The following is a 283,780-nucleotide window of genomic DNA, read 5'->3' as shown; positions in this document are numbered from 1 at the left end:
AACTCTGCGATGCCTAGAGCTTGATTCGGACGTGCGCAGAGTGATTTTGCGTACGATACGCTCAAAATCGGCAGATATGTGCCTGGATTACTCAGGCCCTAAATGTTTAGATAAAATTTCTAATGGATGGGCGCTGATATTGAGGTATATTTACTAAACTGCTGGTTTGAAAAAGTGGAGATGTTGCCTATAGCAACCAATCAGATTCTAGCTGTCATTTTGCAGAATGTACTAAATAAATGATAACTAGAATCTGATTGGTTGCTATAGGCAACATCTCCACTTTTTCAAACCTGCAGTTTAATAAATATACCCCCATTGTTTCTATTGCTGTTAGCGCTTTGGTCACATATGCTGCATCTCATGGATGAAGAATGTGCTGATTGAGCTGGTAATTTTGCATGGTGGTTTTCAATACTTAACTGTAACAGATGAAAGAGAAGGTCCGGATCACAGGATTCCAGATGATCTTAGATGTGGCTTCTCTCCTTTCCCATGCTACTTGGTGGAATGGTCAGACTTGAATAAAGAAGGTAAAACATGGGGTAGTTTAGCCAATTCTGAGGTGGGTTAATGAATTAGGCCGGACGTCACTGGGCTGAATCCTTGTTGACTTTGCTTTAATCAGGAACTTAAATACCAGTCGACCCTATATTAAACACACTTCTAAATGAAAACAGCACCATCACAATGTACATGAATACAGTATAATGCCTGCATCTGCGTAACTTACAAAACTCCACCCTCACTTTAAAATCTAATTTTAAGTGTAGTTTACCAAGTTAAAATTAAATCTGATGACTTGTTTGCCTGTGATCTGTTGTTGGCCCACTCTGTCCGGTCTTATTATACAGTCTTATTATACAGCATTATACAGTCCTGTAAACTGTGAACGAATGGCACAGCATGGTCAAGACACCATATGTAGCATAGTATCCTCCAATTAATACTATATTTTATGTTTTTAAGTCCATATAGGTTCAGTTGATTTAGGGTCAGCTCAAGGGAACTGTGGCAGGTATCCTAGACCCCCACCGACCTCCGTTTTGTTATGAGCATGTGCCCAAACAGACTTCACTGTACATGCACCAGACCCACGTATGCACAGAATAGACCCTCACTCGTTCTTCTGAGAGGAGGGCGAGGGCGTCGGGAGGGTGGAGCGACATCATCAGGCCCTTCCCCAAATTTTGCTATGGGCCCAGCGTTGCCATATACAGGTCATGTTGGGAGGTACGGTAGTATGATCATGTCCAGTGGTCAGGTCATGTTGGGAGGTACGATAGTAGGATCATGTCCAGTGGTCAGGTCATGGTGGGAGGTGTGGTAGTATGATTATGTCCAGTGGTCAGGTCATGGTGGGAGGTATGGTAGTATGATCATGTCCAGTGGTCAGGTCATGTTGGGAGGTACGGTAGTATGATCATGTCCAGTGGTCAGGTCATGTTTTGAGGTACGATAGTATGATCATGTCCAGTGGTCAGGTCATGGTGGGAGGTGCGGTAGTATGATCATGTCCAGTGGTCAGGTCATGTTGGGAGGTACGGTAGTATGATCATGTCCAGTGGTCAGGTCATGTTGGGAAGTACGGTAGTTTAATCATGTCCAGTGGTCAGGCCTTGTTGGGAGGTACGGTAGTATGATCATGTCCAGTGGTCAGGTCATGTTGGGAAGTACGGTAGTATAATCATGTCCAGTGGTCAGGTCATGTTGGGAGGTACGGTAGTATGATCATGTCCAGTGGTCAGGTCATGTTGGGAAGTACGGTAGTTTAATCATGTCCAGTGGTCAGGCCTTGTTGGGAGGTACGGTAGTATGATCATGTCCAGTGGTCAGGTCATGTTGGGAAGTACGGTAGTATAATCATGTCCAGTGGTCAGGCCTTGTTGGGAGGTATGGTAGTATGATCATGTCCAGTGCTCAGGTCATGTTGGGAGGTACGGTAGTATGATCATATCCAGTGGTCAGGTCATGTCGGGAGGTACGGTAGTATGATCATGTCCAGTGCTCAGGTCATGTTGGGAGGTACGGTAGTATGATCATATCCAGTGGTCAGGTCATGTCGGGAGGTACGGTAGTATGATCATGTCCAGTGGTCAGGTCATGTTGGGAGGTACGGTAGTATGCTCATGTCCAGTGATCAGGTCTTGTTGGGAGGTACGGTAGTATGATCATGTCCAGTGGTCAGGTCTTGTTGGGAGGTGTAATGATGTAAGTATTTCAGTATAATCTCCTTTTAACGGTGTGAGTAAAGAAATGAACATTGCTGATCTTTTATACATGTAATCACTTGCAGGACAAGCACTGTATTTCATCCATAAACTGTTGTATATTCAGCAACATATCTTTGTGTTGCAGTCATTGTACACGGTATACTGAAGTACTGAAACAAAATCTAAACAAATCCTACACCTATTTTGTGTGCTGACGATTATATCCGACCCCCTCAGTCAATAGAAATTCATGTCAACATTATTAGTGTGTTTGTGTGGGCTGCTGCTTATCGAATACACATCTAAATTACTATATGCCTTATGTTTTTGTTACTTAAGCCTCCACCTCTCCTATTTTATTTGTTCTGCAAACACACAAGGAACATTTCCCACAGTCTTCCATTGAGACAAAATAATTCCTTTCTGCTACTTTGGCACTGAAGCAGAAAAGTGTATTTCTCACAAATCTCACAGGAGATAAGGAATGTGCGTTTAGTTGGCGTGATTTTTCAAACAACAGCTGCAGAATGTTTGCAAATAGTTTTTTTCTGCAAGAATGTCAAGAAAACACATATATATATATATATTAATTTTTTGGCATAAAAAAATTGAAGATTGGTTACCCTTGTATCCACTGTATCCACTGTACAGGAAACATGTAATCCTATTATTTTTTTTACGTCTCGCTATAAAATGCATTATTCACTTTGATTCTTCGTCCCACGACACTGAGCATAGGCTATAGCTTTGGAGGCAGAGCAAATGTTATTGGGGTCATGTTAGCGACAGGACCCAGGATCCAGGCTTGGAAAACTAAGATGATACATTGATTCCGGCTCAGAATGTTTGTCCCAATAGTTGTTTCAGAGAAGTGGTCATGTGACCTGCAAAGTGCTGGCTAAGCTCTGCTCTATTAATAACCGAGTCCCATATTTACCAGAATCTGGGTAAAAGTACTCTCTGCCTAAAGGTTCCGTTCCGTATGTCAACAGACAGAAAAGATTGCAGAATACATACATCCATAGGTGCAATGTAAACTCCCATCAGAACGCATTTTACAGCAATATTTTAGCAAATGAATGAACAACACATAATACTATAATCATTAATACAAATAAGTGCTCTTAAAAAAACAAAAACATTGTTTTAATTTTTTTTGCACGTTGCATACGTAAATTAGGATGTTCTTAACGCGTACTGTATATAAAATGTGTTTTATAGTCTCTCTTACTTGCATACACATGATCGGGGCTATCTAGTGGCATGCATACATGTAGTTTCCAATTGAAAGACGGTGCCCTACCAGTCATCAGTATCCGTCCAAGGGGCAAATGCAGGATTTATAGAGGGGAGTTTCCACACCACGCCACCAGTGGGCGTGACCAGCATGCATGGGGGCATAGCTATAATTTTAGACAGTGCTTGGCTGCTCTCCAACTCTTCCTATCCCTATAATATACATGGGCAATGCTGCGTGGACTACTGTTAGGTGCACGCAGCTCTCCCTTTTCAAGCAGAGCCGTGTGAAGCGGTGGCAGGATGCAGCCACCTCAATTATACAGTGCCCCAGGCTTGGAGGGGGGTTTCCAGGCACTAGTAATCCCCCCTTCGGTTTGCCTATCCTGTCGTCAATTACACCTGCCCTGTAGCTGGGGCAAATGATACGGCTAAAAAAAGCGTACGTACAAGATACCCAGGTCTTGAATACGCATTGGAACGCCCCTCTGCAAGCGTTTGGTACACGCTTACTGTACAGTCATGTCATTTGATTTTGGACATGAATTGAATGCAATTGTGTTCATTGGCGTCAGTCCCGTTCTGACACGTGCACAGAGCGAATTTACATAAGATACGGCGCGCAAATGGACTTACATTTGGATATGAATCAGGCCCACAATGTATACACAACAGTGCGCTGGATGTATGCAGGCAGCAAGGAAGCAACACAAACAAACAAAACTGTCTATATGATATAAAGACTTTGCTGACAAACATAGAGGTAATTCAGAAGGGGATTCTACTATATGGACTGGGGTGGAGGGTGGGTGATGGGCCTGCGGTGTTGTATAGAACTGATTCGGAAGTTCCTGCTCGGTCACACATAGACGTGTACACCTGTGGTTCACTGCACAAGCTACAGCCAAAAATCACGCTGCCGATCTAAAGAAACAACAGCTGGGCTGCAGTCTCAGAGGGATGTTACGTCCTGTCCTTCAGATCCTCTTCCCCTCTCTTTCACGTGGCCGGATGGATGATTTAATGGTTATACACAATGGAACAAATCTAAGTAGCCAGAAGTGCGAACCGATGCTGCAAAAATATCTACTAAATTTAAAATGTGCATAGTGGACATAATAGTGAAACGTTTTCACTGCGTTCACATCTGTGGCTGAAGGGCTGCCTGGGTGCTAGTGGGATATTCAGGGATACATTTACTAAACTGCGGGGTTGAAAAAGTGGAGATGTTGCCTATAGCAACCAATCAGATTCTAGCTGTCATTTATTTAGTACATTCTGCAAAATGACAGCTAGAATCTACTTGGTTGCTACAGGCAACATCTCCACTTTTTCAAACCCGCAGTTTAGTAAATATACCCCTCAGTGCTATTAGTTTAACACAGGTTAAGAGTAAAGATTTAGAGCCTTAGCAAAACAAGAAGTTTCACAACTGTGGTTCCATAGTGCAAATGCCATTTGGAGACATCATGGGCCTGATTTTTAAGGAAAGTAGAGCAAAAAAATGAGTAGACTGATGTGAGTGAGTTCTCTGTACAGCGCCATGGAGTTAGTGGCGCTATATAAATAAATGGTGATGATGATGATGATGAGTAACTTTTCAACTGGGCAAAACCATGTTGCATTGGAGGAGGAGGTAAATATAAAACGTGATGACAGATTTATAGTTGGGGTAGGACATGTCCTAGTTCAACTTTAAATTTCAGTGTACAAATAAAGCTATCAAGTATTTGTGTGCTACATTAAAAAACAGTCAGTATTTAACTTACGCGCAAAATAATAAACTAATTTGCACCCCTTGCATGGTAACATGGTTTTGTCCAGGAGAAAACTTTTTGAAACTAAATTTTTTGCCTTACTTTCCTTAATGAATCAGGCCCCATGTGAATAATATTACGAAACTGCACTTGTTTATTTAGAAAGTGCATAGATTAGTACATCAAATAGGTTGCATTTAAATGCTGTAATATGTGGTGGGAGAAGATCGGCTGATCAACGTATCCCTTGGTGAATACAGGCTGAGGACACGCGTTTCACCCACATGGAAATATAAAAGTCAGGATAAGAGAGTGCTAATTTCAGGGCTAGACTGTGTTTCAGTTTGTAACCAAACTTAGTTTCAATACTATCAAACATTGATATGTACAACTGTGACACATAAAATGTACTATTTAATGTATTATTTAAGACATAAAGAAGCCTCGTTCAGGAATAATGGAAAAGTAAAAATTAATAAGGGGGTGGTCCTGAATTGATAGTAATTCGGACTGTGAATTAATACAACATCACAATTTCCTGACCCGCAGGGGAACTGTAAGAAGAAGCCGCCTGGATTGTGCAGGGCTCTGGGATAGATTTACTTAAACTTCTAAAAAGAAAAAGTTGAGGTGTTGCCCATAGCAACCCATCAGATTCTAGCTATCATTTTCTAGAATGGACTAGATAAGCAATAGCTGGAATCTGATTGGTTGCTATGGGCAACACATCCACTTTTCCTATTTAGAAGTTTTAGTAAATCTACCGTTCCGACTTTGAAGCCAGCCTGCGACACATACAAATAGGGTATGCAGATGTATTATACACTTTCCCGGGTATAGGGAGCTTAGGGAAACTTCACAGTGCACAATTTCCAACATTACAACGTAGATTTTTAGGGGTACTTTACTGCTCAGCCGCTGTATAAGCACATCATGTGCAATAATGCCCCGGCTGGCGCTGGAGCACTGTAGTCTCCATCATGACAGGTTTTCTGTATTTTATACCATGCGTTATTGCATTTTAAATACCCCTCATCCAAATATTAACTTATAAAGCCTGGGGAGTAAGAATGGATAGTAAGAATTGCATTCAATATGCAGAAAAAGAGGAATTTTATTGTAGAGATGGTCATTATTTAAAAAAATAGGGACTTTTTCAGGGACATAATTTCCAGAGACAAAACTTTAAAACCTAGGACTGTTACTGTATATTAGGGACTTTTGGCAACCATGGTAGTGGCCAAGGCACTATGTAAAACATATTTTCTCCCAGATCTGACAGGTCCTCTTTAACTGCTCAAAAAGTTCCTATAACCAATTTGAAAACTGGACCAAATTAGGGCACAATACTCAAAACTATGGGGCGATCATTATCCCATAGATTGTAAGCTTGCAAGCAGGGCCCTCTTAAGCTGGGTACACACTACAGAAATTTCAACCAACTTTTTATGCCGAGCAATTTTACATGCGATCGATGGTCCGATCGCTAGGTCCATGGACTGCATACACACTAGCCTTGTTTAGAACGATAGTGGAAAGAGCGGACGTCACTTTAGCGACTTTTTACAGCCATGTTGTCGTGAGCAATGACTGTAATTTCGTACTCCCTGTTGTGGATCATTCGGAAGTTTATACACACTACACAACGGAAACGAGATTGGAACGAAAATATTAAACGGTACGACCAACCAAATGAGGCGACAATTGTCCATTTGGGCAGACTTTCGACCATCGTGTCACTGAACACACCGACCAGACTTTTAAACGAGCGGTCATATGTCGGCTGATTTAGCCGATTATTGGATGAAAACTGTGTAGTGTGTACCCAGCTTTACCTCTCTGTCTGTCTGTCTTTCCCAGTATTGTCTTTTACTATTTTTGTCCCCAATTATAAAACGCTACGGTATTTGCTGGTGCTATATAAATAAATAAATGATGATGATGATGTATCAAGGCCATTTCTAGTGATGACCCCTTTTCCATGCCTCCCAGTGTTTGCTATACAAAGGCTGAACTTGAGGAACACCAGCTGTTGTGGAACTACAGGTCCCATCATGCCGTGGCAGCCAGAGGCTGGGACTTGTAGTTCCACAACAGTTGGATGGATGGCCCCTGTTGTAGAATATATACATATAACATAGAAAGAATCAGTGACCCCCTGTGTGTAAATCCTGCATCTATTCCTACAGCTCCTCGTTAAACAATTAAATCAGAGTCAAATTCTCAAGAAATTGCAAAACAATATTTACTACAACATATCAAACGTCTGTGTTTTTGCTTTAATTACCCGTCATCAGAGTGGCAGACTGTCTCTGTAATCTGGACCGTGCAAAGCTGGATGTTTGTCTTCACATTTTTCACATTCCCATATTATCTATGATTAACCCGTCACTGTCTGAGTTCCACCATAAAAATACCAGTGCAGTCCCCCCCAGGCAGAAGTGGTTGATCAGTGAGAGGAATTTGTGTAAAAAAGCTCTTATCAGATGAAGATCTTCATGTCATAGATTAACGCACAGAGGGGAGAGCCTGGGGGCGCAGCTTTTACGCAACTGGTAAATGTTTGCAAAATAAAGATGGACATTTCTCAGTCCACAATGTTCCAAGCAAATGTAAAGTCTGGGACAGATAAACCATGGCAGATGTAGGCAATCAGTCTCTCTTCAGCTGGAACTACAAGTTCCAGCATGCCCAGCTGAAGAGCCAAGGGTTGCCTAAGCCTGATACAGACCATATAGTAATTTAGGAAGGGAGCATATTTCGAGGAATACAGATGTATTGGAAGTAATAAGAGTGTATAGGAAAAAGATCATTCCAGAGCAATTTAATTATCTAATTTATTAGTTTATTATGTTTGTCCCCAATTGTAAAGCACTATGGAATATGTTGGCGCTATATAAATAAATGATGATGATGATGATATAATACCTCAGAATTTCTATATTGTTTAGTAAAGTTTGCCCATTGACAGGTTGGATAGTTTGATGGGATTGCTGTAATGTGTGACCTATTTGTCCATGCTGGTAATGGGCTAAATTGCCCAAATCCTGTTATTTGGAGGTTAGATAGAAGACAGTCACAGGGTGCTCCAGTGCAAGAAACAAAAAGGATCTATTTGACTCCACAAACTGTTCAATGGGTGGTCGATTTGATCAAATACTACCATATTGGCAGTTCAAGTTTATATAGGTGTGGACAGCATAGATCTGCTTTTACAAGTTATTTAAATGTATATTATACACCTCCCATCCCTATATTTTTCTCCTGATATCTCTGGGCCCTATAACAGTGGCATAGTCTACTGCACCTAGTTACGCGCTTACAGACACAGATGTATAGAATGTTTATTGCAGATAAAGGCCAATAAAACCGTCTATATTTATGGCACTATTGCTAATTATTTTTTTTAAGAAGTGATTTGTACTTTTCACAATCATGTTTAAATTATTTTACAGTTGTTGTCCCAATTCTAAAGCGCTACGGAATTTGCTATATAAATAAATGTTGATGTTGATGATAACTGCTGGGCGCTTGTTGCAAACATCAGGTGTGACAGCCCGTCTACCTTTTCAACCTCAGTAGCGCTCGTTCATGCCGCCATTCTGCTATACAGTTATGAATTTAATGAAACCTAAAGTAGTGACAAAGATTGCCGTAACCCTTTTAAAAAGCTAAGATGAGCGGTGTTTCGATTTCTCAAGTTTGTTTTTACATACCACAAACTAGCATGGCGTGCAAGGCAAAGGGATCCTACTGTGGTCTGAACCCTTAATAAGGCCTGAGTGTTGCACTGTTCTAGGAGCCCAAGTGTCAGTGTACCATTGTTCTGGGATCATAAGTGTCAATGTACCATTGTTCTAGGAGCCCAAGTGTCAATGTCCCATTGTTCTTGGATCATAAGTGTCAATGAACCATTGTTCTAGGAGCCCGAGTGTCAATGTACCATTTTTTGGGAACACAAGTATCAGTGTTCCACTGTTCTAGGGTCGCAAGTGTCAATGTACCGTTGTTCTAGGATCAGAAGTGTCAGTGTACCATTGTTCTAGGGTCACAAGTGTTGATGTACCATTGTTCTAGGGTCACAAATGTAAGTGTACCTTTGTTCTGGGATCATAAGTGTCAGTGTTCCATTGTTCTGGGATCACAAATATCAGTGTACTATTGTTCTAGGGTCACAAGTGTCAATGTACCATTGTTCTGGGAACACAAGTATCAGTGTACTATTGTTCTAGAGTCACAAGTGTAAGTGTACCATTGTTCTATGGTCACGAGTGTCAGTGTATCATTGTTCTGGGATCACAAGTGTCAATGTCCCATTGTTCTGGGATCACAAGTGTTAGTGTTCCATTGTTCTAGATTCACAAGTGTAAGTGTACCATTGTTCTAGGGTCAGGAGTATTAATGTACCATTATACTGGGATGACAAGTGTCGGTGTACCATTATTCTGGGATGACAAGTGTCAGTGTACTATTGTTCTAGGACCTCAAAATAGATTTTTTACAATAGAATAAATTTCATATCTGACAATCATGGGACTCTAAGACTTTAATTGGGCTCTCAACATACAGGTTTTACACCTCTTTCAAGCTATGTAGTATTTATGTCCCCCGGGCTAGTATCATAGTGATTGACTCTGCTAGTTTGGGCAGGTGTTGGTGTTCTCTTGTGAACCTGTTCCACGGGACTTCAGATCCAAGCACACCCGTTTTTAGTCTAGAGCCCACTAGCATCACGAGAGTTTGGGGTTAGCCGTGCTTAACAAAATGCTTAAAAGCTGAAAACCAGTGGCTGCCCAGCAATTATATATTCAAAATAATAGTTCACAATAATGACCACCAGGATATCCTGGAAAAACGTAAGATCCTTTACAGAGCTTACAATTTAAAAGGATCAGGTTTGGTTTAGTTACATATGGGGAGAATTAAGAGCCGGATTAAGGGGGAGGCACTGGGTGCATGCGCCCCAGGTCCCCCACTGTCAGGGAGCCCCCCGGACCAGGTGCTAGCAGGGGGACAGTGTAGTAGTTAGCGGATGGCCTCTCCTCCGGGACCAACCAGCTTCATTCATTTGGCCGTTTCGCCACTAAATCCGCAGCGCTGTACAGAGAACTCTTTCACATCAGTCCCTGCTCTATTGGAGCTTACAGTCTAAATCCCCTAACATACACACACACACTGAGAGAGACTAAGGGTAATTTTAATAACAGCCAATTAACCTACTAGTATGTTTTTGGAGTGTGGGAGGAAACCGGATCACCCGGAGGAAACCCACGCACACATGGGGAGAACATATAAACTCCACACAGATAAGGCCATGGTTGGGAATCGAACTCATGACCCCAGTGCTGTGAGGCAGAATTGCTAACCACTAAGCCACCATGCACCACATGACAGGTGTTGTCCCATGTGTGCAGAGCAGCAAGAGAGGCAGACAGAGGAGCCTGCCTCTCCAACACAGGGCGGATGGAATAAGGTAATTGTGAGGGAAGAAGGGGTCATAATATAATGTGTGAGGGAAGGGTGGGGGGTATGTTGCTATAATGTGTGAGGGAAGGGTGGGAAGTATGTTACTATAATGTGTGAGGGAAGGGAGGGTGGGGGGGCTTAATATAGTGTGTGATGGAAGTAAGTGGGGGTTCTTAATATAGTGTGGGAGGTAGGCTATTAATGTAATGTGGACTGTGGGTCAGAGGTAATTATTTAATGGTGGATGCTATAATTTATTTGTGGGGTGATAGTGGACTATTTGATTTAATAGTGGGGCCTATTAATTTAAGGTGAGGTGACGGGACCTTTTAATTTAATGCTGGGGTGATTTGGGGCTATTAATTGAATATGAGGCTGAATTTGGTGAGGAGGGCTATATGTTAAATGTGAATATGAATTATTTAATCCCGGAGATGGTTGTGGGAAATGGTTATATTTATTAAACGTAAATGCTGTTTATTTATTTCTGGGGCTGTTTTGGATGAGGGAAATAGGTCTATTTATTAAATAGAAGGACTATTATTTTGATGTCTGGGCTGGCTGGGGGAGATAGATCTATTTATTAAATATAAATACTATTATTTTAATGTTGGAGCTGGAGGGAGGCCTCATTATTAAATGTGGTTGGAGTTTTCTACATTTACGTCTGGCTATACCAGCCTTAAATGTACCCATTATTTTTCCAAATAGGGCCTCCAACATTCCAGGATCCAGACAAGCAGCAACTGATCTAAAGACACCAGCAGCCACAAATGGTGAAAGTGACAAGAACAGGTAGGAGAGAGCAGGACAGTCTACCAACTGTCATGAATCTGGTGAGACAGTCCCAAATATGGGTGACTGTCTCACTTAGTCAGGATTTCGTCCGTCTGCAAGGACAGTTGGGAGGTATGTCCCGCTTCACACTGCGTGCATGTAACAGTAGTGCACACAGTATGGCCTGCGTATTTGTCTACAATGATAACTATTTATTCTGATAGGATTATTATTGACCAAAGCTGTCACTTTCTTTTCTCTAGTTGCCCTATATTGCAGTGGATGTAGCCAGCCTTAAAGGTATATTACACATATATACAAATCATACACCATTTTGAGGACCATGTCACTTTAACATAGTCCACCACTGTTCTGCAGCTTCAGGGTATGTACAGTATCCAGTAACAACTTTCCCTTGCATGTTTAATAGCCACGAAGGTAAAACAGTGTAATTATCATTGTGATATATTATCTATCGTATGTCTCTCCATAATTGTGCATAGCTGTTTAAGTGAATGATTAGGTTGAATACTGTTTTATGATAGGTGTTCCCTCTAATCTGTGCAATCTGGTGACAGTGGTAAAAACTTAATATGTAGGATAGAATTGATTGTGTAGGTTTGTACTATATACTCAATTCTCAATGCAGCCCCCGGGGGTGGGGTTTTCATCAGAATAAGCTTTCGGCTCTTTGATTTCCAAAGAACAGTGAAATGATGCAATTACCTTGGGTGATTAAAATGATTATAATACATGAATTATATCGGTTCTGTACATGTTTTCTTCAGGATAAAAGCAGGATCATGATGGGAAATTCCACTTTTTTCTTTAGTCTAATGAAAACTACCTGGGAAAACGTTATTTTAGTTTGAGCTTTGCACGTTTGATGGTTATTGGTGTCTAGAAATCAACATGTTTTTTTTTAAATATGAGATCAAGGCCCCCTTCCGTCCTCACATTTCACCTCCCCTCCAGGAGAGAGTACAAAGTTGACCAACAATGTCTGAAGAATGGAAGTGGTCAGTGATACCACCACAGTCCTTATCATTCCAGTTCACCCAAAACACTGAAGAAATGTCCACAAAACACCCACGGAAAAATGTTGTCGTAATCAAGAATAGGAAGGGGAAATCTGTCGAATTGCAAAATGTGAGCCAGCATGTCGTCATAGGGCGAACAAGTGATATATAAGAAAGGATACCTAGGCAGACAATTCGAACAAGTAGATAGAAACATTAGGAGATTGGTCAGAGCAGGTATTCTAGACCAGATCATTGATGTGATGCCATTCTGAACGGGCGTTTATTATAAAACATTTAAATTAAACAAACAAAAGAGGACTTTGTAATTCTCTAAATCCCTGAGTATTAAATATTTTTATTCATTTAAATATATTGTCCATCCAAGTACGTTTGTGTGTGTAATTTATGAATATATGAGTGAATATGTATATGTGAAGATATTTAATTTATTAAACATTCTGGTATTGCAAACACTGGCTGCAAGAATGTCACGCGAGCAAGATTATACTTTTGGTTGTGTTTAAAATAACATTAATATACTGCTAAGACTGAAGGTCATTACTCTCTTCTAATTCTCCTAGATCTTTCTGCTGCATTTGACACTGTTGACCACTCTCTCCTCATACAAACGCTACAATCCCTAGGTCATCAGGACACTGTCCTATCCTGGTTCTCATCCTACCTATCTAATGGCTCTTTTGGTGTTAATTTCTCTGGATCCACCTCTGCTCCTTTATCAGTAGGAGTACCACAAGGCTCAGTACTAGGTCCTCTGCTAATCTCTATACCACTTCACTTGAAAAGCTAATAAACTCCTTTACTTTTCAGTATCATCTCTATGTGGATTATACCCAAATATATCCTCTCCTGATTTCTCACCTTTTGTGTTGGGCCCACGTTAATGACTGTCTTTCTGCCATCTCATCTTGTATGTCCTCTCGCCAACTCAAACTCAATCTTTCAAAAACAGAACTAATAATATTCCCCCCCCCAGCCAAGAGAAATGAATCCCATCTCGTAGGCTGGCTGCCTAATTGTGATCCTTGACTCAGAACTATACTTTGTTCCCCACATCGACTCTATATTTAAATCATGTTACATACATCTAAAATACATTTCCATAATACGTACATATCCGACACAAGACACTGCAAAAACTTTTATTCAGGCGCTAATCATCTCCTGCATTGACTATTGCAATTCCCAATGTAATAGTCTTCCCTGAATCAGATACTCATCCCTTTGATCTATTTTGCACACAACGGCTAGATTGATTTTCCTTGCAAATCATTCTTCCACTGCTCACCCACTCTGTCAGTCTCTACATTGGTTGCCTGTTTTTTACCAAATCCAGTATAAAATACTTCTATTAGCCTACAAGGCCATTAAGAAAACTGTACTTACATACATCTCTTTACTTGTCTCAAAATATCGCCTAATTCAAGACCTCCATTCTGCCCAAGATCTGCGTTTCTCATCCACACTCATTACCTGCTCCCATTCCCGGTTACAGGGCTTTTTTCGGGCTGCACCCACTTTGTGGAATTCAGTGCCTCAAACAATAAGACTTTACTCTATTCTTCAGACCTTCAAGCATTCTCTGAAGACTCATCTCTTCAGGCAAGCTTATAATATTCCTCAACCACCCTCTTAATCTCTGCAGGTTACCCTATTACCACCATTTACACAAATCACAGAAGACGACAACCCCTTGAGTCCTTGACCAACATTGTTGTGTGATTGGATCATATGGTGCACTAGGCACTTTTTAACTCTGCATTCTGGCTGGACCAATATACAATGTGTGGAACTTGACCTCATGTATCAGACTCCCATTGTCCTATAGATTGTAAGTTTTTTTAAAAAATTAGATCAAGGAAAATGCATTATAGTACCTCATTTTGCCAGAAGGTGACAGCAAGCTCTACAGTTATCCACTGCCCATTTTCTGGACACTGTAAAATACTCTAGATCAGGATTTATAAATTCTAGCTCCGATGTGCACTTAGGTGAAAACTTTGCACAACATAGCAACCAATCACTTGCTTTGATTGTCTAACTTGCACATGACAGATAAAAACTAATTGCTGATTGGTTGCTGGGCTGCAAGGAAAATTTTAAACCCACTGTTAGCAAATGAGACCGACTGGTCAAATTCTAATTCCTCCTTGTATATTTGTGAATAATATGTTTATGTGATAAAGTATATTAAGAGACTAACAATTGTCAACAACAATTTAGCTTATATCCTTGAAAACATAAATCTATACAGACCAGATATAATTCATGCCTTATTATAATTTGTATTCTCTCTTATAAATTGAATAATTTATAACTGCTGTCTAAGATCTTGTTGGGATTGAAGAATTTCTGCTTTTCATCTTGTGTTATTTCAGCTTGCCCTACGTTGGATAGAATCAGTTATCCTGGCTCTTAGTCAAACTGTTTAATTGACAAGTGGGATTTAGATCAAAGTGTATTCAGGATGGTGCGCTAAATTATCTTCACATTTTCCCCTGTTTGAAGACAGAGATGTTTTGATGTGGATCCTGGAATAGAATGTTAAATATTTGCTTGGATTTGAAAATGAAAATATTAAAAACAGGAGTTCTTACCTTCTGTAAGGACAGTATGTATAAACTAGTAAACTTGTTTAAATGGTGTTTTCTCCTGATCCAAGTAAGATGTATAAAATCTGTTCTTTCTCCATTAAGTCTTTGTCATCATCATCATCATCATCATCAATGTAAGATCAGGCATATTCCAGACCCCCAACAACCTGTGAGGCCACCGCGGGTGCCACCCTACCCCCACCTCGATGAAGTCGTACAGTGACCATACCACACATGGACCAATCACCATTCACCTTATTTGGCAGTCCACCAATGAGAGTGAGCAGTGCGAGGGATGAGCTGTTGGGTAGAGTTGCAGTAGATTTGGAAAGTAAGGATTCGTGTCACTAAGTTTACTTTGGGATTATCTATCATCATCATCAACATTTATTTATATAGCGCCAGCAAATTCCGTAGCGTTTTACAATTGGGAACAAACATTAATAAGACAATACTGGGTAATACATACAGACAGAGAGGTAAGAGAACCCTGCTCACCAACTTACAATCTATGGGACAATGGGAGCTTGATACACAAGGGCATGTGCTACATCATATTGCACAATGGACCAGCTAGAACGCAAAGGGAAAATTATTTAGTGGGCTGTGTGTGTTGCAATGTTGGTCAGAGGGATGTTGTCTTGTGTTAGCTGTGTAGAGGATGGTAATAGGGTAATCTAGGGAGATTAAGATGGTGGTGGAAGAATATCATAAGCTTGTCTGAAGAGGTGGGTTTTCAGAGAACGCTTGAAGGTTTGAAGACTAGAAAGTCTTACTGTGCGAGGGAGGGAATTCCATAAAGTGGGTGCAGCCCAAAAAAGTCCTGTAACCGGGAATGGGAGGAAGTGATGAGAGTGGAAGAGAGACGCAGATCTTGTGCAGAACGGAGGTGTCGAGTAGAGAGATATTTTGAGACAAATGAGGAAATGTATGTCGGTGCAATTTTGTTGACGGCTTTGTATGTTAGTAGAAGAATTTTATGTTGGATTTGTTGAAATACAGGCAACCAATGTAGAGATTGACAGAGCGGCTCAGCAGAAGAAGAACGGTTTGCAAGAAAAATCAATCTAGCCGCTGCGTGCATAATAGATTGTAGGGGTTCAAGTCTGACTTTGGGAAGACCAGTAAGGAGGGAATTGCAATAGTCGATGTTCATAGATATAAGCCCCTGGGCCATGGTGTAAATTCTGAGCTAGGACCCTACAAAGCCACCATCTCCATTGTCCAGTGGCATTGTCTGAGGCTGTAATATAAAATGGGCAAAGGAATATGCAATATAGAGGGATTGCCCCTGGGCAGAGGTATATCGCCCATTGCACATACGTGCATTATTTTGCACAAGTATGCTCTACCTTGCACAAACACTTCCCTTTCATGGCATATAGATATCCACCATTGCAGTCACAATTCTCCCTTTGCACAACCCCCTTTTCCATAGGCCCTCTAGATTTTAAAATTAATTTCAGTTTATACCTCTCTGTCACCATTTTGCACCCTCAAAAATTTAGCACGCCCCACCCAAAAAATATCACACCCTAGGCTGCAGCCTAGTCAGCCTATTGGATGATCATGCTCTGGATATGGGTACTGCTGAAATAATATAAGTATCACTGGTGGCTTATAGTTCTATGAAGGTAATATACGGGCACATATGTTTATATATATAGCCATATGTACACTACTGGCATTTCATGGGCACCTTAGTTGGCCTATAGTCATAACGACAATATGGCACTGCAGGTATAACATGGGCACCTCTGCTAAAATAATAATGTTACACAGCTGCTATAATATGGGCACATCTGTGGATACATAGCCATTTGGGTATAGCTGAGACAGATTGCTAAATGGTATATTATTCAGTGGGCGACTCTGGCCCCTTTCTTAACTGCTACCAGGATATACCACCGCACATGTATTGGCAGCTAAATTACATTACTGGAGCTTGGTACTTAACTTGGCATTTAATTATGCGGTTAGAGGACAGTAATAATATAAACACAGCATTTACATATTTGTATAAATATAAAACAAATTCCATTTTCCATACTTTATATGCTTCAGAACTAAGGCGATGACAAAATGTAAAATGACATTTTCATGAATATGGAGTTATTTAAAATGTTAATTACCTAAAAAATTCTTTGTTTATCTGTTATCTGTGAAAATTCCAGACAATATGTTACACCCACGTGGACTCTCCTTTCCCCACCAGCATTTTTCTCTTGTGCTTACTAGACTTTGAGTACGTTTATAGGCGCTCTCAAATATTTTAGTTGTAGGAGAGCGGAGAATGAGAAACATGTGCCTGTGTCTAGACACACTTTTGGAGGTGTTTTTCATGCTATCATTTAGAGGTGCATGAGACACCCCTGGAACCCCCCCAAATTTATGTGTACATATCCTTAGGGTATGACCTCACATAGTGAGTACTTAAAATGCCTAAAAGTATTGTACTTGCATTTGTTATAGTGATCAATTTATCAATGTTTTGACAAGTGTGTTTACCTTGCAATGGCTTTAGCTTGGGGGGGTAACACGCCACTTAAAGAAGTTAAACTGTCTGTGATTATATAACTTAAATGTCCCACACACAGTCCGATCCGGTCGCTCAAGCGCCAAGCGTCAGAATCAGTTTCAGGATCAGGGGCTAGATTTACTAAGCCGCGGGTTTGAAAAAGTCGGGATGTTGCCTATAGCAACCAATCAGATTCTAGCTTTCATTTATTTAGTACCTTCTACAAAATGACAGCTAGAATCTGATTGGTTGCTATAGGCAACATCTCCACTTTTTCAAACCCGCAGCTTAGTAAATCTAGCCCCAGGTATCTAACAACTATCTATCGGCCCAATCACACGATAAACTATCACCCCTATATCCCATTAGTGTGTCCGGTCCAACGATGAACGATCATTGTTCCAAGGCTCATTTTATCATTTCATTTCATTTGGGCAGCACGGTGGCTTAGTGGTTAGCACTTCTGCCTCACAGCACTGGGGTCATGAGTTCGATTCCCAACCATGGCCTTATCTGTGTGGAGTTTGTATGTTCTCCCCGTGTTTGCGTGGGTTTCCTCCGTTTGCTCCGGTTTCCTCCCACACTCCAAAAACATACTGATAGGTTAATTGGCTGCTTTCAAATTGACCCTAGTCTCTCTCTCTCTCTCTCTCTGTATGTGTGTATGTATGTTAGGGAATTTAGACTGTAAGCTCCAATGGGGCAGGGACTGATGTGAGTTCTCTGTACAGCGCTACGGAGTTAGCGGCGCTATATAAATAAATGATGATGATGATTTTTTTAAAAATCTGGGTTAAAAATCTCGTTCAATGATGGAACAATGTCGTTACAATCCTGCAGTGTGTACGCACTCAGGACCGGCAGTGTCCATAGATCTCTATGGAGTGTGCAGAGTCACGATATTTTCAGCCGATGGGTATGACAGATGAAGGGGACAGATCTGACGGTATATGGGGTAAAATGTGTTTAGTGTGTACACTGGAATCAGCATGCTGATCGGTATTTTCAGTTGTTAAAATCGTTAACGATATCGCATCGGGAGAAATTTTCTATAGTGTGTACCCAGCCTAACCCTCACCCAGGACCTGATGCCAATATCATGTGTGTGTCACTAGCTTCATAGCTGGCACCAGCAAAGTCATAATGATGCACAATGTCTGAGGCTCCAATCTTTATCTCCTTTCAATTACCTGCAGACATTCCCCAATGCTTTTATCTATGACCTGACTATCTAAGGACACGTACTAAATGAAGACAACAGATCAATAACACTGGAACTTTTTAAGAGGCCTGAGGCCACAGGGAGGATGGTGCCACAACCTATTAGACTAATTAATTACGTTTGTCTGTAGATACACAAAGATCAGCCTCATACAGTCCATATTCCCTCATCTCACTGGGCGATCAGATGGCTCATCCGTAGATGCAACCAAGTAACTAAGTGCAACAAGCCAAGCAGGCATCAGATATCTGTGTAACAGTATACACCACCTCAGTAATAATGTATGCTATCCAAATATTCTATGTCACAATGAGGCACGCAATGGTGGAGGTGGAATTTTGCTGATATCTAACACAGAGTTAGGTACACGGAAAATGCGTGCAGCAAAAAACAATGAAATTATATATATTTAATCTCAGTTGCATGTATTTTAAAAATGTTTTTTTTTTTTTTTTTGCAATGAGGCTCATCGAAAAATGTATCAATGAACCTCACTGGGGTTTAGCCGCAACTGACCAATCAGAGAGAAGCCGCTCTATTTGGGCTAGTTGCTGAGGGGGCTCCCGGACACTTTTTTTTATTCCCTTTGAATTAGATGCAGGAAGAAAGAAGAGGAGCCCTATAGGATTAAATGTGTAATAAATTGGTGAACGGGGTATTTATTTAAATAAAGTATTTTTTTCTATGGCGAGTATCTTTTTTTTATTTTTTATTTACAGTATTTTCTATGTGGTACTGCAGATCCCAGCATGCTCTGGCAGCCGTGAGTATGCAAGTTCTGCAAGTGGCAGCGTTACCAAGCAGTTTATGACGGCCATGACTAGCTGAGACCAGTAGTGCCACATACAAAAATATTTTGAACTATATATTTAACGCTAATTATACGGCCACACACTAACACTGAATGAGCCCCACGGTGTTTCTGGCAGCTGTGAGAACAATGCTAAACAATGAGGTTTATGGGCAATGTGCAGAAACACGTGGATCAGTTTTACACCTAATATAATATACTTTGGGCATGATTCTGCAGATTATGGAAAACCCCATAATCGGAAATCCCCAAGAAAAGTGACAAGGATTCCAGATAATAGATCCGACACCTGTATATTAATAATGCCTGTAAACGTGTCTAACACGTAATTAATAGAGATGTTCACTGATCCCCGTGTTCTGGTTTTGGATCTGGATTAACTTGGTGTTTTGTTTTTGGTTTTGGCAAAACCGCCCTTGTGTGTTTTGGTTTTGGTTTTGGATCCTGATTTTTTCTAAAATCCCAATATTTTTTTTGCTAAAATCACATATTTTTGCTTTTTTCCCCCCTACATTATTATTAACCTCAATAACACTAATTTCAAGCCATTTGCAGTCAATTTTGACCACCTCACAGGTCATAATATTATTTTCATACACTTTCAAACAAATACTGCAGATTTAGAAGACCAGGGGGTAAATGTATGAATCTCCGGATTCTTCATCTCCGGCGTGTTCAGCCTCTTCAGCGCTTAAATTTAAAGCGGCCCTGCATTGTAAAGGGAAACTTTATTATTATTATTATTATTATTATCATTTATTTGTTAGGCGCCACAAGGTATCCGCAGCGCCGCACACAGTACTAACAGTAGACTATGTTAGTACTGTAGACTATGTTAGTGGTACTTATAGAATCTAAAGCTCACGAGATCTGAGATCCAATGACGTAACAATGACGTTTTGCCTCGTTTTCAGTTTCGAGGGCGCGTGAAGGTGCCGAGCCGGCTCTGCTCGGTACTCGGATCTGCTAAGTTCTGGTGTGTTCGGTTCTCAGGGAACCGAGCCTGAGCATCTCTAGTAATTAACCCCTTCCTGACCAATGACATCCCTAAGGATTTTATCCGGGTATTTAGGCCAGTTACATTTCATGGGGTAGCTGAATCAGCTATTTTGTGCAAGGTATCAGGCTGGGTACACACTATACAAAACTTCTCCTGATGCCATATCCTTACCGATTTTACCACCGACTGAAAGTCCCGATCAGCTGCCGATTCATGTGTACACACTATACGCATTTTACAAGATTTACCTTCAGACCTGTGCTCCTCATCTGTCATAGCCATCTGCTGAAAAGATGGTGACTCTGCTCACTCCATAGAGATCTATGGACACTGCCGGTCCTGAGTGCGTACACACTGCAGGATTGGAGCGACATCGTTCCATCATTGAACGAGATTTTTAGCCCAATTTAACAATCAAATGAAACGATACAATGTGCTTTTGAACCATAAACGTTCACCATTGCAGCGTACACAGTAATGCGACATTTGGCCGAACGGTCGTCTATCGTTTGATTGACTCGATCATCAGCTGAAAACCCTGTAGTGTGTACCCAACCTTTTGGAGCCATGCTGATATACATCTAATAGTAACTGATAATGTAGTTACTAGCCTATCGTGTTTGCGTTGGACATATTCATAAGCAGACTGATTTGTGTCTCTGATTAATTCTAAGAGGCTCATTCAATTCTGCGCGAGGTTCAGCCAAGATGTCCGGCTGCACGTTTTTCTGGGTACTATGGCACTCAACATCGTAGATTTTCCCGGGCACCTCTGTGGGGTGCAAGGCAAAGTCTGCAATGTTACATGGATCTTGAGGTGCCATGACACAGCATTCTGAAGTGACTGGACCTGTACCTGTCTACAAGAAATAGTGAAAAATATTATAACTTAAACTTTGATTTTGGCATGCCTATGCGTGGGAGAATTAGACAAAAACTCTCAAGGCACTTTTCTCGGATTGCTCTGTATACGGTAAAGTAAAAAAAAGAAAATGAAAATGTATTTTTTCCATGATATTTATCCGTGTTTCCCTGGCTACTGGCCATAAAATACGAAAGTATGTTCCCATATATTCTGAAACAATGGGTAGTTTAAGGAATTAAAAAGTAACTCCAGTGCAAAACCATGAAAATATATCTGACCATAGCAGGGTCTTTGAGGTAAAAGGGAACTGCTCATTTGATAATTATGCTTTCTAAAAATAAAATCTAAGCATTTCAACATATCTTCTGAAATCACTATAAGCACATCAACATATCTGCATTATGCCGGGTTGAACAACTCCTGGTATTTAAAATAGCATTTCTACCTGAAAGTGCCTATTGGAAACTTAGAAACACACTGTTGCAGCACAGTCCACATATTGATTCCTTACTTAAAGATTGTGCTCAATAGAGTCAGATCTTTACGATTTACAGTATCTAGAAATAACAACAATGGTATTTTGTTTATTTTCCAAAAGATAAGAAGAGCCACAAATCATATTTCATATCAGGGATTATTTCAGCAAATTGTAGCACAAAGATTGATTGTAATGTAATTAGGCAAGATTATTACCCAGGGACTTGGCCGTAATTTGGCCTCATTGGATAGGGAACTGGACACAGTTAACATTTGTGGTCAGAGCTATTAAAACCCTACTGGTCACTGACGTTAATTTGCGCTTACAATCCGGTAGACAGGATAATTATAATGTACGATATAACGAAACTTTCACAAACCAGTGACGGATGGAGGCAGACGTAAGATCTGTTCCCAGAGTTCCACTAGAGGTGAGAATTTAAGAGGACACTTATTTAGCACAAGATTTTCTGATGGAAACTTTCTGCGTACTTGTTCCCATGAGAAAAGTAAATATTTTACATACTTCTGTTACCAGACCTTCCAACAACAAACTTCCTTATCATAATTGGAATTTAATTTTTTTTTTTATGCTCTGGGGATCCTGCTTGTTAAAGTTGCTGGAATAGGATAAATAGAGCTATTCCCAAATGCTTTTCAAAATACCCTATTTTATAGTTTCAATCAGTGGTGGAAGTGGGTGGGGGTATACGGTGGTATGTCATACCGCCACTTCTCCTACTGCCTTCATTGTAATACTATCACATTCCAGTCACTTACTTTATATATATATATATATATATATATATATATATATATATATATATTGTGGCAAAGAGGGATATTTGCCACAGTTCCCCTATAAGGCAACAGGGAGGAACACAGTTAGTCTGCAGCAGCAGGCTGCAGACAGGGTTAAATTTTCCCTAGCTTCCTGTGATCGGTTTGCTTTGCTGTGATTTGTTGTAGTGCTGGGGTGGAGGATAAAGGCACTGTCTGTATGTGTGGGTGGGACCACCAATGCCAGTAAGTGGCCGGCTTGCAGACAGGGAAGTAATGTCTAGCCAGATGTAGGTGGTGGGGATTTTTTTGTACTGTTTCTGATATGATTGCTGAACCAGCGTTGAAACTGTTTTACCATCCTGACAACTGCCAATAAACAGTTAAATGGTTCAGCATACCTGTGTCAGATTCCTGCGAATGCTGTACTTTCTCACGATATATATATATATATATATATATATATATATATATATATGTATATAGTGGTGGAAATGGTGGTGTATACGGTGGTACTTCTCCTACTGCCTTCATTGTAACACTATCACATTTCATTCACAGACATTTTCCATATCACCACTTCTAAATTTCCACTTCGACCACTGGTTTCAACTGTATAGTTATTATTATTTTTAATAATGAAGATCACTATGAGTATACCATCTACAATGCATGTCTGCTAGAGCTTTTTTGATTTTCTAGTTAAGTTTCTAAAGTCCGTGTACCCAGAGGGGCCCCGGGCCCCATTGTAGGCTAATATCCAGGCCCTGCCTGACCCCACTACTTACATTTTTCAAAAAATCATGTAAGGTAAGCTGAGTGTTCGTTCTAAAATATTGGTGCGATGACAATTATTAGCAGTGGTCCCGCAATGATATGTAAGACCCCCCAAGGACATTGACCCTAATGTACAGATAAGATTCATTATAGAATATGACTCCTGTGACTGAGAGATGTTAGGAAAACTCAGAACAGACACTCTGTGCAGTATTATCTATCACAGTGTGTGCACAACACTTATGTATAAGGTAATAGACACTTAGGGTATGAACATTGCACTTGTCTAGCTATGTCAGGTATGCTTCATTGTTAAGGTGTATTCCACTAGAAATCTTTACTAAATCCTCTCCCTTCCTAATAATAGTAATTTGATGATTATCTCTCTCCTTCTACACCCACCACAGGGGCAAATGTAGGATTTGTAGAGGGGGGGTTTTACACACCATGTCACCAGTGGGCGTGGCCAGCATGCATGGGGGCGTGGCTATCATTTTAGACAGTGCTTGGATGCTCTCCAACTCTTCCTATCCCTATAATATACATGGGCAATGCTGCGTGCACTACTGTTAGGTGCAGCTCTTCCTTTTGAAGCAGAGCCATGTGAAGAGGGGGTAGGGTCCAACCACCTGAATTATACAGTGCCCCAGGCTTGGAGGGGGGGTTTCCAGGCACTAGGAAACCCCCCTTAGTTTGCCTATGCACCAATTGATATATTTAGCAGGGTTCTGACCAGGGGCTGGCAACTTCCCCTCCAGGCCGGTCCCATAGTGGGCCACCTTGGGTTGGGTTACTAGGCTACCTGCATTTTTTTTCCTTTAAAATGTCCTTAATAGGCTGCTGAGCAGAGTCCCCAAAGGCTAACATTTACCAGCCAGTCCCCGGTCCTGACTCTTACATATAGCCAGGACTTCTGGCAATTGCCGCCGGTGCTGCTTGATGGGAGAGATACAATAAAACAACTCTAATTGAAATCCTTAGAGTCGCTGAATCGGATGTCAGATGCCCCCCGCTACAGAGAGAGTAGCACCAAGGGGAGGAAATTAAGTAAAATTCAAATTTAAAGTGAAACCACTTTATGGGGCGTATTCAATTGTCAGCGTTAACTCTGCAAAACGAGCGCTCGAAAAATCTTACCGTTAATACGGTAATTACTCGCGAAATTTCAGCTGAAACTACCGTATTAACGGTTTTCGCGCGCAATATTACCGTATAAACGGTAATATTTTTCGAGCGCTCGTTTTGCAGCGTTAACGCTGACAATTGAATACGCCCCTATAAGTCCATCTTTGGCCATGTTCAAATGTTGGCAGCTATGTCAGGAAGTGAATTCAGCAAGACAGTTTTCCAATTTAACAAGACGAATGTTGTTATGAATGTCAGACAGAACCTTACATTAAAAAATGATCCTGTGTAGTACAGTATGTACAACTGCGTGAAGTGCCAATTATAGTGAAAAATAGAGAGCCTGTGAGTACTCAGACTTCCTCTAATAAAACCATTGCATTCCTCAAGATCCTTCCTGTTAATGGGAACTCTCTGTACTCCAAGACTCAGAGCACCAGATGGTAAAGGCCAGTCCACATCCTCTTCAGAGCATGACAGAAGCAAACATCAAATCTTAGCATTTCAATGTATCTGCCTGAAATCAGAGTGTATCGTTTATATAGCGTATAGTGTGGAAACTGAGCTCTCAAATTAAGAGTATTTAAAGTGGCTCCGTGGTTAGCACTTCTGCCTTTAAAACGCTGGTGTCATGAGTTTGATTCCTGATCATGGCCTTATCTGTGTGAAGTTTGTATGTTCTCCCCATGTTTGCGTGGGTCTCCTCCGGGTGCTTTGGTGTCCTTCCACACTCCAAAAATATACTAGTAGGGTAATTGGCTGCTATCAAATTGATCTTAGATTCTCTTGTTGTATGTTAGGGAATTTACACTGTAAGCTCCAATGGGGCAGGCACTGATGTCAGTTCCTTGCGGAATTAGTGGTGCTATATAAATAACTGATGACAATGAAAGTAACATACAAAAAGCAAGAAAGTTTTTCCCCAATTCATACCAAGATGATTTAGCAACTTTTCTGAGCTCTCGCGGCCCACTGCTCCCAATGCACAAGCCACCCCCTCCAGGTCTCAGAGCATAGCTGTGCCTCTGTTACCATCTACGGATCAGCTAAGTTCTACTTCACTACTGCCTCTACTTGAACTGTCGCTGTACCAGTAATTCACCTGCTGTTGCTCTGAGTTACCATCTACGGATAAACTAAGTTCTATTCCGCTACTGCCTCTACTTGAACTGTCGCTGTACCAGTAATTCACCTGCTGTTGCTCTGAGTTACCATCTACGGATCAGCTAAGTTCTACTCCGCTACTGCCTCTACTTGAACTGTCGCTGTACCAGTAATTCACCTGCTGTTGCTCTGAGTTACCATCTACGGATAAGCTAAGTTCTATTCCGCTACTGCCTCTACTTGAACTGTCACTGTACCAGTAATTCACCTGCTGTTGCTCTGAGTTACCATCTATGGATAAGCTAAGTTCTACTCCGCTACCGCCTCTATTTGAACTGTCGCTGTACCAGTAATTCACCTGCTGTTGCTGAGTTACCATCTACGGATCAGCTAAGTTCTACTCTGCTACTGCCTCTATTTGAACTGCCGCTGTACCAGTATTCACTTACGGTGCCCTGAGTTACCATCCACCGATCAGCCTCTTCTTCTCTATTAGCTCCGCTACTGACGACTGCTCAGCATTACGATGAGACCGGCTTCCCTGCCAATACCTCCAGTATTTCTCTGACTTACCATCACTCTTACTCTGTATCAGGCTCTGCCTATTGCTTTGCCACTACTCCTTCTGGGAACTGCGACCTGCGGAATAGGTGCAGAAAATTCCATACCCTCTTGTGGGGGTCACTGGTGAACACTACCTACCGTTAGACTCAGCGCCCCTGAATGAGCCTCACTAGTTGGCAGCTACAAGGGATCCACTAAATATTTATCAGTTTTCGTGACAGTATCTAAGCATGAAGGTTAAATAATAAAGGAGCATTGTGCATGAGCTGTTACATCAAGGGGCGGGAAGACATGGAGGGGGTGAATTAGTAACATTATACATACAGCGTACGTGCAAATAGCAACCAACCAGCAACGCACTTTTATCAGCCCGTTAGAAGTTGTTGAAGATGTCTAACTGGTTGCTATAAGTTTCTGCACTTTTGCAGCATGTTAGTAAATCACCTCCAGAACCCACAATCAGGAGTCAGCATTTGTAGACAAACTGAAATCTGTAACAATTCCTGACAGTACAGAACGTTTTGTGAAACTGGAAATCAAGAACATAATGAGAAATCTGCTGACAGTGTTGGAAGCAATATGTACTAACAATCGCATGTCTGCCAACTGTGTGATTTTTCTGGGCCAGTGCCAGATTTTAGTGGTTGAAAGAAACGTGGGGGTAGATTTATCAAACCTTTCAAAAAAAAATTAAAACTGGAGGTGTTGCCCATAGCAATCAATCAGATTCTACCTATCATTTCCTAGAATGTATTAGATAAATGATAGCTTAAATCTGATTGGCTGCTATGGGCATCACCTCCAGTTTTTATTTTTTGGAAGGTTTGATAAATCTACCCCGTGATCTGTCGGAGGCGTGGCTTCATCTGTTGGAGGTGTGGCTTCATCCTAACGTCTCTTGATCTGATCAGAACATAATTTGTAATTGTCATGGGAGATGCAAACCTTGTACTGATTTTACAATTGGGAATGTTGGCAGGCAGTTGTTTTGATGTTGTCACCAGATGGAGTTATGAAAGCTGTATTTTAACACTTGGATAGATTATTTATTTTTTATTTTCTTAACTTTTCAACATCAACCTTACATACCATTCTGTATGTTGTGCGAATGAAACCCATTGGGATAAATTCTAGTCCCTCTCCAAACCCTTCTCTAATAATCCTCCACTTACTGCCACTGACGATGGAAAAACATCTCATGAATGTAGTTTCTAACAATTCTCCAAAATGAAAATAAATTCCTCCCAGACGTCCTAATATCAATCACCCTCTGTTAACTTTTGTACCCTATGCAGAAATCAATTTCCAAAGCCAAATATTTCATTCTGTACAGAAACTGGATCCCCGATCAGCCACCATACTAAAAGAAAGAAAACAGTTCAGAGGAGCTGGGATCATTCCAATGGTTTTTAGGAAATATGCAGAATAAATTTGAACTTTGCAGTGAACTTTGAGGGACTGGTGCTGCTTGAATCTGATCACATACATCTGTCTGGCTGCGAAACAGCAAGTGCTATTCTTCTGTGCTAGGTACTTTTATTAATGGAATAATATTGAATTACCCCAAAAAAGTAAAACCTTTCTGTCTGTACAGGATAGATTGACAGTTTCTCCAGCTGTTGGGGAACTACATGTCCCAGAATGCTATGCCAGCCAAATGCATTCTGGGAGTTCTAGTTCCACAATAGCTGCAGAGCCACAGGCTGCCTGCAGTGACACATGAGGGCTTTGACCAGGTAGCCTCATGAAACAATGGTGTATTTCCCTGTACAGAGTACCTGCACATGAGCAATGATAATCTCAGTAGCATACATAGGAGTAAATTTATCAAACCTTCTTAAAAGGAAAAGTGGAGGTGTTGCCCATAGCAACCAATCCAGCTATCATTTATCAAGTACATTTTAGAACATGGTAGCTAGAATCTGATTGGTTGCTATGGGCAACACCTCCACTGTTCCTTTTTAGAAGGTGTGATACATTTATATGTTATTATTTATATATTATTTTGGTCCCGGTCATTGGATTGGTTTTCTGGAGACCACCTGTAGCTCAAGAAATGTTGTTCGAGATGAGAAATCTGTAGGACTGACCTATGGCAGTAAACCTAATGAATCTAATGTAAAAGTTAACACTACTTTCATTGAGTTTTTTCAGTGGTGATATGTATAATAGACTCAATGGGGGAATTCAATTGTGCACAAACTTGATAACATCAGCCTAATTCCCCAGCACATGGACTAGCAGTAGTGGCTATTCCGAAACATTGTCGGAGCCTAAGATGATGTGTGCGGGTAGTATGGTAAGTAAAACATCGTTGACATAGACTGTAAGCTTGCGAGCAGGAGCCTTCTCACCTCTTTGTCTGTTTTACCCAGTTTGTTTATTAGTTTACTATGTTTGTCCCCAATTGTAAAGTGCAACGGAATATGTTGGCGCTACATAAATAAATGATGATGATGATAACAGAGGTGTGAGCAAAAATCAGTAATGATTTAGCACTGCGACATCCTGCGAATCCTCATCACGCGCGGGTCCAACAGGACGTTGTGCACAATTGAACTCCCCCCAGTGGCTCTATTTTGCATATATAACCCCTCTCCTATCTGTGATGGGATAGGCTTACTCTGCCACCCCTCTCCACCACATGTTATAGGGTTTTGCAGGTTGTCATAATTAGTCATCGCTGACAACTCCTACCAGGTGGTCTCTGACGTAGCTCCAGTCCGGTACCCCGGTATATAGCATTCACCTGTCCTGAATCCCCTGCCATCTTCTGGGGTGCGGCTGCTGTAGTGAGTCCTTTGGCAGCCCTCTCGGCTATGTCATCTTGTCAGAGTCATTGGACTTGAACAAATTATAGTTAATTGAATTGAATTAACGGAATTAAAATCTATTTACTCATTATAAACCCGGTGATGCTGAGCTGGTTATGCGGCAGAGGAATCAGGCCATAGACTGAGCTCTCACTGTAGACAGCCCCCTAAAGTTGACAGGAGCAGGTCAGTTAAGGCTCTTTACAAGAGAGGGTATCTAGAAAATGGGTAAAGAGACAAGAGTTATATTTGATGAATAAAAAGTTACAAACAAAGTTAAATCCAGCATATAAATACGTCCTGCGCAAAGATGCAGCAAATCATCATTAGCAACTTGGAAAATTTCCCTCGGGCCCATGAGATGGGGAAAGATACGGACCCCCAAAGGTTCTTAAAAATACGTGTAAGTCATAATCGGATGTAACGCTGAGGGATGTGGGTGACTTGCATCTCCTAATGTACAGAACTTACACGTGATAATTAGCTAATACGATATTAAGTCGAAATACAGACATAAGCTTTGCACATAGAAAAAGCATAGAGGTGCTTGACAGTTGTTTGTGTAATTGTAATATAATGAAGTGTCATTTGCACAGGAGAGAATATTGTCTTGACAATCATTAATAAATGCTAGCCGCATTTTCAATATAAAATGTACCTAATTGCAAACACAAATATGAATGAAATATAATTACATTAAATACAAACATCTGTTGTTTTTCCCTTTTAAAATTCCTTTGGCAATCTTCCCTCCTGCAGTAGCCCGAATGGAAAGGACCAATAAATGATGTTAATAGATGTCTGCGACGTCATATAATATAACTGTGATGCAAATGAAAAGTACTGTCACCCGGAGGGGGTCCATACACAATCAGCCAATCAGAAGCAGCAAGTCATCATCACTGCATTTCATTGCAACAGCTCTCCAGCAAGAGATACGTCTCCTAAAAGATGTATCCGCCACTGCGTCCAGGTCTAATTATGTCACAATTATGTGAACATGCCCTTACTGTAGTCTATTCCTTCTTATGTCATTTTACATCCTGATACTCTATTGTTTGCAAAGAGAATTGTGTTATTCTAATGTCATTTGTCATATACACTTGATTTCCTAGTTTGACTACGCCTGTTTGCTGTTTCCCCTGACCTTTGGCTTGTAGCTGTGACATTTATTTAGCGTTTTGGTACTTCACTGTGATATATAACTGTAGCTAGTTTCCGGCTCTGCTCTTAGAATCTAATAATGTATTGCATTCCAGTATCTCTTAGTCCTCCTATGTATAACTAGGGAACATCTGAGACTACGATTCATCAATGCACGCACACTGAGCGCAATGTGCGTTTGTTTTAAAAACGCATGTAAATCAGGAATACATACGCCCGAATTCAACAAGGAGCAGATGTATAGATACGTGCGGTGATGACTACAGGTGTAAGTCTGCTCTGCTCCACTAGCCAGGACACTGCAAGATACGTCCAATACTGATGCGGAAGATAAAATCACGAAAGAATGCACAGAAAAAAAAGCTATTCAAATACTGTCACCTGTTAGTAATATATAAAACATTGAAAAATAAAAAGGTGTTTTTTTCCCACTTGTTTTTAATCATGCAACACATTTATTAGGATGTTATGAATGTCTACTGTACGTAAAATACATTTTTACAGTTGATCCTGATTGAAAAAGCATGTAGTAGCATGCATACAATCGCCATTTATGAACCTTGATGAATCAGACCCTACAAGATCAGGGTGTTCCTGATGGGGTCCAGTCTGCCAAACATGACGGGGCAGCACGGTGGCTTAGTGGTTAGCACTTCTGCCTCCCAGCACTGAGGTCATGAGTTTTTTTTCCCGCCATTGCCTTATCTGTGAGGAGTTTGTATGTTCTCACAGTGTTTGCGTGGGTTTCCTCCGGGTGCTCCAGTTTCCTCCCACACTCCAAAAACATACTGGTAGGTTAATTGGCTGCTAACAAATTGACCCTAGTCTGTGTGTGTGTGTGTGTGTGTGTGTGTGTGTTAGGGAATTTAGACTGTAAGCTCCAATGGGGCAGGGACTGATGTGAGTTCTCTGTACAGCGCTGCGGAATTAGTGGCGCTATATAAACAAATGATGATGATGATAGAGGACAGCAGAGTCTGAATGGCCTTCAGTTTGCAGAGGATCCACCCATGTTCTAAATACTGTTTTTTCATGTAGCACACAAATATCAACTTTAAATTTCAGTGTACAAATAAGTTATCAAGTATTTTTGTGCTACATGAAAAATAGAGACAGTATTTTCCTTATGTGCAAAATCGAAAACTAATTTTCACCTCTTGCATTGTAACATGGTTTTGTCCAGGAGACTACTTACTCTATTTTTTTACTTAACTTTCCTTAATGAATCAGGCCCTGTATGTTCATTTTTATAAGTTTTTGTGTTCTTATTTTCTTATTCTGTCCCTCTGTCTTTCTCAACCATCTTTATTCCCAGTAAAATAATGAAGGACAGTGTTCTTGTTAGTGTGGCACCAGCATGTGGCGTGCACAATTGCTAATTTACTGAGAATGCCCAGGGCAGCGTTCTCTCAAAATACATATATCAAAGCGACGATTTAAGGCTGACTATAGAAAAAGCCTTGTTCTGTTCATCAGCGTCAACGTGGCTTTGTCCTCAATCGTTCCCTCTTTGGCTTTTATATTGGTGACAAAAGTCTGGTTGCTATGCACTATTCTCCAGCTATGTGTCAGTGCGTGTTTCTTGCTGGTTACATAGAACGTGTCTCCTGACACTTCTGCTGTCACCAGTTGCAGCTGTTGTCAGAGATGAATGTATCAGTTCTAAACTTACTTTTTAGATTATTAGATTCTATCAAGAATGGTTGTAATTGTTATTATATAATTATTATAATGCTCCAGTTCACACTCTACAATCTGCGGGAGAGAGTGACGCTATACAAAGCTATAATAATAATAATAATATTAATCATAAAAAAGTTAAAAAACTAATTTTCTACCCTGGTCTCAGAAATAACGATTTCCCTTACCAAAATATACACAATATCAAAAATAAGTGCATGTGCAATTATATAAATAGGTGGCTTGCGCTATTTCCTCTAAATAAATGTATACCATAAGTTATTTATACGTGATCCAGTCACACTACCACTATTAATAGAGAAACTTTTAGTGGGGTCCCAATGTCAAATTGGTGCCAGCCCAGGCTGGTGCCTCTATGTGGGGTAGAATACATTAAAAAACAAAAAACAGCATGACCTGCCCCTGACTACAAGTTTTGTGCTGAAAAGCGCTGGGTCATTTCCCTGCACCCCTGTGCTTTATGTAGCAGGTTAATATTGGAATCCCTGGATTGGCAACCTCACTGGTCCCAGTATGATGTTATCGAGCCCCCCAAAACCCATACCCATTATACAGATTTAGTATACAAAATGAAAAATAAAATGTAATTAAATAAAATAAGATACATATGCCATCATATCTATATTTTATGTTATGCAATATAGTGTCTGCTCTAGAATCACCTCTATTGTTGCTCATTTTATTATTATTAATTTTTTTTTATTTCATTTTATTTTGTTCCACTGCTCCACGCTATTCATGCACTATACAATCACTGCCACCTCATTGCCGGCTGTAGTAGGTTGCTGCATTAGCTAAACATCTTTAAAAAAAGATATATGTTTTTTCCTCATCAGCAGCTACATTTGAGCTTCTTTTCTCCTTATTCTATACTGTTCTGTCTACTTTTGTAGATTATAAGCAGAATTTATACTATAATAAGGGAGCGTCCGCTATTCCCAGACAATAGCATACAAAAGGAAATAAAAACGCACCTTTTATAAAATATAATGAAATAAAACACTCCTCGATATTATTGTTCAACACTTTATTATAGAAAAATAAATAAATCTTTCTGTCTTCTTGTCCAGATCTTTTACTTATAATGGAAATCTTCCAGTATGTATTCCAGGTACAGGTATATTTTAAATTTAAAAAGCAGCTTATTGCACTGGATAGCTCATAACTTGTTTATTCTGCATTAGTTCTGCACAGTGGTTGGATGCAAAATGTAAGTAACTTGCTTAAAGAAAAAAAGATGGAAACCGAGTGTATATATCCACTCTCCATCAGCAACATATGCACCTGGCTGTCATTAAGTCATCATCATCATCGCGGACTTGCATCTGTCCTATAGCAGGTGCCAAACGTACGCCTCCTAATGTGATAGTCCTGCAGGGATGCATCAGCCGCATTTGCGTGAAAACGAGCATTTAGTGTACTCGCCCTGAGTTTGCACGCCCCTTTTCCCTCCCGTCCCACCTCTCTAGTTGCAGGCGTAAGTGTCAGAGTTCCGCAAATCTGCATAAGAGCACACTTCCTGGGTATGCGCAGAGCAATTTTATACAAGATGCAGCAAACTTGTGTAGGTCCCAATGTATCTTGCACTTGATCTAACTGATGATACAGGCATGCATGTAAAATCACCATCGGTCATAGCAAAGCGGCCAACGGAGAATGTAGCTGCCTGGTCTCTCTCCTAAGAACTGGCTCAAATATTTTACATTAGCTCCATACTTCGTTCTACAGCACCGAATATGTTTCCTTAAAAGCCTATAAAACTTGGAATGCTTTCCCAAGGAAGGAAGTGTTGGTTAACGGCGTTCAATCATTTTAAGGAAGGTCTTGATAGTGTCTCAGAACCGACAGGTTTATACAGAGTACAATCTTGATCTTGGGAGTAATCTTTTTTCTGTATACATTTTTTGATCCAGATGATTCCCCCTTTCCCCCCCACACCGACAGTTACAAGCTGTGACACACTCTAAATGTTTTCATTAAGAATTATACTCTCATTACCCTGGAAAAAACAATGGTGTAATGTAGGAGACATCGGAATTGTACCTTATTTCAACTGCTATAAAATTTCTCCCCTGCCTAAATGTCATACAAAGGGTTAAAAAAACAACAACAATCAGCCTGCTTCTTGCTGTTGTTGGTTAATTGATAAGCAGTAATAAATTAACCATTCTGCGATCAGATTACACACCACACTTGAGATGCATGGTGGAAGAGGAATTCTCCAAGTGCTAAGAAAGCATACATCAGTGGAAGTATTCATCATCATCGTCAATTTATATAGCGCCACTGATTCTGCAGCGCTGTACAGAGAACCCATTCACATCAGTTCCTGCCCCATTGGAGCTTACAGTCTAAATTCCCTAACATACACACAGAGAGAGAGAGAGAGACTAGGGTACAAAAAAAAATTTGTTAGTAGCCAATTAACTTACTAGTATGTTTTTGGAGTGTGGGAAGAAACTGGAGCACCCGGAGGATACCCACACAAACACAGGGAGAACATACAAACTCCTCACAGATAAGGCCATGGTCGGGAATCGAACTCATGACCCCAGTACTGTGAGGCAGAAGTGCTAACCACTGAGCCACCGTGACTATCTACATGTGTGGAGGATGCCAGTGATGCTGACACCTGGAGAAGTAATGTCTGGTGGAAGAGGCTGACATCTGCAGCGGAGAAGTCAATGCACACATCTTGTAAGACAGTGGGCACTATGACGAAACGTTTTCCAGGCCAGTTTGCCGCTGAACCGAAGCATCCAAGCAAAGCTACACACAATACTGTCTTGGTAGATGTTGTAGCACCATTTTGTGTCATATTTATTGAATTTAGTAATATGTACTTTCTGTAGTTTAAATACTCCTTATGAATAAATATTACCTTCCAAAACCTAAAGAATAGGAACTGATGGTAAAAATCACAACTAACATGCAGAATAAAGGGAATTCTATAGTGCAGTTGGTCACGACAGAAAATAGGATCATTGCCAGGCAAATTTCAAGGGACAAATCTTTAAAAAGTAGGACTGTCCCTGGAAATGAGTGACTATGGTAAGGCTGCATAGTGCTGCCAATTTGATTATGTACTTATATGATTATATATAGATTGTAAGCTTGCGAGCAGGACCCTCTTACCTCTCTGTCTGTATTACCCAGTATTGTTTTATTACAGTGTTTGTTCCCAATTGTAAAGCGCTACGGAATATACTGGCGCTATATAAATAAATGATGATGATGAATGGGGGGTTCAACTTAGTTATGACGGTCTCTCAATTAGCGTAATAACAATGTCATGCAGCAAGATACAACGTAGCCTTTTGATGCTCCCTTTTCACGCTTGAGTAGAGGATGGACACAGAGTAATGATTCACCAAAGATTACAATTTAGTGGGTAATGCATGGAATTTTGTATTTCTGTTTACATCTCCAAGTATGTACAAGAACTCTGGCCTCTTCCTGGCGGGAGTCCGTAAAGGTCACAGCTCACAAGAAGTGGTATTTGACCTTGAGGCATGTCCGAGGTATTTTTGACAGACAGCGAGAGAAAAAGTAAGACTAAGGTGACACAGACAGGGTCTTGTTGCAGACCCCCCTTCCCCCGTGAAGTTCCAGAGGAGGTTTGCAGCTCAGGTTTAGGCTTGAAAGTGTAATTATTTTTGAATTTACATATGGGAAGAAAATTTAAATTAGATAAATGGGTGATAAGATTTCATTTACAGGTGCTCTCTGCTTGGCAAGGCAAAGCCAGTCCACCATCCAGGGGCTGTGGTACAGGATTTCGAAAGGACAGTCCCAATTCATGGACATAGAAAGTGCGGATACTGCACAAATGTGAGCGGAGTTTCAGGCCAATGTAGCTGTTGGAGGCGGTACTTATTTTAATCTAATTTAACATGTATAAATGTTGAGAGGTATTTTATCGCTTCTAGAGTGAACAAGACCTTACTCTTAGTTTAATAAAGCAATGTGTCATTAAAAAAAATACTGTTAACATATTTTTATACAATTGTTAATAAAATCATTATTTAAAAAGGTTGACAACCCTGACCCTAGCTTAAATTACTGCTTGTTGTTCTCCAAAAGTTTTACGTGTAATACAAACCTCATAAGATTTCAATGAAAATATTAAAATTATTTACAATATTATTTATTTTTAGTACATTTAGACACCTTCTCAATCCTCCAACACCAAACCCTCCAACTACTATCAGTAGCCAAGATCTTGCATCCTACTTCAAGATTGATAAGATCCATTATCATCATCATCATCATCATCATTTATTTATATAGCGCCACTAATTCCGCAGCGCTGTACAGAGAACTCATTCACATCAGTCCCTGCCCCATTGGAGCTTACAGTCTAAATTCCCTACTATAGACACACACTCACACACAGAGACAGACAGACAGAGAGGGAGAGACTAGGGTCAATTTTTTTTTGATTGCAGCCAATTACCCTACCAGTATGTTTTTGGAGTGTGGGAGGAAACCGGAGCACCCGGAGGAAACCCACGCAAACACAGGGAGATCATACAAACTCCACACAGATAAGGCCATGGTCGGGAATCGAACTCATGACCCCAGTGCTGTGAGGCAGACGTGCTAACCACTAGGCCACTGTGCTGCCCACATAAATTATGAAATGGTATCCTCTTCCTAGATCATCAACCTCCTCAATTCCTTCACTGTACCTTCTATCATTTCATCCCACAAATGAAAATGAAAGTATCTACCGTCATATCTTCCTACTCTACTACCTGTTCTCTTAATCCTATACTCTCACAAATCGGTAGATCCCGGTCTCCTGTGCTCATTCAACCTCTACCTAAAATCTGTAATTTCTCACTCCAGTGCTGGTCTGGACAACCTGTGGCTCTCCAGGTGTTGTGAAACTACAAGTCCCAGCATACCTTGCCAGGTACTGGCTGGCTATCGGCTGACACACATGCTGGGGTTTGTAGTATCAGAGGTTGTCCAGGTCTGCTCTACTGGTATATTTCTGTCATCTTTCAGTGATTACTGCTATTCTGAAAAAAAAACAGAATTCTGGCCCAAACTCTATCAAGATTCTCGGGATGATTGCCTACACTGGCTTCACACACTTTCTCTCCACACATAATCTCTTGGGCCCTCTTCACTCAGGCTTTCGTTGCCAACACGCCACAGAGACTTCACTGACAAAGATTTTCAATTATTTGATTACTGCTAAATCTTAAAACCATTATTCACTTCTAGTTCTCCTGGATCTCTCTGCTGGTTTTGACCTTGATGAACACACTCTTCTCATACAAACGCCACAATCCCTTGGTCTTCAGGACACTGTCCTATCCTGATGCTCATCCTACCCATCTAATCGATCGTTATTCTCCACATCCAATCTGTATCTAAATCCAGTTACATACAACTAAGAAATATTTCCAGAATACACACATATCTCACATAAAACACTGCAAAACTTTAATTCATAGACTCATCATCTCCCGCATTGACATTACAACACCTTCCTTACTGTTCTTCCACAAACCAGACTCTCACCCCTATAATATATTTTGCATACAGCAGCTAGATTGATTTTCCTTGCAAATTGTTCGTCCATTGCTGATCCGCTCTGTCAGTCTCTATATTGGTTGCCTGTTTTTTTTTACCTAATCCAAAATAAAATACTTCTACTAACGTACAAGGCCATCAACAAAACTGCTCTAACATACATCTTCTCACTTGTCTCAAAATATCTCCCAACTTGACCCCTCCGTTCTGTACAATATCTGTGTCTCTCATCCACACTCATTACCTGCTCCAGATCCCGGTTACAGGACTTTTTTCGGGCTGCACCCACTTTGTGGAATTCCCTCCCACGTACAGCAAGTTTTTCCTCTAGACTCCAAAACTTCAGGTGAAAATCCACCTCTTCAGGCAAGTTTATCAAATTCCTCAACTACCCTCTTAACCTCCCTAGGCTATTCTTCCATATTACCAACCCTCTACACAGCTCACAGAAGACATACATGTGCTCTTTCTATACTCAAACAACCCTCTGATCTATCTGATCAACATTGCTGTGTAACTGGATCATATAGCCCACTAAGCACGTGTTACCTCTGCAATCTGGCTGGACCAATATGCAATAACCTCATGTATCAAACTCCAATTGTCCTATAGATTGTAAGCTGGAGAGCAGGACCCTCTGATCTCTCTGTCTGTCTGTACTACCAAGTCTTGTTTTAATACTATGTTTGTTCCCAATTAAAAAGCGCAACGGAATTTGCTGATCCTATATAAATGTTAATAATAAGAAGAATGCCATATATTATTTTAAAAATGCAAATTTTCCAGCACAGAATTCTAAATGTGGACATCTACTTGGAAACTGACAGGCACTAGGGAAATATTATGTTTACAGGAGGCAGGAACACTTCACTTATCTCTAGTATATTTGATGTCTCTTGCAGTGGACATGAGGTTCTGATAATCTCCAGTTATTTGGCACTTGGTGTGCCCATATTATCAGTTATATCAAGTGCAAGATACATTGTGCAGAGCTAACGCAAAATCGCATGTAATAAAAGTTCTTTTAAAGGGGAAATCAACACAAAGGCTGATTTTTTAATGTAAAATATACCTGTATCTGGATTATACAGTGGATGATATCTGTTATTACCTTTGGATTAAAAGGTGCAAGAATTCACCTTGCAGCTGGACAAGAAGATAGGTGTATTTATTGTTTATAACAAAGTGGTAAATTACAATATTGAGTAAATTTATTTAATTAAATTGGCTGATTGGTGGGTTCTAGGCATTGTTTTCAAGATGATTTAGGGATAGTACCATTTGTGGTCCTCTTATGGAGTCTAATTGTTACTTTGTGATGTTAAAGCATAGTTGTCAGACTGAAGCCCATTTTTTCATATTCTAAATGTTCATCAGACATTTACATAAACTAACTTCATATAAGATCTGATTTATATTTGTTCACGAGTAGTATCACGTGTGTTGTGTTATTTAAGATGTGCTTCAAAGCCAGTCTGTAGCATTTTATATATAATATTGAGATGACCACTGTCGTTTGTTTTCCTTTTCCTATACGAATATTGTAAAAGGGATCTGTTTGAGTATTATATATAACACTTATGTATTAGATTATCTATGTTGACCCAAAGTTAGATAATAAACAACTTGACCAAGTATTTTATTTATTAAAATCTTTGATATAGCTGATTCCGAGGTATTGTTTCATCCCATGGAGAAAAAAATCAGAAATTTTGAAAACATAAATAAATGGGGGGAATTCAATTCCAACATTTGTGCGACGTTAAAACTATTACCATTATTACGGTAGTTTTAACCCGGCTTTCTGCTCGCAGCTAAAAAGCCGGCGTTGAAACTACCGTAATAACGGTAATAATGCACAGGCCGCATTACTTTTACCCATAACGTGGCCAATTGAATTCCAACCAATAAATCACTGTTGCAGGCTATACGAAGAATGTTGATATTTACCATTTCTCATGTTGTTTTTCTTCAGGCTGCTATAAATGGTTTATGATTCTGGACTACCATGGCAACCACAGTCACACATCACATGATGTAGTGAGCAGAGTGGCTTTGGAACAACCCTATGAGCTCTATCTACCCTGCCTGTGACATCCTCCCTCTCCCCTCTTTCTTCACATGACATGCTGAGAGCAGTGAATCTGTGTCTGTGTAGCAAACTGTCTGTGTCTGGCAGTCATTTTTGTTTACCAGAGAGTTGTTGAAAAGGAGATAATTAAGTAAGAGAATAACTAAGAAAAATGATGCATGCTTAAAACGGTATTTAAATTTCTGTTTAAAAATAAATAAATAGTAAATGTTATGCAGGATTGTTGCTTTAAAAATCCTGGGTTACCTGAGGGGCTGTCTGTGTCTTGAGAAGCACATCAACCATTGAGGGCTTCAGTAAACATTAGGAGAGGCTGAGTGTTTCATGCCAGAGTAATCAGGTGCTTACTGGGCCTCATTAATACAGGTGGGCAGAGGTAGATTTGGGGAAAATTCCCCTGAGATCTCCTGTCAGCACTTGTTAGGAGGTCGGATCCTCCTCTGTTGATCATTAAGCTGCAACATACCAATATGTACACATGCCAAACTGGGACACCCTAAGCCCCGCCCCCGAACCGCCCACACCAGGATAGAGCATCGCCCACCCCCACATAACCCCTCCCCCGGGCCGTCCACCTCAGGACGAAGCACCGCCCACCCCACACAACCCCTCCCCCGGGCCGTCCACCTCAGGACGAAGCACCGCCCACCCCCCCACAACCCCGCCCCATAGAGGTCCGACACTCGGGACTGTCCGGCCGGGAGGTATGCGGCAATGCCGACAGTGGTCAGCCTCGGCCCGCCTCGTCGTGCAGGGAGCCCGGTCAGCGAGTTATAACACCGAGCACCAGGGGAGCAGGCAGTCACCGCTCGGGAAGCTCCGGCGGTGGGGGCGCCTCTCTGGGGAGTGTACGGTAGGCCAGCTCGCGGTCTAGGGGTGGGAGCTAGGCCGCGGCATATCCTCGCTGCTCGGGAGCCGATGAGAGACGAGGCTGGGAAGACGTCGGTTGTTATTGAGCACGGAGCGGCTCGGACGGCCGCCAGGGACACGCCCCCTGCTGGTGGTGAGCGCAGTCGGGGTGCTATTGGTCAGCGCACTGATGTGGTTGGTGGTGAGGGCTGTCCTGCGGACGTATTACCCGCTGTGAGCCTCGCACAGTGTCACTGAGGAGCTCTGGGACCCGCTACCTGTGGCCGGCATGAGGCAGTTATGAACGTAGGAGACCGGGGAACTTCACAGGAACTTCCAGGACTAGGAAAATGCAAAAATGGATGTACAAAGGACGCTTGTTGTCCCTGGAGATGAAGGAACGCATCATTGGATCTTCTCAGAAAGCCAGTGGGTCCTGCAAACCGGAGGCTAGTCGCACAGGCAGCAGCAGATCCGAGGAGCACTGTGCTCCATCCCACCAGATACCTGGGGAGGGCGAGAGACCCCCACTGACAGGTAATGGGTCTAGGGGTTCTGGGGACCTAGTGCTATTATGTGTCCTCTACACTTGTCATCATTTAAAGTACATGATCATAGAGCCATGCATGGACCTCTCACACATGATCATAGAGCCATGCATGGACCTCTCACACATGATCATAGAGCCATGCATGGACCTCTCACACATGATCATAGAGCCATGCATGGACCTCTCACACATGATCATAGAGCCATGCATGGACCTCTCACACATGATCATAGAGCCATGCATGGACCTCTCACACATGATCATAGAGCCATGCATGGACCTCTCACACATGATCATAGAGCCATGCGTGGACCTCTCACACATGATCATAGAGCCATGCGTGGACCTCTCACACATGATCATAGAGCCATGCGTGGACCTCTCACACATGATCATAGAGCCATGCGTGAACCTCTCACACATGATCATAGAGCCATGCGTGAAACTCTCACACATGATCGTAGAGCCATGCATGGACCTCTCGCACATGATCATAGAGCCATGCATGGACCTCTCGCACATGTTCATAGAGCCATGCATGGACCTCTCGCACATGATCATAGAGCCATGCATGGACCCCCCTCGCACGTGATCATAGTCATACATGGACCCCCTCGCACGTGATCATAGAGCCATGCATGGACCCCCCCCCCTCGCATGTTATCATAGAGCCATGCATGGACCCCCCTCGCATGTTATCATAGAGCCATGCATGGACCCCCCTCGCACGTGATCATAGAGCCATGCATGGACCCCCTCGCACGTGATCATAGAGCCATGCATGGACCCCCTCGCACGTGATCGTAGAGCCATGCATGGACCCCCCTCGCACGTGATCGTAGAGCCATGCATGGACCCCCCCTCGCACGTGATCGTAGAGCCATGCATGGACATCTCGCACGTGATCATAGAGTCATGCATGAACCTCTCACACATGATCATAGAGCCATGCTTGAAAATCTATACCCTCTGCCTATATTTTATTCTGTGTCTTCTTTGCAATCTTTGCAGATACTTGTGGTCGACTGTCTATACATTATGATCACTATTTGTTAAGAATTGTTAATGCCTTGTGTTTGAATAGCAGCATTATACCTTAGACAGACATTACTAAAATATGCAGACCATACAGAGCCTGGCTTTATGTGCAGTAATAAGAAAGTAATTGAGGAGTGAGGGCTGCATACTGCACTCACTGTTCCTACAGTCCAGGAATGGAAAATATTTCCTTGGTTTACTATAACTCTGCCCAACTGCAGATGTGTGTACGAAAAAGCCACATACATGGCTCCAGCCGATGACTTCACAGTAGTTTATGATTTGTTTGTACTGTATATTACAAGTGTTGGATTTTAGTTTTTTAGGCTTTTGTATGCATTAAGAAGTTACTGTCATGAAGCAGACTAAACAAAGCGAATTCCTTTGTTCCCTCTGCCTGTTAATACCATATAAAGATGCACAGTCGCACGCTGTGCTAAGTGCCCAAAAACATTACCTTCACAAACTCTTCCTTACAGAGTCTGGTTCCAGTGGGGGTTTAGATCCATATGATCTGGTCTTATGTACATTTTTGTTGTTGTGGTCCCTGAACTGTTATTTGCTTAGCAGTTGCATAATAACTACAGGCAATATTAAGCATATATTTTCTAATTATGTCTTTGAGCCAGGGTTTGTTTTCAAGCCTCTAAAATGAACAGACAAATTATATACCAGTGCAGGTAGCAATTTGTTCTTGGTTAGACAATTAGTTAGAATAAACGCTTGTGTATGTTGGTGGATTTACTGAGGAAGTTGGCTCTTGGACATCAGTTTGCAGGATATAAGTAAGTGGCATGTTGATACGGCAGGATTAGGTTGGAATTTTCTTGATTAATGAAGAATGTTGTGTTGAATAACTTGCGCTTGCGCTTAAATCTTGTGTATGTTACCTAAATATATGAAAGAAGCAGCTTAAAGGGTGCCTGTCCCTTAAACACAATGGTCAGAAGAATGCAGTTTCTCAATTCACTATAAATGAGTGGCACCTCTGAGGTGCGAGGCAATTTTTGTCTCAAGCCTCGGTGATGTCAGATATTTCTAGTGAATATTGGTTTAAATGAATGCTCTAATGCGCCAAACCCCCCCCCCCCCCTCCCAACATTTGAGTAGCAAAATACGTAGCGCCACCTACAGATTGCTAGAAGGTACAGCATCTCCATACAAGATGTGTGTGTGTGTGTATATATAATATATTGCACTAACATTCAATAAATGCATTCTTTTATGTATATGGTATTGTGGAGCAGAATTTGTTGTCAGCCTTGTAAACATTTCTGGTGACCAACAGGATGGTTCTTTTTTTAAAAAAAGAACCAATCAGATTCTGAGAATTTCATCTAATATATACAACAAGGAAAGTCCATAAATACAGGGTGAGAGCAGACATTGATCGTGGCAGGTAGCACCTAGGTGGAACTAATTATGAAGTGGTTATGAGTGCTGTCTTTGGAAAGCAGGGGCAAAAATCTGAAATAAATGTCAGTGTACAACTAGGTCACATGACATTTCCTGCAATGCTATTACTTTTCTCCTTCACACTTAGGACAGGCTTGATATACACAGAAGAACAAAACTCCTTGGCACAATGTGATGTGTGATAAAGAAAGAACTTGGGAGGTCGGTTCTTACTAGTATCTGTTATTGTTTTTGTATCGTATACTTATTATGAGTTTGGTTCTATCTTGCTACTGTCACTTTGTATCGGACAATCATGTTACTAATAAACAGAGCATCTATTAAAAAAAACCCAAAAATGATTTAGTAAAATGTAGCAATGGGTAAAAGCTGCAGCTAAATGCACCAAGAAATGGTGATTATCTAAATCTGCTATCCTCTAATACATTTACTAATATAAATGATTATACATTTTAAATGAGTTCCCTTCTTTCTCAATACTGGGGAGGAGAATGGAACGTTTCCCACTAAAATGGACAGTTGTCTGGACGAACTTCCAGGGGGAAAAAGGAAAACATTAAGTCTGAGGGGTTTAATTACTAAACTGCGGATTTGAGAAATGGAGATGTTGCCTTTTATTTGTTTAGTTATTTGTTTAGTGCATTCTACATAGTGACAGCTAGAATCTGATTGGTTGCTATAGACATCTCCACTTTTTCAAACTCACAGTTTAGTAAATATACCCCTAAGTGTTTAATATGTATATGTTGCAGAGTAAGGTGGGTGTTACTTACTCCTGGTGATACAGTGTTGCCATTGGTCCTGTTTGTTGGTGAGGTTGCTTAGGGGTCTTATCCGGAAGCTGACACATAGTTCTTTTATAGTCCTAATAAAGTCCTGTCAATAGTCAATAATTGTCATTCATAATTTGAGTCCTGTTCCTCTTGCAGCAGGGGATAGGTGTTTCCAATTTGACAATATGCCTTGTTACATAATTTGTTGTGTTTCTTTTTATAATAAAATGCGTAAAAATATGCACTTTCACAAATATTTATGTACTTATTGATCTTGTTTACAATTGGTTACAAAGATGAGATTTTTGTTTTTCCATCATGTAGGTAGCTCCTGTTGGCTTACTATTTAATAAAAAAAAAAAATTCTAATGTATAATTTTGAATGTTGTTGTTATAAAGAATGAAATTGTGATGATTATGCGAGTCCTAAAAAGGCATTTTAGGAATTAGGGCTTCTTTTAGAGCCTTTGTTGGAACTACTAGTGTCATTTTGTCTACATTATACAATCATTATTTTGATGGATAAGCTGTGTAAAGGACGTATTGATAAATTTCATTGTCTTAATTTTAGGACCTGAAAAGTCTAAAAATATAGATGCACATAATAATCAGATACTTTTATATGACCCTGTCTTTTTAGTGTTGGTGGAAAGTTATCTAATGCCTTCAAAATGTACCTAGTTCAAATTCTAGATACATACCCTTGGTGTGAGGGTCCCAATTGCTAGATTCATTTGGATTCTTCCTGTTATCCCCCCTCCCGTCCCCTGGTGGGATCTTAGTTATGCTTTATTTTCATACATTATTCTATTACATTACAATACCTGCTGGTATAATATTGTAAGTAGATAAATCTTTCTGTGCTTAAATGTATTGTTTTAACTTATTACTGGGATTAAGGATAAGGTGCGGCCCTTTTGAAGCATAGAGGGCCACTTCTGCGGCCCTGAAGGGGGTATCCGTTTACCACTGTTACTTGGTTTGCATGTTGTTCAATGATAGAAACCAGCCGTATTCTCAGCTAGCCAATGTTCAGGATGTCGCTGTATACCAGATGGATCTAAGTGTTTGGATCTTTTCTATAGATCACTCTTTTATTAGTGGTAGGTAAAATGGTTCTAAGTTCTTCATCTTTTCATAGTAGAGAACGGAGATTAAATACTTTTAAGTTTTAGTTTATATTTTCTCTACTTTTTCCAAAGCCTCCAACTTTATTTGTGTCCTATTTTATTTCTCCAAATTTTGTTTTTAAGTGATGTTAGATAAAATTCTCTTTAATTTGAGCAATTCCCCCAGAGACGTGAATTGTCCTCTGTAGAGGTGTCCAAATAGACATACACAGAGATGGAGACCCCACACTGATAGACACAGGACACACACTCCTGTACATAGCCCTGCCAGAGGTTTCCTGTGTGAATATATTTAGTGCATGGTGAGTGCTACAATGAAAATGTAAATAGATAGCTTCAAGGTACAACAAAAAGTATTTATAGTTTCTTATAAAATGGGCGCACACACTATCCTTCTGTCATGAATTGTCGGATGTCCAGACTTACAAAGAAAGATCCGAGTTCTCCATTCAGCAGACCGAGCAAACAGCATTGTACTACACCGTTTAAAGAAAGGGAAATATCCTCAAGGACTAACCGTCCCTAAATAAATCTATGGAAATAAATCATTGTCAGTTTGCAAGAACCTTTCTTTGGGATACTTAAAGTAGGGGTGATGTATATAAATACATCCTTCATCATCTGTACCTAGCTGAAGGGCAAATATCAATCCTGCGCTCTACATATAGATGCACAGTACCAAGTTGTGTATCTGTTACAGATACACAGATCTCTGGATTGCTGTATTCTCCAGACATCTGATTGGATATTATTATTATAATTATTCTTTTTGTGCTGACAGTTTATTCCCACTGACTTGGGTTGGTAAATAAAGTTACCTTTCAGCAGCCATGTACTTTTATTTGGTTTATAAATCTTCAATATCTTCTGCAGAGTCGTACGATGTAAGTAATACATGTGCTCTTTATCAGACGTTACCTGTTAGGTCCGTACGCTATTAAAGAGCTGTCAATTATTTTAAGCACGTAATAGAATATTCTTTGCTTTTGTATATAGCAAACGACCTGTCCACGGCAGATCCCAGTCAGCGCAACCACTGACTCGTCAGTATAGTATAGTTCCGTAATGTCTAGCGACCCATCTTAAGGACTAGTATTTTACTGTATTAAACTTTTTTCGTAATGGGCCACAAAAGATCTACAGCACTGTACATGAAAATGTCAGTAGTATCCAATACAAAGACAGCAACAAATAATCATACATTTTTTTAATACATTATTAAAATAAACCGATTACACACAGATAACTTAATCTACATTTCCAAGTTATTTACAGGGCAGTGAGAGTGATGGTAATGTTTAATGTGACCCAGGCTTGGGTTAGTGAAGCAGCCTAGAGGTACAGAGGGTGATGGAATAGTAGAAGGAGAACATGCGGAAGGAGGGCCCCGCTCCTGAGAGCTTACATCCTAAAGGGACGGGGAAAATATCTGGAAATGGATTATATAGAAAGAAGATAGTGATGATAATTTCAAGAACACAGACATGCACTTCCCACTACATTCACTGTGAGGAGCGCTGGTAAATAATGTAATGCTATGGGGAGGGTGCCAGCAAGGGGATGTATGTGTATATATTTTGGGTATGGTTACAAAAAAAAAAAGCATTAGTCCTATTAATTAGTCCCCAATCATTCTGGCCCATCGATCACAAACTACTGGCCTGTATACCTGTATGAATGTGCAGACACTTCAGTGAAAGATGTTTCAGTTTAGTTGCGTTGCACTATAAACGATTAGCACTCTTTTCTTTTTGTCAGCCCCCTCCATGCTATGTTGATTTGTGAATTTAATCAGTTGGCTGTGTTGTGAATATAAATATCCATGTGGTTCAGTGCCAATTGTTTTGATCTTATTGCTGAGGGCAGAGGAGACCTGGAATTTGGAGCAGTGTTCATACAGGCCCCTGGGCTTACCTGACAGGCTGGAGGAGATTTATCACTTCACTAGCAATGGTGGGACAGTCAGATATGTTGTAATTGGTTCACTCCGGGGTACAAACAACAAGTATAGTGCGTGCTGCCAAGTGTGAGGATTATCCTGCTCATAAAACTGGGGATAATATCACCAGTAAAGTCTCTATATATGTATGTATATGTGTGTGTGTGTGTGTGTGTGTGTGTGTGTAAACATTAGCACTAGGAACCTCCAAGGATCCGACACTTGCAAATGCTCGTTCTGTCCTCGGGCAGAAATAGCCGGGCCGCTCCATAGTGAAAGTTTACGGTTTTGTTTATCCCTTTTATGTTAAAAGCAAAGAGAGCATGTAAATGCAAAACACAATTGGACACTCTTTGGTTTTCCACTAGGGAACTGGAATCCACCGCATACACTTTCGGACAAATACTGCAGCGACCTGGCTGGATGCTCAGCGACAGAGCAATGACACAAACACACGGCAGTTCCTAGCACATCTAGGACACATTGTCACACAGCAGTGGCAGAAAAGAAAAAATGGTGCAAGATGGAATTGTCCTTGGGCTCACCCTACCTCCCACCCACCATTATGTTGGATCTTAAAAAGGAATCAAAAAATTGCGAGATCCGACAACGTAGCAATGACGTTTTGCCTCGTTTTCAAATCCAAAAAAGCACAAAGGTACCGAGGCGGCTCCGTACATGGATCTGCTAAGTTTAGGTATATTCGGTTCTCGGGAAACCGAGCCTGAGCATCTCTAGAGTAAATATGGCCCAGTAGTCGGAAATGGCTAAATATCATTCATCTTTTATTTAGCTGAGTGAAGAAAAACAAACTACATGATGTATAGCTTGTTCTGTTAATGACAGCGTTTCCTTAGATCTGCAGTCTTACTTTTCACCATGTTATTCTTGTGTTTGCTGTAGAATTATTCAATGACTTGACCTGGCCAAAATAATCATCTTGCCCAATAATAATTTGATTTGTAGGTATTTTGCAAAGGTAACTCTTGTTGGCCCAGTGTGTGTGTGTCTGCGCGCACGGTCATCGGCTTGCCCCTTGCAATCCAGCCATGTAGTCTGCCCAACAAACAACCATGATGGCATTATTGGTCTTTATGTGTGTGGTCTTGGCAGCCGACCAGACTTCTGCCGGTGGGACTCATTGCCCTGCTGACCTGATGGACACCTGACTGGCACCTGTCATTGGGTGCTCTGTCGCTAACACCTAATCAGCCGTTTATAACTGCAATTAATGAGATTGAAATACGAAGTGTTTATAAACTTTACGTCTGTCGCAGACAAAGTATTGTCGGTGTTGATGCATTAAACCAAAACCTATTTCTGTATATCCAATAAAGCCGTTTTAATGAGTTACCCTTCTCCCCTTTCAGGAGGGTCACTCCGTGTTGTGTGCAGCTATTTATAATGTAAAACACATTTGAGAGAGGAAGCAGATACCACCTAAAGGTCACTAATGAAACGAGCAGTGTTAATTGACAACTACTGTTAACACTTCATAGTTCTATTAAAAGACTAGTAACACAGCAAAACATCCATGTGATGTGGTCTGTAATTCCTGTGTGTTTGACCAGACATCACAGTAACACACGTAGGGGTTTCCTGACTGCCTTGCAGACCCTGGCATTCCTCCAGGTCAGTGTTCTCTGTCATCGTAGGCTTGGTTTTCAAAGAGGCTCTGCAGCAGCTGTTTACTCTGCGCAGATCAGGTGTAGGTTGTGCTGGTGAGGACTATGCAGACAGAGGAAGCCTGTCGCATGTCAGTGAGTGGCAGGAGCTGATGCACGGATAAGGTCGCTGGTTGTGGCCCTTCTGCTTACAGAGTGGGCATTGGCTCGAAGTCTCCCATGGTGGCTGAGAAGGAACAACCACTTTTACATTTACAATTTAACAAAACCGATAGCAGATATTTAAGAAGTATCTTTTTACAGCAGTTCTTTCTGCAAGACCAGGACTAAGATCCCTTGTATTATCACAGCTTTTTGTTTTGTTTGTTTGCGCACCCCCAACTTCCTGTCTGTAAGCAAAGGGAAGTTAAACTATGGAGCCAATACGAGCCTAAAGTGATTTATACCTGAGCACCGTACCTCGCAGTCGGCAAGCAAAGCAATGCACCATATCAAGTATCTTATTTTCTGTCTTAGTACGTTCATGTGTATGAACGATAGTTTATTAACCCAAAATTTATTTGGGAGACCTTAAGGAAAGACTTACTGATCCAAAAAGAGTATTACTTGAGGCACCTGGTCTGCTAGGCTTGAAACTCCTCCCATTTACACACAATAAACTTTTCATAGTTCTTGTTCATGTAATACAAAACCAGTGACCATCATGTATTGCTAGATGCTCTAACAGCTGGGTCAGAGACATGTTCTGAGAAAATGTGTTATACTGGTAGCACACGTTAGCCCATGATGGTCAAGCACCGCTTAATCACATTAAATGCTATGGTGGCAATGTCATCATTGTTTCTTATTTGTCCTATTTTTATTAAGCTTTTTATGTGTTTAAGGTGTGAAAAGCCCAACAAAAAAGAGGCTAGGGGTTAACGAGCCTTTAATTATCATTTTTTTTTACATATTGACAGTATTAGGGCGATTTGCACAGGTATAGACAACCAAAAAGAAGATGGCTTTCAGATTATATTTATTAGTTTAATACTATCCAAATATGCCTTTTTAGAAGTTAATTATTTTTGTGATTAGCATAACAATTAGCCTTTCGGTGAACAAGCTCTGGTATAATCGGCTCGCCTGAATGTTATTGTTAATGCCTAGTACTGACAGTAAACCACAGCCATGATGAATATATTAAGCCTAGTATATAGGGATCCCATGTGCTTAGTGCAGTTAATGTTGTATATGTTTAACCAGGAACAGTGTTTGGAAGTGTATAGGAAAGGTTGGTAGCTATGGTAAACTTCTTTCCAATTTAAAGGACCAGTAGACCTAAAAATGCACATTGCTTTATATAATACATATGTATTTTTCATAGTTTATGAATCTAATCAGAAGGAAGCAAACGGTGGATACACGTTTTCCTATGCACATCAGACATCCTGTCAGTAAGCCCGTTAATGCTGATACTATAATGCTTGATAAGAGGACAGTGGTTTGTCGTAGACTAGATAACAATGAGGCACTTCCGGCATATTACAGCACTTTAACGTACATATTTGTGTTATTTATAAGATGTCAGTGGTGCGAAGTGAACTCGGCTTATCGTTCTTGCCTGGGATGTGTCCCAAATATCTCCTATTAATACACATTCCCTCTGGTTAATGATAAACCAATGCTGGAGATAGTGAGGCAAAGCTGTGATTTTGTTCCCGTTCTGTGCAGTGATTTGGGTGGAATGCAGTACAAGTACGAACGTGCCTGTGGTATCATACCCAGCGCCGTGTCAAAAGACTTTCTGTTAGGACTTCAAATAGCTTGTCTGGCCAAATTATATTCTGGCAATATTCAACTTAGCGAAGAATGTAAGGCTAGCTGAGAAATACACTGTGCTCAAGGCCTGCTCCGTGTCTAGAAAGTGACCGAGTGCATTCATCAGAGAGAGCTGGCGTGTGTATAATCCCTGTATTGTGCGTGGCTGGTGAAAGCATGTCATTAATATAACGGAGCTGGCAAACCAGGGCTTTTATGCTATGCGGGGCCCAGTGGGCCCTTCAGGACGGTTGGGAGGTATGGAGCTGTAGTGGAACTAAACAATGTATTCATACTTGAAAATTTAAATTTTAAAATGTAGCTGTCCTTTAAAGATGATGATCATCACCATTATCAGTTATTTATATAGCGCCACTAATTCCGCAGCGCTGTACAGAGAACTCATTCACATCAGTCCCTGCCCCATTGGAGCTTAGTCTAAATTTCCTAATATAGACACACACAGAGAGGGAGAGAGACAGCAGCCAATTAACCTACTAGTATGTTTTTGGAGTGTGGGAGGAAACCGGAGCACCCGGAGGAAACCCACGAAAACAAGGGAAGAACACACAAACTCCACACAGATAAGGTCATGGTTGGGAATCGAACTCATGACCCCAGTGCTGTGAGGCAGAAGTGCTAGCCACTAGGCCACAGTGCTGCCCAAAGATATTTCAAAGAGTATTGTTATCGAATTGACCATTTTCTTGACGTTGCTTGGCATTCATTTCGTAGTAACCCACAGCGTTGACAAATATAAACTCTCTGTAAAATATGAATTCTGTGGGTGCATGGATGAAGTACAGAACACACCGTAGTTGTTAATTATTTTTAAATATTTTCCAGGGACTGTTACTGAACATAATGCTGTTTATTTGCATGTTCCATGCTCATGTTTAACAAATATTAACTTATAAAGCCCAGAGAATAATGACAGTGCGAGTTGCATTTAGTATACAAAACAACAAGAATTAGATAGATTCGATAGAAGCAGATAATCTATAAAAAAAACCAAACAGGGTGGAAACTTTCCAATGATACATTTTTAAAACCTGGGACTGTCCCTGAGAATTAGGGACAACCAGCAGCTATGGAGCAGGGAGGCTTTGAATGCACGTCTGCAACACTCGGTTATATCGAGGACAAAGTACAAGGTTTAGGTGTTCGTTTTCAACGGCCGTGTGTATGAGCCTTTAAGATGAAATGCAAGTTTTATAGTCTTCCATATATGGATTTTTATTTCATTTTTATTGAACTTAAAAATGTTTACAAGCCTATAATATACTATCTTTACCATACAGTTACATTCACACAGCTATTGACAACAAAAAAATAATGATCTTAACTGACTACTTCTGTTTTTCCTGGGTAAGGTATTTTAATGCTGAAAAGTTAGTCCTTCTGCTGTGTAAAACATTTGGAATAACAAGTAGCTGGACAATGTCTATATAGAAGTCGTCGGCCCAAGTCACGTGTTGTGAGTAATACGTTTGTTTATCAAGTTCAACCCTTCATGAATCAGAATGTGTCAATCCGGAAGAAAGCAAAAGAAAACCCAGTGGCCAATTTAGGCTCACAATGGGGGCTGATGATCAATTCCCTTTATAGCTACAAATTCTATTTCATGTAGGAGAAGCATCTAATGTATTATATTCTTTTTGAGTGAATTTGCCATCACCACCTCACGTAAGGAATTCCTTAGCTTAACCACCTTTTATGTCTGGGGCCCACTGGCCTATTACTGTGTGTCTTAATGCTAGTTAAAATACATGTAAAGCTAGTCTGTGCTGTGCATGCATTTTTAATGTGTTTAGACATCATTGTAGCTATAGATTATTATTCAGTTATTTATATAGCGCCACTAATTCCGCAGCGCTGTACAGAGAACTCACTCACATCAGTCCCTGCTTCATTGGAGCTTACAGTCTAAATTTCCTAACACACACACACGACAGTTTTGATATCAGACAATTAACCTACCAGTATATTTTTGGAGTGTGGGAGGAAACCAGAGCATCCGGAGGAAACCCACTGGGATTACATATAAACTACACGTATAAGGCCATAGTCGGGAATCGAACTCATGACCCCAGTGTTGTGAAGCAGAAGTGCTAACCACTAGGCCACTGTATAGAGCAATAGATGGATATCCTCCCCCAGTTGTTGAGCAATTTGATCGCATTGCAAACCCTCGAGCTCACCCTTTCACGTTCCTGTAGGACCCACTTTTCTACAATACCTAGAATTTGATGACTTGCAGCAGTTTTATTGCAGCCCCAATGGAATACAACTTCCAAAGTGTCTGACCCTCAGTCGTGTCATACGCAGCAAATAGGAGTTGACCACTGAATTGTTTTCATGTTACAATGATTTTGGCACTAGGCAATCAGGACTTTGTGCTTTGTGGCATCATTGTGTGGTTGGAAAGAGTGAATATTACTGCTGATGCTGCAAAATACTTGAAGTACATTTAAGAACTGGAAAGTTTTTAGAGACTGAGCGAACCTTTTTTTTTTTTTAGCCTTTTTTTTTTTTTTTTTTCAACAATCATTTTTATTATGGTTTTTCAATTAAGGTACACAGAAAACAGAAAGTAAAGTTAAGAACATATGGGGAAGGGAGGGGGAACTTGAAGGGGAGATTCAATACTAGGTGAATGGTTTTAATTATGACTACAGACGTTGTCTAGTATGTTTTGCAGCAGAAAAAGGTGCTTGATTTATACAGTATATGTAAATGTCATCATTTTGAATATATACTGCAGCAAGGCCATTAGATGGACTCTGTAGAACATAGGCATTTGAGCAATGTAAAGATTGTAGTGTTATATCTTTGGCTGCCTACAGCTGATCACTAGTGAAATCCACAAGGCACTCCGTTATCACTAGTCTATTAATCTGCATTTTTAGAAATATTGGTTCAGACAAGATGGCTGTCTCCACCGTGTACCTCTGACATTATTAGTGCCTAGACAGTTCATAGGCCCCATTTCCATGGATATTGGTTCTGCCAATTCTTTGATTCAATATATCATCATCATCTATTTATTTATATAGCGCCACTAATTCCGCAGCGCTGTACAGAGAACCCATTCACATCAGTCCCTGCCCCATTGGAGCTTACAATCTAAATTCCCTAACACAGAGAACCAGTATGTGTAAGTTAGGGCACTCTAAGGATATAGGTTTTATAAAACACTTTTAAAGTTTATTGGTATACATTATTTATATAACAATAGGATTTTCCATATCTCACAACATCCAAGAGGCTAGATGTACCCTCCAAGTTAGGTTAATTATTGACAGTGGAGAGGATAATCCCTTTACTAATTAGACACTGTGAATTGATAACCCTGTTAACGTTATTGACAGTACAAATCAAATCACTGTCACGCTCACTCTTCCTTACTAAGTAACAGTTTGGCCCAATAGTAGGTCCCTTACTGTGATATATCATTTCAATCTCTATTATGATATTATTATTTTAGGAAGAAGAAATAATTCGTTATACCTTTCTACACTATCGCTATACATTAACCATATATAGAAAGAGAGGACGGCGCGTACTAGCAGCCATATGCTAGTTTTATCAGTTTTTGACATTTCTGGTTATAGTTTATCATATACTCTTTTTAATATTTCACTGCTCTACACATTAATAAAAATGTACTATTAATTTTAATGTATACCAATAAACTTTAAAAGTGTTTTATAAAACCTATATCCTTAGAGTGCCCTAACTTACACATACTGGTTCTCTGTGTTTGTAAATATCTGTTACTATGTGTGGGAGCACCTCTTCTAGGACTGTTGCGTTCCAATAAATAATATCTGATAGACGTATTGGTACAAATAGCCATCTCCTGGTATGCAGAGGATATTCCTGGTGCGATATATGTGTTTTGTCTTTAATCTAAATTCCCTAACACACACACACACACACACACACACACACACACACACACGACGGGGTGAACATACAAACTCCACACAGATAAGGCCACGGTTGGGAATCAAACTCATAACCACAGTGCTGTGAGGTAGAAGTACTAACCACTGAGCCACCGTGCTGCCCATATCTTGCATCACCATTTATTTTATATATTTATTGGTTGATATTGACCTTTTTTCTCTCTGCTTCTCTCCCCCCATTGTACAGATTTTATTGAAAATGCGTATACCTCGTCAATCATCAGGAGGGACATCAAAGTCACTGTGGTGAATGAACATAATCTACAAAAAACCCACATTACAGTGTCGAAAAAGCGAAACTGGTTAAAGCAGAGCACTCACAAATATCTGGTAACGGATGATAATAAATCCAGTTATCAGACTTCTACCTGTTATCAAGTTGGGATGAAAGAATCTGAGCTCCAGCTGTCCAGTGCAGACAGAGATGTTTTCAGCAAAGCACAAGAGACTGAGACCGTCCCCCCGATTCCAGCGAGTCCTTTAGCTTCGCCCACCTGCGTCTCAGACCTCAGTGAAGACAATGACGCCGACGATGAAGGAGAGATTTGGTACAACCCAATCCCTGAAGACGATGATCCCTATGTCTGCCGTAACCCTTCATCTTCTCGGACGGTTTCTGAACCGGGTCACGACAGGCTTGAGGCCCCAGGGAAACCTGATTGTCTTCCAGGTCCAAGTGACCTTCTTCAGATGTCTCCTGCCAGTGAGAACACTGCAGATTTCTTGGATTGCACGGACTATAGCATGCAGCTGTGCAAGCAGACGTTTGTCTACAAGACCTCAGTAGGGCCAGTTCTAGAGGACATAACCGTGTACAGACCCCATGAGCCTGGTAAGTCGTCTGCTTTTCAATCATCTGCACTGTCAGTAGATATAACTTTGTTCCAACACTTTCCTCTAATTGCATGTGGGAAAATTGTCTCGTAAATGGAGGTTATGTAGGACATCTCTTCATATGATCATGTCCTGTGCCAAGCAAGCAGAGCAGTTTAACAAATATATAATATAGCAGCTGACTATCTTCTTGTCAGTTATTCAGACATTCATGTGAGTTTGTCTTGAGACTCGGAGCCAAGTCTGACGTGCGGTGCTTTGCCGGCACAGTGATGTCATTTGTGATTCCATTGGGTGAACAGTGGTCCAGCTGCCGAATGGAATGTGGTGGATTGCTGGGATTATACTGGCCACCAGATTCTGCCACGGACCTATCTTAATGTAGAGTTGCTCTAGATTTTCTTCAGGCTGTTGATGTTGGAGCTGCTGATGACCGAGCCTTGCGTATTGTGGTTTATGTGCAAATTCTAGAGCCTACTTTTGTCTTATACATATGGTAATTGTTATTAGCTGCTGTTACACCTTTTTGTTATTGAATATAGTTAGATATAGATTTTGTGAGTCCACTTAGGATGTCTGGTTACATGGGTATGTTTAGTTGCACGCAGGTTTGTCAGATGTCTGTCCTGTTAATCACTGTTGTTGCTCCTGAGAACATTAGGTGCTCACTGCTGGCCTTAAATGTTGCAGAATTGTAAATCAGAATCCAATAGGATTGTGTTTGGTGAGTCAGTCCCAGAGGCACGGGTATGAGGTCCATCTTCCGACTTGCTCGAAGGAAACATGTGGATAATTTGCATTGCATTCCAGTGGTTTGGCCTGAATGTCTGCAAATTGCTGACAGGTGGAGATGTTGAGTGATCAGAGAAACCATCTGACTGCAGAATGTGGCCAGCTTCATAATACAGAAAGTACAAGTAGAGATTGTACAACATGGTATATATTTATCACTGTTCCAGTCCATGCACGGCAAATTGTAGCAGAAAACTACAACAGAAAGGAGCCATGTTGGTACACCCACCACTTCTGGGGATTAATGAGCCGGGGAAGGGGCCACTGTGTTCTCTATAGTCATTTTAATTATTTTTCTTTGGACGGTTTTGTAGTCTAGTAAAACAAATTTACTTTCTTGATACGATTCTAACACAGAGCATTTGCTTATGTGGCTGTGAAATGTCATCTCTGTTGCCTAAACATATTCCTGACACACAATCTGCATCTATTTGCTAATGTGTTTCTTTCAGCGATGAAAACACTGGAGATTTTCTGCACGTAAAACAGAGGCTTTATACACAGGCTGCTCGGACCAATCTGAGCTGGTTTTAGTTTACTGTACGGTGTGCGAGTCACTTGGTGTGCGCTGTACGGTGTGCGAGTCACTTGGTGTACGCTGTACGGTGTGCGAGTCACTTGGTGTACGCTGTACGGTGTGCGAGTCACTTGGTGTACGCTGTACGGCGTGTGAGTCACTTGGTGTGTGCTGTACGGTGTGTGAGTCACTTGGTGTACGGTGTGCGAGTCATTTGGTGTACGCTGTACGGTGTGTGAGTCACTTGGTGTGCGCTGTACGGTGTGTGAGTCACTTGGTGTACGCTGTACGGTGTGTGTCACTTGGTGTACGCTGTACGGTGTGCGAGTCATTTGGTGTACGCTGTACGGTGTGTGAGTCACTTGGTGTGCGCTGTACGGTGTGTGAGTCACTTGGTGTGCGCTGTACGGTGTGTGAGTCACTTGGTGTACGCTGTGCGGTGTGTGAGTCACTTGGTGTGCGCTGTACGGTGTGTGAGTCACTTGGTGTGCGCTGTACGGTGTGTGAGTCACTTGGTGTGCGCTGTACGGTGTGTGAGTCACTTGGTGTACGCTGTGCGGTGTGTGAGTCACTTGGTGTACGCTGTGCGGTGTGTGAGTCACTTGGTGTACGCTGTGCGGTGTGTGAGTCACTTGGTGTGCGCTGTACGGTGTGTGAGTCACTTGGTGTGCGCTGTACGGTGTGTGAGTCACTTGGTGTACGCTGTACGGTGTGTGAGTCACTTGGTGTGCGCTGTACGGTGTGTGAGTCACTTGGTGTGCGCTGTACGGTGTGTGAGTCACTTGGTGTGCGCTGTACGGTGTGTGAGTCACTTGGTGTGCGCTGTACGGTGTGTGAGTCACTTGGTGTGCGCTGTACGGTGTGTGAGTCACTTGGTGTGCGCTGTACGGTGTGTGAGTCACTTGGTGTGCGCTGTACGGTGTGTGAGTCACTTGGTGTGCGCTGTACGGTGTGTGAGTCACTTGGTGTGCGCTGTACGGTGTGTGAGTCACTTGGTGTGCGCTGTACGGTGTGTGAGCCACTTGGTGTGCGCTGTACGGTGTGTGAGCCACTTGGTGTGCGCTGTACGGTGTGCGAGTCACTTGGTGTACGCTGTACGGTGTGCGAGTCACTTGGTGTGCGCTGTACGGTGTGCGAGTCACTTGGTGTACGCTGTACGGTGTGCGAGTCACTTGGTGTGCGCTGTACGGTGTGTGAGTCACTTGGTGTACGCTTTCCCTATGTATTGTACTGGCGCAATGAAAGATCTGAATGTTCTATCAGCGCAGAGAGTGACTGCTGGTCCGATGTGACATTGTTGGGGTGGGGATCAGAGAGGTTTAGGAGCCAGAGGATACAAATATACTTTGGTGAGGCGATAATATGAGTGGGCCGCTGTCCGTAAGTTGGGGAGCGGAGGAGAGCAGACGACGCTGATAATTCACAGGTCTGTGATCTATTCGCTATATGTGTATACATAATGTGTACTTATATAGGGAAACACTATAATAGGCGTAAAGATGGTTCATTCATCCTAGAAGAAGTAAAAACTCTTTCCTTCCTGTCGTCTGTTTTCTAATAAAATCTGGAAAGGCCCCAGTATAGGTTAAGACTGGGCTTGGCTTATTAGAGCGCCTGATATCTGGTTTTCTGTAGTTGTGCTGTATGAGAAGGAGCTTTGTCCTCGCTGCTAAATAGTCCGTCTGTGACGTGAGAGCCCTCCCTCCATAAATAGAGGTTATGTGAGCATTCAGCCATCTCCAAGAATTCATTTAAATCTTGTTTGTTTACTAGAAATGCTCAATCTATGTTGTGCACCTTTCTGTATTATCTCACTCTTAGTTTCTCCTAATAATCCTCTTGTACAGTATCTTAGATCCACCTCGGTATATGTTGACACTGTATCCATATTTATGTCTTTGTAATAAGCAGCTTTTCTTTTGTCAGAATCCATTCCAGGTCGCTCTTAAATCTTTTTCCATATCAAATATATATATATATATATATATATATATATATATATCATTTTTTTTTTTTTTTATTTATTGGGCTGTTTTGCACATTACTTTATCAGAGTATCGCAGACACACACACACACACACACACACACACACACACACACACACACACACACACACACACACACACACACACACACACACACACACACACACACACACCCCAATGCTCCATTCACACCCCTGCCCAGGGTCACTGTCTAAGTCAATGTCAAACTCCAGTGCTGACTTTGTCCATGTGACCCACTGGTTCTGTCCGGCTTTTAGTAAGTGCTGGAGCTGCAATGAGCCGGTTGCTTCTCTGCCCCAGCGTGTTACAGAAACACAATACATCCCTCTCTCTTCCTTTGCTTTATTTGTAATATTTCAGTATAATGTCTCAGATGTCTGCTCATCACATTGTGCCTCTCTTTATCTTACATTATAGTATATTTTATACACAATGTAGTCGTCATCATCCGACGGGCATTGCTGTCTGTGCCCGGCAGTCAGTCTGTGCCCACAAGTGCTCCGTTTGCTGCCAGTTCGGTCTAAAGCTGCCTAGTTGTATCTCAGACTCACAAGATCTAGGTATGGGCACCCTGAGAATGCAGCTAGTCTCTGCACTGACAGCTGTGATAAGCCGGGTGATTTGTGAGGTTGTTCTGTCTGTCCCATACATTTCTCTGTGTCTGCAGAAGCTGTTATCAGTTAAAGGTGGTAGTGAAAGATTTGTGTGTCTTGCTCAATCTAATCCCTGAAATGTATAATATATAGTGCTTGCAGCATGGCCAGAGATATGTGCTCTGCCAGTGGACAGCAGGGAGAGATACCATTTGTCTGTGTAGCAGAATAATATAGCAGTGTTGTTGTAGGATAAGAAAACACACACACTGCTTTAACTTGTCCAGTATTTGCCGTTTAACATTCTAAAGGATTGGACTGTGCACTTTTAAATGTTGCAACTGTGTGATTAACGTTGTAACAGCTCCAACATAACTTAATATTTCGATAACATAATTTGTAATCCGTAAAATAATTTAATGGAAAATTAACCTCAACGTGGAAGGAAGGCAAATAATGGAACTCTACTCAGCGGTAAACTCTGCAAGCAGATTGAGCAGAACCGTGACAGACACTAGGTAAAGTCTTATAGCAAAAATATTTTATACGTTTATTCCTTAATTTTTAGATTAGACAAATATTGAGGAAAATGGCAAGAAAAATTGATTCAGAGCCCATTTAATGCTAGAACCATAAATGTTCTGAATTAATGTGTTCGGTGCTTGAGAAGGAAAACTCTAATTTACTTGTGTTCTTTTCCAGGTCCGGGCGTTCACAGTGTTTCGAAGGCTAATTTAGCTGCCCCAACTGACTTTTCCCCTCCTTGCAGTCCCAACCCATTGAAAAAAGGAGGCAGCATTAATTGGTCTCTCCCAGATAAAATTAAATCCCCAAGGACAGTCCGGAAACTGTCTATGAAAATGAAAAAGTTGCCAGAGCTCAGCAGAAAGCTGAGTGTCAAAGGGACGTCAAACCACGCGAGCTCTGAACAGTCGTCTTCCACCTCTAAACGAAACTGCCAGGATGTAAGCCATGCAGCGCCGCTATCCCCTGCCGGACAGGCAGCCGCCGCCAGTAGAAATGTAATCAGCCGCTACCACCTCGATAGCAGCGTGTCTTCTAGCTACAAGAAGAAAAGTTCAGGCACTTCCAAATCCTCAAGTAAGGGGGGTTACCTCAGTGATGGAGACTCCCCCGAACTTATAGCCAAGTCTGGTAAACATGGGGCGGAGAGTAGGTCTACAAAGGGAAAAGAGTCCCTTTCAAGTAACAACGCAAAGTCGGACTTGGATATCGACGCGTTTCGACACTACAGCTTTTCCGATCAACCCAAGTGTTTTCAGTATGTTTCAGGACTAATGAGTGTCCATTTTTATGGGGCGGAGGATTTAAAACCACCTAAAATAGACTCAAAGGATGTGTTTTGTGCTATACAGGTCGATTCTGTGAATAAAGCCAGAACTGCCCTGCTGACCTGTAGGACTTCCTTTCTAGGCATGGATCACACGTTTAACATCGAACTCGAAAATGCCCAGCACTTGAAACTCGTTGTGTTTCGTTGGGATCCAACCCACAAGAAAAACCGAGTTTGCTGCCACGGGACAGTTATTCTGCCTGCACTTTTTAGGGTCACAAAAGCCCATCAGTTGGCTGTTAAATTGGAGCCTCGCGGTTTGATCTATGCAAAGCTGAGTCTCATGGAGCAGTGGGAGAACTCCTCCGACCGCCTGGGAGTGGACCGCGAGCCGGTGATATTTGGGGTCGATGCGCGGCAGGTTGTTGAGAAAGAAAATGCAGGATTAATGGTTCCACTTCTCATGGAAAAATGTATTGTGGAGATTGAAAAGAGGGGCTGCCAGGTACGGTCTTCCGTTCATTGTCTCCGTTAAATGACTTGTGGGGTTTTAATATCACAAACAAATAGCAAAGAAAATTGTGTAGCAACTTGTGAAATGACACAGATTTGTTTGTGCTCTTAGAGACATTATATCTGTTAATTTAAAAAAATAACGAGTGCATAGGGGGCAGTACATGCCGTATTTATTTCTAAGATGTCTTCTAGAGTTGACCTGACCATGAATAGATCTTTTCCATCCATACCGTACTAGCCATTGGCAGAGAAAAAAAAAACCTTGTGTCTCAAATGTCTGGAAATCGACAAAGGAGAAAGATCCAGCAGGCATTCTAGTAGTTTAAACTAAAAAATTCACTCACTGATTGGTAAATATATGATTAGTGACTATCGTATTCTCTAAATGACCCTGTCACTATAATATGTGCGGCAGTATTATCTGGGCTGTTCCTTCTCGACCGTATCTTCTGGTTAATTATCTGTTATCTTGTTTTATTGTCTGCCGTGAGTTATATGTACTTTATTAAACCAATCAATGCTGTTCATTGTAGGGATGGTGGCTCCAATCTTATGCCATGGGTTGTATATTAAAGATGGGCAGAGAAAAGAATCCTTAGTGTACTAAGGACATTGTACAACTGTTGTTTCACAATTACATGGTTTACCCAGTTGTCCGTTTGTTAAAATGTACACACAGCATCTTGTGAACTGGAGCAATAGTCATTAGCACGCAGCCTATCTGCAGATCTCTCCTCATCTGTCAGTATTTGGCCATAGACTCATCTGAGAACTGCAATAAAATTGTCATGACAATCTTTTCATTAATGATCCCATACCTTGGTCTGCCTTCCCGTGATCATCTCACACACAAGTGTTTACACAGGGGAATATTGATGGCTTCTGATTTAACACCTGCCAGGTGTTCCAGAGCAGGCAAAGCTGTCCTTGTACACAAATGTTTGCAGATATCATCCCCCCGGGGTGCTTGGTTACTGGGTGACCGTCCTCAGACACAGCCGTTTAAGGTTCAAAGTCTGTTTAAACACTTGTGTTGTTTTCTTAGCTGGATAGTGTCCTTGTGTATCCTAGCAATTTGTGAATGTCTAGGTATTGGCTATTTCGAAATGGTCATGTGGGAGGGGGGGGGGGGATCTTTGCAAATATATTCTCAATTAATGCGTGCCCTTTTAAAATCACATTTTATTATGCAGCTTGCCCATGTGTCCTGACTTTACCAGAAAGAGAATTTGTCTTTAGAGGCATTTATCCATAAATTAGAATCCCGTGTAGATTATGATTATTATTTATTTAGAGATGTGTAATTTTATAGGGATATCGGTCTACTTAGTGTACTGCAAAATATAGTTCTGGGATTTATTTTCTAGTTATGCTAGTTGCCATATTCATTAAGCTTACATTCTACATGTCATGCACAGTTCTGTGTTATGAACCACAGAGATTTTTTATTTTATATATATATATTTATGTTGTAGAGCAGGTGGCTTGTAGTATCTCTGCACCTGGTGTAAGAGCATTTGTTCCTGGTGACAGATTACCGTGTGATGAGTTGTGTTCTCGGAGTTATCACCTGGTCCCAGTCTGTCCTATAGCGGAAGCCACAGTCCTCGTATCATGTCCAGAGTGCACAACTAGCCGGTGACCTGAAGCTGGCGTATGAACCAGACTCAAAATATCATCTAGTGTTTGTGTATTTTGTGTTTATATTTGTACGGTCAATGTATATAACACTTCACAGTAATATGTAATCTTCTTGTTAGTGCTGTTAAAAGATAGTAATTCAATGTATGGATAGTTCATCTGATGTGAAGAAGGCTAAGAATCACACATCGGCATTTGCAATGTGTCTTTTCAATTCATGTTACTGTACATAATGCTCTGGGTTTAATATGCATTTAGATGCATTCATCATCATCATCACCATTTATTTATATAGCGCCACTAATTCCGCAGCGCTGTACAGAGAACTCACTCACATCAGTCCCTGCCCCATTGGGGCTTACAGTCTAAATTTCCTAACATATACACACACACACACACACACACACACACACACACACACACACACACACACACACACACACACACACACACACACACACACACACTAGGGCCAATTAACCTACCAGTATATTTTTGGAGTGTGGGAGGAAACTGGAGCACCTGGAGGAAACTCACGCAAACACGGGGAGAACATACAAACTCCACACACATAAGGCCATGATCGGGAATTGAACTCATGACCCCAGTGCTGTAAAGCAGAAGTGCTAATCACTGAGCCACTGTGCTGCCCAATCAATCTTTGTTTTTAGCTTGCATCTGTGCCACATCATGTGAGAATGGTTCTTAGTAGCATCTCATTCCGGTTACGACGCGCTCCCACTGAGGTTAATGTCATTTTTAAACTACAGTGATCTATGTAATGAAGAAAACGCACTGCAGTGCCAGCTAAGTGCATGTAGAACGCAAATGTGTACTACCACATTTGGTACAACCCTACTAGGTGTATTACAATTCTGCATTTAATATGCATTTCTAACTTCAGACTGTATGTAGCCTTAGTTTGTAACAGTGTAATGTACATTCCTGTTTGTTATTTTGTGCTGCAGGTGGTGGGGCTGTACAGACTGTGCGGCTCTGCGGCTGTGAAGAAAGAATTGCGGGAGGCGTTTGAGAGGGACAGTAAAGCGGTCAGACTGTGCGAGAGTGAATACCCAGACATCAATGTTATAACAGGTAATGAAACGTAACGGTGAGGCTTGATGAGCGGCCGTGCAGAGAAGTGTGGTCATGTTGCCCATAGTTCTAAAACGTCTTGTGACCGGTTTCATGTAACCCAGAGAAGGATCTTTAATAGTATTAGTTATTATATAGCACCAACATATTCCGCAGCTATATTAAGAGCTATATTCATGGACTGTACGCTAGTGGATCTTCCTCTCCACAGGAGCTCACATACCAGGATCTGCACAGGTGTCTTTGTACTGACAAGGGGAGAACATACAAACTCCACATGGATGGCACCTTGTTCGGAATTGAACCCAAGGCCCCAGCGCAGGGAGGCAGCCGTGCTAACTAGATAGAAACTGAGGACGATGTACTAAAGGGTCCAAATCACACAGCTCACCGAGAAATACTTCATTAAATCTCTCCTGCCGAGCACTGTGCTTGGGGAGTTTGTGTCACTTTATAACCCTCAGTTTTGAGCACCTGTTACTTATACATTGAGTGACTTTCTGTGCATTAATGACTTGTGTAATATATAAAACAAAAGCAGAGCAATAGGGCTCTTGATTATTACAGTTTTGCTAGGATGCTGTCCACCCCTTACATAGGCCAAGACCATCCCTTTCTCCCCTAGTAGAAAAGAGGGGGAACCCCTGGAAACTGTCATGAAGGGGAGACGGGTCCTGGATAACACTACTTTTATACTCTGGGAAAACATATGTTAGGCTTCAGTATAGAGAGCTATTAATTACTGCACATTAGTGTATTACAGAGGCCGTAGATCTGCACGTGGGCCTGCAGACCTGTGATATCTGTTACCGTGCAGGCTGGAAGGGAGTTGTGACCGTCGGATACGTAGATCCAAATAAGATCAAAAAAGAAACTATATTAATGTTCCTGGGGTCTTTAAGAGTGGGGGCTTTGAATTTAACAAGACCACTTCTTTCATTTCAACATAATCTATATAGGTTTTATTATGCCTAGACTATTCTAAGCTACCCTATCAATGTTTCCGTGCATCTAGGGGCCTGTGTTGGGTTCTAAAGATAATTTTTTAAACCATTTCATTATGTAGACTGAGTATCGTCACGTTTGTTCCCCTCAGATCTGGGATTTATCCAGATATAACACATTCTTTGGGATCTAGATTTGTTCTGAAATGAAACATTTTAGGGATAAGTGACTAATTCCAATTGAACCCCACTCTCTCTCAGCTTGTGGCACCCTTAGGGTCCCCATAATTGTTTCAAGGCACCCATAAGCCAAAATAAATACTAAGTAGTAGTCCCCTGACTCACTTACCACCCCTTGTGCGGCACCCCCAGCCCCCCGTCAGATTGCCGCGGCACCCTCAGCCCCACGTGAGATTTCCGTCCATGGCAAAATGTGTATATTATGTTGACATCTTTGTGGTGCTTGTGTGATATCGCACTAGTTCTGCATTCCCCAGAGTGGGTGCTTATGTGCACATTTTCTTTAATTTAATTTCCTCTGTACAGGCATAAAATCTCTACACATGGGCATTTTATTAATGTCATGTAAATTTTGCTGCCACTTTGTACAGCCCCAGCTGATGGCCTGGTCACAGGGGCCGTCATTGTACTCAGCAGATAACTATGTACAGGCCAACAGGTCATCTGCTGACCGGGCTTACCATGCCCCAAGTTATCTAAATTATTCAGGACGGATCATTTCCTGGCAGAGTGCCACGTGCATGGCGGGGTCGAGCGACAACATCTCTTTCAGGGGGTTACTCCAAGTTTACGCATCAAGTGTACAAATCTGTTTGTATTTCTTTCTTGCCGGAGGTGTGTGTGTGTGTTTGCTGTGTGTGCGTAGATGATTAGACCATCTGCTGGTTACGGCGGGGGGCTCATAGTTGTGCCGTTTCATCATGTCTGTCTTCATCCATGTGAATTTGATTCCAAGTAAAGCATGTCATACACTTAACAGTTCACTGACTCTGAAAAATGAGGAATTAATGAAGTGGATGGCTCTTTTTGCTTGCTGTCTAAATCTGTTTTGCGTGGAAGAGAATGCAGCAGGGAAGGCGGCGGCCTGGCAGCGAGGGTCCGACAAGCTTAAATCTAGAAAAAATAACCCGGGACCTGGAACAGAGCTAATTTAGCAGCTAGCTTGCAGGAGGATTAGCAGAGGGCAAAGGGCATCCCCCAATTCCTACAATATTTCTTTGTCAAGGGATTAACGAGGTAAAAGTCACTAGAAGAGGAATTGAGAAATGAAAGAATGACACTTTGTATTGTTCATCTAGGAAAGTAATTATTGTTTAATTTGGCTCCAATACTGTGCATTCCCTGCATGCCTACCACAAATTCAGCCTTTTCTGTTGCCCAGAAATTGCTGCTGTTCTGGGGATTGTTATGACTGTAGGACCATTTGCACTTTCATTTATTGCATTGTAAAGTCAGTTGGCGATACATTATATCTTAATTAGAAGTAGGTTTTTGTTTGACTTTAATTGATCTGTAAATGTTCCCTATAACATATGGAGATTTATTTCTGCAAAGGTTTGTTTATTAATACAAGTTAAATCTGCCATTATGAAACGTCTCAATAAAACAGCGCCACCCAATGGCCATAGTTATATTTTAAAAAAACAAAGACTAAAATGTTTGACTATTGATTAAAGCATTTCAACGCTGCAGTGCAGCCTTGTATTACGGACTAATACAGTAAATATTTAAAATCCAGTGTAAGGGTCATTTTTGTACAATATTGAATAGTTGTTGGACACAATGTCTGATTAGTGTATGACGGCATCTGCCCTTTCACTATTTACAGAATAATCCCAAAGAATACAGGAGGAGCGGGTATATAGGCTGCCTCCCACGGTCCCATGTTTGTGATATCAGTGCTGTACAGTTAAGGCGGTGGACTATGCCTATTAAATAGCACGTGAGCACTGTAGGCAGTAAATCCACTGATGCGTACGCTGAATGAGGTGTAGTCTCTCTTCAGCAGCAAGAGCCCAATAGATATGAATTTATCAAGGTGACCAAGTATTCCACCACCTTTGTCTGCACCCTATCAAAATTCAATCTGATTGGACTAGGTGTTGGAAGACCAGGACGAAGGATTATTCATGGCTGCTTGTGTGTGGTCATTGTTCAACCCAGAAATGCTTTGTTGGGTGACAAATCTGGTCACAGATTTGGTTATTCGGCTGTTGTAAAACAAGCTGATCCCTAACAATAATCTGATTGGATCATTACCGGGAATAGTGATCATCTTCCAATTGCTTTAATGGGCTCCAACGAATCTGGAAGGCGATATGGTGGCTCAGCCTACGGTTCTGGATTTCGGCAACATACATGACTCGACACTTTGGCAGAGATGATAGGCTCGGCCCGTGCTTAACCGGTATAACCAGTAATTACCACTTCTTGTCTGTCCCAGTTTTGTCAGCAATGTTCCTTCCTGGACAGAATACGGTCTTCTATACTGAAACCCTTCATTTATGTTCTGTTCTTCGTGCTGGGGTATGACACAGACACAAGCGACTGGAGACTCGTCAGTGATAAAGTCTAGTGCGAGGTCCTCTGTGTATACAGGTCTCCAAATAGTCCTTCTAGCCTCATTGTATATAACCTGTATCCAGAAGGCTCTTATCTCTCTGCTTGTGCATTTGTTGAGCCTTCTGGTAGAGAGCGTTCTTATGGAGAAGAGAATGGTCTCACTGCAAAGACTTTCTTATGGGGATGGCTCCTGATTTTTCTCCCCGTGACCACATTCAGTAAAGTAACAAGTCTTCCTTTGTTTTAAAGCAAACACAGATGGTATTTCTGTCATGCATTTGGGGATTAGCAGTTCTAACTTGGCAATCATACCTCCAGCTAACGAAATAGAGGCCTTTTAATAGATTGACTTCCTGTTGGTAATTTTATTTCTTGGCAGCTGTCAGCCCAGAGACACACACACAGCCTTTTCTTCTAGCAGTAAAAATGAAATGTACAAGGCTTGGTGTGACACAATACAGCTGCTGAGTTATAGAGCTGTGAGGGTGTTAGAAGGAGATACAGTTGTGTGTTATAACCCTGGGGCGTTACAATCCACAACGGCATCTGGCCTGGAGCCAGTGGTTGGGTCTATTTGAAAGACATTGTTTTAGATCACATTGTATCCAAACATTTTAGTTCACACTCTTTCTTACAAGGTAGCCTAAGTATCTATTCATGTCTAACAACAATTGTCTTATATTGTCCATTATGTCTATAAATGTGCTTATTAAACAACTGCTAATACCTATAGACACTTACCAAGTACCTGTTTAGGTCTATCAATGCTTATCAGCTACTCTCTTAGGTCTATAAATGCTCAGCAAGTTCTGCTTCTGTTTGTAAATGTTATTACTTACCAATAAAGTATATTGTTGTTTTGAGTTTAATGCCATCGGCTGTTGCACCCTTTCTATATAACATATCACATGTTGAGAGATTGTTCACTTGTAACCAGGGAGAGTTCATGTAAATAAATTACACGTACATACATGTTAAGGTGTTTCTTTAGTAGACTAAATGAACTAGTAATGCTTTATTCCACATATGAATGCATGTTTTTAATATATATATCTCTTTATCTGTCTAGTAATGTTGGTAACCCCTGTATTTTATGTATTTTGTGCATTGTCATAGACTTGCTGGTCTATGTTGACTTTACTTGGCTAATATACAGTTAGCTTGACATCTTGTGTAATATAAAATATGCCTATTACAGGGTGCATTGTAGGGTTTGTACCCTGGCTGAGCTATGTTAGGATTGGAACTGAAGACAGGGGCTACAATTGTGCTTGTAACATGACTTGAAAATCAAAAACTAAAACAAGTATCATAGTTATTACAGAGTTGCCAGATAGCCTCATTAATAGATTTACTGCCTGTCTGTACCGAGTGTAGTTGTCTTGGGCTGTCTGCTGTTGGCATTACCCAGACACAATGAATGCATAATCATCATCAGCTATTTATATAGCACCACTAAGTCTGCAGCGCTGTACAGAGAACTCGCACATGCATTTTGCATGTTGGCTTGTCATGTATATATTAGTTAGGGAGGACTTGTCTCGGATAGGGTTGTAGTATGGATGGGGTTGTGTATATATTAGGGAGGACTCTCCTTGGATAGGGTTGTAGTATGGATGGGGTTGTGTATATATTAGGGAGGACTCTCCTTGGATAGGGTTGTAGTATGGATGGGGTTGTGTATATATTAGGGAGGACTCTCCTTGGATAGGGTTGTAGTATGGATGGTGTGGTGTATATATTAGGGAGGACTCTCCTTGGATATGGTTGCAGTATGGATGGGGTCGTGTATATATTAGTTAGGGTGGACTCTCCTTGAATATGGTTGTAGTATGGATGGGGTCGTGTATATATTAGTTAGGGAGGACTTTCCTCTGGTAGGGTTGTAGTATGGATGGGGTCGTGTATATATTAGTTAGGGAGGACTTGTCTCGGATAGGGTTGTAGTATGGATGGGGTTGTGTTTATATTAGGAAGGGCTCTCCTTGGATAGGGTTGTAGTATGGATGGGGTTGTGTATATATTAGGGAGGACTTTCCTTGGGTAGGGTTGTAGTATGGATGGAGTGGTGTATATATTAGTTAGGGAGGACTCTCCTCGGGTAGGGTTGTAGTATGGATGGAGTGGTGTATATATTAGTTAGGGAGGACTCTCCTCGGGTAGGGTTGTAGTATGGATGGTGTGGTGTATATATTAGTTAGGGAGGACTTTCCTCGGGTAGGGTTGTAGTATGGATGGTGTGGTGTATATATTAGTTAGGGAGGACTCTCCTCGGATAGGGTTGTAGTATGGATGGAGTGGTGTATATATTAGTTAGGGAGGACTCTCCTCGGGTAGGGTTGTAGTATGGATGGTGTGGTGTATATATTAGTTAGGGAGGACTCTCCTCTGGTAGGGTTGTAGTATGGATGGGGTTGTGTATATATTAGTTAGGGAGGACTCTGATAGGGTTGTAGTATGGATGGAGTGGTGTATATATTAGTTAGGGAGGACTCTCCTCGGGTAGGTTTGTAGTATGGATGGAGTGGTGTATATATTAGTTAGGGAGGACTCGGATAGGGTTGTAGTATGGATGGGGTCGTGTATATATTAGTTAGCGAGGACTTTCCTCGGATAGGGTTGTAGTATGGATGGAGTGGTGTATATATTAGTTAGGGAGGACTCTCCTCGGGTAGGGTTGTAGTATGGATGGGGTCGTGTATATATTAGTTAGGGAGGACTCTCCTCGGGTAGGGTTGTAGTATGGATGGGGTCGTGTATATATTAGTAGTAGGAATGTTTTTCCCTCTAGGTGCTGGGCTGTATGTAAAGGTAGTGCTGCAGACAGCATTGTGAATGTGCCCTAAATTAGTGTATAGGAACATAATGGTTCCCTCCACTATTTGTACTGGAAAAATAGGTGATTTTTACAATGACCGCAGTGATTACAAAGACTATTTAATCCTTCCTAACATCTCTCTAGTTTCCAGCCTGGTCCAGCCTCCCCTTTTTCCTCCCACTGTGAATTAATAACAGTTTCTGGAAATCAGATGCCATATTTGGAGAAGGCAGAGAGCCCCTAAGTATCCTAATGTAGAGAAATCTGTCTTAACACGCGACACACGGGAGCTGAGGTTTCCCTGCTGATCTGTGGAGTATATTGTGTGAAAGGACAAGCATGACTTCAGTCTCTGTACTCGTGTCACAACATGACATGTGGAATTTGTCGCCTTCACATATTTGTGTAAAATACTCCAGGAGGGGAATTGTAAGCGACTGTGAAGATGGGAACCTATTGTGATCACTGGATTACCATGGGGCAGAAGAGATCTGGACATTAACCCTTTCACTTGCTGAACTGGTTTATTCAACAGCTTTCATTAAACTGACCACAAGACTAAGTGGTCTGAGGCTGCGACATCCCGCTGCTATTCCTCCTCCTGAGATAAACGCGTTATTACAGCTCTGTGGTCCTATACACTATAGCAGTAACACAGAGCTCGACACGACACTGTGTAATTTTGGTTTGCAGGATTAGTATGGTGATGGTCTAAGGTGACCTCAGTCTTAGCCTGTGCGATGTGACTGGATAATTACATATTGGTAGAGGGACCGTTATGGGCTTTAGATACCCTGAGAACGTTACACAGCATTTCATAATTGGTGCAGTTTTGATGTGCAGTGACATCTCCACTTTAAGAAATGTCCTTTTGCAATGCACTCGACCTGTCCCTGTAGCTGGATAATGGCAGCCCATGTGTGGGACCACTTCTGCTCTGGGGACCCCTTAAAAAATTGGACCCCCCCCCCCCCCAACCAATTTGCAGAACTGGTTGTAGCGGAGTGTGCTGTTAAGGGCACCCACAACCGGTAAGTTCTGCTTTGCACATTGGGTTATCCTTCGGTGAGATCTTAATTCCCATGGTACAAAAGAGGGGGTTTCCAGGAGTGGTGTCTTCATTCAGAGGATCCCTTTTTAAAAAGACCCCAATGTCCTTTTTAAATGACAATAAGAACTGGACGTCCCTGCTTTCATTTCCTATTAAACCTTTTTGTTTCTCACTTTCAAAGAAGTAAAGCAAATTGTACTTACTCCGCGTAGAACACGAAGCTATGATAGTGTAATTTTATCCACTGCCAAGTTACTAAAATGTGCTCACGGAAAAAAGTTCCAGACTAGCTGGAAATGACTGAAGTGAAAGGTTTTACTGGGTGTCCATTTTACTGACTAGCAAACGAAGTAGCTTTTTTTTTTTTTTCCCTGTGTTTAAAATGGTAAATGTAGTGTTATAACTCCATACGTGTTCCACAGCTTTGTACCATACTTATAATGACGCACATGTATACATGTGAGAAGCTTTTTTTCCTAACGTGACTATTTTCTGTCCGTTATGTAGGAGTATTGAAGGATTACTTGAGAGAGCTTCCTTCTCCGCTGATCACAAAGCAGTTGTACGAGGCCGTGCTACACGCCATGGCCGAGAAACCGCTGAAGATGTCTGGGAACGGCTGTGAAAATGATCCGCGGGACTCCGAGGACACGGTGGAGCTTCTGAAATGCCTGCCTGACGTGGAGAGGGTAAGACCGGCTGCTGCTTAAATATTGTGTTTGTTGACTCTCGGTAAATGTATTCGGTTATCCTTCTTAGTTTTATTTGATGTAAGTTATAAGGATATTTATTATAAGTCGGGGAGAGGAGTTCAGTATATATGCTCAGCACCTCCTATTTCAGCATCCCTCTTACTTGTGACTGGGCATAAAGGAAAGGATAAGATTCAGGATGTAAACACCAACTATAGTGCTAAAGTAACTGAGAGACTGATCTGGAAAGTTTGTTGTGGGTTACACCCTCTGTATACAGACTTACCTGAGGGGCAGGGGGCGTTACAATTAGGGCCTGATTATCCAATAGGCTGCAGCCTAGGATGCAAGGCTGAAGGGAGGAGGGGGAGCTATGAGCTTATTAGCCTAGAGTGGCCTGATCCCTGATTTACAATATCGTGAGTCTTCACTGAGACATTATGAGCAACACTTAAAATGTATGATTTGCTTCCCCGTTTCAGGAAAGCACAGCCCTGCACATTCACCCCAACAGATGCTAATTAAAAATGATATGGACTTAAAGTGTAAAAATTAGAAATTAACATGTCTCCTTTAAGCAGATCCTGGGTTCATCCATGTTATCATATTGATAACGGAGTTGTCTCTGTCCTTCAGGCGACCTTAAAAATGCTGCTGGATCACCTGAAATTGGTGGCGTCCTACCACGAGGTGAACAAGATGACCTGTCAGAACCTGGCTGTATGCTTCGGGCCCGTTTTGCTGAGTCAGAGGCAGGAAACGTCCAATCACAACAACCGCGTGTTCATCGATTCGGAGGAGCTCGCTAGTGCCTTAGATTTCAAGAAACACATCGAAGTCCTACATTATTTGCTGCAGTTATGGCCAGGTGAGCTGTCCTATCATCTCCACTTATGTTGGCACAGCCAGGTTCTCTCTGTTTTTAGTAACTGTCCATTTGACGTTTTTTTCATTAAAAATATTCTGTTAAGGTCCGAGTTAATGTCAGTAGTGGCCCAATCCATAGTTCTAGGCATCGGTCTGGCCCATTCTCCCATATCCTTTAGAAACGCCATTAAGCACTAGGCTGATACTTGTTGCTGGGATCATCATCATTTCTTAATCCATAGTAGATGAATAAAGTGTGACTCTGCCCCGAGATGCCTCATTCATAACCTGCATTAAACCCAGTCTCGCAGTTCCTCCATTTTGAATAGAGATGAAATGTATTAATCCACCATTGATTGTGAAGGATTATTTTGAAGTAAGATTTAAACAAGAGTGAAAGTTCACATGAATACCGATATCGGGGGTAAAGCAGTTTGTGCTGTTTGCCATAGGTAGGCGAGACAGTGGAGGTATTTAGCAGCCGTGATCCAGGTAACGAGTTATTGTCTCGAATCGGTGTGATGTGTGTCTGTGTGATATACGCATGGTACAGCTTGTGACTTCTATATAGCCTTAATCTGTGTACTCATGTATAATGCACGATCCCTTAATCAGTGTGCTCTGGTACAATGCATGATGCCTTAATCTGTGTGCTCTGGGATGGTGTATGATGCCTTAATCATTGTGCTCTGGTACAATGCATGATGCCTTAATCAGTGTACTCTGGGGCGTGTATGATGCCTTAATCTCTGTGTAATCACTTGTTTGCTATGTGGTCCTTTGGAAGGTAGATGTACCCTATATATGTTATGTTTTTTCACTTCGTTTCTTTAGATGTTCAGTTCAATATAAACATTTTTGCACAAAGGACATCCTTGACCCATGTGCATTTGCATGGTATTGCATGAAGCCTTTATCCATGTACTGTGGAGTGCTGCTGGGTGAGGCCTTGATCTGTGTGCTCTTGCATGGTACTTTATGATGCATTGATCCATGTGCTGTGACGTTATGCTGCCCAAGGCCTTCATCCTTGTGTACATTTATGGTGCTGCGTGAGGTATCTATTTGTGTGTCCTTGCATGGCCCTGTAAGGTCTTGATCAGTGTGTAGTTTGCATGATGCTGGGTAAAGCTTTGATTTGTGTGTGTTTGCATTGTGCTCACCCGTATGGGCCAATTTGAAGCCATTATCAAAGATTTTTAGCTGATAAAACTGATCCGTGCTAGTTACAATGTGTTTCCACCCATGACACTTAACAAATCCGGCTGTTTGTATGTTCATTATTGTTAAAATTGGAATGGCGATCCATAAAGTGGTGGTTTTTAAAAATGTTCATTCTGGTTGTTTTAATGGCGGTTTGGCCTTTAGTAAATCCAGTGGTTTTATAACCTCCGTAAGAACGGCTGAAAACTGGTGGTTTCATCAAACCAGACTTTAGTAAAGCTCCAAATGTTCCTTTCTCCTCGGATGTTATTGATCACTCCCTGATTCCGGCCTTTGTACGGTTATGATGTACATCAGACCCATTAATTGCCTTGTGCACAGTGCACTTATTGGGGTGACATTGAGAACAGTAACGGGTGGGCTCACAATCCCTCATTGAGTTCATGTACCAGCAAGCAGAGCTTTGTTTGTACTTAACAATTAATCTTTTTGCGATATTTTTCACTTATTGTTCAACAAATGTATGTATTTTAGCACCAGACTGCCATTAAAGACGAAGTCCATCTTCAGAAACAGTTGTTTACTTTTGTTGCCTTTTGGTTACAACAGAAAAACACAGCTCTATGCATTCAATACAACAAAATCTACAGTTTTATGTTGTAACGAAGGGCAGCAGGAAAAAACACTGCTGCTTGGAAGAGGTCTGATGGCGACTTCCCCTCTAAATATGTTTTTCAAGGTTTAAGTTTGAGAAATAACTATTTATTTATTTTTTATTGTTGTATTACTTTGCAGTGAAAAATGACTCTTTCAAAGAAGCCACCCAAAGTAGCGTTGACGCGCAGCCCCAGCCGCGCCTGCGCAGGAAGAAGCCGCGGCCGCAGATGCTCATTTTGAACAGCTCGGAGATGTCCGGAGTGCTGCGGCCTAGGGTGGCTCGTCTGGACAGTCCTTCCAGTAACCGCTATGCAGGAGATTGGAGCAGCTGCCAGGGCAGCTATCTCATGAGCCCGAAAGAGGAAGCGGATTATGCGGACGTCCACTCGGAAAGCCCTCCGCACAGGAACACCTGCGTGCGGGTGGAAGAGACAAGCCAGCATTTAATAGCCAAAGAACATTCACTCCAGGCTCTGATTAGTGTGAGCGCCGGAGGCGTCCCCGAGGAACCGGACGTGAATCTTCATGACCTGCAGGAAAGCATCGACGCCTTGATAGGAAGCCTGGAGCGAGAGCTCAGCAAGACTAGACTGAATGTCAGCTTCTAAGACCTTCTCCTTGTCACTCCCGTTATCTCTTCTCATTAGAAGAATAATTCTCATTTAACCCCCAGAGGGTCTACTTGTGTACAGCGATCTTCTGTCTTTGTTCTTCCTGTGTTATATGAGACAGGATCTCCAGGAAATAAACACTTATTTGGTACGTAGAGGAAGATAGTGGCTGCCGGCTCAGTGTTTTGGTTTGTAGGGTTATTTAAATGTCCCTCTGTGGTCAGGTCGGACACATCCTGACGTGGCTGCTGGTCTGCCAGTGAAGAAAAGAACGGACACTTTTTATTCATAGAAATATTTCAAACACTACGTGGTATTCTTATAGGACTCCTTGTGGCAGCACAAGGTAGCTTGTCTGTTGTTGCCATTTTGATAAAGTTTTGTGAAACTTCCACAATTTGGGGGGGGGGGGGAGAGCCCAAGTGCCTGGTGTTTATACAGCAAATGAAGTGTTAGAGGGAGAATTGAGAAAAGTATCTGCAGTACTTCCATTTTTTTTTTCCAAATTGGGCATATTTAAATGTAATCTAAACTACAGGTTGTCTTATATAAAATAATTACTGGTAACATTTGCAAATGTATATGTAAATGTTAGGAGTTTACCAAGTCTAAAGATATTTACAGGAGTGTGAATAACCACCTCCCTTCTCTTATTTGGCTTCTGCTCAACAGATATGATCATAGTTTCATTGTTGTCCTGTTGTCAACACCCACAGTAAAGTAAAGGGCTACTCAGAGTGCGTTCGGACAAAGGCAGGCGCTTCCTAGGAGGTGTGGCCACGTGGCCTATTGGGAAGCTGCAAATATATTGGTCCATGCAATAACCCACTACCGTTTTGTGGCCAATTAATAGGCCGATTAGTTTGCCGGGAGCTCGTCTTCCTTCACCTCTAATCCGGGCTCTGCACGTTCCTAGGGCAACTTGCTCTGGGACATGGACAGTCATCCAATCCACCACTGCTGGACCCCCCCCCCCCCCAAGGCAGGTCCTCGGCTCACAGTGCCCCTGGTGAAGGGCATATAGTCTGTAAACTGCAAGAAGAAAAGACTGAACCACAGGTCTGGCTATTACTAAGTTACTAGCGTTCCTTGCCCTAGCCATCTGAGACTTGTAGTTCCAGTTCCAATATAGTTGCCCATGCCTAATCTGAAGCAATGACAATCCACATTCCCTGATGCATGTGATGTAACCATGTACTAAGACTACACCTCATTTCTGCACTTTTTATGTTACATTATCCAGTATCCTATTCCCAATAATGCTGTGAAGTCAAAAATTGAAAAGGTACTAAGTAGAAGTAAGTTCCTGCGCTAATTTCCCAGACGCGGTAGCTGTGAGTACGTGTCTGGCTTTGCCTTAAGGATGAACCTGGGAGGTCCAGTTCAGCACATCACACCACGTGTAAACAGGGGCCGCTAGTGATTGGAAACTCTCCAATCTGGAACATGTGGGCAATCTAAGGAGAAAGCTAGCAGCAGTGGAGGATCAATGGCTAAGCTTTATGGCTCGTTCACTTGTCGGCACTGAAGTGCGCTGTGATGTGGTGCACAGCGTTCCTAATGCACAGTAATGAACTGTGGCAGTGTATTTGCTTAGGGACCAATGACTCCATTATGGTGCAGTGTATGTGGATGGCATGGTGCCGATAAGTAAAAAAGCCCTTGAAGAACACCCACAGGTTAAAAATAATGGCAAGTTATTTTGTATGCTGAACCAATTTTCACGTGCGCACGCCCTATAGAATAACCAGGGACTACACCAAATTTATTTTCCGCATTCTCAGGACTATGGCTTCAGCAGCTGCGTCCGCTGTTTGTAGGTAACTGTGCACCAGGAACCTTAAACCATATAGAGCGGTTCAAACCCACTGACCTTTCACTATGCAGATAATGTGCTAATCTATGTTATAATATGCAATGCTATCGTACATAACGGCTCACCAGTAAAAACATGTATCTGTTAAGGTACCTGGAATATGAATAGAATATATCTATACATAACTATAGAGAGAATCACTAAGTATATATTGACAACATAATTCATGTGGCTATTTAATAAGTATATATATATATAATGTACATAGAAATCTCTAAATAATCTTTTAATTTTGTATAATTATTTGATATTGTGAATACTGTAAAGACGCAAAGACGTTCAGCTGACACGTTGGAGATTGCAGTGAATCCTCCTGGGAAATAAAATTCTACTGACCTAGAAGAAACCTTGTTCAGCTTTTCGCAGTCAGTCCAAATATCTCAAATTAAATTGTCCCAGTAGTCAGCCATTGTGTGCTCTCAACCAATCTTCAGGAGAGTGAAGCCTACCTATTCACTATGAACTAGTGACATCACGGATCTGCCTCTGATGTCACCAGCAAGTTCCCTGTGTGTGTAGGGGATAGGGACACCTTAAGAGATCCTGGATCCCACTGAACAATGCCATTCTCCTATTATTTATAAGGTACCAGCACAGCAGGAACACTCAGACAGTACTGGTTACTGGGAGCTTCTGGGAGGCTGGCGCACTACGTTCTATAATATAGGATGTCGCCATCTGCCACCACCTTCAGCTAAAACTAGAGGGCAGCAGAGAGCTATTGAAAATTGTCGACTGAAGGGGATGATGGGAAATCCTGCGAGTTTACCGCGTGGGGGGAGAAGGTACATTATGTTTTTATTACACAACTCCAAGGTCTATTTTTGTATGTAACTAAATACGATATTTTTATAAAACAGCCAGTGCCATTTTATAACAGAAGATTGAAGTATTTTGGAACGCTAACATGTATACACCTGTCTGTATTATTATTATTTTACTTACAACATGTTGCAAGCTCCCACTTTTTTTCTTTTTGTAATATTGTGTACACAACCCAATGTGAACTCGGTTGTGCTTCTGACATGTAGAAAGCTTCTGCTCTTATTAAATGCTTCAGAAATGTATTTTCTACATTGTAATTTATATATAAATATATATATTATGTTTTTCTTGTATTCGAAAAGTGTTACAACACTATCCGGTAAACTGTTAATATTAAATATCTGATAGTTTGACGTGCTGCTTCTTTCTGTGTATTGCTTGAACATAGTGTGTTTTTTATTGATGTATTAGTATTTATTTATACAGCGCCCCCTGTATTCTGCACCGTAGTTCAATCAGTACTACGTAAGTCCCTAACCCCAGAAAGCCTTACAATCTCACATACACACAAAGACCCACTCAGAACTATTTAGTCAGAAGCCAGTTAGCTTGGACCATAGGTGGAACCTTAGGAGAACATACAAACTCCACACACAGAGTATTCTGTCTCCTCATTGCTGAATATACAGGAAGCTGTTTACATTTGAGAGACCACTAAACCCAAAAATTAAATCTCTTCAGATCTGAACCATGAAGGTAAAATGCATTGTTCAGTGTTCAGCTGAGATTCCACTGCAGCTCTGTTAGAAATAAATCATTAGCCTACTCTTATATAGTGGTGGTAGTGTCCCACTAGGAGCGGATACGGGTCCAAAAGTTGTGAATGCTGTCATTTGACCGTCAGTGACATCACTGGTCCTGCCCCAGTCTATGAATTAACCTATCAATACAGTGCAACTCTGCAAAGCAAGTCTTCCAAGCTGTCAGTCACTCTGGTAGAAAAGAACCCACTTCCATATTTGGCAGTTTGCTTCAGTCATGTATAAGCACATCTGTTATTTCATGTATATTACTCTGCCTGTGATGTACACAGATATATGTGGACACCCCTCTAATTAGTATGTTTGGCCATTTCATACACACCTATTAACAGGTGCACAATGAAGAGTACAGCCATGCAATTTCCATAGTCAAACGTTAGCGGTAAAATGGGTCGTACTGAAGAGTTTAGCGACTTTCAGTACAGCGCGGACCAACAAGTCAGGGGAACGTTTCCTACCTGGATGTGTACGGCGGACTGTAAAGTGTGGTAGAGGAGGAATAATGGTCTGGGTTAGGCAATGAATTGGGCCAGGCATTACACATGCACTAAGCACAGTACCTTGAAAGGCTGTTTGAGAATTACACTTTTGGTCAAGTTATTGAATAGTTGAAGGGCTCTCTCCTACAGGTAGGTAAAGGCCGTGGTCACTGATTAATTAAAGCTCCTCTGGTTCTGACCCAGGACATATTGAGCGTGTGTCTAATATTATTGTACACAGCAAATTCAACAAACTACAAAAAGTTCCAATCTCCTTTTTATTCTTTTAAATGAACTTCTAGCCGTCCACAATGGCCACATCACAAAATTAATTTTAAATACAGCCGGTAAAACATCAGCTTTTCACCTTTATTTCTTCAGCTTCTCGTTTAAGCCCAAGTCCAGTGAGAATCGTGTTCTCACACCCCAAGTATGCCACATATTCCCGGTTAATCTCCTCTTCAAGCTGTTCCTTAGACTTCGCCGGTGGCGTGTGTTCCTTTTGACCCAAACAACAGCCCGTTACATCAATGCTTATTAAAAATAGCTACTTCTAATCTGATAAATGAGTTCATGGCCATGAAAACAATCACATGTAATAACCTTAACCACTACTAGACCCCCCTCCCTTTCCCACAGATTTATTTTTTTTCTTTGCAGGCTGTAACCAGGGGCATGGGAGTAGAGGGAGACCATATTTTCCATGCCTGTGTGCAGTTTATGCTTTAAAAAAAAACACCCATATAATCTAACCAGCCATGTCCTGGATAATTAGTAAACTGCTCAGATTAGATGACAGTTCTATGATCAGGGAAATCTACAAGATCTGTTGGGGGGTACGTCTAGCGTACAGCACAACTAAATCACCTGGCCTAGGCAGCCTTCATCTCATGAGATCAATCTCTTAAAAAAAATGGTTATTCAATGAGATTGATCATGCAAATCTAAAATCCTCTTGTGCGGGCCACACGGATGTCTGGAGAGTTCTCGTACTTACCGTTTTCTTGCTGAGGTCTCTCAGCTCCAACGTTCTTTTTTCTGCTGCTCGGAATGTTTTCCGCTGTTCATAGTATTCTAAATGTTTGACTTCTCTCTCAAAATAATTAATGACGCCGGCATTCTGCGGGCAGAGGAGACTGGTCACGTAGTGCACATTTACATTCGTCATAAGCTATTTATATAGCGCCACTAATTCTGCTGACCACTGAGAAACCGTGCTGCCCCAAGAAACGGTGCCGCTCAATCAGATCACATTATGGTTTTCAATAACATTTTATTTTACCATTTTATGTAACAAAATATTTTAATCTCAGTAAAATTTCTGGGATTGAAGAAGGTGGGAGAACAAACTTGAGCTGAGGTAGCTGCCCCATGGCCCTATAGCAGTTGTGAAACTACAAGTCCCAGCATACCCAGACAGCTGGAGATTAGTTCCACAGCAGCTGGAGAGCAGGTTACCTAATCCTGGATTGGGGCTAAGAGAGACTATAAATCACTGATTTGTAAACTGGAGGTAGATGAATGAGAAAATAATGGAAAGTAAATAAACCACATTATAAAATAATCATGTCATTACTTCCTTGTTTGTGTAATTAAGAACATCTATGTATTGTCTATACAATAGTTACAATGTGAACAGTGCAGCACACAAGTTAGGCTGGGTACACACTATACAAAATTTCTCACACTGCAATATCCTTAACGATTTTACCAACGATTTAAATAAACAAACAAAAAAAAAAAAAGCACGATCAGCAGCTGATTCATGTGTACACAATATACACGTTTCATCTTCAGATCTGTGCTCCTCATCTATCATAACCATTGGCTGAAAAGTTCGTTACTCTGCACACTCCATAGAGATCTATGGACACTGCCAGTGCTGAGTGTGCACACACTGCAGGATTGGAACGACCTTGTTCCATCGTTGAACGAGATTTTTAGCCCAGTTTAAAAATCAAATCAAACGTAACATCAAAGCGAATGTGGAATTGCTAAACACTGCCCCGTAGTGATAAACGGAGATTTGGAACAATTCACTAGGAACAAATAGCTCATGAATATTAGTCAGGCCTCGTGAATGTTAGTCAGGCTTAGTAATGTCACTAGCTAATTTATAGGCTGCATTCTAGTTCAGCCTATATAATGGATGACTCCAGTGTGCAAGTGACAGGTCCACCCTAATTCTCGCCATGTAGGAGAATGTAGGGGTCACTTTCTCACCACGATCCTCCAGGCTCACAGACTGGACAAGGTCAAACACACACAGCTTTGTTAAGGGATGTTGGAAATGTGTTTGGTTCGTCCAATCAGCTTAATGTGATGCAGAGTTGATTGTATTTGAGCTCCTCCAAGTAGTTAGCGTGGAGAATCATGGGACCAATCAGTGGACCATATATTGTGAACTTTAATTTGTCAATCCTATTGTAGTTAAATAATAATAATAAAAAAAATACCTATTTAAATATTTAAGCAAAACAAAATTTTTATTTTACTTAGATATATAAATCTATCTATCTGTCTCAGTATCTGACACTATGGGGCATATTCAATTGTCGCAGGTTTCCGCGGCGTTAAAACTAGGGAGCCGCGAGCTGAAATTCAGCGAGGAAACTACCGTAGTAATGGTTTTTCCGCGCACTATTACCGACAATTGAATATGCCCCTATAAGTGGAACAGCATTGAACAAAAAAAATCTGTTTACTATTTTATTGCAGTTGTTACACTTTATCAACCAAAATATTTTACCAGGGACAAAATAAGGTTGCTCCAGTGTGAGAGAACGCTGTATATATTGTCTATGTCTGGTTGCCATAGAAACGACAAATGATTTGTCTATGCATAAATGTTATTCAAGGACACCCCCCCCCCCCCCCCCTCAAAAAAAAAAAACAACTGAATGTGCTGCCACAAATGTAGACAAAACTCCAAGGCAATAAAATAATGCTGAAAAGACAATATTGCACAAGCACATTTATAGCCAGATCAAACAACATTTTCAACTGCAATAAAATAGACCTGTAAATATTTAAAGAAACTATCACAGTACAAACCTCATTAGCAGAGGGGCGATGTAAGGTCCAAGGGATTTCTAAAACATGCAGAGTCCCGGAGTCGTCAGCCAAGGCCAGGAAATGCTGCTTTGCTGCAACGGTAAAATGTTTACATATGTAATTGGTAAAAGCTAATTTTTCACCTTTTAAAATAACTAACACCTAGCTGGCTCCTAGCACAACCCACAGATTTCCTGCCTTAATATGTGCCGGGAATAAAGAGAAATAATTGGGGGTATAGGGCGAGGGGATGAATGCATCGGATTATGGGGATAGATGGTGTAATGAATAGAGGTGACCTGGAGTTACACAATGATTTTCAAGAGAAAAGAGGGAGCGATGTGAAAATCAGATGAAAGTAGGGTCTATTTAAAGGAGTTGGCAGATTAAACCAATGAGATCGCGACTCTGAAGGCCTGTATTGGCAATCTGCTGTTCAGTGCAACTCCACACAATTTGAGTTTTCCGAACGAACTCTGCGTTTAATGCTATCATTTCAAGATAAACCAGCTTAAAGACAATACAGGGAATCTGTAACTTGAAGAGACTCAGTCATTTGCTAAACATAACACAATGATATATATGGATTTGCACGTTTGATGATAATAGGGATAATTAGTAATCCGGTCAGATCAGATGACATTTCTATTCGGGAAATCTATGTGTAAGTAACAGTGTACAATATACACATCACCAATACTATAAGACAACATACAGATACATAACTCTGACCCAACTGTATAAAGAAGGAATCCGGCTGAAATAACCAGGATTAGTCTCGTTCACTCCGGGGCTGATCATGTGACTGTGGTTTGTTCCAGTCTCAGCAACTCACCAGCACTATAAACAGGGTTAATTGAGCCCTATGAAGAATGCGTTGACATACACATGGTCACCAGCAAGGTGCTCTCACTAGTCATGTATTGTCACCAGCGATGTATTGTCACCAGCTATCTGTGAATAAGCTGCATTCTCTTCCATACTGGCTCAGCTCACAAAACATTACTTCCAATTCCTTCCATATAAGCAGATTGGGAAGGGATCCAGTTTATTCATCACAACCAGCACCCGGACACACACAATTCACTTGTGTAGGTGACAGGTGCTCTGTAATAAGATATTACTAGTACTAGATCATTATTATAACCTACCAATGTGCAGTTACCTATTATATTCATCTCATCACAAACATACCTCTGTTTGACAGAAATATTTGTAAGTGTAGTAACAATGACTATGTACTGTGTAATCTCCATCTGTGTCAGTCAGTATGGTGGAAGGAGCACATGAGGTAACAAGTGTCAGCCACGTCTGTGTGCACACGTCAAACCCGCTAACCTGAGACAATGGTGGGTTTAATGTACGTGATAGCGGCTGCTGAGATGTTCTGGGTCTGGGAGGGCTCGTGTGTCTTCTCCAGTAAGTCCCATATATCCACGTTTCCATCTTCTTTGCCAATGTAGAAAACTCCAGCTCTGGATAAGGACCAGTGGGCTGCGGTGAGCCGCTTCTGGGAGCAGCAGGACTGGAGGATTGGGCCGCTCTTAAAAGGAAGAGCGCTAATTAACATCAACAACAGAGAGTATGTGAGCGTAGACCACTATAGTGCTCAGTGTAACGTTAGATTAAACACAGCTGCATCTGCTGAATCTGTAACAATACGACTTACATGACTGCATTACATGACTGCATAATGCAGACTCTCCAGTGTAGCAGCGGTAACAAAGCCTTCTGAAGCAAGCAGCTGATGCAAAATGTATTAAAGGGAGCAACTAAAACAGTTCAACAGATAATAAATAACTTATATTGTGATTGTTTATATACACAGCATGAAAAGAAGACCTTACCAGAGTCTAATCCTTAGGGGTAAATGTATCAAAACCTTCTAAAAAGGAAAAGTGGAGGTGTTGTCCACAGCAACCAATCAGATTCTAGCTATCATTTTCTAGCAAGTACTAGATAAATGATAGCTAGGATCTGATTGGCTGCTATGGACAACACCTCCACTTTAGTTTATCACAGTAAGATTGCGGGTTTGGCTGTACTGAGCACTAACTTTTAGCGAAAAAAAGCATCTTACATATTGGCAAAGCCTTGTTCAATGAAGAAAGAACAAGTCTGCAATACAAGATACTGATCAGAAAACCAGCAATATGTAAAGCTGGGGGCGTGCATACTGCTATACAAGGAATATATATAGGAACAGCAGTCGCTTATTGTGAAAATATGCCGGAACATAGTGGGGTCCCTTTTTTCCATCCCCTACTGACGCAATTCACTCTCCCAGTGTTGTTGAATTGTAGGGTGAAACGCGTTAGCGGAGTGTGTGGGGTGGAGACCTCTTCCATCTTATCACGATTCCTCTTCCATCTTATCACATGATTCTGGGCTCAGCTGTGACCAGGCTGAATATTCACTATTGGCCCGGGAGACGACTCATTACTCCAGTTTGGAGTCATCTATTCCCTAATTTCTCTTATCTGCTAAAAAGTTTACAAAGATAAAGTGAAATTTGTTTAGAAAACAAATTATTTGTAAAGCTGGGTACACACTACACCAGGCCTGTCCAACCTGCGGCCCCCCAGATGTTGTGAAACTACAAGTCCTAGCATGCCCTTCCAGCTATCAACTGGTTGTCTACTGGCAAAGCATGCTGGGGCTTGTAGTTTCACAACACCTGGAGGGCCGCAGGTTGGACAGGCCTGCACTACACGGTTTTCGTCCAATAATCGGCTCAATCAGCCGACATACGACCACTCATTCAAAAGTCGGGTCAGTGTGTGTTTTGACACGATGGTCGAAAGTCTGCCCAAATGGACGATTGTCGCCTCAATTGGTTGGTCGTACCGTTTAATATTTTCGTTCCAATCTCGTTTCCGATACACAACAGTGAGTACGAAATTACAGTCATTGCTCACGACAACATGGCTGTAAAAAGTCGCTAAAGGGACGTCCGCTCTTCCCTTTATCGTCCTAAACAAGGCTAGTGTGTATGCAGTCCATGGACCGAGCGATCGGAACATCGATCGCATATAAAATCGCTCTGCATAAAAAGTTGATGGGAATTTCTGTAGTGTGTACCCAGCTTAACCTGTTGTAACCACTTCAGCACTAGCTGGTACTGGGACACTCATAAGATATCAACAAAGAGACTCCTTTATTACAGTTTCATATTCATGTTTAGCCAAAAGGGCATCATCTATGGTTGGAGGGATAAATAATCGTTTTGCACAGTGCCCTTCCAGGATTGGTCAATGACAGGTGTCGATGGCAGTCATTGGCTGAGCAAATTTTCAGTTTAGAAGGATTGTTTGGCCACAGTCTGTAAAGTGTCTGACCTAATAGACTGAAGACCGTCTGACAGGATCTGTACATGTCTGCCCATCACTAAAGTCCTGTCCCTTTTCACTGTGCTGTAAAGCAGTAGATGAACGTATTATCTGCTGATGTTGTCTATAGCCTCAGTAGTCTAAGCCAGGCTCCATGAGTGAACACCTAGTGAGACCTGACTCTTGTGGACACAATGGGATTCTTGAATGTAACAAAGATTACACGGCACTGGCCTCTATTTAAAAGCATAGAACATAAGAAAATAAAACTATCTTAGTCCTTTTATTGCAGTCGGCTCTCACAGTAATACTTACAGTAACTCCTTCTTTCCAAACAGCAAAGTTCCAGCCCCCGACGGTCAGGACAAAGTCCTTCAGTAATGGAGATCTCTGCACAGTGTGAACAACACCGTCGTGTATGACGTGTGTCTGTGTGGGCTTACAGCCTGAAAACAACCGAGACACACGTAAACGGCAACACTCGTTACATGGATAATACGGAGGATAAATATTTATGTAGCAGCAGTAAAATAAGACAATTCCTCTACGTTCACCTCCAAAAGGGTCACAGATCTCATTATTAACCTGTACCTGATGCCTACACAAAGTGATGGCAGCCATATAATGAATATGGGTTCATCCCACTAAATGGCCACCTCCACTGTGTACGGGTGACAGGTTCACTTTTATACAGGTTAGCTTATGGAAGCAATGCCCCTCTAGTCTCTATTCCTGTGGCAGAAGTGATTTATTCATGATGTCCAAGGCCTTTATATCTCTTTTTATGTGCACATATAAATCACACTTGCCATCTTCAGGAAGTTGGCATCTAGGAGATTCAGAGGAATGGTGGGCATGTGGGGGCGGGGCTTGGAAAATGGTGTCATTTTTACAGTGGGAGTGGGGCCAAAGTGCTGCGATTCCCTGATAATCATGTAATTTTGGCATTAATTCTGCCCACTTTCTAGTGAAGGTGGGAGACAGCCCTACTCTCCCGGGAGTCCCGGAGACCTACCCGGAATTCGGGAGTCTCCCAGACATTCTGGGAGAGTTGCCAAGTATGATAAAAATGCAAGGCTTAATTATATAAATGCTTTTAAAAATAAAATAAAAAAAATTATATATATATATATATATATATATATATATATATACACACACATACATATATATATATATATATATATATATATATATATATATATATACACATATACACACACACACACACACATACATATTGAGGCTCAAAGATATGGACGTAAGTTGTTTTTTTTGCACAATATACATATTTCTTTACTACTCATGTGAACGAAGTTGTGCCTGCATATGTCATCAACTTGCATTCCATTACACCTTCAGATGTGGACAGACAAGAGTAGGCAGAGTACGTAATTGTGATACATTTACATATGGACGCAACGGCGGATATGCCCGCTAGACGGTGCATCCCTTGCGGCTGCTGAAACAATCTAGCTGCTTCTGATTGGCAGTTTGCACATTGCCCCCTCCCACTTAAATCATTTATATTGCGGCTATATTATATCAGAACGCAGCTGTCTATTCCCATTATTTAAATTGATATTTCCATTTGGATTACTGCAGGGAAGAAAATTTCCATTCAATTTTCTTATATGAGAAAAAATGTGGAGGAGTTTGCATCTCATTACATCCTTTTTACACACTGCTTGAAATGACCCTCCTCATTATATCGTTAGCATAGTAACTGTAGCAGAAACACTTTGATTACGCGCAATGAAATCACCTAGCGGCAGTAATAATTTACTTCTCTTTATCCGCTTTCTGGAAGTGTCTGTATAACAGGTATCCAGGTGATATATACTATACCTGTAAATACTATGTAGATTATAATTACTATATGCAACAGGAAACACACTGGGCAATAGGAATACATTCAATCCATATTTTATCATTTGTCCTAATACGGAATTCTTTAACAAACGATTAGCAATGTATATGCAAATGAATCTTGATCACAATCCTGCTCGCTATCAGTAGTTTGGGGGCTACGCGCCTCCGGAGTGCCTCAAGATCACCTGGGACTGGTAACCCCAATGCGCAACAGAATTTTATTTAGAAAGTATCCAGTGAGAAAGAGTAAGATCAGAAACCTGTGACGGACGAACACCAACTTACTGATAAGTCTTCCTGTATCCCCGTCTTTCTCCATCTTCCAGTCTGTGTATACCAGCTCCCCGCTCTACGATGAGATGAAGAGAGGACAATTGGACATTATGTGCACTTAAGGGCTGATGCACCTATGCAGACTGCGCCAGGAGAGGTGGGACGGGGGAGAAGGAAGGGCGAGTACAGTAAAGGCATGGTTAGGAAATGCAGCTCACGCAGGCCTGCAGAATCATCATATACCCGCCTGTTGGGAGGCTATAGGGCAGGTACACACTGATGATGACTTGTCATATACCAGATACATATGCTGGTGAAGTGCAGGCGGACAATCCCAAGAAGTGTTCAGTTCTACATATGTGGGAAAATATGCTAATTTTTCAAGCTCTTTTCTACATGTAATTTATGCTCATTTTGACAATACCTCTGTACCAGGCCCTTAGAGTTTCTCTGTGTGAAGTCCGATGCATTAAATTCAGGTATATAGGAAACATGTATCGACTATGAATGTTATTTAGGTACATCTTTTTAGCTGCAGGTTTGCCTTTACGAATTAAAGTAAGGCATCTAAAGTTCATTTGATAATGTTATGGTTTTGTTGCTTCAGCCATAAGTGAGTATGGTCACCTCTATTGTCTGGTGGGGGACTGACCTAATGGGAGAGAAGCATAGTGTCTTTGGTTGGTACAATGTCCCCATTCTACAGTGTGTATAGCCTGCTCACTAGCCTTGGAATAACTGTAACAGTATCTTAGTTTTTAGGTCATATGGACTCCTGTCATCGTAACCTTGTCCATCGTATTTCAAGGTAAGACTTTAAAATGCACCAAAGCAGCGAGCACCCAATCATATTATAATTCTGCCACTTAACACCTGGGGGCACTCTGACAATGAGACACTCCAAGCTGGGCCAATCCGTATGTTACATTAACTCAGTACTAGTATCCTGCTTGTAAATGATTGTGCCACCAGGACACACACCTCATATACATCACAATTCTGCACATGCAGACAACCCCTCTTTACCTCATATTTGCAGTCTATCAATTGCTACAGGTTTACTTCATACAATAAAAACACACTGACATGGTCAGGAGTCTGTGACAGCAGCAACATCGCTCTGCTGTACGAGACAGAGGATGATAAAGGTTTAGGTGCTGCTATATTTCAGTCACTGGACCTAGTCATTGTCTGGCAAACCCTTCCTACTGCCATACACCAATACAAATCAATGTAGAGTAATGGCTGAAAAGTATTGCAATATTAACCTGTTCCTCGTGTACGACAGTTAACAGACTTTAAAAAATGTCAAAATGTATGTATATAAGTTGTGAAAACAGGTATATTAATCAGTGCAACTCTAAAGAGCATCTCATATACAGTCAGATGCTAAGACAATAGTAATAGCTGGTTACCAACAGGTCTAACAAGATAGATAATATGGATGGGGTGACATGTTATTGACAATCAAAGCACAAACTGGTTTGCACAATGATTCTAATAAACAGTTTGGTACATTGTTGCACTGAGTGGTGAGTTGCTTTGTGTATCCTCTGTTTTATCTAGTTTGTGTCTTGTCTGTGTGTGATTGGTTGAGATAACCACGTCCCAATGCTCATAGCTAAGGAATGAAACAACTTACTTCAGTTGCCGCAAAGTAATTTGTGTTGACATCCTCCAGAACTTTGGCGTTTTTGGCTGAAGTGGCTCTTAAACTGCTGTAATTAATTACTCCTTCAGACTTCTCCTCTTTGACCTGGGCCTTCAGTTTGTCTACAGACAAAAAAAGGATAATACATTATATTACAGATGCACCAGGAATGTATATGACCACGCAGACGGAAACTGGTCTCATCACTGGAGAATGGTGCAGCCACAAACCCATGATCACTGCAGACAAGAAATTATCAGTGGCTGTCACACTCTTGTGATTGCTTTATGCAATTAATGAGCCACCCAATCAGCTGTAGTCACCATGGTAACAAAATCACCACTAGCATCTCCCTATGTGGCTTCTCTACTGTACATTCTGCCTAGCACTCCTGTGGTTTGATGGATCGGGGAACTGACCGTCCCCAGTAAATGCACTTATCCAGCTAAGTCTCGTTTTTGCATGTGGACACACAGGAGCACCGTGATATACATAGCTCCCGCTGGGTGTGAGACATAGGATCGACATTTATATGACCAACACCATAATACAGACAGGGTTGGAAAGTCAACAATAATGACATGGAAAGTATTATTAGGCCGACAATTCGAATATAGGCGCTATTATTAGGTAGGCAATAATATCCCGAACCCTAACCATATAATACTGTCTACATTTGAATTGTCAACCAAATGAATGTTTGGCCGTCGCCTGCATACCCGCACACCAACAGAAAATACAGGCTCTGGCCAGTGAACATATAACATGTGAGGTCACTTCAACTGTTGTTTCTGTAGAGTATATATACATATATACATCTGTATATATATATATATATATATATATATATATGGACAGGTGACACTGACCTCTTTATAAATAATTATGTTTACATGTGCTCGCAGCATTGCGATGTCTGTAAATGCCATGGAGGTCAGGAGTAGTTTTGTTTGTTACTGGCCAAGTGATCTTACACACAGGGCTCAGGCTGTGAAGCTTCCAAAGTGAAAGTCTGAGCTGTCAAATTAGTAAAGGGAAACATGGGGGTTTCTCATTGGGGTGTCACCAGGTGTACCCTTTCCCAGGGGCTTTACAGTCCATCACTGGGCACCATAGCAAAATTTGTCGGGGGTCATTACTCAGTGGATTACATTTTGGGGTAACTACATTCAATTAAGTTGCACAAAATGCATGAAAACAATTGCGGGTATAAATATTGAATAGTGTAATTCTGTTCCACACATCATCATCACCATTTATTTATAAAGCGCCACTGATTCCGTAGCGCTGTACAGAGGACTCACTCACATCAGTCCCTGCCCCATTGGAGCTTACAGTATAAATTCCCTAACACACAGACACACACAAATGCCCGTTATATCCTCTATAATTCACAATCATTAAACAGATTGTTATTCCAGTATACATGTGCATATTCTCAGCAAAAAAAGTCCTTATTATTGTCTTTAAGACAAGTAATTTCTCAGCAAAATATGTTTTTAATACATATAAAAACTCTTGAACATTATAATTGGTGCTTAGTGACATCTTCCTCTCATTATTCATCAGGAACATTATATACACATTATAGATCACTTCCTTTATCATTTACACCAGGGGTACATTATGCCACATATAACAAGTAATGGTTCCTGTGACGATAGCCAGCATTAGACAGAATACGTACAGAGTGCATCTATTTCACTTGATGAAGCTGTGAGTTCCTGTACTCTGATATCCTAAGGTTTAAGTGCTGAATGATAACATGACGGAAATAGAATCAGGAAGAGACTGGCGTATGCCAGGGGAAGCGTTGGCCGGGTCTCTGGAATGCTGGTATTTGGCTGTTAAACAAGGTCTTCGCTGCAGCATTCCTCCCTGTATTTGCAGATGCTATTGTCCTTATATAGTGCTAGCCCTGTACACATTCCTAGACAAGGTTGGGGCTAATTACTCCAGGATGCAGGGTATAAATTCAGGACATTGTTTTGGAACAGAGCAGAATTCGGAGGACAGATGTGACCTTAGTGATGGAGAAAAGATGTAGAGAGGCTGGAAGGGTTGTGGGCCCCTTAAAAGGGCTGCTATTGGCTCTAGAAACACCAGGGGAGTTGGAGGGAGGGGGGCATTGCTGGAGTCCCTGGAAGGCCCACAAGCAGTGTGTAGAAGATCAATCCTCCTGTTACCGTGGCAGTGTACCACGTTCTGGAGGGTGCTCTAGAGCTTAGTAACGATGGGTGAAAAAGATTAGGGTACAGTAGAGAAACAGTAACAATAAGTGAGACAAGGTCCCTGAACAAGGACATATCTCCAGGCAACATACAACGTGCAGTTGCAGCAGACTTAGGTACTTCGCTAAGTGGTGAATGGGCACCAATGTGCACACTATTGGGCGGCCTGTGCGTGTGGCACTGTACTATAAGGTGTGCAACGCAGTTCCTGGAACACACCTAACTTGTGACTTGTAACACCACGTGTGCTATATTCTGCTCCATCTGTACATGTAAATTCAATGTAGTTGTTTATAAATATTAGAGGTCTAAAAATATATCTAAATAAGCCCTTTAAAGGATCTCTGGAGCAGATGTTGTACAGATCTATAGAGCATTAAGTTTAATAGTCTGCACATGATATGAATGTATATGTCTGCACATGAAGGTGTAATATAAATGTATATGTCTGCACATGAAGGTGTGATATAAATGTATATGTCTGCACATGGAGGTGTGATATAAATGTATATGTCTGCACATGAAGGTGTGATATAAATGTATATGTCTGCACATGAAGGTATGATATAAATGTATATGTCTGCACATGAAGGTGTGATATAAATGTATATGTCTGCACATGGAGGTGTGATATAAATGTATATGTCTGCACATGAAGGTGTGATATAAATGTATATGTCTGCACATGAAGGTATGATATAAATGCAGGGGCGCACGGAGGATTGTCGGGGGGGGAGGGGTTTCTCCCCGCCGACCCATAAAAAAAAAACATAAAAAAAACCCAAGAGAGAGCTACTGCGCATGCGCCCGCGCATGCGCAGCAGCTCCGTTTTGCCAGCGCTGTCCTATACAGCAGCCGTGGCGCTGTCTAAGAAGCGTCTGCGGCGGTGCTGTACCTTCATGTGCAGACATATACATTTATATCATACCTTTATGTGCAGACATATACATTTCAGTGGCGCACGCAGGGGGGGTTTCTGAGTCTCTAGAAACCCCCCCCCTGCGCTAACTAAGTTGCCACTGTCCTATACAGCAGCCGCAGCGCTGTCTAAGAAGCGTCTGCGGCGGTGCTGTACTGCGGATCTTACCCAGCGTCCTGCTGTGATAATGCTCCTCTCTCAGGCTGATTTTAATGGGGCTGAATTCTCCTCCTGTCTCAATCTTGGGAACGGAGGTCTAGAAGAAAAAACACATAAACCAATCATTAGATGTATACATATTGTATACTGGAACACGTAAATTACATATCCACTACATCAATGTTTCAGCAGCCACAATTATTAACATTTACTTACTGTAATGACAAGCACTGGTTACAGGACTATCCTGGTGATCGAGCAGCACATGACCTCACAATAGTACAGGTAGAGATCTGCGACCATTATAGGGCTGATTATACTACTGCACTCTTATCTGACAACCTGACAGAGGGGCAGCATGTCCCAATACACCAAACCAATACACCAAAATAACGACCATGATTCAAGGTACCATTTCTTCCAAACTGACTAGTCCCAACCCTTTGAGACCTTGAAAGTGATGACTGTTCCATCAAAATCGGCACTGTTTGGGGGATAAGTACACTGTATAATTGCTAGAAGCAAGTGTAGCCAGTCTGATAGGGGATAATTGCTTACAAAAGTAGAGTGCCGACAAACACAGCGCCATGAAATACAATCGCTGGCAGTCGCCAGTGCAGTCCTACAGTGAGGACAAAGTCCTGCTACACAATGCAGACACAAGCACAGGGTATATGATGGTGAAGAACCACTGATGGATATGTACTAAGATAGGACATTAATAAAGCATGCATTCTTGTCATCATCATGACTTTTCAATGTACATGGTTTCTATCTTGCTGGTGGATCACTAACCATAATCAAAATTATCTACAGCTAACATTATTATTTTTGGAATATCGATGCAGCCTAAGAACCGCTAACTGCCCTAAAGATCATTTACTTAGCTGCAAAACAGCAGTCCCCTATATTTGCACAAATGTGCAACTTTTAACCAAAAAGCATGGATCTGCACCTCAATATCTGCGTAACGTTATATCTTCTGATTGGATGAGCTGGCTGAACCCTGCAGAGCTGGGTGTTGCTTGTGGAATAATCTCTAAGCACAATTCTCTGTCTTGTATTGCAGCCACAAGGAGATGCAATATGTTTAAATGAAATTCAATAGGAGGAGGAGAGACCTCAATTATTGGGGCATTCCTGAGTTGGGTAAAGAGCATTTTTCATCATGCTAAAAGATTTGACAAGTGTTTGGAGGTGGAGGAGATCAGGCCTCAGACTTTACCTTCAATAGGAAGCTCCCTGCACCGTGCAGATGTACTTTATACAGGAAAGCAATTTCTAGTTACACACTTGTACCATAGCTGATAACTGTCCCCGATTTACATGGAAATACTTCTGCTTTTCACACTTGTTTTCCAACTGCAAATGTTCAAGTTAATTATCTCCAGTTAAAAGCATTTTTTTTTTGTTTGTTTTTTTTTTTAACATCAATTACCAGTTAAACCCAGGTTATTGCAATGGACAACACGGATGAAAAGCAGAACCAGAGTACAACCTCATTGCGGAAAATAGTCTGGTTGGCAGGTACGCCGCTGCATCTGGATAACCACTGTCAGTTACTCACAAGGAACAAGTCCCTTGCTCTCATTTACCAGACAGCAGGATAAGGCTTCATTCCCTCTGACTATGGAGAAGTTGCAGCAACCAATCTGTGTATTACAGAAGTTACATTCCTCTGTTACAGGGGATGGCTGGACTGCCTCAAAAATGCATCCTTCTTCCAGTAAGGTCTGCATCTGTTCTTATTCTTCTTGATCCTAATGCACATTCCCACGCAAGGCCATTTATAAATATATATATATATATATATACACACGTTAACCCGTGCATGATACTCATGCATTCTAGTCAAATCAAGCTACTTAAGGTGTTAAAAAGGTTCTTGTCATGCATTTGGGCCTAGCCCAGGCCTCCTCAGGGGAAGAGCGTTACTTCCCGACGCAAGCGCCCTTTTTTAACGTGGTTTTGTCCACATGTCACCACCTCATAATTTTTCTCCATCACCTCATCCTTTATCTTCATCGCCACATCCTTCATCAAGCTACTTAAGGTGTTAAAAACTCCCTACTGTCACCCCCGGCAACCACCAACCACTCCCAACTGTCACTTCTCCTTCAAGAAATATATAGGTCAGTGTATAACTCTGCCCAGCAGGTGGCGCTGCAGCTTGGGGTTTTTTTCCCCACACACGCCACTAGGCATTTATATAGTAGATATATATATATATGCACACACACACCTCACTATATATACACATACATACATACATATACACATACAAGGCACAGCCATAATGGATTCACAAATATAAAGATTGAAATATACATAATTACATAGTATACATGAATCAGACACCAGTATAGTCGGCAATCTGTGTGCGTTGTGACACTATGTGCTTTCTCTGGCTTGTATCTTTTTCCTGTGCTGTATAAGGGTATCTGTGCTATAACTGATTAGCTGACACTAATGTATATAACAGAGGTATCCTTAAAGAAAATACTTGAGAAGTATAATCACTATTCTATCTTTAACTGTTTGCTAGATACACCCTCTAGTAATATATATCTAGCCATTACGTCTCCTGCAGTTTTCTCCATCTTCAGTAGGCCGGACACATTTAGTCCTTTTTACACTACTGTTTAATCCCCATGTCGATGGCAAAATGAAGCAGTGGTTGCAGCCAGTCCTACCTAGATGACTCAGTAAGGATTGTACACCAAAGACGGCTAAACAGAGGTTAGGACTAAATGCAAGAGATTATATTGACATATCAGACTCTGAAAAAGTCCATGAATGTGACGTTTTCCTTTAAATCAGAGAAATGAATAACTGGAGAAACAGTTGTCCCCAAGTGAGACTTAACTCCAGTCTTGTAGAGACTTTTATGAACGCCTCTGTGTTATCAGTGCACATGGATTTTAACCATGTACATTAACGCACATCAAAGTGCAGGTCTCCTTGCATATTTGTCAGAACATCCCCTATGCGAATATGACATTATCAAACTCTCCCCCTCGCCACTGGGAAGAGATTATTGACCATTTGTTAGTGATTACTTTCCTTGTACACACAAGGGTCTTCATCAAGAAAACCTGCTTATTCTTAGGAAGGTTCAGTCACTATAATCAATAGGAATATTTTGGCAAGCTGCACAGACATACTTCTAAAATCACTGAGGAATTTCAGCACCTGCTCCCAGGATCCCACAATTTGAGGCATGAAGTAAGAAGCAATGCTGGACAGTGGACACTTACCCAGTGCTCCACACGGAGCAGGCCACTAACATGAGGAATTTACATGTGAAGCCGCCGGCTGCTTCTCCTTCATGCCAGTGTTACGCTGGGAGTGTGGCGCACGGCTATGATGTCACAGCCAAGCACCGCACTCCCAATCTTAGAAGCAGAAGATGCCGAGCTCATCTCCTGCCTGGTAAGGTGGGGGCACAACCCAGGGCCTGCCCCGACCCTTCTTTAATAATATGCATTTAGGTAAATAGATTGGAGAGTATTTAATCACATACAAAATCTTTGGGAGCAGAATAACGAAGCTTACTCTGACCACAGCAGAGAGAGGAAGGTTAAGCAGTGCCCTACGTTTTAGGTCATTCAGGAATGTCATACACACTTATATCTATAAATCTGGTATATCTGCCTTAAAAAAACACGATGTTACATTTTAAATGTGTGTTATATTTTGTTAACGTAAAACTGGACCTTTGACTATCAGATAATTCTCTTTTTGCGGATGCTGAAGACAAATGAATGGACCCAGCCCTCCCGGACTGCAGAGAGCCAAAATTGAATTTCTCCCTGAATAAATATTTGAATTTACTGGTATGAATTCCTGGAACTTTCAGTATCTTCTACAAACGTACCCAGATTCCAGCCCTTTCAGTACACAGTCTGCAGAGTTTGCCAGTGCAAACACCAACATGTACTATGTCCACGTGTTCTCTGTTGCCTCTAGACTTCTTTCTTATACCTTGCACACTTTATATTTAGCAGAAACAGGGGTTCCTCCATGACCCTGTTCATCCACAGCACAGGCTTTATGCGGTCAAGGAGGAAGCTGGTGACAGATTGTCTTTAAAAAGCTGAAACAGCTGACAGTGGAATCTACAGGTCACAGGTACCTTAATGAGCGGCCTCCAGGTAAGATCGAGATGTTGGAAAGTATCTGGTACCCCTAGCGGAGCCTCACGTTTGTTCTCTTCTGCTAGCTTTCTGTTGGTCGCTGTATGTATATTCATCTTGTGTGATCGGATGTCCCAGAACATTACAGAACTACAATGACATATGTGTGAACGATTAAAATAATGCTTAAAATCTGCGTAACGCTGGATTTATTTATAGAAGCTTTTAAACCTTTAAAATCAGCCAAGAAAGCGGAGAAGGAAAAACAATGGTGGCATAACGATTCTAGTGTCTTTCTGCCCCCTTTATATACAGCACACAGAGCTAGAGAGTATAAATGAGAACATAGCGATTATTACCCATCTTCATATAACTCCATGCAATCATTTATACTGTGCAGTCCTAAAAAGTAAGAAGGAATATTGGCCACAGACCCAATTAGATTACACACATTATATCAGATCACCAAGAGCCTGGATCTGGGATTAATTTGAACATACATTTGCAGTGTCATGACTCCACAGATCCAGTTCTTTAGGACTGGAGCATAGCCTGCAAACACCAGGAAAAATTTGGGAAGGGGCGTGTCCATCTGATCCGGAGGCCTCCACCCCTGCTCAGAAGAACTGGCACGTGCTGGGTGAAGCACCTTTAGGCTTTCAGTTCCAGAAAGTAGCATGTAAAGAGGCCGCCAGAACTGAAAGCCCACTTCCAGAACTGAAAGCCCACTTCCAGAACTGAAAGCCCACTTCCAGAACTGAATGCTCACTTCCAGAACTGAAAGCTCACTTCCAGAACTGAAAGCTCACTTCCAGAACTGAAAGCCCACTTCCAGAACTGAAAGCCCACTTCCAGAACTGAAAGCTCACTTCCAGAACTGAAAGCTCACTTCCAGAACTGAAAGCTCACTTCCAGAACTGAAAGCTCACTTCCAGAACTGAATGCTCACTTCCAGAACTGAAAGCCCACTTCCAGAACTGAATGCCCACTTCCAGAACTGAATGCTCACTTCCAGAACTGAAAGCTCACTTCCAGAACTGAAAGCCCACTTCCAGAACTGAAAGCTCACTTCCAGAACTGAAAGCTCAAGTGGTACTTCCCTGTTTCTGCACCAGCCACCGCTCAATCTCAAAAGAGCAGAACTGGGGCCTCAGGAGCGAATGGCATAGCCTGCAAACACCAGGAAAAATTTGGGAAGGGGCGTGTCCATCTGATCCGGAGGTCTCCACCCCTGCTCAGAAGAACTGGCACGTGCTGGGTGAAGCACCTTTAGGCTTTCAGTTCCAGAAAGTAGCATGTAAAGAGGCCGCCAGAACTGAAAGCCCACTTCCAGAACTAAAAGCCCACTTCCAGAACTGAAAGCCCACTTCCAGAACTGAATGCTCACTTCCAGAACTGAAAGCTCACTTCCAGAACTGAATGCTCACTTCCAGAACTGAAAGCTCACTTCCAGAACTGAAAGCTCACTTCCAGAACTGAATGCTCACTTCCAGAACTGAAAGCCCACTTCCAGAACTGAAAGCTCACTTCCAGAACTGAAAGCTCACTTCCAGAACTGAAAGCCCACTTCCAGAGCTGAAAGCTCACTTCCAGAACTGAAAGCTCACTTCCAGAACTGAATGCTCACTTCCAGAACTGAAAGCCCACTTCCAGAACTGAATGCTCACTTCCAGAACTGAAAGCCCACTTCCAGAACTGAATGCTCACTTCCAGAACTGAAAAGCTCACTTCCAGAACTGAAAGCCCACTTCCAGAACTGAAAGCTCACTTCCAGAACTGAAAGCTCAAGTGGTACTTCCCTGTTTCTGCACCAGCCACCGCTCAATCTCAAAAGAGCAGAACTGGGGCCTCAGGAGCGAATGGATCAGGCCCTAGATCAGCTGCATGAACTGCTCCAGCACTAGTTACACCACTGATATACAAGCCAGGTAGCACAGCAAACAGGGCCATCTTAACAACATTATGGGCCCCCGGGCAAAGCAGTGCACTGGGGCCCCTACATATATAGATATATATATTCTTAGAATATAAAAGCCTAGTGGCGTGTGTTAGTCTGTGTGTGAAAAAAAACCCAAACAAGCTGCAGCGCCACCTGCTGGGCGGAGTTATACACTGACCTACTAAATTCTTAGCATTATCTAATATATAAAAGTAAAAGCCTAGCGGCGTGTGTTAGTGTGTGTGTGTGTGTGGAAAAAACTATTTTCTCAGAAAGGACTCATCCAATTGACCTGAAATTTGGTATACTGACATTATTTGACAAAAAAATTATAATAGTGAAGTCAGTTAACTTCCATCATCCCCCCTTCCCCCCGTGAGAGGGGTAGTAAAGGCTAAATTTACGAGTTGAGGGCTCAAACTCATTTTCGTGAGGTAATTTTACCTCATTAACACACATGTGTAGCGGCGTGTGTTAGTGTGTGGAAAAAACTATTTTCTCAGAAAGGGCTCATCCAATTGACCTGAAATTTGGTATACTGACATTATTTGACAAAAAAATTAGAATAGTGAAGTCAGTTAACTTCCATCATCCCCCCTTTCCCCCGTGGGAGGGGTAGTAAAGGCTAAATTTACGAGTTGAGGGGTCAAACTCATTTTCGTGAGGTAATTTTACCTCATGAACACACATTAAAAAGACCGCTTGCGTCGGGAAGTAACGCTCTTCCCCTGAGGAGGCCTGGGCTAGGCCCAAATGCATGACAAGAACCTTTTTAAGACCTTAAGTAGCTTGATTTGACTAGAATGCATTAGTATCATGCACGGGTTAACTTGTATATATATATATAGATGTTTAGAGATACAGATATAGATATAGATATAGATATATAGAGATAGAGATAGATAGATGTACTTGCTCAGTAACCCTTGAAGGTTTTTTTTGCAGGTTTTTTCTTTTGCAGGATTATTTATTCTAATTAAGAGCCCTGCCTATGGGGCCCCCTTGCCCGTGGGGCCCCCGGGCACCTGCCCATCGTGCCCAATGGAAAAGATGGCCCTGACAGCAAAGAAAGAGCTTGCTGTATATAACTGGATAAGAGGTAACGTCTCTGGGTACTACCAATGGCTGGAATAACTACTTGAAATAGAACTTCTGGCTGAAATTGCCTGTTGAAACCTCAGAATTGCATAGAAGTCTGTTTGTTTTGAGAAGCTATTAACCTATCGCTTTACTCTTATTGCTGTTTCTTCCATTAGGCAGGTGTCTCTGTATAATGAATTAAACCCACTAGGCAACATCAACTATCTTCCCTGCTTCTCCCATTACTTGCAAACAATACCATTGCTTCTCTGAATAAACAGACATTTCCAGATTAGCTCTAAATTACAGTTGCTCAGGGTTATAGCTACTTCACTTGTCAGGGCCAGCCCAATACAGACGTGCTTCTCAATAATGGTGGGGGCCTGGCCAGTGCATAAATATCCCCCCTCATAACCTAGACAGTCAATCCCAGCAGAGCTACTTTCCCCACAAACAGGAGACATGAAGTAAAATAAAATGCTCTGTAACCCACATCAACCAATCAGATAACAGCTTTTAGTAATCACATCTGGATGGTTACCCTGGATTCCAGCTGTTCATCAGTGGTCTCTACCCACGTTACTAAATACCACCCCCCCCCCCCACCGTGTACTCCCCCGTACCAATCAGGAGAACACGTGACAAGCTGTATGCAGCATCCACTTTTATTTTCATACGGATATCCAGTCCGGGTGAGCTAGAAAAAGAAAAGAAAACAGACCGGTCTATGTTTGTACAACTCCAGGGTTTTATAATAATAATATTATATTTGACAAGCCGTGCATGTGGCAGTTTTCCCCCAGTTTCTTCAGCCACCTCTGTAAAAGGAAGATGTTTTACTCTCACTCACCCCACTCCGTAACCTGCTCCTATAAAGTGCATTGATCTTCATCTCTCCAGAGATCAGATTCTAGCTATCGTTTAGAATGTACTAGATAAATGATAACTAGAATCTGATTGGTTGCTATTGGTAACACCTCCACTTTTCCAGTCAGAAGGGTGGATGAATCTACCCCTGTTTTTTTTTTACACATTGTACACTCTAGTGAGGACCCAGACTGTGAACTTGGACTCGAGCGTATAAGATATAAGAACATTTGCGTACTGAACTGTTCTCATCGGGCTGTGTTAGTTTATTGCACTTTTGGTCACATGTGTGCTACAATATGCAATATATTTTAGGTTACTGATTGTGTGTTATAAGGGTTTATTCTTAAATGTTGCCAGGTGGAAGAATTAATCAAAGATAAGACAGGACAAGGGGTCTGGGCTAAACAAACTCCATATCATCCACTGTTCTCCTCTAGTCAACAAGGACATGGTATGACAGTACCCTGGCCCAGCCTCTTAGGCACCCTCTCCCCAGGGAACCAACGTTCACCAGTCAGCAGGGTGGGCGGGGTTAGCTAGTCATACATTACCACCAATCACCAGCGACTTACCACCCTACTACACTCCCCCATTAGCTTCATGGGAATAATTAGCGCTATGGAACACCAGATATGCTTGCAACAAACTTGCATCCAATCATAATCTATTAATTTCTAAATCCCTCAACCACCTTGCCATTACAGAAACTTGACTGGCTAACCTCCTCTGACACTACATCCCCTGCAGCTCTCTCCTACGGGAGACTCTCCCTCAGCCATAATTCCTCCACTATAAATTCATCCTTTCATCTTACAGCATTGCCCTTCTAATTATCAAACAAACATTCTTCTAAACACTAATATCCAGTTTTCTAACCCACATCACCTCTTTGCCTCATTCAACTCTCTTCGCTGCCCACCTGCACCTCCTTCCTCACAGTCCATTATTTTTACACCTACTTCAAAGAAAAAATTAACAGCATTCGACAAGGTATTTCCACATGCCAAATTCCACACTTTCTACCCACTCTACCCACCTTCACCTACACTCCCCAATGCACCCTTAATTCATTCTCTCCAGCAACTGAAGACAAAGTCTCTACATTCATCTCTTCATCTCACCCTACAGCCTGCCCCTCCACCCTATTGCCTCCCAACTACTCCGCTCCCTCTCCTCCATTGCATGCCCACTTCTAGTTCATTTCTTCCACCTATCTCTCTCCATTGGCCCATTTCCATCCTCCTTTAAACACGTGCTCGTCTCATCAATTCTAAAGAAACCATCTCTCGATTCAGTATCTCTCCAACTACTGCCTCTCCTCCCATTTGCATCCAAACTACTTGAGCGATTAGTGTACAAACACCTGTCTTAATTTCTCTCCTCTCACTCCATTCTTGACTCTCTGCATTCAGACTTCTGCCCCCAACATTCCACTGAAACTGCTCTCACGAAAGTGACCAAAGATCTACTTACTGCAGAGTCTAAGAGTCATTTCTCCGTACTCATTCTCCTGGACCTCTCTGCTGCCTTCACTTCACTGGCCTTTGTGATACGGTTCTTTCCTGGTTCACTTCCTAGCTATTGAAAGGATCCTTTAGTGTTTCTACCACTAGCACATTCTCCCCTCCAATCCCACTATCTGTTGGGGTCCCACAAGGCTCTATTCTTGGTCCTTTACTTTTTTCATTGTACACCTCTTCTCTTGAGGCACTAATTCACTCATTCAGCTTCCAGTACCTCCTCTACTCTGATGGCACCCAAATCTATATCTCATCCCCTGACCTCTCTCCTTCTGTACTATCACGTCTAACAAACTGTCTTTCAGCTATCTTTACATGGATGTCCCAACGCTACCTAAAGCTCAACATATCCAAAACAGAGTTTATTATCTTTCATCCTACCAGAATCACCACCTCCCCACAAATCTCACTCACTGTCAATAACACCACAATTGCCCCAGTGTCCCAAGCCTGCTGCCTTGGTGTCACACTTGACTCCACCCTCTGCTTCATTCCTCATATCTAAACTCTCTCCCAGTCCTGTTGACTCCACCTTAAAAACATTACTCAACATGCTACCAAAACTCTTATCCATTCTCTCATCTCCCGTCTTGACTATTGCAACCTTCTGCTATATTGCATTCCTGACACCCATATACCCACACTTCAATCCATCCTAAATGCTGCTGCAAGACTGATCTTCCTCTCTCACCGCTCCACATCTGCTGCACCACTTTGTAAATCCCTACACTGGCTCCCTGTGTCCTCCAGAATCCAATTCAAATTACTCACTCTTACGTACAAAGCCCTCAACATCACCACCCCGTCATACATCTCAAATCAAAATACTCTCCCTCCCACCCTCTTAGATCTACCTCTGACCTGCACCTTGTACCGTCTCTGGTAACCACCTCTCACTCCCACACACAAGACTTCTCTCGTGCTGCTCCCCACTTATGGAATTCCCTACTGTGCCCAAGCAGACTTTCCCACAGCCTTCAAATCTTTAGACACTCTCTGAAAACTTATATCTTTTTTAGAGCTTACCTTATACACCCTCACTATACTGTCCTAATCTCCACTCTGAGCCACATTTGCTCCTCTTGTTTCAGCTGTGCCCTCTTCCACTTAGAATGTAAGCTCTCTATTGAGCAGGGTCCTCCATACCCTTTGTTTTCATGTCTGCATTCATTTTGTCTACCTTGTATGTCCCTGTTTTATGTATGTCCTGTTTTCCCTACTGTACGTCGCTGCAGAGCACTGTGGCACCTTACAAATCTACGATAATAAGAATAATACATGGATTTACTGATCTGTAAATATCCAGGACATGTCAAAGTACTCAGCAGATCCTATCTTATCCAGATATAGTTTTCTCCAACAACCTAAAGAACTCCACATAAATCACCTCTAAGTTTCCAGGACAACCAGTCTCAGTAATGATTAATGAACTGTTGTTAATTGTACACTTTATTTGCTCTTAAAGTCACTTGCTGCAATAAAAATATTTCTGTCTAGACTAACCTATCTATTAAAATTATTAACACAATGGGTGAAATTTATGATAAAAAAACCTTAAAATGTTGTCTTAACAGGCTGCCTAAAAGGCAGACTTATTGACCTAAAGAACGGCAGTAATTAGTAAAATGGTACATAGAAAAGGAAAACTGATATTATATGAAAAGAAAGATTTCTATAGCAACAATCAATTATATGGTATTAAAACTTTCCCCTATATCAGTCATAACAGTTCTGTATCCGAACATAAAAAAAGAAATGTTAATGAGAACGTCAGTATTTGTGATTCCAAAAGTGACTTGAAGAAACCTAAACTGTAATTCTTCATAAATTCATTTTATGTGATGTTAATGAAACATTTCCATTTAGAAAAATATATAGTCAACCATTGTTTTTGTCGATTTCCATAACTGTCATTATATTTATTGTTCGAGAGTAGGAGATGGGGGTGCAGTTTACTGGAAAGGTTCCGAGAAGGTTTAAAGGTACTCTCCAACAGTCCAATGTTTCCTTGGTCAATGGTTCTTAGTACAGCAGATGCATATGATATATATTGTATGTACAGGTTTTGATCACCTCTCCCTGCTGCTTTCATATCTTATTTTCAGAGATCGTCCCTTAGAATGTCCAACAAACCCCCTGCTACAAGACCACACACCCGGCAGCTGTTGTAGATCTCCATGTTGCAAATATTAAATACAGAAGATTACTTGTTATACTCTGTGTCCAGCGTTTACCTCAAAAAAGTCAGGAAGCCAGTGTATGTCAGTGATCACGTCCTTGTGCCCATGCTCTATAGACGACACCGCACAGTATCTCACCAAATGTGGCTGGTTGGAGTGTTTGGGTTCCAGCGACGACTGTAGATAAAACGCAGGCATTACAATACATTCACCAGAGTAATCACTTCTATACGCACTGCTACCGTGAGGCAGAAACTGCTACACTGTACCGCTTAATATGCAACCTATATTCCATAGCCTGGCCATTAAACCCCCAGAGGGCTTTAAGCATGTGTGCACTTTTCCTAGTCATTCATAGCAAAGTGACTATTACTTTGAAGTCCCCAAAATGTACAGGTCAGTGCTTCCAGTAGAAGTTTGACCCAGTTTGTTTTAAGAGCAGGACACAGACTGGGGTCAACACAGAATGTCCACCTACAGGCATACTATAATGTTCCTGTTAGGACTCCTCAGAGCAGGATAGTATGTTATTGTCAGCTTAGCGTTGGAAGCACTATAAAATGACAGCATCCCTGAAACAATGAACAGTTAGCAAAAATACAAGTAAGCAATTCCTATTAAGAAGAGGGGTCTCCCCAACTTTTCTCATAATTTAGTTCATAATTGAAATTGCTGTTTATGCCCCTCAGGAGTCTTCCTCCAGTATTCTCAGACATTCATACATACATATATAGATATACATATATTCTATACAAGTTAACCCATGCATGATACTCATGCATTCTAGTCAAATCAAGCTACTTAAGGTGTTAATAAGGTTCTTGTCATGCATTTGGGCCCTAGCCCAGGCCTCCTCAGGGGAAGAGCGTTACTTCCTGATGCAAGCGCCCTTTTTTAACGTGGTTTTGGCCACATGTCACCACCTCATCATTCTTCTCCATCACCTCATCCTTCATTTTCATCGCCACATCTATCCAGATGTCTATCCAGACACAGGGATCTCTCTCAGCGCTCCTGAGTATCACACTCCTCTCACTCTGTCACCCCCGGCAACCACCAACCACTCCCAACTGTCACCCCCGGCAACCACCAACCACTCTCAACTGTCACCCCCGGCAACCACCAACCACTCTCAACTGTCACTTCTCCTTCAAGAAATATATATATATTTTTTTTAAATCTTTATAAACACTTTTAACAATTAACAAATTAAATTAACAAATTAAAAACATCTTAGTATACCAAATTTCAGCCCTTTCTGAGTTTTTTTTTTCCACACACACTAAGAATTTAGTAGGTCAGTGTATAACTCTGCCCAGCAGGTCGCGCTACAGCTTGGTTTTATTTTTTCCACACACACACACACACAGACAGACTAACACACGCCACTAGACATTTATATTATAGATATGGGCTCAGGTTTACAAGACCACATTCCAAATTCCCAGATTATAATGTGCACATTACAATTAACTTACAATTACAGCAAAGACAAGCACAGCCTATAGGACATACAGACCATATGGTAATGATTCAGGATGAGATCATGGTGATGAAGATGCATTCACTGATAACTGATCCTAAATATCTTCACACTCACCTAAACAACAAACTTACTTTTGGACCGGTGTTCTTAGTAGCACTGGTTTTAGCCGTCAGACGCTCAGTATACGCAGAGATGTCCCATAGTACAACCTTGGTACAAAAATACACATTTAGAAAGTGGAAACACAACATTCTCATTAATAGAGATGTAACATTTGTAGGTTGTCTCCCAAGGAACATAATGTAATTCATAGTACATTATTATTACCGCAAGATACTATGTGAGCAAACACACCTATACAATACGTCACGGACAAGCATTATTATAATACATTTCCCTTATATCACACCAACATATTCCACACTATACATAAACAGCACGTATTCGAACAGGCCAGAGAATTTATATGCATCCACAATGCGTGATCAAACCTTTTCTTTGTTCTACACCAATATAGAGCTTTGTTAAATCACAGTTTTATTATATCATTTAGCCGATCACACTTAAGGACTGCCAAAATCTCACCCCAAATTCCATTTGATGTCCATGCTATTCATCCTTGTCACCTCTGTGAGAATATAACCATTATACACCAGCATGTTCAAAGCTATTTATTAATCTATGCCAAGTCCTGGCAATTTACCTTGGTTCTATGACATATAAGTAGTTAAATTGATGTGAACCGGTGCTTTACAAATGTTCTAATGTTACATCTGCCACATGACCAATTTTTGTTGCTAGAAATAATGAAAAAATTGGGAATACATTTACATTCCAGTGTACGCTCTTAGTTAATTATTTTATTTTTAGTTAAATATTTACTGCATACCTTTAACTTATTTAAAATATTTTTCCTTTATCCTTACACATGTGACACATTCAGACCAACACGGCCGTCAAGAGCAACTTTTCAGGACCCCACGGAGAGGGGCGTGTCCACACCAGGTTAGCAGCTTCCCCCTGGACACAGGCAAGCCAGGGCCCCGCCCCCCTCACTGCACCCCTGCAGACCCATAGTGTAGCACATAAAAGTATCCGGTTACACTGCCTGGGAATCATTAATGTAAACCTTATGCAGAGACACCTTTATATTTGGTGTGTGCTGATTTGATCGTTCTCTCTCTCCTCTCACATCCAAGTGAGGTCACATGATTAGTTTGGCTCACAATTTCATTAGCACTTCTTTGACATCACACATACTGGACCTAATACATTAAGGAACTTAACTGGCGATTTGCTGCATATATTGCGCACAATTACTCTGCGCATGCACAGAACTGCCACAGAACGCAGCATTGTTTAATTCATCTTCGAACGCAAAGGACACTTACGACAGCCTATGACTTCAGGGGCTGAACGGGGAGGGGAATGGGCGTATGCACGTAGTCAGTGTACAGTAAGGGCGTGCCAAGCTCAAGTGCTCACAACAGCACCAGATTCAAGCTCTGGGCATCTTAAAGGTACGTGTTTTTCAGTCATATCACTTGCACCAGCAGATGATGGCTGAGTATGCATGCTATAACATGTGTTTGCAATCAGGGGCAACTGTAAAAAAAAAAAAATTATTTACAGTATCCATTACATCCTAATAAATGTATTTCATGGGGGGAAAAAAACAGAAATGTTTAATGTTTTGTCATTAATGAGTATATTATTAACAGGTGACATTAATTGAAAAGATAATTTTTTGTGTGTGTTCTTTTGTAACTTGATATTGCACATATGTATTGGATGTATCCTGCAGTGCATTGTCTATTAGGGCAGAGCAGACCTAGACCCATATTCATCACCAGATGTCACATCCGCTCCTTGTTGAATTTGGGCGTGCGTATACCCAATTAACGTGCGTTTTGCTTTACGTTACTTAATGAATCAAGCCCACTATGTACAGATAAAGCACATTTTACTCTGATACATTCGAGTGCCAGACCAGCTTAACCCCACCCGTTAGCCAATGAAATAGAACAGAGAGTGCAGTGTGACTATAGCATATTCCCTCTTACTCTACGTTGTTGGATTGTGCCACTTGTTTCAGTACGAATGTGCTCTATTTCTATATATGCTGACGTATAGATGGCATCAGCATGTGCAAATGAAGCCAATGACCAGTGTACAAATCATAGATCACATAACCTAGTAATATACTGGTTATCAGAAATTAGCAGCCTGTAAAGCTGTGTTATTGTAATAATAAAATCTGTTCACAGTACCTGTCCATTAATACACCCTCCAACGAGGATAGTAGGATCACTGGGACAAAACTGAAAGCAAGATATATCATCTGGACATTCAAGCATCAGCTAGAGGAAGGAACAGAAGGAAATAGTTTTAGAATACATGGTCTTATGAGTAATATGTCAGGAACTGCAGGATTACACATCAGAACACATTACATTCCACTAGTATAACTAACTATTATCCGACCTGGGGGTGGATGGGGTCGTTTAGATTCCAAATAAGGATCAGCGATGGCTTGAGGATGAGTTTAGACGATATGTTTACTCGATCTTCGAATGAAAGTTGTTCCATTAGTGAAACCACCACTAAACCTGGTAAATGAAATACATAATGTATGAATGATGTCATTACATCTTCATTCAGATTTATCTGCAAGTCATAAATAATACCGAGATTAAGTAAATGTGAAACAAGAACTATGCTAAACAGGATTTCCCAACACAAAAAACCTTAACGCATAGTCCTGTACAAGCCCTCCGTTATCCATTACTAAATACATTGCTTTATCTTGCCGGCTGCATTCCATATTTTCGCACAGGCAGTTGTATCAATCACGCAGAGTTGTTTATTTTTGTTGGACTTGACATGACGCACAACTGATCCGTGAATACAATTGTATCCGATGAACGGAGCATAGCTGATCTGTGACATATCCAGGCAAAAATAAGCAATTTTCCATGGTGATTTATAGACGGGAGTGAAAATCACAGAACTAAGCCATTAATAGAAAACAATTCATTTAGTAAACGTTATTATATAAATATATTCTCTGGTTTTGTTTCGAATATTGATTTATGTTGTCTTAGCAGCTGTCTATCAGGCCTATTTAAGGCACATTTGTGCTCGGCTCACAAGCTAGTCCTAGTTATATGTAAACTGGGAGGTGAGTGCATTTGTGTTTAACTGCATTTCAACAGTTTTTAAAGCATATAGGTCAGTGTAGGATCTGTATGTAATGAGGTATTCTTGATGGGATGCAGGGTTAAATGTTTTGATCAAAATATGAACCAATAACTCAAGTTTTTATTTTTCTAGATACACACAGGTATGCAGTGTTACAGATAAGTGCTGACAACAACTGTCTTTTTGTTATATATATTTTATAGTGAATTGTTGACAGAAATTGTGAATTATTGATAGAAATGATCAGATAAACATGGAACATTGGAATTACCGAGAATAGTTGGGTGCCAGTTTATACAGCTAATGGTTTTATCATTGCCAAATTGGTGGTCTGTAAAAGACTGATACTCTTTAAGGTGAGAATCGGATTTGCCACCAAATGTACTCTCCTGCTCAGACAACGCTTTCCAGTCATCGACGAAGGGATTCAGGATTTCATTTTGTTGTAGAGCCAACTCCAGCCTGTTCACAAGAATAAGAATGGTTCATTTGTTGTTTAAAACAATTATGCACAGTTTTATCAGGGCAGAGGACCCAATCATTGTCCAGGACCCAAGGCATCACTGGTCCTCTCTCATATTCATTTTGTTTTAATTCTATTTGGTACAGTAATTATTTTTTTTTACTAGACAGAAGGTATAGGCTAATGGTGGAGATCCCTCACTCTCCAAAATTTAACTTTAGTCACTAGAAGTCTCTATTTGTTCTCTAATGTGCTTTTCACCCCTTCATCCACAAACTGAAAAACTCATTAATTTCTTCTTGGCCAAATGAAGGAAACCAACCATCAATTAACGAGACAATGGAGTTGAGTTACAGACTGCTTGGAATGCCCTGTGTGAATTATGGTACTAAATAAGGAAAGACCTGCAAAACATAGTTATATATATATGTTATAACATATAACATTATTATAAATACACTTCTTCATTCATTCTTCCATTCCTTCTTGTTTACGTTAGCAAAACTTAATGGACGAATTGAAAAATGTGTTTGTGGCGTCTCATAAGAACTTTTACGTGAAGGACACAATTAAGGACAATTTGTAGACACTCTCGTGTGTGTGAGCCAGGTTTATTAGATCCCTTCATGAAGTTCTTACCTTAAAGACACAGAGTTGATAAAATCCTTCAGGCCTTTAGAAGACAGACACTCTTGTTTTTCCTCTTCTGAGAATTCCCTTGGCTTGTACTGAGTACAGGCATTCTGAGGGTATGTCCTAAATAACACAAATCGGATCACTCATGAGAATGAGTGGGTGAGTTATAATGGTTTATACATTTCTGTAAATGACACAATCATTTGTTTGAGGACCCAGGAGAAACGTCTGTTTGAAATGTGACAGAGAAGAGAGGGGATTTCTGATTTTTCATCCAGTGGACATTGGCGTCAGAGGGGAGAGTGTGTTATATATGAGTAGTTTGTCAACAACTGTATTATTTTACTGTGGGTCAGGGAATGGTGGATAAGTGGCAAAACGATGGCTCAGTGGTTAGCAGTTCTGCCTCGCAGCGCTTGGGTCGTGAGTTAGATTCCTGACCATGGCCTTATCTGTGTGGAGTTTGTATGTTCTCCACGTGTTTGCGTGTTTCCTCGGGGTGTTCATGTTTCCTCACACGTGCTAAAAACATACTGGTAGGTTAACTGGCTGCTATCAAAATTGACCCTAGTCGGTGTGTGTGTGTGTGTGTTAGAGAATTTAGACGGTAAGCTCCAATGGGGCAGGGACTCATGTGAGCGAGTTCTCTGTACAGCGCTGCGGAATTAGTGGCGCTATATAAATTGATGATGATGATGATGAACAACTGCTAGCAGCCACTTAACAGAGGTCATCTTGAAAACTTGATTATCCACAGAATAGATTTATGGAGATCTTGGATTTGCTGGAGATCTTAATGCACTATACTTTTAAATAATAAAAACATTTAAAAATGAATTGACATACAGTATATCAAAGTCTAGCTCTATGTATATCATCAACATCATCCACATTTATTTATATAGCGCCAGCAAATTCCGTAGCGCTTTACAATTGGGAACAAACATTAATAAGACAATACTGGCCAATACATACAGACAGAGAGGTAAGAGAACCCTGCTCGCAAGCTTACAATCTAACAGTGTTGCTCTCTTCTGTTGTGTTGAGCAGATAGTAGTGAACCAGACTTTCTTGGTGCAGTTGCCAAAATGATCAGGTGCACTGCTGGTGCGTATTACACTAAAGGGTTAAAAAAACATATCAGTGAACAGACTCTACAGGACACTAAGGGCTTGTACCCACTCGGACTTGCAATTCAGTTTTATAGTGAGCTGATTTTTTTTTGGCTTTCATTGCGACTTCTATTCCCTATGAGGAAGTCTGCAGTATAGTACATACTGCATAAGAGGGATCAGTTCCATCGAAGGCATACTGGCACAGTGGACTTACAGCACTAATGGTTTGGGTTGGATTCTACCCGTGGCGCTAACAGTGTGGGGGATGTATGCAGTTCTGGGGGTATATTTACTAAACTGCGGGTTTGAAAAAGTGAAGATGTTGCCTATAGCAACCAATCAGATTCTAGTTATTTATTTAGTACGTTCTACAAAATGACAGCTAGAATCTGATTGGTTGCTATAGGCAACATCTCCATTTTTCCCCACAACTCCCGCAGTTTAGTAAATATACCACCTGGTGTTCTTGTGTGTTTCCTCTGGGTGCTCGCTTCATCCCACAGACCAGAGTCTTACTGGTAGGTTAATTGTATGAATACAGTGACCCTAGTGTGCTTGTTTGTGTACTTGTGTTAGGGAGAATCAAATATAATCTCCACTGGGATATGGACGGATTAACTTAAGGTTAGACGTTCATTTTATTATTATTATTCGTTGTTCAACTGACTCTCATGCTGGCAAACTGCATGTTATCCAACTGAAAAACACTAATACATGTACAAGCTCTAATAATAATAATAATAATAATAATAATAATAACAGCAACAACAACACAGAATGTACAGAATTCGGTTTAGTATTTTTCTGGCACGTGCCAGTATAGGGTCTTACCACTTAGTCTGGGTGCTCTGTTCCTGTATCAGTGGTACGACCTGTACCCCGACGTCTCGCTCTTTAGGCTTGATGTTGAAACGTTTGTCTTGGTAAGGTGCACACTCCATGTACCCGTCTTTCTCATCTGATGCATTGTGATCACTGAAACTAATAGGTGCACCAAACTCTCTGTGTACTCGGGAAATCATGAATTTGATCTGTAGAAAAAAACAAAATGAAACAGGTTGAACTTTATTTCATCTACAAGACACCACAATCTTTCTGCACCAAACACCTCGAATTACCACTCTGTGCTGTTGCAAACATTTAGATGCTCGGATTGGCTGCATGTTGCTCCTCCCACTTCATCTCTTGCACATCCAAGTATACCCATTGTTAAAAGCACCCACATACAGGAGTAAAATATAACTATTAAAGAAACTTTGATACAGCCAGGGTTAGTACAGACAGGTCATTTGCCCAAAAAATTTTAACCAGAACTTGCTGTGGTTCCAATAATGTAATCATCAACATCATCATTTATTTATATAGCGCCAACATATTCCGTAGCGCTTTACAGTTGGGGACAAACACAGTAAACTAATAAACAAACTGGGTGAAACAGACAAAGAGGTGAGAAGGCCCCTGCTCGCAAGCTTACGTACTGTCCACTCTAGTATAACCGTTACTGATCATTTCATGCTGGGAGACGTAACTCAATAGCTGGAAAGCTTCTAAAATATTTCCAAGTATATAGCTTTTAACCTGCTCAAGATCAGGTGACTATGTGCAATACTGCCCTTCATTTTGCAAAACACAGAGTATTTTGACAATCTGTGTCTCTCCAGGTGTCACAGCTATCAGCTGGCAAAGCATGCTGGGACTTGTAAGTAGAGAGCCACAAGTTGTTCCAGCCAGGTCTACAGGAACCTCAAAGAATTGTTTCAATATTTTCTAAACCAACTTGCAATGGAAAATAAAAAGTAATTCATAAATGTAGGTTATTGCATCCTTTTTCTTTTTAAGTAAAATATCCAGTAAGTGTTGTCTAGACAGTGGAGCCGACTCATCCAGGCACCTATCTGCCGATTTTGTGCGTATCGTCTGCAAAATCACTCTGCCCATGCCCAGAACCAGGAGATACGGCCGTGAACGCAGTCCTGTCCGCTGCGTCCACACGTAAAGAACTCTTACTACAGCCTATGATTTCAGGGTTGTTCCAAACTCAAGGGCACTCAGCCACGTCTGAATCAAGCGCTGATTATCTGAAAGTTACTTGTTTTCCTGCCGTATCTCTTGCTCCAGCTACAGGGCTAGTCTAAGTCCTGATCAGTAGTAATAACAGTCTTGTATGCATGCTATAACATGTGTTTGCAATCATGAGCAAGTGTAATAATGTATGTTTTGTTCAGTTGACATTAAGATCATCCTAATAAATGTATTTCTTGAAAAAAAAAAGTTTTATCATTAATGCCTGGTGACATTAATTCAATTTTTTTTTTCCTGTTCATTCTTTTGCAAATTTATTGACCCACATAGGTATTGTAGGTGTCCTGCAGCGTCTTGTGTAGTGGAGCACAGCAGACCTGCACACGTATATAGAGATCTGTGCCTTGCTGAATTCAGGAGTACACAATGCAGAAATACGTGCATTTAATACTGAATGCAGGTTGTGCTCAGGACACGGGTCTTGATGAATCAGGCCCAGTGAGAGCAGACATTCCGTGGGCTGGACATATATTCATTAAAATGCTGTCTTTAAACTTTTTTTATGTTGCGTAAAGTGTTCCTAGATATGTGATTCTCGCATGAACTGGAAGGTGAAGAATATGGCTCTATAAAAGTAGGGATGAGACAATTTTTACCAACCCAGAGTAGCTGCAAAAATCAGGACCTGAGTGGAAATGGCCTTGAACCCCAACACAGAGCAAGGAATGCCCATATTAAATGCTCCCTCTCCATCCCTTTATCTCAGTTGAATAATCTTGCTCGGGTGAATGAAATCCCGTTTATTCTCAGTCACCTGATGCTCCTATTGAGTACTTAGCGAGGAATCCTGTCATTCCGTCCAGTGCCTCCGATTGACTGAAATTCTGTTCTTCTGCATACGCCATTTTGCTCTGCAAAGCCATGCACTGCAGCAGAAATCTATGAGTGACTGCCCAAAGCAGGGAGGACACTACCACCGAAGAGGCTTTCCTGTCTCGGGTATATTGTACTTGGTTAATGAGGCCCATAAACTCCAATGGAACAATACAGCTAGCCTGGAGAATACTCGCTTTCCATTAAAAAGCAATACCTTCCCAATACATCATCAGATGCCCTTCTGCTCCACGGGAGGTTTCTGTCCTCCCTGAGCTCGCCTTAGGACACCTACGTTATGGTTTGACAGGTGTACCGCAACAGTCAAACTCCCCACCTGCCCCTGTTCTCTGGGCGGGTGTAAGTGTAAGAACACTCGTTATAACGTAAGTAATATGTTAACGTAAAATCCCCTTTAAAACACTCTCACCTTGGTCTGTGTTTCTTTCACCATTTCATCTTCAATCTCTAGCTCACTGCCCAGAGAGACCCACGGTCTGGGGACAGGAGGCAGATAGGAGAAATCCTCCGCATCGTCTTCCTTATCCTCTTCATCAGTTGTGGGCTCTGGGGGCTACAAGGGAAAAGAAATAATATAATACAGAACATACTATTTTCTTCTATCTTTCTAGTACATGGAATACTGTACCGTCTAATATTAGGAAACTTTTTATTAGTATTATAAGATTATAATCTACATTGAAAGGTACTTTAAACATAATGTTCTAAATATTTAATACCTTAAAGGGATTTAGAGTAAACATATGTGCTTACATGCAGGATTGACTCCTTGGCTTCTTCTGTAATGACCAGATAAAAGTTTTGACCATATCGAAATTCTCTATCAAAGACGAGCAGCAAATCTTCCCCGGGATAATCCTAAAAACACAAAGAGAAAATTTAAATAAATGTTTTACCTTAAAATTGCTAAATGTAACCAATTTGTTTTATTGTACAGTGTACTGGGCAGAGTAGTATTTTAGTAGGCAGCTACAAGTTACACAAAGAGTATTTCTCACATTTAGAAAATTGATGGTAATTTCCCCATGTTAAGTGCATCGGTGGCAGATATTACAGGAAGCAGCGGCAGCAGCTGCTAGCAGACCCAGCTGTGACGCTATATTCTGCCCGGGATTTAAGGGCCCTTACTCCTTATCTTGGGATTGCAGAGACACCAGCATCGCCTACTGAGCAGTTATAGACTTTGTAACTTTGTAGCCACCGGATTATTAGACAGTACTGGTAACACATGTATGTGTGGTGGGTGTTATTAGGGTTGGAGAGTTGTGAGAGGGGGCCCAGCTCAGATTTCGCACGGGGGCTCAGGAGCCTTTAGCTCAGTGTTTCTCAACTCCGGTCCTCAGGGCCCCCGAGCAGTACATGTTTTCCATATCTCCTTGCTGGAGCACAGATGTATTCATTACTGACTGACACAGTGTAGCAGGTGGTATAATTATTTCACTGGTCACCTGGCAATCCTGCACTGTTAGTGGGTCCTGAGGACTGGAGTTGAGAAACACTGTTTTAGCTACATCACTGCAATGCAATGATTGACACAACTCTGAGCTTAAAGTGACCAGTAATAGACAGGAGTTTTATCCTACACACCATGCAAAATGGAGATGAAACAGTGCTCAGTGCATATGGCCTATGTACAGGAGATGAGTTGTCTCCCAGCTCTATGTCACAGGGGGAGCAGTATATATATATTGCAGTTGCTGTGAGACTGACATCACTTGTCCTGCCTTAACGGGGTTGTCGTTAAAAGAAAAAAAAAATTACAGTGTTCCACGGGGAAAGAACTGACATTGAGGCTGTACCTCCCCTATGACCAGGGCTACTGTACCTGTTGTAAAAAAGACACTGTATAATAAATGTGTGTGAGTGTATATATATGTATGAAAATAAATAAATATATATATATATAACTGCACTCTCAGCTTTCTGACAGTACAATATAGATGTGGGAGGAGCTACAACAAACTGTAACGGAGTTGGCAGCTAATACTGTACTATAACAGCTTCTGCGGAATGTCGTGTTACCACTGAACAATGTATTTTATCATCATGGTTCATATTTGAAAATTCTAATGTAAATGTTTAGTGTCCCTTTAACTGCTGATAATTAGCATCACAATTATGTTTATGAAAGTAGCTCGCAAAAACACACGTCCGTCATTAGTTTTACCGTAATAACAGATTTGAACGGGCTGAAATCAGAAACGGCAGCTCTGCTCTTCAGGTCACCAAGGATTTCTTCTTTTTTCACGAGTTTGAATGGGTTGTCTTGTGTAACGTCCTCATCGATTTTACAGTGGAAAATCTCCTGTGTCTTTGAGGTTAGAACCAGGGGAATAATATATTCTGGGTGACCTGCGCACAAATAAGTATAATATTCAGCGTTATCTTGCATTATTTGTAATGGTTTGGCAAGGAATATGACTTCCTTTGTAGGTCTCAGTACATACTGTATTACTCAAAAGAGCTTCAAAAACACACAAAAGTGCCACATGTATGAAAAACAGTTATGACAAAATAAGTCATAAATAAAACTAAACCAATCAGTATTTTAAGAGAAAAACTGGAAAGTTTTGGTTAGTGAAAGGGGTGGTAGAAAGCTGATAGGTCGGTGGACTTTGCAGATTGCACCCCTGAGATTTTACCTAGGCCCTCTTCTAGTTTACAAAGTCATCTTCCAGGAGTGAAGATTAGGCAGATTATACTCTCTGGTCCCATCGCTTACCTTCTGTTGGACCTCAAATAGATTCCAGGCTGTCATGTATAAGGATCATATTTAGTAGATCCATCTAGTCATACATTGGCTAAGGGCGATAACCTTCAGACCAATGTAGGACCTTTTCCAGGGATGTGCTCCATGATTTATCTTTAGCCCAGCTAATGCTTCCATGGGAACAGAAATCCTGATTGTGGATGTTCCACAAACTACATTGCTAAGAAGCGCAGGAGCCAGCTCCGCAGGTGACTGAACACCTACAATAATTGTGCTGCTGAAGTCTCTACCTATGTCTATACTTGGCATTTTTCAGTCATATTGGGGGAGGGGGGTAAAAGGATCACCCCAATCATTTTAAAAGTTGGCTCTTATTTTAAGAAGTATTCCTGGTGGTCTCCTCCACTTGGAGATCTGGTGAACTACCGTACCACCCTGTTGTTTGTAATACAATTAACCTTTGTACTACAGAGAAAATGGTTTCTTTCTAAACTGGTGCCACATCCACATTTCTGTGAATGTGAAAACTACGGATAACCGCTCTCAGGAACACTTATCATATACAGTAATCTGTACTAAGTGCTGGTGACCCTTTCCATCTTCATCTACCAACCACACGACGTCCATCTCCTTACCCATACATCTATTTGTGATATAAGTTTAGACTCTGTATAGGTGTATAATTAAAAGATATATAATTTAATACTAGAACTGTGAATATCCATAAAAACTACATGAAAGAGGAACATCCTCTGTGTGACATATCTGGTGATTAGGAACATAACACCCACTATAATGAGTAACAGAACCCATCCAATGCTTGGAGCCTGGTTTCCTACCCCTGCTTAGGAGGACAAGAGTTAATGTAATAAGAGACTAAAGTGAAAGGAAGTTGGACGCAGTGGCAGTACAACAGGTCCAACTATTCTGCCAAAACCTCGGTTATTTCTGTTCAAACCAGTTTAGATTTTGCAAAAAAATAGAAACAAACAATCAGAAATAGTCACAATCCTGTGATTATAAACTGTATATAGAATGTGACTTCCCCTGGACTTCCTACTGAACACGGTCACAATAAATATAGGATACAGGAGATGAGGAAAAACAAGCTACAATAAGATAAAGGAAGTAATGACACCTACTAAGTATATATATAAAACTTGCTACAAGTGTCTGTAATCTCTCTGCTACCTACTGGGTGTACTTATCTCACCAACCAGCCTATTTATAAATCCTTAACTCCTCACTTTCGTATTGGCTAGTTATGAAAGCCCCCTGGCCAGCGAAGGCCACCCCCAATGATATTTTCGCCGTGGCCTCCGGCGATAGCAAAATAAAACAATTTGTCCCTTTTTAAATAAAGCTTATTCTAAAATCTAGTTTTACATTATTTTTTTTTCTACAACTTTATTTATTTTTGCGAAGCTGGAACTCCCAATTCCGGGCTTCCAGTTCTACCGCTAATGACGAATCACGCGTGCACTGAGGGAAACTGTACTGCCTCCTCTTATTGATGCCAGCCAGTATCGCTCAGATGCCCATGCGAAAATTTATTGATGAATCACATTACAAGCGAATTCGCTATCTCTTCAATAAGCAACAATAGAGAATCACCCGGCATTGTAAATAGGCTCCCAAGTTGCCTTAGCAAAACGTATTTAAATGAAAGATCTTACAATTGCTGGAAGGGACACTGCGATAGGTGATACATATGTCCCAGTGTCTAACGTTATACTATAAAGAGCGGCAGACAACTGATCTGCCATGTATTGGTGGTCTGTATAGGGTCACAGATGAAAGAAGTCCCCTCTGGTCCCCAGCACATGATGTGTGATACAATGTATCTTGTTTGATCCCGGCTGCCCTGGGCAGGGTAGAGTAATGAGAAGGATCATCTAGCTTCTGGCTGCTACACACACAATACAATGACACTTATGTTGTCTTCTATTGGGAATTCTGTCTGCTGTGTGTCACCGACGCTAACCTGGGAATGACTTGTTAGAAATGTCATCTGAATGTGCTCAAACTGGCACCTCTGCCCGGGAGGTACAAATGTGGGATCTATTAAAATGAACCTGTCATCCTTAGATCTATTAAGGGTCCCTCTGTTTGATGTTTTGTTAAAACAAAAGGTACATTTGTATTACCAGTTTTCCCCATATATCAAAGCTAGAGTAATAAGAGCCATCTTTCTTTTCAAACTATTGGAACTCTTGTGGAATCAGTTTCCTTCTCATACTTTGCAGAAAACTCCAGTTAAAATGACTATTGTAGCGATCACACCCTTCTGTCCACAATGACAGAACCTTGGCGGCACCATGTTCAGGAATAACTCACATACTGACACTGATAACGGGCCATTCTCCAGGCATCGCACCCTGGATAACTGGACACACAGCACTGTTTTCATAACCCAGCAGAGCCGTGGCCGGGCTCCTGTCAGCTTTATCTACACACCGTACTAAGGGCTGTATTCATTTGACATAGCGGAGAGAAGTTCGGTCTAATCATATAATGACACTATACGCCACATTGGGACAAATTAGTAAGGCTGAAAAAGACAAAAGTCCATGAAACTATTATAAGTTCTTGCTGTGTTGATCCGGGGCTGTGATGGTCAACGTGACAGAGGTGGAAGACCGCGTAGAGGAAGGAGGGAGGGCACAGTACACTCCCTCCTCCTCCTCCGGGAATGCCGTGGGAACTCCCTGTGCAGAAGAGGTCACATGATGCGAAAGTCGGCTGTCCACGTTCTGATAAGATCAGGAGCAGCTGGCTGGTGGGCTGCAGATGAAGGCTTGGGGAGCCACCGCTGTTCCAGAGGAAGATAAGGTAAAGCCATAGTAAGACACTCAACAATTTTTCCTCACGGAAAAACCTCCCTGACCCTTTAAATGGTAAGCAACATAATTCTCTGGATCAATCACCCCCATAATAATTAAAGCTGGAAATACCATTTCTTGCAAGAAAGTCATACAATCCGCTTTTAAATATAATTAGAGAATTGGCCATAACTCCTTCGATTAGTATAGAATCCTTTCATCTATTCCTAATGTTTTCTGGTACAGTGGATGTCCACTTGTCACCTGCACAGACCTGGCTACGAGGAGCTCACTAGAAAAATCTTTGCACTGACCTTGGATATATTTCTACATATTAATTAGGTCACCTCTGAGGTGCCTTTTTCCAAAGTAAAACTCACAATTTGACTTATTTAGAGTAACCTAGTGGTTCCCAAACTTCGCGGCACCTTTAGAGTCTCCATAATTTTTTCAAGGCACCCCTCCAAAATAATTCCCAAGAAGTCCTGTTTTTTAAGTATTTCATTCAAAACAATGTAATAAGTATTTAGATCAGGACAGATATACTTAGTAAATTGTTTGCAAAAATAATATACATAAATCCATGGGAAAATAATCCTTCATTCACACACTGTGACAGTGTTGCGGCACTCCTGGGAGCCGTAGCGCACACTTTGGGAACCGCTGCAGTAACCACTTCATTTTATATTCCAATCTCCATATGGGCACCACGGTGGCTTAGGGGTTGGGCACTTCTGCCTCACAGCACTGGAGTCATGAGTTCAATTCCCAACCATGGCCTTATCTGTGTGGAGTTTGTATGTAATCCCCGTGTTAGTGTGGGTTTCCTCCGGGTTCCTACCACACTCCAAAAACATACTAGGAGGTTAATTGGATGCTATTAAAACTTGACCTTAGTATCTCTTGGTCTGTGTGTGTATGTTAAGAAATTTAGCCTGTAAGCTCCAATGGGGCAGGGACTGATGTGAGTGAGTTCTCTGTACAGCGCTGTGGAATTAGTGGTGCTATATAAATATATGATGATGATTCCCTTTAAATAATAAAGTTGCCGACTACTCCTAATTCTCCCATGTCCTTCTTGAAGGCAGATAACTCATTTTATTAGCCTTTGTGGCAGCTGCCTGACGCTGGGTGCTGCTAATCAGCTTACTGTCTACTAGTATTTCCCGATTATATCCCACCATAGTATAACAGTTAGCACGGACTCGGTGCATGACCCTAACTTCATAAAAACTAACCAGATTAAGTTGGCATGACTGCAACCAGCCCATGCTGACACAGTGTTATGACTTTATTGTCCAAAATATATTTCTGGATTGCATCCATTGAATATTCCTTCAAACATTTTGCCCACAGCTGGTGTTACTTGGTCTGTAATGTCACATTAACACTTTGAGATTTCAGCACATTCCTTTGGAGGTGTCAATCCTTCAGTAATTGCCTCCTTACAGAATGAGAGCATTACCTTGACAAGGGATCATTCACATCCTTAAAAAAAACACCCAGGGGACAGCTAAAACATATAAGCTTTGAGGTTTGGAACAGTGGTTGTTGCCAAATATGGTCATGGGTTCAAGTGATGCCACATTCTGGCGATTCAGGTTAGAAAATAATCTTGACTTCCGCATACAGGATTGTGACCATAAGTGTTATTAATAATAGTGTCAGCATACTACACAGTGCAGTACAGATATTGTATTATATTAGATATAATATTCCCTATCCAGGCCCGGCGCTCCCATTATGCAAGGTTAGGCACTTGCCTAGGGCTCTGGAGGGCGCCACAGAATGGTAAATTACTTTAAAACTGCACGGCGACCGCTGACCATACCTGTCATGGCCGCCACACAGCATTCAGATGCACGGGGAGGGGGGGGAAGAGGCTATTGCTCACCACCGCCACCTCTCTGCTCTGTCTCCTCCCCTCCACTCACTAGTGTCAGTGAGTGGAGGGGAGGAGACGGAGCAGAGAGGCGGCGGTGGTGAGACAAGGTAAGGAAAGACGGGGTGAGGGGAGGAGGGCGCCGATTTTTGCGGGGGGGGGCGGCGACTTTGTAAAAATGCCAAGGGCGCCATGGACCCTAGCACCGGCCCTGTCCCTATCATGGCCACAAACACCACAGCCAATAACCCTACTGTCATATCTTTGTATGTTTCATCCAACATTCTAAAGTCTACACAGTTTCGACACTTTGGTTCGGACCTGAATCCATGGCCCCGGCATTGTGTGCCCCCGTGCCACTTCTAATCTAACCTATATAGAAAATGGACAACATACCTTAAGTTAGAAACCAAAAGTAATAGGAATTCTGACAAACGATTTAAACAGATTTCTCTGGATTACTTTAGCAGACTTCCCCTGTCTTAGCTGTGGTCAGTGCTCCAATCAACCAAGTTTCAGTATAATTCCAGTACTCTACTAAGAAACACATAGTAACTTGCCTGAGCTGGTGGATGCTCCCGAATCTTCTTGCTTTTTAGCTAAAAGTAATAAGAAAGCATCAGCCAGTACTTGCACTGTTTTTGGCTTAGTATGAAGAGAGAATTATCAATAGACTAATAGTACTAGAATACAAGAATGAATTATTCCCCTGGCTATCACTGTCTGGTTCATTAGAAGTTCCCCTGCCACCCTGCGGACTATGTCCTTACCGGCTGACAGTACATCTCTGTTCTTACAGAAATTACACATTATGTACCCGGCCACACAAGACATTCATCGTACCTCGTGTCTCATTTTTATTTTCTGGGTTGTTTTGCTCTTTTGTTTGTGGTTAGGTTATCAAAGTTCACTGTGGGACTTTACAAATCTTGGTTGTATAATTGATCCTAATGTCTTACAATGTCCTGTTCCAGATGCCCAAGGCCACCCCCCCCCCCCCCCCTCTTCCCACACACACACAATCTGCCTCCCCCTACTACCCGATTTCACAGCAGAGGCAGAGATAACATAGATAGATAGATAGATAGATAGATAGATAGATAGATAGATAGATAGATAGATATGAGAGACAGAGATACAGAGATAAAGAGACAGAGAGATACAGATACAAAGAGACAGAGAGATACAAAGTGACAGAGATTTACAAAGTGACAGAGAGACAGAGAGACAGAGAGAGACAGAGAGAGATACAGAGAGACAGAGAGAGAGAGACAGAGAGATAGAGATACAAAGAGATAGAGAGAGAGAGACAATTGTAGAGAGAGATATGATAGACAGATAGACAGACAGACCTCCCAAAATCTTCAATTCAAAAACTGTGATAAATTAGTCCGGATCTTCCAGCACATTATCACACTAATTATCTACCTTGGCCACACCACCAAATCAATAGGCCGTGCTCCCTATACCTGCAGTAAAGCGGGACTGACAGGTGATGAGTATACATATAGGCTGATTTTCTGAATATTATTGAGCTATAACTGCACTGCTCTAGAAAGCACAACCAGGAATCAGAAGGAACAGTGTAATGAGAGTTACCGGAGTTCTTTGTTTTTCTCTTTGCACTCCCTGTTTTCTTGTCTTTACTCTTTGATCTTTGTGAAGATCCCCCCCGGGAAGGAGAGCCAGATGAATCCCGGGTGGACTTTGCTGCAAAATACACAGTATGTGAATATACATGACGTAAGTGTTCTGTTGCATTACAAGCATAACTCTCCCTCTCTTACAGAGACTACCTGAAAAAACACCCCGAGAGCAGCCAAAACGACAAAATGTGACCAGATCAACGATGAGGGTGAATCACAGATAAAGCAAATTATATGTCCTGTCTTGTTATTGTATATATTTAACTGTATGTAATGTTGAAGTCAGCAAATAGGATAAAGTCATTTCAATTAATATCTAGCAAACTTGATCGTCTTTGTCTGAACATTATGTGTAGAGCACGCTACGGCGTGAGGAAGCGTATCCAGCCGCAACACGTGGCAATAACAGGTTTTACACATTTACACACATTGACATGAACACACTCATTTGTAATTAGTACACATTAATTGTAGTTGCAACACAGTTATTTATGTCGAAATGCAGCAATATTTACGGTTAATATTATAAGTTATATACATGTTAGTGAAATCAAAGGTTCAGGTTACAGGAATATGTCATGTTTAGTATCATTTTAATCCCCTACTTATCCTCTGTTGTCCGGTTCATTAGCCGAAGAGATCGCACATTGCATATTCTAGATGATAAGGAATAAATGTTTAAAATGATACTGTCTGTGTAATGTAAATAGACTAGTTTAAACTGAATTCTTGGCGGGAAAATCAGAGTGCATCCCCTGGAGAGCTGACCCCCACCTTTGGATATTTTCGTTTGAACTGGCCAATGACCTGCATTACACTGGACCCTCCTGAAGCCTGGACCAATAGAAGCAAGCCACATCATCTGCATTGTTTTACTGTATTCACTGACTGTATATAAGCAGGGGCTCTGGACCTCGTGGACAGTCTACTTGACCACAGCCTTCAAACCTGAATGACAAAACTGAAAACACCAATGTGGTCAGTTAATCGGGTGTTGGACCCCCAGAGTATGACCAGAACAGCACTTATGTGCCATTTCATCGAGTCTACCAAAGTCTGGAATTGTGCAGCAGGGCTCCAGAAACATTCCTCCACAAGGAAGTCCCTCGGCTGAGGCCGGGATGATGGTGCTAGAAAACGCTCTCCATGGTATCATCCCAGAAAATACCATAAATGAACAATTGGCTTTGGATACGGTGACTGAGAAGACATATGGATAACATCCGTGTCATGTCCATCAAACCACTTGGCAACCACAAATGCTCTGTGCAAGGGGCATTACCAGGAAAGAAATGCTGGGGTTAAGCTGATCGCTCAGTAGCGGCTAATGTTGACCTTGCCTTCAAAAGGAATAATTGCACCCAAACTATAGGGCGGCACTATTGTTGGAAGGAGTAGTCAGTTAGGTTAGCACCACACATGCAGCCCTCCGTATACTGAGAACATGGTGAAGGATGATTCTTTTTCACATCACTTCCTGTATAGCTTAGCGGTCCATTTCATGTATTACCAGGTGGGATTAGCAATGCATGCACTGCAACCTGGCTCTCCTATCCTCTTGTGTTGTCGCTGTGACTATGATTAAACTGGCTGCTTGTTTCTCAAGTTGACATTTGATTTGATCGATGTAGAGTTGCTGGCCTGTCTGCCTCACACGTCACATATAAAGTACAGATATCATAATCATGCAGTATGTGCACACATCACATATAATGTACAGATATCATAATCATGCAGTATGTGCACACATCACATATAATGTACAGATATCATAATCATGCAGTATGTGCTTCCAACCACTGTTGTCCTTTCTAGATGATGTGTTTTCCCCACAGTTCAAAGCAGCCATCACTATTCCGACAGGCTAAGCCACTTGCGGCCACAGTAAATTGGGACTAATTGGGGATATCTAACATCAGATGCATTCTTTGCAAAAAAAAAAAAAAAAAAATCTGCATTCAAATGTATCAGTTCCATTACATCATACTTGCCAACTCTCCCGGGAATGTCCGGGAGACTCCCGCATTTTGCGAGAGTCTCCCGGACTCCCGGGCGAGTGGGGCAATCTCCCGAATTCTGCCCACTTCACTAGGAAGTGCCCCACTTCCTTGTGAAGTGGGCAGAATTAGATCCCAAATGCAGCGATTCCCGGTGAATCGCCGCGATTTTGGCCGTCCCGCCCCCCTCCACTGGCTGGCTCCCAGAAGGGAGCTGAAGAAAGTCGGCAAGTATGCATTACATATAACATGTGTTTTAAGCTGACGACATAAAAAAGAAGCCCTGTTGTATTATTATTTCACTGTACTTCTTTGGTGAGCAGAGATGTAGCTCAGCACACACAGAGACCTCCCAACGCTCTCAATTCAAACACTGGAATAAAAAAAAGATCATGACTGACCCGATCCTCCCATGATATTATAGGAATATAACTGCACTGCTCTGTAAAATAGACACAGGAGTCAGAACAAACAGTGTAATTAGAGTTACCCGAGTTCTTCCCTTTTCTCTTTGCACTCCCTGTTTTCTTGTCTTTACTTGGCGACGATCCCCGGGAAGGAGATCCGGATGAATCCCGGGTGGACATTGCTGAAAGATACACAACAGTTTATGACAATACATGGAAGTGATCTATGTTACATTAGAGGCATAATCCACCATCACCTGCAGAGACGACCTCTTCAATAAAAGAATTTGCAGTGTATTTATGAAAACTCAGTGTGATGGACAACTCTCTATCGCTGCTTGTTACCACAATGAATCTTTCACACAATTTGACAAGGATATTTGTCAGGGCAGTTGAGTGATGCTCAGCTCCCCGATGCTGCTGGCTGGCAGCGTTAAGAGGATTATTACCACTTGTCAGGTCACTGCAGCGTCTCTCTCATAGTTACCTACTCTCCCGGAATGTCCGGGAGACTCCCGAATTTTTGGAAGTTCTCCCGGACTCCCAGGAGAGCAGGACAACATCCCGGGTCCTGCTCACCTCGTTTGTGAAGCAGGTGGGGGCGGGGCTAAACGCATCATCCTGGCCCGCCCCCACCCACCGATAGGCTGAAATGGGCAAAGATTGACAGAGGGCGTGGCCTAACAGGGCGATTCACGTGGCCAAGCCCCCGAGATGGAGCCCCCTTCCGGACAGCTGGCTGCAAAAGTTGGTAAGTATGATCCCTCTGCGCCTGAGTGACCTGGCAGTTCGCTATTTTCGCTAAATATTAAAAATGTACAAAAAAAATAAAATATATACGAAAAAAACCTGATAATTTGATTAAAAAAAAATAATAAAAAAATATGGTAAATAAAGAGGCCCAATGCAAAAGCTACCACCAGCGACAGCCTTCACCGCCCCGGGAGATTTATTAAATAGGGAGAAGCCCTTCAATTTACAGCTTTTCTTTGTTTGTTAAAAAGACCCCTAAGACAGCAGCCGAAAAGTGAACAGAACAAACATAAATCACAGATACTTGAATATATATTATTTCCAGGCTATAAGAATATGTACAGTGGTGGAAATCAGGGTGTATACAGGGGTACGCCACACCGCCACTTCTCCCCCAGGTTTCATTGTAATACTATCAAATTCCATTCACTTACGTTTTCCATACCGCCATTTTTAAATTTCCACGTTGATCACTGTGTATGTGTATATAGCGTTCCCTCTTTTGCCTCTAATCCCCATTTTGTCTTGACTTATGCCTCCGTTTGTGGAAATTCTAAAGAACTCTTGGGGGAAAAACTCTCTCATATATATTGGGGGCTATTTACCAACGCAGTAACCCATAGCAACCAATCAGCAATTAGCTTGAAAGTGACTTTTCACCTTAATAATAGATTTACAAAATCAGCAAAATTAGAGATCTTCCATGTTTAAAAGATGGGGAAAAGGAAAGGTATACAAATGGGGGATGAAGACTTCACATGTGAAATAGGGACAGGTAATAAGTACGGGACTGTTGGCAGTGACGCTGCAGTAAACAAATAGTATTTCTTTATGTTTAACAAAGAAACATTATGAATATGTCCCTTATACTTAGGTGGTTACAGTATAACAGCTTACTGACTGACTGCCATAGACGGCAGGTGATGATTACCTGTTTCTACAGCTCCATCATGTGGTCAAAATGGAAAATACATCTAACCATATACTTTTATATACTACGGTTAAGTAGAATTCATTGCAAGCCTTACAAGTCTCACATCTGACCTTTATCAAGTACAGTAAAGAAAGGAAAAGTGAAACCATTAAAGAAAAAGTGAAAGCAGCTGTTCTATAGAGTAATACCACCCCCAATTAAACAATCGAAAACAAATATATATAAAAAAAATGTGAACACAAAAGGGGTATATTTACTAAACTGCGGGTTTGAAAAAGTGGAGATGTTGCCTATAGCAACCAATCAGATTCTAGCTGTCATTTTGTAGAATGTACTTAATAAATAAAATCTGATTGGTTACTATAAGCAACATTGCCACTATTTCAAACCCTGAGTTTAGTAAATATACCCCAAAGTGTCTAATTAATAGACTAAATTATAAATAATATTAAAAATTGAAAGATAATTAAAAAATGACCAACTTGCTTGTTTAAATATAAACTTCTCATGTTTGTCCAATCATAATTCACAAATATAAAAACAAAAAGGAACCATTTGCTATCTTAAAGACCATGTGCAATTTTATAGAATTATAACACATTTCACATATATAAAGTCACTAGGATCCTAGTCTATCCTCTGCCGTACTCATCTGAAATAATCAAGAAATTTTAACACTGTAGTTACATTTTCCTTTCAGTAAAGAACTCATAAATATTGTTACATGACTCCTAATTTGTAGATTCCATAATATTAAGCAGTCATATACGTATGTAGAGAGAGAACCAGTCTCTCTATCAGGGAGTCAGTAATAATAATCACCCGTAGGTGTACATTTAATTCAAAAGATATAGGTTTAAACCAGGCCTGTCCAACCTGCGGCCCTCCAGATGTTGTGAAACTACAAGTCCCAGCATGTCCTTCCAGCTATCAACAGGTAGTCTACTGGCAAAGCATGCTGGGGCTTGTAGTTTCACAACATCTGGAGGGCCGCAGGTTGGACAGGCCTAGTTAACAATCCCGCAGCTTGCACTGTTGGTTATAGACTCAAAATGAATTTTATCGATAAAGATAGTAAATATTTGGGCAAGAGTTTGTTCAGTAGAACAGTTCAGGAGGGACACGTTGTTGTCAGCCGAAAAAATTAAAATTGTAAACATGGAAAATGCAGCCTACAGTATATTCATTGTACTTGGTAACTCTCTTATGGAACTAAATAGGGGCTACTTAGGGATGATCCATCCCAGGCACATGATTCCCCCTTTATCAAACCCATCTGCTGTAACCAAGACAAATTATTATTATTTCCATACCAGTGATGTCTAGTGGAATGTAAAACAATTGATTGACCTGATTCTATCGATCCTCCAGCTGGATATCCCACTGGAGCCTCAATTGTTTCTTCTCCCACTGGGAGCCCCCTCGACTACTCACCATCAGGATAAACTGGCTAGACATTATCTCGGCAGCGACATGCCAAATTGCATCGGACTGGGGGCAGCAGTCTCCCCCATCCCTCCAGGACATAGTTAATAGAGTCTGGCAGACACATCGCATGGAACATATGACCAGCATTCTTCGTAATGCATCAAGATCCTTCACCGAAGTCTGGGACCCATGGCTCTCTTACTATCAAGCTTATTCTCCTCTCTCTGGACTCCACACGGTTTCCTTTGTCCCCCCTCATAATGCTTCCTACTTCATCATCATCATTTATTTATATAGCGCCACTGATTCTGCAGCGCTGTACAGATAACTCATTCACATCAGTCCCTGCCCCATTGGAGCTTACAGTCTAAATTCCTTAACATACACAGAGAGAGAGAGAGAGAGAGAGACTAGGGTCAATTTTTAATAGCAGCCAATTAACCTACTAGTATATTTTTGGAGTGTGGGAGGAAACCGGAGCACCCGGAGGAAATCCACGCAAACACGGGGAGAACATACAAACTCCACACAGATAAGCCCATGGTCTGGAATTGAACTCATGTCCCCAGCACCGTGAGGCAGAAGTGCTAACCACTTCGCCACCGTACTTCATATCTCTAACTTCCTCTTGTATGGACTTAGCCACTGCATTTATCGGTTTCCTCTTCCTCTGTTATTTTTCCTCTTCTTCTTCCTTTTCCTCTCTAATCCTCTAAAAATTATTGGTCATTCATTGCATCTGAAATAAGGTCACCCCTATAATGAGATGTTTTGCTACTACACTGGTTGTAGCTACTGTTTACACCACTTATCTGCACAATTGTATCTCTAATGCCGGTTGTATTTCTATTTTTTTGATCTTGCAAAAATAAAAAACTTTAAAAAAAACAATTGTTTGAATGTAAAGCAATTTGTGATACTGTCCATGGCAACCAATCAGATTCAGCACAGTTAAACATCTGAATGGTTGCTATGAGCAACAACAACTCTCCTACATAGTTGCCTGTGGGAGTTTTCATAAATGTCTCTCACTATATTCCTCAGTAATTACATCTTCCAATCATTGCTGGTTCCCTACATGTGAGAGTTCAGACTGCTTTGTTCCAGATCTGATGTGTACTAGTTGGTGGATCAGAGACTTGGCAGAAGTTTATAAGGGGTAAATGGATACCAGTCATTCTTAGTACCAGAGCACTTAAGAAGGATCAGTTTCCTTATATATATTTAATACCTGTCACAGTACCATGACGGGGAAATGCTCCAGATCCAAAGTGAGTACAGAGAATATATAATCATTTACTTCAGTCCTTGTCCCAGTGGAGCTTACACTCTATATTGATCCATGATCCCAGCGCTGTGAGACAGCAATACTAACCACTGTGCTACTTATATAAAAGCTCATTGTTGGCTGATTGCTGTGGTTCAGTGCAAATGTTGCACCTAAATTCAATGTTACAAAATGAGCACAAGAAAACGCCACACATTTTTATCATACCACTCAAGTGATATTAAGATGACATCCACCTGTTTATGCGGCGTTCCTCCAATCAGTAGCCAGCTTTCGTTTAACATGTAAAGTAGAATAACCTTTTCATGTACTGCTTTTTTCTTGTGAATATAAATTGCATATATTAAAGTTACTAAATTATCTACTCATGTAAGTGTGGGCTTTCTCAACCCTCTTCTTTTCCTACTTAAAATATTAGATCTTTTATGTATTTATTTGTTACTTTGTAACAACAATGTTGATGCTCCTTGTATAACTATAATAATTCAGAGAAGCTGATGAGCTCATTTTCAAGCAGCAAACAAAAATGTTGCAGATTACTACTAGAGTAATTGAAGAAAGTGAAAAATAAATTAATAAAATGAGCGGACATCTCCTGGAACCGTTTTGACATTTATACCGTTACATTTATCAGGCAGTCAATAGAAACATGTTGTTCTCTTCAGTTCAATAGAACACAGCTGACTGCATGGTTAGTGAGTCACACACAGTCAGGTGTATTCCTGCTTCAATAACCTATAAATATATGTATTCACCTGTGGAAAACGCTTCCACTGTAATTAGTAATATTGTTATCTCTGAGATTCAGTTCACAGAAGTTATGTGCCATTTAATAAAGGGCAAATTCATTATATACACAGTTAAACCTTTATTTTATGTTTTTCAAGGCAATGGGCAAAATTGGTGTATACTGAGGGGGCAGTCAAGAAACACTGAAAAGGTCAGCTAAAATAAAGAATAAAACAAGGTCATTCGTAAATCAGCGAATTGGTTCAGTGCTTGTTCCAGCTGAGTGTTTTCAGAAATTATATTTTGAGAAAATACCATATTCTTGCAGGCACGTCTATGCATTAATTGCCAAATGTTTCTAATTTCCAAGATTAGTCACTGTAAACAAATTCAATTATTTTATTCTATATATTGAATGCAATTCTCTTTACCTATTTCTATTCTGTAGGCTTCACTGAATGTAAGTATTTAAAGCGGCACCCACAGGTAGGGTGGGAAACTCCACCTTCCCAGGGTGACATTCATCGGAGCTGTGTGTAACTTTACAGAGTGGGGTGTGAGCAGGAGGACCAATCAGAAACCAGGATCTTCATGACATCACTGAGGTTTCTGATTGGTCCTCCTGCTCACACCCGTTTCCGCAGCCATTTAAATTTGAATACAAATAATGGCCACAGCTATTTGAGAAAGCGGCTTTAACATACACAAACAGATTATAATCATGTTCAGTGAGCATGTCATAATGGGAGTTGTGGTATACAAAGATCGAGATAGACAGCACAGTGCTGGACATGCTGTTTTGTATATACCCAACAGCTATATGTCTCTAGAAAATCTATTACAATAATGGCCAGGGGCGCACGCAGGATTTTTAAGGAGGGGGTTCCCCCCCGAAAAAAAAACAAACTATAGATATACATATCGGCGGCACTGTATTGTACAGCAGCTGCGGCGCTGTCAAAAAAGCGTCCGCGGTGGACGCTTCTTTGACAGCGCCGCGGCTGCTGTACAGTACAATGCCGCTACGTAGGAGCATGGTTTAGCCCCCGATCTCCTCGGCGGGGAGGGGTTTCTGGAGAACCAGAAACCCCCCCTGCGTGCGCTTCTGATGGCTACTACGATAGTGGACAAGGAACATTTTTGACTTGTGACAAAAGGAAAATTATCCTTATCTTTGTCTTATCTGAGCAAAAATGTAATTCTTTACAAGGCCCACCACTCACTAGCATTGCCTTAAATGGGAGTCAGGACATTTGAGTGCTATAAGCAATGCTGGGTTGTTTCAGGGAAGGCCGTTTGAGGCAGTCTAGCACTTCAGCAGCATTTTGCATGTCCTCGGGAAAGGTGCCTGAGTCATCAAGGAAAACAAAGCATAAAAAAGAAGTAATTTTGCATCTGGGCAAAACCATGTTGCATTGGAGGGGGAGGTAAATTAAAATGTGATGCCAGATTTATAGTTGGGTTAGGGCATGTCCTAGATTAGCTTTAAATTTCAGTGTAAAAATAAAGCTATCAAGAATTTGTGTGCTACCTGAAAAAGCAGCCAGTATTTACTTATGTGTAAAATAATAAACTAATTTGCACCCCTTGCACTGTAACATGGTTTGTCCCAGTGAATATTTACTCCTTTTTTTTTGCCTTACTTTCCTTAACGACTCCGGCCCATAGTGTGAACATGTCTCTTGTCAGCGGTGCTCCACCGCAAAACTGCATACTAGCATTGTTGGGACAATATTTTTCAATTGGAAAAGTAAGCCTATAAGTTTCTCCGAAAGGATAAAGGACTTCTGGGTAATTTTTAGGGGAGGCAATTTTGCATAATCACACCCCTCCTTCATTCTGATTGGCTGGGCTGGAAAAACCCGCCACCCAACCGCATTTGGCTCCGCCTCTTCACTCGTTTTGTTCGGCGTCTTGGACCCAAATTTGGATTTGGACTTGTGCTGCTAATGGGCCCGATCGCTCTCCCCCCCCCCCCCCTGGATCCGCCACTGATAGTGGGCATGTAAGTCATGCCCCGCCCACCGGGATTTTAGATCACTCCTATACATTGTTCTGTCTATCTGTAATATCCAGTCTTGTTTTATTAAGGTGTTTGTTCCCAATTGTAATGCGATCCAGAATATGTTGGCACTACATAAATAAGTGTTGACTTTGATCCACCCGCAGACAGATCCATCTAAGCGCTGCAGTATCTCATTGGGTTTCATTTCTTGATTTCTATTGAAGGTGCACTAGACACAGTTAGTGACAACACTTGCTGGTTATTAATACCGATTGCAGGTGTAACTACTTTTAACTCTGTCCTGATTTTCAGTAAGATGAAAACTTACCCTATTTCATCAAAATATTTTCATAGATTATTTAACATGATCATTGTCCAATAAGTATAAATGATACAAACGTTTTATTGTAAAGTACAATCACAACTAGAAAACAAATAATACATCATTCATAGACCAGATACTATGCTGTAGGGATTTGTTCTGAAGCAAAAACACAACGTTTGGTAACCACAGTTGGTGCAGCCGAACACTCATGTGACTTCCAGTAGGGGTGAGTCATGGTAATTATTTTGGGAAGCCTGTTTCTTTATAAATGGAAAATACTTATCAGGCTTCACAGCTGGATATAAAATGGCATGACCTTATTAGAGTGATACTTATTGAAAACAAAATATATACAGTTTGTAATCAAAACACCAATTAATGGCGGCTACCGTCCCTGTACATGAAGAAGGTCCACTAGCGGTATAACGGTGAGTTACCAATGTACATGAGTAACAAATTTTAACAAAGGGTACTGCATTTGTCTAATAATAGTAATACATGGAGTGTAATATCAATGAGCAGGACAGTAAGTCTGCAAGATTTATACTAATGATATTCTATTCAGTATTTCTGTTACTAGAGGGTAATAGAGACTGTTGTAGATAATTAGGAGTTCTCCAGGGATGACGTTCTGTTTGTCTCCTTAGCTACAACTGTACACTTCAATCTAAGAAAGCAAAGAGCTGGAAAATGCAGAATGAAAGGACAGGAGAGCTGATCCGACACATCAGAGAGACTAAAGGGCTCCTGTAGGACAAATCGGAGAACCTGATGAAGGGCAGTCTGACAAGGCAGAGCAACGGACAGCGCCGGTCTGACAAGGCAGAGCAACGGACAGCGCCGGTCTGACAAAGGCAGAGCAACGGACAGCGCCGGTCTGACAAAGGCAGAGCAACGGACAGCGCCGGTCTGACAAAGGCAGAGCAACGGACAGCGCCGGTCTGACAAAGGCAGGGCAACGGACAGCGCCGGTCTGACAAGGCAGGGCAACGGACAGCGCCGGTCTGACAAGGCAGGGCAACGGACAGCGCCGGTCTGACAAAGCAGAGCAACGGACAGCGCCGGTCTGACAAAGGCATGGCAACGGACAGCGCCGGTCTGACAAGGCAGAGCAACGGACAGCGCCGGTCTGACAAAGGCAGAGCAACGGACAGCGCCGATCTGACAAAGGCAGAGCAACGGACAGCGCCGGTCTGACAAAGGCAGAGCAACGGACAGCGCCGGTCTGACAAGGCAGAGCAATGGACAGCGCCGGTCTGACAAGGCAGAGCAACGGACAACGCCGGTCTGACAAAGGCAGGGCAACGGACAGCGCCGGTCTGACAAGGCAAAGCAACGGACAGCGCCGGTCTGACAAAGGCAGGGCAACGGACAGCGCCGGTCTGACAAAGGCAGAGCAACGGACAGCGCCGGTCTGACAAGGCAGAGCAACGGACAGCGCCGGTCTGACAAGGCAGAGCAACGGACAACGCTGTTCTGACAAAGGCAGGGCAACGGACAGCGCCGGTCTGACAAGGCAGCGCAACGGACAGCGCCGGTCTGACAAAGGCAGGGCAACGGACAGCACTGGTCTGACAAGGCAGAGCAACGGACAGCGCCGGTCTGACAAGGCAGGGCAACGGACAGCGCCGGTCTGACAAGGCATGGCAACGGACAGCGCCGGTCTGACAAAGGCATGGCAACGGACAGCGCCGGTCTGACAAAGGCAGGGCAACGGACAGCGCCGGTCTGACAAGGCAGGGCAACGGACAGCGCCGGTCTGACAAAGGCATGGCAACGGACAGCGCCGGTCTGACAAGGCAGAGCAACGGACAGCGCCGGTCTGACAAAGGCATGGCAACGGACAGCGCCGGTCTGACAAAGGCAGAGCAACGGACAACGCCGGTCTGACAAAGGCAGGGCAACGGACAGCGCCGGTCTGACAAAGGCAGGGCAACGGACAGCGCCGGTCTGACAAGGCAGAGCAACGGACAACGCCGGTCTGACAAGGCAGAGCAACGGACAGCGCCGGTCTGACAAGGCAGAGCAACGGACAACGCCGTTCTGACAAAGGCAGGGCAACGGACAGCGCCGGTCTGACAAGGCAGAGCAACGGACAGCGCCGGTCTGACAAAGGCAGGGCAACGGACAGCGCCGGTCTGACAAGGCAGAGCAACGGACAGCGCCGGTCTGACAAGGCAGGGCAACGGACAGCGCCGGTCTGACAAGGCATGGCAACGGACAGCGCCGGTCTGACAAAGGCAGGGCAACGGACAGCGCCGGTCTGACAAAGGCAGGGCAACGGACAGCGCCGGTCTGACAAAGGCAGGGCAACGGACAGCGCCGGTCTGACAAAGGCATGGCAAAGGACAGCGCCGGTCTGACAAGGCAGAGCAACGGACAGCGCCGGTCTGACAAAGGCATGGCAAAGGACAGCGCCGGTCTGACAAGGCAGAGCAACGGACAGCGCCGGTCTGACAAAGGCATGGCAACGGACAGCGCCGGTCTGACAAAGGCAGAGCAACGGACAACGCCGGTCTGACAAAGGCAGGGCAACGGACAGCGCCGGTCTGACAAAGGCAGGGCAACGGACAGCGCCGGTCTGACAAAGGCAGGGCAACGGACAGCGCCGGTCTGACAAAGGCAGGGCACAGCGCCGGTCTGACAAAGGCAGGGCAACGGACAGCGCCGGTCTGACAAAGGCAGGGCAACGGACAGCGCCGGTCTGACAAAGGCAGGGCAACGGACAACGCTGGTCTGACAAAGGCAGGGCATAGGACAGCGCCGGTCTGACAAAGGCAGGGCAACGGACAGCGCCGGTCTGACAAAGGCAGGGCAACGCCAATCTGACAAGGCAGGGGACAGAAAGAGCTGCAACAGAATAAGGCAATCAACTTAAGGGTCCCCAGTGAGAAAAGGCAGTCCCAGTTTGGCAAAGTACAGTACAAAGGTTCCCAGTAACGCAGAGTGCTGATCGGACACACCAACCAAACAAGCAGGCCTCATACATGTAGAATGGTCCGAGCGTGTCACACATGATAGCAGGAGAGTATGCAGTGAGGGCTGGAGGACCTATTTATTACAGGAGAACACGCACTGTGTGTTTGAATAGTATATGAAGCCTACATATTCCCAAGTGTCAGACCACAGTGCATCGTCTCCTGAGCCAAACCAGTTCATTATAAATAATGACAACTACAAAGAGACTTTGTACTTATCTCATGCTCATCCAGAAGTCATTGAGCAATGGGAATGAGTCAGGAGCAGGAGAGATTTCTATGAATAAAATACAGAAACTGGAGTTGCTCAGCTCGGCTTCTTCAAGTTTCTTTAATCAGTGTAACCATAAAGACAACAGAAAAGGGAAAATAACATAACATAAACCTAACTAGCAGCTCTCTTTTCTTTTTGTTAGGGTTAATGGGGGACACCAAACATATTGAAAGCAAAGGCCACACAGGTGTGCCACATACGATAATTAAGCCAATAACATTCCAGCATTGTCAGGTTGACGTATAGCAATGCGGCTCTGGTCTCTGTAATTATGGCTGGCATTGCTGCAAGAGGGAATTTCAGTGGCTTTGAGAGAGGGATGATTGTTGGGGTTCATTTGGCAGAACCTTTATTAACCAAGACTTAACTTACTGAAGCTTTATGAGCAACAGAGTCTAAAGGAATGTCTGTATGGATCTCCGCGGGAAAAACATCAACAGCAAAGAGCGACAGTGAGCGAAAACACATACGCCAAGACCTTGATATCAAAGCAAAACAAGGGAGCAACTGAAGACCAACTGTTTGCACCAGTTCAACCAGTGGCGCAAACAGTGAGTTTCACCAAAAGCGCCACAGATCAAGATATCATAGTTGGGTTGTAGGACTTAAAACACTCATCACACTTGGCAATGAACGCTTGCAAGTTTATTTGGTGCAAAGAGCACAAGCAATAGACTAGGTGGTCATATGCACCATACATCACTATATTTTCGTGATAAACGGACATGTGCACGTGGCACCAACCTAGAGTAGGAAGACTGCACTGTATTTACCATATCAACCAGTCAATCCGGAGCCCCAAACTACCTGAAATTACACAATGGTGTTAATACTAGGAGGAGATAACTACTCAGGTTTTTCATCCCAGATTAAGCTCCTTTTGAACATCAGTTGCTATAGTACAATCCCATCATCTTCAGACTTCAGGAAGTCATCCTCAGCAGGGGGTCCGGAAAGATAAGGGCCACTAATCCTGGCAGCCAGAGTAGCGAGGAGCTCGCCATCTAATACACATCACTCATGTTGGGTATGGGAGATGGTGCCCTGAAAGAGGCAGAATGAGAACTGGACTGTAGCTAATAGCTCATAGTGGAGAAAAGATACCCACGGAGGCTTTTGAAGTATGCTTAATTTCTGGGCCGTTTTCCTCTTTACAAATCATATTGCGATGTACAGTGTAATGTAATAAGCGTTCATAAACTTGCTGCAGCCCTTTGGTGATTGCTGCAGTGCAGAAGGCCATATGTAATTAGCAAATAAAAGCAGCCAGTTTAGAATCTGGCCATAGGTTCTCTTTATCAGAATATAAAGTTTGATGAGATTATATATTAACATGGTTGTGTGGTCAAGTTGGCGAAGATACACAGGGGAACTATTTGTTAAGAGAGGGCTGAAAAAACAATTGTGAAACAGTGAGGCTGAAGAGAGAAGACCATAGGAATTTAGCATGATAACCAAGGCCAATGGTACTTCATAGGTCTAAGCATGGTGATAAGTGTATTCCAAATACATGGAGTTTTTCCATTCACTGTATTATTTTACTTACGTTCCTATTTATTAAAGACGATAGGGCTGAGATAGAATATATCCTATTGCCATATTATACTAATAAGATATCGCTGGAGATACTGGCCAGGAGCGCCAAGATTAACGTACTGCTTTACTGAGCCAATCTCCAGGGACCGGCGCATGCACAGTGGAACTGAAAGCCTGAACTTTCAGTTCTACTTGTTGGACAATAAATACGTAAAAAAAAGGTTTTCAAAAAGAAAGACTATAAAAAAAAAAAAAAATATTCTTTACAATAATTCCCATGTGAAAATATGCTTCATTTAAATAACAAAGCATTTTTCCATTGAATTTCGCCTGTTATCAGCATCCTGAGATGTCAATAGTAAAAGAAGGATTATGCTGCAATCCTTTTTAAATAGGCTTTTGCAGGAGAGACCCGGCAAATCTTTTCTCCAGTGGGGGCCAGTGGTAACCCTTTGATAGATAGGTCGAAGTCCTATCACCAGCGAAAACACCCACAGGGCTTTTCTCGGTTTATTAAATATACTGCCGAGTCTTTCATGCTGCTTTATTAGGCTGGGTACTAAAGGAAAATTCTAACAATGCGATATTTGTAGCAATTTTACGACAAAGAAAAAAAAAACAAGTTCCAATCAGCATGCCGATTCACGTGTACACACTAACCACGTTTTACCAGATCTGTGCTCTTCATCTGTCATAACTATTGGCTAAAAAGATGGTGACTCTGCACACTCCACAGAGATCTATGGACACTGCTGGTCCTGAGTGCATACACACTGCAGAATTGGAACAACATCGTTCCATCTTTGCATGAGATTTGTAGTTCAGCTTAAGATCCTGTAAACGATACGATGCGCTTTGGAACGATAATCATTCATAGTTGCAGATTACACACTAATGTGATATTAGGCCAACCGGTCGTTTATCGTCTGATTGGCCCGATTATCAGCAGAAAATACTGTAGTGTGTACCCAGCCCAGGGGCAACAATGTTCCATTTTCCTGCTTAGATGAGATTCTTTCATCTACATTATACAGATTATAGTTTATCAGTTGATAAACAAGTACTGGTGATGTGGGGAAAAAGACTGGACTTTATTCTTAGGACTGAAATTGTATTAAATAGAAAGGAATAAAAGGGAACATTTTAGGACGACAGTCCATGGAAGCAGTTCCCTGACAGAGGTCACAGAGCCAGATACTCAGATTGTGGTCCAGCACTGAGTTACCAGAACCTTTATTTTGAGTGTGTGGAAATTCCCCTCTCAGCAATATCCTCAAGGTCATATGAGAAGCTGTCACTTATCCGGAGCCAAGACACACACTGCCGGGCACTGGGGGGTGGATGATATGTAACTCGTGTGGAGGGTTTGTTTGTTATAATCACACTACGCAGAAAGAAAGGCGTATTTGTGTGGTTTCCATACAAAATATCCCTAGAATGGAAACAGTAATATGCTTTAAAAGTCTCAATAAGTGATATAACAAGGAGGAAACAAGAGATAGAGTTCTTTATAAATTAGAAAACACTGTCAGGGACACTTAACAAAAATATTTTTTTTTATAATCTGTAATATAAACTGTATTAACTTACCTTGGAGGTCAGTACCGTTCTGTACTCTTAAAATAACCTTGTAAATGTACAGTAAGGGAGTTCTGATGCAGATGCGGCCTATTCAAGTCCTGTGTGCCGTAAGTACACCTGGTTTCAGCTGTATCACTGTCACCAGGTGTAAATGCCGACTGATAGTGATGACTGACACACCATAGACTTTGATTTAAAATTACACATATGCGTGACACTGGCTATCACAGAACAATTGTATGCAACTAAGATAGACACATTTTGTGTACAATATGCACAAAGCATCTTTAGGTAATTAATGTAAAAAAATTAGTTTTAAAATTATATTTGAAAATTAATATTTATATAAATGAATATACTGATAACAGATGAAATTTAATTTTAAGGATTTATGTGTTCTGATGTGACCTTTTATTGTACATACACTTGTGCGTATACTGCGGTCTGTTCTATGTGTCTACGTACGGCAAGTATTGTTTAGGCAGAGTGTACTTACACCCAGATTCAAATGGAAATGTATCTTGAGATCCGCTTGGATTTGAATACGGTCGAACTACGCAAAAGTTCTGTGCACTTTTCAAACACGCAACTTATGTGCACGTTGTGTTCGGACACATTGTCCACCACTGTAGGACTGGTCCTTACACAAGACTAACTCTCTGGATTAAAAACGTGACTAAGTATTGGTACCACTCCAGGTACTCACACCTCAGCTTTTGGAGTCTTGCTTGAAACCCAAGAACTGGCCTGGGTATTCCTCCTTAATAATCGCTGATGGTATCTCTATACCCCAGCCCAATGGTCAAACTGGATATTTAGAAGTGGTGATATGGATAATGTAATTGGAATGGATGTGAGTGGAATGTGATAGTGTTACAATGAAGGCAGTAGGAGAAGTGGCGGTATGACGTACCACCGTATACACCCCACTTCCACCACTGTCCTGGCCCATAATATAGGGGTGAGAACTGTCCCTTCTAAGCTGAGTGACCGGAAAGTGACTGTATCAGTATTGAAAAAAATGCTGACTGCATATTCTCAATGCAGACTGGGCAAAAGCAGGGGGGGGGGGGGGAGCGATTACAGTGGTCTTCAGCCATGGCCGAAGCACCCAACAGTGTACCAAAGGCATGCGTAGCACATTTTATTCGGGTGTGCACCGAGGGAAACATAGAGAGGGATAGTCTGCACCACAGCTTGCTGCTGGAGTGGTGTCTCTAGCACCTCCTACAGGAAGGGTGTCTAGAAGTGCCCCCAGATCATATTACGCCACACAGTACTGCCCCCGGATCATGTTATGCCACACGGCAGTGCCTCTGAATCATATTGTGCCACACAGTAATGCCCCCAATTCATATTTCGCCACACAGTAATGCCCCTAATTCATATTTCGCCACACAGTAGTGCCCCCAATTCATATTTCGCCACACAGTAGTGCCCCCAATTCATATTTCGCCACACAGTAGTGCCCCCGGGTCACACAGTGCCACCATTTTTATATATTCACATATATTAGTAAACCATATGCAGGCAGCAGCGTCACTATTTCTGTATGTGCGACTCACCTCAGGAGTCAGCACACTCCAACTGCAGAGCTCTTCAGTTCTGCAAAGGATCATGGGAGGAGCTGCTGCTGATGAGCATGAGCAGCGGCTCTGTTTAGACCTTCCTGAATGCTTAGAGAAAAGCAGCCACGGCGACGTGCCTGTGTCTCCCCTTAATACGGCAGTGCATTAGGGTGTGCCTGGGCATACACAAACACCCCAAGGACATGCCTAGGCTGAATTGAACAGGCAGTCTCAGTAAGAGTTGCCCTGTGAGGTGCTGGGGAAGACTGATGTACCCCCTGATGTCATTTAGGCACAGAGTGACCAGAAGTTTTCATTTGTAAGTGGAGTCAGCTTTATACAATCACATAACAATGTGAAGTGCAATTACAATGCAGGGCAGAAGCAGGTAGACTGGTCTCAGCTGTTGTGGAACTATAAGTGCAAGAATGCCATGTCAGCCAGGGGCTTTCAGGGCATGCTGGGCACTGTAGTTCCAGCCGGAGAGACAGGCCTCCCTACCATGGTAAACTGTATGTAAGAAGTAAGGCATTTTAAGTATTAAAACAGATGAACAAACTAACAAGCCATATATATATATATATATATATATATATATATATATATATATATATATATATATATATATATATACACACATAATATCTTTTTTTGATATTGACGAATATATTAATAATAATGAAAATACTGTATACACGGGTAGGATTATCCTGGAGTTTGGAATGATACCTCATTATGTATATAATGTCCATATTAGGTAAGTGCGAGGTCATGAGTCAACACAAAAGGGCTGTAATCCACCACAAGTGTCAAAATATTCCATTAGTACAGCCTCATAATAGCCTCTAAAAGAGAAAGTACCTTGACACTTGTGGATACACATGTCTCTCTGTGCTGACCCCTGACCTCACACATACCTAGTATACAGTGTATACATATTGAAGTACGGTCTCAAAAACTCTAAACTCAAAATTTTATAAGGTTCTATGCAAACATTAGGGTACCCCATGTAAAATTACACATGTCCATTAATTCCTAAGAGAAGAGAAAATAAACAACATCTGTAAGATACAAACATAAACAAATATTTCAGCACAATTTCCTACATTATTATTTGTTTACAAGGTATTTTAGCAGAAGAAAATACACTGAGAATCACAACCCGTGTTCAAGTACATCCTATTAGCTTCTAGGATCTGCGGATATGTAGATTCTGCCTTCCAACCAGATAATATTTCCTGTGCCACTGGCTGCCTCATAACCGCAAAGCTAATAGTCTCCTGTTTTCACCAGATTTGACCCATTGATAAAGAGACCCCATGATGTCTGTCTGTCCCTGCTCCCAGTCACAGTCTGCACACTTCGTAAGGCCAATTTCACAGTACTGTTCATTTCTGAAACATGAAATTGCCAATGTGCAAAGCAAAAACAACTTTGATATTACTGTGCACCCCAATTCCAGCAACTGGACAAACGTTTGTAAAGCGACAATTGTGGAAGAGCCAAAGTCTGCAAAAGCCAAGTGGAGGAGTAGGGAAAAGTGAGGGCATTCCTTGCAAAGTAAGAGTAGGCGCATCATAGTTTTCAGTTCAAAAATGAAATATCATTTTGTGGAGGGTGATTAATTAAATAAGAAAAAAGGGGTGGAGCGGGCGGCTCTTTGCTGGCTCTGCAACAGTCCTAGAATTTTGCAGCGATCAGAGTGGCTGTGTTTGCAACTTGCCTTAAACCATACAACATCATTTTATGGTTTTATATCGCATGTCAGTGGAGCAGCACATTTGCAGGTGGAGTCTGAGCAATGAAATAAAAGCTTCACACATACATAAGTGACACAAGTAATAAAAATAGTCCCTTATAGAAGCCATAAATAAGGCTAAACAGAGCTGTATGCTAGAAGAAAAACAAACAAATAAATAAATAAGGAAAGACGTGGTTCTAAAGTGGAAGAAAGTTGGACTTTTGATGTCACTTAGGGGCCAATTTAATAATTAATGGGTTTGTGCCCAATTAATTATCATCTGTCAACACAACGGTGACAGATGATTTTTTTGGTTCCATTTACTAAGTTGTGTCGGGACAGCGCTTCCGATAGGAGGCTGCACCGGCGATGACTTCTCACTATTGAAGACTCCGGGTGCTGATCTTGTGTCATTACTGCGCATGCACACGCTAGAGTCACGCATGTGCAGAGGTCATTAGCGAAAATAGCGCAGGGGAGAGCAGCAAGGTTGCTGAAGAGGGGTTCAAAGATCTCTCTCCTCAATGTTCTCCCCATAGAATTCATTGGCTTATGCCATCTTTAGATGCCGTTAGCCATCGGATCCAAGCTCCAAAAACCGGAGATATATCGGAGACATCTCTTGATTTAGGCTGTTCTTAAATGAACATATTACTTAAAAATGCCCAAACCATGTAGCAAAGGCAGTTTCTACATAGTTTAGGGATTCATAAATAGGGCCTATATACTTTTGCACAGGTCATCTTTACAGATTTTTCCACCTCTCAGCACACTTCTTGTTTGAATGGGGCGTCTCAAGGGATCGCACAGGCCATAGAAAATTACAATGTATAAATCCAGCAAGGACTTTGCACTTGCCCGAGCCAAGTGCACAGTTTGTGGAAAAACATGGGTTGGTGTTTTATAAACAAAGCTCTTAAAAAACAACAAAAAAAAAAACCTCCAAAAAGAGAATCGTGAGATGAAGCTTCAAGAAGGCAGGACTAAGGAACAGCAATGGGCTTCCCATTCCCAGACCGTGTTCATCCTTTGGTTTGTATGTCACACTCCTCTTGATAAAGTTCAACTTGTTGATCCATAACAACTGAAAGATCAAGGAACTGACCTCATCTCAGGAGTCTCTTTTTGGAGTCTCCCCCTTGGTGGGTAGCTGGCCTTCGAGTGGGTGCACTCCTTTCTTAACGCATGGTTGGATGAGGGCCCTGTAAAATATCTTCGAGTAAAGCATGGATACCTCCTGGCCTATGTGGTTCAGGGTTGAAGGTGACAAGGAAATGGCAGATCAAAGTAGGTGAGTCAAACAACTCCTCTAGGACGGTGTTTGAGAGGAGGATTTTGCATATTCACTTTGATGCTCCCCTGTTACCAAAGGATTGCCCAGGTGATCTGTGCTCGAAGGGTCTGTCTTTAGTGAATTCCAAGCAGGTTCCTCCAAAGTTTACAGATCTCACTTTGCTTGCGTTTAATTTAAAAAAAAAATAATCAATCCTTGCAAAACTACAGCTATTTATTCAAATTGCTCAAAATGCTATCTGTGCCCACTTTGCCACCTGATTGCATGCCCAAAGCAGAGTTGGGCCAGACAAAAGACAGATGTTTTATATGTAACTGACATCCCTGTGTTGATTCCCACTGTCAAATTGGTGGCCCAACGGCATCTAACCCTTGAAAAACTGCAGTTACTTATTCAAAATGATAAAATATGGTAACTTTGCTCCCTGATTTCATGCCCATAACCTTGTTGGGTCAGGCGAAATACTAATGCACTATGTATAAGCAGGGCCATCTTTTCCATTGGGCACGATGGGCAGGTGCCCAGGGGCCCCACGGGCAAGGGGGCCCCATAGGCAGGGCTCTTAATTAGAAAAAATAATCCTGCAAAAGAAAAAACCTGCAAAAGAAACCTTCAAGAGCAAGTACATCTATATATCTCTATCTCTCTCTCTATATATATGTAGGGGCCCCGGTGCACTGCTTTGCCCGGGGGCCCATAATGTTGTTAAGATGGCCCTGTGTATAAGGGACCCCCTTTAGTGTTAATTTGATGTGAAATCTGTGATCCAAATTGATTTAATCCTTTAAAAATAAGTTTTTCTGAATAAGAAGCTCAGGGGCAAATGCAGAATTTGTAGAGGGGGGTTTCCACATCACGCCACCAGTGTGCGTGACCAGCATGCATGGGGGCATGGTTATAATATTAGACAGTGCTTGGCTGCTCTCCAACTCTTCCTTTTGGTATAATATACATGGGCAATGCTGCATGGTCCAGCCACCTCAATTATACAGTGCCCCAGGCTTGGAGGGGTGTTTCTAGACACTAGGAAACCCCCCCTCGGTTTGCCTATGAAGCTGGAGCATGAATAAGAAATGAATAAGAAGCTAACTTCAGCCTCCTCTATAAACCATAAATACTAAACAGAATGAGAAAACCCATAAACCCAGCAGCACTATAACTACCAGCACTGCAGAAGCTCCTGTGCCGGACACCGACCAGTCCCAGGCTCAGCAAACACAAAATACCTCACTCTCAGCCGTGATATCCCGGATGAGGACACGGGGTCTCCGGGTGTCTCAGCGCAGAGCGTGAGGGGCTCCTTTCCCGGCGTCCCTGGTAACCGACGGTTACTAAGACAAGTGCCCAACACCTGGTGGATTGACACAGCCAGCAGCCAATAGATACTCTGCATCCAAGACACCGATACCTGGGCGGGACCGCGGCGTGATTGGCAGCGGCGGTAGCCAGGTAAAATGCAGACCGCCTTCTGGCTCCGCCCCGTTGGTTTTCAGCAGCAGCGCCGGCCGGGAACGTCACGTGACGGAGAATCTGACAGATGCAGCAGAACTGCCAGAGAGACAGATGCTGGGACAGAGACAGAGAGAGACAGAGAGATACTGGGACTGAGACAGCCTGGGACAGAGAGACTGACAGAGAGAGAATGGTAGATGTACACAGGTTAATATAAAGAGACAGTCACAGAGGACTGTCACTGAGAGGTCACCTATCCCTGGGAGAATGAGACTGGCAATTACTGGTGCAGACCACAGAGACACTCTGAGAGGGACAGTCACTGGCAGACATGAGGGTAGAGAGATAGTACAATAAGGAGATTTGTGGACACAAAAATCCAAGAGCAACCTCTGTCTGTTCATCCCTGGACATCCATCATATCAGTAGGTGAGTAACAAATATCCATTATTCTGGTGTTATACAGGAACAATATGCTAAAGTTTCTGATGTATATCAGGGGCAGGGGGGGCATCTGCCCCCCTTGTCCGGTCCCAGAGTGGGTCACCTTGGGCCGGGTCACTGGGCCACCTACCTGCATTTATTTTCTTTTAAAATGTTCCTAATAGGCTGCTGAGACGAGTCTAGTACCCCTTCCCCGGTCTCAAATTTGCCAGCCAGTCCTTGATGGATAGACTCTTTAATATAGACATAATGTAGGTATTTATGCTGAATTCCAGGTATACTCCGATGCATAATATACTGAGCATTGAGACAGACACAGGAACATATACTGAGCTTTCAGGTGGTGTACACATTACTAAGCCTGCAGATATGCACATACTGAGGTTTGAGGCATACAAAGATGTACAAGGTACTGAAGTCTTAGATGTGCACACGTGCTAAGGTTTCAGCTATCAGCACTCTAATATAACCTAGTTTGTGGGTACACTGTGCTCAGGGCCGTAACTAGGGCTGTGCGATAGGGGCGACTGCCCAGGGTGCAAGCTGAAGGGGGCGCAGTTTATGAATATTTCAGATGCATTTGGTTAAAATTGGGGGGGGGGAAACATTTTTGTTTCTCGCCCCGGGCGTTAAAAGATTAAGTTACAGCTTTGACCGCTCTTTCTGCACTGTACGCTTGTCCTATATTTCTGCACATTGAGTAGGACGTACAGACACTACTGCTAAATCAAAGTGCCATTGTATAACTTGCATAATATTTTTTTTATTGATTGGCAAACACATCGGGAACAGGAATGAGACATTGTTAGTCAACTATTCAACTCCAAGGAAAACAAAATATAAGCCCATAAACTCTGAATTAATACAGATGCAGTAATAACTAACTAAATATCCTCATGTTTAAAGTTATGAAAAAATCTTGGCTAGTATAATATTGAACTGATTTGAATGAATACATTTATAGGATATGGAGATCAGTCAGTACTGCACTATGGTCAATTATTTTGTGACCACAATTTTGACGATTTCCTTTTTATATTTTTTTCCACCTCTTCACCTTATTTTTAGGAGTGTTAAAATAAAAATGGATCCTGCCAATAATGTAACTTTGCACAAATTAATTAAAAGATAATTACTAAAGTTCATATCTGTTTTTAAACCATTCATTTTAAATATTCTAATTAGATATTTTCAAGATACCTGAAAATGGTAAGTTGAAAAATCTGAAGTATATATTTTCCTGCTGAGTTAAATATAGTTTCTTGTTTTGCTTTGAGATTATTAAATTTTTCGTTTCATATATTATAGATCTCAATCAAGCATCTTCCTTTGCATAAATACCTGTATTTTACTTTTGATCACAGCTGCGCAACAGTTGGGACATTTTATTAACAAATACACAATAGTTTCACTGTTCTTGTCCCCCACCGTTAATTAGAACATAATTATAGTGTTCCCAACCTGATGACTGAACTGACTGATAATGCAAGCGTATTATTAGATCAGGTCATACAAAGACTAGAGAGTATATATCAAAATGCAGAGTAAATGTGGCATTTTAGGACACACACACACACACACACACACACACACACACACACACACACACACACACACACACACACACACACACACCAGTGTAAACAGTAGAGAATGTGTAGTAATGGTGATATAATTATGCGCACAGTTCAGAGGATTTTTTTTTTACTGTACTCTATTTTAATTTCTGAAATTGTCAATAAAATGCTGGAGATCAACCTAAGCTTGGCTTAAGGACATACTTGCCAACTTATGGCAAGTATGATCCGGGAGCCTGCAGGGGAAGGTGGGTGTGCAGGGGGCGGGGCTCCGTAAATCGCATCATTTTGGCCCCGCCCCCGTAACATAATGACGCAAAACGCTGCATTTTACAGCGGGGGCCAAACGCCGCGATTCCTGGTGAATCGCGGCGTTTCGGACCTAATTCTGCCCACTTCACTAGGAAGTGGACAGATCCTGGAGATTGCCACACTCTCCCGGGAGTCCGTGAGACTCACGCGAAATGCGGGAGTCTCCCGGACATTCTGGGAGAGTTAGCAAGTATGCTTAATAAACAATAAATACAATTGCTAGCAATGGGCCTGAGTCACTAGGGAGAGCAAAGCATAAAAAATTAGTAACTTTGCAACAGGGCAAAACCATGTTGCATTGGAGGGGGAGGGAACTAAACTGTGGGGACAGATTTATAGTTGGGGTAGGACATGTCCTAGATTAACTTTAAATTTCAGTATAAAAATAAATTTATCAAGTATTTGTGTGCTAGTTGAAAAAACAGCCAGTATTTATCTTATGTGCAAAATAATAAACTAATTTGTACCCCTGGTTTGTCCCTGAGAACATTTACTCCTTTTTTTGCCTTTCTTTCCTTACTAACTCAGGCCCACTGTGTTTATAATTTGGGCAGATTATGTAGATGTTTAATAGATTTTCATATTTAAGATATTGTTGTCCATTCTCCTAAATGTTTTTTGAGGCATAGTAGATTCTCACACAGAGCCAGAACAAAGGGTAGGCAGCTGCCTTGGGAATTGCAAGAATTGGGCCTCCAGTTTGTTTCATTCGTTAGAGATTGAACCACCATCAAGAAGGAGGACCCCTGCTTTTTCACTTAAGGCCATTGAAAAGAACAGAGTGTTTGAACTAAACCCCAGGGGCATCCATGCTCCTTGTGCACCTTTGCACACCAACCCTGTGATAACGAACGCATACTGGCCAGAATTTTAAACAACGTGCACTTCATCTTTCATTGACTGTATAAGGAGCATCACAAAGCATGGTCCTGGAGAAGTATTGCTAGTCGCTGGCAGACAACTCGCAACCTTGGGTGGAGGCATCGGAAACAATTCTGCCGCCAAAGACAATATTGTCACCAAACCTCATGCTCGGTAGAGCCCTGCTTTACCCCACAATATTCAGCTACCATGCATAGGTTTGTATGGCTTATGGTGTATTGTTTTCTGAATGCTCATAGACTACAGCTCGTCTCTCTGCACTGAACAAGGTTTATTCCAGTAATATTATATCAGTGTTTCTGTGTCAAATATCCATCATACAGCAACTACTGGCAAACTGGCTCTTTACATGTACTACAAGTGGTTCATATATGGCCCTATTCATCTAGCACACATTGTCCGTATCTAAACCGGTCATCGGAAGCACTGTGCTCCTGCTGGTATGAGATGTCATCTGCTGTTGGTAGTGTGTAGTGTTCTCTCATTATAACCTGATTCTAGGCAGATTATCAGGTATTAGTTTGGTACTTTTCCACTGCTACAATGAACTCAGTGACTCTGATGGGTCTGTGACCCTCACTTACACCCACTCTTCCCATATAGGAACTCTGTGAATGTGTGACTGGTCATACCACAGATTGCAATTTGATGGAGCATATTCCTGACAAACATATATTCTGCATGGCCTGTTTGTGGTTCATCTCCCTCCATTATTCATATTACAAGGTTGAGTTTCTTGCACGTAGCACCAAGAGCTGCCGGGGGTGTTGTTTTTATGGTGTAGAACAGTATTGGTTGCTGTGGACAACACCTCCACCTTTCCTTATTAGAAGGTTTGATAAATCTACCCCCCAGATGTCTTTCATAAAACAAATTGCCATGTGTTTCAGATTTGTATATAAACATATATAGTTTCTGTTTTCTGGTGCAAGTAGCTCTGTCAAGGCATGGACTTCACAAGACTTCTGAAGGTGCCCTGTGGTATCTGGCACCAAGACGTTAGCAGCAGACCCTTTAAGTCCTGTAATTTGCAAGATGGGGCCTCCATGGTGAGAACTTGTTTTTCCAGCACGTCCCACAGATGCTCGATCGTATTGAGATCTGGGGAATTTGGAGGCCAAGTCAACACCTTGAACTCTTTGTCATGTTCCTCAAAACATTCCTGAACAATGTTCGCAGTGTGGTAGGGCGCATTACCCTGCAGAAAGAGGTCACTGCCATCAGGGAATACCGCTGCCATGAAGCGGTGTACTTGGTCTGCAACAATGTTTAGGTGGGTCGTACGTGTCAAAGTAACATCCACATTGCCAGGACCCAAAGTTTACCAGCAGAACATTGCCCAGAGCATCACACTGCATCCACTGTCTTGTCTTCACCCCATAGTGCATCCTGGTGTCATCTCTTCTCCAGATAAATGACGGCATACACCCAGCCGTCCACATGATATAAAAGAAAATGTGATTCAACAGACTAGGTTACCTTATTGCTCCATGGGTCAGTTCTGGTGCTCACATGCCCATTGTGGGTGCTTTCAGTGGTGTACAGGGCACTCTGACCAGTCTGCGGCTACTCAGCCCCACACGCAACAAGTTGGGATGTTCTGTGTTCTGACCCCATTCAAACATAGTCAGCATTATATTTTTCAGCAAATTGTGCTACAGTAGCTCTTCTGTGGTTATTAGTCCAGACGGGCTAGCCTTTGCTCTCCACGTGCATCAATGAGCATTGGCCACCCATGACCCTGTTGCCGGTTCACCGGTTGTCCTTCCTTGGACCACTTTTGGTAGGTACTAACCACTGCACATCAGGAACACCACACAAGACCTAACGTTTTGGAGATGCTCTGACCCAGTCATGTAGCCGCCATAATTTGGTCCTTGTCAAAGTCGCTCAGATCCTTCAAGACCCGACTGTTCACTTGCTGCCTAATATATCCCACTCCTTGACAGGTACCATTGTAACGAGACAATCAATGTTATTCACTTCACTTGTCAGTGGTTTTAACGTTGTGGCTGATTGGTGTTTGTGTATTTATGTATAAGTTTGTTTGTGTGTGTGTGTGTGTGTGTATATAATAAATAAATAAAATCACATCCTACTCTTATTAATACTTGTTTCCATATTATGCAGTGCTATACAGAGAATATTTGTCACTGCCCTTTTGGAGCTTACAGTCTAAATTCCCTACCACACACTTTAGTCACCAATCAATTAACCTACCAGTATGTTTTTGGATTGTGGGAGGAAACCCATGCTAACACAGGGAGAACATGCAAACTCCACATAGATAAGGCCCTTGTTGCGAATCAAACTTATGGCCCCAGCACTGTGAATCAGCATTGCTAACCACTGTGCCACAATGCTACCCCTTATATTATTTTAAGCATACATCCTGCGTCATATCAGTCCATTTGTCTGCATCAGGACCTGCAAATTCCAGCCCCAGTTCTCTGAAATGGTTCCTGATTGTGTGGGTGGCCAAAATCGGTTTGAGGCCCCATATAATCAGGCACCTCAGACTGTTGCCCAGTCAGACCATAGTTTAGGCCAGCACCGCCTGTGGCAACCCAACTTCTGGTACAATGTTTTGTTTTTTGATTACTCACAGGCTGCAGTTTGGTCCATGATGTCTACTTCTGCCAGCAAATGGCTATAGACTGGTGTTGGACAAAAGGGGGCCTCATCACAGATAGGTGTCTATTCCTTTGATTAAGTGTATGGTTTTAAGATTAAGGATAATGTGTGGCCCTTTTGAAGGTTAGAGGGCCGCCCATGTGGCCCTTGAAGTGCATGAGGTTCCCTATTATTGCTATAGACCATATAGTCTTTAGACAGTTGTTGGAAGGATCGTTGACCACATCTGATGTTCTGTATGCAGTCTGCATTGGAAACGTGATTCTGTACCATAGAAGAATGCATTGCCATATCTTAGACCATACATTATGCCCTGTCAAATGTAATTATCGCTACCATTTATCTCTGAATCTTTAAAAATATTTATTTTCTGTTGCTTTTGTATTTCAGACTTCCAACTGTAATCTAATAAGAACAATACATTTTCCTCCCGTTACTTATGGAAAGCACAGACACGATGGTGAAACCATCCACTGCCCTGGATGACCATGAGTCTCCCTATATGTCCAAGACCTGCACCATGTCAGAGGAGCTCCTCATAGAAGACCAGCTGAGGAGGAAACTCAAGTTCTTCTTTATGAATCCGTGTGAGAAGTTCCGCGCTCGTGGCCGCAAGCCCTGGAAGCTTTGTATTCAGATACTAAAAATAGCAATGGTGACAATCCAGGTGAGTTCTAGAGATCGGAATGTTGGCGTCTCCTCACTTCTTGTGTCGTCCCTTTGGCAAGAGCAATTTAGTTGGCTTTTTTTATTTGGACCATTCCATGGTGACTCTGATGAGTGAGCACAGTGTCCATTAATGACTCAAATATCACCTACATCGATATGTCACCTAAGTGGACTGATCTGCTGGTATTTAAGTGTACTCGATGCCTTTACACTGTGGCCAGTGCGATGTTTCATTTTTCTCATGCAAACATCTTATATAGTTGTTACAGTAACACTTCTTATGCCTTTTCACAAAAGGCTGTTACGTCCCCTTTAATAAAAACGTGGAACATATTTGTTTTGAAAGCCAGACTGGTTCTCGGCTATACTGAATTAAAGTCATACTTGCTCACTTTTAAAACCTACCCTCCATGATCTCCAAGAGGAGAGGTCATGTGACAAGTGCATGACCATGCCCCGCCCCCTGCTATGAAATGCGGATATTCACGGAATTGCATAGTGTGTGTGTGTGTGTGTGGGAGGGGCTTGATGACGCGGAGCACGTAACTAAGCCCCTCCTCCACCACGCGCTGGGAGGATGCCTACCCTTCCGGGAGCCCGGGAGGACTTCCCCGAAATTCGGGAACCTCTCAGAAATTCTAGGAGAGTAGACAAGTATGATTAAAGTGTACATTATATTCAGGGGCATTAATCACATTTAGTATAGCACTGTTAAAAAAAAGAGTAACTTGTATTGAAGAGAATCACCAATGTCCTGCATTGTATCTCCACCTCTACCTCAGCTGGTGTTGTTCGGGCTCAGCAATCAGATGGTAGTCACTTTCAAGGAGGAGAACACCGTAGCGTTCAAACACTTGTTCTTGAAAGACTACAAGGATGCCAGAGACGATACGTACGCCGTCTATCGCCAGAGAGACGTTTACGAGCACATTGATTTTACCATTAAACAAGTAAGGCAATTAAATCAATTTATCTATAAGTGCCTCTGTAGCCAGGGTCGTGTGTATTGCCTGTGTTATTGGGGAATTTCTAAAGCTACTGAACAATTGCGAGTTGGAAGGATTTAGGATAATTATATGCTTATTTTGCCATTAAAATGTACTAACATACCAGAATTATCTATCTTTCAGTGTTTAAATAATGTACAAACACTATGGACCTGATTCATTAAGGAAAGTAAGGCAAAAAATGAGTATGTTTTCTCCTGAACAAAACCATGTTCCAATGCAAGGAGTGCAAATATTTTTTTTTATTTTACACAAAAGTTAAATACTGCCTGTTTTTTCATGTAGCACACAAATATATGATAGCTTATTTGTACACTGAAATGTAAAGTTGATCTAGGACATGCCCTACCCCAAATATAAATCTGCGCCCACATTTTAAATTTAGCTCCCTTTGCAATGCAACATGGTTTTGCCAAGGTGCAAAGTTACTCATTTTTTTGCTTTACTTTCCTTAATGAATCAGGCCAAATATCTCACTTAGAATTTAAATATGTTAAATGTTCTTTAAATGTAATATTGCAATGTTTATATATTTGCTTGTTTTTTAGAAGGAGGGTGGAGAGGCATTTAACTGGTTGTAATATTACATAGAGATGTGTTTTGTACTCCATTTTATATTATATCAAATTGATTGTTAATGGTGTTATTATAGGGTTCTACAAAGAGCTTATTTTCCTGTATTTCATAGTTTGTAGATTTGCGGCTCTATGTATGAAGGCAAATATAAGGGAACGAGCTGCATCCCCACTATTACCTGCATATTTCCCTATAGGCGGACGCTTCTCACGGTCAGCCGTCAGGGGCGTGGCTGGTAGAGGGTGTGGTGCAAAGGCTTAGCAACCAATCAGCAATGAGATTTTAGCTGTCTATAGCAAGATAGACAATAAAAACACGCGTCTGATTAGCCACTATGGCGTTTAGAGCAGATTTAAGAAAGTTTAGTAAATAATCCCGACTATCCTGAGTGGGTCTGAGTCACATGGTGTGAGGTCACTGGTAGTGGCCTTGTGTATAATAAATCATTGTTCTGTCTGTACCGAGCATATGTGTTGTCTGTGAGCTAACCAATCACGTAAGCTGTAAGTTTGTACTGCAAGATTGAGAAGAACCACCCTACTAAGTAATGTCTGTTTTCACTATAGGATAGAACACACAGAATGTTTGACAGATTAAGTTAAACACAATCATCAATATCTAAGGCTCCCACATGCTCTGGTTTTTAAAGGACAGTCCCTTCTTTCTCCATCCAACATTTTAAACTCAGAATACCTACTTTTCCAGAATTCAGACGCATGAGGCAACAGAGTTAACAGCAACGTAATGGGAATAGGTCCCAGCAAATGTCTTACCTTATTGGGGACTGTTGGTGTGGATTTTATGGCCTGGGCAAACTTCAGGTCACATGGGTTATTTAATTTAAAATAAACATTACAGCCCTAGAAATATCAGGTAGTTCGGGCATATTATATACTGTCAAGAAAGTGTTTTTAGCTGATTGTGATCTTAGTGTATTGTCTGCACTCGTTGTAATAATCACTTTATCCCCAGTATTTGGAACTAAGAAACATTTCTCTTGGGAACCACGACTATGAGAGGAGTGACGCAGGGCAGACTGGGATGACGGCTTGTCAATACTTCTATAAAGATGGGAGCATCTTCCCTGGAAATGACACCTTTGATATTGACCCAAACATTGAGAAAGGTAACAAGTGGATCCCTATACAAGCAGACAGCTGCCTGATATTAACAATGTAAATGTCCTACAGGTCAATATATGGACAAGGAGGTGTTGTCTGTAGCAGCCAATCAGAGTCTGTCATTTTTCTAGTACAGTTTAAACAATGAAGTGTGTGTGTATCTACTATATAAATGCCTAGTGGCGTGTGTGGAAAAAAAAAAACAAAGCTGCAGCGCCACCTGCTGGGCAGAGTTATACACTGACCTATATATTTCTTGAAGGAGAAGTGACAGTTGGGAGTGGTTGGTGGTTGCCGGGGGTGACAGTGGGGAGTTTTTAACACCTCAAGTAGCTTGATGAAGGATGTGGCGATGAAGATGAAGGATGAGGTGATGGAGAAAAATGATGAGGTGGTGACATGTGGACAAAACCACGTTAAAAAAGGGCGCTTGCGTCGGGAAGTAACGCTCTTCCCCTGAGGAGGCCTGGGCTAGGCCCAAATGCATGCAAGAACCTTTTTAACACCTTAAGTAGCTTGATTTGACTAGAATGCATGAGTATCATGCACGGGTTAACTTGTGTGTATGTGTATATGTGTATATATATATATATATATATATATATATATATATATATATATATATATATATATATATATATATATATATATATATATATGAATATTACAGACACACAACTTCTGACAACGTGACACAATTCTGGTCACATCAGTGATCAATTGGTTTACAAACAACAAAGTGTTTTGGCAATAAGATAGTTTTGCTGCCTGCTTGTTCATTAAGAAACAGATGATCGCTTCACAAACATATTGATTTTTCTCTTGAGCTATGATATTGCTAGTCTTGCTATCAGGATTACTTGGCTGTGGGACATTCGCTGTGCACTGTTAGGACACACGGGCTAGATGTCGAGATGGGCGGCAATGCGGTTGTTTTCTGTGCTCTTTAAGAGTAATCTTTAATATGAACACATGACAACTGAAAGATGCATGCATCAGAGACAGCTAGCAGTTATGTGCCAATGACAGGAGACAATGACAATCTCCTCTGTAATATGGAAGGGTCATATACAGTTTGTAAGGATTGTTCTCTCTGCTCCTAGAATGCTTTTACGTTGAGCTGATGACGCCTGTAAATGATCTGGAAGGGAAGTTCTGGAACACGACACTGGACTTTTATCGGTGAGTCAGGGTTTCAGAGTTGACGGCCCAGCTTCTATGTCCCACTGAGCTTTCAGCATGTGAATTATTTATATCTCTAGACTTGTCACAGTGGAGATCATGTTTAAGCTGAAAGCCATCAACCTGCAGACGATTCGTCATCACGAACTTCCGGACTGCTATGACTTTACAGTGACCGTGAGTACGTGTGAGGCGCCATCCGTTTACTTTCACCTGGATACTGACTGGTCATTTTAAACTCTACTTAGTCACTAACATATAAGGTACTGGACACACACGCTGCGGTACTAGACAAATGGCTCTGTGTCACAGATAATATTATTATTATCGTTTATATAGCACCAATCATATTACACACACACATGTCAATTCTGTTAGAAGCCAGTTAACCTACCAGTATGTCTTTTACTCAGAGTAAAACAAGACCACAACCGGAATGAGACCCAGACAATAGCATGGGGTGAACCTACAAACTCCACAGAGTTAGGACCGTGGTCAAGCTGTGAGGCAGCGATGCTAACCACTGTGCCACAGTGTATCATATCCCATAGCTTCTGATAATCACATGAACATAAACCATGTCTATGTTTTAATATCTCCACAAGAAATGCATGCAGAGGGCCGTGTTAGCTGTAATCGTACATCCCAGTTAACAAGAAGTTGTATTTTAATTGTAACAATTGATAACATGTGCATTGCTTTGTTCTTTGCAGATCACATTTGATAATAAAGCACATAGTGGACGGATAAAAATAAGTTTAGATAATTATGTCGCCATCCAAGAGTGCAAAGACTGGCACATTTCGGGGTCCAGTAAGTACAACCTGGTTTTATTATTGACCTACTCCATATATTGAGATCGGCAGCCATTACATTTCAATGAACATTTGGATAGAATGTTTTTAGACTAATATCTACTTTTGAGAAAATGAGAGTGACTCTAATTAGATGGGTGTTGCTCTAAATATATGTGATTTTGGGAGCGAGGTTCCATAGATATGATGTTTGGGGTTATCCGATACAAGATATTCCATTAAATTGCTGTGATAGAATATTTAATGCAAGCATGCAACATGGAACTACAACGGTGCCTTAGTAGATAGTCCTTTAGCTGGGTACCCATCTATGCAATTATCGTGCAGAGAGTCACAACGGTTCACAACCGTTTGTTCAGATATTGCAAGAGTGTGCACACTCCCTCGATAATGTTTTGTTGTACCAAAGCACAACGCTTCTGTGGATATGGTTGTAAAAATTGTATTTACAATGAATAGGCATGCTCATCAGGACTTTCAGTTGTTGATGAAGTCATTACAGAATTGCAATGTAGAATTGCATCTGAAGTAAGATTGCTCAGGTGTGTACCCAGCTTAACAGTAACCTGTGTGTGAGGATCCACCGCCATACGAGCTACAGACGACAGGTGGCAGTGTACAATGACAACTGCAACACCTGTTCTCACTTACTGCACTTCTACTAAAGGTTGCGTCATTGTGGATGAAGATACTTCGGCTGTCTGCAGCCTTTATTTAGCTCTCACTCCTACCAAGCTTGGACATACAACGTTTAGTATAGTGTTTCTCTGTTGGTATGACAGAGTCTTGTTTTACTTGCCTGTTTATTGACTTCAGCTTTGTCCCTCACAACCTGGCTTGGCCGGACTTTATGTCTCCGATAGATACCCAAGCCAAGGGGTCCTTTCTTGGGGTAAACCAGCACCGTGCCACTCTGCCATGGGGCATAAAACCAGTATTAGTCCCCCCCCCCCCCCCCCACAACAAATATGCATTAAAGTCTGGATACTTAAAATAGATGACAATACATATTTATACCTGGTCACTTGCACATCCGTACCCACAATTCCCTGTGTTTGTTTTTTGTGCGGGAATCTCCATGCAGTGGTCCTTTGCATATCCCTAACCACAGCGTTTTTCCGATATCTTTGGGTTTTGTGTGGGAAGTTCTTGTTTTCTAGATGGTCGGCAAGCATGAGTATCTCTTGTTTTGTAAATTAATGGATGAAACTTCCAAATAAGAGGTTTGTGTTTGTGATTATTTACAGTACAGAAGAATACACATTACATGATGATCTTTGATGCAGTAGTAATCCTGACCTGTATATCTTCCATAACTCTCTGCATACGCTCAGTGGTTAAAGGAATTCACCTCCAAAGGGTAAGCCTTCGGCTGTAGCCTTTTATTTGGAATAGTAACTGATTGTCCCAAATAGAAAATGGTCATTGTGGGTAAGAAATAAATGTTGAGATAATTTGGTCACACACATACATAGCCAAAGTGCCAAAGTGCACGGATTGGTTGTTAAGATTTTGGACTGAGCAGCCAGATTGCAAAGCACTGCAATCTGGTTACTCGGGTAATACTGAGATATTAAAGTACGGCTGAGATATTCAGGTACTGCTGGATCTGGCTGCTCGGGTACTGCTGAAGTATTCAGGTACTGCTGGATCTGGCTGCTCGGGTACTGCTAAAGTATTCTGGTACTGCTTGATCTGGCTACTCAGGTAGTACTGAGGTATTCATGTACTGGTGAGGTATTCAGGTACTGCTGGATCTGGCTGCTCAGGTAGTACTAAGGTATTCATGTACTGGTGAGGTATTCAGGTACTGCTGGATCTGGCTGCTCAGGTAGTTTTGAGGTATTCATGTACTGGTGAAGTATTCAGGTACTGCGGGATCTGGCTGCTCGGGTACTGCTGAGGTATTCTGGTACTGCTGGATTTGGCTACTCAGCTAGTTTTGAGGTATTTAGGTACTGCTGAGGTATTCAGGTACTGCTTGATCTAGCTGCTCAGGTAATACTGAGGTATTCAGTTACTGCTGGATCTGGCTGCTCGGGTACTGCTGAGGTATTCAGGTACTGCTGGATCTGGCTGCTCGGGTACTGCTGAAGTATTCAGGTACTGCTGGATCTGGATGCTCAGGTACTGCTGAGGTATTCTGGTACTGCTGGATCTGGCTGCTCAGGTACTGCTGAGGTATTCTGGTACTGCTGGATTTGGCTGCTCAGGTAGTTTTGAGGTATTCAGGTACTGCTGAGGTATTCAGATACTGTTGGATCATAAAAGGCCAAATAAATGCAATGATGGGGATCATGTTCCACCCTGATTTTTTCCTCCATGCTGAATTATATCTGATCTAGTTGTTTTGATCCAAACAAGGAAATCCAATGTGAGTCAGATGGACCCACACACACACAACTTACAACATTCAGCTTAGTTTTCTACCATACTGGATCAAATCTAATCCAATTGGATATCAAATTTTGATTCCTTATAGCGAGTCCACACATAGTAAAAAATATTGTTCACCTTGTTTAAATTGACAAATTTGACCAGTCAAAATCTCAGTGTGTGAGTGGCTTTAAAATGCTTATACAATGGATACTCCAAGCGCTTGGCCAGAACGTGTGCTCAAATTGGACTAATCCTGGTCAGATCTGGTTGTTTGGCAATCAGGCTGAATGACTGGTTCCTATGGGGCTCAATTAATTAGTGGATTTGAGCAATGACCGCACACACTGACAGATTGCAGTCATCAAGCAATTTTCAACCAGTTCCGACCATCGTTGAATTGATACGATCCAACCTTGATTGGAATTCCTGTTGTTTTGAGCACACTCAGACATTTACGGCTGATTGCGGGGATTCACATGTGCTCTACTTAACTCTCAGTAATGTCTAGAAAGTGTTGCTCAAATTTTGTTTTATTCTGAGACCCCCCCAAGTGTCAGTTTTCCATTGTTCTCCGGTCTTTTTATAATCAGTTCCCAATAGAATCAGTGAACCCTCAAAACAGATTCTGGGACCCCAAATGAGGTGCCGACCAGCAAGGTAAATAACTCTGGATTAGATGTCTGTGTTTTAAAACAGATATGAGTTAGTGTTTGGTTTTTTATACTAATGGAATGTTACTTAATTTGTCTCCTCCCTCATTTGCATAAAAGAGCCACTGGCATTAGGCAGGGATCCGCTCCCTCAAGAAGGCGAGGAAGCAGATGACATGAAGTGCTGACTGCTGCCAGATGCAAATGCTGTATTTTATTATCTGGTAAATAAAACCTTACCTTTTGTTCACTTTAAGGAGTACATAAGCTTTGTCGAGCAGCGATTCTCAAAGACTGTGCCCTGGTCAGACCAAATGGAGTTTGTCAACGGCTGGTACATCTTGATCATTGTCAGCGATGTGTTTTCTATAGTAGGCTCTATTCTGAAGATGGAGATCCAGGCAAAGGTGAGTGTCAGTATACGCTGTTCATTAACCTTGTAGCGAAATATAGGAGGGTAAACATTTGCACCCATTGTTATCCATCCATTGCTGCTGCCTTAGCCAATGCATTGCTACTCTCAGCCACCGATTCATGAGCCACCGTTTCATGTGTCCGCTCTTCTAAATGGGGCTATTCATCAGGGATGGACCTAGATGTAATTTTTAGGGGGGTGGCGTTTTTGCATAACCATGCACTCCTTCATTCTGATTGGCCCCATAAACCCTGCCCACCACCCACGATCGGCACCGCCCTCTCCACACCTTTTGATCGGAATCTTGGACCCAAATTTAAAGGACTTGTGCTGCTAGGGGGGGGGGGGGGAGCAATTGCCCCGATTGCCCCCCCCCCCAGATCCGCAACTGCCATTCATACGTGTCGTTATCATCATCATCAGCTAATTATATGGTGCACTAATTCCGGTAATTAACCCAACACTTACATGTGCCTACCTCAAATAGGCCAGAGCCATTCAGGTTTTGCTTGAGAAATGCCATATATACTGTATATACTGCATAATGTAAAAAGAGCAGCGCGTCTATGCAGCGGCCCACCAGATGGACAGTTATGTTCTAGCCTGACATTAATATACAGTGTGTTATGGGCTATGTATTACCTAGCTGAATATTATACATTAAATAACCTGCTCCTCTGCAGTAGGCTGCCATACTTCTATAATTAACCATGCAAAGAGTGACTGACAGGCTGGCAGACTTGCTTTTGCAAAAATGCATTGTGTTTATCACTGCCCATTAGATCAATGTCCTAATGTTATGAGACTGATTTCGGCTGTCTATAGCAGAGTGGTACTTTATTTTTTAACAGAGCCGCAGTGGAATTTTTGGGTTTAATGTTTGTTTAAATTTGAGCACACTCAAAATTATTCTTTAAAGAGAATGGCCATGATAAAACTGATCAATCTGTTGTTTGGATACTAAACTTAAATCTGTTTAATGTTAGATGTAAATTGTGTGACCCAGCTACGGAGAACTGACCACTACTAAGTTCAGACTTGTAATAACATTATACTGCACTAATGATTTACTCCCCTGTAGGAGTATAAAATATAAATTAATAAGTGGATGGCAACTTTGTATAACATTCTGTGGTTGTCTGAAGGGCAAAGTCATCACTTCTGTTTAGTATTAATGGTGTGCATTATCCTTTATCGCACCTGATTACCCCTCGTATTTCTGCTAAATGACATTTTCATAGCTCCTATTACCGTACCTGACTCCATCTACAATCTGCTTTATTTGGTGTTCACAGCTCCCAGTACTGATTCCCTGTCCTATTTGTGCTAAATTACATTTTGACAGCTCCTATTACCGTACCTGACTCCCTGTACCATCGGCTTTATTTATTGTAAACAGCTCCCATTACTATAATTGCAATACCTGATTCTCAGTACCACCTGCTCGGTTAATTTCCCATAGCTCCTATTACCATACCTGATTCCCTGTACCACCTGCCCTTTTAATTGCCCATAGCTTCTATTTCTATACCTGATTCCCTGTACCACCTGCTCTGTTAATTTCCCATAGGTCCGATTACCATACCTGATTCCCTGTACCACCTGCCCTTTTAATTGCCCATAGCTTCTATTACCATACCTGATTCCCTGTACCACCTGCCCTTTTAATTGCCCATAGCTTCTATTTCTATACCTGATTCCCTGTACCACCTGCTCTGTTAATTGCCCATAGCTTCTATTACCATACCTGATTCCCTGTACCACCTGCCCTTTTAATTGCCCATAGCTTCTATTACCATACCTGATTCCCTGTACCACCTGCTCTATTAACTCCCATAGCTCTTATTACCATACCTGATTTCCTGTACCACCTGCCCTTTTAATTGCCCATAGCTTCTATTTCTATACCTGATTCCCAGTACCAACTGCTCTGTTAATTTCCCATAGGTCCGATTACCATACCTGATTCCCTGTACCACCTGCCCTTTTAATTGCCCGTAGCTTCTATTACCATACCTGATTCCCTGTACCACCTGCTATATTAATTGCCCATAGCTTCTATTTCTATACCTGATTCCCTGTACCACCTGTTATATTAATTGCCCATAGCTTCTATTACCATACCTGATTCCCTGTACCACCTGCTATATTAATTGCCCATAGCTTCTATTTCTATACCTGATTCCCTGTACCACCTGCTATATTAATTGCCCATAGCTTCTATTACCATACCTGATTCCCTGTACCACCTGCTATATTAATTGCCCATAGTTCCTATTTCTATACCTGATTCCTTGTACCACCTGCTCTATTAACTGCCCATAGCTGCAATAACTATTCCTGAATCACTGGACCACATTTAGTAATTAACAATAATTAGAGAGTGACTGAAAGGCCTCTATTCATGCTCTCCAGAAATACACAGGACCAGCAATGTCACAGCAACGTAAATGATTGCAGTTATTGGCCTGTACCTGTCCCTAAAGGTGTGAGAGGCGCTTCAGCTGACTATACTGTCGCCAGGAGATAATTCGGGAGATCATTTTGTACTGTTTAACAGAGCGACAATGAAAAGTCAAATTAGCACTAAACATTTGCCTAATATCTTAAAATTTAAATTTTGAGGTTTAGTGGTCCTTTAAAACTTCAAATGATAACAATGTAGGAAAAGTAAGTCTATTAATCAGAATATTTCTCTCGAACAGAGCCTAACAAGTTACGATGTGTGCAGTATTCTCCTGGGGACATCTACCATGTTGGTCTGGCTGGGAGTTATCCGGTACTTAGGATTCTTTCAGAAATACAATGTAAGAGATCTGTGAGTGTACGGAAAACCTGCAAATATAAATAATAATATATATATATATGTGGTGTAGTTAGATTTATTTATTAATTTGCTTATTTCCTAAAAAAAATCTGTGAAATAAATTGGCATAAGTTATACTGCAAATAGAACCTGGTTTATTAGTTACTGTTCTATTGAAATACAGTTTATAAATCGCAATGGAACAAGGCCACTAGCTGCTAAATGATCATGAAGGGTATTGCAATGCTTGTTGGTATTACAAAGCTATAATTAAGCCTTGTTTTAATGTAACATCCCTTTTAATTCCATCATCTTCTCCAGCTCCTGATCCTGACGCTGAGGGCGGCTCTACCTAACGTGATCCGGTTCTGCTGCTGTGCGGCCATGATATATCTGGGTTACTGTTTCTGCGGCTGGATTGTCCTGGGGCCCTATCACACCAAGGTAAGTTAGCGGAATGTTGCCCCTTGTCTGTTCCCTCCGCAAAGCTTTCTAGTGACGAGTATTCTTCATCTTCCGCAGTTCAGGTCCCTGAATATGGTTTCCGAGTGTCTGTTCTCCCTCATTAATGGAGATGACATGTTCACAACCTTTTCCATCATGCAGCAGAAAAACTACTTGGTCTGGCTGTTCAGCCGGGTCTATCTGTATTCCTTCATCAGTCTGTTCATCTACATGGTCCTCAGTCTGTTCATCGCCCTGATAACGGACACCTACGATACCATTAAGGTGAGTGGCATTACATCATCATCATCTATTTATATAGCGCCACTAATTCCGCAGCGCTGTACAGAGAACTCACTCACATCAGTCCCTGCCCCATTGGAGCTCACAGTCTAAATTCCCTAACACACACACAGACAGACAGAGAGAGAGACTAGGGTCAATTTATTAGCAGCCAATTAACCTACCAGTATGTTTTTGGAGTGTGGGAGGAAACCGGAGCACCCGGAGGAAACCCACACAAACACAGGGAGAACATACAAACGCCACACAGATGAAGCCATGGTCGGGAATCAAACTCATGACCCCAGTGCTGTGAGGCAGAAGTGCTAACCACTAGGCCACTGATTATTACTATTTCCCCAACTACTCCGTTCTTGTAAAAACTTGTTTACAAGACCTGTGTTCCTGACTTACAACTTACTATCTTTACCAGACATGTACAGGGTTAGAGGGAATGTCCTGTCCTAAAAATAACATATTGCAATCTTTATTTATTACAAGAACTAAAAAAAAAGCAAAAAAAAAGCTGCATACATATTTGTGTGACTACGCTTCTGCCTTTGAGAGGGGGGATGGGGGAGGGAAAGAGTGGTCTATCATAGCTCAAGCTACAGTAAGGGCGGCTGAGACAGACCAGCACGGAGACGCAGCTACACCTGTCAGAAGCAAATACACGCTGGTGATGAGGGTCCCCAGCACCAGCTAGCTGCTTCTGATTGGCTGATTGTCGATTCACCTCTAAAGCTGATAGCTGCTTTCTGCATTGATCGTGTCTTTATTATAGGATTTTGTCGGAGTATATTAAAATTTGGGTTTTTTTTGCTACTTTTATGCGTACGTAAGAGGGTGTATTATATCATGCCTAACAGTGAATGTGTTTTTCATTATTCTTGATTCTCTAATAAAGGAGGATGTGTTGGGATATTTTTTTTAGATCTCCTTTAGTTTTCAGCTGATATACATATTTACACAGCTGGTGAATGTATTTGTTGTTCTTTGGTTTAGGTTATTATCTTATGATGCAAATTCAGTGCAGTCCCCAAAGTACCTCGTTCAGTGACATCTCTAGTTAGACAAACAGAACATTGCTGAGCTCAGCATTGAGTGCGGAACTAGTTGTTCTCAATCCTGCTCCTGGTTACACAATAGAACACCTGTGCCTGTGTATATCATCCCCCCCCAAGCTCAGTTCTGTTGTTCAGATAAGAGCTTTCCAAAAATACACATATACACTGTGGAGGCAGCTATTGTATAGCTGAGCCAATAAGAAAATAGAGTCTTTCAATTCACAAGTTCCTAATAAATTCATAGGGACAAGGTTACATTTTAAAGCAAATAGCAAAGCAGCCATGTTGTTACCTGAACCAATTTCCAGACAATCAAGTCACTGAGAGCTAGTGACATCACTGCATGCCTTGGTGATGTCACTAGTTCCTAGTGAGTGGATTGGCTGCATTTAAATGCCTGTTGATATCTTATTACAGATAAGTTCCTCTTTCTGTGGTTAAATATAATGTTGTAACTTATTACTGAGACCCCAAAGTGTATCGGGTTGCCTTTCCTTGGTCTAACAGGATAAACCTGACACAAGCCATAGCTATAATTCTATATGACAGATGTTGTCCGAATAGTCAGTGGCTTCATGTTTGGTGCAGACCATCTTCATCTTGATAGAGGACAGCATATGACACCAGGATAATGTACTTCCTGCTGTACATTATATATGGGGTATGCTAGAATATTAGATGTCGCAGTGGAGTTCCCTGGAGGTGTGAGCTGACCTGTGATATGGTTTATAACTTACATTAAGGGTACCGTATTTCAATATAATATAATACACATGATTTAACTAAAGAAAGTACAGCACAATGTCACACACTTGGTACAATGAAACAAAGACATACATTGATGTGTATTATTAAAGGGCAATAAGTTCCGAGGCAACATACAAGTACAGTTCTGCAGATCAAGTTATTTTATATAAATTAAAGGGCTCTGACCTTTAATCATCATCATCATTTATTTATATAGCGCCAACATATTCTGTAGCGCTTTACAATTGGGGACAAACACAGTAAACTAATAAACTGGGTAAAACCGACAAAGAGGTGAGAAGGCCGCTGCTCGCAAGCTTACAATCTAATAATGAACTGTAGGGAATATACCATAATAATGACGATAAATAAAGGTTTAGTGATCACAGAAAAAAGTTTGCAGTTGGGCGGGAATCCAAAAAACACATCAGATACATTGAGACGGATGAAGCAGATACATGAATTGTTTTGTATCATATTTCTCATTTTCATATGTTACTTTACTATACTATGCTTGTGGAACAGGAGCAACGCTGTAGATTTACTGTATTTCAAGATATTTACATATTATATTAATTCCCTATTTAAAAATAAAAGTATTTTGTATTTAAAATACATCATTAAAGATAAACCATCATTGTAAAATAAAAAAAAAAATGCTTTATTTTATTGAAATAAATGATTTAATGTTCCTTGTTCCATAGACGTACCAGAGAGAGGGTTTCCCAGAGACAGAGCTGCGCTCCTTTGTATCCGAGTGTAAAGACTCTCCGACCTCTAGCCGGTACAGAGACCCTGATGACATGTCTATGACGCTGCTGTGCTGCTGTGAACGGTGGGGAATAACTACACGCGTGTTTTGCTGAGTCCCTTTTAATAGTACGTTGCTATGTTCATGTCTATGTCTTTTTATATTTCAACTGTACAGGTAGAATGAATTCAGAAGATGAAGACTGCAATCTATCTGGATGCAATCAAAGATAAACCTATTAAATTATATTATTTCCAAGAAAGTAGAGGGGATCATATTGATATTCCAAGACTTCTGACTCTGTCTTAGGGTGAGATTTACTAAAACTGTTAAAAAGGAAAAGTGGAGGTGTTGCCCATAGCAACCAATCAGATTCTAGCTATCATTTATCTGGTACATTCTAGTAGAAGATAGCCAGAATCTGATTGGTTGCTAAGGGCAACATCTCCACTTTTCCTTGTTAGAAGTGTTAGTAACTCTATTCCTTGGTGTACAGTCTAGTAGATGTATAGACCAGGCTGGCCTCTGGCAATCTTCCACTACAGTTTCTCCAGTTCACTACATAGACTCTTACTGTGTAATATTCCCAGAGTTTGCCCCAGATTGAGTACACAGTCTATTATCCATGCAGGGCTTAGCCCAGTCCCCAATATAACTATAAAGGCCGGAGCTAGGCAACATGTGATTAGGAGGCTTTTGTGGAACTACAAGTCCCACCTGAACTGGAGAGCTTCAGGTTAGCTACACTTGGCGCATCACTTTAATATATCCGTATGTTCCAATGTAAATAGTGTAAATGACTCATAACTTTATAGGACTCTATATACATCCACGTGTGGGTAGAGTGATACGCCAGGCCGGATTCTACACGTGTGACATTATTACCGCTGAACTTATGTCTGAGTACACAGAACTCACAAGTCTGTATACGGTGGGCCGAGGACACCATCCCTGCCATGGCTTCCTGTACAAGCTGTCTCAGGTGCAGCAGCCATGTTCACCGAGACCACAATAACGGACACGTGGACAGGGCAGCTTGGCAGCACCAGCGTTTCCTGCTTAGCAGAAGACTTTGTAAATGTACTAAATGGGCAGCTCTGGTGTTTCTATATGTCAGGGGTCTTGGCTCAGATTCTGCACCAGGACCCTTCCCGTTACACCACTGTGATCAATATTATACCAAGAACACTACAGTGTTCTGTGTATCCTAAATGTATAGAACACTGCAGAGGTGTACAGAACGGAAGACCGCTCTCACCAATGAGTGTAGACTATCCTGTGCACTGCGTGTGTATAGATGGAGCGGAGAGCAGCCTGGCTATAGATGACATGGAGAATCTAAGTTATTTTATGACAGATCTGCTTTTTTACCCAAACTTTACTAGTTTGGGATATTTGTGCTAATTGCAAAAGCAAAAAACAAAAATCTGTTTTATCTTCACTGCAACAAACCTTAGTTCACCTGTTCTATCCCTGGTGTCTCTGATGCCCCACCTGCATGTGTAATACTCCCGGTCGTTGTTATGTATCTAAGTCAGGGTTAGAGAAGCTAATAGGTGTCCTGCTGTTGTGGAACTACAAGTTCCAGTCTCTCAGGCCCATTTACAAACCACAAAGAATGCAGACACGCGCCGCTTCATCTATATCTACGTAAGTGAGGCGACCTGCTCGTCCAAGGACCTATTCAGGGGCCGCACCTACTCCTGGAAAATCAATCAGCGTAGCTTTGCTGATCCACCTAAAATTGCGCTTGGAGAAAAGGGCGACTTCTAAGTACAACCAACCAACACTTTTAGGTTCATCTCCTTCATGTAAACTTTTCAGATTTTTTCCTAATACTCTGCTCAGTTTAGTTTTATTTATATCTTAAATTAATCCTAAGAGTGAAAGAAGATCAGGACTTTATTACACGTGGTACCTAGAAACGTGTCTGTCTGCAAATGTGCTACTGGATGAACAGAATATGTCCCACTTAAAGTATAGGACTGGACCCGGACTAAACCACTTCAAAGTTAGCGGATATATCATGAGCTTTTGGTAGGAGATGAAAAGGCTGAGAGCAGGGGACTTCCCCCTCAATGTGCCTCTTCCATCCTTTTATCTCCTATAAAAATTCTCATCCAGCAAAATAAAATCTCCAGCACATGGTGCACACTTTATCTTCCAGACAGATCTTGCCACCTTTACCCATAAATCTATGCGCTTACCCTAAAAACTGGTGACCTTGCACAAACGTTTGCATGCGATGTTACAAAACAAACAGCGCTGCTCTGCAACTTTGTAAATGAACCATTCAGGCTAGCAGTGCATGCTGGGACTTGTAGTGTCAAAGCAGCTGAAGAGAGACAGGATGCCTACCTCAGATCTTAGGCTGCCTACCTCAGATCTAAAGGCCTCAACTAGACTTAGGAGAAAACCCAGCTAAATGGTGCAAATGGACAAACCATGTTGTGGTACTAGGGGAGCAAATCCAATTGTTATTGCATGCAGGGAAAATACTGCTTGTAGCACAGACACTGACGTACCTGGACCTCAGCAGGGATATCAGCAGATAAGATATGTGCGGATTGGTTAACGTACTCTGTAGCAGATCAAATATTTTAATGGGTATGGATGAAGCAGAAAATAAATGTAAAGCATGTTTATGTCTTGGATTGTAGCTGGATAATGTCAACATTAGCCAGCCACAACAGAGCCCCAATCTCCGCCTTTTCATACCTTGACGGGGGTGATTGGAGGCGACATCCTCAGATGGAGAGTGTGGCGCTGAGGTGCGACATCATTGGGGCAGCATGGTGGCTTAGTGGTTAGCACTTCTGTCTGACAGCACTGGGGTCATGAGTTCAATTCCCAACCATGGCCTTATCTGTGTGGAGTTTGTATGTTCTCCCCATGTTTGCGTGGGTTTCCTCCAGGTGCTCCGGTTTCCTCCCACACTCCAAAAAACATACTAGTAGGTTAATTGGCTGCTATTAAATTGACCTTAGTCTCTCTCTGTCTCTGCCTGTCTGTGTGTGTCTGTGTGTGTCTGTGTGTGTGTGTGTGTGTGTGTGTTAGGGAATATAGTCTGTAAGCTCCAATGGGGCAGGTACTGATGTGAGTGAGATCTCTGTACAGCGCTGCGGAATTAGTCGCGCTTTATAAATAGATGATGATGATAATAGCCAAGTACAGTCATGGTCATGGAACCTGTCAGGGATGTTGAGGGCCACAAAAAGCCTTGGAGGGCCACATCCAGCCTGCATGGCCACCCAGTGTGATTGCCCCATTCTAATTCATGTCTTTGTGACAGATACAAAAAGCATATCTCATCAGCTATTTATATAGCACCACTAATTCCGCAGCGCTGTACAGAGAGAGAACTCACTCACATCAGTCCCTGCCCCATTGGAGCTTACAGTCTAAATTCCCTAATATACACACAGACACAGACAAAGAGAGAGAGACTAGGGTCCATTTGATAGCAGCCAATTAACCTACTAGTATGTTATATGGAGGGTGGGAGGAAACCGGAGCACCTGGAGGAAACCCACGCAAACACAGGGAGAACTTACAAGCTTCACACAGATAAGGCCATGGTCAGGAATCAAATTCATGACCTCAGTGCTGTGAGGCAGAAGTGCTAACCACTGAGCCACCGTGCTGCCCGCTGTACCTCCCAACTGTCCCTATTTTGGCAGGAATCCCGCTTTCAGGATTCTGAATGTTAGGAGCTATGAAAAAGGACTAAATACACAGAAGGACCAATTGTTCTGAAATGGACACATCCTCTGCACACAGTGGGGGCATCAATTTTGTGAGCGGAAACAATATTTAACCTAGTAATTTGCTAGGAACCAGTGACATAACTAAGACACTGCATGACTTGTATTCATGAGATACTGGTTTCTCGTGTATGACCTGATTGAAGCTGCAGGTGGCGCTGTTGTCCTATAGAACACATTCAGGTACATTTAAAAATGATTACACAGGAAAACTGCAGAATGAGAGCTGCTGAAAATCAATGGGCAGAAATGCCCAACCTCTATCTGAACCATATTGATATACTCTGATGTATATGAGGACATAACAAATCCTAAACCATGAGTAGAGGAATCTAATATTACCCCTTCCACCCAGCAGAAAGTGCTCCTCAGTTAATTTACAAATTAGTTGATGAGGTATGCTTCTAATGTTGGCACCAGTTAATTTAGCACAGATAACTAATAATAGGAGGATCATGAACTTGTGATTTTATATGAGTGGATGGCAACATTTTGTAGAAATTATAGTTTGTTATTATGACAATTTATAAAGCAGTTTGACATTCTTGCTAATACTACAGTATAGTACACCACGGTACATAGATGTATACTAGTAATTGAGGAGACTGGTGAGATAAGTTAGTGTTAACAACACCAGAGGGTCTAAGGCCCTGATATCAATAGGCTGAAGTTCTGAGAGTTTCCGACAGGTTTGAAAAGTAGAGATGTTGCCTATAGCAACCAATCAGATTCTACTTAACATTTTGTAGCATGCACTAAATAAAAGATAGCTAGAATCTGATTGGTTGCTATAGGTAACATCTCTACTTTTTCAAACCCGGAGTTTGGTAAATACACCCCCCTCTTCAGTCAGACTTTCGCTCTCAACACTCCACAGAGACTGCGCTGACCAAGATTGTCAATGATTTTATCACAGCTAAAACTAAAGCCCATTACTCTCTTATTTGTAGAATTACCTCCTTCGCGCAATAAGACTTTACTTTATTCTTCAAACGTTCTCTGAAAACCCACCACTTCAGGCAAGTTTATATTATTCCTCAACCACCCTCCTAATCACCCTTGGTTACCCTATTACCACCATTTACACATCTAACACAAGACAACAACATTCTGACCAACCTAGTTGTGTGACTGATCACACAGCCCTCTAAATACTTTGCAACCTTTGCATTCTAGCTGGACCAATATGCAATATGATGTAGCACTTACCCTTAAGTATCAAACTCCCATAGTCCAATAGATTGTAAGCTTGTGAGCAGGGCCCTCTTACCTCTCTGTCTGTCTGTATTACCCAGTATTGTTTTATTAATGTTTGTTCCCAATTGTAAAGCGCTACAGAATCTGCTGGCGCTATATAAATAAATGATGATGATACCCCCTGGTGTCCTTTCCAGTCTGACTCTATCTCTCCTGTTGGATGGTAATCTAATGTTGTTCCTTATTCAAAGGTCTCTTGAATAGATAAGGAAATTAAATGAGGTTTGTTGATGAGTTTTATCAATGTCCCTTTGGATGCATAAATAGTCTTTTCAAACAATGCTGGTAGGAATCCAGATCAGTGTGATAATAGGGTATGTAATAAATAATTTGGCGGGGGTGTGCTGGAGACTTCTGGATGCAGCGTTTCCCCAGGAACAGTAACGGAACGAGATGGAACAATTTGCCCTCCGAGATAGTGTGTCTGTGTTCCTTCCGCCTCCGGAGTCCGCGCGGTTCGAGGTGCATCATTACTACATCATCGTTTTCCACATGGACATAAGGTTTCTCTCCTCGGATACCTTCAGCAAGCTATGTTTTCAGGATCTTTCTCTGTGGAGACATGATACTGACTCAGCCAAATAAATGAATTCACCCATGCATGACTAATACTGCGTTCACAATACTGGCCCACCAATATCCTGGGTATATGAACCCGGGATATTGCCGGCTGACAGAGCCTCCCAGCCTGGCAAATAACCCTAGTTTTTTGAAGCAGTGTGAACGGGGTATTAAGGGTATATTCACACTTGTGCAGCTAACATCCCCTCCCCCTTCTGTATGACATTCAGGTCTAACCCCCCACCACCAATTCTATGTGATGTTCCTTAAGGAAATCCTGGAAGCATTACCTGTGGGAGGGGCCTGTGGGCCAGAGCGGAGACTTCCAGCCCTATGTGAACAGATAGTCCGTCTCTGCACTTAGAAAAAAAGTCCTTTGATATGGATGTTATTTAATTGTAGTATCATGGCCTTTTGTTATTTCCTAGATGTTACCCAATACTTCTAAATAACCATTTATGTAATGGAATAAAAACATAAATAAACATAAATTCACTACAGCAGATTACGCGCTTGGTCTCACATCACAGTTATTTCATGAGGGTGACTGCACAAAAAAAAAACGTTTTAACATGGGTAAAGAAAAAAATAAAAGGGAAAGATAAACTGAAAAGGCCGCACATTACATTTGTGTTCCAACAATCAATGCTTCCTGTGGTCACGTGTACTTTTCAAGCCGTTTTCGTGCATTTTGCCGTCAAAAGTGCACAGCGTTGGAACTGAAGGTAGAAACAAGGTCTAGTGCAGTGTTGGCTAAACTGTGACACTCCAGGTGTTGTGAAACTACAAGTCCCAGCATACCCTTCCAGCAATAAGCTGCTATATATTGGCAAAGCATTCTGGGACTTGTAGTTTCACAACACCTGGAGTGTCACAGGTTAGCAAACACTGGTCTAGTGGTAATACATCACACTACTTGGGTAGATTCAGCAAACCTTCTAAATAGGAAAAGTGGAGGTGTTACCCTTAACAACCAATCAGATTCTAGCTATTATTTATGTAGTGCATTCTAGACAATGATAGCTAGCATCTGATTGGTTGCTATGGGCTACACCTCCACTTTTCCTTTTTAAAAGATTTGATAAATCTACTCCTCAGGTGATATCTGGATAATTCCCAGTTATTTCCTATATATATTGCAGAGATCAGATTTGTATTTTTCTATGCTATACTTAAAATATATGGGCTCATTACTGTCGTGAATGTCACCTTTTAATAAATAATATGACAAATTTATTGTGTTCTATTTTTCTTGCTGTGACTAGTTTCCTATTTGTTTTATTTCTGTGTAAATCGTTTTTATTGCTGATAGACAGAAAATGCAATACAAAGAGTCTGTGTCAGGCAATTAAACATATCAAATAGACTGATTACAGACATAAGGGATTGTTGGCAGCACGGTTGGCGAAGTGGTTAGCACTTCTGCCTCACAGCACTGAGGTCATGAGTTCAATTCCCGACCATGGCCTTATCTGTGTGAGTTTGTATGTTCTTCCCGTGTTTGCGTGGATTTCCTCTGAGTGCTCCGGTTTCCTCCCACACTCCAAAAACATACTAGTAGGTTAATTGGCTGCTATCAAATTGACCCTAGTCTCTCTGTCTCTGTCCGAGTGTGTATGTTAGGAAATTTAGATTGTAAGCTCCAATGGGGCAGGGACTGATGTGAATGAGTTCTCTGTACAGCGCTGCGGAATAAGTGGCGCTATATAAATAGCTAATGATGATAATGATTGTTAGTATTATCTTCTTACAGTATATTTTCATAACAGAGAAAAGGGACATATTAACATACACTTCGGGAATTCCTGACAGCACAAAGCACTTCATTTTGTAGAATAAATCGCTTCATCGCATCGATCACTTTGTATCACATTACCGGGTTCAAGAGCTGACACTCGTGTTATGGGACCATCACTCACTCACTTTTTATCAGGGCCTGATTATCCAAAAGGCTTACTAGGCTGCAGCCTAGGGAGCTAGAGTTTAGGGGGAGGAAGCAATCCATTTTGGGGTGCAAACTTGTGACGGTGAAATCCATTTTAAAATATAAGAGAATAGTTGTTCTCCAAAGAAAAAAGAAAACATGAAAGATAAATGTAATCTTGACGTTTTTCCACGGTACAGGCTGAAGACAATGGGCTAGATTTACTAAACTGCGGGTTTGAAAAAGTGGAGATGTTGCCTATAGCAACCAATCAGATTCTAGCTATAATTTATTAAGTACATTGTAGAAATGACAGCTAGAATCTGATTGGTTGCTATAGGCAACATCTCCACTTTTTCAAACCTGCAGTTTAGTAAATATACCCCCATGAATCATCCTTTTGCGGGCGCTTGAGGAGAAACAAGTAGAAGAGACAAGGACAGAGACAGGCGCAGGCGTGACAGCCCCCTCAGTAGCGCTCATTCATGGCGCCGTTCTGTACACTTCTGATTTTAGTGAAAATTAAATAAGTGACAACGACAGCCGTAATCCTTCTAAAAAGTGGTGCCGAGTTTGGAAAAACACGGGAACATAAACATTGTCGAGGGGAGAGTGAGGAAAGCTGGATTTTAAATTAAAGACAGGTTCGTTTTTACCTACTGCGTATTAGCCTGGCGTAGAAGGCGCCATCTCAGTGGCAAATAGGGTACAAATAATTATAGTCTCTCAGGTCCCTCTGATCGAGCACCCACCCAACTCACATACACATCAGTGTAGTGAAGCTCTCTGCCCGTGAAGAGTTTCCTGAAAACACTTCGGGTGCTGCCCTCTAACCTACAAATGGGGCACACAATAACCTTAAGCTCAGTTATAAGATAGAGACACCAATCTGTAATAACATATCAGCAGTTTGCACAAGAGTTGCAAGTTATAACAAACATATCTAACGATAAAACAGGAAGGATCTGTGATAGGCATCTCCAGAAACACCGATTAGCAGAACTATGTTTTACAACTACACGAACTGTTGTGCAAAGATCTGTGCTGATTATAATGATCTTTACAAGTGTTAAAAAAAAAAAAAAAATCAGCATAATTATCACTGGGAGAGTTAGTGGTTATTGGATGCCTGTCACAGCAGTCCACTATTTTTTTCAGTGCTGACATCTACAGTGGATATACTTTATATCCTTAATTTATTTTTATCTTTTAGTCACAAACGATTGAATCATTGCAGGTCATTTACAAAGAGCAGCTGATCCACATCATAAAATGCCTTGGTTGAGTGCCTGGCCAACCTGTGGCTGTCCAAGTGTTGTGAAACTACAAGTCCCAGCATGCCCTGCCAACTACTGGCGGGCTATCTAATGGCAAAGCATGCTGGGGCTTGTAGTTTCACCTCACCCGGAGAGCCACAGGTTGACCAGGCCTGGCCTAGATACTTTTAAATGAATAATGACAGAGGACAACGGGATTGTCTGTATTCCACGTGGCTCTTTTTTGTATGTATGGAGGAGCACGATGGGTCTTGTTAACAGTATAGTAAGGGACTCAAAGACTGCCAGCTCTCAGCTCTTTTGTGGAGTAATCCCTGTTGTCCCCACCCATTACAGATGGTTGGTTTGTAGCATCCTGAGCAATCTAATATGCAGATGACCTCACGCACGTACCAGTGCAAACATTGGCCAACCATATATTTGCCCTGTCTGGCCAAATACGATCATTGTGCAGATCTTATTGGTTTGGGCGAGCATAGCCAAATTGCAAGATGAAATTGTCAGTTTTGGTAGACTTACCAGATCAGTCATGTACATAAATCATCATTATTTATTTATATAGCGTCACAGATTCCGCAGCGCTGTACAGAGAACTCACTCACATCAGTCCCTGACCCATTGGGGCTTACAGTCTAAATTTCCTAACATACACAGAGAGAGAGACAAAGAGAGACTAGGGTCAATTTTAATAGCAGCCAATTAACCTACTAGTGTGTTTTTTGGAGTGTGGGAGTAAACCGGAGCACCCAGAGGAAACCCACGGAGAACATACAAACTCCACACAGATAAGGCCATGGTCGGGAATTGAACTCATGACCCCAGCGCTGTGAGGCAGAAGTGCTAACCACTGAGCCACCGTACACACTTGGCTGAGTTGCAATTAATTCATATGACGCATGCAGGCAACTTTAATTATGCAGCATGTCTAACACATGTCTGGACTCTAATCTACCACAAGCACCTATGTCGTACCCCAAAATAGCCTTTCCAGGGGTGTGCCTAGTCATACTATCATTCAACATGGCAACCGAAATGGTGACCTTTTCATCCCTTATGCCAACTACTATAAACATTTGTACATGAAGACAAATATTTTGTTTTTGATGCATTATTAGATCTACCCCCAAAAATACCAGTAGTATTTATTTATACATTTGCATCAATAACATTTTTATTTTTTTTTAACTGAATTTATATTTTGAAGCCACACAAAACTTATCCTGAGCCAGCTGTCTCATCAGAGGTGCCGGAGGTGTGGTTATCTGTCAGTCTCACCTGGTAGGTTAATCGCTTGCTCCTCTACCCTGGCTCAGACAACACTCACTTACATAGGTGACTGATGAAACAGATGACTCTTGTGTTGCTGCACAGTGAAAGCCATTAACGGAGGGAAAAAAAATGTTAGCAGTTAGGAATAGTCCTATAACTAAATGTATGACCTTGTGCAGCATTTTTATCCAGGCAATTTAGTGAGAATCAGAGCACATCTGAAAGGTATTTGGTCTTTTCAGCTCCTATTTAAATTAAGTATTTTGCTTTCACACCAAGAAAAATGCAAATACTTAAGAACAAAATGTTATATATTAGTTGTACGGATTTGGTGCTTGTTCTTAATTTTAGAATTCTCAGATGATGTCCACATTCTGTGCTGGAACCCCCCCCCCCCCTTCAGTCTCAATGTGAGAACCTCCCCAATTAAATGATTTCCTCTACAGGTTACTCTACATACTGGAGGGTCTTCCCAGCTCCTCCCATCAGTCTGGCTGACTGTGTCCAGGCCCTCTCCCCTCACCCACTACTCTGAACTTTGCCATCCTGCTGTCTGCATGGATATTTCCCTGAAGTCTTTTGGGTCTGTCCCTACAGGGTAAGTGGAGCACACATGTAGATAGTGTGATATTTACTGTTCATTGAACTGTGCTGGCAGTGGAGGGGTTAAATAAGTGATGTCTTTCTAATTAAAAGAACTAATAAGTTTTTGCTTAGTTAGCAGTTTAAGAAAAAAACTTTTATCAATAGTTATGTGGGCATTTAAGAAAAAAAGGGGTGCCAGGTTGTCACGATCCCCCTAGATCCTTGTTGGCTAACCTGTGACACTCCAGGTGTTGTGAAACTACAAGTCCCAGCATGCTTTGCCAATATATAGCAGCTTATTGCTGGAAGGGTATGCTGGGACTTGTAGTTTCACAACACCTGGAGTGCCACAGGTTAGCTAACACTGCCCTAGATATTGCCTCCCAGTTAATGTATCACTGTTTCACAGCTGTTATGTTGATCATTTAAATCCCTGTTATGGTTCGATGTCTGGCCTGCCGATGCCGCAAAACATCCCTTCTGTTGTAGCCTATATGGCTGGGAAACAATATCTTGCAGCCATTTTTAAGAGTTAATTCATTGGAGTAATGCTCAAAAATGTGCTTCTGTATGGTCTACATGGGGGCCCAAAGTTTGTTTTTCGCTGGGGGGCCTGGAGACCTCAATTGGGACTATGGCACCCGCTGCAACTTTTAAATAAGGCTCGAGAAACTATAGGAACTAGTTCCCATATTACAGGAGCCAAAGGAGTGAAATCTATACTGTGGGTGTTATTTTGCTTTGGAAAATTACATAGCGTTAACTGTGGTTCACTAGCTCATTAGAAATAAGAGAATCTGCCTCTATGGAGTTCATGGTCACAGTGAGCTGGTCACATGGGGTGGGCGCCTTCATATCCAGCCAGAAAGGAGTCTCTGTACAGACAGATCTTTCTTACACCGCACCATGCAGGAATCCCTGGAGCGCACCATGCAGGAATCCCTGGAGCGCACCATGCAGGAATCCCTGGAGCGCACCATGCAGGAATCCCTGGAGCGCACCATGCAGGAATCCCTGGAGCGCACCATGCAGGAATCCCTGGAGCGGTGTCCTCTCACACCCAGACTTCAGCTCAGTCACCTGCCAAAATCACTGGGGCAGAGAGCAACCCATCACCCTGCCAACCAGCACAACCTAATCTGAGAAGCTCACTGACCATTCATCAGGTGCACCCCAGAGAGTCCTTTCTTGGCAACCTCAGGAGTGGATGCCGCTAGACCATAGTTACCTAATCTCCTGGAAGCTCCAAATTTAGGGTAAGATCTCCTGCACTCCTGGGAGAGCATGTCATTACCCTGGAGAGCACTTAACTGCCTCAAAGTGGCTTAGTGTTTAGCACTTCTACCTCACAGCACTGGGGTCATGAGTTCAATTCCTGACCATGGTCTTATCTGTGTGGAGTTTGTATGTTCTCCCCGTGTTTGCGTGGGTTTCCTCCGGGTGCTCCGGTTTCCTCCCACACTCCAAAAGCATACTGGTAGGTTAATTGGCTGTTATCAAATTGACCCTAGTCTCTCTCTCTCTCTCTCTCTCTCTCTCTGAATATGTTAGGGAATTTAGACTGTAAGCTCCAATGGGGCAGGGACTGATATGCGTGCATTCTCTGTACAGCGATGTGGAATTAGTGGCGCTATATAAATGATGACGTAGATATGACCTGACATGAAATTGCGTCATCCTACTCCGTGTTTACTGAGGTATGTGGTGCTGTCCACCACTTATTCTGCTACCTTTTAGCCACATATCCAAGAAGTAAGGTAGGAAAAGTGGGCAAGAATGGTTTAGAAAGGACTGGGCTATAGGAACATCAAAACCTACGTGGGCTGCACTTTGGGCATCCATGGCGGTTACAGACTTGTTGCTCCCCAGCTAATTTGGAACTACAAATATCAGCACAAGGAAATAGACTTATTGCCTACCTCTGTCTAGGTATTATTTTCGAACCTGACTGTAGCTATGACTGCCCGTTTGTGACAATGCCGTGTGCTTTTGTGCACATTATCTATTATTTATAAAGCACCCCGAAGGGGGTGAACAAAGTACATATTAACAATAATATACAATACTTGGCTATGAATAATGCATAATTATAGAGATCCAGACAGCAAAGAACGTAGTTTTGCAGATCAAGTTGTAGATTAGACGGTGAGCATAAGTGACAGCCGTGTGAAGTAGGCTTGAGCCCAGGAGGATGGGCTCGAGAAACTGGGCTGGGGAGTCGGGCCTAGAGGTAGGGAGGAGAAAGAAGAGGTCTTTTCGTGTTGGTTATTCTGCCTTGTATTTTAGGTTTGTTGTGAGAACACTGGGCCTGATTCATTAGTGATCTTATCTTGTGCAAAAATTAAGATGCTTATTTTTAAGAAGAAACTGGGAGATAAGAGTGAAGTTAAGATGTATTTTTATCTTAACTTAAGAAATTCTTCACTTGCGCAGTGGATTTTGCTTCTTATCTCCCTTTTCTGAGCATGCACAGAGTGGATTTGCTTAAGATAAGCAAAAAATGGCAGATAAGATCACTAATGAATCAGGCCCCCTGTGTTTAATTAGATTTTTGTTTATTTTTATATTTGGCGGCTTTAAAGTTTTGAAAAACCCTTAAATGTTTTTGAAATGACCTTTGATTTCTTGTAAGCCGGCACCCTCTTTGGTTTCACTTAATCATCAACTGTACTTTTTGGTTAGAGATAAACTAAACCTTAACTCTCTAAGACAAAGCTGGGATTGTGGGGGGAAGATTTTTCTCCTGTGATAAACAGATTTTCTGTCTTTAAGTGTATTCAGTACAATATAGCAATACACTCTGAATCTAACATGGCTGATGACAATAATTTTTACTGTGCTGCATAGCAACTATTTTTTTTGTATTCAGTGAACAAGATGTATACAAGTCTGGATGATGCAGCGGGACCAACTTTCTGATTGTGGTACTAAAGAGTTTTTTGGGTCCCTTTGGAATGAAGATGAGTTCCTTGGGGATGGAACTTACACCATAGAGTTACAGGAGGGCGGGATGAGTAGTAGATGTCTGAGAGTGGACATTTCCTTTAACACCAGTTACTTCAGCCCAGTTTGGGAATATTTTTTGCAATTATTTTCAATCTATTATCACAAACTATAGTCAGATTTTTTTACTTGAGTTATTGCATGGCAAAGCTTAAACCGTGTTCTAACATGTTGTGCCACTAGAGGCACTGTTGTCTATAGGGCGCATCCAATTTTCCGCGAGGTGCCACCGGACATCGCCTCAATGAGGTGCAGCGGTCTGCTCTGCAGACACATTGCAGCACCTCACAGGCTGTTTAATTTTCCCCTATGAGTCTATTCCTCTCCTTACTCCTATGATGGAAGGCTGTTCCAAGTGTCCAAGACCAATGAGTATATTTATCAAAGGGCGAAAAGCTCTTTTCACCAGCTATGGCTATGCATGGGGAAGTCATGGGGGTACATACTTATTCTGTTGTGGTGATAACAGAAGAACATCTGTGTTTTCTAAGTTTTAAATATTTAAAAATATATTGTTTTTTTGTTTTAAAAAAAAAAAAATAAAAAAAAAATGTAATCTATTTTTTTTAAATGTATAACTGACAGCCCAAGTTTGGACCTTTTAGTTCCACTGCGTGTAGAGGCAGTGACGGAAAATTGTACTCGGATGACCCTTTAACATTTTATTATTTTTTTTATTGATGCAAAAAAAATGATGCTAATTGCTGCATTTTGATAAATATAACGCCAAGTGGCCTATTTATAAAACAAAATCTTATTGAGGCTATAAAAATAAATAACTTTTTGCAAATAGAAATTGACTTATCAAATATAGCTATATGTTATGTTATATCTACCGTTCACCCTTAAACTTTAGTATAACTATATCTATTTATTTTCTGGGGGTGGCACAAAAGCCCATATTCCTTTCCTCTGCTGACAAAAATGAGTGTTAATTTAATTTATCCATTTTTGTCACTGGTCTCCTTCTGTTAAAGCTATCAATCGGGCATCATGGTGGTGCAAGCACCTCCAAGATTATTGTACTATTATTTTGTATTGATAAATAGACATTGCTGGCAACAGATATTATTTTTTTATTGTCCCTTTAACTGCTTTTCTGCCTACAGATAACTTTAAGTTTTAGGTACACATGCCCACACCTATGTCATAGGCAGGCAAAGTGATTAAAATAAATCTGCCTGATTATATAAATACATGGCTGAAAAGCAAAGCCAGATGCCAGGAAGTTATAGCAGTGCATGTAGTTAGTGTTTCGCAGTAAGGCGCACACATGACAACATATTTAAGTCCTCCTGAAGGTTGAAGCACCCTTTGTGAAAGTTTACCTTAACTTTAATGACCCTACTAATATAAATGAAATGATAATTAATAATTGCTCACATCCAGCTAGTTCCCCATGGCTTTGGTGGTTAAGATTTTGCACAATCTCCTGACTCAGACCAGTGGGGAGGGGGATGTTAAAATTTAACCCCTGTCATGACTAAAGGTTTATAATGAGTGATCTCAATGGGAAATCCTGAGTCACGTGCATTGATATAACGTTTGACCATTGTAGCAGCTAGGAGGCTCAGCTGGGGTCTTGAGGTGCCCGCGTGAAATCTACAGTCATTTGGAGACTGATTTCAAGGGTAAACTGCTGACACGTGTTACTTTCTACACATTTTTCAGTTACATATAAATCATGTGTTGATGTGTCAGGAATTGCTGGGGAAGTAAACGCTGACATTAATCACACTGTACAGACGCTGCCATAGTGTCTCTGGAAGCTGCTTTACAAGGGGTGGAAGGTAGGATATATGTAGAAGTCACTAGATCTAATCTGATCCCTGTAGTCTATAATGTGAGAGGATCGTATTGTAGTATTAATGGATCTATGTATGTTTCTATACTTTTAAAATTGTTTTCTTTTATTAATGGCAAGCTGTCTTATGAGTCTATCTATATTTTCTGTGATCGGGAGCAGCACTGTGGGGCCCCAGATGTATCATCTGCCCATGGGGCTCTAAATATAATGAAATAATAAGCTGTAATGTTGGGGCGCAGCTATGTGGTGGAATGATGAGCATGTTATTGTCCTCATAGAATTATATATGGTGGGCATCGGCACTGTATACGATGGGCCGTGCTTGCCCACTGTTTCTGAGTACCCAGAAGGCTCCCGAATTATGGGTACCTCTTCTGGGAGAGCAGGACACCCTCACGCATCTTGCCCATTTTTCTATGGGAGCGAGGGAAAATGAGCGGAGATTTCAACCTCAACATTGCCTCAATGTGTCTCCGTGGACTGTTCCAGAGACTTGTCTCGCTCAATTTAATCTCCCACATAAAGCTGCAAAGTAGGATGATGGGCATATGGCTATGTATGCCATAGATCGCTCCCAGGACATTCAGAGAATAGTTCTGGGAAGTTGGGGGGCAGACAGTACTTAATGATGCAACTTGTGTGATAATGCTCTACCCACGGCAGTACAGTGTTATAATGCCCTACCCATACTGCAGTGGGTGGAGCTTGATTATGCAAATCTGGCCATTGCCAACTGTTTCCATCTGGCTTCAGGAAGTTAGCGAGACTCTCCTGGGAGTCTGGGAGATTATTTTAAATCTCCCAGACCTTCCGGGAGAGTCTACAAGTATGATATATGCTTGTCTTAGGGTTATATAATATGCAGGACATTTGGGACGTTGTTTTTTTGTCCTGCTATATGCAGAGCAGCAAGTACATCCCCTTTAGTCATAACACATACTCAAATGATTTACAATTTATTATATATTTTTTGTTTTTTAGCTTATTACTAAAAGCTGTACTGGAAATAATCCGAATGTCTCAAAATTAAACCTAGTATAAAAGCCAATTTACATAAGAGGAAATAAAATTCACATATGTGCATGACACTGACTGCTGTACATGCAAATACAGTACATCAATACACACACAATATAACATGGTGTACAGTTAAATAATTAACATAGTATGTTTAAATAATAGTCACATATCACAGGCGCAAGCAGGGTTATTTGATTTAGAGCTTGTCTTAGACAATAGAATCAAAGACTGCTCACAATAGCCTAATTAACATTTAACTAGAGGTGCCAAGACTTTCTTTCCCTGGCATTAACCGTAAACAATAGCCTATTGCCCTTTAATCTATTGCAATATCTGCTGACCTGGCTTTCAAAGCTTAATGTTGTTACCTGTAAAATTCCTCAAACAGCGATACATTTACAATAGATATCAACATAAATTGCCGTTTACAATCTTAAAATAATGGTGCCTTAAGCTGGGTACACACTACACTGTTTTCGTCCAATAATCGGCTCAAACAGCCGACATACGACTGCTCGTTCAAAAGTCGGGTCAGTGTGTGTAGTGACACGATGGTCGAAAGTCTGCCCAAGTGGACGATTGTCGCCTCATTTGGTTGGTCGTACCGTTTAATATTTTCGTTCCAATCTCGTTTCCGCTGTGTAGTGTGTATAAACTTCCTACTGATCCACGACAATCCTCCGATACTTCCTCGACCTGGGGGGCGTGTGTATGTTAATTTTTGATGTCTGTCCCAGTCCCACGTGGTGCGGTATCCGCACATCACAGGCTTGTGTTTTGTATAGATGTGTATTGCACCTGTCTGGCTGCTGACCATTACACGTGTATAAAGCACGTGTGTTATTACCCTTTGTTCCGTACCTGCAGTCTTCTTGCCACCGCAAGCAGGGAAAGTGCAGTTGCTTGTTCTTGTACTACTGTAGCCATTGTAGGTTTACAAATAGGAATAAATGAAGAGACAGTGTTGCCTTCTGTTTTTATGCTGTTTTGGGAGTTAACTATAGCGAAAGCTCTGCCCCTTTATGCTAATGTCTTTGGTATCTCGTTACATTTCCCACGAATGTCACTGCAGTGTGTACGAAATTAAAATCATTGCCCACGACAACATGGCTGTAAAAAGTCGCTAAAGGGACGTCCGCTCTTCCGTTTATCGTCCTAAACAAGGCTAGTGTGTATGCAGTCCATGGACCGAGCGATCGGAACATCGATCGCATGTAAAATCGCTTGGCATAAAAAGTTGGTTGAAATTTCAGTAGTGTGTACCCAGATTTAGGCTAGGCCAATCACACGATAACCGACCATTCAGCCCAATATCGCATCAGTGTGAATGCCCAATGATGAACGATTATCGTTCCAAAGCACATGGTAACGTTTCGTTTGATTTTTAAACCAAACTAAAAATGTTATTCAACGATGGAACGCTGTGCAGTGTGTATGCACTCAGGACCGGCAGTGTCCATAGATCTCTATGGAGTGTGTAGAGTCACCATCTCTTCAGCTGATGGTTATGACACATGAAGGGGACAGATCTGACGGTAAATATTGTAAACCTTCAATAGTGTGCACACATGAATCAGCAGCTGATCCAGACTTTATTGTTTTTCAGTCGTTGGTAAAATTGTTAAAGATATCACATCTGGAGAAATTTTCTGTAGTGTCCCCCTGCTATAGTGCTACCCACCCCGGCTGGTTTGCCTAGTGCTGGTTAAGTGAAAATTGGGGGGGACCTAACACAAATTTTTCCCCGATTTTTCACGTAACCTAAACAGCGGTAGCTGGCAGCACTAGGGTTAAAATACTGACCGGACGGGGGGACCCCCACAATTTTTTTTTATCTATTAAACATTTGACAGCTGCTGGACCTCCGGCTGAAGAGGCAGAACAGTGTAACAGTGATGTGTTTACCAATCTCCCAGCTAGATGAGGACAACACAGGAGAGTTTGCTAAATACGGGAGTGTTTGACATTGCAGCAAATCGCCGGAGATGACCAGCGATTTTTAAGATCATAGTAAAAATCGCAGTTTAATACATCTGGCGACTTTGGAGCTAAAATCACTGGCTATCACCCTTGATTTGCCGCAATTTTAAAAAGCTGAAAAAAATCACACCTCGATACATTTAACCCCTGGAATGTCCAGGAGTCTCCCGGATTTGTGAGTACTCCCGGAGAGCATGGCAACTAGCCGATTCCTGGCCACTTCATTAGTTAAGTGGCAGGGGCACGGCTTATGTCATAATAGGCTAGAAATTATAAAGCCTGGATAATAACCACTGGAAAAAAAAACTGCATTTTATATATAGGTAAATCGTATTGGCCAGTTTTTTTTCTTCTTAATAAATAGGGACATTATATTTAAAACTTAGGCTTGTCCTAAGAATTAGGACCAGTCAGCAACTATCATCATCATCAACATTTATTTATATAGCGCCAGCAAATTTCGTAGCGCTTTACAATTGGGAACAAACATTGATAAAACAATACTGGGTAATACATACAGACAGAGAGGTAAGAGAACCCTGCTCACAAGCTTACAATCTATGTATATGGACTAGTGAGATGCTTTCTATGGGCTTAACAAATTTTATACAAATAGTTTCCCACTTTTCCATTTTTAACCCCCCCCCCCCACACACAATTAGTGACATCACTGAAATGAATTGAAATTAATAGGTTGTATGCTCATGAATGTTCAACCCACAAAACTGCAGCCACGGCTACTTATTTTAGCAGATGACGCTACACGTCGGCTCCGGCTTGTCTTTAGTATTTTATGATTGGAAGGAATCTCATTCACTTTCCTATTTTCACTTTCTCTAGGTGTCCTTCTATGAGGACTAAGCAGGATATGAAAATATCTCTCTGTAACATTTATACAACGGTCCTCTTTATACTTCTCCATTGGGGATTTGCCGTCCTGTTTGTGTTGGTCTTTGAGGAGAGCCGCCTGGAGAGAAGCCGTGTCAGGACAAGGAGGGGGGTAGTGCTGTTAGTGGCTGTACATTTATAAAGTAGAGCCGCACAAACCTGAGGGGTCTGCTGACTGCAGCATCAGTTACTATACTTCCTTATGCTTGCAAGCTGTTGCTGACGGAATTTTAAAAATATGCATCCTTCAGCCTCATTAACATATTATATGATTTATGTATTTAATTTCTGTAAATGTAGCATGGCTGTGGTGTGTAATTAAAGAGGGAAGAAGGACTTGGTACGCTCTCAACCCCAGGGTCCTAGTTACATAAGCGCCTTTCTTGGGTAATGAGGTTGATTTTTATCACAGCACTTAAAATATAAAATAATGTAGTATTTATTTATTTTTATCTTATTTTTAAAAAAAATACTATTGGATGGCATTGTTGAATGCAGGAGAGATCTGTGCTACTGATAAATTTAATCGATACTTAAGCTAGGTACACACTACATGGTTTTCGTCCAATAATCGGCTCAATCAGCCGACATACGACCGCTCGTTCAAAAGTCGGGTCAGTGTGTGCAGTGACACGATGGTCGAAAGTCTGCCCTAATGGACGATTGTCGCCTCATTTGGTTGGTCGTACCGTTTAATATTTTCGTTCCAATCTCGTTTCCGTTGTGTAGTGTGTATAAACTTCCGACCGATGTGTACGAAATTGCAATCATTGCTCACGACAACATGGCTGTAAAAAGTCGCTAAAGGGACGTCCGCTCTTCCCTTTATCGTCCTAAACAAGGCTAGTGTGTATGCAGTCCATGGACCGAGCGATCGGACCATCGATCGCATGTAAAATCGCTCGGCATAAAAAGTTGGTGGAAAATTCTGTAGTGTGTACCCAGCTTTAGATTTGCCTTAACCGCGCAGAAACCTCCGTCTTCACGTGATTTAAGGCTATAAAATGTTTGATAACCGCCCCCTTTGAGTCTCTTCACTTCATTCTCTCACCCCTGTTCCTTTTTACTTAATTAAAAAACAAAAAAACAAACTTGACAGCTGAATCCAGCTTTCCCTGTGTCATCTGTGTATTGCCCAGCGGCACAATGCTATCAAATATTGTTAAACCGCAGTGAAAGTAACATTTTATCACTTTTGGGAGTGGTAAATAACAGTAACTTCTATCTGCCATGACAATCATTTTGATAAATTGGCCCTTAAGTTGGAATGAGAGAAGTCTCGAGAGATCCTCTGTGATAACAGAACTCTCAGCTGACACTGAGGCAAATATTCACTGTAAAATTAGAGTTGTTAACGGTTATTTTCCCAAGAGTTCACTAGGCAAAGGCAGGATTTCTGCATACCTCCTAATGCAGGTACAAAGCCACTCCTAAAATATTTGGATAATAGAGGATTTACTGCTGCTCTGTATTTGATCTTAGACACACAAGATATATTAATATATAATTATGTACGATGTGTGTATATATTATATTTTATACCCAGTGAGCCTAGCAAGACTTGCTAACTGGCTGCCAACAAAACAAACAAGAAATTCTGTGTATGTGTCACAGGCTGGTTTCTGTGTGGAGTATCCGGGTTTGTGTGTTGTTTATAGTATTTACTGACTGATTTCCACCTCTTGGAATATTAAAGTGAGGGGATCCTACAACCAGGATATACCAGCCATTTAACCTCTGAGTTTTGTGTCTGATGTGAGGTTCATCTATTTCTGACTGGCGTCTGTCTGCACACAAGAGCCCAGGGATCGTACAGGCTACTGGTTGTACTCACTCTGTCCAGACTTGAAGCTCTGAAGACTTTTATGACTTGTTTTCGGTATTTTAGTTATTAAACATTGTACCTTCCTGACGTAAGGTCATATAAACCTATTTGCCTTCCTTGAAACAAGTCTGTCGCTAGTTCCTGATCCAGACAACGGTGACCATGATCGTTGAGTAAGTGAATGTTTATTGTAGTTTTTATGTTTTTTTTGTTGTTTTTTTTGTGAGTGTTTAGTGTTCTGTCACTGTTGCTTTGCTGTAATATATATATATCTTTATCTATGTCTTTTGTATTGAATCCTCATGATTATTGAAGCTGGTAGTTTCTAAGGAACTCTAATCATGTATTGGGTGTGATCTGTGTATGCAGTTTTAAGTTATTTTCATTTTGGTGACATTCAGCACTGCGTTGTATTTGAGTTGATGAAGTCATAGAGAACTTTATAGAGCTGCTTTAAGTGACTTCAGAGCTAAATATTTGTAACCACAGGTTAACGGAGGACCTTTCAAGCTTGACACCTAGAACGCAAGTTGTTCCGACAGTCAGGATCACGCCAAGGTGGCAGGTAGTTGTTGCGCTACATTGGTCACCTTCATCTTGCCCAATTTCTTTTTTCTTTTTCTATTCTTTTCTTTCCCCCTTTTTTATTCTTGTCCGTATATACAGCCAGTAGTCCTCTTAAATTACTGGTAGAATAAGTTTCTCTTTATCAGGTTGAGGAAATTGCAATATCCAAGATACGCTCCTTTCTCACCACGGAGGTCACGAAAACCCTCGTTCACTCGCTTGTTATCTCTCGCCTTGACTACTGTAATCTCCTTATCTCTGGCCTGCCTCACTCTCACCTTGATCCTCTTAAGTCTATCCTCAATGCTGCTGCCCACCTCATTTCTCTATCCCACCGCTCTGTCTCTGCAGTCCCCCTCCAACACTCACTACATTGACTGCCCATACCCTACAGAATTACATTTAAACTCCTCACCCTCACCTTTAAAGCTCTTAATCAATCTTCCCCTCCCTACATCTCCAATCTCATCTCTACCTACACTCCTAGCCGCCCCCTCCGCTCTGCCTGTGACCACCACCTCACTACTTCACTGATCACCTCCTCTCACACCCGTCTTCAGGACTTTGCCCGGGCTGCTCCCTTGCTGTGGAAAGATCTTCCATGTTCCATCAGGTTAGCATCTACTCTCAAAGGCTTCAAGCGTGCCCTTAAGACTCATTTCTTTATTCAAATCTATCAGTCCTCCTCCTAACTCCATTGTCCTGGCTCTCTCCCACAGTTAGTACCACCTTATGTGTGTCTCCCCCTTTCCTTTAGGATGTAAGCTCTCAGGAGCAGGGCCCTCTTTCCTTGTGTGCTCCTTCTACTATTCCATCACCCCCTGTATCTCTTGGCCTGCTTCCCTAGCCCTGTTTTCTTAAGCTTCGGCCTACTTCTCGCTGATTTCTACCATCACTTTCACTCATTGTCCCAGAAATAATTTGATTTGCATTACCCTGTTACCTGTGTGTGTGTGTGTATATTTTATATATTTTTGTTCTTCATATTTTGTTCTTTATGTATCATGTTGTGTCACGGGTCACTGTTTTCTGTATATGTCATGTACGGCACTGCGGACCCTTTGTGGCGCCTTATAAATTTAATGATGATGATAATAATATCCCCAGGAAGTTTTTTTTTTTTTTTTTTGTTATGTGAGAAACCAGTATATATAAATGTGATCACTGCATACATCGGATATATTCACAAATGTATAATGGGGGTATTAGAGGCTCGCCTAAGTATCCTAAATGCAAAACACATGAAGGGACATTTATACATCTGATTTGGAATTCCTATCGCATTCATGACACCTGGGGTAAATTTGATGAGGGTAATTCCCATATAAAAAGGACTTCCAGATTTGCTTGATAAGCATTTTGAGATCTGATACGAATGGGGCTATAACCAATGTGGGTTTTTGTCTTATGCCAGCAAATATGTTTCTAATTTGAGAAAGTATGATAAATGCAGACTTTGTTGAATTTCTTTATATACAAAGAAAATGGGTTATCTGTGCTGCTTGTATAATTATCATGAAAACAATTTGATGATGTGTGTATTAACTATGCCCCCTTTCCCCTCCTCCCTTGATTTTCCATCCCCTGTTGTCACCAATTGTTGAGAATTATTTAGTTCGGATATATTATGTCAGGGGTAGGCAACCTGCGGCTCTCCAGGTGTTGTGAAACTACAAGTCCCAGCATGCTTTGCCAGTAGATAACCAGCAGATAGGTGGCAAGGCATGCTGGGATTTGTAGTTTCACAACACCTGGAGAGCCGCAAGTTGCCTACCCCTGTATTATGTGTTGCTACAAGAAATGTATTTATTTAAATTGCACTCTGTGGCAGTACTAAATTGGACATGTACCACTTCTTTGTGCTTGATGTAATGATTGGAAAGCTTGGATTCTGGTGTCCATCAAGATCAACCCTTTCAACTTACTCGGTGATCTAGCGAATTCCTGGTACATCAGGGAATCCCGCGGAAATATTTGTTGCAGTTTTTGCCTGTGTCGTTTTAAAGCAAATTGTTTGACACGTTATACTTACATCATTGTGGGACTCCTATACTGGTTTAGTTCAAATATAAGGGTTTATTTGTTTAACTGGGGTGACCATCCTCCGTGATTCCCAACTTTGATTGTTTCGGTCCCCTTCAATGCCAGCCAATCGCATCAAGCACTCACTGTGGGTAAAAGTTTTTCGATTTATCTGCCTGAGAAGGAGCCTTCTGGGGACTACGCACCTTGATCGCTGTGCTGTGGTCAGTGCGAAGGTATGCAGCTGGGTAAAAGTTATTTTTTTATTTTATTTTCTATTTGCCCTTTTGGTTTAATGGGCTGAGTTTTTAAGGGACCTGTGTCCATTATACAGGGACCATTGGGGAGCTAAAGTTGTCACTCCAGGGGTCCTAAAAAGATTTCCCAACCTAATGAATTGCCCCCCCAAGAGCTGCTGCTTTCAACTGACCTTTATTGTTTATTTTTGGCAGAACATTAATTCTCATCATCACCACGATTCCACTTAAGTGCTTTTGCCCTGAGTTACTTAACGAAAAATTATGTCCCAGGCGACCAAATAGACGAATTTACATAGAACTAAATGTGCTGCATATCTTGCATTCTTGTTGTTCAATCACTTTGCTCTGTGAATTGATATTGCGTCTCCAACTCTTATTAAAAATGTAATTAGCGACAGATTAGCGATTACAGAACATAACTGCTTTCACTAAACACTTCTAAAGTAAGATAAACCATACTAGTAGTCATAATATATTTAGAGTGTAGTAATTGGTGGTCCCTGCTTTTGTTGTGTAGGGGACCCTCCATGGAGGAGATGGAGCAGGAGAGGGCCGGCATGAAACTGAAGGAAGATCTGAAGTTCTATTTTATGAGTCCCTGTGACAAGTACAGAGCCAGGCGCCAGATCCCGTGGAAACTCGTGCTGCAGGTTCTGAAGATTGTCATGGTAACCACACAGGTAATTGCTTTCTGGATACACTTTAATGACTTCTGCATGGAAACCAGCTTCCTCTGTCATCACCAGTTGACCGGCGTTTACCATCCTCCTTCTTTAAAGCTGAAATGGCAAAATATTGCACAACCACTAACCCCAAAACTTTCTCTCTAAACTGATTAGCAATGGGCTATAGCTTAGTTTCCAGCTGCCTGCTCTCATGGTCCACTATATTGGAGCAAACCAGCATTGTTTGGTACTGCTACTATTTGTGTGACTTTACACATGTTCTTTCTTATTTACAATTAAAATCATCACTTGGGATTGGCTTCCTTCTATGCACCCTCCAGTTATCACTGAAGCCACTGGGATAAGTGTCTGGTCGCTTTAATTTTACTAGGCATCAAGGCAATATTATACCAGGGGGTACTACTGTAATGCTGGTATGAATGTGGTAATTACATTTATCGGCCCATTATGTGTTGTTTCAGCCCTGCTGAATTTTCAGAGTAACTAGTTGACCTCTCGCCAATCCACCAGCTGGATCCACATCTTGCAGTCCGGATCATCCCTAAAGCTCTGTAATGTACCAGGGCTTGATGATGTACCCCGTGCCCACTGGCCACATGCTAAATGGAACCCTAATAGTTGTTTCGTCTGCATAGGTCCTTTGCAACTCGTCTCGCTCATGGAGCTACTTTTTTCCCCAGGGCTTTGTGGGTTCTTTAATATTGGACCGGCAAATTAATTTTGTTAAACATCTTAGAATGGCAGCAGAGAGCTGGAAAACTTATCGCAAGCTGCAATCTCTTCCTCCAGATTTTGGCTGGGGCTATAGCAGGAACGGAGGAGCCCCAGGAGAAAAGGTTGCAAGTTGCAGTCTTTGGTGCTACAGCTGGAGGGATTTTGGACTTTAGGGAGTATATTTACTAAACTGCGGGTTTGAAAAAGTGGAGATGTTGCCTATAGCAACCAATCAGATTTTAGCTGTCATTTTGTAGAATGTACTAAGTAAATGATACCTAGAATCTGATTGGTTGCTATAGGCAACATCTCCACTTTTTCAAACCCGCAGTTTAGTAAATCCAGCCCTAGGTGTTAGCACAGCTTTAAGGGTAATGTGACCATTTTAAAAACATTCTTTAAAAAGTAAGCCCCTACCTGAGTTGAGAGCATACCTCACCTAGGTCCCTTCCTCTGTGCAGTTGATTTCCATGATGAAATCTGACCCCCACAAAGGCAGGCCCAACTTGCAGGTATATCACAGTAGAACTCGGAGTTGGGTCTGCTTCTTGCTGCGCCATCATGCCGCATTAATCTACCAGCATTGGAAGTTCCAGCACCAATAATTATGACTGAGATTTTGAATTTTAATTACATTGAAGGCCTGAAGCGTGATGCCGTAAGTGGTTGTCCAATGCAATTCTCTGTTGCTGCTTGTGCCCTCTACTCTCTTTCATAAACAAGGTTGGGTAAATTGCAACTTCAATATTGGAGAAGCCGTTCAGAGCAAAGTGCACTGCAACAGGGATGTAACTGTTTGCTTTCACTGACAGACGGAATAGCATGAGTAAGAGTATTAATGTCAATATTCCCAGGCCACTAATTCCAGTGGTAAACAGGTTTTGAAGAAAGCTTACACAGAAAGATATGTACAAACTGATAAATCTATTGACAAATCCCTTAAGATTATCAGCGTTCAGTCTCGTATCTGTCATGTGACCTATGTCATGTGACCAGTTCATTCATGTGATCTTACTGTAATTCAATTCTTTCAGCTTGTCCTGTTTGGGTTAAGCAACCAACTAGTGGTTTCCTTTAAAGAAGAGAACACGATGGCCTTCAAGCACTTGTTTCTTAAAGGATATACCGGTGTGGATGAAGATGACTACAGCCGCACGGTTTACACTCAGAAAGATCTCTACGACAGCGTGTTCTATGTAATCCATCAGGTAAAAGCCAGTGTGATTTACTAATATAGACCATCATCCTGGGACATCATCACCACTCAATATATAGGGGGCATTACGGGGACGTTTATATATAGCCCAGTGATGGCTAACCTGTGACACTCCAGGTGTTGTGAAACTACAAGCCCCAGCATGCTTTGCTGGTAGATCACTAGCGGATAGCTGGCAGAGCATGCTGGGACTTGTAGTTTCACAACACCTGGAGTGTGACAGGTTAGCCATCACTGATATAGCCTCTTACCCTTGACAGGCCCACCTTTTATCTTCAATGTTGGGAATAATTTGGATTAACAGGTTCGGGAGACGGGGGAGGGTTATGGTTATAAGTGGGGTTTTTTTGGGAGGGGAGTTTCAGATTTTTTTTAGGTGTTCTCTTACTGGAGAAGAGCAGGGTTCTAGAGCAGACCAAGGATCTCCAGGGGGTAGCAGGACACCACCACTGGCAGCTGGAGAGGCTGTGTCTGATTTGTAAATTATTATTTTTTTTTCTTTTCTTTTCTTGCAATTTATTTTTATTATACAAAGATAATGATCTGATTATTCCCGCTGTTCATGTAGTACCGTCAGATTGGAAACCTCTCGCTTGGCACAGTCGGCTATGAAAATGATGAGAAGAGAAAAGGACTGAAGATCTGTAAGCAACATTACCATAGGAGATCAATAATCCCATCCAATGAAACATTTTATATAGACCCTACTGTGGAAACAGGTACTTTACATTGACTTGCTGGTGAAACACTTTTTTTTTTTTTTTCCTGCAAAGTTTTCTCCCCATGCGGTTGCTGTTGGTCCGGCATTAAGAGGGATTTGGTCCAGCTCGGTCTAGTTTATGTAAACAGCCATCCCACTATGGCTTGTACGAGAAGGCCGTATGTTGTTGACCTCCCAGCTTGGCAACATTATCCTCTCCAAGTCTTTGCATAAGTGGTACCCATAGCCTGCAGGAGGCAGGTCGGGAATTGTGGAATCGCTGATAGATCTGGGCCTAGGGATGCACAACTGCAGTGGCGGCAGACTGAACCTTTTTCATAATTTTTAACCAGTGGTCGAAGTGAAAATTCGAAGCGGCGGTATGTCGACGTTTTAATGTCAACATTATGGTGTCAACATTCTGAATGTGAATATGTTCATTGTCAACATTCCAACTACATTCCATTCATTGATGTAGGCTGAACAGATAATGAAGACTGTTTGCAGCTCATGAGCAAAAGTAGTGCAGTTATCCTTAAATATTGTCCGCCCTTGTCACTTTATTCTGTATACAGGGCTGCCGGAATCACTGTGCACATCGCCCGCCCCTCTTCGGAATGCGGCGTTCCCATCCTCCATTGCCTCTCTTACCTTAGCAGACAAGAAGGAGCTCAGCACTAGATGAGTGACATTGTCACTGAACGTTTTAGGCTGGGTTACTGTGTAAAATGCTTAGTATGTGCTCTTATTCTGTACGCTGTGCAAGTTAAAATTATAAGATAGAATACCCTTATTAGCAAAAAGTCCAGCACTACCCTTACAATAGTAAATGCCTATCGGGACAATAGTAGTCCAAATACATACCGCTGCTCCCCCAGGAAGGACTAATGAGATCACTGGTTAGTTCCAGTTACACCATCACACAGGTGAAAGTGGTACATTCGGTATAGATCTGGAAGGGGCAATAAATGACAAGGAAACTGCAAATCAATCAAATAGCTTATTAAAGAATTAATATAAACATGAGCTCCAGAACCAAATGAAAAAGGATCTTTTAAAACATGTAGTATGAATGTGGGTCTATCCAAGTTAGTCTACACTTAATGCTGGTGGGAACAACCTTCATCTTCCTCTGTTCTCTTCTCAACGTCTTGTAAGCAAAGTTTTAATTGTTAGTACATTGTTTAATTAACTATTTGATCAATGTGCTCATTCCTGGTCATTTACAGCATCTACAGATCAATGCACCTTCTCTCTACCTCTGCCATAGATAAAGATTTGAGCTACGCTTTGTAGGTCTGTGCGTTGTTTTGGGATGGATCTGATCCTGTTGCTGTAACTTTGATAGAGTGTAGTGGACCTTGGAAATGGCTGGGAGGGTTTAGGGTTTAAGTACACCCTCATTTCTCCAATATCTGTTTTTGCAAAAAACACACCTGGGCAGAGATTTCTTGAAACTACTAAAATTTAAACCTCCAAATGCTTTATTTCTATATCCCAAAGCTGATAAACTTGAAATCAAAAAGGTTTTAATAAATACACCCATTAAATCTATCTCTGCAGAAATGATGTAGTCTGCACTGATATTTTCTTGCAATTGGTGTCACACTTGAAATTCTGCATCTAGGCAGGACCCTGGGGAAGATTTTTAACACTCACAATACCTGGGTAAGAGTTAATTGATCAGCAAGATTCCAACCATGGATCCTGATATATAGTATACTGGTCCAACTCTGTGTTTTACTTGTTGATGGTACAGCCTCTTATCTACAGTCATGGCCAAAAGTTTTCAGAATGACACAAATATTATTTTTCACAAAGTCTGCTGCCTCAGTATTTATGATGGCAATTTGCATATACTCCAGAATGAAGAGTGATCAGATGAATTGCAATTCATTTCAAAGTCCCTCTTTGCCATGACAATGAACTTTATCCCAAAAACAACATTTCCACTGCATTTCAGCCCTGCCACAAAAGGACCAGCTGACATCAGGTCAATGATTCTCTCATTAACACAGGTGACAGTGTTGACGAGGACAAGGCTGGAGATCACTATGTCATGCTGATTGAGTTAGAATAACAGACTGGAAGCTTTAAAAGGAGGGTGGTGCTTGAAATCATTGTTTTTCCTCTGTTAGCCATGGTTACCTGCAAGAAAACACATGCACGCATCATTGCCTTGCATAAAAAGGGCTTCACAAGCAAGGATATTGCTGCTAGTAAGATTGCACCTAAATCCACCATCTATCGGATCATCAAGAACTTCAAGGAGAGAGGTTCAATAGTTGTGAAGAAGGTTTCAGGGAGCCCAAGAACATCCAGCAAGCACCAGGACTGTCTCCTAAAGTTGATTCAGATGCGGCATCGGGACACCACCAGTGCAGAGCTTGCTCAGGAATGGCAGCAGACAGGTGTGAGTGCATCTGCACGCACAGTGAGGTAAAGACTTTAGGAGGATGGCCTGGTGTCAAGAAGGCCAGCAAAGAAGCCACTTCTCTCCAGGAAAAACATCAGAGACAGACTGATATTCTCCAAAAGGTACAGAGATTGGACTGCTGAGGACTGAGGTAAAGTCATTTTCTCTGATGAATCCCCTTTCAAATTGTTTGGGGCATCTGGAAAAACGCTTGTCCGGAGAAGGAAAGGTGAGTACTACCATCAGTCCTGTGTTATGCCAACAGTAAAGCATCCTGAGACCATTCATGTGTGGGTTTGCTTCTCAGCCAAGGGAGTGGGCTCACTCCCAATTTTGTCTAAGAACAGAGCCATAAATAAAGAATGGTACCAAAACATCCTCCAAGATCAACTTCTTACAACCATCCAATAACACTTTGGTGATGAACAATGTCTTTTCCAGCATGACGGAGCACTTTGCCATAAGACAAAAGTGCTACCTAAGTGGCTCGGGGATCAAAACATTGAAATTTTGGGTCCATGTCCAGGAAACTCCCCAGACCTTAATCCTATTAAGAACTTGTGGTCAATCCTCAACAGACGGGTGGACAAACAAAAACCCACAAATTCTGACAAACTCCAAGCATTGATTAGACAAGAATGGGCGGCCATCAGTCAGTATGTGGCCCAGAAGTTGATTGACAGCATGCCAGGGCGAATTGCAGAGGTCTTCAAAGAGAAGGGTCAACACTGCAAATATTGCCTCTCTGCATAAACTTCATGTAATTGTCAATAAAATCCTTTGACACTTATTGAAATGCTTGTAATTTTACTTCAGTATACCAAAGCAACATCTGACAAAAAGGTCTAAAAACACTGAAGCAGCAAACTTTGTGAAAACCAATACTCGTGTCATTCTCAAAACTTTTGGCCATGACTGTATAACAATGAACCAGGTACACCTCGCATACACTTCTTCCAGATCTGTACAACTTCAGCAACAATACTTCCATTCTATGATTTGTTGGAGCATACAATAGTTGTATTATTACTTGATGTGGTAGCAATATGTTGACAGACGTACTCTCACACAGTGGAGGCTACCATTTTTGAGTTTACACAATAAGCGTGAGACTGTATATCTACGACAGTGGCGGAACTACCATTGGTGCAGTAGGTGCCGTGCACCGGGGCCCATGGTGATAACGGGGCCCCCGCATGTGCAACTAGCGAGCTGTGGTCCCCGGTTCCCTTCTCCCCGCTTCCATGCACCAGAGCCCACCGCCCACAGTTCTGCCTCTGATCTACAGTATATATAAATTTCCAGTCTCTGTACTTCTGTTTGTACAGTTTGCTGCTGCAAATGTCCTCTCGTCGTTTTTTTTTTTAGAGTGTTTGCACATGGATCAGGATCTACTAGAGAACGCTCATCACGACTTCTTGAAAACAAATTCCTCTTTCTTCAACCTTGACTTTTACAGGTAACCCATCTTCATCTCTTCCTTCTCTGTTTACCTGGTTTATGCCACCTCATAAAAATGTTTATTATTTTTAGGCTCATTAAAGTTGACGTCTCCTTTAGACTAAAAGGCATTGATCTGCAAACCATCCGGGTCCGTGACCTTCCAGACTGCTACTTGTTTCACAACAGGGTAAGTACGCTGTATTATGGTAGATGATTTATCACCTGCTCGTTCTGCTTCCATGTTTTTGGCATCTAGCTCCTTTTTTCGCTCTATTTAAAGAAAAGTAAAGTCAGCGATTTCCACAGTCCCTCCCTAATACACAAGTGTATTTTGTCAATAATATATAGAACACTGTACACCAAGAAAATTGTTGAGTGGATACTGTTGTAAGAATCTTGGGCCTGATTCATTAAGGATCTTAACTTGAGAAACTTCTTATTTCAGTCTCCTGGACAAAACCATGTTACAATACAAGGGGTGCAAATTAGTATTCTGTTTTGCACATACCGGTAAGTTAAATACTGACTGTTTTTTCATGCAACACACAAATATCAACTTTAAATTTCAGTGTACAAATAAGCTATCAAGTATTTATGGGCTACATGAAAAAACAGTCAGTATTTAACTTATGTGCAAAACAGAATACTAATTTGCACCCCTTGCATTGTAACATGGTTTTGTCCAGGAGACTGAAATAAGAAGTTTCTCAAGTTAAGATCCTTAATGAATCAGGCCCCTTGTCTTGTTGCTGTGCTCAGTCTTGCCATGGTATATGACCTGTGACATGGAACGGCCTTCCACAACCTCACCTTTGCAGCAGAGTTTGGCTGTTCCTCACCCAGTTTTAAGCCTCCTACACAACTGTTTCTGTTTCAGTTAATGACTGTTTCAACCTACATATGAAAATGATGATCATTATCACCCGTTTGGTATGATTGGTTAATCATACACCTGACTATAATCCTACAAAACCCCTGACTTTGCAGAAGTATATCTAGAAGAATTGATGCTGTTTTGAAGGCAAAGGGTGGTCACACCAAATATTGCGATCATTTAAATTTCTCTTCTGTTCATTCACTTTGCATTTTGTTAATTGATAAAAAATAAACTATTAACACTTCTATTTCTGAAAGCATTCTTACTTTGCAGCATTTTTTCCACACCTGCCTAAAACGTTTGCACAGTAGTGTGTGTGTGTGTATGTATGTGTATATATTTTATTCATGTTATCTGATGTTTCCAGATAACCTTCGACAACCAGGCTCATAGTGGAAAAATCAAAATTTTCTTTGACAGCGATGCTACAATCCAAGACTGCAAAGATTGGCACATATCTGGTTCCAGTAAGTTATTTAATCTTACAGGTGTTAAACTGGTTGATGTTCTCTGTTATTGTTCTGCCTGTGTGGGTTATTGATGCAATTTTCTATGCACTTTAAAATACATTGAAATGGTTCTGCCAATGGTCCGTACCGTGTGTAAGACTGAGAGCAAATAGCAGTACAGATATATAATAGAATTGGAGATCATCTGACGCTACCGCCTGTTCTCGATGGAATAACATTCTCTATACTGACCTGTTTAAGATTGGCCTTGTACGGAGGCAGCGGAAAGGGACCAAACGCTGAGCGGTATTGCCTCCCTCTCCTGCTCTGATGTGTTAAACCCTGTTGAACGCGGAGGTTGGTCTATGAAGTAGGCCATGTCCTGTTCTATATAAAAAAAAAAAAAAAATCAGGACTTCTCCCTAAAATTTTACCTGTTGGGAGATATTTTGCACAGTCTAGAAACAGATGACACTCTTATATGGTACATTTAAATGTGACGGTGTCTCGCACTAGAATCCACAGCAAGAAATTTGAAGTAAAACGTGTCTACACATTGGTGAAAGGGTTACTACATATACAGTACATGATCTTATTATCCTTTAGAGAGAATTTTAGTGAACTCAAGTGTATCTGGCTATTAATGGATATTAAGTGTTTTTGTTTTCCTTGCAGTTCAGAAGAACACGCATTACACTCTGGTGTTTGATGGGTTTGTTATTCTGATTTGCCTGACGTCTCTCATTCTGTGCACACGATCGATTGTTCTGGCTTTCAAGCTACAAAGGGTAATAATAAAGATCATGGATTGTATCCGCTACAATCGCGGGTCTGGTAAAACCTGCTCAAAGCTTTAATCTATTCTAGGTCTGGTAAACAACACTTTCCATTTAGATTTCCCTTTGAGTGTCCCTTGATTATAAGATGGTAATAAATATTCATGTTGTGTCCTTCCTATCTGCCTTCTCTATTACATCGCTTCTGCTACAGGAACGGTCCAAAAAAACAAACTGGTAGTTGAATTGGCTTCTAACTAAATTGTCTCCATACAAGTCAAACAGCTAAGACTGAGTTACTGTGACTGACCCCGTCCCTCTGTAGGAATCAACCAATCCACACACTGCATTTCTGTAAAGCAAGTCTGCCAGGCTGTCAGTCACTGCCTGCTTGTTTAGAGAAGCACATTTTCAAGGTCTGCAGTTCTATTTAGTACTGCCAGTAATTAAGGCAATATACAGGGTTAGAGCTGCCTACGCATGTGTCTAGTTGACTTGTATGGTAAATACTGTATATTAAAAAAACAATGTATAGCACTTTGCCATGTATTTACTATATTGTATATGGCACATGAGGCCACATGTTAAGTCCAGTTTTAATTTTCTGTATATGCGATACTTTATCTCCTGCTGTAAATGATAAGAGTGGTAGAAATTGGCAGTGTGTGACATGGTAATAAAGAGCACAGGTGAATTACTGTTACAGAAAAAAAAATAGCTAATTAACTTACCTTCTCCTCCGCGATGCTGCAGCTCCCAGTCACTGATACACAGGGAGCACGGCGTGCAGTGTGGATGTCACCACGCCGCGCTCCCAGCCTATCAGAGTCTGGGAGGCGGAGCTGCAGCATCGCGGAGAAGAAGGTAAGAAAAAAAGGGGCAGCATGGTCGGTGATTGCGGGGCCTGGACCGACCTCTCTCCGTCCATCCGAGCCCCTCACAGCAGTACTGGCCGTACCCCCCTGATGGCGGCCCTGTGTGTGTGTGTGTGTGTGTGTGTGTGTGTGTAATTTTTTAATTTTCTCTTTATGAGCACCATGAAATAATTAATTATGAAAAGTGTTGGAGTCTTTTATTAAAATGGTGGTCACTATCCCTAATAGATCTATACAGGCAGAATTACATTTTACTCTTAACACTAGGGGGCGACAAATACTTGTGTTAAGTTGTCTCATTACTTTTTTTTATTTAATTACAGAGGTTTGTGCATTTTTTCTTGGATAATTACAATCATCACGTGTGCTCATCTGACCGGTTGGAGTTTATAAATGGCTGGTACGTCATGGTCATCATCAGCGATTTGATGACCATTATTGGATCGGTAATGAAAATGGAGATAAAAGCCAAGGTATTTGTAAAGAGACAGATTCACTTCTTTACTACTTATGTTTATTGTAATCAGACTTAAATTCCTGTTCATCCGGGAGGCCCTAGTTTTGAAGTGGGCGGGGATAGACCTATCTGTAGCCAATCAGATCACCTGAATGTTCACAACTGCACAGAGTATTTCAGTGTGTCACCGAAAACAGTTCATGAAATGAATGGCACACATTGAGCCAATTCAATCTGCAACTGGACTAGTAAATGGTTATTAATAGGCTCCATTTTACCAACATAATGAATAATAAGTATATTGGTGTTTACTGAACGCAGAACATTGAACTAATCTACAAATCCACAGCAAGGACTGTTGGCGTTATTTCAGCACTTTTGTGGGTAAATTGAATTCCCCACTCTTTCCAGCAAATGGTAACTAGTCTGGGTAATCTCTCTCCTGTTTAGCATTCATTGTTAGGTGGCACATTATATTAGATTTACTATATCTGGTTACACCTGGGTTTCACTGATTTTATAACCAGGGACTATAAATTCAAAGTTGTGGGCGGTAGTCCATCCCTCTTTGCTAAGTTGATAGCGTATATGGGTTTGGTAGATATATGGAGGGCCGGCTTCCCCACCAGCCATTTTCTTGTTACTCATCTTCTCATAACCCATTCTCCCACGCAGACTTGGCTTTGATTTCTAATAGACTGGCCCTCTTGGTCACAGAGGTCGGCTATCTCTCTATGGGGATATTCGACCACCCCCCTGTGCTGTTGGTCGCTGCCCTTTTCCCATGCACTAGTACTCGTTTCTGGAAGTTAAACCCATTTTTGCTTATTTTGATGGGGACGGGTAGTGACCTGGTGGCAGATTGGGAGGGGTTCTTTTCTGTGAATACCTCAACGGCGAGACCACCTGTACTTTGGGATGCTTTTAAAGCCTTTCTTCAAGGCCCCCTGATCAACCGGGTGGAGGCTGCAAGCGATTTTTCCATAGAGGAGGAGTTGAGGTTGGAACGGAAAGGTCGTCATTTAGAGCAGGCTTACATCTGTTCACTGACTGGTCTGGCTCCATGCACAGAAGGCATGGACTGATCACTTGGTGGTCAAGTCCTCCCACCAGCTCCTCTTCTCCAGGCACGGTATATATGCGCAGGGGGATAAAAATGGCAGTCTTAGGGCTTATATGTCCAGGACTGAGCTACAAAACAATACAATCGCTGCTATAACTGACTGGTTGGGTGACATACACTATCAGACGGAGCGGATAGCCATTGTGTTCAGAGCTTTTTATTATAATTTGTACACCTCCAAGGCGGATTACTCTGTAACTCAACTATACAGTTATCTGTCCAAGGTACGTCGTCTTACATTATCTATGGGGAGAGTGGAGTGTCAGGAGACTCTCATTATGGTGGAAGAGCTTGAGGCATCAATAGCGTCCTTTCCTTGCAATAAAGCATCGTGTGTAGACGGCCTGCCTATGGAGCTGTACAAAAAATTTGGTACTTTCTTTATTCTTATACTACTTATTCAATATAATGATTTTTTAGAGGCGGCTGTTCTGCCACCATCCATGTTGGAGGCACTGATAGTTCTTATCTCATGGGCAAGGATCCGATGTTGTTGGATTCTTATCCACCCTTCTCACGACTGATGTAAAAGTCCTTGCTATGCACCTGAACACAGTCATCTCCCAGCTGATCCACCCAGACCAGACGGGATTTATACCTGGGATGTCTATGGCCATCAATCTGAGACGTCTGTTTACACATTTGCAGGTGCCGGGGGGCCATGGAGATGGTGCAGTGGTGGTGTCCCGGGATGCCGCTAAAGCATTAGATTCTGTGGAATGGGAATATTTGTGGGTGGTTATGTATATATTGGGGATCGGCCCTAATTTTCTATCCTGGGTTCAGTTGCTTTACTCGGCACCGACGGCCAGAATTAGTGTCAAAGGCCGTGTTACCTCCTCCTTTGACTTGGGCAGGGGCACACTTCAGAGTTGTCCCCTCTTCCCGGTCTTGTTTTCCATAGCTATTGAGCCACTGGCTTGCTTAATACGAACTCATCCTGTTATCTATGGCCTCAGGGTCGGGGGGGGGGGGGGGGGGGGGGGTCGGGTTGACAAAATTGCATTGTATGCAGATGACATGCTGCTGTTCCTTAGAGATTCGGACATGTCCCTGACTATACTGCTGTGTCTGGTGGATGCGTTGCTGATTTCTCAGGCTTGAGGATAAAGTCTAACATATCCCCTATCTCTGGGGGGGCTTCCAGCAGGTCCTGCTACCTCCCATTCTCTCAAGTGGATGCTAAAATTTAAATATCTAGGGATGTGGGTAATGAATTTGGTTGCTGACTACAGACCACTGAATATTGACCCCTGTGACTAATTATTTTCAGGCCAAGACTTCTACTTGGAAAAAATTGCCCCTGTCCATGTCGAGTAGAGTTAATCTAATAAGAATGGTACTCCAGCCAAAATTCCTGTACCCATTGTACCACTCTCTGGTATGTCCTCAGAGATGGCTCTTCTCCAAGATTAACAAATTCCTGTCCTCTCTGGTCTGTGGTGGGAAAGCGGGTGAGAGTCCGTTTAGCCACTCTGTGCCGTTCCCGAGCTTCTGGAGGACTTGCTCTTCCGGACTTTCCAGCCTACTCTCTAGCCGCACAATTGGCGCATCTGAATGGATGGTTGGGGGTTTCCCCACGGGGCGCCCTTGTCTGTTATGTGGACAGGTTTTGATCGCCCACCTGTCCAGGCCTTTTTGGGTATGGGAGTTTTGAGAATTGCTCCACCGCTACTTGGGCAGGCCTTATTGGTATGGAATGTGCTTCAGGGAGTGATGGATACAGTTGGGATACTCCGATCTGGGTTAATTCTGCCTTTCCTGAGTTGTATAAATTGCGGCAATTTCCCCAATGTGTGCCACAGGGGTCACATCCATGTGTCAATTTTATTCCAATGTTGTTCTTAAATCCTTTGCGCAACTGCAATCACATTTTTCTCTCCCAAACGACTTATTCTTTACTTACCTGCAGCTCTGACCTGGAAGCGCAGTTTGGCAGAACTCCCATTACTTTTGGCATGGCCCCCCTCCATTTGCTTCTGGGACAGGTGGGCACAACCAAGACCATCTCCATTCTATATACCAATGTCCTTTTGCTCCTTGCTCCTGATGACCTGGGTGGGCTGCTGAGGAAGTGGACCTAGGCCTTTTAGATGATAACTGGAGTGCCATTCTTGACCGTGCCAGGGAGGCCGCCACCTGTACCAGGGTTAGACAGGTGCAGTGATATATAATACACAAAGTTTATTACTCACCGCACAGGCTGCACCAGATGGGTGTCGGAACTAACTCTGTGCCCAGAGTGTGGGGGAAGCCCTGCTGACTTCTGGCACCTCCTTTGGGACTGTCCTGTGGTTGGGGATTTTTTGACAGAGTTGGTGGAGGGAGTTCGGGATACAGGCGTAGGGATCCTCTTGCTATTTCCGAAGACCTGTGTGTTTGGTATCGGAGTGGATTTACTATTGGGAAGGAACGCAACCAGATACATCACCAACCTCCTTGTAATGTCTGAGGTTATTATAGCTCGAAAGTGGATGGCCGGTGATGGGCCCAATTTGCTGCCTGGGTGGCTTTGGTAAACGAGGCTGCGGGACATGAGCGGTTCACCTACCAGTCCAGAAAAAATATGCCTAAGTTATAAAGTCTGGTCTCGTTGGGTGAAGTCTAAATTTGCGGTGAGATCACTAGTGGCAGATTTTGATCCACCTTGAGTACCCCCCCCCCCCCCCCCCTCCCTAAACCTACTTCTGGTGTATATGTCTCTATTGGATAACTGGAGACTAGGGTTTGGGGCCAAATGTTCCATTGTGGATATTTATTTTAACTGTGTTGTATATATGCATAATGATTTATATATATTTCCGTGCAGATTTATATACTCAAGAGAACTGGAATTTTATGCTAAGTTAATTATGTTATGTTTGTATCTGTATTATTTGAAAATTTGAATAAATATAATTGATTTAAAAAAAAAAGAAAAGAAAAAAGCCCACATTATCTTAGGCCTGTTATTGCTGAAATGTAGTAATTCAGTGTTTCTTAATCTGAATCTTTACTGTAGAATCTGACCTCTTACGATGTGTGCAGCCTCCTCCTTGGAACATCCACCTTACTAGTTTGGGTTGGTGTTATACGATACCTGGGCTACTTCCAAAAATATAATGTGAGTGTTAATTCCTTTTCAGGTCTTTAGTTGCATTATAATAATGAAAATGTATTTTCGGTAGAAAATTACTACTACTTTCATGTCCGTCTATGCAGTATGATAGGAACAGGCCGGGGTCATTAAGGAACGTATCTGCTGGTTCTGTGGGCATCATTCAGTGCGTGTGCTCAGACCCAGACGATGCACAACAGAACGCAGCCAAGGTGGCTTCAAGTGCAAATGACACTTACTACAGCCTATGATTTAGGGGAGTGAACTAGGGGGGGAATGGACGGACTCGCATAGACAATATACAGTAAGGACGTTCTTCTCGTACGCCCATGTCCAAATCAAACTCTGGAGCGTGCATTAGTACGCTGGTTTTCTGCCGTATCTCTTGCTCCAACTGGGGGACTAGTTTAAGTTTCCAATACTAGTGCTGACTAGTATAGCAGAGTAAACCTTCCCCCGTAGTCATCACCACCCGTATCTATAGATCCGTTCCTTGTGGAGTGCGCAGAGCTGATTTACTTGCCGTTTAAAAGGGGCTTCATGTTGCCCGTTTCCTGTTTTGCCAAGAAAAATACCATTTTACAAATCCGTTTTAATACATTTAGATCAAAGTTAAAAAGTGAATTGTATTCTGGATAGTTTGACTATTAGCTTGACATTGTCTTAGAAATCTTTTTCACATATAGTGTGTGTGTGTGTGTGTGTGTGTGTGTGTGTATATATGTATGTGTACGTGTGTGTGTGTCTATAATATATTTTCTGTACCTTCTAATTTTTCTCAGGTGGGTCCTCCACTATTTGCACAAATAGTTTATTGGTGTATAGCTATTGTATTTAATACTCGTATTTTGCATTTACTCACGCTGCCTAAACAAAGCTCCATGTAACAAAACATGTAACTGAATAGTCAGTATTTTTAATATTATTAATATGACTATGGCAGTGTGAGAATCCAGTGTTCTGGCTATGAGATGTTGTTTTTCTTTCTGTTCCTGAACCAGTGATCGTTGCTTGATCCATGAAAGTGTTATGTACGGACTATGGACGCTGCTAAATGAACCTTTTGTAATGTAATCTTTCTTTACAGGTTCTAATATTGACCATGCAAGCTTCGTTACCCAAAGTTTTAAGATTTTGCTGCTGTGCAGGGATGATCTACCTTGGATATACGTTCTGCGGCTGGATCGTGCTCGGCCCGTACCATGAAAAAGTAGGATATTGTCTTGTTTTGGGTCCAAATTTTACATTTACCCTTTTTTCAGAAAGATTCTCTTATTACAGGAGGTTCACATTCGCCTAACCAGCATTAATATCCCATAGAACAAGCTTATCAATAGTAGGATCCCATAGAACCTATGAATGACTGTCCAATCTTGATGTTAGGAATTCTGGGTACAGACAAACCGATTGGCATTTACTTGCCCCAGTTGGTCAACAGTAGATCCAGAATTTTGTGTTGCGCTGTGCGTAATGACGTTACGGTTTGTCTAGTCTCATTAGTAAAAAAAAATAAAAAATGTTGACATGAAGGGGTTAAGTAATCCATAATAAACAGCAAGGAGTTTGTTTCAAAATCTATTTCGAGTACAGCTGTGAATATTGTATTAAATCAGATCATATGTCCATTAGTGCAGTGATTAGATGCCTATATGCGCGTAGTGTCTCTTACAATGCTACATCCTGACATTTAGTGATGCTGATATTTCCTCCACACGTCTCGGGTATATATTACTGCTAAGAGCTGTCTCTCAAAGACATTAACGGGGGCTGATAATCACTTTCATATCAAGAGGTGAATGACGTCTTGTACCTTATGCTCTAATAAGTAAGGACGTCTTAAGCTTGCTGGGTCATGATCATAATATAATTCTATTACACTCTATACAGACACAGGACACTACACCCCCAATATGACCTGACCACAGGCCGGCGCTCCCATTAGGCAAGGTTAGGCACTTGCCTAAGGCGCCGGGCTCTGGAGGGCGCCTGGAGGGCGCCACAGAATCCTAAAATACTTTAAAACTGTGCAGCGACCGCTGACCATACCTGTCACGGCCGCCGCACAGCATTCAGATGGACGGGGAGGGGGGAAGAGGCTATCTTGTCACCACCGCCGCCTCTCTGCTCCGTCTCCTCCCCTCCACTTACTAGTGTCAGTGAGTGGAGGGGAGGAAACAGAGCAGAGAGGCGGCGGTGGTGAGACAAGGTAAGGAGAGGAGGGAGGAGGGCGGCGATTTTTTTAAAAATGCCTAGGGCGCCGTGGACCCTAGCACCGGCCCTGCCTGACCACTGGACATGATCATAATACAATTCTATTACACTGTATACAGACATAGGACACTACACCCCCAACATGACCTGACCACTGGACATGATCATAATACAATTCTATTACACTCTATACAGACATAGGACACTACACCCCCAACATGACCTGACCACTGGACATGATCATAATACAATTCTATTACACTGTATACAGACATAGGACACTACACCCCCAACATGACCTGACCACTGGACATGATCATAATACAATTTTATTGCACTGTATACAGACATAGTACACTACACCCCCAACATGACCTGACCTATATTTCTATAATTTAATATTACATTTTTATATATATGCTAGTACCGGCCATCTAACACAGTGGTGACAGCCATGTTGCAGCTCGGTTAATATTCATGAAAATCCAGCTTGCTAGGAGCCAGTGATCTCAGTGAGGCTAGCCTGCAAAAAGTCTGCTGACTTTGTGTGGGTGATTGGTAACTCTAATAGTCGTCCTCGCATTCTGTGCAGCATTCTGTATTGATGAGAGGACAGTGAGGCTGTACCAGTGACCTCCATATTCGGCGCACACTGACCATGAGAATTGTTTGTTGCAGTTTGAGGATCTGAACACCGTAGCTGAATGTCTGTTTTCATTGGTCAATGGAGATGACATGTTTGCCACATTCGCTCAAATCCAGCAGAAGAGCACCCTTGTGTGGCTGTTCAGCAGACTGTACCTGTACTCGTTCATTAGCCTGTTCATCTACATGATCCTTAGCCTATTTATTGCACTCATAACAGACTCCTATGAAACAATTAAGGTGAGTGTGTGTATGTGAGAAAAATGTTCTCCTATATTACTCTAGTGAACCGGTCACCATTAACGAAAATTTGTTTATTATGTCATAATACATTTGTTCCAAACTTGTTTTTAGATGTTTAAGTTTTTATTGGCAGCCCCTCACATATAATATCCTATATTGGAGGACAGGACAGATTCAGCAGGAATACTTGTAGTTTAAAAACAAAAATGGCTTCTGCCAAACACTGTGGTCTGTCCAGGTTCTATAACCAGGTTCTGTATTACAATGACGGAACTTGACCACTGCATTGAGAAAGAAATTGAGTTAGTTGTGTAAAACAATTAGACTAACCTCTCTATTTTATCCATATGCTTCACGTTATTCTTAGAAATACCAACAAAATGGTTTCCCGGCAACGGATCTGCATAAATTTTTGCACGGAGGTGACGGCCTATTTGATGCACAAAGCTGTGAAAAGCGACCAGTGGATATGGTTAGCCTCATCTGCTGCTGTCACAGGTGGGTTTATGTTGTATCTGAAAAGTATTAATGCACCAATTCCTAACCAGTGAGCTGGAACCGGTTAATAATTTTCAATATCAGACCTTCGGGGATGAAATGTCTTGTAAAATAGTGGAACTTTGCAATAAATCTAGGGCCTGAGTCATTAAGGAGAGTAAAGCATAAAAAGGAGTCAATATTTTGTCCTGGACAAACCATGTTACAATTCAAGGGGTGTAAAGTAGTTTATTATTTTGCACATATGAAAAATACTGGCTGCTTTTTCATGTAAAACACAAAGCTTTATTTTTACATTGCAATTTAAAGTCGATCTAGGACATGTCCTACCCCAATTTTAAATCTGTCCCCACAATTTGCCTCCCCCTTCAATGCAACATGGTTTTGCCCAGGTGCAAAGTTACTCCTTTTTTTTCTCTTCTTTTCTTTGCTCTCCTTAATGACTCAGGCCCCTAGTGTTTAGCACGCTTCTTCTTGGTGTGTCTTGAAATAAAGACCTAGGACTAGATTTACTAAACTGCGGGTTTGAAAAAGTGGAGAAGTTGCCTATAGCAACCAATCAGATTCTAGCTGTCATTTTGTAGAATGTACTAAAATGAAAGCTAAAATCTGGTTGCTATAGGCAACATCTCCACTTTTTCAAACCCGCAGTTTAGTAAATATACCCCCCTAGTTTTTTCATAGATCAACAACCTGAGTTATTTTGAGGCTGCACAATCAAATTCACCACATTTGGGTACAAAAAATGACATTGCAATTGCACCAGCAGGCAGTTTATATTATTATTGGGTACAGGTTAAGAGGTTGTGTGGATTTGAATGTATTTAAATGCCCTCCCTGGGGGGCAAACGATGGTGGGATCAGCAACAATGAGCACCTACGAACAGATCTCTACATAATTTCCCTTCTCTTGCACCAAGTGCAATTAAGCAAAGAAAATTGTTGAACCTCTGCATTCATTTCCCACTTTCTGTACTATCACTTTTCTTTAAATGACTAGAAAGTGTGATTTTTGATTTATTTCTTTACAGGTCACGTGAAGACGAAGATTTGATCCTTATAAACACAGGGCCGGCACTGACACGTAACTAATTTTACGGAGAAGATTATTTATCATCGCACAGGGTGGGGAACCATATACGGGCTGCCTGAATAGTCTAGAGAGCCTTTGTAAGACTCCATGAATTCTTCTGAACTTGAGAAAAGCTTCTTAACACTCCAGCAAGGTGTCACTAGTTACATGTACTCTTTTGACTTGGTGACAATGTTTTCGGTTACTGGAGGAGAGCGTTTTAAATGGGGAAGAAAATACTTCACAATGGGACAAATGTCTTCAAGGAGATAAGATGTATTCTCTGCAAAAATGGACAGTCCGAGTCTCTCTAAACAGACGTAATGTAAAGTTTCAGGCTTCTCAACAAGTTTTTCAACAAGGAATTGCAAGAAAGACATTCCGGTAATGTAACTTATCATTTATAAATGGATATTTTATTTTTATGGCACTGAATCATTTATGAAAGTGGTTTATTTTTCACAAAATGTGTTTACCAAAGAGGTTATGAAAATAAAATGGAAATACTTTGTAATGAAACTGCTTTCCACCATTTTTTATCTCTAATTGAAATCGGAACATAATGTATATTAATAAAAGGGAGTGTGTCAGAACTTTCTTCAACAAGAGTCCGTACCATTCAGGATAACAAATTAAATTTGCACGGCAGGCCTGTAGGTTATAGCTGTAGAAAATTCTCACTTAGACTGTTTGGCTCTCGGTCGAGCTCATCAGTGCAGGATAGTTTTCTGCTCAGCTTGAAACTCGATACAAAAAAAACCCAACAACTTTATTGGACAAAATAAGGACAAAGAGTACTGGGGTAATGTGAGGAGAGAAGCAAAATCCATGTTTTTGCTCCATTAAGTCGTGTTCTCTTTGAAAGTGTCACTAAAATCCACAGAAATGTTCTGAAAACTGGACAGGGCATCCCAAAACCTAACGGGCAGGTTGAATCTCAACGTCTGACCATCTGACACTTGGGCAAAGACCTCTACCAGTTGAGAACAACATGAGGCCCAAGTTGACCTAGAATGGTCACCGGGCTTCTCGCCAACTAATAATGAATATTTAATGGTCCCTTTCTTGTGTTCAGCAAAGTCCTCAATTCCATTACAAACCATCAATATCTCTGGAGAGGGGGATACAGGGGAGAGTCCATTATAAACTTGCAGATGATTGCATGTTATCATTACCACGTACACAACACATACGCCGGCTATAAGTATTTTCTGATAAACACTGCTAAATGACAAAGCTTTTAGTGCTTCCATCTCCTCTTTCTTGCTTCAGTTAGGAATTAGTTGCTTAGTTGGCGGTAATATACTGCTAGACAATTGTTTTCTGCAATTTCTTGAAGAATGAATTTCACCCTGTAACGTCACGATATAGCCGATGCAAGCTACCTATTCTTGTAAGGGCTTCACTGTAGAAAACATTTAAGTTTTAGCGGTAATTACAAAATGACCCAGTGATGTTTTGACTTATGCTTGACACAAACGTATGGGCCTACTTGGGCTTTCAGCTCCACTAATTAGAATATAAAAATAATTAAATGGATATAAAAAAGAAAAAAATATATACAGGGTGTTCGGAAAACCACTGTGCACTTATGTATATTAACACACGTTTCAATATACAATGTATAATACATGATGTAAACACGGATGATAATTATAAGCAATGTTGAAACTGACCAGCGTTGGCATCAAGACAGGCTTTTTATTTTGTTTCTATCATCATCATTTATTTATATAGCGCCACTGATTCCGCAGCGCTGTACAGAGAACTCGCTCACATCAGTCCCTGCCGCATTGGAGCTTACAGTCTAAATTCCCTAACACGCATGCACACACACACACATATAGACAGACTAGGGTCAATTTTGATAGCAGCCAATCAACCTACTAGTATGTTTTTTGGAGTGTGGGGGGAAACCGGAGCACCCGGAGGAAACCCATGCAAACACGGTGAGGACATACAAACTCCTCACAGATAAGGCCATGGTTGGGAATGGAACTCATGACCCCAGCGCTGTGAGGCCACCGTTCTACCCCAAACCATACATGCCAATCCGAGGGAGAAGTGTGACATGGGGTGGGAGGAGGGCGTGGTTACATTGTCGCGTCACCATAGCCCCTTCCCCACTAACAAGGACTAAATTCACGGCATTAAATGGAGGGGGCGGAGCTTAAAGATGCAATTGAGTCCCACCCCCTTCATTCAATGTCATGAATTTCGGCAAATGCGGGAGCTTTGCCTACTCTTCCGGGACTCCCCGAAATTCGGGAGTCTCCCGGAAATTCCGGGAAAGTAGGCAAGTATGTTCTAAAAACCTCTATCAGTTACTCGCTTGAAATAGACTGAATGAATGTTGTTATCGCTGATTTCAAGTCATCCAGTGTGTGGGGATGATCTTGATACACTGCAGATTTTGCTGCTCCCCATAGATATGTCCGGTGGCCACCTACCTATCTTCTGAAATAATGCGATCTCCCAAAAAATCCTTTAATAACTGCATAGATCTGTAAGATGTGTGGGCAGTAGCCCCATCCTGTGGAAACCATGAGTGATTTATTTCATCACTTGTCGTTCCGACCGATGAAGGGGTAAAGAATCTCCAAACAATAGCGCTCGCTGTTTGTTGTGTTCAGAAAGAAAATAGGGCCCACAATTCGATGTCTGGAAATCGCAATCCACACGCCGACCTTGAGATCATGTAGGGGTGTTTCGTGCAAAACGTGAGGATCATTGGATGACCACAATCTTGAATTTCGTGAATTAACATAAACCGAGAGATGGAACCACGCTTCGTCTGTGGAATAGGTCACATCCAACACATTATCGGTATTCTCTGTGATAAATTGGTTAAACCATCTGCAATAGTGTTTTGTTTTTTTTCTCATGGTCCGTTGCTTTCAGTTCTTGTACCGCCATTATTCTGTATCGTAACTTCTTTCTCACGGCCTTATGAGCAGCTCCAAGACCAATATCACGCTGCTGAGCGAACGTTCGTAATGATTTTGATGGACTCTGCAGCATACTGTCAGAGATATCCAACAGTTTTCTCCTCCGATAGCTTTGCTGGCCGTCCACAGTGTTTGGCATCCACCACAGATCCTGTTTCGTGAAACTTATCGATAATGTTACGAACTGCATTGCTGTGTGGAGCAGGTGTGTCTGGGAATTTTTCAGTACCACATCCGTGTATCTATCCCTTTTTCGGAATAAGTGTTTGATTAGTCATACATGTTCTTCAGTTGTTAAAACCATATTGGGATCAAAATCTGAGAATCTCAAAGAATAATTTACAGCTAGCTCGCTCTGTGCCCCTCTGCATCCTCTCCACACTCTGTGTGATGCAGGGGGCACATAGTGAGTTAGCTGTAAATTATTCTTTGACAGAAATATAATAGAAAAAAAATAAAAAAATATTATTTTCCCTTGGATTAATGTGTATTATTTTTGCTAACAACTTACTAAGTATTTCCATCCTGACCTAAATACTTATTACGTTATTTTGACCATACTACTTATAAAACGGGACTGCTCTGTAATTATTTTGGAGGGGTGCCTTGAATAAATTATGGAGACTCTAACGGTGCCGCGAACTGCAAAAGTTTGGGAATCCCTGCCATAAGACAGGGGGGGGGGCCCCTAAGATCTAAAATTAAGTGCCCCGGGCCCCCCAAAGCCTTAATCCAGCTCTGCCCATAGGAACAGGTAAGGCATCGACACTCTGAGATGGCATTAGTTTGCAGTGAAAGGCATGGTCGATGCAGGAGAAGTCTCTGTTTTAACTCCTTCATAAATGAAGTGAAGCCCAGTGATAGCCATTCTCCAGAAAAAAAAGCTTTTGGGCTAAAGCAGTTTATGTAGATACCACAGAGAGCTGAGCACAAAAGTAGAGTGGTCTCTAGAGGGCGCAATATCTACAGAAATAGTTTATTCCAGGTAAAACAGATGCTGCATTAAATATTGAGTCCATAACACAAACCTCTGGAGCTGAAGGGTTAAACGGAAAACTTTCAAAAGTGGCGAAAGTGTGATCGCTCAAATGACTTGTACACATTTAGCGCAGCGCTCACCAACTTTTTTTTTTCTGTTGTTAATTGAGGTTGACCTCTTCCACTTTCTTCTTTACTTAGAGAACCCAATATGAAATAATTACCATTTTCCAGAAACAACTGGCACAGATCTGTGCACTAATCACAGGATGTGGGAGTAAAATACTCAGATGTTTTGACTGAAATTGTGTGTGAGAATTTATTCCCTGTACATAATGATCAGTAACTGTATCCTGATCCTATTATATAACACTTCCATTTCCTTTTTGTTATGTAGATCGGACCATTATTCTGCATTATAAGGATGTTCACACAAAGTGCAGATCGGCAGTGTGTTTGTGACACCATCTATCTAGTTATACCCGCTGGCCTTACAAATCGCATGGGACAATGTGGGATCTGAGGGCCGCTGGATGCTTTGTAACCTGTTCATTTCAATGGCTTCCCTGGCTGTAGAAACCTCATTGTAATGAATGAGCCCAGTTCCTTCCCCATATTTCCTCTTAGTCCCGTGTGTAGACCGCCTGGGCTGGTTCCCGCTACTAACAGGGAAGCGTGCAGTGCTCCAGTCTCAATGGAAGCAGACCCAAGCTGGTCAGCATAGACTGAAGCATTTATGTGGGGGCACAGGAAGGAAAAACAAAAAAGAAATCCCCCCCCCTCCCCCACCACCTTTACACAGATACTGTGACTACTAGTGCTTAAAGTTGTTGGGGGTCTTCTTTATACCTCTGAGCTGGTGTAATGAAGCAAATTGGGACCCATGGATTAGCAAGTTTTGCCACCGAGGTGGTCCCAGTATAATGTTAAGAGTCTAAAAGACCCATACTCATTATACAAATATAGCATATAAAAGTAAAAACACACATTTGTTCATATAAAGTTTAATAAAATAAAAAAGTTCCTTGATACACTTGTGTTCCACAGGCAAACGGGGGGTTCCTAGCACCTGGAAACCCCCCTCCAAACCTGGGACACTGTATAATTGTGGTGGCTGGACCCTTCCCCCGCTTCTCACGGCTCTGCTTGAAAAGGGAGAGCTGCGTGCACCTAACAGTAGTGCACGCAGCATTGCCTATGTATAATATAGGGATAGGAAGAGTTGTAGAGCAGCCATCCACTGTCTAAAGTTATAGCCACGCCCCCATGCATGCTGGTCACGCGCACTGGCGGCGTGGTGTGGAAACCCCCTCTACAAATCCTGCGTTTACCCTTGTATTTTATGTATCATATATATATGTGTGTGTGTGTGTATGTATGTGTGTGTATGTGTATATATATATATATATATATATATATATATATATATATATATATATATATATATATATATATATATATATATATATATATCAATAGCTATCTATCTCATTCACAGTAAATTTAGCACCTATCAGCAATTGGCTGTTATTGCCGGTAGCCAGTTAAGCAAGTTTCTGGTTAGTATAGATTAGTCCTAATTTTCACACCTATATTTGTAGTTAATAAATGATCCCTACTGAGGCATTTTGTTAACCAACATTGCTCCAAAGATGCAAAAGTGCTCTAAATCCACCCTAAGCAATCGGCTTTCATTTGTTTAGTGCGCGTGAGACAATAAAAGCTGATTTGCGATTGGCTCTTATTGCTTTAGAGCAGATTTGCACCTTTTGAGCAATGTTTGTAAATAACCCACATGATAATTTCATTGTTTCATTTTATATTCCTTTTGTCACAATTTCCTTCCTGAAGTGAGAGAGAAACCGGAGAATCTCGTTCAGCAGGTGACATGTCCAGACCTGCTTTATAATGTCTTCTGGATTCCTGCAATAGCAGCTTTCATCCCTTGTTTTATTAACATTTATATACAATATGGCTTTCTCGATTTACTTCAGTTACTGAATGTATCCAGGGGCAGGCTGGCCTGGGGGGCATTTGCCTAGCAGTCGGGCTAAAGCTTGCCAGCCCTCCCATGAATGTATCCGTACCCGCTCTTATCCTCTGTGCTGGTCTGCAGCCTTGGATGCCAGTTCTTGACCTGAGCCTGTGTTGCAGAAAATTGTCCTAAAAAAATGTATTTAAATATTACAACTTTATTAATCATTCAGTAACCACATGTTTGTGGTACGGAGCAGGTTCTAGGATGAGAACTAAATCCTCTATTTTTAGTACATGTGTTAAAAGATAAGTCCATATCTCACTCCTGTAATTCATCTGTGTGACATCCTGTCTTCATGTACTGAGCATTTATAATAACTACTAAATAGTGATCTCTCTAATCATTCTCTGATCTCCCTACCCATTGCTCTATCTATCTATATATATATATATATATATATATATATATATATATATATATATATATATATATATATATATATAAATTATTTATCTTATTATTATTATTTATATTTTAATATATACTTTTAATCAGTGGTACTGAATGAAAATAAAATCTGCCCGAATTGAGTGCAAATAAAAAGAATGGGACAGAGAAGGATATCCTAAATAACCATCCCCATCCCAAAAAGGACCTTGCATTTGTTGCTTTTATCTACAGTTTCCTCCATTTTGATATTGCATTCTGGCAGGGAGTCAACACAACACCTTGGAGTAGATTTATTAAATCTTCTAAACTGGAAAACTGGAGGTGTTGCCCATAGCAACCAATCAGATTCTAGCTATTATTTTGTAGAATGCAATAGATGATAGCTAGAATCTGATTGGAGGTGTTGCCCATAGCAGCCAATCAGATTCTAGTTATTTTCTAGAATGTACTAGATAAATGATAGCTCCACATTTTCTTTTTTTAGAAGTTTTAGCAAATCTACTCCCCTTGTCATTTAAGACAGGCAGGTCAGAAAGGTCTAATTGGAAAGCGGCTCTGCCAGGGACTGACCCTAGTGATCTGCCAAATTGTGATCTCTCGATTAATTCCTGTCAGGGGAAGGTTTCAAGAGCTGAATGTGTACATCTGACTAGAGAGAGGGGACAGAAGTGATATGATTGATATATCTGAGTGTTTCAGGTATCAATACAGGTCAGGAAGGCAGTGTACTTTATAAAAGAGAAATAGGATTTTGCATTTTTAAACTTAAAGGCAGAACTGAAAGATAACAGATTTTTTTATTTGTTTTTATAGACAGTGGGATAGATTCATGGGACAGTCTCCTAGAAGATGTGATTGACAACAACCTGTGTTACCATAATATTGTTATTGTTAATACTTTTATATTAATAGAATAAATATTAAGAAAAATACAAAATGACCGTCACCTGGAGGTTTTTGGTTTTGTTTTCTACCGTCAAAATCAAAGAAGATTCTATCATTTTCCACAGACGCTGTATTGTATGAGGTCTCTGCTCCGCAGAGTTACTGCACTGTGTACATTGCTCTGTGTTCACTGGGCAATATCCCTCTGCCAGATCCCAGTACATTCAGTGGCAGAGTATTAAATAGTGCAGTGTACACAGTGTACTAGGATAAGGGATATTGTAGTGTTTCAAACTTGAATAAGAGAAGTCTGTGTGTACATTACAAAACATAGCATATATTGCAGTGTATTCAGCAAGCTGGGAGATATTTATTGCAGTGTATGCAGTGAACTAGGATGAGGCAGCTTACGATCTATGGGAAATATATTTGTTTATATATATATATATATTTAACCCGTGCATGATACTCATGCATTCTAGTCAAATCAAGCTACTTAAGGTCTTAAAAAGGTTCTTGTCATGCATTTGGGCCTAGCCCAGGCCTCCTCAGGGGAAGAGCGTTACTTCCCGACGCAAGCGCCCTTTTTTAACGTGGTTTTGTCCACATGTCACCACCTCATCAATTTTCTCCATCACCTCATCCTTCATCTTCATCGCCACATCCTTCATCAAGCTACTTAAGGTGTTAAAAATTCCCCACTGTCACCCCCGGCAACCACTCACAACTGTCACTTCTCCTTCAAGAAATATATAGGTCAGTGTATAACTCTGCCCAGCAGGTGGCGCTGCAGCTTGTTTTTTTTTTTTCACACACGCCACTAGGCATTTATATAGTGTGTGTGTGTATGTATGTATGTATGTATATATATATATATATATATATATGTATATATATATATATATAATTTTGTTTTCCCATAGAGTGTAAGCTTGCGAACAGAGCCTTATTGCGTCTGTTTTGGTACCGTGTTTGCTCCTAATTGTAAAGCACTATGGAATTTGCTGGCACTATATATTTACTACTTATTATTATTACCATTTATTTATAAAGCGCCACTAATTCCGCAGTGCTGTACAGAGAACTCGCTCACATCAGTCCCTGCCCCATTGGAGCTTACAGTCTAAATTCCCTAACACACACACACACACACACAGACAAAGACACAGACTAGGGTCAATTTGTTAGCAACCAATTAACCTACCAGTACGTTTTTGGAGTGTGGGAGGAAACCGGAGCACCCGGAGGAAACCCACACAAACACGGGGAGAACATACAAACTCCTCACAGATAAGGCCATGGTTGGGAATTGAACTTATAACCCCAGTGCTGTGAGGCAGAAGTGCTAACCACTAAGCCACCGTGCTTCCCCAATGACTATGATGATTGCTATAGCAGTGTTTACAATGAAATAAGTAAGAATGCAACTAATATGAATGATCAATTACTTTATATGTAAGTTTTAATAAACAGGTTATGTATATACTTAAGGTATATAAGAGTTAACTATATATGATTTGATAAATAAACTTTTTTTTGCTTTTTTTGCTTTAGCAGATGTTACTCAAGTGTTTATGCAGCAATATACTGTAGTTACTGTATTTAATCCAGCAATTTATCTAGAAATGAACATCATGATATCAGAAAGATGAAGTTGTGGGTAGACCTACGTGCTGGTAAACATGTTATAGGTGGAAGTCTGGTGGGCCTATATGTGGAGTGATTGGTTAGAAGTCATTTGACAATGGCGTGTTTATCTATGCATTTATCTTGTGGTTTATCCTTATGTAAGATGTGTAAAATTGCCATTCTTCATTTTGAATTCAATGGTCTGTGCCGTACATACGAATAAACTGAGCATATTCTGAAGAGACTTCGTCCTTGAATTATTCCATGACACAGATACTGCAATATATTCAGATGATCTAGGATTACTTCTGTAAAAGGACCTGAAGATACTGCAGTAATAAGTGAGTTACAATATTGTAGTGTTTTTCAGTATAACAGAAGATGTTGCAGTGTTTTTGGTGGAACAGCAGATGTTGCAGAGTTTTTGGTGGGACAAGTCAGGAGATAATGTATTTTTATTGGAGTGGAACAGGGGACATTGCAGTGTCTATAATAGAAATGGACAAGAAATGTTGCAGTGTATACATTGGTACAAGACAGGGGATACTGCAACAGATCCAGTGTGGGGGAGATGCTGCAGTATTATCAGTGGGATAGGATAGGACAGTGGTTCCCAAACTGGGAGCCGTGGCTCCCTGGGGTGCCACGGTGACCTCTCTGTGGTGCCTCGGCCAGGGCCAGTGGTAAGCAAGGCGGGTGACAACTTGGTAATTATTTTGGCTTAGGGGTGCCTTGAAAAAATGATGGAGACCCGAAGGGTGCCTCAGACTAAGAAAGTTTGGGATCCACTGGGATAGGAGATACTGTTGGGTACTCTTTGGGACATGAAGGGATATCGCAATGTACACAATGGAGTTTGACAGTGGATATCGGTGTTTACAGTGATGGGTAAGAGATTTGGCAGTGTATACAGTGGGACAAGAGTTATTCCAGTGTGTTTTCTCTTGGCGCAGGATGGTATATTGCAATGTTTACGTTGGGATAGGTCAAGAGATATTGCAGAGTACACAGAAGAGCAGGATGGGATGTTGTAGTGTATACACTGGAATAGGTCAACTGATATTGCATTATATTCATTTGAATAGGAAAGATCTATTGCAGTGTATCCAGTCAATTTCAACATCATTTATACCAGCACATTTGGCTGCCTATTCATAGCATATGTATGTTAGTATTAAACCGTGCTCACATTATACTTTAACATGATTACTTTTATTATTCCTAAGGATAGTAACACTTTGCCTGTTTATCCCCATAACTCTGGCTGTTTGTGGAGAGATAGAGATCAGCTGCACTGGAATCTATATCCCAGTAATGTTTCTCTGTGTATACACTCATGGCCTCTGCTTATCCATAGGGCTGGTAAATTAGGCAACGTGTGTTACAAGAGAATGATGAGTTAATCTGGGAGTGAGCGGAATGCTCCTTCTTGCGTGGGGTGGGACCATCAGAAAGCATGCAGGCTGCTTGCAAGTTGTAACCAGCTTCTCCCCACACTACTACACTGTAATCTGCTGCCTGTCACACACACACAGGCGATTAGCTGTGTCCAGCCACCACCATGCACACAGCTCCTGCTGGTGAGACTGGTCAGATGCTGCTGCCACTACTAGTGCCGGACACCTGCAGGAACCCAGAGGGCATCTGAGCTGGAGCACAGCTAAGTGGTGAGTTTTCTCCTGTACCTGCTACAATATACCAAACTATGATTTCAACAAAAATAATGGGTCTGTTCCTTCCAATATGAACTCACTTCCAACACTTACCTTCTACATGAACTATAGCTCAATCTATCCTTAATGTACAAGTTGTGGCTGTATGAGGTAATCCTTTATAACATAAATAGATAAAACATTGTAGATCTTACAATTTTACTATGTGCTGCTTGCTTTTATGTGTTTATCCATGTGTGGATGATTTTCCTGACCACAGGGAGCATTTAACATATCAGGACAGAGAGCACAAAGTTACGGAAGATGTTCCCACATTGACTCCAACAAGAGAGGGCTGCCAAAACTCATAGCTTTATTTGAGCTTAGTTACTGAAAGGGAAGGAAACATCAAGCATTTTCAGATCTTTAAGTCCTTGGCATAGTCTTGTAGCAATGAGTTTCATCCATGTGGCCAAGGTGCTTTGGCTAAGAGAATGGTTGGATGTAGGCATTAGAATAGCTGTAGGTTGCTGCTGTGATGTCACAGGAGGACTCCCAGCCAGGAAAGAATAAATGGTTAGAAACGTATTATGGGATGCCCAGGACTTTTGCAATGGTTAGAGAAATCCCATAGTGAAGGCTGATACATTGTGTGATTGCAAAATGTGATATCCTCTGCTCCGTATGGAGATGTTATTTAAAGTGCAATGTTCAGTGGTCTTCTGTGATGTTGAGGGGCTTCTAGAACCTTACTATATTGTAAAAGACATGAGTATTTTTGGGGGGGCACCACAGATCCTCCACTTTGTCAGGGGGTGCCCTGGTTCTTCCATGTAGTCATATCTTTACAAAGTTCAGGGTGTGTTTTTTTATTTTATTTTATTGCGCACATGGCACAGAAATCCGAAACAGAATTAATGATGATGTTATGTCAAAAACAACAGAGGGAAGGGGACCGTAGAGTTATGGTTACAGGTGTCATGAAGGTAAGCAAGTAGTGTATCCAAGCAGTGGGAAAAGTATCCGTAAGGGAAGGAGGGGGGGGGGGGGGGGTTATATTGGCATTTTACAGGGCACTGGTAAAACATTTTTATGTAATATTTTGTATAGTTCCAAAAAGACATTAATAAAATAGAAAGAGTCAGAGAACGGCTACTAAAATGGTACATAGCTAAACTTATCAGGCACCACTTCCAGAATGCAGCTTAGAGGAGAGAAGGTACAGAGGTGATATAATAAACTATAGCAGGGCAGTATCGTTAGAAATAAGGATTTGTAGAAAAAGGGGGCACACTTTAAAATTAGCATATGTGCCCTCTCCACCACTATTTCAATAATCTTGCTTTGAAAAATTAAATCTCATTTGAGCACTGCTCAGTAAAATTAGGTGCATTAAACCTACCAAGGAAGAGCTCACTCCGTGCCACTCCTGCCATTGGCCAGAGCAGACTTCTGTTCCACCTCCAATGCCATCACCCATGTGATTTGGTGGAAGTCTAGGCACACTGCACAAATCGAGGAGCACAGCACCACCCAATAGGACTGCCTCGTTCACTCATTAACTCATATGTGTGAGCCCCAAGACCCCCAAATAATGTCATAGAATGTTATGGGTTTGTGTACATAGATACCACAGAATTCTGTTTGTTTGCCAGTTTCAGCTTTCTGTAGAGTCATTATCAACACTGCAACAATATTGCTGTAAAAGTCTTCTTGACGCCAATCTTTGCAATTCAAGGACGAGGGGAGAACACTGTATAATCTTGTACTTCACATCTCTTCCTGGTGTGTGTGCCTGGCACATGAGGGGTTACACTACTGCTGATATATGACTTGGTTCAGATTGAGAGATCTGTGTCACTACACGCCCGTGAGTGCAATGCACAGAATATATAATTATTAGCATGCCACTTCCTTATTGTTCTCTGATATCACCAAACATGGAGCAGATTTAGGGGTGTACTCAGGGGTGTAACAATAGGGGGTGCGGGGGCTATGGCTCCTGGAAGCGAGGGGGGTCGGTAATGCCCCTCTGGCCCCCCAACTTGCCCTTAAAGGCTGCTATTTGAGCCTCCCATGTCCCCAGCTCTGCTCTCCATAGTGCACAGCAGATCGCACATGCTCAGAAGTGGCTCTGCTGCCAATAGAGCAGACTGTGTGTGGGGGGACCCTGGAGGCAAGAATGGTATTGCTGGACCCGTACCCAATGCACTTCCTAGCCAATGCCCATGCCTGAAGCACTACTTAGCTCCTGGGTAGATAAAACCACTCTATAGGTTCAATATATTAATGATCTTGGCAGTAAGTTTCCACTTTAATGAAACTATAAGGCACCACAAGAGGAATTCAGAAAGGAGCCCAACATGTAACCAATGAGATTAATGTACGTGGTAACAGTAGTATTATGTGGTAACAATAGTATTATATCCAGCAGTAGTAATAGTTTATTACTGAGAAAGAACAGACCCACCCACTTAAAAAGGTTTTTCACTGTGTGATTCCCATGACCATGTGTGATGCCTGATTGTCAGAATGAAGGGGTTAAGTCAGTGCAGAGCAGCGGCATATCTTACACGCTATTAACCAGTTGAACCCAAAATTTGTGCAGTATTAAACTAGTGCTTTACATGCCACGGAAAATGTACATTTAGCATGCTCTTACAGAAAAGAATGTAATCAGTATGCTGTGCTACACGTACAGAGAAATCATGTATGCAGGACACGCGTGTTATGGTAAAAAGAAAAAAAAAAAGGACCTGGAAAAGAACAGATCAGTCAATACATGGCATACGTGTCATGGGAACAAGGATATACTTTATTGTGTATGTCATAAATATAGTGTAAAATAAAAGCATAACGGTCTATAATAAACATACCCATGTCCGAAGCATAGGGGGATGTTCTATTAAAGTGGAGAACTTTTTAAAATGTTCTTAAAAATATCTGTGAAGAATATGGTGTAAAATGGTTCTGTTATTTCATCAGTCCTTTTTTTGTAATTTTTTTTGTTCCTCCTTTTGTCTGCACTGCTGTCTTGAAAATAGATGCTGTAATATGAATTTTGATTTGTCTTTAGACTGGATTAATACTTGTTTTTATTTTGGAGGGCGTCTTCAATACAATGCATTCTCATGGCCAGTCTCATAATTTCACAGTATAGCCCTCAATGTATTATTATTATTATTATTTTTGACAGTGTTTCGCAGAGTTGGGGAAACAATGCATTCATAAAATAGGGACATACATGGCAAACAAAGGAAATACAGATGGGAAAACAAAGAGCTTACAATCTAGTGGGAAAAGGACGCTGCTAAGATGAAGAGCGAGCATGACTAAGGGTGGAGATTGGGTTAGTAGTAAGGGGGTACGAGTGTGAGCATTATAGATGGGTGTAGAGTAGGCTCTCTAATGAAGGGGTGGGTTTTTAGAGAGCATTTAAAGATTTGAAGGCTGGGGGAGATTCTGATTAGGTTTTGTAGGAGATTCCATAGGAATGGGACAAGTCGTGTAGGTGGGAGTGACAGGTGGTTATCAGAAAGTAGACGAGGCACAGTACAGAGGTAGATCATGACTTGTGTTCTGGAGAATAAGATGAGTCGGTGTAGAGATTTGCAGAGTGGCGCAGTGGATAAAGGGTAACAAGAATCAGTTTTGCCGCAGCATTTATGACGGATTGAAACGGTGAGAGGAATACCAGATAGGAGAAGGTTGCAGAAGTCGAGGATGAAGATACTGACAGAATGTATGAGTTGCTCTTCCATCTTGGGTAAGAAAAGCGCCTCTTCTAGTAATTTCTTAAAGGAGTAAAGCAGAGGGTTATGCCAAGGCAGTGGGCTTGTGATGTTAAGAATATACGGGCAGCACGGTGGTGTAGTGGTTAGCACTTCTGCCTTACAGCACTGGGGTCATGAGTTCAATGCCTGACCATGGACTTATCTGTGAGGAGTTTGTATGTTCCCTAATTGGCTGCTAACAAAATTGACCCTAGTCTGTCTGTCTGTGTGTGTGTGTGTTAGGGAATGTAGACTGTAAGCTCCAATGGGGCAGGGACTAATGTGAGTGAGTTCTCTGTACAGCGCTGCAGAATTAGTGGCGCTATATAAACAAATGATGAAGATGATGATATGAAGGTTGTGTTGATGGTGAGAGAGATTTGAGGGGAAGTGATCACTCTGAGGAGGGAAGGTGATCATCTCTGTTAATCTTGAGAAAACGTTGGAATATCCATGTGGAGATAGAGAGACAGCTGGTCATATGAGATTTGGATATCATCAGTGTAGAGGTGCCACTGGAGAATGAATGAGTGTATTGGTTCACCAAGAGAAAAGGTGTACAGCGAGGAAAGCAGAGGATAGAGAACCGAGTCTAGTTGAACGATAGATGGTGGGAGTGAATGGGATCCTGAAGGAACATTTGGATACGTAGAAGTGAACCAGGAAAGAACAATGGAGTGACGGGTGTGTGGAAAAATTCGGTAGTCACTGATGTCGAAACCAACTGGGGTGTCCCCGAGTATAATTATGGAGAATTGACCCTTACACTTTGTTGTAGGTAGATCATTTATTAACTTTTGTGAGGACAGTCCTCATTGAATGTAGGGGATAGAAGCCTGATTCCAGAGAATAGAGAATGGAGTGAGAAGAGAGAATGTGAGCTAGACAGTTGTACGCATGTTACTCACGTGATTCAGAGACCTAAGAGAGAGTCAAGAGTTGCTTTCTTTATGATTGGTTAGATGAGTGTCTGTTTAATGAAAGACAGGAATGTGCCAGTGGAGAGAGATTAAAAAGAGGAGCTAAAGGTGGATGTTCTTTCAGGGGAGAGGTAGGTGAGAAGTTGGGAGGGAATTGGGTCAAAGAGAAAAGTTGTAGTGCACAAATTTTATCCTCAGTTACGGGGGTGAATTAACTGAAGGTGGATTGGGGAACGTAGGAGATATCTTTTGTCTTAAGTTCCAGTGCCGAGGAGGAGGGGGTGCAGGTAGGCAGAGAAGCGGATTGAAGGTGGTAAAGAGGCATTGGTGGGTAAAAGACTGGGTGGATGTTAGAGTAGTGCAGTAGCTTCAAGTGCAAAAGACATTGTTGTAATATAATAGAAAGCATTTAGTCTGATTAATGTCAGGGTTTAGGCAAGATTTTCTCCAGTGGCACTAAGCAACTCGGTTCGGTTTGGGGAATCCATTAGGAGTATTGGAGGTTCAGATCAATCAGACCGTGTATAAAGTACACATGTATTTGGTATCTCAACACTCAGACATTTTTAACTTGTTTTCAGCTAGTTCTCCTGAGATGGAACATATTGCATACAAGTATCTAGGGGAAGAATCATTTGAAAACTATTTTGTTTCCACATTTTTGTTAATTTTCTCCTATATAATGCCATCTCTATAAAATTCACGTGTGTATCTGTGTTTACCAAAACATGAGAATTGGTTCAGAGTACTGTGTATTGTTAACACACAATCGTACATCTCGCCAATACAGTGTTGTATACAACCATACAATTTGCCAATAACATGTGAATACACAGCCATACATCTCACAAAAACACAGGTAAGACATATACCTATATCTAAATAAGCAGTTATTATAAACAACCCTATCCATATTTTATTAAAGATGCAGCTAACATTTATTTTATATTTCATACTACTCTGTGTGGAGTTTGTATGATCTCCCCATGTTTACGTGGGTTTCCTTTGGTTTCCCCCCACACTCCAAAAACATACTAGTAGGTTAATTGGCTGCTATTAAATTGACCCTAGTCTCTCTTGGTCAGTGTGTGTGTTAGAGCATTTAGACTGTAAGCTCCAATGGGGCAGGAACTGATGTGAGTGAGTTCTCTGTAAAGCACTGCGGAATTAGTAGCGCTATATAAATAGCTGATGATAATGAAATGTATATAAACACAAAATATACCCAAAAGTCATGCAATTATTAATACCAAGTGCAGCAATGTTCCTCTTAGCAACACCGTAATGTATCCTCTGTGCCGGATATCGCAGCTCCTCAAACCTGTCAGGGGCGCACAGAGGATTGTCGGGGGGGGGGGGGGGGGGGGGGTTCTCCCCGCCGACCCCAAAAAAAAAAAAAAAGCAGCTCCGTTTCGCCAGCGCTGTCCTATACAGCAGCCGCGGCGCTGTCTAAGAAGCGTCTGCGGCGGTGCTGTATACAATACAGCACCGCCGCGGACGCTTCTTTGACAGCGCCGCGGCTGCTGTATAGGACAGTGGCCACTTAGCGCAGGGGGGGGGTTTCTAGAGACCCAGAAACCCCCCCCTGCGTGCGCCACTGCCTGTAACGGGTAAGTGGGATCCCACAATCTACCAGTGGTGAGCAAGGCATAAATCAGCCTTTCGGCCATCCCTGGGTTAAACCATCCCCTTGTTGGTAAAGTCCTTTGTCTGCATTAAGCTCAAAGATGGAATTCCACACTTGATTTATGGGTATATATTGGAAGGAGCTTGAAGTAACCTATAGATCTCTGGATAAGTTAGTAGCAATTACATTTAAAAAATAAATGATGTGACAGATCTCAACTCTCTTGCTACTGTTTATAGAATCCCACAGAAGAGGCAACGTCTAAATTACAGACTGGTTATACTGGCCTAAATTTGAAAACTTTTTCAAGGCAACAAAGTTTAAAGACTACAATTATGTGGTAGAATATAACTTGAAACAAAAACTGCAAAAGCTTACTGTAATGTATGAAGATGACTCAACCTTGATTTACAGTAAAATACTTCTCTTAACATGTCCATCTTTGATACTTCTAACTTATCCACTATGGGTGACTCTACGGCCTCCTACGCCTGGTTGCTATTTTTCGAATGGACCTGTGCATACACTTTCTGATGAGCATTAACTTCGCCTTAAGTCCATTTAAATGTTGCCTGCAGTGTTCTGAAGTGTTATCGCTTGGTAACATGCAATGGAATAGTATAAGAATACTCAAAGTAGGACACTATGCTTCTGGAAAGCTTTGAAATGCGTTAGTCAACATGCTTCCAACACTCAATTACATATATTTGTTTTTGCTTTTAACTAGCTTTATTTTGGACTGGGTTATGCTCTTAACTATCTCATTCAACTTGTGTTGTATGAGCCCCAAGGGTCTGTTTTGCACTTCTCTACCTGTAAGAGTATTCTATATACACTTTCTAGTAGCACACTTATCTATCCTATGAAATCTAAGGATAGAAATAGCTTATGCATAACATTAAATGTTACTTGTTTAACACCGGAAGAGGGACCGCTATACCTAAGCAACATTAAGACAGATTAAGCACCTAACCCAGATGTCTTCCACCCATGTGTGGTAAAGAAACAATAATTGACAAACGTCTATTTCTTAAACATCTTTTTCTTATTTCTTATGGACTTACTGATGACTTCAGTGCCACAATGTTGACGGTAAGCAGATGTGCTAACAGAATCTGAACCAAAAAATGATAGACCTGTGAGCCGTGGGTAAAGTATTTGGAGAAATTCTGATGGATGTGATATAGAAATATATTGTAAAAAGATATGTTGCATCAAGAGCCAGGCAAGTCTAATAAACGTGACTTCATTTTTTTGAAGAGATAGGTTTCAACTATAATCTTTGTAGTAGAATTGATGTTTGATATATGAAACCGTATTGAATAATTTCACAAAACCAAATATAACAGTCTGGTACAAAATATGACAGTACATGGATAGAGGACTGGTTGAAGTATAGATGGAAAATATTTAGACGGTAGAGTCATTAGTTGTGTACTACATGGATCCGTACTGGGTACTCTCTCTTTTTTTTAAATCTTTTTGTTAATGACTTTGTAGATGGTCTAGAATGTAAAATATCAATATTTGCTGATGACGCTAAGCTATGTAGAATTATTTACATGGAGCATGGTAGTCATTTTAAAGATTTGGACAGAATGGCAAACAGGGTTATGAAATGACACATGAAATTGAATGTAGTGAAGGGTTAGAAACCTAGACTATTGTGATAACTCTGCACTTACCCATGAAGTAGACTTACATTAATGGATATATCATAATATTACAATTGTACAAGTCACAAAGTAGACTAGGGGTATATTTACTAAACTGTGGGTTTGAAAAATGGAGATGTTGCCTATAGCAACCAATCAGGTTCTATCTGTCATTCTGTAGAATGTACTAAATAAATGACAGCTAGAATCTGATTGGTTGCTATAAGCAACATCTCCACTTTTTCAAACCCGCAGTTTAGTAAATCTAGCCTTATATCTTGTATATGGAGTACAATTTTGGGAACCTCACTGGGAACTTCTACAGGTGTGAGATCATTTTGCAGCCAATTTCCAGCAGGATTACATAAAGTTTAATGGGAGATTACATTACAAGGACAGAAGGGCAGTCAAGCTCATTAGTAAAGGAAATTATAAAGAGAGGTTACATAAACTAGGTCTGGAACAATGGACCTTAGACGTGACCTAACGAATATATAGAAATGTATCTGAGGTTGATACAAAGATTTGCCCAATGAAACTTTCACCTCAGAGAAGAAGAGGTCATCAGGGTGTATGTGAGAAGGTGGTTTCACCATAAGTGTTTGAAGGGTTCTTTACTGTAAGAGTGATTAAGCTATGACATTCCTCACCACATGAGATGGTGATGGCAAATTCATTAACAGGATTTAAAAACTGATTTGAATGTCATTCTTACACAGCTATGGTTAATAGAGGATATTATGGGAGGAATGATCCAGATTATATAATCAGATTGACATTTTGGGGTTCAGGAACATTTTTCCCTTGGGAAGCTAAACCCAAGACACTCAAACCAGGTTTGTTTGTTTTGTTTGTCTTCCTAATTTATGGCCAGTCCCCTGAAAATGACAGGGGCTTCAGTACAGGTAAACGCTTTATACATCTACTAGATGGCATATATAGAAAACTCCTACTGCTCATAATCCTACTGAATTAACTGGCACCCCAATATTGTGCCAACTACCCAATATTGGTTTTGATACTGTAATGTGCATGTTCTGCTTTGTGGTCAGTGTGTTTGGAACACAAACCATTTTAGAAAAAGTAAAAAGTAAAAAGCAAAAAATTGAGCTTTGGCATATACAGGGGTTTATTTACTAAACAAATAAAGGAGGGGGGATGTTTGCAGCACAAATCAGAAATTTGTGTAACTTACTCTAGATCGTTCTAAGTTAATTCCTGAATGCTTTCTATATGTTACTGCTCATTTGCTGAGCCAAACATTACGCAGTTCTGTTCATAAATTGTTTATTCATTCACATCAGTGGAGTTTACAATCTAATCTCTCTACCAAAAGCATAAAACCCATGAACACACACTAGAAATTATATTGTTAGAAGCCAACCAACCTATCGGGGCATTTTTGGAATGTGGGAGAAAAATGGAACACCCAGAGACTACCCACGTGGCCATGGAGAGAACATGCGAACTCCAAGAGCGCCTCCTCCTTGCAAGTCCTAACCCAATGGCAGCAATGTTATTTACACTAAAAACATAGCAACCAAGAGGAATTTGCTTTCTTAATAAATCTTGGTGAAGAGATTGGCTCACTTGTATGCTGCCTTCTATAGCTTCCTCTTGAATCTGCTTCTCATCTTTCAATTCGTTTTGAGAATATAGAAGTCAGAATGATCATCCCTTCCCTGTTCACCACAATAGAACTGGTGACTTTTTTTCTAACATATTTGCGACAATGTTGTAGTTTGCTGTAAAACAGTTAAGCTTAGTGCTGCATAGAAGCTGATTATTTTATATCTGGTTTCCAAGAGAATAGGAGAAATGATTACAATGTTTTGCAAATCATATCAATTGGAGCATGTGAATTTTAACCTAAATATATGAGTGGATATCAAAGAAATGGATGCAAATTATTATTTTTTACAGCAATGCTTAATACATAGTAATGATTTTCTCTTCCACCCTTTGTGTTCACCTTCAGGATGAGGGGGTCCATTTCAGGATGAACGTCTGTCACTATGATAAACGAATGGACTTCTTCTACAATCAGAGCAAGTCACAGACCGAGGACGACTGGACAGGGACCAAGTTGATTTTATTGTTTTGCTTTGGAGCCTGTTGCTGTTTGTTTATATTCATCTCTAACCTGTTAGTCATTGCCGCGGTTGTTATCAACAAGAGATTCCACTATCCGTTCTACTACCTGCTGGCCAACTTAGCGGCTGCGGACTTGTTCTCTGGGATCGCCTACGTTTTCCTAATGTTCCATACAGGACCCGTGTCTAAAACACTAACCGTACATCGGTGGTTTCTCCGCCAGGGCCTCCTGGACACGAGCATGTCGGCGTCGTTGGCCAATCTTCTGGTCATTGCAGTTGAGAGACATATGTCAGTGGTGCGAATGAGAATTCATAGCAACCTTACGAAAAGGCGAGTGACGTGTCTGATTCTGCTGATCTGGATTGTGGCCATTTTTATGGGTGCAGTCCCCACTCTAGGCTGGAACTGTATCTGTAACATAACCACATGTTCCTCCCTGGCTCCCATCTACAGCAGGAGTTACCTCACTTTCTGGACTGTCTCCAATCTGGCTGTTTTTCTAATCATGGTGGTGGTTTATCTGAGGATCTACATGTACGTGCAGAGAAAGACCAACGTTTTGTCTCCACATACCACTGGCTCAATTAGTCGAAGACGGACTCCGATAAAGTTGATGAAGACGGTCATGACTGTATTAGGTAAGATAACTTTCCAGTGTATAAATGTTTGTGCATTCCCTATAACTAAAAAATAGCAGATTCCCCAGTCTGAAACATCACATACACCTCAAGATAAGGTGACCAGATTTTTTTTTATCAAAACTAAGCACATTAGTATGCCACGCAGAATGAATGAAATCCACTGGCATGCATAGTTTGACCATAAACCCTGGTGGCTAGTGTACAAAGCAGAACCCCAATCCTATTGACTAGTGTACAAAGCAGAACATGAATCCTGGTGGCTAGTGTAAAAAGCCGTACCCCATTCTTGGTGGCTAGTGTACAAAGCCGTACCCCATTCTTGGTGGCTAGTGTACAAAGCCGTACCCCATTCCTGGTGGCTAGTGTACAAAGCCGTACCCCAGTCCTGGTGGCTAGTGCATAAGGCAGGACCCAAATCCTGCTGGCTAGTATACAAAGCAGAAGATGAAACCTGCTGGCTAGTGCACAAAGCCGTACCCCAGTCCTGGTGGCTAGTGCACAAAGCCGTATCCCAGTCCTGGTGGTTAATGTGCAAATCAGTATCCCAATGCCTTAGAAAAATCCAGGAACATCCCTCAGTGTTTACACAACTCTTTAACCAGAGCCAAAGTTATACCATGCCTGGACCAGACATAAAAAGCCAACCTACATCTCCCCATTTGCTCATCTAAATTTCAGGCATTTATTTGAGGTTTTGCTCTTCACCAGATGTAGAAAACATGTCTATGGAAATGCTAATGACTTCCCCCAATCCATTTATTATTCCTTGTGTGCCCACATACCCACCTTCTTCTCACACACAACCAGACATCAAAGTCTGATGCCACACACGGACAAAAGTGGTTACTGGCTCTGCATATTCCCATAGTAAATGATCTCCATTAAATTAATCAAGTTCATCTGCTCACATCCTGTTATTTCCTATTCTATTGATTTAGAATGATACAAGTAATAGATTTGACATTTGGTTAATGCCACCGGTTTGTCGCACTGCTGACAACAACGTGTCCTGCACAGATGAGGCCAAAGCAGAAACCTTTGTTATGCTCTTATAAAAACAGGGGCTGCCATATAGGTGGTATTACCCAGAAATCCCCATTCCTTATGAAGAAGCTTATTTGCCTAAATTCCACAGGAAGCATTGCTCAAAAATTCTCTCTATCTCACTGATGTAGCAGAAACAAACAGTTACACATTCACACATAATTGAGAGAGAAAACATAATTTTGAATCAAAACAAGCCAATAAATACACCAAAAAACAACTCCTAAGCAATTAGCAACAACTTCCAAAGTACAATATGTTGAAGCCACAATCCGCTGTTGATTTGCTTTCAGACATCTCTTCTTCATTGTTTTTCAATGAAATTAACACTTTTTAATAACATTGTTTTCCAAGCCCCGGCACAAATATAACATTTACTGCTTAATTGTATTTACCTCTATGTACAGATTGCAGAAATAAAGCGATTTTCCTGCACTAGTCATATGTTAATTGACCAGAGTGAATCACCAACCGGCAAACACGAGAGACGTCCGGTGGCTCTAGTGGGCCATTTATTATCATCGTTATTTTACTAATGTACTGTGGTCAGTGATCATATTTATACCTTATTATTAATTATACTCTGGATGTAAAAGGGATTCAGTAGGGAAGTACCATTACAATGGTTTATTTTTATGACGTATTTTCAGTAAACTGCTGTACTCAAGTTGTTTCTTTCCATTGTGGTATTAAATGGACCATAATATTCATGGAGAATATTGTATAAAAGGGAGGAATGGATATTTTGCTGTAATGTGTCTTTGCGGTTTGTACTCCGTACTCAATAAAGCTATATGGTCCTATTTCCAGGGGCAGGCTGGGGTGGGGGGCATGCGGCATCTGGCCCCCGGGCTGGTCCCATAGTGTGCTACCTTGGGCTGGGTCACTGGACCAGCTGATTTATTTTTTTCCCTATAAAATGTTCCTAATAGGCTGCTGAGTCGAGTCTTACTCCCCCCCCCCCCCCCCCCCCTCCGCATATTTCCCATCTGCCTCTGCTTACGCTAGCGAGTTAAACGTGGGTATGGTTTAGTAAAACACAATAAACTTTCACTTTTATATGTAATGTAGTTTTTGTTTTTTATTACCTATTAGCAATTCATAAAGGACATTTTTACGTCCTAAAGATTTTTTTAACATGATATGGTGTAAAATTCTAGAGTTTTCAGAGTCCTCCATTATTTTTTTCAAGAATGTCCCCAATTATACAATAATATTTATGAGGTATATTCTCTAAGGTACAGTAACCCTTTTTTTGAATTTCACTCTGTATTTGTCTAAATATTAAGATACGAACATATAAATACCACATCTTATCTGGAGACAGACAAGTTTACCACAACTTCCCTTTTTCCCCACAATGGAGGGCACATTTCTTTAGATAAGTTGCACTATAAAATACCATAGACATATTTCTTCATATACCTTGAGTAACAATGGAATAACTGAAAAACAACTTAATTTGTCAATATATATACTGTAGCCATTATAACCAGTTTATTCAACTTCCATTTGTATGCACTGATTATCCATATTCATTTTTAGCACCTGCCTCATCCACACAGAATTTTTTTAAATTTTTCAGAGGCCAATAGGGAACTAAAATAGTTTATTGGCTTCTATTAATCTTAATAAAAAAATACACCTGAACAAATCCACTTTGCAGACCGAAAACATTATTGTGCTGATGCAAAGGCACGTCTACTTCCTACTCAACATAGTACATAAGCTGCATGAACTTGCCCTCTCTGTACTTCTGCTACGCTGGCTAACCCCTTCTCTCAACTCTACACAGTTGGAGCAGGGAGATACGTCTGTCTGCTCATAAGCAAACTGAGGGGGGTTTCTTAGTACCTGGAAACTCCCCTCCAAGCCTGGGGCACTGTATAATTGAGGTGGCTGGATTCTACTCCTGCTTCACACAGCTCTGCTTGAAAAGGAAGAGGTGCGTGCACCTAACAGTAGTGCACGCAGCACTGCCCATGTATACTATGGGGATAGGAAGAGTTGGAGGGCAGCCAAGTACTGTCTAAAATTATAGCCATGCCCCCATGCATGCTGGTCACGCCCACTGGTGGCGTGGTGTGGAAACCCCCCTCTACTAATCCTGCGTTTGCCCCTGCTGCTCACATATGCAGTAAGGAAAAGATTATTTTGCGACTCTGTATCAGACTTGCATCCAAATCTATATGAGCCGATTTGCTATACATTTACACAGTATGATTAGATAGCCATATATCTTTAGATACACATAACAGATCACAGGGACAAAGATAATTATATCAGGAAAAGATTGTACGCAGATCCAACGCTATATATATGATATGAACAGCCGGTGTAGTACTATGAACAGTCAGTGTAGTACGCTTTAACGACACTGACTAACCCGACAGTGAGTAGAATGACATAGGAAATCTGAACACTAATACCACAACATGGAACAAACATCGATTTAGCAATTACAGAGATGCATTGATTTCATGACCGAATATCTCCGCGACTGTTGTAAATGACGTCAATTCAAAAGGCGACTGATATTAAAGTGGCAATACATGGACCCGGCTTGTAACGGTAATGTTAACTGCAACCCTAATCCCTAACCCTAACCCCTAACCCTAATCCCAACAAAATAATACTTATATTAGATGAATGACAGCCAGGTCCGTGCATCGGTGCTTTAGAGGAGTCGTGTTTTCAATTGACGTCATTTACAACATTCGACAACAGATCTGGTTGTGAAATGACTGCATCTGAGTAATGGTAAGTAGATTTTTGTTTAATGTCGGGGGTATGAGTGTTCAGATTTCTCACGTCATTGTAGTCACTGTCAGGGTAGTCAGTATCGTGAAACTGACTACCACCGGAACAGTGTTTGCTGTTAAAAATAAAGAAGTTAAAAATAATTTAATATTAAATCTGTAAAGACAAAACATTATACTTTAGTGTCTTTGTTTAAACGGCAAGATGTGAACTAATTACTGCAAGCTGTGAAGTAATTATATCATCTCTATCGAATGTCTGTCTGAGGAAGGGTGCTGGTGACCCAAAGCCTGCAACATCAATGGAGTTCCATTAAAAATGTACATGTTGCAGTCAAAGGGCTAGATTTACTAAGCTGCGGGTTTGAAAAAGTGGGGATGTTGCCTATAGCAACCAATCAGATTCTAGCTTTCATTTATTTAGTGCCTTCTACAAAATGACAGCTAGAATCTGATTGGTTGCTATAGGCAACATCCCCACTTTTTCAAACCCGCAGCTTAGTAAATCTAGCCCAAAGTGTGAAATCCAAGTTTTCTACGGAATACCTAGGAATTCTGTACAATATATAATGGCTGGACTCCTTTTAGGCAAAGTATATAATAGACATATTCTATAAAAAAGCAAAGCTGTTTTTTGGTACTTGGTTTCCAGCCCCCCAAACCTGCTCTTCGCGCACCCGAGTCCCATTCCCGACCACTGCGCTTAATCAGGAGACAGGCAGTGCACTCACAAGTGTCAAAAAATCTCTTGTTTAATAAAGACCTTGGGGATTGACTCAGAGCCGTAACTTCAAATATTAGCGTCCGCGGCGAGGAACATCAATGCCGCCCCCAGCCCTCAACTTTGAGCAAATGAATCTAAACTATTCATAAACTGTGTCCTCCTTCAACGTTGCACCCTGTGCGGTCCTTGGATTGACTCATAGTTTAATTTAGGATTGGAAAGGCTAAATTATCCCAAACCATAGCACTTCCCTAATCCTCCACCCCAAGCTATCCCTAATTTGTCAAAAAATCTCACAAATCTGTAACCCCCATACTTACTCCATACTTGCCAACTCTCTCGGAATGTCCGGGAGACTCCCGAAATTCGGGTAGGTCTCCAGGACTCCCGGGAGAGCAGGCAAGTATCCCGCATACTGCAACTTACTCGTCAAAATTGAATCGCGTCATTTTGGACCCGCAGCAAAATGACGCAAATGACCACGCCCCCTGCCCGGGATCTCCCGGTATTAACTTTTCAAAGTTTGGCAAGTATGACTTACTCTAGCCCCAAAACCTAAACTTTTAAAAACCTGTTTCTAACCCAAACAAACTCTATTAAGTGTTTTTATTTAAACAATAACATCCAGCTATGTTCGAGGGGGCTCAGCCTGTCTCCCAGGTAGGAAGTGGCATTAAAAACAGAAGTGCAGACGTAGGGGTCTGTTACAGTGGATACTGATTTTCATGTAACAATGACATTATTGAGAATGACTCTTACACAAATCCTGTGTGTCCCATACCTAAATTCCTGGGCTGATGTGTTACAATTCTACATTTCTAAGATATCAACTGAAGAACAGAACAATCTTTTATCTTCTATTTCTGTGCTTCGGGTTGATGATAATATAGAGAGGCGCCAAATTAAAGCATGGGGGTGCCGGGGGACATTCTTACCTCCCAGAATAAAAAAAATAATGAAGGCTTTTAACAAATCCGTACATGCTACATTGCGAACAGATAGGCATAGGCTGTCTATCACACACTGTCTTTCTTAAAGTCTCTTCATAGGAAAACCGTTATATCAAAGTCACTCTTCATCATGAGGGTTGATACAGGCTCGCTATGTCTATATTACCTGGGGTGGATTTACCTGCCCATCGTTCTAGAGATAATGATACAGATGTAATTATACACTGCACCAAATATTGTACATTCCACATGTGTCCTGCATCTCAGTGAGTACCGATGTTGCTTTTACATATCTATCATTTTCTGTTTAGAAAATGTACCCCAAAAACCTATATTTTATATTTCATGTTAAACATAATTTTTTTTACTTTTCATACATACATTAAAAACATGCAATGTCAACAGAGAGGGGGGCAGCTTTTCAGTACTGTGATCTCTATTGACAGATTGGGCAGCACGGTGGCTTAGTGGTTAGCACTTCTACCTCACAGCACAGGGGTCAGGAGTTCAATTCCCGACCATGGCCTTATCTGTGTGGAGTTTGTATGTTCTCCCTGTGTTTGCGTGGGTTTCCTCCGGGTGCTCCGGTTTCCTCCCACACTCCAAAAACATACTAGTAGGTGAATTGGTTAATTGGCTGCTAACAAAATTTACCCTAGTCTCTCTCTCTCTCTGTCTCTGTGTGTGTTAGGGAATTTAGACTGTAAGCCCCAATGGGGCAGGGACTGATGTGAGTGAGTTCTCTGTACAGCGCTGCAGAATCAGTGGCGCTATATAAATAAATGGTGATGATGATGATTGGGGGTCTCCCTTACTTAGACCTCTAAAACCCACAATAAACCCCCTGGGTTACCATCATATATAATCACAGTGCTTTGTGTGTGTGTGTGTATGTAATTATATATATATATATATATATATATATATATATATATATATATATATATATATATATATATATATATATATATATATATATATATACACACACACACAAGTTAACCCGTGCATGATACTCATGTATTTTTTTGTCAAATAATGTCAGTATACCAAATTTCAGGTCACTCGGATGAGCCCTTTCTGAGAAAATAGTTTTTTCCACAGACACACACACATTAACACACGCCGCTACACATGCAGGGGCGGATCTAGAAAATGTTTGTTCCCTGGGGGGATGTTAGGGCGGGGTGATTTAGGCCCTGCCCCCTTTCCGACTTCTGAGGCTGCCGGGGGCTGCACAGTATGTGCAGGTCCGCTCGGCAGTGACAGGCAGGGACAGTGTGCTGCCCGGCTGCTCTGATTGTGTTTAAAACACACTGTCCCTGCCTGTCACTGCCAAACGGACCTGCACATACTGTGCAGCCGTCAGCAGCAAACCCCTGCTGGGGGGGGGCGATTGCCCCGATCACACCCCCTGGATCCGCCACTGTACACATGTGTGTTCATGAGGTAAAATTACCTCACGAAAATGAGTTTGACCCCTCAACTCGTCAATAATGTCAGTATACCAAATTTCAGCCCTTTTTGAGGTTTTTTTTTCCCACACACACTAAGAATTTAGTAGGTCAGTTAACCCGTGCATGATACTCATGCATTCTAGTCAAATCTAGCTACTTAAGGTGTTAAAAACTCCCCACTGTCACCCCCGGCAACCACCAACCACTCCCAACTGTCACTTCTCCTTCAAGAAATATATAGGTCAGTGTATAACTCTGCCCAGCAGGTGGCGCTGCAGCTTGTTTTTTTTTCCCCCACACACACACAGACAGACTAACACACGCCACTAGACATTTATATTATAGATATATATAGTTATAGTACACTGTGGGGGTGTAGAAGGTGGTCACTTCTACTGCCTTCATTATAAAACTCTCTAATTCCATTCACTTACATTGTTCAGTCCGCCACTTCTACATTTCCATTTCATCACTAATATGTATATCAAACTTCTAACCACGTCACCTCTGCCCACCTGTACTCCCACCTTACATCCACCCTACAATATAATTGAGTGACTAACCCTTCGCTGTACGAGTGCCGTTCTGCACTCTTCCTATGTTGCCTATTTATCTATACATTCATCACAATCTGTGCTTTTATAATTTGTAGTACACCACCAATGGGGGGCTTTGTGGCTAGAGCTCACTAATTAACAAACTTGCTGCTGTCATTTAAGGTGTTACTATTTAGAAACACCTTTAAGTAAGAAAACCACTTTGATGTAACGAATCAGACAGGGGAGAGCGCAATAATGAGAAAAGCAAAAGATATACTTATATGTGTACTATTAGCAACTGCTATCTCAATGCCTTGAACTAATAAATGCAAATGGCCATATATCCATCTACTGCTGTGAATGAGTTCTCTGTACAGCGCTGCGGAATCGGTGGCGCTATATAAATAAATGGTGCTGATGATACTGCAGTTGAGGCTGAATTACAGCAACTGCAGATCGGGTGAGTACTGTGAACTCGGAGCAAATTAAATTGCTATTCCGATCAGATCAGCTAGTGAATACAGCAACAGAAGCGAAAGGGCTGGCGTTTCGTAGATAAAGTATATTAATCAACAAAATTGCTGCTGCTATGTAAAGCATTAATATTTAGAAACCACTGTAATCAAGAAATCTAACTAATTAATGAATGAGATAGTGGAGAGCACAATAATGAAAAAAGACCTATTTATACATGTATTAAAAGCGATTGCTGTCTCAAAAAGAACTGGGAGCCTGTGAATAGTGAATGAATTGTAATACATAACTAATCTTTTATATACATATATTTGATGGATTAATGAGACAAGGTGAAGTTAAAGTGTATCAAGGTAATATTACCGCGTTTGGGACAATTATGATAGAATGTGTTCCTGTAAATCCTTGACATCATAATAATAGCGCCGTTACATACTTCAATTAAATCCCTATAGGTGGAGTGTGTGGGGAGGGAATTTGGTATTAAAGAGAAGTGTTAGAATTATGAACTAACACCGCTAACAATTGTAGCAGACGGAAACGTCACTAGAGAGAGAAAATATATTCTCGGCAATAGAATTATGACTGCAATAATAGACAGATATTCAACCCAACCTTGACAACATTATAAATGACATAAAACACAGAAGTTTGACATAACCCAGCAACAGAATCCCATCAAATTGTTGAATTGGCAGCATTTAATACACTGTTCTAATATCTAATCTTCTCACTATTTAAAACAATCTTTTAAAAAGAATTCGCTAGTAAATTTTAAATCTAAATATGATGTCATAGTTTGGAAATAAATCTTTTAAATGAACGAAATAAAGTACTATAGATTGTAATTAATTTTCATGGAGCTTAGTGTGGCACCACTATAGAGACTTTTCCGTCTTTTTGATGTGACCCTTCAGTACGCCAGTGCCGTTTTGCTCTTTTCCTAATTTGTCTCCAGCCATCGTAGGTTAACCTATACATATATGGTATCTATGTATTCATGACAATCTGTGCTTTTATATCCTGTAGGTTTTCTGTTCCACACCCCTAGAAATTTTTGGATAATGATGCCACATTTAGAAATTAAGTCTGAATTATTAAAACTTTAATATCAATTCTGGAGTACGGTGCAGCACGGTGGCTAAGTGGTTAGCACTTCTGCCTTACAGCTCTGGGGTCATGAGTTCGATTCCTGACCATGGCCTTATCTGTGTGGAGTTTGTATGTTCTCCCCGTGTTTGCGTGGGTTTCCTCCGGGTGCTCCAGTTTCCTTCCACAATCCAAAAACATACCTGTAGGTTAATTGGCTGCTAACAAATTGACCATAGTCTGTGTGTGTGTCTTAGGGGATTTAAGTTTAACTATGGTGATTTTTTTATTTTTTTTAAATAACAATGTTTCCCTTGCAAGCACTGTCGGGTTTGGAGTGATATTTTTTTTTCCGGTGATGGGGCTTTGCTCTATACATCAAGGGATCACAGCTACTAGATTTGCCGGGTTTTGCCGCTGATGTAAAGCATGAGATAGCCCATACTTGGCAACTTACTTTCTCTCCCATCTGGAAGATCACAGAGGGAAGGTCAGGGGCTGGCTAGGGGGGGCAGGAGGACATCTGCCACTCAGGCCGGTCCCATAGCGGGTTACCTTGGGCTGGGTCACATGGCTGCTGAGCCGAGTCTCACCCCACTGGGCTAAAATTTTCCAGATAGCCCCTGGGGGAGGTGTAGTACAGGTACGGAGGGGAAGGGGCCAAAAATTAGTTGTTTCATGGAGGCCCTCTTCAAGGCAAACCGAGGGGGGGGGGGGGGTTCCTAGTGCCTGGAAACCTCCCTCCAAGCCCAGGGCACAGTATAATTGAGGTGGCTGGACCCTGCCCCCGCTTCACACGGCTCTGCTTGAAAAGGGAGAGCTGCGTGCACCTAACAGTAGTGCATGCAGCATTGCCCATGTATATTATGGGGATAGGGAGAGTTGGAGAGCAGCACTCTAATATTATAGCCATGACCCCATGCATACTGGTCACGCCCACGGGCGGCGTGGAATGAAAACCCCCCTCTGCAAATCCTGCTTTTGCTCCTGCCCTCACCCGTCTGTATTAAGCGCCCCACTCCCCTCGGCCTCCATCAGCCATTCCTCACTTAATTGTACCAACATTTCAATATACTTTTTATAGCCCCTTGTACTGTCTTTGCTAAGTTTAACATTTTAAAGTCATTTACATGAAGATTTTGCTGCTGTTCATCAAAGCACAATACAGTCTGCCCACGTCTCGGAGGACTACATCCGTCATGTCTATAGACTTTCATTATAAACACTTTTTTTTTGCCTTTTAAATACTTGTCTTCAGTAAACATCACATTATGAAGTCTAGAGAAAAAAAAGTATATAGCAGCATTGAATCTATCAAGCAGAGAATAAAAATTGCACTGGGTAGCTAGTCAAGTGCAGGGGGCGTGGCTCCGAAAATCGCGTCATTTTACCCCATATGCCATGTTTCCCGGTGAATCGCAGTATTTTGGATTTGATTCACTTCCTAGTGAAGTGGGCAGATGCGGGAGACTGTCGTACTCTCCCGGGAGTCCGGGAGACCCACCCAGAATTCTGGAGTCCCCCGGACATTCTGGGAGAGTTGGCAAGTATGATGTAGCTCTTATCACAGTTCAGTGCACTACAACTCTCATCAAGTCCTCTGTACCCGCTTATGTTATCATTTTATCGTATACTAATTAATCATCTTTAATTTATACTAACTTAAAAAGACCAGAGAATAAGTGCACTTAGAGATCGTTGTATTCATTCATGGAAGTGTGCTACACAGCTAATATTAACGAAGAAAATAGGGACAGCAATTTTCCAGAGATCCACGTGAGAGAAGGTGGAAAGGACTGTGGTACTAGGACTGTATGAACAGGGCCCCACCCTAGATCAGTCATGTTTTAGGAAAGGGGCAGGGTACCGGTGGAGCAGTGTGTGACAATGTAGTACCAGCAAGTGCGTATGGACCACTGTTCTTCTGTGCCCTGTGGTAATTGTGAATAGTGTGACCGACCCTTGCTTTTTCCACTTAATAATTGGCTTTGAGATACATAGCTTGTGGATAGCTGAAACTGTAATGCTATTGGCTGATCCTAATAAAAACACCGGCTTCTATGGCGTGGTTGGGTGTACATGAAAAATCATTATTGTTGGTAAAAGGTTAGAGTTTATGTAGGCTGGGAGCCCTGTTCCGTGAGCTGGGTGTTTATGTCCCGTCAGTTCTCTTGTATTCCTGCTCGTGTTTGGACCTGCAGAGAGGTTTCCTGCCTTTCTTCATCACCCTCATTATACAAAAGACCTGAAACTGGAAAAACTCCCTTTTCACTACAAGCTTTGAAACTCATCTATAGATGAAAGGAGCGATCACTCAGATGTATCAATGAAAGTCGTTCAAGCTGCAACCAGCCTGCACACATGACAATAAGGCCTGTTAACCTCTTCCTTGCCACAGGGAACTGTAAAATGTATCTAACGCCGCTCTCATCCATTATTGTGAATCTTTATTTATACAGCCCTAACATATTCTGCAGTTCTTTCTACAGTGATTAGTGCATACTTGTTCGTTCTCCCAAAATGTTTGGGAGACTCGCAAATTTCTGGTAGGTCTCTCAGACTTCCAGGAGAAGAGGCAGTTCTCCTGTATCCGACCCACTTCATATTGGGCAGGATGGGGGCCTCTGACGTGATTCACAGTGAATTCCTCCAGAATTCAAAAGAGAATCTCTCCCGTGCATCAGTTTACGGGCTATAGTCCATTATGGTCATCAAGAGTGGGCCATGAAGTCGGGAGTTTGATTTTCATTTTATATGCAAGTCTTATAGTCCTATTGTGTGCTCCTACCACTATAAAAAGCAAGAAAGACCAAAATATCCAGCACAGATATATATATTATATATATATATATATATATATATATATATATATATATATATATATATATAATGAGTCCGCTGCTTCTCTCACAAAGTACTCATTCACCCAGAGAGCTACAGGAGCACATCAACCAGAAAGAAGAGGAGCGTGTATATAGTGAGGCACTGTGGCGCCTTACAAATCTACGATAATAATAATAGTGTAGTAATTTTTGTCAATACGATCAAATATTCCAAATATTATGCATACTTAAAATTCAGGAAAAACTGGCTTATCTGTAATCAGTATTGTTCTTTCCTCCCTTTACAAATACTTTAGATTCTGGTAACTTTCATCTCCTCTGCTGATGGTTCTATAAGATACTCACACACCAAACTATACACCTGAGAAAAGGCCAAACAGGTTGCTTATATATAGTATATTTCTTTTATTTTAGTATAAAACATAAGTTACAACCTGTAATATCAGTGTAAAAACTTAGTAGCTTATCTCAAGTCCCATCAGATTTGGAAGATATTTCTCTGAGCATCGTTACCCTTTCTCCTGGATTCTCCTTGATTTATTCCACTGGCCACCCTACGCGTTTCACCTAAACCTTCATCAGGGATGTGATGAATTTATTTAATATTAATGATTACCTAAATCACTACTGTGTTTTCGAGCAGGTCTGGCCAACCCGTGGCTCCCCAGATGTTGTGAGAACGTAACGCCTGGAGAGCCACCGGTTGGCCAAACCTGTTTTAGAGCAATATATCAATCAATCCACTTTGACTCATTTTTGAACATTTCATACTGCAGTTTTCTGTGATATGAAGTTTGTTGACCGTTTATAAGACGTAGCGATGTTTGATGCTGAAACTCCTTGCTTTGTATCCACAGGCGCGTTTGTCGTATGCTGGACACCAGGGCTGGTTGTCCTTCTCCTTGATGGCCTCAACTGCACTCAATGTGGAGTGCAGCAAGTCAAAAGGTGGTTTCTCCTGCTTGCCTTGATGAATTCCGTCATGAATCCCGTCATCTATTCCTTCAAGGACGATGAGATGTGGAGAACCTTTAAAGGAATGATTTGCTGTTCCATTTACGGGGGGAACCGGCGCTCTTCTAGGCTGCCATCTATGGTACACAGCACAAGGAGTACGGACACCACCACCAGTCATTATTTAGAAGAACTTAATAACCAATTCCCACCAGAAATTAAAAAATAGCCTTGAAGGTGCAAGAAGCCTCCGCACGGAGTTCTCGGAGGAAGTAAAAACCAAAACAAGGATTTTTTTTTTCATATTTATGTCGTAAAGAAAACATTCTGTATAGTAACTAACAGGATCACAAAGAAAAGATAAATGTGTTATAAAAGTACATGCCTGGGGATCCTTCTGGTGTAAATATTATGTTTTTGGACTGTTATTGGCCCCAAATCCTTATTTCATAACAAGGTCTGGTTAGTGGAAATGTTGGATTAAAGACTTATTTGTACATTTGTTGCCTAAAGTTCTAATTGTTATTTTTATTTGTTACTAAGGGGTAGAGTTATCAAATCTTCAAAAAAGGTAAAGTGGAGGTCTAGCCCATAGCAACCAATCAGATTCTAGCTATCATTTATCTAGTACATTGTAGAAAATTAGAAGTGGAATCTGATTGGGTGCTGTGGACAACACCTCCACTTTTCCTTTTTTAAAGGATAGATAAATCTAACCTATGGGGTATATTTACTAAACTGCGGGTTTGGTTGCTATAGACAACATCTCCACTTTTTCAATCCGATTCTAGTTATTTATTTAGTACATTCGACAAAATGACAGCTAGAATCTGATTGGTTGCTATAGGCAACATCTCCACTTTAACAAACCAGCAGTTTAGTAAATATACCCCTATATGTTGCTTTTCTGGAATTGTAAAGCTGCTCATTATGGGTAAATCCAGCCAAGTGACCCAAAGCGTTTTGTGGCCATATTACTCTAACATGGGCAGCACTACACACAATACAGAACATGCTCAACATTTCCTGTGCATTTAGGAGATTTATCACTTAAATCTACAATATTATTCTGTGCATAAAATGAATGCTCTGTTTATCCCTGATTTGTATTATGCATAAGTCAAACATCTAGTTGAAGAAAGGCTGGGTACACACTACAGAATTTTCAGCTAGAAAATTCTAGAATCTGATTGGTTGCTATAGGCAACATCTCCATGTTTTCAAACCCGCAGTTTAGTAAATCTAGCCCAATGACTCTGTAAACTGTATGGATATCCTGATTGTGAGTGCACACACACTGCAGGATTGGAAGGGTGTCATTCCATAGCTGAACAAGATTAAGGGGCACATTTATCATGTATCGGGAGAAACGAGAAATACTTATCAATCCTTATCGCATGGATAAGGATTGATGTATTTCTCAAATTTATGAAAAATGGAACACAGAAACAGCAGTTCCGAAAAACTGCTGTTTTTGTGTTAAAAAAAAACCATACTCACCACTGCCTCTTCCGTCGCGCTGTCTCCCGATCTATTCCTCTTCGGTGTACTTGCTCTTCTTCATGCAACTGCGCATGTGCCGGACCGGAGAGCTTGAGTTGAGGCTGTGACAGGGAGGGATCACAAGATCACTCCCTGCGCATGCGCTGTCCAGCTCTGCTCTCCAGAGCAGAGCTGGACATATCGAAGAACAAAAGTTTTACCAGCATTTCCTATGATGTACGCCAGCTGAAGCTGGCGTACATTAACACAACAAGTTCCCGAAAAAAACATTTTTTCGGGACTTGTTAGATTGCGGCCAGGAGCAGTCACCATTCAGTTGAATGATGACTGCTCGCAAAAACGATCAGGAGTGCAAAGCAGCAGATATCCATGATATCTGCTGCGATGCACCTTTAATAAATTTGCGGAGAGCACATCATGGCCTAATTTACACGGTAAGTGCACGATAGTGCACTACCGTGCTTTCTTAAATTTACCCCATAGACTGGGTACACACTACAGTGTTTTCAGTCAAATATCGAGCGAAACACCCGATAAACAACTGTTCAGCCCGATTTTGCATTAGGCTAAGTAGACACTGAAGAATTTTCCAACCGACGTGTTATCTACAGCGATTTTACGAACGACTGAAGGTCCGATCGCTCAGGCAATTCATGCGTACACACTGACACGATTTACCTTCAGATCTGTGCTCTTCATCTGGTCCCCTAGTCATTTAGAGAATGACAGCATAATAGTTCATTCATTTCTGTCACATTGATTAAAACCGCCTTGTTATAGCTATCCACATGTCCTTATGAATTTCATTAGCTTCTGTGACTTTGAAATTAAATTTTAAGTCTCAGAACGAACGAACAAACTATTCCATCTACAGCACTCTGTACATTTAAGTCACTGGGACATGTTCATTGCCGGCATCGGCTGAAAAGACCATGGGGTATATTTACTAAACTGCGGGTTTGAAAAAGGGGAGATGTTGCCTATAGCAACCGATCAGATTCTAGCTGTCATTTATTTAGTGCATTCTACAAAGCTAGAATCTGATTGGTTGCTATACGCTACATATCCCTTTTTTCATTCCCGCAGTTTAGTAAATATACCCCCATAACTCTGTAAACTCTATGGTGATCGTGATGGTGAGTGCATACACACTGCAGGATTGAAAGGTGATTGGAACGAGGGGCCTGATTAATTAATTAAATGAAGAGGTATCTTATTTCAGTCTCCTGGACAAAACCATGTTACAATGCAAGGGGTGCAAACTAGTTTTCTGTTTTGCACATAAGTTAAATACTGACTGTTTTTTCATGTAGCACACAAATATCAACTTTAAATTTCAGTGTACAAATAAGTTATCAAGTATTTGTGTGCTACATAAGAAAACAGTCAGTATTTAACTTATGTGCAAAACAGAAAACTAGTTTGCACCCCTTGCATTGTAACATGGTTTTGTCCAGGAGACTAAAATAAGATACCTCTTCATTTAAGATCCTTAATGAATCAGGCCCGAGATTATTAAACATTACGACCAACCAAATGAAACGACAATCTGCGCTTTGGAACCGTTGTCCTTCATCGTGTGATAATACACACAAGCGCGATATGTGGTCAAGTGGTCATTTATCGGGTGCTTGGCCCGATTATTAGCTAAAAACACTGTAGTGTGTACCCAGCCTCAGCCGTTTTAAAACAGTCTGTGTTTTTATTTTTCAAATTAAAAGCAAAGTTTGCCAACTGCTTAAATTTAGAAGAATCTCCATGTTAACATCATTCTGCACAAAATGTGAACAGAGAAAACATTTCCCGTGGTTTGTAAATTCTGCATGGCAAGAGGACAACAAGGTAATTAAGATAGCAAATAGGAGTGTTTTATTGTGCGTGGTCTGTGATGTTGGGTCTGGTGTTGATGTCTGTTAGGGAGAGGGAAATTCAATGCATTGACATGTTCCGTCCTGTATTCTAAAGACTAAAGCTGCCTACACACTCGCTGTTGTTTCAGTTACTGGATAGACTATTATATTGGTGAACAAGTCTAACAAAACACAGAATAGGCCCATTTTAGACAATCCGTGCAATGATTGGTCAACCCGAATGTCACGACACATATCCAATTATTTGGAAGAGAATAAATAAAATAAGATTACTACGATGATGACATGGCATACTGAAATCTATTGTTTCAAAACGATTTTTATAAAACAATTGTGTGGATTTACTGTGATTAATCATTTCACTCCCACAAACAGAATCATTGTTTGATTAAAATAAAAGTTTTATTGAATAGACAAATGCATGTGGGGTTGGCTGGCTGGCTATGGGTTGCGTACAACTCTGAACATCTTTAAAAAAATGACCTTATTATTTTGTGAAATGTTGGTGTTTAATGTATTTTAGGTCTTTACTGTATTTGTGAGGTGATCTGCTGGATTTGATTAGACTGTATAGTGCTGGATCTCTTATTCGTGTGCACCAAATATAAAGAGGTAAAAGCTGATTACCTCCATTGTTCATTAATGCTGTATTCCAAGTCTCTCTGCTGGGCTGTATGTAAGTGACCATGGTTTGCTGGTCAGATCAGGACATTTTGCTGTTGTTAATAAAGTTTTTTTTTTGTGCACACGTGTTTTTTTTTTTGGGTTTACTGTCACACATCAATCATCCTGAAGGTCAGGTGACCTACACATATGGCTAGTTTGCCTATACAGAAAATGTAACCCAGAATCTGCATCTAGTCAGCAGCTGATAGGCAATTGGCCTAAGCAACGACCAATGGGATCTGTCCAGTTTGGTCACTTATCTGTTTCGCCTAACTAGAGACAGATCTGACCATGTGACAGTGCAGACCGAGTGACCTCCTCAGTCCATGGATGGGCATCTTCCCTCCATATCAGTGGTTCTTATCCATAGTTACTTACTCTCCAGGAGACTCCCGGATTTCTGGCCACTTCATTAGTTAAGTGGCTTGGGATGTGATTCGTGCATCATCGTAGCCCCGCCCCTACCGCAAAAGGCTATAAATTGTTATGACTGTTTAGGGGGCGGGGTCAGATTATGAGACCCCCAAGCCCCGCCCCCTCATGCCCATCTCCCAGCGGCCAACTTGCCAAAGTTGGCAAGTATGATCTAACCATTGCACATGTAAATAAGTTAGTGGCAGACTCTTTTTAAGACACAAGAATGTGTCCCTAAACTTAAATTGACGCGTTTTTTTTTTTATTATTTCACAAATTAATTGCACTTTTTCTATTGCATATTTTATGAAAACTTATTTTTGTTTTATGCATTTTGCCCTGCAGCATTTGCTCACTGTAGGATGCATAGGGCTGGAAAGCAGCCCCTGCAGTAAGTGTAGAAGGCAGGCTGCCTCAGCAACATGGCGTCACTACAGCCCGTTTCCCAGTTCTTCCCAGGTTCCATTTTTGCTGAAAGCAGCGATTATCTCTTACTGTTCTGAGCAAAAATTGTGTCCGCCATGCTCCTCCAGTTCTCCTGCTAAACATTAACCCTCCTGACCCTTCCAGGAGGGTTAATATGTCAGGGTTAATTTGTCAGCAGCCAATTAACCGACTGTATGTTTTTTGGAGTGTGGGATGAAATCGGAGCACCCGGAGGAAACCCGTGCAAACAAAAAGAGAACATACAAACTCCACACAGATAAGGGCCCGTTCAGAATCAAACATGCCTAATACAGTCCAGCATGGTTAGCAAACTTGTGTCTGCAGCTGTTTTGGAACAACAAATCCCAGCGTACTTCAACGAATATTGGAGAGCCACAGGTTGCCCAAGACGAAAAGTTTGCTTTCCATGGCTTGACCCGCCAACCAATCATCAATGTGGGAAAGGTTTCAAACCATAAACCATTTATCTTAAAAGTTGGCCGATTCAACCATTTAGATCGTCAGCCTAGTATACAATTGGTGTCATTGTCAGGATTACCTGTCAGTGATAGTGTTTTCTGCTGACACTGCTGTTTTTATATAATTTCTCTTAGCTTCTGACCTTGGATTGTTTCTGGATTGCTCTTGACCGCTGCCTGTCCTGACTTTAACCTTAATTACTGGATTCTTCACTGATTGCTGCCTGTCCTGACCTTAGCTAACTTTTCTGGAATTATCACCTGACCGCTGCACGTCCTGACCATCATCTAGTTTCTGGATTTTCTCTGTTTGCTGCCCTTACTTACCCTGGGCTGCTTTTGATTTAGTCCCTAGCTTGATCTTTAGCTTCCCCCCCCCCCCTCTAATCAGTGCTTGGCGTCTGTCCTAACAGTCATACAATTAGCAATGGTACAACTGCATATTCAATTACTTTGTGTATTTTGACCTCTGTGTGCTGGATTTAATTCTCAGAATCTGCACGCCATACTGTCAATCATTTTAAGTTAAAAGCCCATAGCTGGTCTGGTGTTTAGTACAAGGTTTACAACATTCTTGTTTAGCAGTCTGTTGCTCCCACTGACAGTTCCAGCACATGTATCATCTAATGTAAACAACAAAGGGATTCTTATTTGGATCGATTTACACTGAAACTTGTGTTTCCTGTATTTTGGTCAGTGTATCTTTAAATTTTTGTTTAGGTAGAATTCACTTAGTCATGATAAACTACAGCATCCTATTTACTTGGGGTGTGACAATTTCCCCAAAGTGACAGGTTTCCCCGGAAGCTCTTTACTCCACCCAAAACTAAATGTTGAATTCTAGTTTAAAAGTTTAAACTCTTTTTTTAAAATCTCACAAGACCCCTGTTAATCTGCTGTTTGGGGGTTTACTATACAAATTTAACTAAGGATGGAGTTCATTAGTTTATCTGCCTGTGATTTTGATAATTGATCTGGAGAAAGCAACTCTTGTAAGCGGTGTCTAGGAGGACATATTGGGGGGTATGCAATTGTCCGCGGGTTCGAGCGCAGAAAAAATATTACCGTTAATACGGTAATCTCTCGCTGGATTTCAGCTCGCAGCTTTGTAATATCGGTAATCGTGCGCGGACCGCGGAATTTTCGGCAATCCCGCGGACAATTGAATATGCTCCATTGTATAATGCACCTAGCACAAATTGCCGTTTTTAAATTTCCCCTGCAAAAGTTGTCGAATATCAGCAATTTGCAAAATCAGCACTTTAATACATTTACCCCATAGTTGTCTTTAATCTCTGATCACCAAAACCTGTTTTGATATTCTTGCAAGTCTATTGAAAAAGATCAGATTCTAAAATTGGATTTTAATGTTCATGGCCAGCTTAAAAATGCTGATCTAAGGTTACAGGTAGAGATTAATCTAATATTGTATTATGAGCAATGATTCTATTAAGTGTTGGCATATTGCACAGCACTCCTCAATGGGGAGCTATAACAATGTACAATCGACTACAATATAGGATTAAATATAGATCAAAACTTGAGATATATTGGGAGAGAATCCTGCTATCCAGGTTTGGCATTCTAATAGAAAATGAGGGAGTGATGTAACAGGTACAAGGGTGTATTCTACAGAGATAAAGTTATTTTACTGTACCATAGTGTAGCCCTGCCTCCACCCCCCAGGTGAGGTCACTTGGGTGATGTGTTTGTTTAATGATGTTGTGCCTCACATACAATGGCGTCGGTGCCACGGAGAGTCTGGGGGTGTCATAGGGGGCAGAGCTTAACTGTGCTGGCTATGGAAGCTAGAGTCTGATAGAGGTCAACATCCATTTTTAGCTGGGACCCGGGAAGGGGGAGGGTGGTCCTGGGTCCCTAGCAAGAAAAGGGGGGGGCATGGCAGGTTCCGTGAAGTGCAATGTATAGACCCCAATAAGGGGGAGTACAACGAGAGCCGCAAGTTCATAAAAGTCCCTGAGAGGGGTGCTTGATACAGCAGGGCAATCCCAACAATCAGGAGTAACCCAGGAAGAGGCACCAATGTGAATTGGTTGATGGACACTGAGGCACTGATTATTCTGGACGAGAAGGGCAGAGTCCCACCTAGCAAAGGTTCCAAGAAGGAGCAGGGATTAGGGTTAGGGTTAGGTATTGACTAGGCTCCCCTGATGGCACAATGGAGAGAGAAACCCTTGTAGGCTGGAGTGCATGTTGGCCTTATTGGGGCCCTATTCCCCCCTTTTATGCCAAGTAAATGGTGGCTTGACAACTGGACACCCTAAGTAAGTAGCTGGGGGTTTCACATAACATCAGAGAATAGGCTTGCAACAATTAAGTGGGGAAAGGAAGAGTTAGGTAGAAAATAGACTAGCTGAAAGACCTGAATGTCAGGGAGACTCCCTGAAATAGGGGTGATCTCCCTCACTCCCTGAAGAGTCTGGCATTCTCCCTGATGCTGAGCCAGTACAAGACGTGGTTGGCTTCGCTATCTGTGGCATGATGACACAGTTCAGAAATTGTGTCCTATGTCCATGTATTGATGCCTATGGAGGTGGCCATTTTCATGGAGACCAAGATTTAATCAAAGACTGACAGGTAAGACAACATTACTTCAGTAATGGAGACAGAAATGTAAAAGACACTTCAGTCTCTAGAGATTCATTAGCTGCTTTTCTTTAATGCATAGTTGCCTACTATCCCAGAGACCCTGGAGGTCTCCCAGAGAGCAGGGCAACCTCTCAGTTCTCGCCCCTGTAATAGATAAGTAGTGGGGGGGGGCTTAATGATGCAAATATCGTGTCATCTTAGCCCCGCCCGCTGCTGTAATTGGCCAAATTTGTGACAATCATTTAGGGTCGGGGCCAAAATGATGCAGTTTGTCAAGCCCCACCTCTTCACGCCCACCTCCCCCAGGATCTCCCTGAAGCCAACGAGGAAAAGTTGGCAAGTATGGCTAAGAGTGGGTGAAAGTCCTCAGGTGTCAGTAAGTTGGTTGTCACAAGTATAGAGAGGGAATTAAATCCATGGTCTGGGTCGCCAAGAGGAATTTTGACCACTGGTACAGCAAGATCTTTGGTCCCCTGACATAGCCACAAAACAGGGGTGTGGTCACACTAGGTTGGTGACTTCTCCCACTACACATGCACCCCCCTGTGCCCCGGTCCTCTGTAGCAGGTTGTGTAATGAGCTATACATGTCTGACTGTAGATATGAGACTTATCGAGAAACATGACAAATAACAAGGGAAAATAAATTCATTTAGATACGTCCACCAGAATCCTATTCTCATTACGTGAGTAGAAAACTCCCAGAAGAGCTGCTGGACAGTATTCCTAAAAGAACAGCTGTCGGGATTAGCAATGCTTCTCCCTAATGTCACAGCTAAGCATCTTTATACTCTCTGAAGTATCATTACAGCCCGTGATTTACAATAATTACAGAGCATCCTTCTGTCTTCTACCTGTAAGAATTAAAGCCAATTTAGGGTGTGATAAAAAACAGCCAGAAGGATGTTAAAAGTTATCGGACTTCAATATAATACAAAGGTTTCTGAACGCTGTTCTACTAAATTAAATAGCTGAATAAATAATTAATTTTCAGAAAGATTGCATTAAAAAAACGCACACACATTTTATATTGTTTTGTTTTTATACCAGATAGAGCTTCTTTTTCAATAGAATACTGAAATTAATTTCTTTATTTATGGGCTGATATCGGCAAAATTAGAGGAGAAAACTTATTTTCCAGCATTCTTCCCCTAAAACGTTCTTGCAATTAAAAAAGCCGGCACTATGTAATGAATTAGTTGTCCCAAATATGTGTACACTCTACAAGGTCTGGCATAGCTATAAGGCTGTTTGGCAATTCTGCATTTTCGTATTTTCTACCATCATTCTGTGCTGTGGCTATACAAGTGTGAAGATACCGGGGGTTCTGGCCCAATTCTACCCACTTCACTCTGGTTGGGCACCTCCGGGTGCTTTCCTGTGCCAGGGAGGTCTACCCAGTACCTTCTAAGGTCCTTATTAGTCACTCAGGCAAATGCAGTTAGAAAGTAAAGCAGTGCATTTATTGTAATAAAATCACTAGAATATTAAGTACACACAGTAAATAAATGCCAGGAAGGTTTACCACATCATCTGTTCTTTTACGCCACTAGCTTAAGGAGTTACTGTCACCTGGCTGTCCGGACTTGACGACCTGTGGATCTGCCAATGTATTTCACTGGTAGAGAAAGGTAACTCTAAAACCAGCCACCCTGCAGCTTCCAGGGCCAGAATGAATCTCCCCTCCCCCCTGGAGTGGCACCTTATATCTAGGGTCTAATTTCCACATTTCTCCCCCCATCCTGGGTAAACCCCATGGGTCTATCCTTCTTAACGATTGGTGGGTGCTGTATCAGGGGGTTGGAGGGGGAGTGGAGATGAGCTGTATATCCACAGAAGGTCCCCTGCTGGGCTCTAGACAAAATGTCTGAACTAGTCATGTTGAGAACAATGGATAATAATTGGCCTTCCTCCTCACCAGTATCCTGTAATCTGATCCTTACCCATAAACCACCTGGCTTCACTTTAAGGACAATGACTAACAGCTTCCATGCAATATCAACAAGATACAATAAACAATATACATATTTACAATGAGCTACAATGTCCCCTTATCTACATGTAATTAGACACTGCAGTGGTATTTTGTTGAGCTTGGGGAACAAAAGCAAGGGCTATAAAAAGTACATTCTATAATCCACACTTTGTGAGAAACGAGGGACAGGCTGGTTAGGGTAATATTAATACCTCGCTTCACCACAAGGATACAAAGCACCCGCATGCACAAATCCTTAAGGTAGCAGTAAGTGGGAATAGGACAAAATGACAGCTTGAGTCTGATTGGTTGCTATAGGCAACATCTCCACTTTTTCAAACCCGCGGTTTAGTAAATATACCCCCTATTCTCTACCTTAACACACTTTCATGTGAGGTGACAGAGATCCTTCTTGATAATCTTGCCACTATATTATATTGTTCAATCTGGTCTTTCTGTACTATACATTTTAATCTCATTACTTCCCCTTCTGCTTTAACTTCCATAAGGGACAATATAAGTTTCCCTCCCAATGCATCAGGTCCCCACACACACTCCTGGTAATATCTACCATGCAGGCCAAGATTTGCTTATGACTTCATAGATGATGTAACTTGGTGCTCCCTAGTCTCCATCGCCCAGAGACCCAACATCTCCCAGCCATTTGAAAACCCTCAGGTACACTCTTCTCTCCAAACTTTTCCATGGGAAAACTTATCTATAAATCTCACCCCACTTGGGGCAACCTACTATTATTCTCCCATTAGTCACGGTATCATTTCCACGTTATAGAGCAAACTTCGCTCTTTCAAAGTGGAACCACTCATGAAGCATGAATCTGATCGGGAGTAGGATTTAGGCAACCTCACCAGGTGAGGATCCTTGGCTTACCAGTAGACAAGGGATACCAAAATACTCTGGCTCATCGCTAGCTAAGGGCTAGTTGATATATGGTCCTAAATAGATTAAGAAAATCTTCCCTTCTACCTCTCCTGTTTGTTGCCGAGGATGTGGTCAAATGGGGGACTTTTTAACATTTGGTGGACCTGTCCAAAGATCGCTACCTTCTGGTTGGATGTTAAAACATTTCTAGATAAGATATTACAAACGAATGTTCCATTAAGCCGTTGGGTGGCTCTCCTGGCTCTCTGCGTCTTGGTTCTATCAAAATCCTCCAAGATGCCAAGATGGGCAGCACAGTGGCTTAGTGGTTAGCACTTCTGCCTCACAGCACTGGGGTCATGAGTTTGATTCTCGACCATGACCTTATCTGTGTGGAGTTTGTATGTTCTCCCCCTGTTTGCGTGGGTTTCCTCCGGGTGCTCCGGCTTCCTCCCACACTACAAATACATACTAGTAGGTTAATTGGCTGCTATCAAAATTCACCTTAGTCTTTCTCTCTGTCTGTGTGTGTGTACGTTAGGGAATTTAGACTGGAAGCTCCAATGGGGCAGGGACTGAGTTCTCTGTACATCGCTGCGGAATTAGTGGCGCTATATAAATAACTGATGATGAAGATGCCAGGTGCTCACAAGCAAAATATTGGCATAGATTTAACCACCATGTCCACAACAAAGAGGACATATTTGCCCAAATATGGAAACCATAGTTTACTTAAAATTGGAGAACCCCAAAAATTCCCTAATTGTATTTCTGTGAACTTGATTACAGCATTGGTACTCTTAATAAAGTTGTTACGCTTTAGACTTAATACTCTTTAATTTTAGCCCATGTGTTGCTTCCCAACCCCCTCGTATAGCCACAAGATCTTAGTCTCCCCTAGTCCTATAATACCCTACTTTATAAATCAAGACAACGTGGAAGTAACACATACTCTCTGGCATTGTCTAAAATCTTCTTTATTTTGTATGATATTTGTTTAGTTACAATTCAGACATGTTCTTGTTGGCAATAGGTTTGAAATAAAAATATTGTTTAAAAAAATATTATATATTGTTTAAATCATTTCTTTCTCTCTATCAAAATGTACACCCCTTACACTGATTCGAGATAGATGCAAAGTATAGATTTCCTTAAAAACATTTTGAACCCATTAACTAACAACAAGACTACAGCAACTCATTAATTGCACTAAGGGATGAAAGGATTAGTGCTAAACCACTTTGTGGCATCAGATGGAAGATTACCCGCATTAGAAGATCATATTATACATTATATCAATGATACATAATTATTCAATTACTTTTCATTTTTCTTCTACTGAGACACCAGTCTATGTAAGTATCTATCCATTATTGTCAATATTGGTGTAAGCATTTAATGAGAGAAACAAAAGCCAGTTCACGCAATGTTACATGAAAAATATATATTAAAACTTATTGGGGGACATTTAAGAAAATTGGTGTAAATGAAAAAGGTGTTGTTGTTCGTAGCACCATTTTTCTAGTGCAATATACAAAATAAACATTGAATTGACTGTTATGGGCAATACTGTATTGTTCAATTGTACTTTCATAAAATCCCCCATTGGGTTTAAAGTAGACTCTATTCCTTATTCCTGAGTGATGCCGCTAGATTCACCATTCTTGTTTGGGGTCAGTGTCGGACTGGGGCATGAAGGGCCCACCGGGGGACTGCAACGCTAGGGGTCCACCAGAGGGGGTGTGGCCAGCCATCATAGATGCGAGACCTGACACTAGAGGGGGTGTGGTCAGCCCACGAAGGACAGCTAGCACCATAGTATAGTATATAAAGAATGCAGTGTGTATATATAAAGAGTACACAATCTTCACCTGCCCCTTAGATTGGGCAGAACAGTCACCAAAAATTGGGATTGCCCCACTAGACTCAGAACATTTGACAGACTGTCCTACCTGTTCTTGTCACTTTCACCACCTGTGGCTGCTGGTTTCTTTAGTTGCAGCTTGTCTGCATCATGGAATGTTGGGGGCCCTATTTGTAAAAAAAAAAAAAAAGGGTACATTTAGAAAATTCCAACCAGCCCCAGCGTTAGAGACTGGGGACCTTAGTCTCTCTCTGTCTGTGCATATGTTAGGGAATTTAGACTGTAAGCCCCCAGTGGGGCAGGGACTGATGTGAGTGAGTTCTCTGTACAGCGCTGCAGAATTAGTGGCGCTATATAAATAACTGATGATGAAATATGTAAGTGTTCTGCGGGACTGTATTCCATTGAGTAAAAGAAAATCCCAGCTACTTCCAATTTTTTAAAAAACCTACTTTTTTTTTTTTATTACAATAGGCGTTCACACCCCAGTGTAATTTGTCCAAAAATGGAGAGATATAATTTATGAAGATAGACATCTTTGAATGAATAGATTTTAAATTGTCAACTGATTACTCTTTTCGAGCTAGCAAAATACACAGGTGTTAAAATGCAGGTAGACTATTATTTACAGCTTTTAATGCTATTAATAGCAGAGCCTTAAACTGGACACAATAATAAAGTCTTAGGATCGTGAGCCATCTTCTTCGTTTTCATGAAGCTCCTGTCCATTGGGATTATTTATATTCCAGTAAATCTCAACTAACAGTGATAATAACAAGCTGAATACGGTGTTCATGTTATTTTGAGGATTATACGTATGGAAGCTAAATCTCTTGGCTTGGAGTATCTATTGCATCTTTAGGAGTGCGCTCATTGAAGATGCTGATTGACTGGTGGAGTTCATTCTATCCTGTAGAGTCAACGCTCTGTCCTTGATATATTCATTGTTCTTTCCAGATTGTGCTTCTAGAAGACAAAGATTTCAGTGTCCGTTTATCCTGTAATTTCTTAATTTAATGTTGTCTTTATTTTGAGGATTTGGATTCTAGAAGACCCATTGCTTTTGTATCCTGAACCCAAAAATGAACACCGTTGGTCATTCATAATATAGTTTGGATTTAAATTAGATATTTGCTTGCTTATAATATAATAAAAGTAAACTTTTTAATTTACTTTTTAATTGATCACTCTGTAAATATATAACAATTTTATTTTATTTATTTATTTACTTATTTTTTATTCTAATTTGTGAATTCTACAGGGTTTGGATTACCAGAGCTGCTCGTTTAGGGTTGTTTATTGTTTTTTTGAAATTGGCGGCATTGACAATACCCCCAGGACAGCTGTTATTACAGCAGCTATTCATACATAAGAATAATATTATCACCAATTAAAATGATCATTTGTGTTTAGTTTTTTCTATTGTATCTTGAAGATTGTACTCCCAGAAGACACAGATATTGCTCTCTGGATTGTGTCTACTGTATCCAGTTGTTGTCTCTCATTCTCACCTGAGGACCATCACCCACAAAGGAAAACATCTTGACTTGTCTGTTGTATCCTGAGGATCATATTGCAGTCTAGAAGACAATCCCATCACACTGTAGTGTCCATTGGACGTAAGAGATCTAAATATACAAGAAGATATTTCTTTACTTCCTAGTCATTGTTGCGTCTTGAGGATTGTACAATACATTCTCCTAACTTGATGTGTTCATTGTATCCTGATATCTGAACTAAAGGTCCTTTGTATCTTGAGGGTTATCTTGTATCTTGACGAGATCCATCATCGCTCTTGTAAAGGTTTATAGACACTTTAAAGACCTTAGAGTGTGTGGAGGATAATATCTGATCATTTGGATTATTTGGTGCTAACTTTCATTCCAGATGCAATTGATGCTCCTATTTGCCTCCCAGTTCCTCTTCCTCACGGTAAATCTAATTTTCACTGGATAGAATAACATGTCTGATAGTGGGGATTGGATGGTGGGCTTATGTATTAAGGGCTAAGAAGGTAGTAATTAGTCCTTCTTATACAGTAAACACAATTGTATATGTAAATAGCACTTTTTACCTTTAGCTGATATATGGAAAACATAATGGTTGATTTAATAATTTGGAGAAATGCCCAATAAATGTAATAAATGTGCAGAACTTTTGTATTGGCGAAATGCGTCTAGTTGTCCATGTAGCGCATTCATAGGTGCCCACATCCTGATTTTCAGCACTGCCGTTGGGAAAGAAATCTGCTCCTACTTTTGTGGGATCGCGGGTCTTATATAAACTCACCAGTAGGTGCATAGGGATCCCATCGTCCCTAGTACAAGAGGTATAACACTTGCTGAGTAACCATAAAACTCAAATCCCTTTAAGAGAAATAAAGTGTAGAGCTGGATCCTTCAACCCAGGTAATCCCTTTCATAGTGCACTTTATTCCCCTCTTGGATCGTATTAAATAACCTTATCCCGCAAAACAAAATCTTTTTTTTTTGCCTGTGGGCGCATAGCTAGACACAAACATGAGATTATCCTGTACCCAGTAAGGAATGCCCCTGATATACCCAGCAATATGCAAAATTTAGCACCCTGCAAAACCTGCGCCACTGTCAATTTCCAAATGGCTATATAAAATGTACAGTATAGGCACATTACTTTATTTTAGTTAGGTTCAATAATTTAAATATTATGCAAACCAGTGATGACATTTATCTTTCTCATTACAGATGATTTCTGCCTGGCATGATCTGGACAATACAGAGTTCGACTGCTGGCCAAATGATCAGCCTAATGAGCAGAACATGATTGACTGTATGGGTGTGTATAACGTTTCTGCTTTACATGAGGGGCAGGAGACATAGTAACATATGATTAGAAATGTATTTTACGTCTTGGTGAATATAGTGAGATAAGGTTATATTCAGAGTCTATATAGGGAGATCTGGAAATATTTTTGGGGAACACAGTGATACACAACATTGTTGCAATTTCTAGAAAATACTGATAGACAATCAATGCACTTCTTTAACCCTAATCCACACATAATGTCGGTCACAGCAATATTATTTTTATTTGGGAACAAATAATTGGCCTGAATGTACCTTGTAGCTGGCAGTTGTAAAAACATCCAGAAAAATGTTCCGGGGGGATCTAGCCCTGTTCCATTGAGGAAACGTGATACACTTCTCATTTTGACATATAATTACCCCTTGTGTATATAGAGTTAGTATGAAGGCGTTCACTATAATACAGAACTGGTTTAAAGGGCAACCAGGGAGCTAGTCCTGGGCTCCCACATAACAAAGTCAAAAACAAACTAATTGGACTATGCCAGAAATAAGGCTACATTAGTTGGCTGCAAAATGGGGGCTTTTGACAATGCCGCGTGCACACCACCAGGAAGCTGCAGGCAGAGATCTTGTGGCTTCCTATGGATCTGCATGGTCACACGCCGTCTCTAGCCTGTGCACTGGTGCAGAATCCACAGGAAAACTGTGCCAAGGGGCGCCCACAATTACTGACTCTGGGACCCTGATATAATGTGATCTTTGCCCTGGACCCACAGATGCCATTAAACATCCCTGCCCATATAAGGTAATGGCATTGAATACCATATGGTAACACAAATAGATTGTTAATGTATAATATAAAGAAAGTATAAGGCACCACACAAAATCTGGGCCCCATAAGGGAGAAGGCCTAGGAGCAGCTACACCCCAATAATTTACTTTACATTAATTTACGCACACTAATATTCTTTTATACTCGGGCTCACCCATTCCTACAACTTTTCCTCAGTCTCTTGTCAAAATATTGTCTTCATACCATACATACAATTTTGCTAAATGATTAGATGCACTGCTTACAAACCTACCTCTCAGGCAGGGACAGACTATACTATATCACCACAAACTGGTCCTTTATAGGTCTGGAGATGGCTTGGATCGAGAGGCCCCCGGCAAAGGTTATCAGTGGGCAAGAATTTAACGTCACATTCTCCGTGTTTGTACCCGACAGTTTCTATAAGAAAGCCGTTGCACAAAAAATTCTTAAATTCAGGTGAGTTTCTTTACACCTTTAATTAATTTTTTAAAACCTGGATTTTTATTTGTTATGCAATTACGATATATTAGAGTTTCCCACCACTCTCTACTTCCCCCCAACCATAATCATCTTAATCAAGAATAATAGTCTAATTTGTGTATCAACTAAACTAGTTTTCTAATTAACACTTAGGGATTTTCATGGCCTCCATTCTAAATGCCAAATTACATTTTTGATACACAGGTGGAACACGATTTGATTAGATATTGGGAATGGTCCTACACCCCGAAGTGTGGGGAATGGGTATGATTGCCCACAATAACTACACCCTCTCTACTATATAGAAATAGCAGCGTGGCATGATTGGTAAACTGTGTGGTCAACGCAAGAACTCTGACCACGCTCAAGAACTCTGTCTACCTCTAAAAGATTCACACTCCATTTGTATGCATTGAATACTTTAAATGGAAAGGGTGAGCATGGCCCCCTGCTGGTTATTATAAGTATTGCTGTGTTATTGTACTTCAGAAGAGGTTTTATACATTTTACTGTTCGGTCAAAAAAAACCCAAAAAAAACCCATTGTGATTTGCATGTAATAGCACAAATGTTATATCTTTCTCCCAGTAACGCCAGTGAAGCTAAAAAATTTTGCGAGGAGTTTGCATGCCCAGCAGACTGGAAATATGCCACTGCCGAAAACTGCTGTATCTACCATGCAAATATCCATTCCTGTCCCTTGGCATTTATGGTTAGTACTTTGTGTAATCACTGTTCAAAATACCATAAGAAACCCTGGATTTGTGATCTAGGTACAGGTCTCTCTCTGCCTTCCAGGGCACAGAATAGCCACAGGCAGGGGCAAACGCAGGATTTGCAGAGGGGGGTTTCCACACCATGCCGCCAGTGGGCGTGACCAGCATGCATGGGCGTGTGGCTAAAATTTAGTGCTTGGCTGCTCTCCAACTCTTCCTATCCCCATAATATACATAGGCAATGCTGCATGCACTACTGTTAGGTGCACACAGCTCTCCCTTTTCAAGCAGAAATGTGTGAAGCGGGAGCAGCGTCCAGCCACCTCAATTATACAGTGCCCCAGGCTTAGAGGGGGGTTTACAGGCACTAGGAACCCCCCCCCCCCTTCGGTTTGCCTATGACAGGAGCAAGCTAAATATTCTGGGCCTGACTTTTCTTCGGACTTGAGTTCCTTTGCGTGCAGTATCTTGCGTGAAATTGCTCTGCGCATGGTTAGAAACAGATGTTACACCAAGGAACGCAATTGCATGCAATTCAGGTCTGAACACAAATTACGCTTACTACTACCTACGACTAGGGCAGAAAGGGGGAGGGAAGGGGCAGATGAACGTAGGCAATGTACAGTCAGGGCATGCTGAGGGCGTCAACACAGACGTAGCCGTTTGACTGGCACGGCATGGACCTCTATCAGGTGCATGTGCTGACTGATAGAGGACTGGTACGTCATGCACCTCTATCAGGTGCATGTGCTGACTGATAGAGATGACTGGCACGGTATGCACCTCTATCAGGTGCATGTGCTGACTGATAGAGATGACTGGCACAGCATGCACCTCTATCAGGTGCATGTGCTGACTGATAGAGATGACTGGCACGGCATGCACCTCTATCAGGTGCATGTGCTGACTGATAGAGATGACTGGGACTGGCATGGCATGCACCTCTCTCAGGTGCATGTGCTGACTGATAGAGATGACTGGCACGGCATAATCCTTGTTTTAAAAACTACACTTATACGTGCCACTAGCTAGCACCGAACATGTATATACAAGTAAGAGAAACTATAAAAACGGATTGTATGTACAGTACACATTAAGAACACCTTGATTTATGTATTTAATGTAAAAAAATAAATTTCAAAATCTAGCACATAATTTTATTAATGATTATAATATTATGAGTTGGTCATTTCTTGTTTTTTCATGCCTTCTTCTGAGTCTTGATATTGCACATATGCACTGTGTCCCGTCTGTTAGCATAGGGCAAGTAACGTTTAAGCAGAGCGTATTTATACCCAGATTCAAATGGAAACGCATCTTGAGATCCACTTGCATTTGAAATGCAACCTGCATTCAAAGTTGAATGAGGCCCTCTACGCCCTGACATTGCACAGAACATTTTATAGTGGAAATATATGAATTACAGTCTGACACGAATGTGCCCCGTACAGCGGTGACTCATATGTTTGGGCTGAGGGGTAGACAGGAGGGGGGAGGGGGGGGTAGGCTAATTATTTCCAGGATGCAGAGAGGATTTGTATTACCATGTATGTGTACGAGTGGCACACACATGACTGGGAAGCCCTAGTAACCGAGTGCTGGGGATTCCGCCAACGCACTTTAGCTTTGTTGTGATAATGTGATCTGTGTCATACTTTCCTCTGTGAAATGAGGGTATTTCCAGGTTCTGAAATCCTTGTACCGAAACATTCCGAGGGCTCTGTACAGAGCTGAGATGTAACTGTACCTGATATCTGCAGCTATGACATACACACCTGACCAGTCTCTTGTGTCCCCATGCAGAAGCAGCGTGGTATCTGTGGCCCCTGGATTCCTGATGATGGTAAGATAGTGACACACACCGTGTCCCAAGCGGGAAAAATGACCCAAATGAATTGGACAAGTAAGGTAAATATGCCTAATTAAATGGCGAGCAATGTTTTTCCTAATGGGGCTTCCTGAATTACTCTATCTCTGGGGCAGTGTAGGAATTACAAACAGTACACAGTTATTTATTTTTATTTTTTTCTCAGATCATGGCTCATGTTATGTTGTGTGGATTGGCCGTATTATGGTGGAGAACCTGTATTTGCCTCTGTCTTCCCAGTAAACCTTGTGTTCAGGAAATCGAGAACACGGTTAACTCAGATACACAGACTCGTCAGTACATTACCCACCTACAAGCTCCTTACATCCTGCCTTGGCAGGAACCGGGCCACATTAGATATGCCATACACTTATGTTAAACAGGCACTGGCATTATATAGCAACACCAAATGATTACGGAAAATGTGCAAGCCAGAGGGAGGGTGGGTGCTCTCCCTTCCTCACTGACTATAGGTTTTGTATAAACAGCAGAATATCTATCAACACTCTTTCCAGCCTCCACAACGAACAGGGGTATGTGCATACCTCTCAACCACCCTGATTTAGGTGGGACAGTCCTGATTTAAAGTTTAGAAATTGATCACAACTATTTAAAAAATGAAATAATATTAGTTTTTGATGGCGATAGAACTTCACACAATACATAATTGGGAATGGGTTTCCCATGCCAATGCATAGAGAAGCCTATTGCAATGTATGGGGAAGCCTATTGCAATGCATGGGGAAGCCTATGCTAATGCATAGAGAAGCCTATTGCAATGCATGGGGAAGCCTATTGCAATGCATGGGGAAGCCTATGCTAATGCATGGGGAAGCCTATTGCAATGCATGGGGAAGCCTATGCTAATGCATGGGGAAGCCTATTGCAATGCATGGAGAAGTCTATTGCAATGCATGGGGAAGCCTATGCTAATGCATGGGGAAGCCTATGGCAATGCATGGGGAAGCCTATTGCAATGCATGGGGAAGCCCATGCCAATGCATGGGGAAGCCTATTGCAATGCATGGGGAAGCCTATGCTAATGCATGGGGAAGCCTATGCTAATGCATAGAGAAGCCTATTGCAATGCATGGGGAAGCCTATTGCAATGCATGGGGAAGCCTATGCTAATGCATGGGGAAGCCTATTGCAATGTATGGGGAAGCCTATTGCAATGCATGGGGAAGCCTATGCTAATGCATAGAGAAGCCTATTGCAATGTATGGGGAAGCCTATTGCAATGCATGGGGAAGCCTATGCTAATGCATAGAGAAGCCTATTGCAATGCATGGGGAAGCCTATTGCAATGCATGGGGAAGCCTATGCTAATGCATGGGGAAGCCTATTGCAATGCATGGGGAAGCCTATGCTAATGCATGGGGAAGCCTATTGCAATGCATGGAGAAGTCTATTGCAATGCATGGGGAAGCCTATGCTAATGCATGGGGAAGCCTATGGCAATGCATGGGGAAGCCTATTGCAATGCATGGGGAAGCCTATGCTAATGCATGGGGAAGCCTATTGCAATGCATGGAGAAGTCTATTGCAATGCATGGGGAAGCCTATGCTAATGCATGGGGAAGCCTATGGCAATGCATGGGGAAGCCTATTGCAATGCATGGGGAAGCCTATGCTAATGCATGGGGAAGCCTATGCTAATGCATAGAGAAGCCTATTGCAATGCATGGGGAAGCCTATTGCAATGCATGGGGAAGCCTATGCTAATGCATGGGGAAGCCTATTGCAATGCATGGGGAAGCCTATGCTAATGCATGGGGAAGCCTATTGCAATGCATGGAGAAGTCTATTGCAATGCATGGGGAAGCCTATGCTAATGCATGGGGAAGCCTATGGCAATGCATGGGGAAGCCTATTGCAATGCATGGGGAAGCCCATGCCAATGCATGGGGAAGCCTATTGCAATGCATGGGGAAGCCTATGCTAATGCATGGGGAAGCCTATGCTAATGCATAGAGAAGCCTATTGCAATGCATGGGGAAGCCTATTGCAATGCATGGGGAAGCCTATGCTAATGCATGGGGAAGCCTATTGCAATGTATGGGGAAGCCTATTGCAATGCATGGGGAAGCCTATGCTAATGCATAGAGAAGCCTATTGCAATGTATGGGGAAGCCTATTGCAATGCATGGGGAAGCCTATGCTAATGCATAGAGAAGCCTATTGCAATGCATGGGGAAGCCTATTGCAATGCATGGGGAAGCCTATGCTAATGCATGGGGAAGCCTATTGCAATGCATGGGGAAGCCTATGCTAATGCATGGGGAAGCCTATTGCAATGCATGGAGAAGTCTATTGCAATGCATGGGGAAGCCTATGCTAATGCATGGGGAAGCCTATGGCAATGCATGGGGAAGCCTATTGCAATGCATGGGGAAGCCCATGCCAATGCATGGGGAAGCCTATTGCAATGCATGGGGAAGCCTATGCTAATGCATGGGGAAGCCTATGCTAATGCATAGAGAAGCCTATTGCAATGCATGGGGAAGCCTATTGCAATGCATGGGGAAGCCTATGCTAATGCATGGGGAAGCCTATTGCAATGCATGGGGAAGCCTATGCTAATGCATGGGGAAGCCTATTGCAATGCATGGAGAAGTCTATTGCAATGCATGGGGAAGCCTATGCTAATGCATGGGGAAGCCTATGGCAATGCATGGGGAAGCCTATTGCAATGCATGGGGAAGCCCATGCCAATGCATGGGGAAGCCTATTGCAATACATGGGAAAGCCTATTGCAATACATGGGGAAGCCTATATCAATGCATGGGGAAGCCTATTGCAATGCATGGGGAAGCCTATTGCAATACATGGGGAAGCCCATGCCAATACATGGAGAAGCCTATTGCAATGCATGGAGAAGCCTATGCCAATGCATGGGGAAGCCTATTGCAATGCATGAAGAAGCCTATTGCAATACATGGGGAAGCCTATATCAATGCATGGGGAAGCCTATGACAATGCATGGTGAAGCCTATTGCAATGCTTGGGGCAGTCTATGCCAATATATGGGGAAGACTATGTTAAAACATGGGAAAGCCTATGCCAGTACATGGGGAAGCATAGTGAAGATGATACTTACCAGTTATTTGGGCTCAGTTAATTCATTGATACGAACTAACAATTAATTATTTCTACCAAGGTAAATGCAATCGTAGAATAAGTGGGAAGATTGGGAGCCGAACATTTAGAAGGGAGGGTCTGTTATTCTTTTATAGAATACGAATGACCTGTCTGTGTATGTACAAACATTTTTTCTTTCAAGCATTAATATTTGCGGGCGAGTTTGCCACGTGGAAGTAAAACGTTAGGGGAATGTTAGCACTGCATGTATTACTATTGTTTACAACACAAAAACTTATAAGAAACTTTCCCCATATTTGAACATCACCCCAACCAGCTTTGTATTCCACATTTCACTATAACATAATATCCCACTAAATGCAATAAGTGCTCAGTTAAATCCCAGTTTGTTACTATCTTTTTGTGAGATTTGTGCTCCCTGGGTTTGTGTAATTTCAGGTTGTTTTAGTCCACCTGGGTGTAACCTCCCTGATTGCTCACATCAAAGTTGGCACTTATCAGGCAGCTTTAGAGTCAGAGTCCACTGTACTGAGCGGCAAAGGTAACTTGTTATTTAAATATCTTTATTGTTTTACCAATCCAGACCTGTCTGGACACAGCCACCTCTGTAGGGGAATATGACATTCCTAGGGTCACTAGTCTTCTTTGCTTACACTGCATTTAATAACAGCTACAGGAAGGAAAGGGCGCTCTAAGGAAGGCTGAGTACAGAAAAGGTGCAATTTGTGAGCAGCTACAGACCAAGGAGTAAATGTATCAAGCTGCGGGTTCCAAAAAGTGGAGATGTTGCCTATAGCAACCAATCAGATTCTAGCTGTCCTTTTGTAGAATGTACTAAGTAAATGAAAACTAGAATCTGATTGGTTGCTATAGGCAACATCTCCAATTTTTCAAACCCCCAGCTTGATAAATTTACCTCCAGGACACAGAACATACATCTGTCCAAGTCATATTATTTGCAGTTGGTCAAGGGCAGGTGCAAATAGCAGATGGTGTTGATGATGGTTGCCAGCAGGGCCGGATTAAGGGAAGGGAGGCCCCCAGGCTAAGGGTACTGTGAGGGGCCTCCCCACCCCCCTGCGAGCTTACCTCCTTCCTTTGTTCCACTCCATGTAGTGCTTCCACGGTTGCGCTGTAATCTCCTTACTGAGGAGATCTCGTGAGGGTGAGACTATGACTCATAGTCTCACTCTCACGAGATCTCCTCAGTAAGATGTAAGTACTACAGTGACAGCAGGCAGCTAACAGCATAACATTTGCTGTTAGCTGCCAGCCATTCTCCTTTAACAGGTGACAGTCGGAGTCGGGGGCGGACCCGATGAATGCCGGCGGGCCCCGCAGCTGCCCGAGGCCCCTGGGCTGTAGCTCCTTTAGCCTCTTTAGCCCTATTGTTAATCCGTCTATGGTTGCCAGCAATAACAAACCACTTGTGATTGGCTGTTTGCAAATGCTCCATTGACAGGTGCTGATAGGTGATCCTTTCATGTACATGATACGGAGATCAACTACTCCTATAATAGCGGGTATATGTTTAGTTTGGGGAGAAAACAAATGATTATAAACATAGGCGTAAGTGTAGACGTGATGTATGTCTGTCCAGTACGTGACACAAGAGGTGCAGCAGAGCAGAAATTCAGAGCTCAGACAGATTTGGGGAGACTGACTTACTGGTAGAAAATGTGCTAGGGCGCAGTCCTTTTACTTGTAGTTACATGATTAATTGTAAAGCTAATCATCGTTTCAGAAGCTAATAAAATTCATTGCAAACAATCTTACTTATTTTTATGTCTGTGAACAAATTATTCCTATTCTGTGCAGCAATAAGGGGTTGGACGAGGAGTGTTGTTGCATTAATGTAAAAAAAACAAGATCTCACTGAGTCTGGGTCCAATGAGAACTTCAGATAGATCACTAGCTACATAGATGTATGATGGAGCAGATTCCTTGCCATCTAGTGAATAATTATATGGTGTGAAATACATGTGCTTATTGATATTAGCAATGGACATAGGCCTTCTCCATGGCTGAGATTGCTGTTGATTTTAGGCACATAAATGACTTTGCTTAGCCCGGTACTGCTCTGCAATGTGATTTGTCTAGTATTAGCACAGTAATAATGAATGTGTCATGTCCTTTCTTATTGGCAGTGTGCGGCGATGACATCTGCAGCTCGGAGGAGAACTGCGCCCTGTGTCCCGCTGACTGTGGACCGTGCCCAATGCCGGCCGCGGTAAAGATCGCCATCTCGCTTCCCCTGGCCCTCTTCTGCAGCGGCTTCATCTTCGCCGTTGTGGTAATAAATTGCTCTATTACAATTCACCAGCCCTTCATCTGAGCTTGTTTACAACCTTCGTCTTCTGTTCTTAGCCAAACCTTTAACTGTTCCTCTACCTTTGAGTCAAGATCAATTAATTTTTTTGAATTAATGTATTATGGAATATTGTTTCAAATGTCTTACTAAAATCTAAATAAGTTATATCCGCTGATCTACTCTGATCTGTCACTTTAGTTATTGCATCGAAAAACTCCATTAAATTTGTTTGATATGATCTTCCAACAGCAAAACCATGCTGCTTAGGGTCTTGTAATTTGTTTAACTCTAAATAGCCAACAATTATATTATTATAAACAGTTATTCCATTGATTTCTCTACTATAATCATCACCATTTATTTATATAGCGCCACTAATTTCGCAGCGATGTACAGAGAACTCATTCACATCAGTCCCTGCTCCATTGGAGCTTACAGTCTAAATTCCCTAACATACGCATAGACAGAGAGAGAGACAGACTAAGGTCAATTTTGATAGCAGCCAATTAACCTACCAGTATGTTTTTGGGAATGTGGGAGGAGACCAGAGCACCTGGAGGAAACCCACGCAAACACGGGGAGAACATGCAAACTCCACACAGATAAGGCCATGGTCGGGAATTGAACTCATGACCCCAATGCTCTAAAGCAGAAGTGCTAACCACTGAGCCACCGTGCTGCCCTACCATTGATGTGAGGCTTGCAGGTTTATAGTTATCATATTTTCCCCTACTGCCGTCTCTAACCAACTGGAGTTATACTGATCAGAAGCGATTGGGTACAAAGTCTGGTAATGGTGTAGGAAGCAGCACACATCCGCTATGCTATTTTAATGCTCTTGGATGTATACAATCTTGAGCCATTGATTTATCACCTTATAGTTTTGAGAGTTCAAGTAGCACTTCTGTACAATACAGTAGGGTCTATTCTTCCTCTGGAGTGTAGGTGACTCCTTTAAATTTCAATAGTAAATCATACTTACCAACTTTCTGTTGGTGAAATCCGGGAGCCTGCAAAGGAGGTGGGCGTAACGGGGGGGGGGCTCCAAATGGCGTCATTTTGGACCCGCCTCCATGACGTGATGACGCAAAATGCGTCATTTGACAGCGGGGGGCGGGGCCAAATGCCGCGATTCACCGGGAATCGCGGCGTTTGGGACTTAATTCTGCCCACTTCACTAGGAAGTGGGCAGAATTATCCAGATGCGGGGGATTGCCACACTCGCCCGGGAGCCCGGGAGACTCTCGCAAAATGCGGGAGTCTCCCGGATATTTCGGGAGAGTTGGCAAGTATGTAGTAAATATACAGAGCAAATAGTAATTTAGTCAGTCTTAAAATTTGTCTCCTTCTATTTTTAGCCATATTATTTCTCCCTTGTGTTTCCTTTCACTAATGTATCTATAGAACAAGGCTGGGTACACACTATACAAAATTTCTCCTGATGCGATATTCCTAACGATTCTACCAACAATTAATTTTTTTTAAAATATGTCCCGATCAGCATGCAGATTCCTGTGTACACACTACACACATTTTACACGATTTACCCTCAGATCTGTGCTCTTCCTCTGTCATAACCATCGGCTGAAAAGATTGTGACTCTGCACACTCCATAGAGAACTATGGACAATGAAAGGATACGATGAGCTTTGGAACGATAATCGTTGCAGCGTACACACTACTATATTGGGATGGACGGTCGTTCATCGTGTGATTGACCCGATAATCATCTGGAAACCCCGTCGTGTGTACCCAGCTTTACTTTATATGCTTGTTTGTGTTCCTCTGATTAGGTCTGTCTATATAAAGCATGCCTCTGTATCAGCGACTGGCAAACTGATACACTTCAGAGGCTGAAATGTCGAGGACGCACTTTACCCTTAATCTCAGTAAAAAGTTAAAACAATACATTTAATCAAAGAACGAGGCACCTATCTATAATAACATATCAGCAGGCATTTAAACAAGTGTTACAAGTATAACAAACAAATCTGTTTCTATATGCAAAGGCTTAACTAATAAAAATAATATTTTCACAGTGGTTCCAGTATCAAAAACAGAAGATGCTTTGGGATGAGAGTTGGATCCTATCTGTGAAAGACGTACCGGGTATAATGCATGCTTATTTTATATCACAATCCAATGGGGTAATTGTAGGGCTTTCATGTCTCCTGGTTTCTTCAGAACAGTCCCTATTTTTTTTTACCCAAAATATTTTAATCATAATACTTACTTTCCCATAATTCAGACTTCTGTTACAACCATATTAAAGGGATATGTGAGTACTATGGGCCTGATTCATTAAGAATCTTAACTTAAGAAACTTCTTATTTCAGTCTCCTGGACAAAACCATGTTACAATGCAAGGGGTGCAAATTAGTATTCTGTTTTGCACATAAGTTAAATACTGACTGTTTCTTCATGTAGCACACAAATATCAACTTTAAATTTCAGTGTACAAATAAGCTATCAAGTATTTGTGTGCTACATGAAAAAACAGTCAGTGTTTAACTGATGTGCAAAACAGAATACTAATTTGCACCCCTTGCATTATAAAATGGTTTTGTCAATGAGACTTAAATAAGAAGTTTCTTAAGTTAAGATCCTTAATTAATCAGGCCCCTGTGTCTTTTTTTTACCTTAGTTTGGATAAAAAGCAAATGTCTAATCACATGTGTGAGCTGGTTTTTCATATAAATATTCCGACAGCCCTGGATCTATGCTTAGTTCTGATGATATTATTCTTCTTTAGGACATGAATTTTGGAATGAGCTCGGTAGTACCCTCAGCTTGAGACACAACAATAACTCAAATCCAAGTCAAATGCCGGAGTTATTGGCAAACACAGTATTCATATGTGGTTCCTCTACCGAAAACTTCATACAGACGGGGATCTAGTGAGTACAGTGCTACCAGAAATATATGTAATGAAAAACAGACACTGAAATAGTTATTCATCAATAAATGGGGTGTAAAGGTACAAATGTAATTTTTCTCATAGTATCATCCTACTTGATAAGATCTTACAGTTATCGCTTCCGTACACAATATAACTAGAGATGCTCAGGCTTGGTTCCCCGAGAACCGAACACACCCGAACTTAGCAGATCCGAGTACGAAGCCGAGCCGGCTCGGTACTCTCGCACCCTCGGAATTGAAAACGAGGCGAAACGTCATTGTTACGTCATCGGATATCGCGAGCTTTGGATTCTATAAGTACCGCTCTCCACGGCGATCCAGCGCTATTTCACAGAGGGACACAGAAGGGGTAATACAGTTCTTGGCAGTCTCTAGTGAAGTTGGGCAGCGTCAAACGTAGAAAAGAAAGAGGAGGGGTAGCAGTGTTCTTCAAAGTCTCCAGTGACAGGAGAGCTCCATTGCTCCATTGCTAATTGTCATTGCTGAAATAGAAATAATAGGTCTGGCAGGCTTGGTCTCCTAAATCTGCAGTCACATTGTACTGTGTTATATAGGTAACATACAAAGAGGAGAGCTCCATTGCTAATTGTCATTGCTGAAATACAAATAATAGGTCTGGCAGGCTTGGTCTTCTAAATCTGCAGTCTTTGTTTGAAAGTGTACGAAAATAATATTGTGACCTGTGAGATGGTCAAAACTGACTGCAAATGACTTGAAATTAGTGTTACTGAGGTTAATAATAATGTAGGGGGGAAAAAAAGCAAAAATATGTGATCCAGGGATCCAAACTCAAAACCAAAATACGCAAGGGCGGTTTTGTCAAAACCAAAACACGAAGTTAATCTAGATCCAAAACCAAAACCAAAACCAGAACACGGAACACGGAGAGTCAACATCTCTAAATATAACTGCATTAGTGTACACAGCAGATTACATACCAGGTCATCATGGACACTGTGGTTCCACACAGCCACTTGCAGATTGCTTGCCAGCCTCGCCCTTCTCTCTGTCCCATTAAGACTGGTAAACACTTCCCACATCTGGGACGTCTTCTGCTCAATGCACTTATAAACATTTCCTTTCTCTCAGTGCAGCTCTCTCTCACACGCTGTCTTCTCTTTCTTTCAACACAGGCCAGATCATTTTTCCTGCAATGACTACGGTTAATCACTCCTCATCTTTTGGGGGTCTTATCCCTTGTGCTATAACACTCCCTGTGCTCTCTCAGCCCCTCCTGGGATTCTCACTCTCACTGGACTCTGCGCGGACTCTGACACTCTCTGTCTGGTGCACTCTTAGGGGTATATTTACTAAACTGCGAGTTTGAAAGAGTGGAGATGTTGCCTATAGAAACCAATCAGATTCTAGTTGTCATTTCGTAGAATGCACTTAATATCTTACCTAGTCTCGCAAGATGACATTAATGGTATGTCTAGGTAGGATGTTCTATTGATTCTGCTTTTGTGTTTAAATCCCTGGGGATACAGTGATGTCAGGAGGACCCAGTGATCACCTGACCACTATCAGTTACACGACATTCTAGAATACGCAGGAAGCGTGGGAGAAATAGCCTGGGGGAATGTAGGTGTGATGCGTGTTTTACATCTGGTGTTTATATGTATTTGTGTGTAGTGTGGGGTTATAGCAACAGGGACTGATTTGAGTCAGACTTTGTCCCTAGCCTGGTGGCAATTAGTTGCCCTTGAAAGACACTGTACAGCATGAGATTGTGATGGAAATTAAAATGTTTAGAATTGTTACATAATATAGATCCTCAAAGACTGATTCACTGCTGTCAACAAGCAGTTACATAAATCTATAGTCTGTTTATTCCAAGATTATAATGTCCTTGTCATTTCCCTCTCTGTTTACTGCAACCTCTTTTAGGCTGGCCATCCTTCCTCCAATTCAAAATACATTGACACTTTGTGATTGCCCCTTATTTATATTGTTCCCAATTGTTCTGGTTAATAATCCAATGTTTTCCTTGTTCACCTGTGTCGAAGTCGTATAATTGGATGAACGAAAGTATATTGGTTAATATTGTTTTACTGTGCGATTGCGATCAATACGCACGTAACATGTGGCACGGTGCGATCGTACGATAAAATACGCACGCATACACTCGCACTCTCACATTCATTTATTTATATATTTCATATTTATAAGGGTTCCATTCCACAGTGATTTATGAGCAGATGGTATTTAGTTTATAGTTATATATATATTAAGGTTATATGTACACTCTAATGATATTTAAGTTTCAGGTTACAGGAAACATGTCATGTTTAGTATCATTTTAATCCCCTATTTATCAGCAGTTGTCCGGTTCCGAAGAGATCGCACATTGCATACTCTAGTTAGTGATGTTAGGGAATAAGTGTTTAAAGTGATACTGACTGTATAATGCAAATAGACTAGCTTAAACTGGTTTCTGGGCAGGAGAATCATCTGGAATGTTGACCCTCACCCTTGGAGGGGGTTGTTTGAACTGGCCTATGACCTGTTTACACTGGACCCTCCTGAAGCCTGGACCTATAGAAGCAAGCCACATCATCTGTATTGTTTTCTCTGTAGCACTGGGTGTATATATACAAGCTCCCTGGGACCAGCTAGTCCAGTCATCTCTGACCACAGTCTTCTGGAGTGAAGTACTGTAGCTGGTACCAGTGGAGCGCAGCTAGCGCAGGGGGGCGCGGTGGTATGTATGTATTTAGTATCGGCTGTACTGTATTATAATTATGTATTGAACTGCTAAAACTTTTGCATCTGCTAAATAAATTGTTTGTGCTTTGGAAACACAAGAAATCGCTTAGACAATGTTTATTGGAAAACGATAGAATTACTTTAATACCTGTTACTCCTTGCTGCTGGAATACCTATTTTCTTTTCTCTCATTGCAGCGATGGGCGCATAATATCTGTCAAAAGGATATATAAGAAAAATTTCACCATTACTAAAACCATTAGAAAAGAAGTACAGCATGTGCGGTGAGATTTTATCGTTGTAAAACTAAGATCGTTGCATTTATATTTCTCTGAATCAATGTGGAGATGAGACGTACAGTACAATCTTTTTAAAATCTATATGGACGGATGCATCTAAAATTGATAACCAGCGGCACATAAACCGTGTCTGCAAGTTCAATGTGGGCTTTATTATTAAAACAGCTTCACCTATGTGATGACTGGTGCTAGACCAAGAACCAAGAGCCAAGAAGTCACAATTCGGTCAGATGAAGAGACAAGTTCTCCCGTAGGAGTAGTTTTATTCCCAAAAAGTACAATATTGGGGACATGAAGTCTGCATTTGTAGTTACCACGGTTACCAAAGAGAGGGGGGATGAAACGCAGAAATATTGTACACTTTGGAACCTGTATCCTAATCTGAGTGATTACGTCTTCTTAGTTACCACCAACATTCTAAAATCATCTGTTCTATTTAAATACTTCCCTTCTCTCAACATATAAAGCTAAGAGAACAAGTATAGATAGTGACAATTGTATCCAATATGAAGAAGAGGAGGAAGCATTGTACTGTAAATTTAGGCAATATAGAAAAACAGAGACATGTTCAGGATTAAACATTTTCTGGGACAAATTTTTAAAACCTGGGACTCTTCCTGGACATTAGGAACCGTTGGCAGCTTATCATACCCCTACATCTCATGAAGGTACAGATCTATGGGTCACTGCTCAGAACCAACAGAGAAAAGACATCTCAGTATTTTTGTCTTTACTCTTTTGCTTTCATAGGTCACCATCTACCACCTGCAGTAACCCACTGAAAACCATGGATCATGGGATATTGGGCAGTGGGCCGTGATCATGGTGGAGACACACTTAATGAGTTTTTTTTTATTGACGACAACCTGGGCAGCGTAAGCTGTCAATATGACCTGTTGCCAAACACGAAATATTGATGACCATTCATAATATTGTTCTGGGACTCTCAAACCTTTGGGTTGTGGAATACCACAACAAAAAAGGTCATATTCATAAATCCACATATTATTATGGAAAGTCATTCTACTAGAAAGTAGACGGCTACTTGCATGCTACTAATTGTCTTCTACTCGGGGTCACATAAAGATTTGGGGGTTCCCAGGGCAAGCATCATGCTTTTCCAGGGCTTCTGCACCAGTAGGGTTCTCAAAGTCCAGCCCAGGGGGTGTGACCGCATGGACAAATAGGAAGCTACAATCTCTCTGCTTGTGGGTTTCTATTGGTCAGTATGGTCAACCGGCCCCCTCTATGCTTTGTGGTCAATGTTTTACGGCAGGGGGGCCAAGATGGTTTTTCATTTGTGGAATCTGGCACCCTAGTTCCCCTACATATAATCCATCATTGTTCCCACTACTGCCGCTTGGTGCATCTTATGAGGCACTAATTTTCACCCATAGTAATTTTTGAGAACCACTGGTCTAACATTTAGACAGACAGAATCCACAGAATGCTCCATTCTTGGTCCATGTTGACCATTCTGCACATTCACCTTGTTTGTTTGTAAGACCCAAATAATATTTTGGAAGTTGTACTCTGAATAATCACTGTTACATTAGGAGTTTGGAAACAAAGGAGTTGATTTCAGAGTATTTAATTTGGTTGAATCTGTAGGAAGCTGGATCACCAGAATATCTGTAAATTCATTGGAGGATCAGTAGAAGGAAACATCTTCATCATCTCAGAATACTGCCCGAAAGGAAGCCTAGCAGACGTCCTGCTGAATGATGATGTTCCCTTAAACTGGGGGTTCAGGTAAGTTGTGTTTTAGTGCATCAAAACAAAATACATTTCTTTATTTCTAAGGAGTGGACATAACTGTCAAAGGGAAGTCTACATAATTTGTTTATTTATATCCTGTAACGATAATATTATAATCAATATTATTAAAGAAAACTGCCGCCTATGAGAATTTTTCCTTTTAGCGGTATTATAGTTACCAACATTTCAAAATAATCTTCTGGGACACGACATTATGGTATGTTTAATGAACCAGCTATATCATTTCATTTATTTACAGTTTCAGTGCTTCTATTTATGTATTACAGAAAGTAAGGCTTATCTATGAATTGGTTGTAATGTCAAATTTGAAAACTAAAAATCGATTGATTATAGTTTATTGGAAGTTAAGTTAGGTCCCATTCCGTATTTCTGTGAGTGAGGAAGATTCAATCCAATTCCTCCCAATGCTTCTATTTAATAAATATTAACTTAATATATGTTCATATGGTCAATATTGGAAAACAGGGAGAAATATTTTCAGGGCCGAAACTTTTAAGTGTACAAAGGCTGACATACATACTTTTCTATTGCTTTCTGGTACAAAAGTTAGCATATATTAAAGTTGTTTTTAGCAAACAGGAATCTATTGAGTCTGTTCTGATACATTCGTCCCTTTTTTATTCATTACGATAGAACTTAGCAGACTACTGTTGTTTATACAGTGTTGAAACAATGTTGTTGCACGTCTACAAAATAATTAATACAAGAGAAGCTGATACAGTTAACTGTTGTTTTTCAAACATAAGGCAACAGAAATATATAACACTAGTCCAAAATTAAGTTTTTATCAATTTGACAATATTAAAAAAGATGAGTGAGCAATTCTTGTATGGCCAATAGCAGATTATAATGCAGTTTGAAATTATTATCAGTATAAACAAATGTAAATGTTAAAAATAGAAATTGACGCTTATAAGGCTCAACTGCGTAAAGTACTATATTTAATTGATTGTTAAGTGCTGTATAAACAATTAAATCAGACATAAACAAGTAACATGCTGTACACGATTGATCCTAAAGTCAGTATTAAAATTGAAACTTCAAAGCAATGCTACCTCTTACTGAAAATTACATTTTGGAGTCGTGCCATATCACATTTTCAATTTCTTCTCTTAGGCAAGGACCCAATGCTAGGTTATAGCTATGTAAATTTATTCTCTTAGGCATCATCATCATCATCATTTATTTATATAGCGCCACTAATTCCGCAGCGCTGTACAGAGAACTCATTCACATCAGTCCCTGCCCCATTGGAGCTTACAGTCTAAATTCCCTAACATACACACACACACACACAGACAGACAGACAAAGAGAGAGACAGAGTAGGGTCAATTTTTGATAGCAGCCAATTAACCTACTAGTATGTTTTTGGAGTGTGGGAGGAAAGCGGAGTACTTGGAGGAAACCCACGCAAGCACAGGGAGAACATACAAACTGCACACAGATAAGGCCATGGTCGGGAATTGAACTCATGACCCCAGCGCTGTGAGGCAGAAGTGCTAACCACTGAGCCACCGTGCTGCCCATAAGACAAGGACCCAATGCTAGGCTACAGCTATGTAAATGTTTTCTCTTAGGCAAGGACGCAATGCTAGGTTACAGCTATGTAAATCATTGATCAGCAACCATATTTTTTGGTAAATATCAGGTCTATGGTTATAAATGTAGTTCACTCTTTGCCTATGACAACCCCTTATATCAACATGTACTTACCGGTACACAGTTGCCCCCAGGACTTGTGCCTGCTAATCACAGTTGCTGCAACAACCGCCAAGCCAATACTCGGCAAGAGAAAGGTGGCACCTGCAGTGGACCATAAGACTATCTAGGTGGCCATATAAAGTGGTTGACGCTCCTTAAACTTCTGCCACTTACCAAGTCCTTATGTCTTCTATTTTCTAGACTTTCATTTGCCACAGACATTGCACGTGGAATGGCCTATCTTCACCATCATAAAATCTACCACGGGAGACTGACGTCACGCAACTGTGTCATAGATGACCGGTGGGTTTGCAAGATCTCAGGTAAGGTTATAATGATAGGTGTTACGCTGGAGAAATTACCTCGTTAAAGCTGTAGAGTTCTAATATATAAAAAAATAAACCGGATTTGACACTTTGAATACTGATGCTACCAAGAGGAGAGACTAGAATAAAGACATATATATGCCTGAATTACATGCATTCTAAAACAAATGCAGATTAAGTTCGTTTTGCGTGCCTTAATGAATCAGCCCCACTGTCCCTGAATGTTTTATATATATATATATATATATATATATATATATATATATATATATATATATATATATACAGGGGCGCACGCAGGATTGCCTGACCCCCGCAGGATTGCCTGACCCCCCAAAAAAACAAAAACACTCCGTTTCGGCAGCGCTGTCCTATACAGCAGCCGCGGCGCTGTCAAAGAAGCGTCCGCGGCGGTGCTGTATACACCGCCGCGGACGCTTCTTTGACAGCGCCGCGGCTGCTGTATAGGACAGTGACGCTATGGTGGCCACTTAGTTAGCGCAGGGGACTCAGAAACCCCCTCTGCGTGCGCCACTGATATAGATATAGATATATATATACATACACACATACATATATATATATGCTGTATATTTATATTTATATATAGTGGCACTCGGTATTCTCTGCCAGCGTTGCAGAGGTTAGCTCAGTGATAGCACACAGTGTGAATTGCTAACATTTTATTTATTGTTAATAAAAATTCAAATTGCAATACAAAGTTCATATATACCTTTGTGTCTGCTTCTTTATAAATGCAACAAAACATTTATTAATCACAATAATATCATTATTTTTGCTTTTTTCTATATGCTAAAATATATAACAATGCCTACCCATGTGTAGTCCTTTATTACATAATGTTTGGATTTTTTTAAATTCAGATTACGGTTTGATGGTTTATAGACGGGATGAGTTCAAAGAGTTAATGGAGAAAAAGCCAGCGCGTATCTACTGCCCTCCAGAGGTTATTCAGAGTAACAGCAATTGTTCTATACCTACACCAGCTGCTGATGTATACAGGTAGGACACACAGACACCTCTTCACAGGTTGCCTACGGAAAATCAGTACAGTCAAAACTAATAAAAAAAAATCTGCTAACCTGTAGATGACACCCAGAGTGAGGGCTTGTACTCATAGACAGTTACACTTCCGACTGTGGTGCACTGGATGAACCTAACATTGAACTATCATCATCGTCAACATCATCAACATTTATTTATATAGCGCCAGCAAAATCCGTAGCGCTTTACAATTGGGAACAGACATTAATACAACAATACTGGGTAATACATACATACAGAGAGGTAAGAGGGCCCTGCTTTCAAGCTTACAATCTATGGGACAATGGGAGTTTGATACACAAGGGTAAGTAGTACATACTGCATATTGTTCAGTTAGAATGCAAAGGTAAAAAGTATTGTGTGGGCGGTATGCTCAATCACACAGCAATTTTGGTCAGATAGTTGTTGTCTTGTGTTAGCTGTATAGGGGGTGGTAGTAGGGTAACCTAGGGAGATTAAGATGTTGGCTGAGGAATATTATAAGCTTGTCTGAAGAAGTGGGTGTTCAGAGAACACTTGAAGGTTTGAAGACTAGAGGAAAGTCTTGTAGTGCGAAGGAGTGAATTCCAAAATAGTCTTGTAACCGGGAATGGGAGGATGTGATGAGAGTGGTTGAGAGACGCAGATCTTGTACAGAACAGAAGTGTTGAGTTGGGAGATATTTTGAGACAAGTGAGATGTATTTCGGTGCAGTTTTGTTCATGGCCTTGTATGTTAGTGGAAGTATTTTATATTGGATTCGTTGAAATACAGGCAGCCAATGTAGAGACTGACAGAGTAGCATTCAACATAATCAGTAAATCGCTATATTGAGGTCCACTTAAATTAAAGAGAATACAGGGCAATACATCACAGGTACATGTGTTACCACTTGTGAGTACACACCTTTAGGGTGGATACATACGTACAGTTTATTATCTTTGAAAGGTAACCTGGTTATTATTATTATTGAAGACTCTGTGCGGCAGGGCTCCATGAAATCATGGTAGGTGTCCCAGACTTGCTACCGTTTGGTTTAAGGGATGGGGCAAAATACTTTTTTGGCCAAGGCTGTCTTAACAGCATTATAGACAGAGCAGTGCATGGGGCCCTAACTACACAACCACTCACAGGAATTAAAATGTAAATTATCTATAAAATTAAAGTTATATTTATAGGTACCTCCAACAAAATCAGTGTTTAAACCAGGATTTCCCAAATCCAGTCCTCTGGGCTCCCTAACAGTGCAGGATTTCCATATCTCCTTGCTGGAGCACAGGTGTATTCATTACTGACTGACACATTGTAATAGATCCACAGGTGGTCCTAATTATGTCACATGTGATCCAGAAAACCTGCACTGTTGGGGAGCCCTGAGGACTGGGTTTGAGAAACCCTGGTTTAAACATTAAAAAACGCGTCATAGCCTTCAAACTTTATTGCGCTCAGTTCCATTTCTTTCATTATTTACGTTTAGTGGGTAGTGGGGGGGACAACTGATGTGGACTGTTGAAAATATTACAAGAGCTTTATTATAGCCTTGTGGCTAGTTTGCCTGTAGGGTCAATACAATTCTAATTAGAGCTACTAATTATTTAAAGCAGCCTTGGGTGTAACAAGTAGATTTATGTACTTTTATTGACGAGCCAGGGGCTCCAATGGGGTCTGAAGATTGGGGCTGGGGTGTCTTATCAGTCAAAGAACCAGCAGTGAAGCTACAGATAATCTCTCACCTCTTTGGTGTTACTGAAACTCCCTCCACTGATCAATTTTTGGCTGGTGTCATAGAACCCAAAGGAAGCCTCTGATTGGTTAACAGTGTAGGTAGCTTCCTATTGGTTGTTATAACAGCAGCCACAAACTGATCAGTGAAGGGAGCTTCAGTAAGAAGCTTCAGTAAGACAGAAGAGAAGAGAAGAGAAATGGACCAAGTTATTCATGTACATGGGGATCGTGTCAATTTCTTGCTATAGGGCTAACAAAGGTCTTATTACACCCATGTGAAGAACTATGAGAGAATAAAATCTGCTGACACCCTAATGTATGTTTTTCTTTTAGCTATGCCATTGTACTAGTTGAAATTGCCAGCCGGTGTGATCCTTTCCCCGTAAGTTTTAATCTCTCTAAATGTCATTACATTCTGGTACCGGCGATATATTTTTTAGAATTATTAAATTATCTTTTTCTCTGCCTCTTACTGTCACCCACTCTTTGGTACATCTCCCTAAAATCTCTTAGGCTGGTGTCATACCAGCATGCTTCAGAACCGCTTTTGACCGTCACAGTTAATTGGATAAAGTCTTCCTTTCGGAAAGGGGATGAAAAGCTACTCCAGCTGGATAAATATTTAAATGATGTTTTAAAAACACCAGTGAGGATTCTGAGAAGAATAACAGGTCAATTTAAACAAATGGAATTAGCAAGGGGACATTATTGGTCACACCAAAATATGAAAATGGAATCAGTCTACCATACCAACCAATATTTCAGAAGAAAAAAGTTGCTTAAGCCAGCCACACCCCATTTTTCCCAAACAACACCCCTTAATTGACAATCCCCACCCCCCTCTGTCACAACTGTTTGTACTAAACTGATTAGATCGTTCTTAGTATAATGTGACATTCTTAATTCAATTTCAAAGGGAGAAGCTTACCTAAAGGACGTGACCTGGAGACCACAGATACCAGATGTCAGTGCTGGTAAATCGGACAACGACTGCCCGAGCCAGGCAGATTATTCCGAGGTCAGTGTTTCCTCTTACCTGACTTGTATGATTAGACGGTCAGTTTGATTTGAACAGAATATGTTATTTGTGGAGAAAATAGATGGTTTCATTAATATCATTAATAAAATTTACAATATATATATATATATATATATATATATATATATATATATATATATAATTGGTGGTGCCCCTTCTAAACACAGTAGCATTGACCCATGAATAAGAATTAGATTAGGTGTGTCTTGACTGCCCTTACTGTAAAGAATCCCTTCCTTTGCTGGTTGTGAAATTTCCTCTACTCTAAACTTAGGGGGTGACCGCGTGTCCTGTGTATAGTCCTTGGGGTAAAAAGTTCCCATGAAAGTTCTCTGTATTGACCCTTAATGTATTTGTACATAGACACCTCTTTTCTAAAGTAAACATGCCTAAACTAGCTAACCTTTCCTCATAACTTAATGACTCCATATCCTTTATCAATTTTGTCGTCCTTTATCTAACCCTTTCTAGTTCCAAATTATCTTTTTTATAGAGTGGTGCCCAGAACTGTACTGCATATTCAAGATGAGGTCTTACCAACGATTTATACAGTGGCAAAATTACACTGTCTTCCCTTGCATCTATGCCCCTTTTTACGCATGCCAATACCTTAGTTGCCCTTGCAGCTGCTGCTTGACATTGAGCACTATTGCTAAGTCTACTGTCTACGAGCACTCCCAAATCCTTTTCCATTATAGATTCTCCTAAATTAATTCCATTTAATTTATAGATTGCGTTCTTGTTTTTGATCCCTAAATACATAACCTTACATTTATCTGTGTTAAACCTCATATTCCATTTGGCCGCCCAATCCTCCAGTTTATCTAAGTCCCTCTGTAGAGAAGCTACATCTTGCTCTGATTTTATTACCTTACAGAGTTTAGTGTCATCTGCAAAAATAGAAACTTTACTCTCTAAACCATCACCAAAGTCATTTAGTGAGAAAATAATAATTGCCAAAATAGTGCAAAATCGTGTTTTCCAAATGTTTAGTAAAATGAGCAAAAGAAAATCTGATCTATCCATACAGAGATATACAGGTGAAGTGGGCCGGTCAGCTCCCCACAGTGGACGTAGCCATTTTGTGGACTTGACTAACATCAATGAGAATGTCCTGTCAATTCACTAGGAACTGGTACCTCATGAATATATTTGATGGTCTATATTTTTTAAATAATCATTTTAACCATTTGGAAGCAGTAAATGAATGAAATCTTTGGAAATCATTTTATAATCAGTTGAAGGATTTGAACTAAACATCCTCTTGATCAAACAGCTGCCTTTGCATGAGATGTTTAAATAGCTTTAAACAGAGTTCATTGTAAACTGCAGTCATCACTGACTCATTAAACCCTTGTTTACTACAGCTGGAGAAATGTTGAATATACAAAACAAGTGAAGACACTGTAGGT

General features: G+C 41.5%; 5 protein-coding genes across 13 annotated transcripts; 4 read left to right on the top strand and 1 right to left on the bottom strand.

Annotated features, from left to right (window-relative positions):
• The first annotated feature begins 40,305 nt into the window (after positions 1-40,305).
• Positions 40,306-78,464, top strand: SYDE2 (synapse defective Rho GTPase homolog 2). Its single transcript, XM_075182016.1, has 7 exons — positions 40,306-41,029; positions 54,922-55,566; positions 60,180-61,276; positions 63,897-64,023; positions 71,927-72,108; positions 72,748-72,979; positions 74,938-78,464. The coding sequence occupies exons 1-7, from the start codon at positions 40,843-40,845 to the stop codon at positions 75,405-75,407; spliced, it is 2,940 nt and encodes a 979-aa protein (XP_075038117.1). The 5' UTR covers positions 40,306-40,842; the 3' UTR covers positions 75,408-78,464.
• A 1,146-nt stretch (positions 78,465-79,610) lies between these two features.
• Positions 79,611-145,712, bottom strand: DNAI3 (dynein axonemal intermediate chain 3). Of its 2 annotated transcripts, none has more exons than XM_075182019.1 (24): positions 145,444-145,712; positions 125,930-126,028; positions 123,396-123,506; positions 122,357-122,395; positions 116,550-116,734; positions 115,136-115,240; positions 114,792-114,935; positions 112,298-112,497; positions 110,355-110,471; positions 109,524-109,714; positions 108,536-108,660; positions 108,322-108,411; positions 106,183-106,260; positions 104,620-104,742; positions 100,619-100,692; positions 96,976-97,126; positions 92,850-92,937; positions 89,522-89,652; positions 87,892-87,955; positions 86,050-86,180; positions 83,744-83,948; positions 82,406-82,497; positions 80,349-80,471; positions 79,611-79,850 (listed from the first exon to the last, which is right to left on the bottom strand). In XM_075182019.1, exons 2-24 carry the CDS (start codon positions 126,024-126,026, stop codon positions 79,707-79,709), a joined length of 2,808 nt encoding a protein of 935 aa, XP_075038120.1. In that variant the 5' UTR covers positions 126,027-126,028; positions 145,444-145,712; the 3' UTR covers positions 79,611-79,706. The 2 variants fall into 2 exon arrangements, with proteins under 2 accessions (XP_075038120.1, XP_075038119.1); XM_075182018.1 differs by having other exon boundaries at positions 145,507-145,712.
• A 61-nt stretch (positions 145,713-145,773) lies between these two features.
• MCOLN3 (mucolipin TRP cation channel 3) lies at positions 145,774-166,754 on the top strand. 2 transcript variants are annotated; one of them, XM_075182021.1, is made up of 14 exons: positions 145,775-146,161; positions 151,972-152,248; positions 153,033-153,200; positions 154,806-154,959; positions 156,058-156,136; positions 156,217-156,313; positions 156,850-156,949; positions 158,199-158,311; positions 160,238-160,387; positions 163,101-163,202; positions 163,523-163,645; positions 163,724-163,930; positions 166,446-166,576; positions 166,670-166,754. In XM_075182021.1, the coding sequence occupies exons 2-14, from the start codon at positions 152,021-152,023 to the stop codon at positions 166,671-166,673; spliced, it is 1,656 nt and encodes a 551-aa protein (XP_075038122.1). In that variant the 5' UTR covers positions 145,775-146,161; positions 151,972-152,020; the 3' UTR covers positions 166,674-166,754. The 2 variants fall into 2 exon arrangements, with proteins under 2 accessions (XP_075038121.1, XP_075038122.1); XM_075182020.1 differs by having other exon boundaries at positions 145,774-146,161; positions 166,446-166,754.
• Positions 166,755-176,628: 9,874 nt separating this feature from the next.
• Positions 176,629-210,477, top strand: MCOLN2 (mucolipin TRP cation channel 2). 7 transcript variants are annotated; one of them, XM_075182012.1, is made up of 16 exons: positions 176,630-176,769; positions 176,991-177,142; positions 188,142-188,217; positions 191,019-191,181; positions 192,936-193,109; positions 193,686-193,836; positions 197,602-197,692; positions 197,767-197,863; positions 198,921-199,020; positions 199,678-199,790; positions 200,977-201,126; positions 205,235-205,336; positions 206,418-206,540; positions 208,220-208,426; positions 208,797-208,927; positions 209,959-210,477. In XM_075182012.1, the coding sequence occupies exons 4-16, from the start codon at positions 191,029-191,031 to the stop codon at positions 210,017-210,019; spliced, it is 1,653 nt and encodes a 550-aa protein (XP_075038113.1). In that variant the 5' UTR covers positions 176,630-176,769; positions 176,991-177,142; positions 188,142-188,217; positions 191,019-191,028; the 3' UTR covers positions 210,020-210,477. The 7 variants fall into 7 exon arrangements, with proteins under 7 accessions (XP_075038110.1, XP_075038113.1, XP_075038109.1 ...); XM_075182009.1 differs by lacking the exon at positions 188,142-188,217 and having other exon boundaries at positions 176,629-176,769; positions 197,794-197,863; XM_075182008.1 differs by lacking the exon at positions 188,142-188,217.
• Positions 210,478-220,348: 9,871 nt separating this feature from the next.
• Positions 220,349-246,757, top strand: LPAR3 (lysophosphatidic acid receptor 3). Its single transcript, XM_075182007.1, has 3 exons — positions 220,349-220,534; positions 230,473-231,229; positions 243,969-246,757. Exons 2-3 carry the CDS (start codon positions 230,494-230,496, stop codon positions 244,292-244,294), a joined length of 1,062 nt encoding a protein of 353 aa, XP_075038108.1. The 5' UTR covers positions 220,349-220,534; positions 230,473-230,493; the 3' UTR covers positions 244,295-246,757.
• Positions 246,758-283,780: the final 37,023 nt, after the last annotated feature.

Source organism: Mixophyes fleayi, chromosome 8 (assembly GCF_038048845.1).
Source record: "Mixophyes fleayi isolate aMixFle1 chromosome 8, aMixFle1.hap1, whole genome shotgun sequence".
Lineage (NCBI taxonomy): Eukaryota > Metazoa > Chordata > Amphibia > Anura > Limnodynastidae > Mixophyes > Mixophyes fleayi.
This window is presented reverse-complemented; position numbering and strand designations above follow the sequence as displayed.

Excerpts from the sequence above, each read along its gene's own strand:
- MCOLN2 (XM_075182008.1), top strand. The coding sequence starts at position 177,102 with ATGGATATTTCCCTGAAGTCTTTTGGGTCTGTCCCTACAGG. Across the intron at positions 193,110-193,685 it reads TGTTCTATGTAATCCATCAG|TACCGTCAGATTGGAAACCT; the intron begins GTAAAAGCCAGT and ends CTGTTCATGTAG. Across the intron at positions 208,928-209,958 it reads CTCATCTGCTGCTGTCACAG|GTCACGTGAAGACGAAGATT; the intron begins GTGGGTTTATGT and ends ATTTCTTTACAG.
- DNAI3 (XM_075182019.1), bottom strand. The coding sequence starts at position 126,026 with ATGTCCACCCGGGATTCATCCGGATCTCCTTCCCGGGGATCGTCGCCA. Across the intron at positions 112,498-114,791 it reads TGAAAGAAACACAGACCAAG|ATCAAATTCATGATTTCCCG; the intron begins GTGAGAGTGTTT and ends TTTTTTCTACAG. Across the intron at positions 104,743-106,182 it reads CTAAGAACACCGGTCCAAAA|TCGTCGCTGGAACCCAAACA; the intron begins GTAAGTTTGTTG and ends TTTTATCTACAG.
- LPAR3 (XM_075182007.1), top strand. The coding sequence starts at position 230,494 with ATGAACGTCTGTCACTATGATAAACGAATGGACTTCTTCTACAATCAG. Across the intron at positions 231,230-243,968 it reads GACGGTCATGACTGTATTAG|GCGCGTTTGTCGTATGCTGG; the intron begins GTAAGATAACTT and ends TTGTATCCACAG.
- MCOLN3 (XM_075182020.1), top strand. The coding sequence starts at position 152,021 with ATGGAAAGCACAGACACGATGGTGAAACCATCCACTGCCCTGGATGAC. Across the intron at positions 158,312-160,237 it reads AAGGAATTCACCTCCAAAGG|GAGTACATAAGCTTTGTCGA; the intron begins GTAAGCCTTCGG and ends GTTCACTTTAAG. Across the intron at positions 163,646-163,723 it reads TGGGGCCCTATCACACCAAG|TTCAGGTCCCTGAATATGGT; the intron begins GTAAGTTAGCGG and ends CATCTTCCGCAG.
- SYDE2 (XM_075182016.1), top strand. The coding sequence starts at position 40,843 with ATGCAAAAATGGATGTACAAAGGACGCTTGTTGTCCCTGGAGATGAAG. Across the intron at positions 61,277-63,896 it reads TTGAAAAGAGGGGCTGCCAG|GTGGTGGGGCTGTACAGACT; the intron begins GTACGGTCTTCC and ends TTTGTGCTGCAG. Across the intron at positions 72,109-72,747 it reads GCCTGCCTGACGTGGAGAGG|GCGACCTTAAAAATGCTGCT; the intron begins GTAAGACCGGCT and ends TCTGTCCTTCAG.